Source organism: Rhinatrema bivittatum, chromosome 12 (assembly GCF_901001135.1).
Source record: "Rhinatrema bivittatum chromosome 12, aRhiBiv1.1, whole genome shotgun sequence".
Lineage (NCBI taxonomy): Eukaryota > Metazoa > Chordata > Amphibia > Gymnophiona > Rhinatrematidae > Rhinatrema > Rhinatrema bivittatum.
The window spans coordinates 18,375,473-18,663,830 of NC_042626.1; the positions used below are offsets into that span (position 1 = coordinate 18,375,473).

Consider the following 288,358-nt stretch of genomic DNA (forward strand, 5'->3'; position numbering starts at 1 on the left):
ACTATGTTAAGTTGATTTGACCACATCCTCTGGCAACAGATTCCAAAGCTTGATTGTGCATTGAGTGAAAAAAATACTTCTTACGATTTGATTTAAATTTGCCAATTGCTAGTTTCATGGAGTGTCCCTTAGTCCTAGTGTTTGAAAGGGTAAAAAACCATCCCCTATTTACCTGTTTCACCCCAGTAATGATTTTTTATAAATTTCAATCATATTTCCTTTCAGCCATCTCTAAGTGCCCTAATTTGATAAAGGGGATGAAATAGCTCCCTTTGTCGCCCTTCTCTGTACCTTTTCCATGCCCACTATGTCTCCTATGAGCTGGGGTGACCAGAACTGCACACAGCACTCAGGTTCGGTCACACCATGGCTCTATACAAGGGCATTATGATATTCTCAGCTTTACTCTCTGTTCCTTTCCAAAAAATTCCTAACAATCTATTTGCTGCACACTGAGCCAAAGATTTCAAAGTATTATCCACAAGGTCTCTAAGGTCCTTTTCCTGGGTGGTGACTCCTAACAGGGAACCCAGCATTCTGTACCTGTAGCTGGGATTATTTTTCCCTTTGTGCATTACTTTGCACTTGTCCACACTAATTTGCATCTGCCATTTAGAAGTCCAATCTCCTAGTCTCACAAGGTCTTCTGCAGTTCTTCACAATCTGCTACCATTGTAATGATGTGTGACATGCAAATCTGGCCACCTCACTCATTGTTCATTTCACCAACCCATTTATGAATATGCTAAATAACACAGGTCCCAGTACAACCTTTTTCCATTCAGAAAACTGACCATTTAATCCTACTCTCTGTCTTTTATCCAGTTACAAATCCACAGTAGGACACTACAAAAACAAATAAGTACATAAGATTTGCCATTAAGCCCAGAATCCTGTTTCCAACAGGTCACAAGTAACTGGCAGGATCCCAAGGGGTAGATTCCATGCTGTTTATCCCAGGGATAAGAAGTGGATTTCTGTAATTCCACCTTAGTAATGGTTTATGGACTTCTTCTTCTGGAACTTGTCCAAACCTTTTTTAAATGCAGCTACACTAACAGCTTTCACTACATCCTCTGGCAACAAATTCCAGAGCTTAATTATGCATTGAGTAAAAAATATTTTCTCTTATTAGTTTTAAATGTATCACCTAGTAACTTCATTGTGTATCCCCTGCCTTTTGTACTCTTTGAAAGAGTAAACAACTAACATTTACTCGTTCCATTCCACTCATTATTTTATAGACCTCTATCATATCTCCCCTCAGCCGTCTCTTCTCCAAGCTGTAGAGTCCTAACCTCTTTAGCCTTTCTTCTTAGGGGAATTATTCCATCCCCTTTATCATCTTGGTTACCTTTCTCTGTACCTTTTCCAATTCTGCTATATCTTTCTTGAGATGTGGTGACCAGGACTGAACACAATACTCAAGATGAGGTCACCCCCACGGAGCGATACAGAACATTATGATATTCTCTGTTTTATTCTCCATTCCTTTCCTAATAATCCCTAGCATCCTATTTGCTTTCTTGGCTGCTGCTGCTGCACAGTGAGCAGAAGATTTCAATGTATTATCAATGATGACGCCTAAATCCTTTTCCTGAATAGTGACTCCTAATGTGGAACTTTGCATTGTGTAGCTATAATTTGAATTACTCCTCCCTAAGTGCATCACTTTGCACTTGTCCACATTAAATTTCATTTGCCATTTGCAGCCCAGTCTCCCAGTTTTGCACGGTCCTCTTGCAATTCCTCACAATCTTCTTGTCATTTAACAATACTGAATAATTTTGTGTCATCAGCAAATCTGATCACCTCACTCATTGTTCCCAGTTCCAGGTCATTTATAAATATGTTAAAAAGTGGTCCCAGAACGGATCTTTGGGGCACTCCATTATTCACCTTTCTCTATGGGAAAATTTACCATTTAGCCCTAATCTCTGTTTTCTAACTTTTAACCAGTTCCCAGGCCACAATAGGACACTGCCCATGGCCTTTCAATTTCCTCTCATAAGGGACTTTGTCAAATGTCTTCTGAAAATACAAATATACTATATCAACTAGCTCACCTTTGTCTGCATGCTTATTTATACCCTCAAAAAATCTAGTAAATTGGTAAGGCAAGACTTCCCCTTTGCAAAAATCATATTGACTCTCCCCAGTTATGTTGATTCTGTGGCAGGTTGTCAATTATGCGGCAACTGCGGTTTCTCCTGCAGTTAAGTAATCATGGGAGGCTAGGGACACTGACTATAGAATTGAACTGCTGCTAACCTGCCATCACCCTGCTAAATTAGAGACCTCAGCCTCTTCCCACCACTTGTGTCATGGAACTCACAGGCCTGTTAAAATTTCATTCTAATTGGGAGAGAAGGGAAAGGGGAGTAAAGAGAAAGAGGGAGAGAGCACATGGAAGATGTGAAGGAAGGACAAAGAAAGAATGAAAGAAGCAGAGCAGAGAGATGTGGGATAAGGAGGGAAGATGACCGCTTCACTGACTTTTTGAATCAAGAAAATGGAAACACCCCTCCTGAACAACTTAAAAAGTCCTCATAAGGCAAGTTAAAGAGTTCACTCATTTTGTAGGCGTGGATTCAGATAAAAAGTTTGGGAGCTCCATCTAATGTACGAGAAGAACCAGAACCCCAAGCCAGACGCTCACACTGGGCATGAGGCAAACATTTCAGGCTGAACCAAGCAGGGAACTTCAAAGGGATGTCGATCTTCCATTCAGTCTAGCCATCTCCTGGTGAGGCCAACATGCCTTGTTTGTAGACAAAGAGCTGAAGATTGTGTGAGAGTGCCAATGTATGGGAGCCCTGCAGCTCCTGGGGATGTCAGCGAGAACTCAATGTGAGCTCATATCAGAGTATCACGACACTTTCCTTCTTCTGAGACCCCTATTCAAATCAATCACTTGTTGCTGCCCCTGACTGCCATCACCTGCTTTCTGAGACATGCATGTGGATTTGGGATTAGGTTTCATTGCTCATCTTTCCAAATTCAAGTCTAGTTAGGGCCACTCAGAGGGTTTATGAACTAAGTTTGTACTTGGGCAATGGAGAGTGAAGTGACTTGCCCTAAATCACAAGGAGGGTCAGTGGGTTTTGAACCCTGGCTCCCAATCTGCTGCTCTGACCATTAGGTTATTCCTCTAGACTGCGTGAATGTCTGCAGCATGCAAGGTACGTGTGGATCTGAAAGAAAACCCAACCCATGCCTGTATAGCAGTCTGGGGTACAGCTCTATGTAAATGTTGAAATTAATACATAAGCAAATGAATGATTAACTTACAGAAGTGACAATAGGTGTAGTAAAAAGTAAGTATGTGATGGGTTGCCTCAGCATAACTGTCTACAGCTATTGCCCCTGAGGGGGTAATGTGGGACTTGGATCATCACGAATGGGGAAATCATGTCGGAGGTGGTAGTGGGAGACCACCCAGGGCCCAGTGATCATAGGACAGTGTACTTTATAGAAGGTCTCTGGCAGAGAAGGGTCACAGGGAAGAAGTGGCAAGGAAGGAGGGGATTCTGGGGGAAGTAGAGGAACTGTGAGCAAAACTAACAAGGAGCCAGGTGGAGGCTGGAAAAGTACATGAGAGTTTTCCGGATATCACTGGTGGGAAAATTAATGGAGTCAGTTAGCACCAACAGGAAAGACCGGGGAATATTACAAATCCAGCCGATTATAGGAGTCGGAGGCAGGCATGGATTCACTGCGGAGGAATTCTGTAAACTGGAGCTGACTGACATCTTCAATTAGATGATCAAACAATTACATCAGGGGACAAGGAGAAAGTGCTGGATGTGGTGTATTTAGATTTCTGTGAGGCTTCTGACACCGTCATTCACATGAGGCTCATTAACAAGCCGAGCACACACAAGGCTGGTTAACAAGCTGAGCTCATTAACAAGCTGAGCATCCCTCTGCCCAAGGGTGGGTCCCAAGGTGGGAAACGGGATTAAAAAACTAGTTGAATGATAAATAAGAGAGGGTGAGAGTGGCAAATGGTGTTTACTTCAAAGAAAGGGGGAGGGGTGCTTATCAGTGGACGGCTCTAATGCTGAGCCCCAGGGCCAACCCCTAATTCATATTCTCCTAAGAGTTATGAGAAGATTAGAAGGGAGGAATTGTCATTTTGTGGGTGATGCTAATATCTGTAACATGATGGACAGTTTGGAGGAGCACGAGAAAAATGAGGCATACTTTAAAAGAAAACCTGGGGAGCAGAGATTTTGACAACTAAGGTTTAATGTGGAACGATAATATAGGCAAGCCTTTGAGGCACAGGAACCCAGAGGAGCAGAACATAGTGGGGTCAAGAGACTGAATCCAATCAAAAAAGGAGAGAGAGATCTCAGAGCGATCATATATGATGACCTCAAGGCTTTGTGACAATACAGGGAAGAGAGCCAGAGAGATGCTTGAGTGCATAGGGAGAGGTATATAACCAGTGGAGAAAAGGAGGCAATGATACCTTTCAACTGGCCATTGGCAAAACCTCATCTGGAGCATTGTGTCCAGTTCTGGAGGCAATACCTCTAAAAGAACATAGACAGAATAGTTGTAGTTCAGAGGAAGGCTACCAAAATGGTTCTAGGTCTGCACTATAAGCCCTTTGAGATGAAAATTAAGAAGCTAAATACATATTTCCTAGAGGAGAGCAGAGACAGAGGGTTGTCGGAGCTCAAACCAGCAAGACCAGGATTTAGGAGGCTGGAAACCATTTCATAGAGCCAAACACTGCTAGGAAGTGCGTGGACCAATTCAGCCTCCTACCTTACCTTGTATCTAGAAGAAGACTTGCTCAGGAGGGAATCCATTGGTTGAGCAAGGCACAAGTGCCAGCTCTGTGGGTGAGCACCCTAATTTTGAGCAAACTCCTTCACTGTGTCCAGGGAGGGGTAATCTGTGTTGAGTTCAGCACCCCCCAATCATTTTGAAAAGTTGCCTCTGGTGTATCTCACTGGTAAAACTACATGCACACACTCCTTTTCCCACGTGTACTAGAAGGTTGGCGAGGTATGCGCGAACCTGCCAAAATGGATGCGACGAATCCACATCCCTAGTGGGCACTGCAATGCGATAGAAGGGATGAAAATGCCTAAGAGATACTCTTTGTTCCTTGCAGCAGTTCTGGGGCAGGAGATTGGTTAGTGAAGGTGTGGTGTGTGTGTGATAGGAAAAGGGTCAAGTGTCCTGTTTTAGACAGACTAGTGAAGCTGCCATATTAGTCTACAAGAATTAAACAAAAGTTAACAAAGAGTAATAGAAAAATAAAATATAAGGTGATATCTTTTTATTGGACTAACACTTCTTGATTAGCTTTCGGGAGCTAATACTTTCTTCTTTAGATCAGAATAGAATGAGCAAAAGTTGACATTGCCAGAAAATATAAGCGAATCATAAAGGTCATTCTAATGATAGTGTGAAAGGGGAGGACGGATTGAGGGGGGCAGTTTAATAGGTGATCAGGAGACAGGCAGTAGAATTTTATAGCTCATAGTGACTTAAGAAATCTCGGTCTTTGTTGGCTTCTTTCTTGTTAGTTCCAAAATGTTTGATCGTTTAATAGTCCTGAATGAATCCGTCAAACAAAAAGGCTTCAGCCCCAAAATTATCTCTAGGAAGATTGCTTTTTCACTTAAAACACCCAGAAGAAAGCTACTGCCATACAAAGAAAGGAAAACTATAGAGCAAGTGCCCTTTGTAGTTACATACAACTCAAAGCTGGAAAAATTAAGAAAAATCATAAAAGAATTGGATGATGAGTCACTGAAAGAAATATTACTTGTGCCACCAGTTTTGGCCTTCCGGGAACCAGCAAATCTGAAGCAAAAATTAGTAAAAAGCAAGCTTCTAAGAGAAACCCAGAAATAAGAAAATATTAGATATTCCTGCAATATTTTGTACTGCAAGCTATCTCAGCACATATCCCGGGACCCCACAATCACACACTTGAGAAAGCTGTTCACCATATGGGGATCCTACTCATGCTCCGCCTCCAATGTAGTATATATTATACAATGCAGAAAATGTGAAGAAGTAGGCTACACTGGTAAGGCAGGCCAGATAGTAAAGCCAAGAGTCAATTCACACAGACACAAGACCAAACACCACAGGGAAAATGAAGGTGACACCTCCATGGGGCAGCATATTTCAGAACCAGACCCCTGCATCAATGACACCATGATCAGGGTAATTAAAGGAACATTTGAAACAATCCAGAAGCATGACTTTTGAAATGAAAATGATTAGATACTTTGGAACGGACAAGAAAGGACTCAGCAAAAACCTGGGATTCTTAACTCATTATGAGCCACAAACGTCTGCCTATTATATTCTAATCAGCCTGGCAATATTGTTTTCTTATTCTATTTTGACCAGAAAAAAGGAGTATCAGCTCCCAAAAGCTAGGCAAGAAATGCATTAATTTAGTCCAATAAATAGGTATCTCCTAGAGATAAGATGGCATCTGATGAGGAAAGACGTGTACCTTGATCTCCTGCTGTCTGTTTTAACTTGGGATGGTTACACTCACAATGGTTAGGAAAAGGAAGGACAGTGTTAGGACTCTTCCATCGGAATCCTTTCTGTGTCCTGCTCCCAGCTGGACCGACAGATTTGCAACTCGAGGGAGAGAGGCTTTGGGCATTCCTTTGGAGATAATGCCATTCCTTTCACCAGAATTAGACACATCACTGGGCCCCAAAGCCAGAAGTGCTCCATCAGCTTCCGACATGGAAAGTTTTGGCAGGTCCTTCCACCCTCCACACATAGAAAATTTCATCAGGGCGTAACATGCTGCAGTTAACGGAGAAGGCAAGCTGAGTTAACATCACCTCTACTGATGTACCCTCGAGGGTGATTTTCTCCGAGTTGGTCAGCCTCACCCCATATTGGAGTGTCTTCATGAAGACATATGACACACTTGCACTGGGTGTGTGAGAGGCTAAGCTGGAATCTGGGGCTTGGAGCAGCAGCTGAGCAACCAACATGAGGAGAATGCACGGCCTTGCAAAAACCCAAGGTAGTGACGCTTGATTCTAAATGGTTTGCTAGAGAAGCTTTGGAAAATTATGTTTCTAAACATTTTGATGAGGTGACTGTAGTTACTAAGGAGACTTAGATTAAATGCCAGATGAATGATAACACACTATTGGACCATGCTGAAAAAAGGGAAACCTTGAACACTGGGTTTCAGAGATTTCCAAAGCTGATGCCTTAAGATAAAAAATTAATAACAGTCAAAGGAAATTCAATTTGAGAATCTTGAATTTTCCTAGAACTCCTATGATCTCTGCAAGATAAATGTTTCAGAAGTATTTGACAGAGATTTTGGAATACTCTGTCGAAGCTATGCCTCAGACTCCAAAAATGTATTATTTGCCACAGAAGATGATTTGGGGAAAGATGAATGAAGACATACCATCAGGAGGTCAGCTACATTCGGATAGCTTATATGTTTCCCAGTTGTTACAAACGTCTACAGAGGCTGAGAATACTTTTGCTAAACTTTTGGTGTCCTTTGTTTTACAAATGGATGGAGACTTTTCTTTCTTCATGGAGAGAGATTATTTTGGGGTTCCAAAGTGCCTTTATTTCCAGATGTTTCTAAGCATGCACAAGGGAAACATAAATTGTTTCCATTACTAAGGTCTCTTTTGCTCTCCTTTGGAAATGCTTGATTAAGTATCAGGGATTGAGACGTATTCTTAAGCAATTTCTTCTGGGTAAATCCATGGTGCCTGCATTTAGCTCTACTCTTTGATTGCTGTCCCAGGTGATAGCTTTGTATGAAGATGATTTGTCTCTCTATTGTCAGATAATCTTTGCTTGCTGAGTAACCTTTGCGTTATTAAGTTTTTTCTTCAATTTTCTATCCATTCTTGTCTCCTCTAAATTGTGGGCTATTAGGCTTGTTCTCAATTACTTTTCAAAAATTGTTTCTTTTCTTTGCTCTTTTTGTGTATGAATCAAGTGTTTCTTCATACAAGTCTTTGATATTGCAATAATGTATATATTTTGAAAAAAAATAATAAATATAATCACCTTATTTTTTTTCTATTTGTTAACCTTTATTTTCCTGCTTTAGGAAGAACAGTCCTGTTCTTTATGGGAAGTTGTCCCATGCTCTGTTTACGAAAGAACAGGATGCATATTTGTCCTTTTTTTTTTTTTTTTTAATTTGGCCATGCACAGAAAAAAAAACATTCAACTGAATTTCATACATTTCCTAACATGAGCAGATCTAGGATTTAAAAAGAGCTGGGGAGATGGAATGGTGCATTATCATCCCTATACTCCTTCCCCCACTCTCATGCTCCTCTTCCCTTCTGCTCTTTTCCTCTCCATGCTGCTCCTTCCAGGTTCCTCCCCATTTCCCTGAAAATTATCTCCATTTCATCGTAAGATGCTTTCCATGTTCTTCTCCCCTTCCCGCCAAACCTCTTCAGTATTTTCTCCTCATGCATCATTCAGGTTTCTCTTCATCTCCTTCTCCCCTGCCAGGGTCCTTTTCACCTCCCACTCCCCTTAATTTGCTCCTCTCCCCCTCCGTTCCCTTAGCTTCTTCTCCAGGTCCTTTTCACTTTCTCTAGGCACATTGTGGACCAGCAGGGAGGGGACAGGGTGAGCATGCAGCTCCTGTCCCCTCTGTTGCTCTTCCCCCAGGGTTCATGACCCCCCCTTTGTAACCAGGAAGCATAGGAGGGGAGAAGGAGCAGACTCAGAAAGCAGGAGTGCAGCTGAAGGTGTCCCATGCTGGCTGCTGGCCTCACTTCACTGCTGCTGACCAGACTGCCAGGGAGGAAGGGAGGCAGAGGAAGAAAGGTAATGCTTTTATCAAGGAGATAGCCTGTATTTTGGGGATGTGTCTTTGGCCAGCCTAATGTGGAAGTGCATATTTATTAATTGTTTTACCCCTGGGGAGAACCTGTGCAGGTACTGAGAGTGTAGGTGAGTATGTGCAAATGTGTGCTTAGGGAAGGTAACTTTAAAATGAGCGTGCAGGCAAGTGCACACACATAGGGGTAGATTTTCAAAAAGCGCGCCTTAGCGTACTTTTGTTGGCGCATCAGGCGCAAACAAAAGTACGCTGGATTTTAGTAGATACGCGCGTAGCCGTGCGTATCCGCTAAAATCCTGGATCGGCGCGCGCAAGGCTGCCGATTTCATGTAGCCAGCGTGCGCCGAGCCGCACAGCCTGCCACCGTTCCCTCCGAGGCCACTCCGAAATCGGAGCGGCCTCGGAGGGAACTTGCTTTCGCCCTCCCCTCACCTTCCCCTCCCTTCCTCTATCTAACCCACCCCCCCGGCCCTATCTAGACCCCCCCTTACCTTTGTCGGGGGATTTATGCCTCCCGGAGGGAGAAGTAAATCCCCGCGCGCCAGCGGGCCGCTAGCGCGCCGGGACGCGACCTGGGGGCGGGTCCGGAGGGCGCGGCCACGCCCCCGGACCGCCCCGGCCCGAAACCACGCCCCGGGCCCGCCCCCGAAACACTGCGTCCCGCCCCAAAAACGCCGCGCCGATCGGCCCCGCCCCCGACATGCCCCCTCGAAAAACCCCGGGACTTACGCGAGTCCCGGGGCTCTGCGCGCGCCGGTAGGCCTATGTAAAATCGGCGCACAAGGCTCTGCTCGCGTAAATCCGGGCGGATTTACGCGAGCAGGGCTCTTAAAATCTGCCCCATAGGAATTGTACATCGTGCACGCAACTAGCGTGTGTACGCGTGCTCCTAATTTTAAGCGATTATTCAAGTAAATGAAATTTCCGAGTCTTCCTTAGGACTTTGTTGGCTTTCATGTGCGCAGGTAAGCAGATTTTAAAACATGTTCCCGTGAAGGACATTCTCATTTTACCCATTAGTTCACCAGTTTGCCCAGTCCTTAGCGAGGTCATCCAGACCCCTCTGCTTCTTCAGCCTGCACACCCCTCAGTTTACCCAGACCCCTAACCCAGTCATTTTAGGCCTAAAAAGTGATTTCTGCAGATGACACCTCATCAGGAGCAGAAGTAAATTTGTAAGTGGCTAACAAGCTGCCCTATGCTGCAGCAGTAGGATTTAAAATACGGATTTACATGCATAAACGTTGGACTGAACCCAAAACATGGATATTATGTGTGTAAGCTGCAGCTTTGAAAATACGCGTTCCTCGCGTATATGGGCCTTTTAACTCGCGCAGCACTTTTTAAATTCACCCCATAGTGGGTTGTAGCCCTGGAGTGTTCTGCTGGTGCTGAGAAGATTTGGTAAGTGTGTGTGTGTTTCAAGTGTATTGTAGCTTTGGAGAAAGTGTTGGGCAGGTGGTGAGAGTAATGCTGGTATGTGTGTGAAAGTGTGTGTTTATAAGCCCTGGAGAGATTGTGTGGGTAGTGAGAGTGTCGGTTTGTGTGTACTCTGGATGGATACAAAGGTTTCCTCTGATAGTTTCTTTGACTGACAACTTTCTCCTCTCTCTTCCCATCCCTTCTCTCCCACTGGCACATTCTTGTTTCCTCTGGGTCAGTGATTATAAAGGTGTGTGGGAGGGAAACCTGACACTGAGTTCTGTTTCTCTGTTAGAAAGCTTTGCATTTCAGCGTGTACATTCAGAACAATCATAACATGACAGTGGGGGTGAAAGAAAGGGAGGGAGCGTGACTCAAGAAAGGGCAAGAGAGAGGGTGAGAGGGAGAAAGGGCATGAGACTAGCGAGAGACAGACAGAAGGACAAACCGTGGGAGGAAAAAAAAGGAGTGTGATAGAGAGAGAGACGTTGTGGGAAGGAGAAAGGGAGAGTGACTCAAAAGAGGACAAGAGAGACAAACAGGGTGACACGAGAGAAAGAGAGATGGTGGGAGGGAAAACAGGAGTGTGACTCAAGAGAGAGATTGAAAGTGGAAGGGAAGAAAGGAGAGAGAGAAAGAGAGACAAATAGAGGGAGAGAGAAAAGAAGTGTGACTCGTGGAGAGAGACAGATGGTGGAAGGAGGTAGGGAGAGTGACTCAAGAGGGCAAGAGAGACAAACAGGGTTCGGGGAGAAAGGGAATGTGAAGAGAGAGAGAAAAAGATGGTGAGATGGGGAAGAGAGTGTAACTGAAGACAGAGACAGTTGGTAGGAGAAAGAAAAAGAGAATAATGCAAGGGATGGAGAGAGACATGGTGAAAGGGAGAGAGAGAGAGAGACAGACAAGGAGAGAGGATAGAAAGGAGCAAAATTAAAAATAAAAATACTCAAGTGAGCCAATACAATATCATGATCCCCTTATTGCATTGGGGATTAGTCTAGTGCACCCAAAACGTACATCCAACTGCTCCTTAACCCTACGCTAGGCTGGGCGCACTTTATTGAATCGACCCCCAAGAAGTGGAGAGATAGTGTGAAAGGGTGGAAAGGAGTATGACGAGAGGGAGACAGCATGAAAGGGAGTGTGACGATAGAGAGACAGCGAGTAGGAGGTAGGAAAAGAGTGTGGCTGAGGAAGTGAAGAAAAGGGAGCAAAATGCAAGACATGGAGAGAGAGAGAGAGAGAGACACTCACACACACACAAGGTGAGAGGGAGGAAGACAGTGTGAGCAAGCAGGTAGAGAAAGGGAGAGACAGGGTGAGAGGAGAAGGGAAGGGCAGAGATAGAAAGGAAAGAAGAGAGGGAGAAGGAAGACTGGAAGACAATAAAGGAAAGAGAGGCAGAGGAAGAAAAATGTGAGAGAAGGAGGAGGAGGAGAGAGTGCCAAGAGGATGGCAGGAAGACAGAAAGAAGAGAGGAGATAAAAGGGAGGGAAGGAGAGGAATTGGTGAGTGTGAAAGGCTGAAGGGAAGGGGGCACTGGCAGGCTGAGATTAGACTCCACCTGCTGACAGTAATTAATACTTTCAAGTTCTGCTCTGTCAAGCGTAACCCCCCCTCACCGGATGCGTTTCCTTTCTCACACTGCTGCTCCCACCCGTGCAGGCCCTGCCCTTCCACTCACGCAGACTTCTCTAGAGCAGGACGGTCCCCTGCCCCCCCCCCCCCCCCCCCCCCCCGAGCCACGTGTTGGGTTGCTGTGATCACGGGCAGCCCCGATTTCCAGGGCAGGCATGGAGAAGGCTTCCCTGTGCCTCGCCTGCTGCAGAATGGTCTGCGTTTCACTGAACTGCATTCGGAGGGGGGGAGCCCACAAGTCACAAGATGTTAAGCAGAAATCCAATTTCAAACGGGGGTTAGGGAAGGGAGGGGGCGAAGCAGGGAACTGGTACGACTTTCATTCCAGTTATTCCTGAGTGAGGAAGTCTGCTGTGATGCACATACAGGACGTTTATTTACTTTTTAAAAAATTTTTATCCTGCCTTTTCAGGCACTTCAAAACGGATTACGTTCAGGTGCTGTAGGGTGTAGGTTATTTCCCTGTCCTCGGAGGGCTCACAATCTAAGAGGCCGATGCAATATCGGTGCTCGGTAAATGGTCGCTTATGATTGAGCGTCCACTCTCCTAACGCGCGCCGATCGACCTCTCCGGGGCGCCCAAGGCAATATGTAAATGAGCTGCTGCGGTAAAAAAGCAGGCGCTAGGGAAAATTGCCAGCTTCTAGCGCCTCCTTTACAGCGGGAGAGGTGGCTGTCAGCCACTTAGGAAAACAGATGCCCAATTTTACGCGCGTCCGTTTTCCTAACCTGTACACAGCCATGAGTTAGGAAAATGGATGCTCGTTAATTGGGCGTCCCTATTTCTAACCTGACTGCCGGCACACCTTTTTTTTTTTTTTTTTTTAAATATTTCCTCCTTTTTCTGTTCCTCTGACTTAATATCGCCATGATATTAAGTCAAAGGAAGTACAGAAAAGCAGTATTTTCTCCTTTTCTGTCAACTTTTTGGGCTCTTCAAAACTTAATGCCTGCTTGGGACAGGAGTTAACTTATGAGAGTTGGACACACTTTTTTTTTTTTGCATGGGGGAAATAGCTAAAAGCCTCATCGACATGAATTTACATTTGATGAGCGATATTACCTATGCACTCTATTGGACCCGCTAACCCCCGTTTTGCATCGGGGCTAAGGATGCGCGTCCAAAAATGCATTAAATCGCGTGTTCGGCCGTGCGCTGTGGCCAGCGCAAGGTATCGTATCAGCCTGTAAGTTTGTGCCCAAGGCAATGGAGTGTGAAGTGACCTGCCCAAGGTCGCATGGAGCTGCAGCTGGATTAGAATCCTGTTGCTCTGACCACTAGGGCCACGGCTCCTTGCTAAAGGGTCACGCAGCGTGCTGCTGACAGTGGTGGAACTGGAACCCGGGTCTCACAGCTCAGACTATGCTACATGGGTGCCCGTCTCCTGAAACAGAAGCCGCATCCGGAACGAATGCCCGATTTCCACCCCTGTACAGGACTGCAGGGGATAGGCTTGCCCTTTGACCTTTCCTCATTATTTATTTATATACACATGATAGTCCACCTTTTTCCAAAGTTGGTCTCAAGGTGGATTACAACACACTGAAATGAACAGAGGCATTTGAATAGCTTACAATTAGAATCAGAAATCACAATTCAAGTGGTACTGGGAATCAGGATAGGGAACCCATTTTTGCATAATTTGCAGTCCCCATGCATATGACAAAGTTCCTAGATGGGCTGAGAGGATGCGGGTCTCTGAGGGAGGGCTTGGCTGAAAAGCCAAGCCCTTTGCTTTTATCCTGAATTTAAGGTTGCATGACTCCAGCTGCAGGGTTGGTGGCACTTTCTTCCAGATTTTTGGTGCATTGTCAGCTGAAAGCATTCAGAATCTCCTTCTGCACAGTCTTCAGCGGGGAATAATAGCAGGCCCGGATACTACCCCAGCGGCTGCTGCTGAGTGCAGAGCTGGAGCTTTTCAATTCAGTTTGAGGAAAGTAAAGCACTGCCTTTTTGTGGCCATCCTAAGGGACGAACATCAGCCCCCCCCCCCCCCCCCCCACCCGCATCAGCGGCCTGGTTCCCCATCATGCTACACTGTGCAAGTGTTTCTCTGGTGCCAAAAGCCTCTGCTTCAGACCACAAGCTTGGGGTGACCTAACTCCTATACAGCATGCCTGGCCTACTTCTTGAAAACACCTCATGTGTGACATGCCTTTAATGCTTCTGAGAAGTCAGTGCGGCTGTGGATGTTCACACATACACGGCACACACTTGTTTTAGGCAGTAGAAACAGACAGCATGCACTGGCTCTTTGGTGATTCTGCGGGGGTCACAGTCTCTGAAAGTGAGTTCTTGAATTGGAAAACTGGGACCGAATGGCACGCAGCAGGAGGACCTAAACAAACTGGGACACTCATGCCCAGCCAGACTCACAAACATGCAGCGCCACCCATACAAAGCCATTGAGGATGAACTGAGGTCTTACTATGCTGTGATCAGAACCTGGTTTGGACAGGCTGAGGTCTTGCCATTGATAGAGCTTGGGCCATGTTATCATAGACTGAGCTGAGCTCTTGCTATGGTGGAGCTGGGGTCTTGTTTTGACAGGTTGAGGTCTTGTTATGGAGGGACAGGATCATATTATGTTGCTGAAGGTGGCTGAAGTCTTGTTATTGCATAACTGGAATCTTGTATTGACATGCTGGGGTTTTGTTATGACAGGTTGAGGTCTGGTGATGGTCTGAGGTATTTCTATAATGGGCTGAGTTATTTTTGTACTAGATAGAGGCCTTGTTACGATGAGCTGAGGAATTGCGTTGCTGGGTTGAGGTCTTGTTATAGCTGGCTCTATTGGTATAATGCTCTCAGTTATTGTTGTGATGGGTTGAGATTCTGGCATAATAGGCCGAGATCTTGTTATGATAAGGAGATATTGCTCTGATGGTTTGAGGTCTTCTTATGATGGACTGAAGTAGTTCTATGGCAGGCTGAGGCCTTGCTTTCTGAGATCTTGTTACGATGGGTGATCCTGAAGCTGCTTGTAGGACTCCCTTCTGCCGAGGCTACTAAGGGAAGCGACAGTTCCTCTCTGGTGAGGGATAGGCACCAGATGCCTTTTATTGCCTCCCCTGGCCACAGTTCACTATGCCTCATGGAAATTCACTTTTATCACTGTGGTGCTTCTGGTTTTTTTTTGGCCCTCCATCTGGCGGCACTCTCACTGTCCAGCTGCTGCTGACCTTGCTGATAGTGTAATGTAATGTGGTAATATGAATGGAGAGGCAGTTACTACCCTAAAAGAAACAAACAAATTGCTGGGCAGACTGGATGGTCCACTTGGATCTTTTTCTGCCAACATTTACTGTGTTATTTTGTATCAGTGATGGGACGATACGGTATATGCCCTCCTCAGAGTGAATCATCAGACAGGTAGGTTGGGGTGGAACTGGTTAACTCTACCCTGAAGAGATGCAATTAGAAAGCAGGCAGGTAAATTATTAATACAGTGACAGTATGTTTACTCCCTTATTCCTTCTCTCTTATTTCTGACTCTCTCCCCCTTCCTTCTTCCTATTTCCCTTCTCTTCCTCCGTTCTCTCTGCCACCCTCCTCTCTCCCTCTCTATCTTCTGCTAAATCTTTTCTTTCTCCTCTAATTTTCATATGACTCATCCCTTTCAGCAGGAGTATTCCCAGATAAATGCATTAAAAACTGTTTTCAATCTGCTCCAGCTTTTTACACCATATCTGGCACGAAACAAGGTGTGTCTTTAAAATAGATTTAATCTTCTTACCGCTATCAGCTCTGTTTTATTCTCTGCTTCTTAACCGTCTGCCTGAAAGAATAAGGCAGTAACGACTGGATGACTGACAGCAGTGAAGTCAGAACAAAGCACCCACACAAAGATACAGAGCCTGTCACCTCTACTACTGGGTGGCACAGGGAATGGGCACAAGGATTACAGAGCCTGTCACCTCTAGGACTGGAGGGCTCAGGGGATGGGCACAGAGATACAGAGCCTGTCACCTCTAGGACTGGAGGGCTCAGGGGACGGGCACAGGGATACAGAGCCTGTCACCTCTAGGACTGGGTGGCACAGGGAATGGGCACAAGGATTACAGAGCCTGTCACCTCTAGGACTGGATGGGTCAGGGGACGGGCACAGGGATACAGAGCCTGTCACCTCTAGGACTGGAGAGCTCAGGGGATGGACACAGGGATACAGAACCTGTCACCTCTAGGACTGGAGGGCTCAGGGGATGGACACAGGGATACAGAACCTGTCACCTCTAGGACTGGGTGGCACAGGGAATGGGCACAAGGATTACAGAGCCTGTCACCTCTAGGACTGGATGGGTCAGGGGACGGGCACAGGGATACAGAGCCTGTCACCTCTAGGACTGGAGGGCTCAGGGGATGGACACAGGGATACAGAGCCTGTCACCTCTAGGACTGGAGGGCTCAGGGGACGGGCACAGGGATACAGATCCTGTCACCTCTAGGACTGGAGGGCTCAGGGGATGGGCACAGGGATACAGAGCCTGTCACCTCTAGGACTGGAGGGCTCAGGGGATGGACACAGGGATACAGAGCCTGTCACCTCTAGGACTGGAGAGCTCAGGGGATGGACACAGGGATACAGAGCCTGTCACCTCTAGGACTGGAGGGCTCAGGGGACGGGCACAGGGATACAGAGCCTGTCACCTCTAGGACTGGAGGGCTCACCGGACGGGCACAGGGATACAGAGCCTGTCACCTCTAGGACTGGAGGGCTCAGGGGATGGGCACAGGGATACAGAGCCTGTCACCTCTAGGACTGGAGGGCTCAGGGGATGGACACAGGGATACAGAGCCTGTCACCTCTAGGACTGGAGGGCTCAGGAAATGGACACAGGGATACAGAGCCTGTCACCTCTAGGACTGGAGGGCTCAGGAGATGGGCACAGGGATACAGCACCTGTCACCTCTAGGATTGGAGGGATCAGGGGATGGGCACAGGGATACACAGAGCCTGTCACCTCTAGGATTGGAGGGCTCAGGGGATGGGCACAGGGATACAGCGCCTGTCACCTCTAGGACTGGAGGGCTCACCGGACGGGCACAGGGATACAGAGCCTGTCACCTCTAGGACTGGAGGACTCAGAGGAGGGGCACAGGGATACAGCGCCTGTCACCTCTAGGACTGGAGGGCTCAGGGGATGGACACAGGAATGCAGAGCCTGTCCCCTCTAGGACTGGAGGATTCAGGGGATGGGCACAGGGATACAGAGCCTGTCACCTCTAGGACTGGAGGACTCAGAGGAGGGGCACAGGGATACAGCGCCTGTCACCTCTAGGACTGGAAGGCTCAGGGGATGGGCACAGGGATACACAGAGCCTGTCACCTCTAGGACTGGAGGGCTCAGGGTTTGGGCACAGGGATACAGAGCCTGTCACCTCTAGGACTGGAGGGATCAGGGAATGGGCACAGGGATACAGAGCCTGTCACTAGGTGTGGCTGGTACAGGGATACAGAGCCTGTCACCTCTAGGACTGGAAGGCTCAAAGGACAGGCAGATGGATACAGAGCCTGTCACTAGGTGTGGCTGGTACAGGGATACAGAGCATGTTACTAGGAGTGAATGGCACAGGGATAAAGGGCCTATCACTTCTAGAAGGACACAAAACAGGCACCTCTAGGTAACCATCTGAATCATGGCATTAGTAACTAAAGGCCATTACCACATGAATTGAGCTGGTGGGCTCAGTCCAGCTGTCCACATTACTAAAATCCCACCATGACATTTTCTTAAGTAACTCTTGCCCTAGGCATGGGTTTGTCCTGTGCTGGAGCCAGAGATTCCCGGCAGCACAAACAGGCTGATACAGAAAAACACGCGGGAGAGCCGGCGAGTGCCCACTCTCCCAGCGCGCACACAGACCACTCTCCTGGGCGCACGATTCAGGAGGGTGGCCTATGCAAATTAGCGCGTCTCTAGCGCCTCCTTTTTGACAGGAGCGGCGGCTGTCAGCGGGTTTGACAGCCGACGCTCAATTTTTCCAGCGTCGGTTCTCAAATCCGCTGACAGCCACGGGTTCGGAAAACGGACGCCGGCATAATTGAGCATCCATCTTCTGACCCGCAGGCTGATTTTTAATTTTTTTTTTAATTTTTACTTTTTTTTTTGTTTGGGGCCTCGGACTTAATATCGCCATGATATTAAATCGGAGGGTGTACAGAAAAGCAGTTTTTTCTGCTTTTCTGTGCAGAAATTAACGCCAGCCTGTGGGTCGGCGCTAATTTTTGAAAGTAAAATGTGCGGCTTGGCTGCACATTTTACTTTCTGTATCGTGCGGGAATACCTAATAGGGCCATCAACACGCATTTGCATGTTGCGGGCGCTATTAGTTTCGGGAGGGTTGGCCGTGCGTTTTCGACGCGCTATTACCCCTTACTGTATAAGGGGTAAAAATAGCGCATCAAAAACGCGCGGCCAAACGCGGGCTAACAGTGCGCTCCGGTGTACTGTATTGGCCTGAAAGAGGGCAGAGACCGACAGTGACAGAGTTTCCTGTGACATGGGATGTCTGCCATCTAAAAAGCCTCATTTTGTATTTGGACAGAAGCTGAAACTCAATGTCAAGATGCTTTTCTGCTCCTGTGGAATGACAGACAGGGAGCATCAGGGCATTTTCTTCATTATAATTTGGGGGTTTCATTCCTGAATAATGCTGGCCTGGCAGGACCTGTTTAGTGATAAATCTAAGAGGGCAGAGGGTTCCTGTGTGCAGGGGTGGACAGAGGAGCTCATAAACTGTCAGAAATTACTAGAATTTACGAGTTCACTGACACCAGTACAGTTTGTGTATACTCGATTCAGGGAAAATAAAAATATCTTAGCTCAGTTTTCTAATAAATGCCTAGTGTTCATCCAGGAAGCCAATTTTGGCATTATGCATTCGCGACACATATGGTCATGCTTATGCTTGTGTTTCTGTTTCAGCAAACGCCTACGAGGTGTGTGCATGGCACAGCGCTGTCTGCAAACTATCTCCTGACAGTCAGATGTCGCCGTGCAGCCCGCGAGGTGTCAGTGCCGCCCACTTCCCCATCACATCATAACGCAGCCTGTGAGGTGTGCGCGCGAGCCAGCCTCGTCACATCATATGAGGCTGTTGGCAGTGAGGTGGTGATCTGGAGAGGACCTGCCCCATGAGCTGAGGTCTTTCGTGGCCTTTTGTCTACGTAGGAATGAATACTTGACCTCACTGGGGGACACCATTGGTAAAGGAGAATTAAACCTTCAGATAAAAGCCAAACCCATCCTCCTGAATCCCTCCATACTTGCCAGAGCCTCCAGCGCCTGAAAGCGTAGAGCACCTTGCAGAATCTCCAGCTTCCTCCCAGAAATGATTTAGCCTCTCAAGGCTTTTTAAAGTTCAGAGTTCTAGTTAAGTCCAGGAGAAAACTTTTTATCTGATTCCTTACATGAACTGTTTTTACTGAGTTTCAGGTTCATACATTCTGTTAACGTGAGCGCATACAAATCAGTTATCGCGTACGGAGGGCGAGAAAAAAGAAAGGATGTACAAAGAAGTAGCGAGTAGAGAAAGAAGAGAGAGAGGGAGCATTAATGTACTTGGACCTGCTCCGGCTTTTGTCTCGGCACTTTGACCCATTGCCCGTCCGCTGTTTGTTACTTCAAAGGAAGGATGCACGTCCTTCCCCAATACTATCAAGGCGATTGGTCAGCAGTGCAGCCATCAGTTTGTCTCTCTTACCCAAAGATTTCCCAGGCTTCCCATGGGCAGTCCTTTGCTTTCCATTGTGTCACCGCGATTATTCTGGCTGCTGGTGGCAGCATTGTGGATCAAGCCGGGTTTTTGTTGGGAGCCCAAGGTTCAGCAGTGCCAGGAGTAGACAAGTTATCCTTGTCCGGGATATTCAGTGGAGCACTGGAGATCAGGCACGCTGCGGAATATAGTTGGATAAAGACCTAGTTGGCCAGATAAACTAATCTGGCTACCTTTAGGCCTGCTCTCTATCATAACCAGCCTTAGCTGGATAAGTTCTCTGGAATACTACCTATCGGATACCTTATCCAGCTCCCTGAACTCTGGCCAGGAAGGCCTCCAAGTTATCCGGGTAAGTTTTATCTGGTTTACAACTTAGCTGGATAACATGGAGGCCTTCAGATTAGGGGGGAATTTAAAACCTATGGTTTGTCCAGTTAAGTCCCAGATTAACTGTTTGAATACTGGCCCCTGGATTCTTAGCAGTGTCTGGTACCTTTTATTGGGTGAAGATACTAATTACACATGAGCTTTTGAGACCACTCAGGGTCCTTCTAAGATACATTTAAATAACGGACCATCACTTATGCAGTCTCAAAAGCTCAGGGACAACACAGTCCTTGGATAACTTTTATGCTGAGCCGATAAAAATGTATCATAGCTTGAAGAGAATCCAATTTCTTAATCTAGAATTCAAACTTGTGTTCACCTTTGACAGCTAAGAGCGCTCCAGCCCCAGATGTTCACACATCTGGACCCACAGAGCAGGAGGAAGACATTCTGCCAGAGACTACAGTGTGCTGGGCTGAAGAGGGGCCTGGATGTGACTTTATGCTGACACATGGCAGCGTATATGGAAAAAGTGTGTGCCTGGTGTGTGTTGGGTGCGCTCCTGTGTATTTGTAAGCAGAAGATTCATGTTTGCGGCATGTGGCTGAATGTTTCTCTGTATCAGACTTTTTCTAGGTGTGTTTAAATCTTTTTAGTGTATTTTGAATGGATTATGGGTGCAAATGAATGGTTTTCTGGTGCTTGGCATCTGAGTGTAACTGGTTTCTAGTAGGGATGTACATTTGTTTGAAATGACATAGATAAGGTCATTTCTTTTCGTGTACAAAACAAAATGAGAAAAAAAGCACAACATTTTGTGTTTTTTTCCCATTGTTTTTACTGTATGCACACAATTCAGAAATAGTGCATATTCTCTCCGAAATGTAAAAAAATGAAAAAAAAAAAAAGAGAAAACATTAACAACAACAAAAATCAACCTGCAAACAACCTAACATGACATTTTTTGGCCTGCATACCCCTAATGGATTCTTTGTGTCCGGATTGGTTATTGGGAGCATTTGAGGATCTGTACACAAATGGAGTATTGTATGGTATCTTTAGCTAGCTTAGCTTAGGATACTATGACCTGTGCCTGGTGTGTGTGTTATTTTGTGGATGTGTGTCTGTGTCCGTGTGCATATTTTGGTGTACATACTGTACAGGTATGCCTTGTTGTATATTTCTGTCTGGAAAGACATATGGGGTAAAAGTGCTTTGACCGTGCACCAGATGAAGGTTAATCCATAAAAAGAAATGGGTCAGCCGTACCCTAGAAAAGAATTGTTTATAAAGCAGCTTGCAATAGGCTGACATGACAGTAATAAAACAGTGCATTTCCCTAGTGTTGTTTCCTACCCTTAGCAATCTGCCACCCAGCGCGCCCAGTGACTTCCCAGTTTGTCAGGTCTACGGGGGAAGGGGTGGCTTTGCCACAGGGACATAATATTTTCTAAGCATAACGGCTGTCAACCGTTCTCACTCCCCTCCATTAGCACCGAGAATGGTTTATCATCTGGTTTTTTGCTCACTGCACACTTACTCACCTGCCAGCACAGGCAGAAAATAAAATAACATACATAGTCATTTGTCAAATGCATTTGAGTTTCTGCTGGTTTGCAGTCATTTTATATTCCTGTATTTTATTTATCTAATTATCTAAGATCTTGTATTCCACAGCTTCCAAAAAAACTCCATCCAGAGCGGATTACAATTAAACAACCATGAAATATGCTTAAAAACTGTTTAAAACAATAAGACACTAACATGCAAACATCTACAGACAATAAAATAAATCAGCCTTCACCCAAATGTCTCTATAATAAATAAAGTCTTAATCTTCAAAGGCTGTTTTTTTTCTCTGTAGCTAGCTGCTGGCAGAAATGGTAATACCAAAGATAATAAATAGGCCAATGCCATCAGTTTCTTTTTAGACAAAGTGCCCTTTTTCAGATCCTCTGGATCATGAAACAAGCTGAACCCCAATGTCACCCAAGCATGGTCAGGAGGACATTCCCTGCATGCCAGTAGAATTTTGGCCTCCAAGAACTTCCGTTATTTGTAACGTGAAATGGCGGGAGCACAAAACCGCAGTGCTACATGTGTGGTATCTCATAGCTGTGTCACGAACGTGGGAAAATGTACTTCAGCAGCTTTTGTACATTGCCAGGGACCCTCACATTTATTCCCATTCTGGTTGATTTTAAAAGCTTCGGGCATGGCTCTGAATTTGGAGTGCAATGATATAAGTTATTGTCCTGTGATATTGTAGGAGGGCTGGTAGAGAAGGTTGGACTTTTTAAGGTGTTCTTTACAGGGTGTGCTGGATGTTGCCCTATGTCAATGCCGATTTCCGTCCATGTCCTTTTTCAACTAACGTAGGTCACTTTCCGTCACCAGGAAAGATATGTGAGTGTATCTCGACTGGATGCAGGAAGATGGCATCCATCCCTGCACGCAGGTCCTCATAAGCATCTTATTTTTCCTACACTGTGAAAGATCTGCATGTAAACTGACCAGCAATGGAATGTTACACTCAGCCATTGAAAAAAAGGACATGGGCAGAAACACGCGCTCACACACCCACGTTCTAACTCTGTCCCTTTCTGATATATACACTGATGCATACACACACGCAAACAAATTCAAGCTCTCTCTCAAATGCACACATAAAAAGCCTCCATTTCACACAAATGCACACACACACACAACCCTCCCTCACTTCCACCCAAAGTCTCCCACTCACTCACATACAGAAAGATACACAAGAACAAAAATACATTTTGGAAATTTGTGCTCAATGTAAAGAACACCTCCTGAAATTCTATGTTCTTCATAAAGCAAGGTAGGCAATACCGGCCCTTGAGCCCTGCAGACAGGTCTGGTTTTCAAAATATCCACAATGAATATGTATTAAATATATATCTGCATGCCCTGCCTTCAGTGTATGCAAATCTTTCTCACTTTGGACATCCTGAAACCCAGAACTCTTTGTGGCACTCCAGGACTGGAATTACCTATCCCTGTGGTATGGAGTATATCGTTCCAACCTTGTTGCAAATAACCCTGAGATATGCATGGGCAGTGAAGAAAATGAGGAGCTGTCTATGAAATCTTAAGACATGATCAAGAGCTGAGCAACTAGGATGTAAGGCATATATTTGGGAGTACAGAAACACAAGGGGACAATCCACGATGAGGGATGGAGAATGAGATATTAAACATCAATCAGGGGGAAGATCAGAGGAGTGATTATATCCAATGTGTTTAAGGTAGCAAAACCATAGGACAAGACAGTGACATGGCCAGAGGCAGAGGGATGACAAGGTGTATAGGCAGAATTAAGGAGTCGATAATATAAGTCCTTGGTGAAAAATCACCTGGAGTACACCCGGAGGCCACATCTCCAACAGAATATAGACAGAGATCAAGCAAACTAGAGGAGGTATTGAATTTGTACCATCAGTCTTACAAATTTAATTTCTAAAGGCCTAAATATGTACACCCGAGAGGAAGAAGAGGGGTAAAAATGGAGACATGCAATACCTCAAATTTAGAAATAATGTAGAACATGCAAGCATTCTTCAGAACAATGGGTCATGGGTGGATGATAGATAAAGGAATAACGCAAGAAAACATTTCTCCATAGAAAGGACTATGGATTTATAGTGGAGGTGCTGGAACCATAAAATTGAGAAAGCCTGGGACAAGCAGAGAAGAACCTTAGTGATTCAGAAGTGAGGGGAAGTTCAAGAGGTCAAAGGCTTTCGTGCAGGAAAGGAAAGTCTGCCATTTTAGCTTTTCTATGACCATTGCGGTCATTCACAGGAGATCGATGTCACAGGATCAACTGCTTTCATAGTGGTTAATGACATTAAAAGCTCTCTAACAGTTACAGTCAAACCAAAACAGCCTGGAGTATGAGGAGTTAATTAATCTACTTTGCGAGGAAAATGCAAGTCACATCAGTGGCATAAACAGAAAGCATAATGGTTATCCATTAGAGGTAGTTAACTCATGCGGGGAGAACTTTCAGTAATTAATTTGTGACTCCAGTTATGGAAACACTCTCTCTCCGTCACGATTGCTGAAAATGAATTCTCTGTCTAATAAGCAGGCATTATGTTTTCTCTCTAGATATGTAGGTGAGATGTGTGTGCATAAAAATGGGTTTCTTTTTCCTGTGTGTGGAGAGAATTTGGCAGGGCCACAAAAATAACGCATCATAATGCTGCTGGGCCTCCTGTTTTATGACGTCTTCAACATGACACTCTCAGAAGCTGCATAATGCGGGGTGACCGTAAGTGGTCTAGGAGCAGTGCCCCGCGGGTGTCGTGTGCGGAAGAGAGGCTGACAGTATTGGCCAAGGGCAGCCGGTAGATTGCTTAATTTTCTTACCGGAAAGGCTCACGAAGGTCAATATTCAAAAGATTTTTGCAACTAAAATTAGCTTCTAACCACACACAAATCTAACTAGGATTAGAAATTCTACCCCTCGCGTCCTCCTAAAATCTCTCCACATAAAATTGTTGTCTGAACAGATTTTGCCAGACAAAACGGGCGCTGGATCAGGGGGCGGGATTTTCAAAATTAGGATAGGATTTTCTAAGGTTTTCTCCCACTCTGTTTATGGGGAAAATGCTTGGTTATTACGATATTCAGTGCCAGCCGGTTACATTGCTACGGAAAACTCCATCCACACAAATAGCTGGCTGGATTGTAACCACGCAGGGTCTGTGCCATTAGAAATAACCGGACGCTCAGCTGCAGATTTAACCAGTTGAGATAGCTAACAGGTTAAAATTAACCATTGCCACCCAGTAGCGCTTTGAACATCTGCCTCGTGTTGGTTACTGCGTGCCTCCAATAACTATTTATTTACTAGGAGGCCCATGTATTAAAAATGAGCAATAAAAATGATAAAGGGGATGGACCGGCTCCCTTCTCAGGAAAGCTTGAAAGTTAGGTTCTTCAGCTTGAAAAGAGGCCACTGAGAGGTCATCTGATACAGGTTAATAAAATCATGAGTTATGTGGAGCGAGTAGACAGGGAATGCTCACTCACCCTTTCAAACAGTACTGGAATTAGAGGATACTCCATGAAACTAACTGGTAGCAGATTTAAAAGAAATTTGAGAAAGTATTTTTTTTTTCCAGATGTGGAATTTGTTGTCAGAGGATGCGAACAAAGCTAGTAGGATAGCTAGGTTTACAAAACGTTTGGACAAGTTTGTGGAGGATAGGCTCATTAAAAATTATTGGCCAGGTGGATTTTGGGGATTTCCACCTTCTACTACCAGGTGCTGGGAGGGAACAGCAGGGAGCAGAGCTCTCCATTAGGATCTTCTTCCAAGCGACCCTGGAATGGCCACTGTAGGAAATAAGATGCCGGGCATGACATTTCTCATATTTTTACTTTCCTTTTCTCCTCCTAAAAACCTCCCTGTCTTCATCTTAGTGTCAGTATCTGCCCAACACTGCTTGGGGATAATTCTTCCTGGCCTCCCTCCCACTCCTCTTAAAAACAAGTTTTGAAAGCTGGCAGCCTCGCCCAGCAGGTAAATTAAAGGATGGGCTAGCCATCAACACACCTGTGAATGCTCTCCGAATAGGGAACAGCTGGATCCTGTTTCAGTCTCAGCTCTCACACACTGCCATTTATTTAGTGACTCGGCCACGGGAAAGTTATCGGGGGGAACATGGCAGCTGCAGGGATTCTGTCAGCCAGAGACTTCGGGATAAGAGATCTATACATAAGCATTAATCTAAAACTACCAGCTTGACAGCATACTCAGAGCAGCACTGGAACAGGGAGGCCACTGCAGGCTGCCTGTCAGCTTATTTCAGTCTTCTATCTATACCTAAAGTGATCGCCAAACCCCTATCAAACATTCTTAACTGCTCCCTCGAGCATGGCACTGTTCCCAACTTTCTCAAGCGAGCGGTAGTGAAACCGCTACTTAAAAAACCCAATCTGGACCCCTCCACCTTATCAAATTACAGACCCGTTTCCAACTTACCTCTCCTAGCTAAGGTCCTTGAAAAATTAGTGAATGCTCGCCTTTCCGATCATCTTGAACAAAACAATATTCTCCCGTCCACCCAACATGGTTTCAGGAAGCATTTAAGTACTGAAACATTATTACTCTCCCTCCACGACACACTCATCAGAGGAACAGACGCAGGTTGCTCATATCTGATTGCCATGCTTGACATATCTGCTGCGTTCGACACAGTTAATCATGATACCCTCCTCAACTTCCTCAGGAGTATTGGAATCACTGGCAATGCACTGGCCTGGATACAATCGTATCTCCAGAACCGATTTTATACCGTCTTAGTGGATAACAATGAATCTGACCCGATCAGTCTCCCTCAAGGTGTACCCCAAGGTTCTTCCCTCTCCTCCACCCTTTTTAATATCTACATGTTACCCCTTACCACCCTCCTCACCAAACTCCACATCAAGCACTTCATTTATGCTGACGATGTGCAAATCATATTCCCCTTCTCTGACTCCCTCCAGACTGCGCTACGAAATTGGGAATCCTGTCTCTCCTCAATCAACCAACTACTCACCGATATGCACCTCGCACTAAATCCCAACAAAACTGAACTACTTATCATCTCCAATAGGCAACCATTCCCTGCCATCCCTCCCACATACTCATCCACGATTTTCCCCACGCACATTCGCAATTTAGGTGTCCTTATTGATAGTCATCTTACTTTTAAACCATTCATCAAATCTGTCTTGAAGGAATGCTACTTTAAACTGCAAACGATAAAAAAACTTAGACCCCTTCTACACTTCTCGGATTTTCGTACTGTGCTCCAGTCTATTATACTGTCAAAAATAGACTACTGTAATGCACTCCTCCTTGGCATCCCCACATCACACATCAAGCCGTTACAGCTGCTACAAAACGCCGCCGCCCGGATACTGTCAAAGTCCAAAAAAAGAGACCATATTACTCCCACCCTCATCCAATTACACTGGCTCCCAATTCGCTCAAGAATACTTTATAAAGTACTATCCCTCATACACAAAAGTCTGCTACACTCCAATCTCAGTTGGATCAACCCCCCCCTCCTCCCACGTACCTCCAACAGACCCACCCGCCCTGCCCTGCAAGGAACCTTACGCACACAACCCATCAAATCTCTCAAACTATCCTCCACCATAAGCAGAGCCTTCTCCCTTGCTGGACCCTCAATATGGAACTCATTGCCCTATGACATACGCATGGAGTCCTACACCCCCAAGTTCAAAAAAAAATTGAAAACCTGGCTTTTCCAGCAAGCCTATCCCCTGACACCATCCAATTCATAATTATTCAGCAACCTACGATTAAGTATGCTCCACGACCTTGACCAAGAATGCCCACGACCACCGATTTATGCCTTGACGTTTTTGACGACGACTGATGCTTTGTATATAGTTTTATGCATGTTATATTTATAGTTTCTCCCTATTTATTGACCTATTAAGTTGCATTGCCTCCTTCCCCGGTTATTTGTATTGTTATCTGTTATTTGTAAGGGTGCTGCCCATAAGTTTTTTGTTCTTTGTGAACCGATACGATGTGCGAACGGCTATCGGTATATAAGAGACGTTAAATAAATAAATAAATATGAGATTCTGATGGGATTTAAGCAGCATTTTGGGGTGCTGCCTTTCGGGGTTTAGGGCAGATCTTGGCATGTATCCCAAGACCCATGTATAGCGTTGGCCCCATGTAGTCTGTTCCAGGTTAGAAGGATGCTGCACTGGGATCTGTCTGTTTCGTCAGAAATCCTTGATTGTGACATAAGTAGTGCGCTCTTTCCATCCATGTGCCATTCCTGCATTGCTTGCTGGGCCCAAATATGTTCCAGTTACAAACTAGATAATGCAGTGCTGTGAAAGTGCTACAGCAGATATTTGTAGAGTGTTCCCATTTCCTCTGGGCTTTTGAATTTATTTGGGAATTGATAAATTAGAAGTAGCCCGGTTCTGATTCTCACCTGGACGCCTTGGTGAGCTGATGTGACTAGAAGACTGGTCTGCTGCTCTCTGATGTCACCAGTGCCATGCAAGGAGTTCTGTCTTATTGCAGAAATGAATGTGGGTCCCATAGTAGATGCACAGAAATGAAAGTCCTTTGTATCTCTGCTTCTAGCAAGGCTCTTCTCTCACAGCCCTGAGGGATTCTGGTTTTGAATTTACCTTCTGCTTAGCTCTGCCAGATGGCCTGTGGCTACTGTAGATGACTTCTCCATCTGCACTAATCAAGCTGTCAAGCCTCAACCCAAGAGCTACCTCTTAGCACATTCTTCCTGACTCCTTCCTGCAGGCTATCTGCCCCAATCACATTACTCTTGTATCAGTACGCAGGCCCTATGGTGGCCTGGAGTGCCCTATCTTTTGCCTCTTCAGTTCTGTCTGTGGTGAAGAATGGAAGGGGGGGGGGGCAAAGGTGGTGGTGGAGGAGAGTACTATGAGTTGGGAGCCTGAGTACTCTCAGTCAGGAGGGTGATGTCTGCTAGGAACATTCAATCAATGTACTGATATCTTACATTTAACATTCTAAGAAAAAGCAAGCAACATACAGCCAACATACAACCCTAACACTGACTTTAGCATTCCCACCAACACAGACTCCAGACTGGCAATGGCAGCCATGTTTGAGGGTGTGGTGTTGTGAATGTATATAATTGTGTCTCAAGAGCAGAGTGTGTGCAGACATTTTGTGGTATAGGAATGTAAAGCTTGTTGATCTCTTGTTTCTGCTTCTTTTTGATTTCTCTTCTTTCCTTCACTTTTCAGTGACAATGGCAAAGGAAGTCAGGAAAGTATTTTCTGCTTAATGCAAAGCTATGCAAAGCCTGGAGCCTTCCTGCAGCCTCTTGACAGGAGATATCCTCCAGAAAGCCAGAAGGAGGTGCATTATAGAACATCTGGGGGCCTCTTCCTTCTTCTCTTCCCTCCATGCCTGGAGATGGATTGTAGGAGAGCAGCTGGGAGTTTCTAACAAGAGGCTGATGGAAAAGCCATATGTATACAAGACCAAACAGTAAAGCCATGCTTCTGCTCCAAAGGCTGACTGTTCAAGAGTGCCAAAGCAGTAGGAAAACCAGTATTCGTGCTGCTGCAGCCTCCCATATTTGAGCTTCCGTTTTGTTCTCTCTCTTGACATCACCACCACCACAAAACACATTTGCAAATTGCTGCCAATGTAGAGGAAGGTTATGGACTAGGGGAAAAGAATTATTTTGTCTGGATGAGTTTCCCTTAAAATTCAGAGGTGACTTGCTTTCCTGGAAATGGCTGGAAAGTGTGCAGGCTGTCTATGCCTGGAACATCTCACTGTGTTCCTGCTCCTGGCTGGTTGTTGTTCCTGGCACGATCTGGTATCTGCTGCGAAACCAAAGGGTCAGGGGCACCCTCATATGAACTCTATCCGGATAGATGGCGATATCACCCTGGGGGGTCTCTTCCCTGTCCATGGGAGGGGGGCCGAGGGCAAGGCGTGTGGGGAACTGAAGAAGGAGAAAGGTATCCACCGACTGGAAGCGATGCTTTATGCTCTGGATCGCATCAACAATGACCCGGACCTGCTGCCCAACATCACCCTGGGTGCCCGCATTCTGGACACCTGCTCCCGTGATACCCATGCCCTGGAGCAATCGCTAACCTTTGTCCAGGCTCTGATTGAAAAGGACAGCACAGAGGTGCGCTGTGTTAATGGTGGGCCCCCCATCATTACAAAGCCAGAACGTGTGGTGGGGGTCATCGGAGCTTCAGGGAGCTCGGTCTCTATTATGGTGGCCAACATCCTACGGCTTTTCAAGGTAAGTCGCATTGGATTCTTTAATTCAGATACACATGACAATGTCTATTCAGTTAATCTAAATGGTGCATGGACTCAGTCTTGTCCAAGGTACGCTCAACAGGATAATCAAAGAGTGTCAACTGAGACTCATGAAGGATACATTAATTAAAATTAAGGGACATTTTCTTGAGATAAGCAAAAATGTTACTGATGGACACCTTTGGAAAGAAAAAGAATAATTTTGTTACTAAAACCAGAGATATGATGTAACCCAATCTTAGAGGAAGAGAGGTTTTTGGCTAGTCCTAGTTTTGATTTTGCATCCCATTGCACTGAGGGATTTGCAATCAGCACTACAGGTGCCAAAATGAATGGGGGGTTGGGGGTTGGAAAACTAGGGCTGAACTAATGCCTCCCCCTAGAATCCGGCTCACATCACATCCCTATTAAATAGTCCATGGGTGTGGCAATGTTTGCACAGCAGAATCCACAGTGACTGGCACTCTCAGAAACAGGCTGAGCATGATGCACAAAGACCTTAAGCATGCTGGCGATTATGTCGCTGGACTGGCTGATGTGATTCCACAGTTTCAGATGTTGTATATCTTTGTATTCTCCACTGAAAACAGCAGTTGGGTTGTTCCATACTCTTCCTTGGGAGGCAACAGTTGGGGATGTTCTATGTTATCCTATTGGGGGTCGGAGTGGGGGTGGCAGTTGGGTTGTTTTTGGAACCTTTGAAATGTTTTACATTTGCATGATATGTTATATTTTATGGGTAGTCAGGCTGGTCTTTACTCTTGTACAGAGCTAGAGGGAGGGCAGTTCAGTTATCTTATATGGGGTGGGGAAGTTGGACTGTTCCATGTTCTAGCATGGGTGGCATCATTTGGAATGTTCCTTGCTGTCACTTGATGGTCAGTAGATGGGCCAGTCCATGTTTGTCTGAAGTTGGATTACCTTATGCCCTTGTATGACATAGAGGCACTCCACTGTGTAAAATGAGTTATTTTAGGATATAATATGTCTTACCAGCAGCAGTTTGGCTTACTTGTAGACTGGTGGTGTGTTGGGCCTCTGGTCACAGCTCAGGTGTCCTGAGATTCAGAGCGTTTTGCAATTTTTTTTTTCACTTTGTTCTCCATTTTGGTTTCTAGTGACCCAGGTATTGCAACAAAGGACATGGATCATGGTGCCCTGGGGAGTCTGAAACAGGTGCGCCATTAGGTCAACTGGGAGGTGTTTATCATAGATGCTAAAACTTGTTTGCTTGAGACTGCTTTTAAATAATATATTTGTGCTGCTTATTATTTTATTTTGGATATGTGATGATTGTTTGTTTAACCTATCGTGATCCGCTTCGAACAATCTATTTGGCAATGAATGTGGAATACAAATATTTTGCAAATAAATAAATAAAATGCTTCCTGGGCCTCTGGAGTGCTGTCCTCATCCCTGAGCATTGCTCGAGTCACTGGACAATGCCCCTGTCTCTGAACCCTGCATGGGTCACAACATACTCTCTGGGTGGCTGAGAACTGCCCATGTTTCTGGCTAATGCCAACAGATCTGAGTTGGAAACAGAAACACAGAAGATGTTAGTAAATAAGGATCAATTGGTCCACCCAGTCTGCCACTGTGTGCCTGCCAGAGATCATGTGATTTTTTTTCCTGCACTTTATCCAGTAAGGTCCATGCATGCTTGAATTCTGCCATGCTTTTGACTCCTACCACCTTCTCTGGAAGTCTGTTCCAGGTGTCCACCACTCTCTTGGTGAAAAAGTCTTTTCTCACATTCCTTTTGAGCTTCCCACCTTTCAGGTTCATGGGATCAGCCCTTGACCCTGAGCTTTTCATTCACTGGAAAATGCTTCCTTCTACTGCTTTGTTCACATCATCAAGAAAATCAATCAAGTTTATTTGGCAAGATCTTGCGAAACCATTTTGCCTGGGTCCTGCATTTCACTGACTTCAAGGAATTTCAATATTGTATTCTTCAGTAGGGATATAATTTCGTCACATCCATTTCGACGGGTATGCACATAATTTGACGACTTTCTAGTACACGCAAAAAAATGGGTATTATGTGAATTACACCCGTTTTTTTGCATGTATTAGAAAGTCGACGAAACAGATGCGACTAAGGCACCTCCCTGTTCTTCGGTAGCGTTTCCATTACTTTGTCCACCACTGATGTTAAATGAGGCGGCCTGCAGTCTTCCGCTTCCTCCTCCTAGAACACTGCTGCATCGGCTCTTCTCCAATCTCTTGGAGTTGAGCAGAACTATGAGGTGAACAGTTAGCGTCTCTTTTAGCTTCCTAAGAATTTTGGGATGTACCTTACCAGGTCCCATGGCCTTGTGCACTTTCACTTGTGCTAATACCTTGAATACTGCTTCCTCAGCAAATGGGAATGTGTTCATGCCTCATTCCCTTGTCTTTTATCTTTGGCCTTTCGCCCTCTCCTTCTAATATGAATACCAGGCACATGTTTAAAATACGGTGATACATGCTTTCTTATGATCCTCCTGTTCATTAAACCCATGCTTCCCTCTAATTCTTTTACGTGAAGACTGAAAAGGGGCATAGTAAGAATTAAAGGGGCGCTCAGCAAAGGAGACAACGCAGTCACTTGGAAGGTCCCCAGCAATATTCTGCTTTTTACCAAGTCTTCAGTCTTTCAGGACTCAAAGTTAAAATAAGTTCAGTGGTCATTTTAGTTTCTGAAGGGAAGTGTGGGCTTTCACATACCACACTGGCACTGTCAAGAAATGGATGAGATATTAAAGTTCAAAGAGATGCAGTCTGAGCCCAGAATTCTTGAAATTGCACCATGGAGAAAGGTCTCTGGTAAGCAGAGAGGGAGAGATCTTCCTGACTTATCCACCAGAGGAAGACACCAGGGTAGGGAAGAGACACACAGGGAAGGCACGATAAAGGGAGACAGAGGAAGGGAGAAATAGGGAAGATGAGAAGGAGGGGGAGATTGTGTGTGAGAAGGAAACAGAGAAGGTAAGAGCCAATCAGCACTAACTCTAAGGATCTAAACAGAAAAAATATTGCATCTAATGCAGTGGGCCCTAGACACATCACTAGGCTTCCCATTGGAACATAAAGCAAACTGGACTTCTGTGGATAATTAGTTTTTACATGAGGAATACCAAGTCCAATAAATAATAATAATACAGATCCCTATACAGAAAGCACACTCTAACACAATTACTCATCACAGTTACCCATGCAGAATACAGGCAAACCCTCATCAAATATAGAAACACAAATATGCAGACAAAAACTGAACTGGAAACCTCAAGAAGCCAGATTCTGCCTGCAGTAAAACACACTGAAGAAACACAAACAGAAACGCATTGTGCAAACTACAAAGACGTAGGCATTTCCCCAAAACTGAGAAAATAGAAAGCAAGACTTCCCTCAAAAGAAGGAGGAGGAGGAACTCTCAGAAACCTGGGGGAAAGAGGAGAAACAGCAGCCAGATATGCGGGATTCTGTCATCTGACCAGCACCAGAGCCCGGCAATTCTCCTTTTGGCTTGGTGATTTAGCTTTACTGTTATTATTAATATTGTACATGTTTTCCACATTTCTATTATTTTTGAAGAAATCTGTGATACCTCACGGAGGGGTGATCTGTGACTGCAACATAGCTGACTACATTGCCCCTGCTATCCTGGTGCTAGCTGGCTACGTCTCTTCCCCCACCTAACCCAACACCTGGGAACACCTGGAATCTGAATGACTAGAATACAGGACACGTTCATACCACTGGCTCTTGCCACTTTACTCCTTGGTTAGACAGTTACATCCCTTTTGACAATACATGAACCAATTGTCATGTCAATAACATCTTTTCAATTCTGAATCTGCAAGCAGAAGAAACAGGGAGGATGAGAGGGACAGAGGGCAGTGTAGAGAGAGAGGGACCAATGCAATAAGGCGCACATTAAAACGGGTGCTCACATTGAGCGCCCGCTTTCCTAATGCGCACACGGCCGCCATCCCCTGGGCGCCCGATGCAGTATTTAAACGAGGGGTTGCATTAAGAAGGACGCGCCAAGGAAAAATTGTGCATCGGGCGTCCAGACTTGCAAGGGGAGAGCGTCCGTTTCATCCCGCTTCAGGCCGATTTCGCCACTGGTTATTGTGCATGTATGCTGTGGGTGTACAGTGTGTGTCTAAAGTGTGTATCCAGAAATTATTTTTTTTTTTAACATTTTTTTTTTCAAATTTATACTTTATTAAATTTTTTAAACAATTATTACATTGTAAAAAAACAGGAAAATACATCTGTATTAACAAAAAATATTACAACCATAATTGTCCATCTTTAAACTATTCATACAGAAATATATAGTCCACATCACGGGAGGTCTAACACTAAAATAGTTTCCACTTAGTAATCTGTAATCATTCTTACAAAATGGGAGAATATATTAATTTGTTGCAGACTCACTTCTCAACACATGTTCTTTATCTAACAAAAAAGACTCCAAGTGGGGAGGATCCTGAAAAATAAATGTATTTCTTTGATACGTCACTGAGCACTTACACGGAAATTTTAAATAAAATGATGCCCCTAGAGCCAATACTCTAGGCTTGAGTGTCAGAAATTGCTTACGCCTTATTTGAGTTGCTCTTGCAACATCAGGAAAAATCTGGATACGTTGTCCACAAAAGCTAAAATCTTTATTTTCAAAATACGTTTTGCAAAACCAAGTTTTTGTCTCTCTCTCTACAAAAAGTCACTAATAAAGTAGATCTTAATGCAATATCATCTTGAGAGGCTTCCAGAAATGAAGTCAAATTTGGAGAGTTTTGGACATGATCCATATCCTCCTGACCCTCTTGTGTCTTTAACCTCGTTTTTGGGACATAGTATATTTTAGATATACTAGTCTCATCATTGTTATGATAGATAAAACTTCAGAAAAATACTTCTTAAGTAATTCAATGGCGGATATTAATCTGGTTTCTGGAAAATTCAGAAACCTTAGATTCCTATTCCGACTTTGATTTTTTTTAACATTTATTTTTTATTTATTTAAAAACTCTTCTATACTGTCGTCAAGTTAGTTCACCATCACAACGGTTTACATAAAGGCACAAAATACTAATATGATTGGTATAGATTACAAATTAAACATGTGCCAACATGGAACGGTAACATATTTGTAATAAGAGAAACCAGGTGTAAATTAGAGTTTATACGTCGGTTAGGTAACTGTTACGTGGTTCAAGTCTACATTTAATGTGTATTTGGAGACATAAGTGAAAAAAACTGATTGCTTAGTGCTACCTCATCTATCAGTTGTTTTCATCCTTCTCTTTGTCTTTATAAAAAGCTTTACATCTCGCCATTACATTATACCTTTATTTTTAAACACCAACGAGAGTGTCGCAATAATACAAAGGAGGAGGAATCACAGAGGGCAGTCATTTTTAATTCCTCAGGAGCCCTTGACTCGCAAATGGACCTAACGCCAGCTCCGGGGCTGGAGTTAAATTTGTCGCATTAAAAAGCATGCGTTGGGCGCCCGGCGATTTTCTGCATCATGGGGCAATAGTAATAGGCTCGTCTACATGGAGCTTACCTGTGATGAGTGCTCTCGGCTATGCATTTGTGTGGGCGCGTGCTTTGGACGCGCTAATCTCCTTATTGCATCGGGTGCTAGTCTAGCGCTTCCAAATCGCGCGTCCACCTGTGTGCGTGCCTTTGCGCTAGACCGGACACACTTTATCGCACCGGCCCCAGGGAAAGGGGGAGGGAGGCAAATCTAGGAACTGCGAGAGAGGGAGAGACAGACAGGAAAGGAGTGAGGATGGTGAGAGGAGAAAAGGGAGGGCGAGAAAAAGGAAGAAAGACACAAAGAACGGAGAAAATAAGTGGAAAGAAAGAGAATTAATAGGCGTGAATGAGGAGCGACACACAGCGTGAGACACAGACAGAAGCATATGCACAAAGTGAAAAATGAAGGGGGGGAGGGGACATCAGCGATAGATTTTTCTCAGGATTTGGGTCAACACTTGCTCTGGGGTCTCCATCAGCTTGAAGAAAAGTAGCGTTCCAGGATGTTTCTTTCTCCTTGCATGAGCTGAAAGCCCATTCACTTATCCCCGAGGGAGCTGAGAGCTGTTAGTGCAGGGAAAAACCCACACTGCTGATGGAACCAAATTTTCCTGAAATGCTTTCACAGTGCGTTAAATGCTCAGCTTTGAATCAGGCAGATATGAAATCATGGAAATAATACAGTCAGAAAGAGGGAGAGAAGAGGGTCTTAGGGGGTGAGACAGGGGAGAAAGAGGGAGCGGGAGAAAGAAGGAAGAGGGAGAAAGATGGCGTGAAAGAGGAGGAGGAAAAGAGGGAGTGAGAGAGGGCTGAGGAGGGGGAGAGAGTGGCTCAAGCTTAAAGTTCTGACACTTCATTTTAAAGCCCTCGATGGACTGGCCCCGCGCCATTTTGAGATTATACTGCCTGCGCCGATTTCTTTGGTCTTCATCCTCCAGTCTCTTACGTGCTCCCTCTCCTGAAATGGTAAAGATTAGCAGAACCCAGGGAGCATCAGCATCACTGGGCCCGTGCTGTGGCCTAGAATCGGAAAGGTTGGTGCCCCGATTTAGGGACGAGGTGAAGGCACACTTCTTCTCCCAAGCTAGCAGCGACTGAGTGGGATTATCACCCGTGCGCTGGAGGTGTCAGGGTCTCTTTTTCGACCCCCATGAACAGATTGTGCTGGTCTCTCTCATCCAGGCATTGGGCAAATTATCCACCTCGAGAAGGCACGATGCTGGTTGGTCTTTATGTCAACTTGTAACTAGCTGTTATGCTCTGGTTATTGCACAGGGTGTTACATGGGGAAGGTGGGACACTTAGCATTCTCCACCCCCAAAAAAAAACATACACACTGACACCAATTGGTATAGAAACAGGCCGCAGTTCATTTCATAAACAATAACCCAAGCCTAGCCGTTACACACATACCCCCCCTTAACACATGACCCTTCTCAACAAAACGGCTATTATGTCACCACGTCCCAGTGACATACTCTGCTGCATCCCCCTGCCTCCTCCTTAGATCACAGCCACCGCCGTTTACCGGTCCTCTCTGCCACGTCCCGACAGGGAAAACTTACAGCTCGCACAGCAACCCCCACGGTGCGCACCTTTCACATGTAGCAGCCCCCCCCCTAGCTACACCTGCCTTACAATAACCCTCCACCTGAGAAAGTCTTGAAATTAACAATGACCAAACATTAGGCTTGGGTTACCCCACACTGCGGCATAAACGATACATCAACAAAACACCAACAACCTGCTACACATCAACCTCTAAATACAAGGGAGGGATGTGGGAGAAACCTCCCCCCCCTCCCCCGTGTGCCAACCACCAAGAGAACTCAAGCAGGAGCTGCCTCGACGATCCCACGTAAGTAAAAAAGGCGCCAAGCCTACAGTCACCTCCCTAACCCCACTCATCATCCTTTACGGATTCCAACCTATCCCAGCTCCCTGCAACTTTCAAAAAACCTTCCCCAGCCACCAAACATCCCATAATAATCATAAGGTACCAAAAGGAGGAGAGGGGGGAGATGTCCGCCCACCCCCATCTTAATGGCGACAAGGTGGACCCTGTCCCCCTACCTTATACTTGTTTTTGAGGGATTCTGTTTTATGTGCGTGTTTGTGGAGGAAGGAGGGATAGGAAGTTAAAAAGGAGGGAGAGAGAGTGGTGAGGCATAGTTTGAGAAGAAGGGGAGATGGACTTAAATGGGGGGAGAGACATGGGGAATGATAGAGTGGTTGAGAGACAGAGGAGGAGGAGGAGAGGGAGGAAGGGGGTCTCTGACTTGTAATGATAAGCAGGACTGACCTAACGGCGGAGGATCTGGGAGAAGCCTCAACAAGGGGCAGCTGCTCAGCAGGACAGTGGCATCCAGGATTCACGCTCGGGCAATGAACAGGGAATAAAAGAGCCATTTGAGCCCAGAATGCGCCCGCTGTGCTGCCGAGCCCCTAGACCTTTTCCAAGTGCCAGCAAAATCAGCTTCTTGCCATATGCAAATTACAGAAACAGCACAGACTTGGAGGGAAGGCTTTTACTTTCGCTCTGTATTTAAATGTGTAGACCAGAAATGGAAGCAGGCAGTAAAATCAGTAATAGAAAAGTAGCAACAGAAGCACAGGATGGAGGCATTTCCAAAGGTGGTGGAGTACGTTTGTAAGTGTTAAAAAAAAAAATATGAACAGTAATTGTAAGGAGAACCCTTACATGCAGGGCCGGTGCTTCTGTTAGGCAAACTAGGTGGCCTCTCTGGACCCTGCTCCCACTTCCTGGGGGAGGGGTCTCCTCCAAACCCCTCTACCCCCAGGGCTGGGGTCTATTCAGCTGTGCTAAGACAAGCTCAGCCGGCGTCGCACCAGGTCCCTCTGACTTCCCTCTGTCACCCTCTACAAATGAGCTAGAGCCGAAGACCCTCCTAAACTCCCACTTACTCCTTCCATGGGTAGGATTGATCCCCAGGCCACACAAGGAAATGGTTCAGCTGCCTTAAGACTAATGCCATTTTGATATCACTTTTGTGTCGGTCTCAGAACTGGCTGGTGCCATTTTTTGAAAGATGCCAGTGGGGGGTAGGAGAAAGTGGAGACTGCATCTGTCTCTTTCTTCATGCCAGACACCCAAGGAATGGGTAAGTGGAGACTGGGGAAATCCCTGGTCCCAGCTTATTTGTGGGGAGGGGTCAGGAATTGAGGGGATTGCAAGGGGGTGGCAAAGAGTGGTGGAGGCTGTATTTTTTTTTTTTAATTTCTCAGCAAATAGTGCACATCTTTTTCTAATAGCATGTTCTGTTTACTGAAATGAAAACACCTGAACATTTTTGGGAGTTTCGGACCCAGAAGGAATTTGTTTTTGTTTGAAACGAACCAAAAAAATGGTTATTTTCGGTTCACATTCCTTATTCATTACAAATAAATTCACATTCTTGATTCAGATAGTAACATAGTAATGACAACAGAAAAAGACCAAAATGGTCCATCTAGTTTGCCCAGCAAGCTTCCCAAGGTAGTATCTGCTGCTCCGTGCAGGTTATCCCACATTTCTGTTAAGGGTAGTAACTGCCGCTCCGTGCCGGTTACCCCCAAGCTTTTTTATTTATTCCCATCCTCAAGCCTTTAGGGATCCACAGTGTTTATCCCATGCCCCTTTGAAATCCTTCACAATTTTAGTCTTCACTACTTCTTCCGGAAGGGCATTCCAGGCATCCACCACCCTCTCAGTGAAGAAATATTTCCTGACATTGGTTCTAAGTCTTCCTCCCTGGAGTTTCAAATCGTGACCCCTAGTTCTACTAAACTGTTTCCAATGGAAAAGGTTTGTTGATGACCATGGATCATTAAAACCTTTCAAGTATCTGAAGGTCTATATCATATCACCTCTGCTCCTCCTCTCCTCCAGGGTGTACATATTCAAGTTCTTCAACCTCTCCTCATAAGTCATTCGATGGAGACCACCCATCATTTTGGTCGCCCTTCTCTGGACCACCTCCATCCTGTCTCTGTCTCCTTTGAGATACGGTCTCCAGAACTTCCCTTTTCTTACTCGATATTCCTCTCTCTATGCAGCCCAGAATTCTTCTGGCTTTGGCTATCTCATATCCTGAGAGTTATCAGGTTTTGGGCTACCTTTATATTTCCCATGTCCAGAGGATCTCCTTGTGAAATGCCTTCCAAGACACAGAGTTACTTCCCTAAAGGTGTCACAATCCTCCCTTGGGAGCTGTGACAGCCCTGCCATGGTGTTAGTTATCAGCGACCTATTGCAAACTGATTCTCTCTCCCTCTCGTTCTGCAGACTCCATCTTGTGCTACTTTCCTCTAACTCTATCCCAGAGAAGACCAGTCCTTCTCTCACTTACTCAGTACTAGCCCTTGAATCTGGGAATCTCACTTCAGGGGTATTCTAGGGACATACCACTATCTAACCATAGCCTTACAGCTGAAATGATGGATTCTGCAGTTCAAATGTATGGTTTTTGCTAATTTGTGCTCTTTATTTATTTTATTTAGATTTTTATATTCTTTGGGAAGACAATTTTCAAAAGCCTTGCTTTTAGTAGATTACAAAAGTAAATATAAAACACCATAAAGTACCTAGAAGTCAAATCATCAACACAAAAATTACAAATACTGAATAGAATATCAAAGCCCTTTTACCCGGTAAATAAAGTTGTGTCTGAAAATCTGCCCCGCTCTTAACCCAGCTAAAAGGTCCTGCACGATTGCAGTGTGTGTACTTTTATCATGTCGGGGGGCACTCCGGGGCGTGTTTTGGGCACGTTAGGACACATCACGCTGTCATTGTACTTTCAAATGTGCACCCAGTACTTCCCAGCCACATTTAACCTGAGCAAAAAGCATGTGCGAAGCCTGTCCAGGGCTAGTTCTACCCGTGGGCAGTTTCCAAAAGATTATGTATGCATGGGCTTTGTTTTAAAAAATCTGCACAAACTCCGTAGGTATAAAATATCTGCAGACTTTGCACGCGGGTGCACTGTTTTGAAAATTGCTCCCGTGTCACACCCTGGGGACTTCTCTTTCTGGGTCATGCGGACTCAACGCCACATTTCCCTTTCCTGATATAAAAGTTTCTTTTTAGAACATGAGAGTCACTTTGTGGCTGTCTGAGAAGCTGAATCACGTACCCCAGGCTGTGTGTCTGCATCCTCTCGCCTGCCCCGCGAGGTGTGCTATTCTAATGCTAGCTGTGTGTACTGGGAGATCTGAGGCACCCTCCTTACTGAGCCAGTACAGCAGGACATAAAGCAGATAATCCAATTAAAGAGGCCCAGAGGTGAGTGGAAGATAAGTGAGGACAGGTTTGCCATCCCTGCTCCCAGCTGCATCCATCTAATGTAGGACGCAGTGTATAAAAAGAAGCAGATCATTCAGTTGGCAGTTAAAAGAAAATCATGTTCTTTCTTGTTCCAATTTAAGATTTCAGTCCTGAGGAAATATTAAAGAATGTGAACTCTCCCCCATTACAATTCTAAGTAAATCGGGCGGTGCTGCTGTGTTGATTGTCATCAGAACCCCCATGCAGGTGTCACACGGATAGACGTGTAAAGCATGAAGAAAGCACGGATAGCTGAAGGGCAGCTCTCCATCGGAGCATCACATTCATGCATACAGCACAGATAGCTGAAGGGCAGCTCTCCATCGGAGCATCACATTCATGCATACAGCACAGATAGCTGAAGGGCAGCTCTCCATCGGAGCATCACATTCATGCATACAGCACAGATAGCTGAAGCACTGATCTTCATCAGAACCCCATGCAGGCATCACACTGATACCTGCCTAAAAAGGTAACTTTCCAAAAAAAAAAAAAAGAAAGCAAAAAAAAAGCTTAAAATCTCTAAAAATCAAGCAGGAAGGCACAAGATCCACAAGAGGAGGGAAGAAGTGCAGGAAAGGGTATGGGGAGGACAGACTGTCAGCAACAATGGCTGGGAAAGAAACTGTCAGCAGAAGGGGAGAGAGAAGAGAGTCATAGATTGGGCTGTGTCTGGGGACTGCTGTTTCAAAGGCGTGTACACAAAAGATTTTCTCATGAACACACAGCAGTTGGTATGGAAGTGTGGGCAGCACAAAGTGTGAAGTTTGGGGCAATAAGAAGTCGTGTTTGATCATTTGAATAGCTCCCTTTTTGGGGTCTTTGGTTGATTTTGTTCCCAAGACAAATTTCTTTGAAACTACCAAGGCTAAAATTGTGGGAGATGCCATCAAAATGCAGAACACAAGGGCTAGTTCCTGCATATGGCGCTGAGGGAAGGCTTTAGGGTTCAGTGGCCCCTATGTGCAGGAATGGAATATCCCAAGCTTCTGTGCCCCATAGGTGTCAAGAAGAAAGAGTTTCAGGTTCGATGGCCCCTATGTGGCAGGGAAGGAATGTCAGGGTTCAGTGGCCCATATATACAGGGAAGGAATGTCAGGGTTCAGTGGCCCATATATACAGGGAAGGAATGTCAGGGTTCAGTGGCCCATATATACAGGGAAGGAATGTCAGGGTTCAGTGGCCCATATATACAGGGAAGGAATGTCAGGGTTCAGTGGCCCATATATACAGGGAAGGAATGTCAGGGTTCAGTGGCCCATATATACAGGGAAGGAATGTCTTGGGAAGGAAGGCCCTGGGGTACAAATACATTCACTCTGTAGCTCCTCATTACCTATGTTCCTTTCTCTCTCCCTACATCCTTCCTTGTGAGCTCCATTCAAGATTCAGAAAACTTTATTGGCATGACATGTGTTGCCAAAGAAATTATATAGAATAATTAAAATAAAAGGGTAAGAATAGAAGAGAAATTACAAAATGGTAATAAGTCAAGTAAAGGCATCTGTATGGAAAGCAGAGCTTCAGGGACAGGTCTCAGGTTTGGTTTTGGTCTGTATTGTCCCTGGCCAGGCTTTATTTCTGGCCTAATGACAGGCTATCATGTATTTTGCTGCTATAGCCACTGTTTCTCTTCTTTCCCCCAGGATTATAAGAGATGTTCTTGTTCATTCTTTTGTAGGAAGTCTTGGATTTTCTCTGTTAGCTTTGGGAAATGTGCATCTCAGATATCTCTTGTATTTTGCACAATGCAAGAGAAAATGCATTTCTGTTTTTATTTCTTCAGTGTTGCATTGCATACAGAGTCTGTCTTCTTGGGTTTCCAGTTTAATTTTTGTCTGCATCTTTCTGTTTCTAATTTGCGATCACTTATCCTGCACGTGTGAGAGTCTGTTTTTTTTCATTTGTAACAGAGGTGAGGTAGTCTCCTAGTGTGTATTTTCTGTGTGCATTGATCTAAATCACACTTATCTGTGCCCTTCTCCCCAACTCCTAATTCCAACTTTGCACTGCCCACCTTGCTGTGCCGTATGCCTGGAATAAACTTCCTAAGTTGGTGCATCATGCTTTCTCTCTGGCCGTATTCAAATCCAGTCTAAATACTCACTGTTTTGAGGATGCTTTCAAATCCTAACCACTTCTCTCCAATAAATACACTTCTTGCTTGTTGAGTATGTTTGCCTTGATTAGACTGTAAGCTCCATTGAGCAGGGACTGTCTCTTATGCGTATCTGTACAGTTCTGCATATGTCTAGTAGTTCTTTAGAAATGATAAAATAGTAATAGTAGTGGTCCTTGCATGGTAGGCACAGAATGTTTCAGGGTTCAGTGGTCCTTGTGTGATACAGAAGGGTCAGTGGCCCTTACCATCTGCTGCTGTGTTGCTGGATATGTTTGACTCCACCCTCTGCTGATATTAATAAAGGCTCAGAGTAGTGGGGTCACTGTCAGTGAATTGCCGCCTGCCTCGGCTCACCACTTACTGAGCCCTGTGAGAGCTTTATTGAGAAGGCTCTATCCCACCCTTTGTGTGAAGTGGGATTGTATTTTTGTGTCTATTGAAGAAATATTATTGTATTATCTTATTTTCAAATGGATTTGATGTAATTTTATTGTTTTTGAAATGTTGTAATTGTACTGCATGCTAATATTGTTATACGGTTGCTGTGTGCTATTTGTTATGCTATTATTGTTAAGCTTGTAAGTCACTCTGACCCTCTGTGGGAATCTACAGTACCTGAATATAACACTCTTTGAAATGGCTGAAAGGCAAAATGTAAATTAAAGAAAGAAAGAATTAAAATAAAAAAAGAGCAGGGTATAGATTTGAAACAGAAATAAATAGAAAAACAGGGCAGGTCTTGGGGTTCAGTGGCACACACTGAATTAAGATTTCAGGGTATGTGCTGGCTTCCAAACTTTGCCTTCCCCTCTGCCACCTGCAGTGTGAGATTCACCTTTGCGAAACTCCATCAGCTCTTGACTCCATCCTGCCAGCTCCATTTTACTTCATTTTTTTTTTACCTTACGTCAGCTTTGGCTGGGGTTTCCGTAGATTTCGAGCATTTAAATAGAATTAGGAATATTGGCATTCACCTTTCATTAGGTTTTTCTTTAGCTGAAAGGAGGTATAGAGAGACATCCTGTACCTGCTCCTGCTCTCCAGGTGATCTAGAATGTTCTTTTTACGATGCACATCTGGCCAGATGGTGACCCTTACCTTGCTGAGTAGGGTAGATTAGCTTATGGTGGCTTATGGGAGGATGACGACGGGAATCAGTGTGGGTCCATCGGGCTGATGCTGGCCGTGTCACTCCCTCTGCCAGCGCCTGTCCTGATGTGGCCATTGGGCTGATCCTGGCACTGTCTCTGTCCACCAGGCTGATGCTGGCACTGACACTCCCTCTGCTTAGATTGTTCTCTCTCTTTCAGTCCATGCCGCACCCTTCTGCACAGTAACTGGTCCAGAAACATACAGTACACACACAAAACTCAAACAGTTAGAAATTTGGGTTTCTGCATCCTTGAAAGAAGAGAATTGCACCTGATCAAGCAGGATCTCAGAGGAGGAGACAGCAACACACTGAGTCACCCATTGGGTGAGTACAGCACAAATGGCAGAAGAGAGACCTCAGGGAGTTGACAGCAGTACATGAGACACCCAAACTGTGAATAATAGGTCAAGAGAGAACCCAGGAGAAGAGACAGCAGCACCCTGGCTGGCACACTAAACTTTACTCTCTCTGCTCCCTCTTCTAAAACATATCATCTTATCTTCTGCATTGTATTGGTCAGAGCTGCCTCTCCTTCTGGTCTGCAAGATGGAGGGCTCCATACCCACCATCTCTCCTCAAGAGTGAAGTGACACGCTTCCCTCCTCTCCTTCTCCAACACTGAGGTTCCAGCTTCCCTCCTCTCTTTCTGTAGGACTTGGTGTGATCTGGCAGGTTCCCATTGTCCACCCTGTCCTCTCTGGGAGGGATGTCTTCTGACGTCTTGTCTCCTCTGGGTATCCCCATTCCCACTCTGCAGCCTGAGTACTTGCAGCCCGCGGACCTTAAGTGGCTGCATAAGTACTCCCAGGCTTGTAAATTGCTTAAGTGGTTGGTAAGAAGCTTGTAGCATTTCCCAGGAAATGACACTGACACTAAATCAATTAGAAAGTACAACAGACTAATTCCAGCGAAACACCAGGGTGTGTCGTTTTTCCAGGCTGCTGGTGGTGAGATATCTGTCAGCTCCACTGAAGGGTTTTATTTATTTGTTTTTAGTGGTCTGTGGGTGAAAACAGTTGAGTGGTCAGTTTTAAGTTGTGGTGTCTTAAGTAAATGTATGGAGACAGCTTTAATGCCATACATTCCTGGGTAAAATTATGGAGACGTTAAATTATGCAGAGAGAGAGAGAGATGGTGTAGGGGTAGTTGCACTTTCCAAGAGGGCTCCGGCTGGTTCAAGCAGCACAGCGATGGCTGCACGGAGATGCAACAGCAGCTAATGCTGGTGAGAAGCAAGAAGCAATATCCATGCTGAATACTCAGGGGAAGGAGATTGTTAAAGAAATCAAAAGACAAAGAAAGCCCTCCTACTAGGAGGCTGTGCAAACGTGAGGCCTCCGACGAAGCTCAGTGGCACTGCTGCAACAAGACGCACGTTGAAAATGGGCGCTCATATCGCGCACCCGTTTTCCTAACATCTATGCAGCCACGCTCCCCGGGTGCCCGATGCCGTATTTAAATGAGGGAGCTGCATGAAAAAGGAGGCACTAGGGGAGAATTGTGTGTCCCTAGCGCTCAAATGCATCAGGTACCTACAATTGCTCAATTCGAGCGTCCGTCTTATCCCGCTTCTTCCGGACGATTTTGCTGAGGTTGTTGAAGACGCCCATAGCTAAGCGCCTCTTGCTTATGGGCACCTAAATTGTGCATCCAGAAGAATTTTAAAACAAAATCAAGCCAATATACATTTATTTTTCACCACCGCAAGCAGTAAATGTAAGTGTCACAATGATACCAATTAGGAGGAACCACAGAGGACCAACCGTATTTTTTTTCTCATGAGCCCTTGACTCACAGATTGACTTTACACTACCTCTGGGGCTGGAGTTACATTTGCTGCATTAAAACAGGTGCATTGGGCGTCCAGTGATTCTCTGCATTAGGCGGTAATAGCTAATCGCCTCATCTACATGCAATTTGCCGGGGATGGGGGCTATTGGCTACGCATTTGGGCGCACGCTTTGAATGCGCTTATCTCCTTATTGCATCGAGTGCTGGTCCAGCGCATCCAAAATGTGCGTCCAACTGCGCGTAAACCTGCGCAGCAGGCTGGGTGCACTTTACCGCATCGGCAAGTGGGGGCAATGTTAGAAAGTACGCTAACCTTAGCGCGCATTTTTCAGTGCAGAATTAACCCTAATGTTTAACAGGGAGGCGGTTTTTTTTTTTTTTGCACAGAAAAAGCACACGCTGAAAAAGCGGATTAACATCAGCGCTAGGATCAGGGGGTGTAAATGCGACTGCTATGAAAATGAGCAAATTGGCTATTACCCCGCAATGCTTTGCTCGCAGTTCTTCTTAGTGCGGAATATGTAAAACTTTACGTGCGCTTCTGCTGGCCAGGCTTGCGCATGAAAGAGAGTGAGAGGAATATGCAGCGATGCTGCAGTTCGCAGAAGGAAACCAGATATTTCCCCTGGAAGTCTACAGAGAAGTTTCTTATAATGACCCTCCTATACACTGCCACCTCAAGCATCTTGTCCTGCTCTGCTGCACACAGGCAGAAACTTCCCAGAAGATGTATGAGTGAGAGAGACAGAAGCCAAGGGGGCTGGATGCATGCTGAGGGCCAGTAACAGAAGAGGCACACAAGCAGCGGGCAGGCCCGGATTGAAACATAGGTAGCCGTCTAGGGCACCAAATGTATTTTATATTTTTATTGGTATGTTCTTATATTCCACAGATTCCATGCAACGTGGATAACAGCGGCACATCTGTAAAAACAAATGAAGGCAATTCACAGTACAGATAAATTGCAAATCAATAAATCCTTAAATATTTTGAAGGCGCCAAATACCCAGGATAAAGAGGAACCGAGCCTGCTCCTGCTTGCTTTAGGACTATGAGCCGGTGCCATTTCAAGAAGGTGCCCTTGTGCCACCCTGGCCCCCATCTCGGCACGCTCCATTCCTGCCTATCGGAGATAAAATCTTAAAGCTGCCCCTGGCAGTTGGTGAAGAGCTGGGTGATTATGCAGCATGAGGAGGCTATGGGTGGCAAGGGCAAGGCTAAAGATGAGGAGATGGATCACCTTGCCAGGGAGAGGATCGTGGGTATTGCTAACGCCATTGCCTCTGGCCAGCCTGCAGCACTCTAAGGTTGCACCCTTGCCAGCTCTGCAGAGCTCCTCAGAGATGGGTCTGAGCAGGGCCGATGCTTGGAGATGGAAAGCAGCACGGAAATAATGGCATGGCCATCGTCACCACTTCCCCCGGTGTTGGGAGCCACAAGGCTCCGTGTGCAGCTGCAACAGACTCCGGACAGGTCCTGTTTCTATATTGCTTTTTTAAACCAAAGTTCCATCATCCTGGCTTTGATGGTGGCTAATCCAATTCAGTATTTAATGGCATGCAAATGGCTTGTGAGTAGAAAAAAAGCACATTACTTCCATTTAGCATCCTTTTTTTTTTTTACTCCTAGTCTATTTGCAACTTATTAGCTTACGGTATCCTGCAGTACCACAGGTTTCTTGCACCTAGAAAAACTGAAACTCATGCTAAAATTTAGCACTGGTTTTATTGTATCAGCCCCCTTGTGCCTGATGCATTAGAGGTTGTTCTTTTTTCCTTCTTTGGCTCTGAATGCTGTCCTCATTCATCACATTCCCATCTTTGTACCCTGGATTTGATGCTTCTCCCAGTGATTGCAGGCTGGAATAAGATATGCGTGTGAGCTGCAACCTCTGCTCACAAGAGGCTGGAGCAAGATGCTGCAGTGAGAGGTGCTCCCTCTAGTGAGCAGGGGCAGGAACAGCAGTTTGGCACGTGTGGAGCTCCCTCAAGCAACCAGAGGCTGGAATAGGATATTAGCGTGTGAGGCATCCCTCGGTGGTGACTGAATGTGTGAGGGCTCCCTCTAGTGACCAGAGGCTGGAATAGGATATTAGCGTGTGAGGCATCCCTCGGTGGTGACTGAATGTGTGAGGGCTCCCTCTAGTGACCAGAGGCATGTAAGGCGCTCACTGTAGTGATCGAAACCTAGGATATCAGTATGTGAGGCACTGTCTTTGATTTTTACTGGAAGCTGGAACAAGAGATTAGGCTAAGAATAAGAGCTTTCATGTTACACACTGATATTTTTAGCCATTTGTACTGGTAAGCGATACAGAAAAAAATGCCTCAGCATTCTTTGACAGTTGTATTATTTAACCAGTGCCATGTAATAAAATCTGTTTCTGGAATTAGATGGTCTGTCAGTAACGGGCACCTTGTTACCTATGGGATGCATTAAATTATTCATTGAATGCTTATCCATTGTACTTGTAACTTCTGTTTAATAAGACCAGCTGTGCAGAATGCAGTAGACTTGGTGTCACAAGTGACAAGTTCCACTGTGTTAGTAACAGCTGGCGGAGGGCTCTCCTTGTATTTCTCTCTCTCTGTCTCTCCCCCATCCTCTCCTTCTCTTAGGCCAATCTGTCACTCTTCTTCCATTTCTGTCTGCCTTTCTCTCTCTCTCTCTCCTTCTTACTCTGTCATTTTAATGACTACAGCACACCTACAAATCCCAGAATACTTTGAAATAAAATTATGCATAACACAGTTGGCCTAGGTTTAGTCCCAGACTGAGAACAGTTGAGGAATTCCAATTTTACAAATTTATTTATGAGGAGGAAGTTCGCAGATGTTGGGTGAGTTGAGAAACTCTGTTAGGTGTAAAAGATACTGAATCTTTGTTTTATTCTTATTTATTTATTTATTTATTTATTTAAAGTTTTTTATATACCGACAATCGTTAAGAAAACATCACATCGGTTTCCATAGAACAACAAACTGGCCAACAGGGCTTCACAGTGTAACTGATAAAAGAACTAGATCTAGGGGGGAGGGGGGCAAACAAGGGGGGGACGGGGTGGAGGGAGGAGGTTTTCTTGTCTTCTCTTTTTTTTTTCTTGTCTTCTCTTTTTTTTTCTTGTCTTTTCTTTTTTTCTTTCTTTTTTTTTTTTTTTCTTTTTTTTTTTTCCTTGTCTTTTTTTTTTTTCTTGTCTTTTCTTTTTTTTTTCTTGTCTTCTCTTTTTTTCCCAGTGTTGGATTAGATCCATAAGCTTCATGGGAAAATGTTAATTTTCTAATTTTTATTTTATTTATTTAAATGTATATTCCACCTTTCAGCCATTACAAAGCACATTACATTTAGGTACTGCAAGGTAGAATGGTTTGGGAAATTACAAGTACACAAGAGACAAAGAAAATACATAAGCTTTTTAAAAAAAAAATAATAAAAATTTAAAAGTAGGGGGATATAGCGAAGGAAGGAAGAAATTTCGGAATATTGAGACCAAGAAGTTCTTATTCACAAAAGCTCTTACATAATCTATGTCACGTTAATTCCGGAGTGGGGCTGTGTCCTCTGGGCAGGGATGACTGGGGGGGGGGGAGCGGCTTGTAGTCCCAGCAGGCCCCTCCCCCCACAAGATATTGATAAGAGGGAAAGGGGAGGTTCTTGAGATTGAGGATACTGTAGCTGCTGCCTCATCGGCACTCTGGAGAAATGGGATGTGATCTTCAATGTCAGGGGGCCAAGCTAACATAGCGGTGGTGCAGGCCCCCCCCCCTTTCAAAGCTCTGCTCGCCTCCCCTCCAGATCCTCTTCAATTCTTTTCATACTGGCGTATGACAAAGTCCCGCATGAGAGGCTTCCAAGGAAATTAAAAAGTCATGGGATAGGAGGCGATGTCCTTTCCTGGATTACAAACTGGCTAAAAGATAGGAAACAGAGAGTAGGATTAAATGGTCAATGTTCTCAGTGGAAAAGGGTAAACAGTGGAGTGCCTCAGGGATCTGTACTTGGACCGGTGCTTTTCAATATATTTATAAATGATCTGGAAAGGAATACGACGAGTGAGGTGATCAAATTTGCAGATGACACAAAATTATGCAGAGTACTTAAATCTCAAGCAGATTGTGATACATTACAGGAGGACCTTGCAAGACTGGAAGATTGGGCATCCAAATGGCAGATGAAATTTAATGTGGACAAGTGCAAGGTGTTGCATATAGGGAAAAATAATTCTTGCTGTAGTTACACAATCAGGCCGATACAGTAAAGTGCGCTCCGGCGGAGCTCACTGTTAGCCCACCAACCCCCCTGAAACTAACAGCGCCCAACACATGCAAATAAGTTGGAGGCCCCCAAAATAAAAAAAAAATTAAAAAAAAAAAAATTAAAAATCTGCCCATGGCCCGCGGGTTGGAAGACAGACGCTCAATTATGCCGGTGTCCATTTTCCGAACCCGTGGCTGTCAGCGGGTTCGAGAACCAACGCTGGTAAAATTGAGCATTGGCTGTCAAACCCGCTGACAGCCGCCGCTTCTGTCAAAAAGGAGGCGCTAGGGACGCGCTAGGTACTTCACTTAGATGCAGCTCCAGCACTGCTGTCTACATCAATGGCGGGGGTGGAAGGTAACTAGAACCAAAAAGTTACTAATAAGGGCCAAGAGTAACAGATAAGTATGAATAAAAAAAAAGTGTGAAAGCTTGCCGGGCAGACTGGATGGGCCGTTTGGTCTTCTTCTGCTGTCATTTCTATGTTTCTATGAATCCATCATGATGCACTAGCTGTTGCAGAAGAAGGGAGATGTTGGTGCGGTGTGGACAAGAAATCAGAAGGACAGATGTACAAAATTGATCCTTCATAGTGGCAGCACCTGCCCTATGGAACTCCCTCCCAGGAGAGCTCCGACAACTCACACTTCAGGAAACTGTCTGGCTTTCACCCCGAATGCCATAAAGGTGCTGCTGCAATCCAGAGTTTTCTTATTAAGCTATTTATTTTTGGAGTTAGAGCTTTTAGAGCGTTATCATGATGGTTGAGGCATTGTGATTTGCTGCTATTCAAATTTGTTTACACCTTTGTAACATAAAGCTACAAATGACCTGTTTGTAAGTTAATAGTGTAAAATGCTGTAACCCGCTTTGAGTGAATCCCGTATTAAAAAAGGCAATAAATAAATAAATAAAATAAATAATACGTCGTCAGTCTGCGTGAGCCTCATTATCCCGATCTTGATGAGCAGATTGGCTCTCTGGATGCCTCCAACATCTGGAATTGGGGGAAAGATGCCCACTGAGCATGCTCCACTCAAGTCTGCTCAAACCGAGGCCAAGAAGCTAGCAACACTTGCTCATAGTTTAGGGGGTGGCCAACTCTCGTCCTTGAGAGCCACAAACAGGCCTGGTTTTCAGGATATCCTTAATGAATATGCATGAGAGAGATTTGCATACAGTGGATGCAGTGCATGCAAATCAGTCTTATGCGTATTCATTGTGGATATCCTAAAAAAAAAGAAAACCCAGGCCAGTTTGTGGCTCACAAGGACCGGAGTCACCACCCCTACCATAAATCAATCATCCTACTCTCTCATTGAGTTCTTACACCACCCTACTCCACCGGATTCAGTGGGGAAAGGGAAAGAAATGAGGGAAATGCTGTCATTTGAAACAAAACAGGAAATTTCAATTATGTTTTGTTTTGAAAATGAATGGGAATCAAGCTAAATTTTGTTTGTTTGGTTTTCACTGAAGCAGCCATCAGCTCCAGCCCTGGCCTTGGGCCAACCCCCCTGCCAAAAAAAAAAGTGCCACCCCCAGCATCCCAAAATGTAAAAACTGAAGCCACCCCCCGGGGCCTTCCTCCACCTCCAGACTCGTCTTACCCAAGCCAGTCCTGCCCCGTAGGGCTGGTATTTCAAAATGGCACTGGCAGGTCTTAAAGCAGGAACCATTTACCTCTGTACAGGGCTCACTTCTGCCATCCTGAAATAAGGACCCTGCAGGGCAGGGGTGACTGGGGATCACTTCTGCCTCATTTGGACTTATGGATGGGGTAAGATGGATCCTCAGGGGTAGGGAAAGGCCCAAAAGGTCCTTAAATTTTACATATTGGGCCACTAGAGCTGGGGGGGGGGGGGGTTATGCAGGAGGGGGAACTTTGGACCTGCATTTCATGTTTGCTTTTCTTTACTTTGTTTATCATGTGTTTTGTTTATTTCAATAAACTAAAAATAAAATGAAAAACACAGGAAAAAAGAAAAACACAGAAAAAGTGCACACATTTAAGTGCACACCACTAAAGCACACATTTAAGTGCACACCACTAAAAAAGAACAATTTTTATTTGATGGTGTAAACATATTTTCATATTTATCCTGAATTTACAGAAAATAAGGTTGCATTTATGAAGGCTTGCACGTATGTAGAGTAAATAACCCCCCAGAAGTCGTCTCACCTGCATTGCCCTTCTTGTCTTTACTTACTTAGGACCTGCCCTGAATATCAAGAAGAACCATTTCCTTCACAAACAATAAATTAGTACAACCAGGGGGTGTTATTCCTCACCCTAGCCCTCCTGGGATAACTGAAACTATCCAAAGAGTGTGGAAGGGTTAGAGAAAGCGCGCCCACCTGAAGTTCACATCCCATGGAAGAAGTGAGCTATCTTACAGAAGCCCATTAATATTTCTTGTCTCTTATGTGCAGTACAAGAACATAAGAACATAAGAAAATGCCATACTGGGTCAGACCAAGGGTCCATCAAGCCCAGCATCCCGTTTCCAACAGTGGCCAATCCAGGCCACAAGAACCTGGCAAGCACCCAAAAACCAAGTCCATTCCATGCAACCACTGCCAATGGCAGTGGCCACTCTCCAAGTGAACTCAATAGCAGGCAATGGACCTCTCCTCCAAGAACCCATCCAATCCCCTTTTAAACACAGCTATACCAACTGCACGAACCACATTCTCTGGCAACAAATTCCAGAGTTTAATTGTGCGTTGAGTAAAAAAGAACTTTCTCCGATTAGTTTTAAATGTGCCCCATGCTAACTTCATGGAGTGCCCCCTAGTCTTTCTACTATCCGAAAGAGTAAATAACCGATTCACATCTACCCGTTCTAGACCTCTCATGATTTTAAACACCTCTATCATATCCCCCCTCAGTCGTCTCTTCTCCAAGCTGAAAAGTCCTAACCTCTTTAGTCTTTCCTCATAGGGGAGTTGTTCCATTCCCCTTATCATTTTGGTAGCCCTTCTCTGTACCTTCTCCATCGCAATTATATCTTTTTTGAGATGCGGCGACCAGAATTGTACACAGTATTCAAGGTGCGGTCTCACCATGGAGCGATACAGAGGCATTATGACATTTTCCGTTTTATTCATCATTCCTTTTCTAATAATTCCCAACATTCTGTTTGCTTTTTTGACTGCCGCAGCACACTGCACCGACGATTTCAATGTGTTATCCACTATGACACCTAGATCTCTTTCTTGGGTTGTAGCACCTAATATGGAACCCAACATTGTGTAATTATAGCATGGGTTATTTTTCCCTATATACATCACCTTGCACTTTTCCACATTAAATTTCATCTGCCATTTGGATGCCCAATTTTTCAGTCTCACAAGGTCTTCCTGCAATTTATCACAATCTGCTTGTGATTTAACTACTCTGAACAATTTTGTGTCATCTGCAAATTTGATTATCTCACTCGTCATATTTCTTTCCAGATCATTTATAAATATATTGAACAGTAAGGGTCCCAATACAGATCCCTGAGGCACTCCACTGTCCACTCCCTTCCACTGAGAAAATTGCCCATTTAATCCTACTCTCTGTTTCCTGTCTTTTAGCCAGTTTGCAATCCACGAAAGGACATCGCCACCTATCCCATGACTTTTTACTTTTCCTAGAAGCCTCTCATGAGGAACTTTGTCAAACGCCTTCTGAAAATCCAAGTATACTATATCTACCGGTTCACCTTTATCCACATGTTTATTAACTCCTTCAAAAAAGTGAAGCAGATTTGTGAGGCAAGACTTTCCCTGGGTAAAGCCATGCTGACTTTGTTCCATTAAACCATGTCTTTCTATATGTTCTGTGATTTTGATGTTTAGAACACTTTCCACTATTTTTCCTGGCACTGAAGTCAGGCTAACCGGTCTGTAGTTTCCTGGATCGCCCCTGGAGCCCTTTTTAAATATTGGGGTTACATTTGCTATCCTCCAGTCTTCAGGTACAATGGATGATTTTAATGATAAGTTACAAATTTTTACTAATAGGTCTGAAATTTCATTTTTTAGTTCCTTCAGTACTCTGGGGTGTATACCATCCGGTCCAGGTGATTTACTACTCTTCAGGATGGCGGGTGACTGTGGCACCCAAGTCATGCAATAAGAAATAAAAATAACAGTCAGGTTGGTCATCTAATTTGCATGCCTATAGGCAAATTACGTTGACCCAAATTTTTGAATTATAAAGTGTGGAATTTTCAGACAGTTATCTCTAAGGCTGTGAAGTACATTTTCCAGCTTCCTGACTCTTAAAAGTCAAAACCCTCTGCTTTATAAATGTCTTGCCTTGCACCTGCATTCAGGTAGATGCAGCTAATCCTCTCTGTCTAGGCTTACCTGACCTACTGCTTCCCTGGCAGCTGGTTTCAGCACAATCAATCCAGGGGGCGCGGTTTAACCTTTCTCTGCCCATAAAGTGAGTGGCATCCATCTATTCTATCACAATATTCTAGAAAATGGAGTGGTCAAACTGACATAAAAGATTCATTGTTTTGCATGCAGCCCAGCTAATAATATTCTTCAGATTATGAAGAAGCTTTGTACAACTGGATGTAGGTCATGTTCGAACAAGGGACCTCTACGGTTCTGATAGCTCATGCACAACATTCTCTCTAGATAATTCTTCTGTTGGTATCACAGCCTGCAAAATATCCCGTTTTCTGCAGGGCTAACATGGCTGCTAGAGCTCTGTCATGTAATTGGTCATCTTGGGATTTGAAATGTCTACAATAGATGCGACTGGGAATTTTTAGTGCTGCGTTTAATCCATTGCAGTCTCCTATTAAAATTTTAGAAATAAATATGTAATTTTATGCTTATTGGCTCTTTCTGTGCATTTACTGCCTCAGAAACTTTTCCTGGTTGATATTAGAATTCAGGCTGGAACCAGCTGGGACGTCAGCTTTGATGCATTCTGCCTCTCTACATCTGGGCTTCGATCCCAGCCCCACCTCCTGCTGAACAGCCATCCCGGTGCTCTCACTCCTAGTAACCTCTTCCAGTGATGACAGAGGACTGACAGTCTTGGACTTTTTATGGGAGCTTGGAGAATCTGCGATTTGCCAGTGTCACTATTTAACTTCCTCATTTTCTTCACCTAGTTCTTATTCGTGTTAGGCGTATTTCCAGCGTCGATAGTTGCCACCTTCAGCCAGTGGGTATCCTTGTGTGCATTCACTGAATTTACAGGTGCTCCGAGGTGCGATCTGGCTAGGGAATAAAAGGGAGTTCAGGGCTAGGCTATTTTTAGCTTTTGTTAAGCGAATTAGTCAGAAATTACATTGTTCATGTGAAACAGGACTATTAACTGTCACTTTCGGACAAGTACATGGACAAACCCCCTCTAATAACATCTATCCTGTCTAGTTTTGTTCCAAAAGACGTTAGAAGAGAAGACATCTTTCTACCCAGCTATATCTAATTCTTATTAAATATTTTAGGGGCTTTTATTTTTAAAACTGTGTTTGTATTACCTTGTTATTAAATGTTCGTTTTTATTATCTATTTATGTTCAACTGTACTCTGCACTGTTCCAATCTTTTCTTGGAAGTTGTGGATAGTAAGTGCATTAAATAAACATGAAGAAGTTCTGCCTATCTGTGATTTTGTCCAGCATTCTCTTTTTCTCTCTCTCCGCCTCTCTTGCTTTCTGTCCACAGATTCCTGAGCAGTGCTGAATGAAGGCAATGACTCCCAGACTCCTTTAAGTCTTTCAGAACCGGGGCAGGGTTTTTCCTTTTTATCCTGTAGGGGGTTTATGTATTTATTTATTTTGACCTAGATTGCTCGAAGCAATAGATTCCCATCAAGCCAAATCGCTTGATGCCATGAAAACAAAAATTGCAGAATAAAACTTTTAATTAGGCAAAACCATCCGCCTGAACTCCCCGGACTCTATTAAGCATATTCTCTAGCATAGTTTCTTCCCTTTCTAGGCGTATTCGCCAATTTCTTTTGTCTGTTTTCCTTTTTCTAAACCCCCCCGAAGAAGGCGAAAGGCTGGTCCGCAGTAATTAAGCGCGTGTGTGGCTACTGGAGGCGCTTCAGAAGCCGCTAAGGACTGCAGAAGTCAGCAGCTGTCCGTGGTGCTGAACCCATGAATTCCGGGGCAGGCACATTTCGCGAGAAGGGGGGTAGGTAGAGGTTGATCGAAGGGCCCGGGGGGTGTCGGGGGGCACTGCAAGAATCAAGGCAAGTGCATGTTCAGCAAAGTGACGTGCCTGATGGTTTAATTGAAGCCCTGAAGGTGCAGAGTCTATCTTTAGCTTCGAAACAATGTATGGAATAAATTATTCAGCTAATGGGGGATTTTGAGCTTGTTTTCTCTCGTGGGGGTGGATATAAACACACACACATACAAAAGTTGTTACTGGAGGCGATTATTATAGGCTAGCAGTTTTAAGTTACAGCTGATCTCTTGGAGAGAAAAATAACCCCAGAAAGCCAGCTGAAGTCAAACGTTCTCACATTCTGCCAAACAGGAAATATGTCAGAGGCACCCGCGCACATGCTGCAATAGTCTCCATATTAGTCCCTATAGCGCCTCCTGATCGGACAAAACTGAGAGTGCAGGAACGATAGGCCGGTCCAGAAGAAGGACTTTTGCCTCTTTGCCTACAGCTCCTCCTGCTGAGAGAGACTAGAAGTACAGGTGCTGTGAGCTCCCTATAGCCAGCGCTCCCACACTATTCCCTACAGAGCTGGTCTCCAAACCTTTCAAGAGAAAATGCCACATGGCACACTTTAAATCATTCAAATGGGTGGGAGTTTGCCAGCAGGGGTGGAGGGGAATATGTCAGGCCATTTGGAGATTTGAACTGGGGCGGGAGGCAGGGTTCCCGGGGCAATTGGCACAGTCAATAATAATATTTCTACATTTGTCAGAAGTTGGCAACTCTGCCCCCTGCCTTCCCCTTCCTCTGCCCCCCCTGAGGTGTAAGAACATGTGGCACTTTTTCATCCCCTCCCCCTCTCAGCCCTTTCCCTCCCTCTTACATTCCTTCTCTCACTTCCCTTCCTTCTCACATCCTCTTTTCTCCTTTCACTCACCCCTTTCATTCACTTCAGTCCCCTCACAAATCTACCCTCTCATTTAGTCCTCACCTCTCTTCCCTTTACTCACCCCACTCCCTTTCTCATTCATTCCCCTCCTTTTCTCTCCCTTACCTCACCCCTTCACTCTTATTTGCTCCTTCCCCGCCCTCTCATACTCTCCCTTCCGTCCATTTTCATTCAATCCCCTCAGTCTCTCTCACCCCTCCTTTCCATTCATTTCCTTTTTTTCCCCTTCTTTCAACTCCTCCTGTCTTCACTCATACCCCTCTCATTGTCTCCCCTTCTCTCCATTGCCTTTCCCCTTTCCTTTCTCCACTTTAACCCCCTTCCTCCCCTGTAACTCACACCTCCCTTCACTTTATTACACCTCCCTTCACTTTATTAGCCCTGCTCTCTCTGTCTCCCCACTTTGGCATCTTCTTGATCTTCCTCTGGCTTTTTCTTCTCCCGCTGGTAGGGCTTGGCCTCCCTGCCAGCAGCTCTGTCATTGGCTGTGGGTCCCTCCTTCTCCCGCTGGTAGGGCTTGGCCTCCCTGCCAGCAGCTCTGTCATTGGCTGTGGGTCCTGCCTTCTCCCGCTGGTAGGGCTTGGCCTCCCTGCCAGCAGCTCTGTCATTGGCTGTGGGTCCCTCCTTCTCCCGCTGGTAGGGCTTGGCCTCCCTGCCAGCAGCTCTGTCATTGGCTGTGGGTCCTGCCTTCTCCCGCTGGTAGGGCTTGGCCTCCCTGCCAGCAGCTCTGTCATTGGCTGTGGGTCCCTCCTTCTCCCGCTGGTAGGGCTTGGCCTCCCTGCCAGCAGCTCTGTCATTGGCTGTGGGTCCTGCCTTCTCCCGCTGGTAGGGCTTGGCCTCCCTGCTGGCAGTTCCCTCATCTACACTGGGTCCTGCCTCTTGCCAGCGGAGCTGTCAGCTGAAACATGTCAATTGCTTTTTATCAACTGATAAAATGTAAATTGCTAATTATCAATTGATAATTACAAATTGATACCAGTGGGAGAAGACAACAGGAACTATTGGTATGAAGGGTCGATCCTGCAGGAGAGACAAGACCTGCTACAAATTATGGATTTTCCAACAGGGAGGGACCCACAAATAGGAGAAGAGGATGCACAGCCGATGACAAAGCTGCTGGAAGAGACCCCACCAATTGCTAAATATCAATTACTATTTTTTCAATTGGTAATTGTGGAGCCTGTGAAAAGTGGAATTTCATTAAGCTTGGGCTGTCACTCTTTCCATCCCTTGTTGGGTAAAACCATCATCTAAGAAGATATTAGGTGTATGCACAGCCATTGTTTTATTTTATTTTGGTTTTCATTTTCTTCTTTTTTCATTGTGTTTGTTGTTTGTTTTAAAAATACCAAACAAGGAAATTAATAAATGAAGGAAACCCCCCCTACCCCCCCCCCCCATAAATTAGTTGATTCCCCTCCCCCACTAACCTCCCGGATCTTCCTCTCCCCTTCTCCCATCCCGGAACCTTCTTATCATGCTGATGGTTTTTTTTTATGGAGCAGGATGGATCCCCATTTGTTCTTATCTCATTGGATTAAAAATAGTGCTAATGGACTGAGGCTGGCACCATTTGAGATTTCTTCCACATAAAATAGTTCCAGCCTTGGCCTGGCCAATGCCATTTTGTATGGCAAAATTAACAATGTTGTTGGTGCCATTTTTAATCATAGGGGCGCAGAAGTGACTGGGAATTTTTCCTGCCCTGTGAAGAGTATTAAGATGGAAAGAGGTTTCACAGGATTTGGGGGGGGGGGGGGGGGAATGGGGAGGAGACAGAGAATTAGAGAAGGGCCTAGGAGTAGGGCTTTTTTTTTTTTTTTTTTAGTGGCTTACTTTTTCAAAGTGAGGTGACTGAAAACAAAATGTGTTCATTTTTCTTTCATTCATTTACAAAATTAATTGAAATGAAATAGGAAATTTCTTTAAAATTTCTCATTTTGTTTCAAATGAATGCACATCCCTAGAGAATATTTAGCCTGAGCAGGAGGAGAAAAAGTAACATATAATTTAATTCTATACGTTATCCCTAGATAAATAACCCTCATTAAAATGGCGAGCAGGGAAATGTACAAGGAATGTCTTGATTAATCTCCACCTCGTCTCTCATCCCTCCTCTCCTCCACCCTCATTAAAACAAATTGCTGGTGCAGCTTCCTATGCTGCTAGTCCACAGGGCCTGCTTCTACCTCCTTGCTGCTTGGCCACGCCATATGGAGAAAGGCTACCTTTATCGGAACCTGCCACAGAAGGCCATGTGTTTTCGCTATTTTGGAATTGTCTTCAGTTAGAGATAAATTATGTTTCAAACTCTCTGTTGCTGCTGCTGTGTGAGGCACTGTAGCGAGGTGCATGAATGACCATGCTAGGAGTGGCTGCTCTATAACACAATGGGTAGTGGAGAGAAGTCAGAGGAGAGCTCAGACTGATGGAGGGCTCCCCCATCATTATCTTTTCCTGAGAGTCCTTATCCCACGTACTATTTTTCTTTCATCACAGGGCCCTGACGCAGGCACAGACATTGCTCTCCTTCCTAAGGAATGTGAGAATCTATATCTAACCCCCAACCTTGGTGATTCTATGCAGCATGGACTGTAGTTACCATTCAGAAATAATGGGATCACTGCAAAGTGAAACAAAGTTTGATCTTTTTTTTTTTTTGCTCCTTTTGGACTTCCAGTTTAGTTGGGGGCCATCCCTTGCTCATCTCTGGCACCAAGAGCCTTCATTTGCAGCTAACTGGGGTTGCTCTCCTGTTTTATATCCCCCTCCCACCTCTGCCCAGCCATCGCTGCAACTGTTCTCGGCCAGGGGCCATGAACCACATCTCCCTTGGAATATGGGTAACGTGCACCCCCATCTGGCCAGTTGGTGTCACTGTTGAGCAATGACTGAGACTCCTTCTCCCAGCAGCTGTGCCCAGCTGGCCCGAGGAGTAGAAACCTGCTCCGAGAATCAAATCCAGTCCTCCACATGTGTGACAGCGTAATCAGCCAGAGGTGTGACCCCAACGACAGGAGCGGCATGTGCGCAAACAAGGCATGACTGGTGGCTTCTAATTGGAGCAGGGACAGGGTATCTTCTGCCTGCTTCAGCCACCTTCCCCTTGGGTTGAGTCTTCAAATATTGGAAGCTGGCAGGACTTGGTCAGGAAAACAAGAAACATCACACTAAGGCAATGTACAATCCAAACCTGGAGACATGAAGATGCCCGCAAAAGCAAGGTAGGACTACTGCAGGAGGACTGGATACATGAAGCAAACTAGGATCTAAGCAATCTAGAACCAAACAGAAACTCTGAATTCATGAAGTAATCTAGGAATAAACAGGAACACAAAACATAGGACCAAACATAAGGTCTGGCAAAATGCAAACTATGAGTCTGGAATATAACTGTGTTCAGACAGGAAGAAGATGGCTGCCAGCAGGGTCATAGAGCTAGGAGGACTAAACAGAGGTCCTCTTACTCCTGGGGGGATTCTGCGCAAAAAAAATTGAAAATTCTGTGCACACATTTTCTGAATACTGCCAAATTCTGCACATTTATTTTTTAAAATAACACAATATTTTTTGCAGATTCTTCCTCATTTCAGTGCAATCCAGTATTATCATTTAAATAAAAGTACAGAAAACAAAGAGCCTTCACATTTTTCTCACTTAGTGATTTCCTTCCGGCAGAAAGTACCAAACTGTAACAAAGAGAATGTTTCTCTTCTTCATATGAGAATCTGTCTTCTTTCAGTTTCAATAGAAACGGGAACCCCCTTCCCTCTCCTCTCCTTCCTTTTCCCCCTCTTCTCCTTTCCCCCTCCCTCCTTCTTTCTCTTTCCCCTTCCACCTCCCTTCTCTCTCTCCCTCTTCTCATCACAGACCAGGGCCAGGGTCTCTTCTTTAGCCCCTCTCTTTCCCCTCCCTCCTTCCTTTGTCTCTCTTTCCCCCTCCCTCTTCTCCTCTTCTCCTCCTCTTTTTCCCCTTCTCCTTTCCTTCTCTTTCCCCCTTCTTTTTCTCCCTCCCCCTCCCTTCTCTCTCTCTCTTATTCTCCTTTTCCCCCTTCTCCTTTCCCTTTTCTCCCTCCCCGCTCCCCCTCCCCTTCTCTCTCCCTCTTCTATCTCTTCTCCTCTTTTTTCCCCTTCTCTTTCCCCTTCTTTTTTCTCCATCCCCCTCTCACCCAGGCCTCTCTTCCCTTCGTTCTCTCCGTTTTCCCCTTCGTCCTTTCCCATTCTTTTTTCTCCCTCCCTCCTCTCCCTCTTCTCCTTCTCCTCCTTTTTTTTCCCTTCTCCATTTCCCCTTTCTCCCTCCCCCTCCATTCTCTCGTTCTTCCCCTCCTATTTTCCGCCTCTGCTTCTGTTCTCCCTCCCCCTTCGGTACCTTCTCTCTTCTCCTCCTTTTTTCCCCTCTTTCCCCCTTCTTTCTCCCTCCCTTCTCTCTCTCCCTCTTCTCCTTTTTCCCCTTCTCCTTTCTCTTCTTTTTCTCCCTCTCCCTCCCCGTTCCCCCTTCTCTCTCTCTCCCTTTTCTCCTCCTTTCTTTTTCCCCTTCCCCCTCCTTCTCTATTTGCGATTGTGTTTTTAGTTTTAAACACGGTATACAGCTTGCTAACCTCGAGGGGGTGCCATGCTGCGATGCGATGCCCCCACTCTCCGTGCGCCACCTGACTTCGCTGTCCCGGATTGGCCGCTGTCTGTGTGCGGCATGCTTCCGATTTTTTTTTCCTTTTCCGGGGCGGGAGGAAATCGCGAGGCAACGGTGAGAAATCTGTGCGGCGGCAAGGAAATCTGCGCGAACTGCGACGATAGAAGAAATCTGCGAGGTGAGGGAGGAAATGTGCGCGAAGGAGGAATTCTGTGCAAACTCTGCATTCCGCAGTAGCGCAGAATTCCCCCCAGGAGTAGTCCTCTGCTGACAGGAGGCAAGAAGTGCCCAACAGGGCCTCCCAAATGGCAGTGTGCAGAATTAGCCACTGAGCTGTCTTTCCCAGTTTTTAGGGAGGTGCATTCATTTCCTTTATTTTTTTTATTTCAGATTTTTATATACCGGCTTTCGAGACAGAAGTCACATCATGCTGCTTCACATAAAACAGGGGTGCATAGTAAACATAACTATAACAATGGTGCTGAAAAAGGCAGTTACATATAACAGGGTGATAAGAACTTGGCTGAGAAGGAAGAGAAAGGACAGGTTATTAATTCACACAGGTAAACGATAGAAGATATGGTAAACCATGGTGTAGTTGGAGATTAGTTAACCATGTTGGAGATTAGTTAACCATGGTGTAGTTGGAGATTAGGGGTGGCTTGGAGGTGTTCGATCAATTGGCGTCCGGGAAAGCTTGTGTGAATATCCAGGTCTTTATGCAGCAATTACGCACGTACCTTGCCAACTTTCTAGTACACATGGGAAAATGGATCTCATTATTAAAAATACACGCAGACTATGCTTCTTCCGCGTGCACTAGAAAGTCGGCGAGGTACACGCGTAACTGCTGAATCAAGGAAACAAATGCACATCCCTACCAGTTTTTTTGCTGCATATATTAATCATACAGTACCTGAATGTAATCTACTTGGAAGGGCCTGAAAAGCGGAATATAAAGCAAATACATAAAGATAAATAAAAACAGCACCATGGTAATACAGACAGCACTGTGTTTCTCCTTCCTCAAGATATATCATGCACAAAATGTCACATTTCCCACTTCTGTTTGTTGTTTTGAATTTCATGCTATGTCACAGTTTCCCAGTTTTGACTGCATAGCTCAGTTAAATGTCAGTGGTGAGACAGAACATCTCAGAGCTGGTACTGGTGCAGAGCTGGTACTGGTGCAGAATAACAAACTGTCAGAGCTGATACTTTTATTGTACACCTCTTTGGGGAATTTTGGTTGAGCGCAGGGAAGCGGTTAATAAGAATAGTAAATAAATAAATATGAATGCATGCCAATCTCCCAGAACTGACAAAGATGATGAAGAGCAAAGTGAGCATGCAGTGCAGCGGATGTGCTGGAAACTGCACCCTGTTCAGGCTGTATGAGATTATACCAGGAATTCTGAGGCCTCAGCATGGATGAATCACTCCTGGTTTTCATGAATAATGCTGTGCTTAGCATGGGGAAAAAAATTTAAACTTCCTCTCAGCCTCTTATTCTTTGTTCTTTATACAAAGACGTTAGTGTGTGTGTGGGGGGGGGGGGGGAATTAACCTCGCATGGAGGTGAATTTTAAAGGAGATGGCACGCGCCAAATTCGGGAGATGCACATGCCCTTGTCCACCCGATTATATAAGGTGAGGGGGATGGGAGTGCATGGGGCAATGCGTGCACATCAGAGAAAAAAGGGGCACGGTGTGGGCGGGGCATGGGCAAGAGATGTACGCGCAAACACCTACGCGCCCCCAGATCCAAGGCTGCGTGACGTTACCTCCGCTATGGAGGAGGCGTAAGTAAAGAAATTAATAAAAACGCAGGCAACTCCGAGGAGTCCAAGGGGTCCGGGGTAGGTGGGGGGAGTGCAGGCTAAAGAACCGGGGGGGGGGGGGGGGTTTGGAGGACCTAGCTCTAGGCTGGGCGAAACTGGTCATGGCGTGGACGCGGGTCTGTTATAAAAGTCCCCCACTTGCTAGGCTTTGTTTGCCCACTTGCAAAGCTTGGCGCACACATTATGTGCGGCCAGACTACTTTATAACATCCATGCATGCGTGTTATAAAATTGCCGCACCTCTGGGCACGCACCGACGCACACATGTACGTGCGCCCGCAAGCCCGTTTGAAAGTTACCGTCATGGTGTAGGCCAGCCCTACACTCTGGGTTAAGGAAGAGGTCAGACAGGTGAGCAGAGGATGATTAAATATTATTTTATTTATTATTTCATATACCGACATTCGATCCGAGATATCACATCGGTTTACATTCAGGTACTGTAGGTATTTCTGCAGGAAATAGGGACCTCCATGTCTCCAAAAAGGTTTTATGTGCTCTATGCTGTGCAGGGTTTAATTTGTAGACAAAAAAGAAGTGGAACTGTGGAATCAGGGAGGGAGAGGGGCTCGGGTCAGGACTGGGTGTGGCCTGTGTGAGGGGGGTGTGACCAGGGTTGGTTGCGAAGTCTCTCTCTCTCACACACACACACCCACACACGGAGACACTCTTCACAGTCTTCCTTCTCCTCGTCCCAGTGATCCAGAGATTCTCCATCCTCAGCTCTCACAGCTGTTCTTTACTCACTAGTACTTGGGAAGCCAGCACAGTAAGTGGTAGCGGGGCCAAGAAACTGACACATCCATTAGCGGCAGAAGCAGTGGGGCTGACAGGCATTCACCCCATGTCTCTTCGCACTTGGCTGTTCTCCCTCACAGCCTCAACTGTGCTGGGAAATCATGCAAAAAGTCAAGGCCGTGTGGCTGCGCCTGTCACATGACCTGTGATCTGTGTCTTGCATGCAGTATCCCATGTCATGCCATGGGTCTGTTTCATACCCTGTGCCATGTTTCTACTTTTCTCTACCCTGTACCCTATGCCTTGCCTCCCTTGTCCCATGCCCTGGAATCACTGCATCTGCCCCAAGTGAAAGCAGAGCACAATTGCACTAATGCTGGTAGCAGGGAATGAGAGAAGGGTATCCGTACTCAAAATGACTCCTCTTCCATCAAGGAACAGTAAGAGGATCCCACCCCCCCTCAGCCTGGCCCAGTACAGCAGATCTCAGCAGTTCCCCCTGCAAGACCCCTTCATCAATAGCACGTGGTCGGGAAGCTGCGGCATCAGCAAACATTTAAAGAGGCACATGGGAGACAGGCCACGGTGTCTCAGTGCATCTTCTGTTTGCGTCAGCCACATCTTCTCACATTCAAGGCTTCTTGCAGTTGCTTTCTTACAAAAACCAGGCCAAGAAAGGCCTGGCGCTTCTACTCAATAATAGATGCTGCTGTACAGTCAGCACTATGCCACAGCAGCACTTAAAACAGTCCTCTGATTACTTCGAGCGTCCAGCATGTGCTAGCGAGGATGTCCCAGACTCCCAAGAACATCCTGGAGCATGACTGCCTTTAGAGCAAGGAGCATTTCTTAATCAGATAATTCTCCAGTGGCGCAGCCGAGAGCACGAGGAAGCAAAATTCCACAAATATCCACAGAGCAGATAACAGCACAGGCAACGGCAGTGCAAGCTACACTGCAGCAAATTTGCTTTTCATGAATTTGCCACAGTTCAAGGCTCTGGAGAACGAAGAAAAGTACCGCATAGTTAAGGCACCACGAGCATTTTCAAAGCTCACGGACCAGAAGCCGGCATGTCCTGGTTGATGACCTTTGAAAACTCTCGAGGCGTAAGGATGAGGAGGCTGGAGGAATTCATCTTGCCAGCTGCGGAAGACATCAAACCCCCCCAGTGCCCACCCCGCAGTAGCTGGCGGAGCTCACCCCACCAGCCCCCAAAGATTGGAGGCAGTCGCCGCTGCCCATCTGACCCAAATACGTGGTGACTGGCAATGCTCACTTTGCCAACCGCTGAAGACCTCAGGCAGCCACCTGCTCACGGGCTGCTGAGGTGGCTGGCTTTCTGGGAAGGGGGGGGGGGGGGAAGGAGAAACAAGGTCAGGGCTGAGGGGAGGGAGAGAGTGGCAGAGAGGAGGCTAGCACAGGCACTCTCGCTCCCTAACCTGGTACCTTTTTGGTTATAAAATAAACCCTGCACATACACACCAGCTGATGGGGAAGCAAGATGGCCGCTGACTCTGGCCGTGAGAAAGAGGTGCGGGAAGAAGGAGATTCTGCTAAAGAAATGGAAGTGAAGCAAAGGACATGCATGCCAGAGATGACCAAATCAAAGAAGTCATTGGTAGAAAAGGAAGAGCCTGGCGAAAGGGCTAATCGAGAAGCAAGAAAGGAAAAATCTGAAAAAGGAGGTGCAACAGCTGCAAGGAAAATGCAGACTGTGGAAGGTGAGAGAGCACTGATCCAGTTCCAGGGAGGAGCAGGGAAAATTCGCAGATGAGCATCAAATCTGGGCCCATGCAGGCAAGTGAAAGACCAAGACCAGCTGCCGAAACTAACGTCCGGCCAAAGGTTCGCCTTCTCTGCAGCGGGCACCTGAGGCAGAGGCAGCTCAGGCCAAATTTCCACCTACCATGGGGGGGAGGGGTGAGAAGAAGAAGAAGAAGGAAAGAAAAAAAAAAAAGCCCGAGAAGAAACCACTCCCGCCCACAGAGAGTGGTTGTGCAGTACATGGAAGAAAAGAAAGGCAGATCTGCCGAGCCCTCTGCGCGCAGGTTCATTTATCTATTCAAATTATGCTGAAGTGGGAAATCAAAGGAATCTTCCAAGGCTGCACATTTGCCATGATCTGGAGGATTTGCCAGGCAGGAGCTTTGTTAGGAGCTGTTTGTGAAAAGGGGGAAGCAGTCCTCCTAGTTTACAGAAAGGGGGGGGGAAAGGGGGAATAAAAAAGGTTCTTCTTAAGGAGGGTGAGGACAGCGCCTCTGCTCCGGCAACACCGATTAAAGCGGGCTTAGCTCCAGGGCAGGGAAGACTCTGCTTGGGAGTGAGCTGCCCCCACAGTAATACCCGCACACCCCCTGCATCCCCAAAGCCCGAATGCCAGCCCTGTCTTGGGGCCTCCTTAAAAAAAAAGCTGACTGCACAGCAGAAAAGGAAGGGGGATGGAAAGCCTGAGAGAGAGAGAGAGAGAGAGAGAGAGAGAGGAAGGAAAGGTGGCGAGAGAAAGGGGGAGCAGAGACACAGTGAGAACGGTGAGGATGCTCACATCAGCAGCGACCACAAGGTCTTTGGATGCCGAAGGGGGGGCACCTGCTGACCAGCAAAGCCGCTGCTGGGAGGCTTTCCTGGTCAAGACAGGGCAGTGAAGAGCAGGCTAATCGAGTCTTACTCTGGAACACTTCCCGGGGTACTTTGCGTCCACACACAAGTTCCCATGGGCCGCTCAACTGCATTATTAATTATTATTGATCCAGGATCTTTAATTCCCCAGTTCTATCATTTGTTCCCTCAAAATTTATGATCATTGACAGGAGAGCCGCTCACTGAGATTTTATGAATTTAAATATCATCCTGACGCAGGCATTTTGGGGCGGATTTTCAAAGGGTTACGCGCGTAACCCCGAAAACCCGCTCCTGCGCGTGCCGAGCCTATTTTGCATAGGCTCAGCGACGCGCACAAGCCCCGGGACACGCGTATGTCCCGGGGCTTTGAAAAGGGGGTGGGAAGGGGGCGGGGTCAGAGCCTCCAGGCACAGCGGCCATTTGCCGCTGTGCCCGGGATCGCGAGCTGGCCGTCGGCCGGCGCGCGCAATCTACGTCTGCCCGGAGGCAGGCGCAACTTATAGGACAAAGGGGGGGGGGTTTAGGTAGGGCTGGGGGGTGGGTTAGGTAGGGGAAGGGAGGGGAGGGGAAGGTGGGGCGGAGGGAATGGAGAAAGGCTGCGCAACTCGGCGCGCACAAGTTGCACAATTGTGCATCCCCTGGTGCGCGCCGACCCTGGATTTTATAACATGCGGCAGCTGCGCGCGCATGTTATAAAATAGGGGCCTTTAATCGGAAACGTGACCACATCGTGAGTTCAATTTTAACTTCATTTTGAAACTTTTCTAATTTAGTTTACTATTTATTTATTTATTTGGATATTTTTATATACCTTTGCTTGGTACTGGCCTTCACAACGGTTTGCAAGTATAACAACAATACATATAACATTTTTATGAATAACGAAAGAACATATGGAGGGATACAATCTGTGGTCAATTTATGGAATTAAATTTACATATTTTAAATAATTATCAAGTATAGTCATATATGGTTTACAGTTCACTTTGACAAAGTATAATTTCTGTCTTTGCTCATTTGTTCCACCACTTTTACTTTGCTTCTTATTCTGCCGGAGCCCATGGAAATCCCTCTAGTTCTACTCATATAGATCCTCTGCAAGAATGGGGGCAAATTTGCTGGAGACTGGATTTAGGGAAGTCTCCTTGAGTTCTGGCTGGAACTGAACCAACTCCATCCTCGGTCCAGAGAGCTGGACATGGATAGGGCAACATTGAAGCCTTCTGAAGGTCTCTCTAAAGATGAAAGCCCCACAGTTATTACACTGCACAACTCCCATAATATTTACCGTTATTTTTGCTTAGGTTTTTTTTTTTATTAATTATAAGGCTTTTCAAAACTAGGGATGTGCTGTCATTTTAAAACAACAGGCAACATTTGTGTTTTTGTTTTGTGTCATTTCCCATCTGAAATTTTCTTTTTTTATGGACACAACTATTTAAAACTTTCCCTTGCTAACTGGCCCTTGATACCTCTTTGGAAAAATAGAATTCCATATTCAGCAAGCCAGTTAATTGACAAGTTATCCAGTTACAGTTAGCCAGATAACTTGTTTCATATAGTCACCTGAATAAATATCAATACATTTGCTTAAAGGTATCCGGCTACATGTAGCCGGATAACTTAAAAACCTAACCAGCTATGTTTGAATATAGCCAATCTAGAGTTATCCATCTAAATGGCTTTTGAATATGGATCTCATCATTATTTCAGTGCTAGAAAACAGACCACTCTAACTACTTGAGAAAAAAGTTGCAGAAAGGCGGAACTCTGTTGCTTTGAAGATTCTCTTGGGGCAATTTTAACCTTGCCCATGGAGTTTGCAGGCCTGCAGGAATATTTTAAGTCCGGGTCTGCAGTCTCATTTGCTAATGGAAACTGCCTGTGGAGTTTCCTCTTGAAAATGCCTTTTCCAGTGGGGATCACAGGTACATAAGTACATTCAGGGTTTGCAGGTGCAAGCTCTCTAAAAGGAAGTTTGCAGAGGCAGTTAAAAAGATTGCCCATGTGTAATTTGCCCGGATGGTCACAGAACTGCCCTGCCCCTATATGAGGGGGGAATGGGGGCCAGGCAGTAGTGGAGAGGAACACAGTTTTCAGAAGGTGTGTCTCCATTTACCTGCAGATAATCCTTCAGAAAATTGCCCCATATAAACAACTTTGCAAATGGGGTGGGTGAAATTATAAGTTAAGAAGGCGAAGCACCGGAAACAGGTTTTCTGATATCGGTTCTTTTTATCCGTCAGTCTTTTCTGGAGGCTAGGATTTCCCTGGACAACTGTCACAGAAGAACAAAGGCTAAACCACACCCATTCCAGAAGAGATTTTTAAAACATAATAAACAAAAATAGCTTAAGCAAACCACTCCTAAACGGCCTGGTCTTAATTAAAACTGCAGCACATTTCAGCAGATTGGCCACTATGGGAGACAGGATGCCGGGCTTGTCGGACCACTGGTCTGACCCAGTCTAGCACTCTTTATGTTCTTAGCTACTTACAGCTTCAAACCTGGCCAATACAAAGCGTTCAGTTCTGTTCCCCTCCATAGAAACAGAGCGTCTGCAGTAAGTGCACTCAGCTCTCTGCTGCCTCACACCTGACAGGGGCACGCAGTAAGCATATCAGCTCTTATCTCAGACATGACAGGGGCACGCAGTAAGCACATTCAGCTTTCTGCTATCTCAGAGATGGTGGGGCTTTACTGTAAGTGCACTCGGCTTTCTGTGGTCCTGGATGCGATAGGGTGTACAGTAAGCAAGCTCGCTTCTCACCTGTAACAGTTACAAAATGACAAGCTAAGCACAGTCCTGGGTCCAGTTTTCTCTTTCATTTTTGTCCTCTTTTTGTCTGCCTTTTCCTCTCACCCTTTTTCCTTCTTGGGTCTCCCCTGCTTCTCTCTTTATGCTCTTTATCCAGTTCTGTCTCTCACCACTCCCTACTTTCTCACGCCTCCCTTCCTCTCCTCTTTTCTTGATTTCAGTCTTTCCCGGGCTATTGATCCAACTCACTGTTAGTCCTTTCCTAAACCCATCCCTTCAACCCTTTATCCCTCCATTTCTCCTCCTGCTCTTGTTCTGTAGTGATGCACTGGATATTGCACTCTATATAGTGCTACATTACTATTCCTATGGCACAGTTTTGGTTTTGGCACATTATAGTGTGGTGGATTTGGCACACTACAGCAAGCCTGGGATTTTGCATACTCTGTTTTGGTATTTCTGTGGTATCACTCCGGTTTTCCGTCACACTGTAGTGCGGTATACCTTAGGCACCCCTCCAGTTTGTGCTGGGGTAGTGCCTGCACCATGCCACGACTGCACTCTGGGGATTAGAAGGGCTGACTAGCCGCTTGTTCAGACTCCTGCCCTAGCAACCCCTGTTGGTTTATTACATTATTCTAATTAAAAGCTCTGATCCAAATGACTTGATAGTGGAAATTCTAATTAAGTGTATCTCATCTCATCCAGCCTGCAAGCCTGAGTTTCGAAGCCAGTCATTAGCTTTACAAGTAAGACTCCAGCTGCCTAAAACCAAAGCTCACCACATTCAGCCTCTCCGTGGGATGCAGATAATCCAAGCCCCAATCTGCCTTTTTTTTTTTTCTTTCAAATACTGTAGCACAGTATGCCTGTGGATATCTGTATTTGTGGATGTGTCTCTCTCAGTGTGGGTGATATGTTTTAAGAGTGTGAGTTGAGGGCTGGAGGGGGGGATGTGTGCGCACATTTGTTCCCTTAGGGCAATCAGGAACAGCCAATAAGTCCACTTTTTGGTTATACTTTCCTCTCTTAATATAAACATTCTGGGCTTCAGACTAACATTACACCACCACGTAGATTACTTCCAGCTTTGGCTTTATTCCAACAATTTACAAAACAACACAAGACATCTTTGCTGGACTGTTACGAAGCTTCCCTTTAGCGGTCCTGTTTCTCGTCCCGAGAAAGTATCTTCTCAGTATCATCAGAAGCTATCACAGCATTTTCCAACTTTCACAATCTCTCTTCATTCCCGTAAGCAGGTCATTTAGGGGCAGCTAGGAAAGTGTATTCACCAAACTCTATTGAGTGAATTCTCTTCAATTTAGAATTGTTGGCCCATACAGTTTACAGCTTCTTCCTGGGCAATAATCCATCAGTTCTTCCCCATATTATCCATCTCTAGGGAAGGTTTCCTTCTGTACAAACGAAGACATGGATTATGGCTGCTACCATGATCACCGTAATTCTCCACAGAGACTTCTTCGCATTTCAGGCAAACGGCAGCAACAATGTCTCTGGAGCCCCTCGCAGCCTTCTGCTTCCTCCCTGTCTTTACTTCAGCATCCTCTAGAACGGCGTTTCTCCTGCTGGTCCAGGAGTGCCCTCTAGCCGGGCTGCGTTTTAGGATAGCCGCAGAGAATCTATCCGAGATGGACTTGCAAGCACTGCCACAACATTCGACTTGGCAGAACGGAGCGGTAAAGAGGGGATAAGCAACGTTTCCTTCACTGCAGAAATCCATGAGAGAGAGAAACGTCCCACTTTTAATTTTTTTACCATTTCTCCTGCTTTTTGTGTGAGCCATAGTGGTCTCGTCGTTCTCTTCCCCTTGCTTATATGCCTGACACAATTTGTTGCCGTTTCAATGCTCCTTTTTATTGCTGGTCATAGTTCCTCTACATTCCCTATTCCTGGCAAGACTTCTTCCACATAGTTATTCATTTTCTTAAAGTCAATCCTTCCAAAATCTAGGATCGTTGTCCCATTAAAGTCTGGTGCTTATCCAGGATTTACACTGAACCCATGCAGGTCTGGTGCTAACTAAACCCCAGGATTTCCTCTGATATAACTTCAGTGATAACTGTCTCCATTTGTCAGTCCCAGGTCCAGTATTATTTTGCCATGAATAGGCTCGTCAACTTGATAGATTTCTTATAAGGATTCTAGATTTCCCCAATTTCTAATTGATCCAGCAGCTGGCAACTCTGCAGTCTATATCTGGTAGATTTAGGTCCCTTATTAACAGCACCTCACCTTGGCATGCACCTTTGGATGACTTCCCGCTGTTGTTTTAGGTTGTAATGGCCAAGGTGTATAGGTTATCCCAACGTTTTTCATCTCATCATCATCATTATCATTGTTTATTTATATCTTGCCTTTCCAGCCCGTGAGTTCAGTTGCATCCTCTTGCCATTATGGATTTCTTCTATTTTGACACCGATTTTAGCAACTGGTTTTGTGGTGGTCTGCTGTTCTTCTGAAATGTCTTTATTTCTTCTCCCAGTGCTGAGAGACTAAATTGAAGCTTTTTCTGTTTAGTAAGCATCTGGGATTTGATGCCTAGGAAGAAGCTGTCACTATATGCATCCGGTCTGGATTATGTCCACTGTGCAAATGCTTTCTTAGTGTTCTCAGTATAGGGCTGTGCATTCGTCACATCTATTTCGGCAGGTACGACTAGCATACCTTGCCAACTTTCTAGTACACATGGGAAATAAAGCGTATGTGTGTATTTTTAATAATGAGATACACTCATACCTTCCCACATGTACTAGAAAGCTGGCGAGGTACAAGCGTACCTGTCAAAACAGATGTAACAAATGCACATCCCTAGTTTGTAGTGGCCTTTGTGTGAAGCACTGGAGAACAGGTTTTTTTTTTTTAAGGCAAAGTAATCTGAAGTAATTTTATGTCTCCATAGAATCTGCTGCTGTTAAGTTCTTGGGTGGGACAGAAGGTTAGTCCCCTGGAGAGCACATAAGTCTCTGCTGGAAGCAGGTTGAGTGGAGAGAGCTTGATTACCCATCACTGTTTTGCAGTACTGAGCTTTTCTGGATTGTTTTTTCCCTTTCCTTAGCAAAAGGTTTTAGCAATGGTTGTAACATCGTGCCTCCATATCGTCTATGTTTGTCGGCATATCATCCATGTTTCAGTTGCTTTAATATATATTTTTTTCATACGCCTCCCCTTTTTCTGCTTTCCCTGTCTTTCCTGAACAGATTATCGCCTGGTATGGCCATTTCCCAGGCATAAAACTCACCAAGTCATGTCTCTGATAACAACAAGATCTAGATCTGTCTAGACGATCAGGGCTAGCTAGTCTGGAATTTTAGCGCCCAAACTATGAACATTGGTGCTCACAGACTTCCAGGTATCTTTTCTTGCCTTGTTGTCCCACTGTACAGCCTCTTACCTGCTCCCTTTTCTTCCCCATTACTTATAGGTAGCTTTGTAAGATCCTAATATTTGTGTTTTTCTCCACAAACTTAATTTGATTGCCAGAAGTGACAGCCAGATGCTATCAGTTTCCATCCACAATCCCATGGTTTAGTTTCTACTCAGAGACAACTGTGGGCCATCAGGGAGAGTCCCAGAGAGCTGTGTTTCCTCTGCTGCTAGGGCAGGGAGTTCTACCTGGGGTCCATCAACCAGGCACAAAAAACAAAAATTGTAAATTTTGTGAGTATATATTTATGTGCTTTTTTCAGGGAGGGCATCCATAACTTTTATCAAATTCTCAAAAGGGTCCTCTGACCCAAAAATGAGTGATGGGTTGTAGGAGTGTGAGGTCTAATCCAGGTGGTAGGTAATTGTGGTCAGGTCCAAGTAAGAAGCTGATATCCAAAGAGTCAGGCCAAGGTTGGACAAAGACATACAGGTCAAGATGGACAGGACAAGGCTGGACAAGAAAGAATAAAGGAGACAAGGCTGGATGAGGCAAGGCTTGGAGAGACAAGGTTGGAGAGCAAGGAATCAGGTGGATAACACATTGAAATCGTCGGTTCAGTGTGCTGCGGCAGTCAAAAAAGCAAACAGAATGTTGGGAATTATTAGAAAGGGAATGGTGAATAAAACGGAAAATGTCATAATGTCTCTGTATCGCTCCATGGTGAGACCGCACCTTGAATACTGTGTACAATCTGATCACCGCATCTCAAAAAAGATATAATTGCGATGGAGAAGGTACAGAGAAGGGCTACCAAAATGATAAGGGGAATGGAACAATTCCCCTATGAGGAAAGACTAAAGAGGTTAGGACTTTTCAGCTTGGAGAAGAGACGGCTGAGGGGGGATATGATAGAGGTGTTTAAAATCATGAGAGGTCTAGAATGGATAGATGTGAATCGGTTATTTATTCTTTCAGATAATAAAAAGTCTAGGGGGCACTCCATGAAGTTAGCATGTAGCACATTTAAAACTAATCGGAGAAAGTTCTTTCACTCAACGCACAATTAAACTCTGGAATTTGTTGCCAGAGGATGTGGTTAGTGCAGTTAGTATAGCTGTGTTTAAAAAAGGATTGGATAAGTTCTTGGAGGAGAAGTCCATTACCTGCTATTAATTAAGTTGACTTAGATAATAGCCACTGCTATTACTAGTAACAGTAACATGGGATAGACTTAGTTTTTGGGTACTTGCCAGGTTCTTATGGCCTGGATTGGCCACTGTTGGAAACAGGATGCTGGGCTTGATTGACCCTTGGTCTGACCCAGTATGGCATGTTCTTATGTTCTTTGTGCTGTGGTGTAATTGACGCAGCCTTGTAGGCAAACCTACGAGGCCTACACCAGCAGCTGGCGAATGCACCCTGTAGCAGAACTGACTGGAGCTTCACCTATACTAGCTGCCTTCCTGCAGGTTGAGCCCTTGGGTTCTGGCAGCCGGGCAGGACTCAGTCCAAAGACTCACCGGGGTCAGGGCAGGCCAAGGTTGTGGCAGGTGGCTCTCATTGATAGTCAGGTCCAGGCAAGATGTCAGATTCAGGAGGCAGACAATCGTGGTCAAGTCCAGGAAGGAGGTCCAATCCAGGTGGCAGGTAATTGTGGTCAGGTCCAAGTAAGAAGCTGAAATCCAAAGAGTCAGGCCAAGGTTGGACAAAGACATACAGGTCAAGATGGACAGGACAAGGCTGGACAAGAAAGAATAAAGGAGACAAGGCTGGATGAGGCAAGGCTTGGAGAGATAAGGCTGGAGAGCAAGGAATCAGGAACACTGGAATGCCGTGGCAACACGCACTTCTGCTAGGCAGGAGACTCACTGCTGAGACAATGACAGGGAGTGCGGGCCACGCTTAAGTAGGGAAGTCCTGCTGACATCATCACTGGGCACCGTGGTGCCTTTCCCGCCAAAGGCCCTTTAAATATAGGCGCCCAGGAGAAAGGTCCAGAGGAGCTGGAAGATGGTGGCATCCAGCCGCAGCTTCGACAAGCAAGCCATGCGAAGCGGCTGCAGTCATAGGAGGCAGCAGTCCCAGCCACGGAGAAGCTGTTCCTGTGTTGGGGAAGAGTGAGATGGCTCATGGGGCCATCCCGCGAGCTGCTGACTGTGACCAAAAAGTTAAGAGCCACTTCTCTCGGGAAGATAAAAGCAGTTCAAAGAATGTCCTTGAACATTTCCTCAGCATGTGGGAGAGGTAAGGGAGGTGCAGCAAAAGTCCCTGTGAGAGCTGCGTACCCTCAGCATGAAGGGAAAGGTAAGAAAGACACAGGGAGAATCCCTGAGAGCTGCCCATCCTTGGCATGTGGGTGAGGGAGGCACAGGGAGAATCCATGAGCTTTGCATGCTCTCATGCAGGGGAGGGACGTTGGAGATGAAGGAGAGTTCCCTCCCTTAGAGCTGCATGTCCTCAGCTTGTTGGTGGAGGGAAGAGGTAAGAGAGATGCAGGGAGAGTTCAGTAGCAGTAGTAGTAATCGCAACTGGGATCCTGGCTTGCATACAAGCCTTTAGGTATGTTGTGTGAATGTTTGATGAATAGCACAAAGAAAACTTTGCTACAGCATAATCTTTAGAAAAAAAAAACCCAACAACATTTTACCACTCCTTGAAGCACAAGAATGCTTCGGATGATCTGCTGAATTCGTGCAGCATGCATAATGCCCAGTATCCCCGCTGGTAAAGAAAACATGCATTGATTCCTCTTTCAAACACAGTCCTTCAAACAGAAGAACTTCAAAATACAAGCTTCCTAGCTTTAGTGCCTTCTTTGGGGATTCTTCCCAGGTCTCATTTGTAATTTGTATTTACTTTTTTGTCATAAGAGCTGGGCAATCTTTAATATAGCCTAGGCACAGACGTTTTGTATATCTCAAGATCCATATTCAGCGCCACTTAGCCGGATAAGTTCCAACTTATCCGGCTATGTGGCGTGCTTTAAATATTCGACCGCGGACAGCAGCCACTGCTTAGCTAGATAAATACGTATCCAGCTAAGTTTTTATCTGGCTAAGTGGAGGGAGAGGAATGGGAGTAATGGGGAGGAGTTGAGTTAAGCCAGAGAAGTTATTTGGCTAACTCTGGTCACCCTGTAGACCTGTCCTAAAGTTAGCCAGATAAACTTATCTGGCTAACTTTAAGATAGCTGAATATATAGGCTACCCAGCAGCTGAATATGGACCTCATTGCCTCCTTTTGTCAGTTGTCTGTGCTGAATTCATAGTATTCTTGTATCAGCAAGATGCCTGAATGGGATTTCTGCTGCAGATCCACTCCATTTGTCTGTGCTGTATTCATGCTATATCTTTATTAGCACAATGCATGTTTCCTTTTATTTATTTTTTTTCCACCCATCAGTTTCTTCCTGCTCAGTTGGAACCAGGGGCGGGATCCTGGTTCTATCAGCCTTCATTCGCAACTACCCATGGGTTTTTCTAAGTATTTTGTTTCCACTCCTGGTTTATGCTTTGTCCAGTCATTGCCATGACAGTCCTGGGTTGGGTGCCCTGAATGCGGCCACTACATGTCACCCTCAGGCAATGAGCCTGAATCCATCCTCCCCTGGGGCTTGTGAACGCTGCCTTCACAATATCCCCAGTCCAGGCCGATCCAAGGAGCAGAAGACCCAACCTGTGATTCGAACCGGGGACTTTCCACCTGGCAGTGAGCCACCACGCCAGCCCTGCTTGGGATTTTTAAGGAAGATCCACTTTTCAGTCATCTGTGCTGTATTCATGCTTTACACATATTACAATGCCTGCTTGAGATTTCTGATGAAGATTTGCTCTTCAGCTGTCCATGCGTTATTTATGCATTAACTGTATCGGTCTGATGGTTGCTTGGAGTGGCTGATGAAGATCTGCTCTTCAGCTGTGGGTATGGTATTCCAGCTTCTCTCTACCCTTCTGTAGACGAGGTCTCTAGGACCAGATACAGAACAGAAGGCGGGAGTCTTCAGCTGTGAATGCAAGAAGCACTGTTTGTGTGGAACCTGCTCAGGGATCCTTTGTTAACCTGTTTTGTTAGTTTCCTCCTCTTTCCCGATGCACGTGTGCTTGCTTGCTCCTAGGCACCCCCGTTCCCTGAGGTTATGTGCCCCCATCCCAGAATCCAGATATCAGTGATGTTATAAAGGGCACTCATGCTCCATATAAAAACAGTGTGTGGGAGAGGAGCATCTGCGTCCTTTATGTGCCACTGCCGGCATGTGCATCACATTCTGATGTAGTGCTGTGACCTATGTCCTTTACATTCCACCCCCCAGTAATAGCTATCAATCCGACCCCTCCTGCCATTCCTCAAGCCGTCCTGCAAACCCACACCAATAAACCATCAACCTGCCCCCTCTTATTATTCCTCACCCTGTGTTCTCTGCATCCATGGTAACAACCACCAAGTCCAACCTGCCCAAGTACCCGAGGAAGGGAAGCACACACACTTGTGTCACCGAGAGCTCTGTACATCCCAGTATACTCAGTCCAGTTAGTGTCAAGTGACGCCTGTGGCTGAGCGCCCTTGGATTCCTCAACCACTGCACGAGTTGGCCACTGACGGTGGGGGGTGGAGGAGGTCAGTTGTACCGCTTAGTGATGGATGGGCAATTATTTTTCCCATCAGGCCAGTTGAATCTAAGACTGGAGTAGGGAATTAATATTGACAGATTATGCTGCATTATTAATATATTCAATCCCATGAACAAAACTGGGAGGCACTGCCCATGTGCCGTGTTTGCCAGAACGAAAGGGCTGACGGTTTTAATTAAGATTCTTTAGGTGCTGTCTCTATTAGGTTGCAGACACCCTGCGGTTTCCATAGCAATGTTACGAGGAATTGTGTGGGGAGAGGTAAAACAGTTTTGACATCCATGGTTGCATGCTCCTTGATGCCGATGCATGAAAGCCAGAATCTGATTGGTTCATGGGGCAACTGTTTGTGACATCCTCTTCCTTAAGATCTCCTAGCCAAAGGAAAAAAAACCATGACCGTCCACAATGGTCATAAAATTGGGAGACACAGAGCAGCTTGGTGAAAGCAGGCTTGCTGGACTAAGTTTGGGACATGGCCGGGGTTTTTGAATTTCCCTCCTCTCGTAGCAGCCAGCTGAAACTTACCCAGAAGAAAAAGAGGGGTCTGCGGACGTCTTCTTAGATCACACCTCACCACCACTGATGCTCAAATGTAGGGGGATCGCTCTTCACTCTGCCTGCTTTACTGCAAAGTCCTCAGGTACTTTTTACCCACTAACTTTGCTCCAAAATTTCAAAGGCAAAGTGATGCAAAACAGATTTTTGCATCTGTTATTTCTGTCCTGCAGGTAGCCTGGGTATCTGGGGGGTGGGGTTGGACAAGGGGGATCATTCCCTCCCCTCTCCTACCTTGGATTTTAATGACTAATTGTTTTGGTACCTATTTCTATGATTGTGTTTGTCTACATCCCCCACTGTCCCAAACCACAACCCCCTTGGACGTTAGATTTCAAAAAAAGAAAAGTAGTGCACATTGTATTTTTAAATCTTTCTACACACATTTTTGGATTCTGAACAAACTCACTCTCTACCCCCGGGGCCTATCTTTCCTAAACCCAGCCTACACTGGGGAACCCCACTCTCACGTTCAGGCAGACAGAGGGAGGGCAATTTTCAGACAGACCCGGGCAAATCATTTTGTACCCACATCAATGGCTTTGAAATTTGCCCTTGTATTGCATGAATGCAGCACAGACCGCTGACCAGCGGATCTTCATCAGAGCCCCATACAAATGCTCCAGACAGTTGATGAGGGGGATCTTGATCAGAAGCCCTTTCTGGGGTCACCACTGACACATGTAAAGCTTGAATACAGCACAAAAGGCTGAAGAGTGGATCAAGGGAAGGAACATTTTGAAGAATGTCTGTGTGGCTGAAATGAAACATATGTCTTTTCTGTTTAAAAAAAGAGAGGTTAACTGTAAGAAATAAACCATGGCGGTAGAAAAGAAGACGACCAAAAGAGAGAGCAAGAAAGCTGAGGGAGAGGGAATTTGCTCACTCCGAGGCTCTGGCAGGGGCCCAGCAATTCCAGGAGATTTGATGGGCTCTGGTGACAGGCTCTGAAAGGCTTGCAGTGCTTTCTTGACTTGAGTTTGCCTCTGGCTCTCTCTCTTTTTTCAAAGCACAGCCAGCTTTCATGCTGCAAAAGAGCTGAGGCAGGGAAATCCATTCTCAGGGAGCCAGCCAAAAGAGAGAACAAGGAAGGGAAAAATGACTTGGGCAAAGTTGCATTCGGTCCGTTTTCCTCACTCACCGAGCGTCCTCAACTCCGTCTCCCATGGGAACCTGGTCCACTTTTATAAGTCCAGAGACAAACGAATTCGCCAAAAGTAAAATAATCTATGTGTCTTAAATACACAATGTCTTATGCCATCATACTAGACCCTACCGATCAAATGACCTTCATTGTTTTATCTTTAATCAGTTGGCAAGAACTTTTTTTTAAATATAGTTTTGAGTTGCATGTTAAACTTATCTTTGTAAATCTTGATGTTCCAAACACTAGTCCCGTCCCGACACGGTCCGCGTTTTGAAACCTCCAGTTTCTGCATCAGGGGGTGCACAGCATTTAACCAAATTGCATCATATCAGTGTTAATAAATGGCATCGCAGCATAATAGTGCTTTAAATGGCATCAAAGCCCCAACCGGAAAAACTTTTATAAGTATCAGAAAATACTTCTGTGGGAGGTGCCCATAGAGACTCTGAGCGAAATGCTCACAGACAACTGTAAAACGCTCTCGGGGAGGGGGGGCTAATGAAATGTTTTCAGAGAGGCTCTCCCCCAATGAGCCTGGAGATTCTCTTACATACAGAGCCTGGGAGACTGTCACACAGGGAGGAGGATAACTTTCAAGTGACTGTGTGCCTGTGGCCGCACGGAGGTCTACTACAGGGTTTTATAACCTGCAAGAATCAAGTACATGCAGATAATACATGTACTTGATGAGTAAAACCCTTACTCATCTTCATAAACTTGTTTACAATAACTGGATCTAATCAAGAATCCACCTACCATAAACTTATACTCATCTTTACCTGCTGAGGACTATCGTCTTTACCTGCTGAGTATTATCATATCATTACATTGCACTACTGTGTCTTATTTATTTATTCTCTTGGTTACTCACTACCATTTCATTTTATTATCATATCTTTCCAGGCACTACTGTGTCTTATTTATTCCCTTGATCACTTATTTTACCGTCTCTTATTTATGTACCATCACATGTATCCACATAGGCTTATTTATTTACTCTTCTATACTATTTCATTAATTGGAAGAAATGTATATATTGCATTGTTCAATTTTCCCCCTATTCCAGCTCCAAGTTAATTTTCCCTGTTTTATTGTAACTTTCTCACACACGGTATTGATACACTGTATTTAAAGTTTCACAGTTTATTGGGAATATACGTTACGCTATGCTTTACACACATTGTTAATTGTAAACCGGGTTGATGTGATATCTGTCATGAAACTCGGTATAACAAAAATAATAAATAAATAAATAAATAAAATAATAAAACATGCATGTGCGAATATCTGCATACGTCTGTATATTGTATGCGCGAAAAAAAAGAATAACTTGCTCGCATAAAAATCCTGATCAATACGCGGCAGTCGGTATAGTTGAAAACATGCCCACGTAATTGAAATCTCCAGTTTGCCGATACCTCCACCAGTTAACCCAGTCCTTCTTCTAGACCTTCACCCAGACCTCCCACCCAACCAATAGCAGGCAACAGACGAGTCTGATATCAATTGTGCAAGATAATTTGCAGGTGTAAACTTTTGCTAATAGGCTGCTCAATGTATTCACGTAAGTCTCTTATAAAATAGCCACTCCCGCACATTCCTCTTGGTCCCACTTTGGAAAGCCTCTAAACCACATCTTTTCTGCGCAGGTAACGTGCACGCGAAACCAAAAATACGTGCATACTTTTGATGTGTATAGAATAGCAAGCTACGTACGAGCTACGCACGCATGTTTGTATCTGCTGCTTTTACGTGCCTAATGCCTTTGAAAATTCCCTCCGGAGAGCCCATAAGTGCTCTTTTACAGGTCTTTGATGCTCCCACCAGCGGTCTCTTTGAAGGCATGTAATTGCTGCACATGGTACTGGCAGCATGTTCCTGGGTACTTCACAGGCATGAAAGAGTATGGGGAGCACTCAGCACTGTTCTGAGGCGACCTTACATCACCTACATTATACAGACTTGAGCTTTGAACATTTAAATCCCTCCCTGTTCCCCCACTCTGCCAAAGCACAAAAACCTCTTTGTGTAATTACAGAACTTCAATATCTTTGTCTTCATGAAAGGAAGGGAGACACATTTTCTGGCACAGACGGCCGTGTTTCCAAGGCCCACTGCTGAGCTGAATGCAAATGGGGAGCTGGAAGCCCAGGCCTCCTGACTACTCAAGAGGCAGGTCCCACTCACAGCACAAGATCAACCCTGCACTTTATTGCACCAGCCCCTAAGGTCCTTAGGGACCGATGCAGTAAAGTGCGCGTAAAAAAACCGTGCATCCAACCGGATGTCTGTTTTTTTTTTTAACGCGCGCACATTCACCTCTCTTGGGCGCTCGGGTAAATGAGCTGCCGTGCTAAAAAGGATGCGCTAGGAAAACTGTGCGTCCCCAGCGCATCCTTGGCATCAGGTGCCCAGGAAACGTGGCTGTGTGTGGGTTAGGAAAACGGACGCTCAGCACGGGCGTCCATTTTATCCCGCTGCTGGCACAATATACACGGCCTGATCTGTGTATATCGTGTGCCCAGAATTTTTTTTTTTTCCCCATTTTCATTTTGTCATGCTACAGCTTTCTGTGGTTCCTCCGACTTAGCGTCATCACGATACTAAGTAGGAGGCACCACAGAAGGCAGGAAGTTTTGCTTTTTTTGTGAGCCCTTGACGCGCGCCAAGGCTTAATACCAGCTCCGGGGCTGCCATTAAATTTGCCTCGTTAACAAGGGGCGCATTGGACAAGAAGTAATTTATTGCATCACAGGGTAACAGCCAATAGGCTCATCCTCGTGGAATTTACATGTGATGAGCGCTATTAGCAACGCGTCAGCTTGGATGCGCAGATCCCCTTATTGCATCGGAGGTTATGGACGTGCGTGCAAAACGCGTGTCTGACCGTTCGTGAAGCTGCGCGCTAGGCCGGGCACACATTATTACATTGGTCTCGTAGCTTGCTGGTGCAAAGAATGCAGGTCAAGCAACATGTGGGGATTTCAAAATGACGTCCCTGTATACACCTCAGCCGGGCTGCCCTGAGCCCGCCTCCTGCTCTGCTCCAAGGGGGCGAGGGAAAATTCAAAGGTTTCTTTTTCCTGCAGGCAAACAATTACCCATGGAAACTGTTTTAAAAATGTCCCCACTCAAGGACAATAGGGGACATGAAGTTGGAGGGAGGGTCAGAGGAAATATTTCTTTTACTGAGAGGATGGCAGATTCCTGGAAGAGCCGCCAGCAGAGGTTTCAGTAACCACAGCGGTGACAGACTCTAACCATGCTTGGCACGGACACAGAGATCAGTGGTGAGCGCAGGAGAAGGGGAAAAGAAATGAGGGAGCTGGTGTTGATTTAGGTTTAAAAAAAAAAATGTATATCCCTAATGACCGAGGCCAAAATGGGAGGATTGATTAAGCTTATTCGTGCAGAGCAGTGGTATGGCTGCATCATTCTCCCAAGAGCAGGAATAAGAAGTTAACCAGAACTCAGCAGTCAGAGGGTTTTGATCCATTTTCCGAGACAGTTGAGGGGAGATGGCGAGCCATCTAGCAAGTAGGGGACGGCTTGGCTACAATCCTCAGGAAAGGGCAAAAAAGAATAAGGCGTGACCTCCTGCATGTGCTGAAGCTCGCATGGCCATCAGCTGGGAGTTCACCCGCAGCCCAGAGGGGTCACGAGAAAGGGAAGGAAGGTTGACCGGTGGTGACCGGAGCGAGAGCAGTGCAGGCAGGAGCAGCTGGGGACGCCGGGTGGCCAAACCTCTATTCTTTTAATTTTCCCATGCTGCTATATTCTATTTGTTAGGCAGGTCACACCCACAGTGCACGGAAAACCCCGGCGAAGTTCGTATCTTGGAGGAAGGTCCCATTCAGAGCGCGCCAATAATGGGTTTAAGAAATAGAAAATTCTCTCTCTCCCTTCATAATTCCCTTTCTGCTACTCACTCCTGAGCTCTTTTTTCCCCTTTCGTCCTCTCCTCCTCCCAGAATCTGTTACCCTCCTCTACGCTCTCAGTTGTGCACATTCTATTGGTTTCCCCGCCTTCCGTCCCAGTTATCTCCCTTTTTCCTCTTCATATCGCTACCCACCTGCTCCTGTTCTCAATTCCTCGCATTCCTGCCCCTTTTAGCATTCCAGGCCCATCACCCAATGCTTAGATAGAATAAAGAGAAACAAGGAGTAGAAGACAGGCAGGAACACACACATGAGAGGCACAAAGACAGAGTGCGCATTCAACAGGGATCTATAAACAGAGCCCCAAAACAATGCATATACAAGTGAGATCTATAGAGAGGAAATACATAGGGCTCCCTGTCCAAGCAGAAGGCCAGGGAGAAGGGGCTCGGCATTAGAGCTGGGTAAACTGGCCGCCTCCCTCAAGCTGGCTAAAAGTAAGCAGACTCCTCCACAGCCCGTGTACTTTCAGCTGGATGACGTTCTCAGAGGCATGCTTAGCTCATTGGGGGGGGGATAACATGTAGATTGGCTTTTCAAATCTACTTGCATTTATTTGGCATTGAAATTTCACCCACGTAAAACACAGATGCATTACGGGTAGATTCTGGGTGCTCTGTAATTGCTGAGGGTTGGCGTATTCGGCAAGGGGGATGTTCATAGGCTATTTTATTCATTTACTGCTGTATTGATGTTTCATTGCTGGATTGCTTGATTTGTATTTATATATGATAGTCAGCTGACTCTCTGTGTTTATTTTCCTTATGGTAATGGTTGCATTGAATTTACTTGCCTTAAGGCCTTAGGTTAATAAGGTGAGCAATTAAATATGAGGAAGAAATAAAGGCTGCGTGCCCTTTGTACCCACGGACAATTTTCAAAGGGAAAGAACCTGCCTGCTTTCCCTTTCATCATTAGGTAGGAAGTCCACAGGTGCTGCACATCTAGGTGGGAAATTTGAAAATGACCCCCTAAATGATCTCAAGGCTCCCCTCAGGATGCCTATCATACACCAAGAGGTCAATATTCAGCAGTACGGTGAGAGCCAATATAACCAAATATTCAGTGGAGCAGCACCGACTAGGAGCTCCACTGAACGGAAAAAGACCAAAAGGCCCACCCAGTCTGCCCAGGATCCAGGAGCCAGGATAAAGGCCCATCCAGTCTGCCCAGGATCCACAGACCTTTAGTCTGGGCCCAATTTTTTTTTTTTAGCCAGATAAAGTCCTAGTTAGCTGGATAAGCTTATCTGGCTAACTTTTAGAGCTCCTCCATAGCTTGACCAGACTTAACCAGATAACTTGTCCAGCTTAGGCTGAATATTGGAAGTAGCCGGATAAATTATTATCCGGCTAACTTAAGTCTGCCTCCAGAATAGCTCCAACTTATTTGAGTAAATTATATCCTGGTAAAAAGTAAATCCAAATAAATCGGAGCTGTTCAGAATCACCATTCTGAACAGCTCCGATGTAAATGTAAAACCTGTGGTCCGATGTAAATGTAAAACCTGTGGTCTGTTCAAGCAGAGCCCCAGACTTAGCGGGACAAACCAGCTGACCTGTAAATAATTCTAGCCAGGCTATGGGTAGAGGAGGTAGGGCCGGGTTAAAGGCTTCCCAGATACGCCTCTGACTTTAAAGCTTCTCTTTCTGAAGCCCATCTTACCCGGCCCTGCAGCTGTGGCTTTCCACCCTCTCCATTCCCCCACTACCTCCTTGCCCCCTTTCCTCAATGTGGCTGCACTGAAGGTCCGAGCAGGCTCTCCCATGCAGCCCACCTCAGCATCACTGATATGCACCTGCAATCCCCATATAGAAACAGGTGCTCCAATTCGAATGTGGGTGCTATAGACCAGTAATAGCTCTCTTTGGTGCATTTGGGCAGTTTTTTCCTCCTTCCTCGAATCCCTCAGACAGTGGATCATAATGAAACCCACCACTCTGAAAGGGAATGGAATGGGTTCAGCACGATTACAGCGCTGTCCTCTCAGCCAGTGCCGGCTTCCACACTTATGCTTTCTCTTTCTCTCTCGCTTTCTCCGCAGATCCCTCAGATCAGCTATGCCTCCACCGCAGCAGATCTGAGTGACAACAGCCGCTACGATTTCTTTTCCCGTGTGGTCCCTTCAGACACCTACCAGGCTCAGGCCATGGTGGACATCGTCCGAGCCCTGAAGTGGAACTACGTGTCCACGTTGGCATCCGAGGGCAGCTACGGCGAGAGCGGCGTGGAGGCGTTCATCCAGAAGTCCCGGGAAGATGGTGAGTCCCTGCTTGGCACGGTCATCTAACCAAGACCATGAGTATGCATGCCTGCAAGCATCATCTAGGTTCTGCTGTCTCTCCTGTCTCACCGTATCATGCTGCAGGGAATAAGGACCATCCAGAGGCAACTTTCTCCTTTGTATCTCACTGCAGGGGATAAAGACCATACCTAGGCATCTCTATGGTTTCCATCTTACTGTATCATGTGGTAAAGATGTTGACGTCAAAGATTTGCTGAAGGTTTCTGAGTGACAAAATGGGTCAGGAGGATGTGGGTCTTAGGGTGGTATGGGTAAGCTGGGGCAATGCAAGTGAGTGGACAGTGAGGCTTCCACTCACTGTCCACTCACTTGCATTCCAGTCTCTCTCTCTCTTTTTCTCCTTCTCCCGCTCTCTGTCTTCCCCCCCCCTTTTCATTTTCTTCCCATCTATTTATCTTCTTCCTTCTTTTGATTTCTTTTCAATCTCTTTCTTCCCCATTCTGTCTTTTTTCCCTTTCCCCTTCCTTCTCTTGATCACTGTGTTGGTACAAATGTTTATGCTGTTCGTAGTTTGTTCTTGCCCATTTTTGGGGCTGACTTCTTACCCTCCCTGGTTCAGATTTCTAAGCCTCAGCTGGAGCCTGAGTTCCATTACAAAAGGACATTGAAAAATCAGAGGCGATTCAAAGGAGAGCCACCAAAATGGCGAATGGCCTGCCCCATAAGCCATACACAATTACAAAGAGGGCGTGAAGGAGCTAAAGATGTCCTCTCTAGAATAAAGAAGGGACGATAGGATAGAAACATTCACGTATCATGCAGGCTTCAGCAAAGTACCAGAAGGAATCATTTTCTGAACAATGAAAAGCTCAAGGACAAGTGGTCATCATATGAAGCTGAAGGGAGGGAAGCTGAAAAGGAATTTGAGAAACTTATTTTTTTCTGTGGAGAGGGTGATGTATGTGTGTGTGTGTGTGTGTGTGCACGAGAGAAACAGAATAGTATCGAAATATAAAAAGGAGAATTATGAAGAGGAAGAGGATCATTTGTTCTCCACCTCCACTGGGGATAGGACATAGGGTTTGGAACTTTAATGACATTAATGGAGATGTAGGTTAGATATTAGGAGGAATTTCCTAACTGTGATTGGGTGGGTTTAAGCACTGATGCAAGTCACCCCTGGCGGTGGTGGAACCTCCGTCACTGGATGTTAAGAGCAGGTCAGACCCACGTCTGTCCGTGGCGATTCAGGCACAGCAGATTCTGCCTGGAGGCGGGAGGATGAAGTAAGAGGGCCTCTTCTCCTCCATCCCGATCTCTCTCTTTTGGCTGCCTCCCCCCTCCCCCTCCCCATTTTAACATGATCTATAACATTACAGTACGCTATAGGATAAGACAAAGAAAGCGGAAGGTCTGAAAATGTCTGAATTCATTATATAATGAGTTACAACAGACTGTTGAAAGCTCGGCATAATATTATGGTAATTGTCCTTCCTTTCCTGCAATCTGGTTATCTACGACCGTATGAGAGAGAGAGAGAGCGCCGCGAGTCCCCGAGCCGCAGCCCTGCAAAAGGAGAAACAGCTGGAAATTTCCAGGGCACCCTACGGCCGGGCTCCTGCAGGGTAACAGACAGAGCGAGGGAAAGTTTCAAAGCCATTTCCTTGGGTGACCTGGCCTATCTGAAAAATCTCTCTCCTTTGATCCGGCTTAAACATTTGTGGTGGGAGAAGGGGGTGTTCCCCAGTAGGTGCATTATTTTAGCCAGATTAGGGGGGGGGGGGGGGTTTGGTGAGGTTTTGAATATAACATGTGTAGACTGAAGATTCCAATCTACGCCCGTTATTTTTCCGGCATATTTTGCCTGCACTAAAAAATCAGGTGCAAAAGTTCCTGGGCAATTGACACCAAGGCAGGCACTTTGAAATTTGCACCAGCAGAAGAGCTGCGTTATCACCACCAGATACCGCTGCCTTGTCATCGCCAGATGCTATTAAACCATGCCAGTCAGGTGCTCTCGGTGGGAGGCTGTGGAAGGCAGTGTAGGCATCTGGGAAAGCTTCTCTGATGGTCAGAGAATGTGAAGGGAGCTGGGATAGCTTTTTATGTATTCATTTTGGTTTATATTCCACCTTTCAGACATTTCTAAGCAGATTGCATTCAGGTACTGTATGATTTCTCTATTGGTTCAAGGCTTGGAGGGGAGGTCTGATAGCTGGGAGAGTTTTTCTATTGGTTACAGGCTGTAAAAGAGAGCACGGATGGCTGGAGTAGTTCTTCTGTTAATTAGAAGCTGTGGAAGGGAACATGGGCAGCTCCTCTATTGGTTTGTAGGGATGTGCATTCGTTTCCTCCGATTCGGTGGTATGCACGTACCTCACCGACACTCTAGTACACACAGGAAACGGAGGGCTTGCATGTATTTGTAATAATGTGATACACAAATACTATCCGTTTTCCCACATCTACTAGAAAGTCGGCGAGACATGCATGTACCTACCAAAATGGATGTGACAAATGCACATCCCTGAGGTTTGGAAGGCAGGTCTGATGACTGGGGGAGTTTTTCAATTGGTAACAGGCTATGTAAGAAAGCAGGGGTAGCTGGGAGAGCTGCTATGAATTAATTTAAGCCAATAGAACATAATAGAATTCAGACACCAGACCTTTTCATCTATTCTTCCAAAAGTTAAACTCATGAAGTCCTAATGCATCTGAATTCAATAAATTGAGTTCTCTCTTCTGCAAATCATACAACATGCCTGAAGGCCAGTCAGCCTGCACAGGGCAGGGAGTCTGAGCACTGACCAGCATTCCAGCTCCAAATCTGAAGTTTGAAGCACATTCTAAATATGTTCTGTTTCCCGGGATTTGGTTTTAATTATCCAGTGTTTTTGATCCATCTTTAAGCTTTGCCATGCCACTTCCCCCTTGCTGACTCCATTTTGCAGATGGTTTCTTCTCATATTGTGTAGCCTTCGTCCCAGCAAAGACCATGTGGGACAGTTTTATTCCACTAAAAGCCTTTGAGGGAGCGAATCAGAAGACTGTGAAAAATCCCATATGTCATATCAACTGGATCCCATTTAGCATGCCTCGTAGATCTCTCAGATTAATGAGACATGACATAGAAGACATGTTGATCTTTGGCCAACATATCCCATTTAACCTAGGTAATTCTTGATTTATGTTCTTCTGTTATGAACTCTACCAGTTTTCCTGGAAGAGAAGTTAGACTGACTAGGTTGAAGTTCCCTAGGCCACCTCTGGAGCCCTGTTTAAAGTTGGATGTTACATTGCCAAAACCTGCCAGGCCCCTGGCTTAGAGGCTATTTCATTGATGGGTCACCCAGCATTGCTAGTAGCTCTGCAGTTTCGTAGTAACACAACATAAGAGAAAAGCAAGCCATGCTTCTCTGAATAAGAGGCTCTGGTTGAGCTGTTACCACGCAGGAAAGCAATCTTGGAATCACTATTGTTTGTCCTAAAAGAAAAAAAATCTCTCAGCCCAATATGTTATTATGTTAATGCAAAGCTCCATGGTGTGCCCGTGTCTGGAATACCATGTGCAGTTCTAGCCACCCCTTCTCTATAAGGGCGGAATTTGGATTCAAGCAGTACAAAGAGGGACATAAAAGATGATGGGTGGCATGGAAGAAGGAGACTCAAACATTGGACTCCAGTTTGGATAAGACTTGGCTGGTATATGAAATCACGAGAGGTAAGGAGAAGGCCACTAGAGAACCATTATTCACTGCATCTCATAATACAGGAATGAGGGGGCAGCCTGTGCGACTATTAGGCAGGTTTAAAACAAGCAAAAGGCAGAGCTTTTTCACCTAGTGCCATTTCCCTTGTGCAAATTATTGATATAAGATGTTGTGGAGGGTTAATAAAAGAAATAGACAAATTTATGCAGTATACATCAGTCACAGGCTATTTAACATAACAGTCAGAGACATCCCTAAATCATGACTACAAGACACTGGGAGGGTCTGAGAACAGACGGACAACCCTGCTCATCTATTTCCTGTTAGGAAACTAGCCCAGATGGTCCTTGGACAGTTCTTGTGTGTCTCTGTTCTTAACTGAAGCACAAGGAGATGAGATGACTTGCCCAGAGAATCAAGTGGCAGAGCCAGGATTTGAACTGAGGAACAGGGAGATAGTGATTGATCACAAATCAAACACAGTCAGTGGCTGTGGGATTAGAAGTAAAGCACAGGGAGATAAAATAACCTGCCCAGAGTCACACAGAGGGAGTCCAAAGATCTGTGAAATTCTCTTCAAGGTTATGGATTCAATGCGTGTCAGCAGTGACCTGCAGGGTAGAAGCCAGCAAAGCGACCAGTGGCAGACTCTTAATACTGATTACCCCAATAAAAGTGGGGCCACAAGTCCATGCATGCAGTGTGATAAACCAGGCACAAAACAGAGCCAGCCGGTCATCCTATATAGCAGCATCCTCACAGACCTCCTGCCCTGTTTTCCACAGACTGGAATCGCACCCTGTCCTGGGGGCTGAAGACTTCCTCTATGCAGGAAGCAAAGCTGGCACCATTCCAAGCTTCACCTGCTTTAGTGGAAGTGTCCCAAGGGCTAGGCACTTTATCTCATCTGCAGATTTCAGAAACCCTGCATTCAGTATACATCTAAAGCCAGATCTGTTGAGAATCGAACAAGGTTCTCTGCAGGAATATACACAAAACACATTATTAGTCAAAATAAAGGTACCATGGCAGTGACTCCTGCAGTCCCAATGTCTCCCAGTAGGAGGCACTATAGGAAATGATGCAGGAGTACTGGTTGTAGGTTAGCTTGCTTGCCATCTCAGCTTCTCCCAGTTGGATGCACAATAGGGAATCGTGTAGGAGTGCTGGCTGTGGAGAACTCCCAGCCTCTTGGACTAGGAAGTGTTGCAGGGAATGATGCAGTACGAGCCTTAGCTGTCAGCAGAGGGGCAGGAGCACTGGCTGATGGAGGAAAGGGAAGGAGACCTAGTTGAGTGACTGTAGGAGCTGTCAGGCGTAGGGATCGGGGAGAGGTGCAACTGTAGGAGTGGGGTAGTAGCACTGATTATAGATGTCTGGTTGGCACGCAGCTGTAGGTGTGGGGTAGGAGCATACAGTAGCTGTAGATGTATGGTAAGATTACAGCTGTAGGTGGGTGGTAGGGGCACAGCTCCTAGACGTAGGGATGGAAGGCAAGTGTAGGCATGGGGCAGGAACGTGGCTGTAGAGGTGTGGGAAAGGACCATGACTGTTCTTGTGGGGTAGCAGCAGTAGCTGTAGTTGTAGGGTGGGAATGCTGGCTGTTAGTATGAGGATATAGTACCAGCTGCAGATGTGGGGTTGAAGCACCTGCTATAGGAGTGCAGCTATGTGAGGCAGAAGTACAGCTGTAGGTTTGGTGTGCTAGAGCACGCTTACACGTGTGGGATCGCAGTGCAACTGTAGGTTGGGATTGGGGCACCGCTATAGGTGTGGGGCAGGAAAGTGGCTGTAGGCATGAGGTAGCAGCAGTTACCGCAGAGCTCACAGTTACCTTCTGCTTTTGCCTTGGTCCTCAGTCTGCTTTGGCCCATCCATCCTGGAGTGCGTGAAGCTGGTGGCTGTCCTGCTGCACATAGATCTCTCTCTGCTGCTGATCGCTGTGTTCTGAACGGGACATTAATTTCTGGCAGACTGGTGAGGCATTGGCTCAGTCTGCCCTTGTCAGGCAGTATTTACAACGTTATAAATGGAGAACAGGAGAGAAAGCATCTCCTGTGGGCAGAGTAGTTCTAATCAAAGACCTATAAATAGGAGGCACTTTTTAATTCACTGTCTTACACTACTCACAAGGACAATGCCTCCGTGTTCAGTGTACCGGTGCAGGGTTTGCTGGGACGTCTGTGGGGCCGTACCTTTTCTTGTGTGTAGACAAAACTGTGTAGACGTAGGACAGATGGTCTTGATGCAAGTCGGCCACGTACAGACCTCTGAATTTGCTCCATCTTCCAGCAAAGCCTACTTCAACAAGATGTGCCCAGCACTGTACAGAGACAGTCCCTGCTCCACAGAGCTTACAGGCAGAGGGGAAGACAACAGTGAAACTCCCTGCGGAGCTTGCGGTCCTGTGTTCATGAAGACACGTTGATTTTCAAAGCTCTCATTTCTATGAAGAGTTTCCCTGCAGCCTGTTTCAGAATTGCCCTTTCCATTCCATCAATGTGCTGATCCTCTCGGCTGGCACGCTCTGGTGATACTCTGTCATACTCTATGATGCACTTTTGTGCTCTAATGCTGCCCTCTAGTGATGAAGGGATGCTCCGAGGCAGTGGTTCTCAACCTTTTCTCAGCTGGGACACACCTGACAGATGGTTCTCACATACATGAGACACTGAACATGTGACCGTCACGGGGCTAAATGTAAACATGCACTCTGCATCCTCAGGAACCTCCTCAATCCCCAACAATGGGTGCAGAGCAGAACTAGGGCATTACCCATACAACTCACCATACAAAAAAGATATTCTGGGTCTGATGACATCTCAGTAAAAGCAAAACAAACTCCCTTTACTGGCAAGCACAATAGACCTCCTTATGAAAAGACAGTAATTTACCACTAATGCATGTCCTATTGAGAAAATACAACAAATAAGATTGATACAAATGCCTACATGCTAGTAAAATACCTCACCTCAGACAGACAAACAAACAAAGCTGACCTTCACCAAGTACAGAAAGACCACAAGTTATAAATATGGAGACAGAAACTGGAATGGAAAACAAAAAATGCCAATGTGCATGCAGTGCAAACCTGGAGAAATGGAAAGAGAAATATAGCACCTAACACAGTCCCAGGATCTGCAATAATGCACACAAACTAATCCGTACAAAGTTACACCTGCATTATGGAACACACTCAAACAGTAACAACACTACAAATATTAAACCAGGCCCTAAACACTAAACCACTTCCTATTAGGAAAACAGAACAAGCCAAGCTGCTATAGATCCCCACACAGAAATAATTGTAAAGCCAAACTAATACATGTTACAAAACAGCTGATGAACAGAATAACATCCAACAATTAAAAACTCATAAAAATTATTAATTGTCCAAATATCAATAAAATATTTCAAAACAGCAGATACATATCACATAATACCCAATAATTAAAATGGCAGTCAATCAAGAAAAATAAACTTAAAAAGCCACCTTTACTTACCCTCTCCAGCAACTCTCCTACTCCTTTCCCTTGCAGGCCTTTAGCACTCACCAGAAGCAGCAGTGACTGCTGAAGCTCTGTCCTCACAGTCCTCATCCTTAGGGCCCACAACCAGTCACTCACACACAGTCTCTGTTCCTCACACACACATACCTGTCACCTCGCTGAGCAGTCTCTGTCTCTCACACAGAAACACCACCTCCCTGACCAGTCTCTGTCTCTCTCACACACACACACACACATCACCTCCCTGAGCAGCCTCTGTCTCTCAATTACACGTGCTCTCTCACTTATATACAAGCTCTCAATCACACACAAATGCTCTTGCTCCCATTCTACCACACTCACAAAGCTGCCACTCACGCACCCAGGCACTCATTCTACCATACACACACACACAAGGGTTCAGGGGCGGGGCCAACATTTACGTGTGTAAATCCGGATTTTAAACCTAGAGGCCGCAGCTCATGGCAGGCTGTCAGCCGCTCATATTTACTTCTGCTGTTGATGAAGTATAGGGCTGCAGAAAACTCATTTTAGGCCCAAAAGCACTGGGTGAGGCGTCTGGGTAAACAGGGAGGAGTGAAGGCTGAAGAAGCAGAGGGGTCTGGATGACCTTGAGAGAGACCGGGCAAACTGATGGACTAATTGGTAAAACTGGCTATTTCCTTCACGCGTGGACGTTTTAAAATCCGCCTTCCAGCGCGCGTTAAAGCTGAGACTTCCCTAAGGAAGAAACGCGATTTACGGTTGCTCATGCTGCTGCTTTAAATTAGGAGCCCATATACGTGCGCAACTGCGCGGACAATTTAAAATTCCTGTGAAAACGCACGCACGCGCGTGCATAAGCACCTGAGCGCTCATTTAATAGTTACCGTCCATGGGTATCACATTGGGGCAAAAACCTGTGCCGCTCATTTGCTTACTAAATTTAAATTTAGAGAGCAAAATGTTGAACCAGCTGCTGAGATGCATCAAAGGAGCTACCGTAGTGTCCTCATGCAGAACGTTAGTTAGCCCGTTTGAAATCATCATTTACTCCAGGTTATCTCTCTTCTTATGTATATTGTAGAAATGCTGGAAATATTTTGCTGCATTTCAATAAACTCGAAATACATAAGAAGTGTCAGGCTGGGCCAGACCAAGGCCCATCGAGCTCAGCGTTCTGTCTCCGACAGTGGCCAACCCCGTCATTAGGAGGGTCTCAGCAGACCCCAAAGAGTAGATCCATTCCATGCCACTCACTCCCAGGAACAGCAATGGCTTTCTCCAGTTTGCAAACCAAAAAGGCTCCCTTTCTCTTACTACCTGATCAGCCTTGCACCCCTATATCATAAGCTTTTGACCTAATCTGGAATATTTTATCCAGTTGAATTGCCCATACCTCCAAAAGGATATAGACAGAACAGAGAAAGGCCCTCCCCCCATTGCACTTGCTCAAATCTTCCCCCCTCAGGGCAGGTCCCCTCCCCTCCTCACCTCTTAGATCATGAGCAGCAAGCAGCGTATTTCAGCGTGGGCCTCCAGCAGCAGTTGCCTGCCCCGCCCCGCGGGCTTCCTGTTACCATGGAAACCTGTTTGAGGGCTGGAGGGCTGCAGGTCCTATCAGCGCACAATGGCTGCAGGAGAGGCCTTCACTGAAACTTTTCAGTTGGGGCTGTGGGGACAGTTGCAGAGCAGCACCAGAGGCCGCTGCCTATGTTATTTATTCCTAAATCCAGGCCTGGGCTCAAGCGGGGCCTAAGAAAATGGTGCGGAGTCTTTAAGAGGAAAATATGAGCATCACGGAGAAGCAGGATATGATAGACGTTCAACCATTCAAAGGTATAATAATGCACAAGAAGCAAACCTTTTTCAGTGGAAATTTCTAGATCAGTAGGTCAAGGTATGAGGCTGAATGGAGCAAAATAAAGAAACACATCATTCTTCTCAGAAAAGTTGGTGGATGCACGATCAGCTTCCCGATGGATGCAAAAACAGTAAGAGAATTCAAGAAAGCTTGAGAGAGGGATACAGAATGTTTTATTGCCGGCAAGTGAGCAAAGCCAGAGATCAAGGAGGGTCTGTGGCATTACAGCAGAAAGACAAAATGGGCAGAGACTTGTTAACCAGTTGCCAGGTGATCTCTGAAGTGCTGAACAGATATTTTAGCATGCAGAGGTCTGCGCCTCAGTTCTGTGAACAGATGCCTGTGTGTTAAAATGATCAAAGCAAATTTCCCCGGGTACAGCCAGTAAATTTCAATCTTGGGTGTCTGGGAAAGTCAATCAGGTTGGGATCCTGCCAGGTACTTGTTACCTGGTTTGGCCCCTGTTGGAAACAGGATATTAGGCTTCATGGACCCTTGGTCTGACCCAGTGTGGGAGCTTTAAGTTGTGAACTTGGGTTTAGGATGCTCTCCACACAGTTGAAGTTGCCGCCAGACACCAGCTATCTTCTTAGTGATATCTCTTTCAGGCTGGATGGTGCATTTCCTTGCAAAAAGCACATGTTCCATCTTTGGTTTTCCTTAGGCCGTTATACCCTGTATAACCCACGTTTTAACTTTCCTAAGACCATTCACATTCCATGTGGTAATGCTAAAGGGGGCAGCAGCTTCCCTGGCTGCAGCGTTTATCTGCCATCATAGTCTGCGTTTCAGTGTTTGATCATTTTCATTTCACACATTTAATGTTTCTGGATTCGTTCTGAAGTGCCCTTTCATTATCTGGATTGTAAGGTCATTGACACAGTGGTTGGCTCAGAAAAAAGGTTTCTCCACAGGGAGTGTCACCTTGCTCTTCTCCGTAAGTGTTATCTTGTGTCTACCAAGGTTTATTCTTATCTTTAATATCTATCTCATTTCACTGACAGAACATCCTTTTTACGTTTTCTGTATTGGATAATATATCCTGTGTTAATAGAAGTGTATGAATATGATCCCTTTTATGTTGATTGCCTTTCCCGTATGGGTAACTGTGGGGTCCTGCAATATGTGCTGGCACAGCTTGCAGCCTGGCATCTTTCATGGTTCTGTGCCATTTTCTTCTTTTTTTTGAGTTTTTTCAAAGCTTGCTTGCCGCCAGATTGGATGCTTTAGGTTAGGTGGTTGCCAGCAGGCTAGAACTGGAAGAGCAGGGCATATTTCTTTCGGTGGTGAATGCTCCAGCAGTAGTGGCTGTGGGTCTTCTGATTTTCCTTGGCTTTAGTTTCCAGCTCTGGGTTGTATGTTACTACGAAGGGTATGCGCTCCATGACTTTCCTCTCTTTCATTTGTTCCTTTTATATTGAGTTTCATCGCTATCTTTACTGTAGATGCCAACATACACTCTGATGTCATCAGGCATTATTAAACCAGCTCCGACACTGGTCGCTGCCTCATGACAGACGATTTCAATAAATGGTCACGTGATGCTGCCTTACTGGAAGTTTAATTAACAAATGCCAAGGTAAGAAGTGTGCATAATATACAGCATACTGGGTATTATCTAAGCCTTTGGGACATGGGCATTGTCTGTGGTGAGCTACAGTTCCCCATGCTTCAGACTAGGCCTTTGTTTTGTTTTGTTTTTTTAAAGCTAGGCTGATCCATTTCTGGGTTTGCCCCATTGAAAGCATGGACTATTAGAGCTGCTTCGATTAGGGAAATCAGATCCACAAGTCCATACAGGAAATGGGGTAAACCCAAGACCGAGTAAGCCTGTCCTGCTAAAACAGCCAGCAGCTGATCACCCTACATCAGACTGGAATCCAAGGGTGTATGGATTTTGCAGGTACTTTGAGAGATAAACCCTCCATTAAAGCAGCAGAGCTGAAATCGGAGCCATTAACCTTTCCAGGAGCTCCTCTAGCACAGATCCTTCCCTGATCATTCTGTGAGCTTAATGGAGTTAATATCCAGACTTTGATTGCGGTGCTATTGACTTCCAGTCTCTTTGCTGTCCTCCTTGGGGTTATTTGCTGTTGCCAGGTACTTTAGCAGACAGATATATATCCGAGCAGGACAAGTTGAGGGCATAGCTGGTCAACAGTCTTATATTGGTAGGGGCAGTCCTATGCGCTGGTTTAAAAAACATCACCAAATATATTTTTCTGCCCCGCCATTGTACATGTCCAGTTCAATAAAGGTGACTCTCTAGTTTGTTCCTGATTCCCACCATGTGTCCCACACCCTGCAAGACCATAAAGAGAGGTCCATGGATCAGGGTTTATGTTATGTTATATTATTTTACATTTCCAGACTGCCTTCCTTGATCACAAGAACAACCCAAAGCACTTTTCAACAAATAACACAAAACAAATCATAATAAATTGCATCATAATAATAATATGAAAACAATAGGAATCGGATGATCACACGAAGCCCTTTATTATGTGCCCGACTCTGGCCGAGTTTCGCTCGTAGAGCTGCCTCAGGGGCAATTCAATCGGCAGGATTTGAAAAAATGCCTGCTGGGCTGTTGTCACATGTCACACTGTAGCAAATACTAGTTCCTGCGGAACGTATCCAACATCATTCTGCTACTAGGTTTACTAGGTTTAGTAGCAGAATGATGTTGGATACGTTCCGCAGGAACTAGTATTTGCTACAGTGTGACATGTGACAACAGCCCAGCAGGCATTTTTTCAAATCCTGCCGATTGAATTGCCCCTGAGGCAGCTCTACGAGCGAAACTCGGCCAGAGTCGGGCACATAATAAAGGGCTTCGTGTGATCATCCGATTCCTATTGTTTTCACTCTAATACAGCCAACTGGATCGGTTTCCGATTTGTTTTTTGGGTTCATAATAATAATAAACACAGCATAATCATAAATTATTTAAAGACAAATACATCAATAAAATACAATAATCCATGCGGTGATCCCCAATAAAATTCAATAATCCATGTGGTGAGCCCCAGGATCTTTGCTCTGCAAAGACCTTTCTACATAAGAACATGCCATACTGGGTCAGGCCAAGGGTCCATCAAGCCCAGCATCCTGTTTCCAACAGTGGCCAATCCAGGCTACAAGTACCTGGCAAGTACCCAAAAACTATCCCATGCTACTGATGCGGGTAATAGCAGTGGCTATTCCCAAAGTAAACTTTGATTAATAGCAGGTAATGGACTTCTCCTCCAAGAACTTATCCAAACCTCTTTTAAACCCAGCTACACTAACTGCACTAACCACATCCCCTGGCAACAAATTCCAGGGTTTAATTGTGCGTTGAGTAAAAAAGAACTTTCTCCAATTAGTTTAAAATGTGCTACATGCTAACTTCATGGAGTGCCCCCTGGTCCTTCTATTATCCAAAAGAGTAAATAACTGATTCACATTTACCCGTTCTAGACCTCTCATGATTTTAAACATCTCTTTCATATCCCCCCTCAGCCGTCTCTTCTCCAAGCTGAAAAGTCCTAACCTCTTTAGTCTTTCCTCATAGGGGAGCTGTTCCATCCCCTATATCATTTTGGTTGCCCTTCTCTGTACCTTCTCCATCGCAACTATATCCCTTCTGAGATGCGGCGACCAGAACGGTACACAGTCCTCAAGGTGCGGTCTCACCATGGAGCGATATAGAGGCATTATGACAGTTTCCATTTTATTCACCATTCCCTTCCTAATAATTCCTAACATTCTTTTTGCTTTTTTGACTGCTGCAGCACACTTAGCCGACGATTTCAATGTGTTATCCACTATGATGTCTAGATCTCTTTCCTGGGTGGTAGCTCTTAGCTGCATCCCCAGAGCTCTTTGCTTGCTCCCTAAATCACACTTACTGTTGGAAAGCTGGGATTCTACACAAAACATTTCAACTGTGTGTTAAAAGCATTTCTGCAATTGGTAAAATGAGTTTTGTAGAAGAAGCACTGCAGAATCCTCCTTTCCATACGCAAACTGGGCTGCAGCTCTGTGCACCAAGGATCAGAAATGCTGAGCAGTTGGCACAGGACTTAGATAACAACCAGTTAGCAAAAGCAAGCAGCTGTTGATCTGCTCATTCATAATGGACACTCACTGTTTGAATATCTGACTCAACGCAGAGCTCTGACTGTGAAGGTTTCAGTCCTGGCATAGCAGGAGTGATTCACAGCAGGATTACAGTACATTGGCAGAACTATAGAAAGGGTGGTCAATGTACTAGAATAGCAGGGGGTGCTGCAGGGCAGGAATGAGGTGCACTAACAGACCTGAAACAGCAGGAGTGCTGCTGGGCAAGATTGAGGTGCATTGGTAATGGGGGTAACAGGTATGTAAAGGATGCTTGTTTACCCTTTCAAATAATACTAAAACAAGGGGACACTCCATGGAACGAACAACTAGCAGATTAAAAAAAATACAAAAAAACTGTAGAAAGAACTTAGCACACAAGAGAGTTGGACAAGTTCCTGGAGGAAAAGTCCATAAAATATGACTAGCCAGGTAGACTAGAGAAAGCCATTGCTATTCCTGGGAGTGAGTAGCATGGAATGGATCTACTCTTTGGGTTCTGCTGAGACCCTCCTAATGACGGGGTTGGCCACTGTCGGAGACAGAATGCTGAGCTCGATGGGCCTTGGTCTGGCGCCGCATGACACTTCTTATGTTCTTATGTATTTCCAGTTTTTTGAAATGCAGCAAAATATTTCCAGCATTTCTACAATATACATAAGAAGAGAGAAACCTGGAGTAATCTTTTCCAAATAATACCCAAAAAAGGGGAGCTAGCTTCAACTTTCTAAACATACATATTTTAACATATTTTACTGAAACATTAAAAATATTTTTTAATACTATAAAAACGGATGTATTCATGAATTCATTTTATAACATTCCACATCAATATTAAATACCCAAACCAAATTATTCAAAGCCACAAAACAATGCTATTCTTCGTCTCTCAAACCCCACAACAGTGCTGTGCAACCGTCCTCAGTCTCTTAGACCTCCGACAAGGAGCCCTTGTTTTACCACAAAATGGCTTCATCGGGGGAGCGTTCTGTCGAAGACTGAAATCAATCCCTGAAGTCTCAACCAGCACTTGTCTCGGCGAAGAACAAACGCTACGTTGCAAAATTCAGTCTTCACACTGAATACAAATTCATCCAAATGGTAGCTAGCAACGCCGATGTTCAGACGTTCAAGGATGTATAACTGCAATCTCACAGGTGTTTTTCAATGATGCTCACAAGTAGACATCAACACCATTGTTGTTTTTTTTACAGAGCCACAAATGTCATCATCTTGAACGGTGTTTCTCCTCAGAAACTGCCATGATTTCTCTTTTAAAAAACACAAAACGTGGTATGGTTGATGTGGAATGTTATAAAGCGCATTCATGAATACATCTATTTTTATAGTATTAAAATAACCCTTTTTGTTTTACTAAAATACGTATGCCTAGAAAGTTGAAGCTAGCTCCCTTTTTTTGGAAATTATATGAATTATACAGTTGGAGAATTGCGTATTTACCTTTGGTAATCTTTACCCCACACATCACATGATTTCCAAACAGTGAAAGCAATAATCAAAGACATTTCTGCCAGTAAGACAGTGCTTTGTGCACAGGCTTGCATCCTTGGACAGAATACAGTCTGTATATCATGGAGTAAAAGGTGGCTTAGGCCTGATAAATCTGCTCCTCTTCTGTACTATTACACACTTGTAGCTCTCCTCTAACCTACGCTAATGCTTCAGCTTTGGGATAATTCAGGGGCAATGCCTTCTTTCCTAATGGGTTACACCCCTAATTCCAGCCTGGACAGAGGGGTACAAGATAGCACATATGAGATTACAGAACCCCAGGCGGAGAGAAAGCGGGCACAAACCCCTACAGGCGATATTTCAGGAGGGCAATACAGCAAAGTGAAACTGGTAGCCGCTGATTGTTTCCCCTCCCTCCCCATGCCTGAAGGGAACGGCCTTCAAACAGCCCGCCTGGCTTGTGCTTTTAGCGCGCAAGCTTTTCGCTCATTTCCAAAGATTGGAAGGTCAGTTGGTGTAAAGGCGGCATGCGCTTTGCACCTGCCATCTGGGCGGGCGGGCGGCCTCGCGGGAATAAAACAGCGGGAGCACAGTTTGAAAATGAGAAATGCGCCCGGTGTTTTCCTCTTCCTGCCCCCGTCATGGCTAAAAGTGTGCCCCTTCCAGAAGCCCGTGTGTATACTTTCAGCCGGACAGAGGCGTACACTTTTGGGTGAGGCCGTTTTACGCAGATAAATCGCTTCGAAAATCATCCTCCAATAAAGGAAAGCTTGGAGACCTCGCCACCAGCACGTGGTTCTCTTTTGCTGTCAAGGGCGCAGCTCTGAGCTTAACCCAGAACGCAAACCAGGTTTACGCGGCAGAATGTTCCTGCAGGGTCTCACAGCTTCCAGCTGTATTTATGGTTGGACTAATTGGAGCACAGCCGGCTAGACATAATTTCTGTTTTACAATAGCCGCAGTGACCGCACGTGAACCACAGTCCAATCCAATACACTATACCTGGGTAGTTGGCGCATGTGCCCCATCCTGCACTACTAAAGGGGCAGTCGACAAAGAAATGCTTCATCATTTCCTCCTAGGACATACATGTGCAGTGGGGCCAATTATTGTCGGCATTAACTCTCAGTCTGCCTAGTGCCAACTTCCAGAGGAAATCCCGCACAGACGGTGGGAACCTGTGGCCTCTCCACGTGTGAAGAATTTTGGCAGGCTTCTCTCACGGACACCGAGGCAAGGCACGGTCATCATAAAATTACCTTCAAAGGAGAGTGAGGTCATGTCATCTAGCAGCAAAAAGTGCCAGGATGTTAGATCTCTTATTAAAGCCCGGACAACCTATTAATCTCGTATATGCTGTCTTAATAGAAACATAGAAACATAGAAATGAAGGCAGAAGAAGACCGAATGGCCCATCCAGTCTGCCCAGCAAGCCCCACACACCTCTTCTCTCATTCTTATCTGTTACTCTTAGCTCCTTGTTCTATTCCCCTTCCACCCCCACCATCAATGCAGAGAGCAGCGACGGAGCTGCATGCAAGTGAAACATCTAGCTTGATTAGTTAGGGGTAGTAGGGGCAGTAACCGCCGCGATAAGCAAGCTACATCCACGCCCATTTGCCTCACCCAGACTATGTTGTACAGCTCCCGTTGGTTTTTTTTTTTTTTTTCTTCTCCCCTGCTGTAGAAGCAGAGAGCCATGCTGGATATGCATTGAAAGTGAAGTATCAGGCACATTTGGTTGGGGTAGTAACCGCCGTAACAAGCCAGCTACTCCTCGCTTTGTGATTGCGAATCCTTTTTTTTCTTCACCCCTGTCGTTGAAGCTATGCAGGATATGCGTGAAGCATCAGGTTTTTTGTTTTTTGTTTTTTTTTTTCCCCCTGCCCTTGAAGCAGAGAGCTATGCTGGAAATGCGTGATGTATCAGTCTTTCTCCCATGCCGATGCAGGAGAGAACCATGCTGGATATGCATGGAAAGTGAAGTATCAGGCACATTTGGTTTGGGGTAGTAACCGCCGTAACAAGCCAGCTACTCCCCGCGTTTTGAGTGCGAACCCTTTTTCTTCTCCTTTGCCGTTGTAGCAGAGAGCTCTGCTGGATGTGTGAAGTATCAGTTATTCTTCTCCCCCGTCATTGAAGCAGAGAGCTATGCTGTATATGCATTGAAAGTGAAGTATCAGGCATATTTGGTTTGGGGTAGTAACCGCCGTAACAAGCCAGCTACTCCCCTCTTTATGAGTGCAAATCCTTTTTTCCATTACCTCTTGCTGTTGAAGCTTAGAGCGATGTAGGAGTCACAGTAAGCATGTGTATGTTTATTTAGTAAGGGTATTGTGTCAATAGCCATCATTCTGGCGAGTCACCCACTCTTCATTGGTGGCCTCTTGACTTTATGGATCCGCAGTGTTTATCCCACGCCCCTTTGAAGTCTTTCACAGTTCTGGTCTTCACCACTTCCTCCGGAAGGGCATTCCAGGCATCCACCACCCTCTCCGTTATCTCCGTTATCTCATCGGTCCCAGAGAGTTACCGCATTGCACGTCAGAGATGGAATCATTGACGTCTTCTCTGTGACTGGGGAGCACTGGGGCATGGATTCCAGCACTCACAGTAGGGGTAATGGAATTTTCGTCAGGAAGGATCAGTGGTGACAGATATTTCAGAGACCCGAGCCTGGACCTATTGCGCCATTCCGTGCTGCCCTGAGAAGGCCGTGCGGACATTGGGTTTGAGCGGGGAGTGAGCGTCCTCCACCTCTGGAACCTGGGAGTGGAGTGTCCTTGCTTTCTCTCTCCTGTTTTAAAGATGCCTGGGGGGCTTTTTTATTTTTTCTTTTACAGTTCTGATAGCCTGTTTCCTTTCTTTGTGTTTATAACTGGATGGGATTCAAGTCCTGTTAGGCTGTTATAAGGGATTGAAGTGCCATCCCTGGAGGTGCCTGGCACTGAGGGACTCTTTCCTCAGTGCCTCAGACTCTGTCGATTCCTGGCAGTTCCTTCTTTATCAGGAAAGACGAGATGCCCAGGACGTGGGGTAGGGGGAGGTGATGGGAGTCAGTAATAACAAAAGTAGTGTAGGTAGGGTTTGCCAACTGACCCAGGTCAACCTAAAAAAGTTGATCTGTTCCTGGTTTTTCCCCATTGCATGCAGGGAGTTATAGTTCTGATGTCCCTAAAAAAAAACCTTAGACTACATTTTCATGCATGCAGTGCGGCAAAGCTAGCAGAGGATCATCCTGTTAGGAGGTTGACTGTGTGAGATGATCACCAAGGAATAGATATTCCAATATTAGCCCTTTTTCTAAATTAGCCAGATAGGCATATGTGGCTAACTTAGGACCGAATTTTAAAAGCGTTTCTCACGCTAAAAAGCTCATCTACGCGATAATCTGGGCCACAAACGAGCGCTGCATATTTTAAAAGCCGGAGATTACATGGTGGAAAAGGGGGAGAACTGGGGGCGGGGCATCAGATTCCGGGCAGGGCCAAGAGTAACGTGTGTAACTCCGTATTTTAAAACTGGTGGCCGCAGCACGCACCAGCTTATTATTCGCATAACTTTACTGTTGCTCCTGATGAGGATGAGAATGTCCCTCGCGTGAGCGTGTTCTAAAATCCGCTTACATACACAAATTAAAGATACACGAAGTAGGCATGCTTGAGTAACTTCTTAAAATTAGGAGCATGCTTATGCGCACTAGGCATATTTTAAATCTTACAGATGAACAATTTAAAATTCCAGCGTGTGTTCGCTCGCACGCCCATACGCATGCGTATGGGTGCCTGTGAGCTCGTTTTTAAATTAGCTTGTTAGACGTGATATTCAGCAGCACGGCCAAGCCGCTGACTATACACATATATATCTGCACTTAGACCTGTGAGCAGGTCTAACTTAACCACATAACTTATGCAGCTAACACTGAATATTGCAAGCCAGCCGCTTAACTTATACAGCTAACTTACTCTGCCCACTACAGGCCCACAACTTATGTGGCTAAGGAGTGGCCACTGAACATAGGCACCTATTCAGCAGCCGCTAAACCACAAAAGCTATATTTATGAGGCTAAATAGCACTGAATGCTGCACCAAAGATATGAGTAGGATATGATTTATAACAGCAGGGAAGAGGTCAGGGAGATTGGTGAATAAGGGTGCGAGACGTGTGAGAGGGGAACTGTGTGTCTCTGAAAGGCAGAGGTATGACATAAAGCTAGAACAGATGCTGACAGGCTTCATTAAAAGTCTTTGGCAGACGTAGATTTCCTGCAGAAAGCCTTGGGGAGTTATGTGTGAGTGCGTGAAGCTTTCAAGGATATTTGTTTAAGTACAAGGTGCTGAATGTTTCTGTGTGTGTAAGAAGCTGGGTGTAAAAACCATGCATTTGCTCGGCTCGTTGGCTAGGATTTACACAACTGAGACAGGAAATAAGAAAAAAGAAACGACCCTGCTCCTTGATGTGCATAGGCAGGTGTTTTGGACGCAATGCCCTTCCTCTGCAGGCAGCAGCAGTTGGGGCACACTCGCTGGTGTCCTTCCCCCTCTATTCCAGATGTGCACGCAGTGAAAATGAAATGATGTGCATTAAGGCTGATAACATATCCTGTGGCAGAGGGCGAGGGCTGGCCTTATATGTCATGAAAACCCCAGTTTCATGCCCTCTGGCCCTAATTTTAAACTCAGAAATGCAAATGTTATTGCATTTGCTGAGGGGAGCAGTCAAGCTGGCTAAAGTCAGGCAGGCAACTTCCAGCTGAATAAACAGATGTCCTAAATCTAACCGGTCAAGTTTTGACCCGCTACATCTACGTGAAAATCTGGTCAGTCAGGGTCGGAAGGGCTTTGCTTGAAAATAACCAGCTGGCTGGCGTATCCTCTCAGGGAGGGTAATGAGGACCCTCCCTATGAGCACTTTGTACCCGCTCCTCTCGGAATTTCCCCCCTGAAAATTTGGCCACAGCACGAATGCATGGGAGCAGGCGCAAAGTTTACAGGTGAAAACACATGCTGGGACTTCAAAATGAAATCTCCGCCCCTTTTTTGTGAGCAAGCAAAAGTAGGTGCACTGTAAAACAGCACGCATCCTTTTTCCGTATCGGGGGAGGGGCTGGGCATCAGTCAATCTGCATATTTATGTGGGCAAACATGTTTAAACATTTGATTATTGCTCCTCGGGGCCCGTGCAAGAGTATTTGGTGCCCTAGGCAAACCTTTTTAGTCTTGCGCCTCCCTCCCTCCCCCAACTTACCCAATGGTGGCAGTGGCTCCAGCACATCGCTCCTCCCTGTGGTGGCAGCGGCTCCAGCACAGCGCTCCTCCCTGTGGTGGCAGCGGCTCCAGCACAGCGCTCCTCCCTGTGGTGGGCAGCGGCTCCAGCACATCGCTCCTCCCTGTGGTGGCAGCGGCTCCAGCACAGCGCTCCTCCCTGTGGTGGCAGCGGCTCCAGCACAGCGCTCCTCCCTGTGGTGGCAGCGGCTCCAGCACAGCGCTCCTCCCTGTGGTGGCAGCGGCTCCAGCACAGCGCTCCCTTCTTTGGCAGTATTGGCTCTCCCCCCTCTGGCCTTTCCGCTGGCAGGATTTTGCCGCCCCCCAAATTCTGGTGCTCTAGGCGATGCCTAGTTTGCCTGTTGGAAGCCTCGACCCTATTGCTCCTTATGGGTTTATATGTGTGTGCATAAGTATCTCTGTCTATATTTCCATGTGTGCTTGTATATTTATCATGATCCATGTGTTGTTAGGTTGTGACTGTACTGCTTTGTGTTGTCTGTGAATATGTTTGTTCCTGCCTCTGTGTATGTGTGTGTGGGGGGATGGATGCCTTGGCATGGGAGAGAGTGTGTGTAGCACGTGTGGCTTTTCTGGCTGCAAGGATTAAGAGAATGTCAAGGTTTTTTGTGTCTATATCTCATTAATGGATATTACATCAATCCCAGGGCCGTTAGTACTCTTACTTTCTGCCTGATATTCACTCGTTTCTTTTATAAATGACCTTGCTGTATTTTCAGAAGCTGTCTGCTGCCTCTTTCTTTAATCAGAGTGAGAGAAAGGGGGAGCGTGGCGGAGGGTATGTGAGAACACAGCAGGGACACAGCGTAGTGCAGGCAGAGAAGAGAATGGTGCAGTTATAGTATGGCAGAGAGACAGCATAGCAATGTCACAGTGCAAATACAGCAGCACAGACAGGCAGGAGTAAAAGGAAGGGATTAAAGCAGAGTGAACTTTGTCTGGACTTTGTACTAAAATCTGATATATCTTTGTTTTGGGTCATACAACTGTCCTTCCTCCGAAATCCTATTTTGCATGCTAAATATGTTGTGAGATTTGGCCGTGTAACCTTCTGCCTGCCTTCCGCCTTGTGCTTTGAAGGCCGAGGCATGCAGGACGGGGTAGGGCGGCAGATGACGCTGAGCCATGGCGGTGCTGGGGGCCTCTGCTGTGCTGTTCTGAAGCTTGATTCAAATTAATCCGAACCCTCAGCAGGAGGAGGCTGAGGGCTCAGCAGCTTCCTGTGCTAGCTGTTGATCGCAGGCTCGTGCTGTGGTAAGACAGCGTGGGGTTATAGCAACACTTAATGAAGCCCAGCCCAGTTCACTGATTCATTTAAAATCTTACAACACCCAAACATCCCTGGGACAGAGCTTCCACGCCGGGAAGAGAAGGTGTCCGCATGCCTCACACCTCCCAGGGTAGGCTGTCTCCTGCCTCAGCCTTGTACTGTCTGTTTTATGCCCTCTACAAGCACATGGACAAGGGGGCACTCACCCATTGCTCCACCTCCCCCTGCAGCACATTTATATGAAGCAGAGGGATCTACTCAGAAAAATCTTTCATTTTACTTACATTTTTCTTCCCCCTTCTAGTCTTCATGTTTGAAATCCATTCCAGTAACCCAAAGGCAGTGAGGGAGAAGCAGATGGAAGTCTGTATCTCAAACCCTCCCCCTTCCCAGTCACTCATTAGAGCTCACAAACAGTGATGCAGCTATGTGGGTATTTGAGCCCCTCCAATATTGAACAATCTCCTTCACTATTTCCATTGAGGCTAGCACCCCCAATTGTTTTTGAAAATGTGACTTCTCTACAGGTCACTCAAGCACCATCCTGATCAGAGAGTGATGAGGCCTCTCTAATGATGCACAAATGTTTCCTGCAGTCTCAGGTGGTGCCTGAGCACAGGCCCACAGCCACATGGAGATCAGTGTCAAAACTACTGGGGCCCTTTGCAGCTCACCTCCCAGATGCTTCTTAGAATAAATAAGCCAGAGTATCGCTCTCAGCTTTTGGCTAAGATTCAAATGTAGGGTTTGAGCTATGAACTGAGGACAGTCCCATTTTGGCTGAGACTGAAAACAGGGGCAATACAAGCGGGAGTTAACATCCTGCCACCCGACTCCATTGCCAAAGCAAAGGGATTAAATGGCCTGGAGAAAGCCTTGTTCTCTGAAATAAGAGGTCATTATATAAGGCTGGAGGGGGTCAAGCCCAGGAGTAACATCAGAAAATATTTCTTCACTGAGAAGAGGATGGTTGCATAGAACGGCCTCCCAAGATGGTGATGGGAGCAGAAAAGAGAAACGATTGGGATAAGCACCGAACATCCCTAGTGGTGAGGAAACAAGGGGGAAGCAGGAGGCCACGTTGTGTCTGTGATAGAGAAGCAGGAAGGGAAGAATGCACAGAATACATGGCCTGTCATCAAATTCTATCATTGCATGTTGCTATTATTCCTGCCATGTTATCGGTGGGAATGTCCTATGGGACTCTCTTCCTTTTCCTCTCCCCCAATGATTCCCCACCCCCCCAATGAGTCTTCTGGGAACCCTCCCTCCTCCGCAGTAATTCCTTCCGCTGTTAGCTCTGAAAGTACTGTTCAGAGCCCTCCATAACCCCAGTGATTCCAGCCGCTCTAAATGTTATGAGTATCCTGGGGTCCCTCTCCTCCTGGTGATTCTTGTTACCTGTGAGCTGAGATTGTCCTAGGGGGCTCTTTCTCCTGTCCCTGGATGATTCCAGCCACTCTAAATGTTGTGAGTATCCTGGGGTCCCTCTCCTGCTGGTAATTCTTGTTACTTGCAGGGCTGTGAGTATCCTAGGGGGGCTCTTTCTCCTGTCCCTGGATGATTCCAGCCACTCTAAATGTTGTGAGTATCTTGGGGTCCCTCTCCTCCTGGTGATTCTTGTTACTTGCAGGGCTGTGAGTATCCTAGGGGGGCTCTTTCTCCTGTCCCTGGATGATTCCAGCCACTCTAAATGTTGTAAGTATCCTGGGGTCCCTCTCCTCCTGGTGATTCTTGTTACTTGCAGGGCTGTGAGTATCCTAGGGGGGCTCTTTCTCCTGTCCCTGGATGATTCCAGCCACTCTAAATGTTGTAAGTATCCTGGGGTCCCTCTCCTGCTGGTAATTCTTGTTACTTGCAGGCTGTGAGTATCCTAGGGGGGCTCTTTCTCCTGTCCCTGGATGATTCCAGCCACTCTAAATGTTGTGAGTATCTTAGGGTCCCTCTCCTGCTGGTGATTCTTGTTACTTGCAGGGCTGTGAGTATCCTAGGGGGGCTCTTTCTCCTGTCCCTGGATGATTCCAGCCACTCTAAACATTGTGAGTATCTTAGGGTCCCTCTCCTCCTGGTGATTCTTGATACTTGCAGGGCTGTGAGTATCCTAGGGGGGCTCTTTCTCCTGTCCCTGGGTGATTCCAGCCACTCTAAATGTTGTGAGTATCCTGGGGTCCCTCTCCTGCTGGTGATTCTTGTTACTTGCAGGGCTGTGAGTATCCTAGGGGGGCTCTTTCTCCTGTCCCTGGGTGATTCCAGCCACTCTAAATGTTGTGAGTATCCTGGGGTCCCTCTCCTGCTGGTGATTCTTGTTACTTGCAGGGCTGTGAGTATCCTAGGGGGGCTCTTTCTCCTGTCCCTGGGTGATTCCAGCCACTCTAAATGTTGTGAGTATCCTGGGTCCCTCTCCTGCTGGTGATTCTTGTTACTTGCAGGGCTGTGAGTATCCTAGGGGGGCTCTTTCTCCTGTCCCTGGATGATTCCAGCCACTCTAAACTTGTGAGTATCTTAGGGTCCCTCTCCTCCTGGTGATTCTTGATACTTGCAGGGCTGTGAGTATCCTAGGGGGGCTCTTTCTCCTGTCCCTGGGTGATTCCAGCCACTCTAAATGTTGTGAGTATCCTGGGGTCCCTCTCCTGCTGGTGATTCTTGTTACTTTGCAGGGCTGTGAGTATCCTAGGGGGGCTCTTTCTCCTGTCCCTGGGTGATTCCAGCCACTCTAAATGTTGTGAGTATCCTGGGGTCCCTCTCCTGCTGGTGATTCTTGTTACTTGCAGGGCTGTGAGTATCCTAGGGGGGCTCTTTCTCCTGTCCCTGGGTGATTCCAGCCACTCTAAATGTTGTGAGTATCCTGGGGTCCCTCTCCTGCTGGTGATTCTTGTTACTTGCAGGGCTGTGAGTATCCTAGGGGGGCTCTTTCTCCTGTCCCTGGATGATTCCAGCCACTCTAAATGTTGTGAGTATCCTGGGGTCCCTCTCCTGCTGGTAATTCTTGTTACTTGCAGGGCTGTGAGTATCCTAGGGGGGCTCTGTCTCCTGTCCCTGGATGATTCCAGCCACTCTAAATGTTGTGAGTATCCTGGGGTCCCTCTCCTGCTGGTGATTCTTGTTACTTGCAGGGCTGTGAGTATCCTAGGGGGGCTCTTTCTCCTGTCCCTGGGTGATTCCAGCCACTCTAAATGTTGTGAGTATCCTGGGGTCCCTCTCCTGCTGGTGATTCTTGTTACTTGCAGGGCTGTGAGTATCCTAGGGGGGCTCTTTCTCCTGTCCCTGGATGATTCCAGCCACTCTAAACATTGTGAGTATCTTAGGGTCCCTCTCCTCCTGGTGATTCTTGATACTTGCACGGCTGTGAGTATCCTAGGGGGGCTCTTTCTCCTGTCCCTGGGTGATTCCAGCCACTCTAAATGTTGTGAGTATCCTGGGGTCCCTCTCCTGCTGGTGATTCTTGTTACTTGCAGGGCTGTGAGTATCCTAGGGGGGCTCTTTCTCCTGTCCCTGGGTGATTCCAGCCACTCTAAATGTTGTGAGTATCCTGGGGTCCCTCTCCTGCTGGTGATTCTTGTTACTTGCAGGGCTGTGAGTATCCTAGGGGGGCTCTTTCTCCTGTCCCTGGGTGATTCCAGCCACTCTAAGCATCTTGTGCATCTTGGGAGTCCCTTTCTCCCCTGCCTCAATATTTCCTGCCTGACTTAGCATGGTGAGTACCCTTGGGCGTTCCTTTCTCCCTCCCCCAGTGATTCCTGGCGCTCTTAGGTCTCTCCCCACAGATTCTTGGCACTTATGTTGTGTGTTGGAGAGAGACTGCAGACATTGGCCACAGGCCATCTTATGTTCCTTTGCCAGGGCAAGCTTCCATAGTTGCTGCTGGATCCTGCAGAGCCTACAATGCTACACATTCCCTGGTGGTGCACATTAAGCCCACTTTCATGAGGTAGTCCTGGGGTCCTGCAGAGCCCTATGCTGCCACCTCCAAGCCCAGGTTACCGACTATGGGCTGCATGTGTGTGTAGGTGTACATGTGTTTATGTACATGTATGATCATAACGGTGACACTGTAGAGGAAGTGACCTCTGCGACTATAGAGACCGGCACGCCAGCTCTCTTTATGACTAGACCACACATCTTTCCCAAAGGTGCTGAAAGGAAGGAGAACCATGAATAAGACCAGCAGGAAAAAAAAAAAAAAAAGGAATAGAGGCCAAATTATAAGAAACATGGGCTCCTACAGCTATAAATCCTCCTGATGAGTGTAGGCCTTCCTAGTGAGGAAAGGGGGGGGGGGGGGTGGTGGTGGTGGCTGTGTGTGTTGTGCTACTTTCTGTCAGGAAAATAAAATGTCCCAGCTCGCTTCTCTCTCCGTTTAACACGTGTTTTTGCCTAATGGATTTGCTGTTAGGTATTAGGGATGCGTCTCAGCCGTTTCCTGCTGCCTGTTCCTGGGCAGATCACAGCATGAATAATGCAGGCGGGGAGAGCTAGCAGGCTGCCAGCGAGACAGGTGCACGGATGAGGAGCTTTGTGTTCTCCCCGGCCTGTTGCAGGGCAAAACAATCTGTTTCCCCCATCTGCAATGGGCTGGGGGTCATCGGGGAGGGCGGTGGAATTCCTCGTGGGCGCTGCTGTCTGCCATTATCCATGGATGTGTGTCTTTGCGAGTAAATGAGTTTTGCTAGCGGAGAAGCAATGACCAGTCGGGGGCCCAGGTGCAAGTTTTCATGCTGGGGCCTTCCCCAGTCCGCAGCCCCCTCGTCTCTCGCAGAGTTAATAACTGGATTGATTGCAGCAGGACAGAATTCCCAGTGCCTGCATAAGGTTATTTGTAACAAAGCAGGAATTTAGCGTTAATAGAATGCAGGGCCCCTGATAATTACCGCACCGGGTAATGTCTCTCACCACCACGTACCCCACCCCAGCCCCATGCTATCATCTCTGTCCATAGCAGCAGAATGATTTTGGGGAGCTAAACCCCTCTGCGTCCCACATATCACAATATGATAAAAGGAGAATTTCTTCTACCAGATATACTGAGCCGATACACCAGGGGTCTGCAGCAATAACATTTGTTTCAGTTCGTTTTTTTTTTTTGTTTTTGGGGGGAAGGGATTCATTTTTTAGGTTCATGTAATATGGTTTTTCTGTTTAATTTGTTTTATGAACCAAATTCCCCCCCCCCCCCCCAATTAAAAAACATTCCTCCTCAAACCAAAATGGACACTGATTCCCCTCCTGCGCCCATGAAAGCCCCGTGGTTTGGGCTTACCTGCCTGTGCTATGCTGGGCCTAACCAGGGCCTTCCCAGGCCTCTCTAACCCCTGGTGCCCCTGTCACAAGATTGCAATGGAGCCCAAGGCCTAGGCCTACCCATCTGGGCCTCCCCGGGCCCCTTCCACCCACCATAGAAGCATGGGTCGGAGCTAGGGATCTCCTCCCTGGCTCCCTCTTTCCACCTTCCATGAGGTCCTTACGATGAAAAGGGCAAGAGCGATGCCGTTTGCTCCTGCTCTCTGCACAGCGGATGTGAAAATGGCCTTGGCCTTTTGGGAAGGGCGCTGAAGTGGCATCGTTTAGGCGCCCCTCCCAGTATGACCGGGGCTGTTTTTCAGATCCCATCTATCTGCAGGGCTTTTCTGGGGAGGCGGGAGAGGGGTCCATAATGAATGGTTCTGCCAGATCTCAGGCTGGTTGGTCAAGGCTTGCCCTTCCGGCTCTCACAGCACCCGAGAACGACTCAGATCAATAACGAGTGAACCGAACATGTGCACGTGAAGCTCTGGGAGTAAACAAGATGGTGCTAGATTATGAAAGGTTCAGGATGGTGATTATCCGTTAGTAGTGGGTGAAAAGACAGGCGAAAGTCCTTTAAATGGCATCCACTAAGGACAGTGTTAATTCTTATGACAGCCCCCCCAGTTCAGGGACCGGGTGGGAAAAACACTGGATATAAATCTTTGAATGGGGCTGAAAAAGGATGGTAATCAGCATCAAATCAGAAGGGAAAGGATGGCGTCGCTTCTGAGGCCAAAGCAAACGGACAGGGATAACCTATGAGCGAGAGGTTTAAAGGATGATAATCTTGTTTCAATTTGCTGGGAAAGGACAGAACTGAACAGAAGTGCGACAGCGCCATGGCAGGAACTGAGCAGGGTGCTAATAACCTTTTCGACTGGTGTGAAGAAGATGGCGCTAACACGTTAGTCAGAGCTGTACAGAAGGGTGGTAAGCTGTTAATTTATTTGACAGCAGTGATCTCCACACGGCAACGGTCGTCGTTCTCACACGCCCTCTCTCTCACTACCTGTTATAACCAAATCCTGAAACTCCCTCCCACCCTTTTTTTTTTTTTTTAATCAGCCACTATATTTAGCAAAGACTTGGGAGATGCGAAGGTCGCCAGTGTTTTCAGTCTCAGGGGCAGAAGCAACTGGTTGCAGGCTCTCCAAGGGAGGGTCTGGACAGAAAGGTCATAAGAAAGGAGAGGTATGAACCGCTGAGGAGTGGAGGAGCCGTCACCAGCCATCCCCAGAACAGCTGGGAACTCGGGTTGCTGGAAGGTTATCTGAACGAAGACAGAGGAAGGAGAGAGAGAGAGAGAGAGAGAGGACAGAGCAGGGAGATGGGAACGAAGTCTTAGAGACAAACAGAAATGGACTGGATTTAGACAGCACTGGTTGGTACTGGAAACCTAGAGGGCACCAGTATGGAATACAGGGAGCCTGTGACAGTGGTGGTGCTAGTAAGAGATGTCGGGAGCTTGTGACAGCAATGGTGGATACTGGAAACCTTGATGGTGCTAGTGAGGGTTACTGGGAGCCTATGATAGGACTGCAGGATACTGGGAGCCTGTAACAGTGCTGGTGAGCAATACTGGGAGTCCCTGACAGCATTGCAGGTGCTTTCCCTGGGTATTTGGGTTTCAGACCCCCTTCGGTTCCTTCACATAGCGGTATCACGCCAGGCTCTTACGCATTTATAATCAAATAAAAGTAAAAATGAGAAGCTGCCTGGTGTAAAGGCCTCTCTCTACTCATAAGAAATCTGTTTTAGAATAAAAGGCCTTTGTCCCTGCTCCAGCAGATTCTCCATATCAAGGCTTCAGAAGGCTCAGCCACATATTAAATGGTAAATACCCCCGCAGGCCCAGTTCTTCATTCCAGCCTTTTGTGAATTCATCCAACAGCAATTCTGTTCCTGATAATGTTACAAAAGGAGCAAAATACATCCTGTGAGGCCTTTGAGTTCTGTCACAGACTCCAAGGAAACTGCTGATGCAGAGGAATTTCTCCTTGGTGGAATGTGCAATCTACAGGCACCACAATACAGACACGGGGATGCGCTGAGCAGGAGCGGGCTCTGTAGATGCCCCAGTACAGTGACAGGGAAGTGCTATTGGTGAGTGGGTGCAGGAGATACTGTGATCCAATGACAGAGCATTGCTACATGTGAGCGGGTGCTGGAGATGCTGTGGTACAGTGATAGAGCAGTGCTAAGTGTGAGCGGATACTGAAGACGCTGTAGCACAGTGACAGGGCAGTGCTAAGAGTGATCAGGCACAGGAGATGCTGTGGCACAGTGACAGGGCAGTGCTACATGTGAATGGGTGCTGGAGACACTGTGGTAAATACAGTGGGAGGGCAATGCTATGGGTTAGTGGGTGTTGGAGATGCTGTGGTATAGTGACAGAGCATTGCTACATGTGAGCGGGTGCTGGAGATGCTGTGGTACAGTGATAGAGCAGTGCTAAGTGTGAGCGGATACTGAAGACACTGTAGCACAGTGACAGGGCAGTGCTAAGAGTGATCAGGCACAGGAGATGCTGTGGCACAGTGACAGGGCACTGCTACATGTGAGCGGGTGCTGGAGACGCTGTGGTATAGTGACAGGGCAGTGCTAAATGTGAGCGGGTGCTGGAGACGCTGTGGTATAGTGACAGAGCATTGCTACATGTGAGCGGGTGCTGGAGATGCTGTGGTACAGTGATAGAGCAGTGCTAAGTGTGAGTGGATACTGAAGACGCTGTGGCACAGTGACAAGGCAGTGCTAAGAGTGATCAGGCACAGGAGATGCTGTGGCACAGTGACAGGGCACTGCTACATGTGAGCGGGTGCTGGAGACGCTGTGGTACAGTGATAGAGCAGTGCTAAGTGTGAGTGGATACTGAAGACGCTGTGGCACAGTGACAAGGCAGTGCTAAGAGTGATCAGGCACAGGAGATGCTGTGGCACAGTGACAGGGCACTGCTACATGTGAGCGGGTGCTGGAGACGCTGTGGTATAGTGACAGGGCAGTGCTAAATGTGAGCGGGTGCTGGAGACGCTGTGGTATAGTGACAGGGCAGTGCTAAATGTGAGTGGGTGCTGGAGATGTTGTGGTACAGTGATAGGGAAGAGTAAGTGTGATCAGGTACTGGAGATGCTGTGACACTGATAGGGCAGTGCTAATTGTGATCAGGCACTGGAGATGCTGTGACACTGATAAGGCAGTGCTAAGTGTGAGCGGGTGCAGGAGATGCTGTGGTACAGTGGCAGGGTAGTGCTAAGTGTGAGTGAGTGCAGGAGTCACTGTAGTACAGTGATGGATAAAGTAGTTTGGCTGCTGTGTTAGTCTATTTGAATGCACAGAAATAAAGGTTAACAAAAACAAAAAATATTAGGAATGCGCATTCGTTACATCTGTTTCAGTAGGTACATGCATTCCTGGCTGACTTTCTAGTACACATGGGAAAACGGAGAGTATGTGTGCATCTCATTATTAAAAACACACGCATACTCTTCTTTCCTGCGTGTACTAGAAAGTCAGCGAGGGACATGCGTACCCGCTGAAGCAGCAGTGACGAATTCAGGTCCCTAACAAATATATATGTCAGGTGGTACCGTCTTATTGAACTAACTTAATACATTACTTGCTTTCAAGAGTTAATACGTTTTTCTCCAGGAATGCAAGAATTTTGAAGTCAGAATGATTGGAACTGACAACAAAGGACTCAGTAAAGACCCAGGATTCCTAACACATTATGAACCATAAAATTATATTGCTTTTCACCTTCTGATCACCCACCAAACCTCTCTCCCTCTTCCCCCCATCTCTGGCATGACTTTTATGATTCACTTACTGCATTCGCACTGTTTTATATTCCTGGTAATGTCATCTTTTTGCTCATTTGAATTCTGACCTGAAGAGGAGAATATTAGCTTTCAAAAGCCAGTCAAGAAATGGATTAAGTTAGTTCAATATAAAGTGTATCAACTTATAGAATATTTTTTGTTTGTATTTCTTAACCTTTATTTCTGTTCAGTGATGGAGCAGTGATAACTCCTGGCAGGCGATGGAGACACCGTGGTACAAAAATGGGGAAAGTACTAACTGTAAGTGGGGGCAGGAGACACTGTGGTACAGGGAAGGGGCAGTGATAAGTGTGATCAAGTACTGGAGATGCTGTGGTACAGGGAAGGGGCAGTGATAAGTGTGATCAGGTACTGGAGATGCTGTGGTACAGGGAAGGGGCAGTGATAAGTGTGATCAGGTACTGGAGATGCTGTGGTACAGGGAAGGGGCAGTGATAAGTGTGATCAGGTACTGGAGATGCTGTGGTACAGGGAAGGGGCAGTGATAAGTGTGATCAGGTACTGGAGATGCTGTGGTACAGGGAAGGGGCAGTGATAAGTGTGATCAGGTACTGGAGATGCTGTGGTACAGTGACATTGCAGTGCTAAATGTGATCAGGTACTGGAGATGTTGCAGTGCAGGGATGGGGCAGTGCTAAATGTGATCAGGTACTGGAGATGTTGCAGTGCAGGGATGGGGCAGTGCTAAATGTGATCAGGTACTGGAGATGTTGCAGTGCAGGGATGGGGCAGTGCTAAATGTGATCAGGTACTGGAGATGTTGCAGTGCAGGGATGGGGCAGTGCTAAATGTGATCAGGTACTGGAGATGTTGCAGTGCAGGGATGGGGCAATTGCTAAATGTGATCAGGTACTGGAGATGTTGCAGTGCAGGGATGGGGCAGTGCTAAATGTGATCAGGTACTGGAGATGTTGCAGTGCAGGGATGGGGCAGTGCTAAGTGTCAGCAGATACTGGAGATGTTGCAGTGCAGGGACGGGGCAGTGCTAAATGTGATCAGGTACTGGAGATGCTGCAGTACAGGGATGGGGCAGTGCTAAATGTGCTAAATGGAGAAGGTACAGAGAAGGGCTACCAAAATGATAAGGGGAATGGAACAGCTCCCCTATGAGGAAAGACTAAAGAGGTTAGGACTTTTCAGCTTGGAGAAGAGACGGCTGAGGGGGGATATGATAGAGGTGTTTAAAATCATGAGAGGTCTAGAACGGGTAGATGTGAATCGGTTATTTACTCTTTCGGATAATAGAAAGACTAGGGGGCACTCCATGAAGTTAGCATGTGGCACATTTAAAACTAATCGGAGAAAGTTCTTTTTTACTCAACGCACAATTAAACTCTGGCATTTGTTGCCAGAGGACGTGGTTAGTGCAGTTAGTATAGCTGTGTTTAAAAAAGGATTGGATAAGTTCTTGGAGGAGAAGTCCATTACCTGCTATTAAGTTCACTTAGAGAATAGCGAATAGCCACTGCCATTAGCAATGGTAACATGGAATAGACTTAGTTTTTGGGTACTTGCCAGGTTCTTATGGCCTGGATTGGCCACTGTTGGAAACAGGATGCTGGGCTTGATGGACCCTTGGTCTGACCCAGTATGGCATTTTCTTATGTTCTTATGTTCTTAAATGTGATCAGGTCCTGGAGATGCTGCAGTACAGGGATGGGGCAGTGATAAATGTGATCAGGTACTGGAGATGTTGCAGTACAGGGATGGGGCAGTGAAAAATGTGATCAGGTACTGAAGATGTTGCAGTACAGGGATGGGGCAGTGCTAAGTGTGATCAGGTACTGGAGATGCTGTGATACAGTGACAGGGCAGTGATAACAGTGATCAGGTAATGGAGATGCTGCGGTACAGGGACAGGGCAGTGCTAAGTGTGATCAGGTACTGGAGATGCTGCGGTACAGGGATGGGGCAGTGCTAAGTGTCAGCAGATACTGGAGATGCTGCGGTACAGGGATGGGGCAGTGCTAAGTGTCAGCAGATACTGGAGATGCTGTGGTACAGTGACATTGCAGTGCTAAATGTGATCAGGTACTGGAGATGTTGCAGTACAGGGATGGGGCAATGCTAAGTGTGATCAGGTACTGGAGATGTTGCAGTACAGGGATGGGGCAGTGCTAAGTGTGATCAGGTACTGGAGATGCTGCGGTACAGTGACAGTGCAGTGCTAAGTGTGATCAGGCACTGGAGATGCTGCAATACAGTGACGGCAGTGATAACAGTGATCAGGTACTGGAGATGCTGCGATACAGTGACAGGGCAGTGATAACAGTGATCAGGTACTGGAGATGCTGCAGTACAGGGATGGGGCAATGCTAAGTGTCAGCGGGCGCTGGAGACACTGTGGTACAGAGGCGGACCAGTGCTGAGTGGGATTTGGTGCCAGAGAGCATGTGGTACAGAAATTGGGGCAGCTCTGGTCATGAGCCTGTTATAGAGGAGCAAGTACTGAAGATGCTGTAATACAGAGATCGGACAGTGCTGCATGCGAGCTGGCACTGGAGAGAGTACAGAGATGTGGCAGCACTAAATTTCAGCCAGTGCTGGAGACCACGCGGCAGAGAAACGACAAGCATGGGGAGAGGTTAAAGTGTCTTGCTCATGGTCACAGTGTGAGAGTGCTGGGTGATGAGCTTAGATGTCTCAGGGCTTTGAGCGCTTTGCTGGACACTCTCACAGGAGACTGTTTTTTCCCATTCTGGCTGAGAGCCTCCAGAGGCAGCAGGGGGAGCGCCTGCCTGTGTCTGCTAATTACTGACCTTTGCTGAGAGCAGCCTTCTCTGCTCCACTGCCATCTCGTTTAATATGTAAATTAGGACCATCAGTTACACTGTAAAGGTCCTCGCCTTCTCTCCCTCTCCGAAATTTTCCTTTTCTCTCCCTCCCCTGTTCTCTTCTTCCCTCCATCCTTTCTTTTAAATGCCTACTCTTCTTGCTTCCCTTCCTTTTCATTCTCTTCCACACTCTTTTCCCTGCCGCTCTCATAACTTGTTCCCTGCCCATTCGCGCTTTTTTAAATTTTCCCTGCCTCTCTCTCCCTTCTCATTTCCTACCCCTCACCTCTTCCATCTCATTCCCTGCTCCTTCTCTCCATGTTCCTTGTCCCATCCCTGACTGACCCTTTCCTTCTCCCATCTCCCATCACATTCCCTGCCCCTCTTTTCCTGCTCTTTCTCTGTCTCTCTCGCTCTCTGTGACAGTGTTAGACACTGCAATACCCCACAGGGATGCTGAGCTCCGTGCCTGTCACCTTTCCTCTGTGAGAGTTGTGGCTGAGTTGAGCACGCTGGTGGGTGAAGATCTGGTGTATTTTGGACATGCTGATGTGTGGGTACAGTGTTCTACTTATTTTGGGGTGTTGGTTTGTGGGGTTCAGGTATACTTCATATTTTGGATGTGTTGGTGTGTAGGATACAGAGTGTTGGCATTTGGACCTCATATATACACTGTGCTGGCATGGGGGGATCTGGTGTGAACTGTACTTTGAATGGGGTGGAGTGGAGTGTTCAGATGTGCTCCATATTTTGGGTGTGATAATGCTACGTACTTTGGGCATATAGGGTTCAGGCATGCTTCATACTTTGGTCATGTTGGTCTATGGGGTTCAGATGTGCCTCTGGGACAGGGTGTACATTGGAGACAGTAAAATGAACAGATGGTTTGTCCTCTGTAAAAAGATATTTAGTTCTAAAGTTAATGATCCAGTTACATAGAAAATACCTCTTTGTTCCCTGCAAGCATAAAATGATCTAATGCCTTCATTTGTCATGCAAACCAAACAAAGGAAAAGTCACTTGTAAATTGACTGATGCAGGAATATCCTTGATGCAAATTTCATCTGTCACCTGTGCAGCCTTGTGCTGTCCTGTTGTCCTCCATGCAAAGCTCACTCTGTACTGGATGCATAAGCCTCTGTTTGCTCTGATCACACCTCAGGCACCTTTCTGCAATAAGGCTTGAGATCACCCTGCCTCTCATCTGATAGTCCATTCCTCAGTTTGAGAAACGTTATCATTTGGACAAAACCTCACTCCTCACCCATTTCTCACTTTGCTGACCTCCTACACCATGATAAAGTCTTGCTCATTCCTTCCACACCAGAGTCTCACTCATTACTTGCTTCACAGACCACGATGGAGTCTTGCTCATTACTCCTATCACTGTGATAGAGTCTCACTCACTCGAGTGTGTTTAGCACAGAATAGTTGTGCAGTTTGGCTGAGAGATGTATTGGGCTTGTATGATATGATCAACAGCTGATAGGTGGACATCTTGACCGAGATGTGCTCCCTATACCTGGGTTCGATGTCATAGTGAGGACATGAACCCACTGGTGCTCAGGTCATGGATTTTGACTATGTGTTTGGGTTAAGCATCTCTTTCATGCCAGCTTTTTTTTTTTTCCTTCTGTAGGTAGCGTTTGTGTGGCCCAAACTGTTAAGATTCCCAGAGAGCCAAAAGCTGGAGAGTTTGATAAAATCATTCGACGCCTCTTGGAAACTTCCACTGCTCGAGCAGTCATCATATTTGCCAGTGAGGATGACATAAGGTAAGTCTCCTGCATTTGTCTCTGGACATTTTTTCCCCATACTCCTGTTAGCACAGAGCAAACTTCTCCCAACCCTGGGTGGAGACTGGGGAGTTGATAGATCCATGCTGCATGTGATAGGGGGGGGGGGGGGGGCAGGCAGGAATAGATTATGTCTGCTCTGCTACTGCACCTGCAGCTTATTGGACCATGCTTTGAAATAGAGCAGCTTATTGGCTAGCAGAGGAAAGTCTGACCAATAGCCTGTAGGGGGAGGAGAAAGCAGTAGAACTGGAGTGACTTTCTTATGGTCTGTCCCATTTACATTTATTACATTTCTTAATCGCTCAACACAATGAAGGCCTGAGCGATGAACAGTAATGCATGCATAATAAAATTAACATAATAAAAGACAGAGACAATAAAAATATAAAATCAAATAAAATTGACTTCAAATAAAATTAAATCAAATATTGTAAAAACTGCTTGGGCTTCTCACTTGATCTGGTTTTCTTCCAGTGGAGAGGGGAGAACTATGAAAGAGGATATTGGCTGCAAAAGGGAATTGAAGAGGGGATGCTGGCTGTGATAGGGAGAGAGTTGGGAGAAGAGCCCTGTATTTAGACTCTGCAGTAGTGCTGTCCCTTGTGCTCGTTAAACCCTGTATTTAGACCCTGCAGTAGTGCTGTCCTTGGTGCTGATTGGGGCCTTGTAGTCAGATCCTGATGGTGCGCTGTCCCTTGTGCTCCTTAAAGCCCCGTATTTAGACTCTGCAGTAGTGCTGTCCCTTGTGCTCGTTAAACCCTGTATTTAGACCCTGCAGTAGTGCTGTCCTTGGTGCTGACTGGGGCCTTGTAGTTAGATCCCGATGGTGCGCTGTCCCTTGTGCTCCTTAAAGCCCCGTATTTAGACCCTGCAGTAGTGCTGTCCTTGGTGCTGACTGGGGCCTTGTAGTCAGATCCCGATGGTGCGCTGTCCCTTGTGCTCCTTAAAGCCCCGTATTTAGACCCTGCAGTAGTGCTGTCCTTGGTGCTGACTGGGGCCTTGTAGTCAGATCCCGATGGTGCGCTGTCCCTTGTGCTCCTTAAAGCCCCGTATTTAGACCCTGCAGTGGTGCTGTCCTTGGTGCTGACTGGGGCCTTGTAGTCAGATCCCGATGGTGCGCTGTCCCTTGTGCTCCTTAAAGCCCCGTATTTAGACCCTGCAGTAGTGCTGTCCTTGGTGCTGATTGGGGGCCTTGTAGTCAGATCCTGATGGTGCGCTGTCCCTTGTGCTCCTTAAAGCCCCGTATTTAGACCCTGCAGTGGTGCTGTCCTTGGTGCTGACTGGGGCCTTGTAGTCAGATCCCGATGGTGCGCTGTCCCTTGTGCTCCTTAAAGCCCCGTATTTAGACCCTGCAGTGGTGCTGTCCTTGGTGCTGACTGGGGCCTTGTAGTCAGATCCTGATGGTGCGCTGTCCCTTGTGCTCCTTAAAGTCCCGTATTTAGACCCTGCAGTGGTGCTGTCCTTGGTGCTGACTGGGGCCTTGTAGTCAGATCCTGATGGTGCGCTGTCCCTTGTGCTCCTTAAAGCCCCGTATTTAGACCCTGCAGTGGTGCTGTCCTTGGTGCTGACTGGGGCCTTGTAGTCAGATCCTGATGGTGCGCTGTCCCTTGTGCTCCTTAAAGCCCCGTATTTAGACCCTGCAGTGGTGCTGTCCTTGGTGCTGACTGGGGCCTTGTAGTCAGATCCTGATGGTGCGCTGTCCCTTGTGCTCCTTAAAGCCCCGTATTTAGACCCTGCAGTGGTGCTGTCCTTGGTGCTGACTGGGGCCTTGTAGTCAGATCCTGATGGTGCGCTGTCCCTTGTGCTCCTTAAAGCCCCGTATTTAGACCCTGCAGTAGTGCTGTCCTTGGTGCTGATTGGAGCCTTGTGGCTGGACTGTGAGAATGCTGTCCCTAGTGCTGACTGGAACTTTGCAGTTAGACTCTTGTGAGGTCTATAGTCAAAGGGTTTATTGGGGTAACATTTCAAGTTACTTGGAGAAAGCCTGAGATTTCAATATTTTTCTCTGCTGACTGGGTATTTGTTGTCCAGGTAACTCATTTCGCACACAGAATTTACCCAAATAAAAAGAGATGGTGATGAAGGCATTCCGGGGCATGGCTAAGTTATAGCTGGTGAGTGCTGATAGTCAGCATGCTCAGCTAAAATTAAATTAGTAAATCTAGTCAGAAAAACAGTGGCCCTAAAGTTACCTTGATAACTTTAATTGGGCATATTCAGTGCCACACTTTACCCAGTTAAGTTCTCCTGAATATCCAGATAAAGTTACTCAAGTAACTTTCCTGTTCATTGCCCTGCTGAATATTGACCTTCATGGGAATGCTGTTTCTTGTGCCGACTGGAGTCCCGTAATTAGTGTAAAAGGGGGAGAGGGAGGAAGGGAAAGAGAGACTACTAGTGTAGGAGAAAAGGTGAAGTGACTTAGCCAGTGAGTTGGTTCTGAGCAGAAAGTCCCCCGCTGGGGAGCCAAATAAACGTCATACAAGAGGTCAGATGATTATGGACTAGAGGAGGCCTCAATAGGTGATCCCCAAACATAAATGGGGGTGGAGACTACTTCCCTTCACACTTCACCTTTAGGATTGGGTTTAACAAGTGTGTGTGTGGGAGGGGGGGGGGGTATAAGCACAACATGGTCAATGTTTCTCCCACAGGGAGCAATTAAGAACTGGGGTGGAATAATTTAATTCCAAGTCACAGTATAAAAGGTGTAGCGTGAGCTGTTCTTTTAAATGCTCTAGAGCAGGTCTAGAGTTATCTGGCTAACTTAGCCAGTTACAACCGAAAATCAGCTACACTAGTCAGATAAATTAATCATGCCCCAGAACACCTCTTTTTTTATCCGGCTAAATTATGACTTATCTGGCTATAACTTAGCAGGATAAGTGGCCCAATATTTAAAAAGCTGCCATTCAGCCAAATAACTTGTGAGTTATGTGGCTAAATGGTTTTGGATATTGACCCTTGTATTTATTTATTTAAACAGGTTTATATACCACTTTTACATGAGTGTCGGTCAAAACGGTTTACAACTGTCAACATACATAGATAAAAATTAACATAAAAACATAAACCATAAACTTAGCTTATGCTAGGAATAAAATAAATGAAATTCATTTATTCGTTGATACACTAACATGAATTTTAACAGTAGTGATATTCTTAACTTAATATCACCTCAGATTTCACCCCTCTACTTGAATTAATTAAGGGCTAGTTTTAAAGTACTCTGACCTATCTTTGGTCCATTTCCTACAGGACTGCTCTGCTCACTGTCAAATGTTTCTTAATCACTTCCACCCTGAGACTTCTAGTCCTATGTGAATGACCTCAGTCTTTCTGGTGGATTATGATCACTAACTTACCCCGAAGTAGCTCTTTCCAGTTAATAATTGGCCTTGTTGGGCTTATTGTTTAACAAACTCCTGAGACTGTTGTTATAATTGGTTTTATATGCTTTAAAAAAAAATAATTCCTAAAAAAAAGGATTGGTCTGGTGGAAGGTGGATGATTGAACGGTCTGAGTGGTCCTGGTTTATGATAACAGGGCGCGCTGTGAGGCTTCCTGACACCTTTCTACTACTTTCTAAAAATTGTTTTTGAAATTGTTTGAACTGCTCTGCTGATCAAGTTGTTTAATGATTGTTGATTGGGTCCCCCCATGTCTGCTCTTTGATATTTATTTTTTTTTTTGGGGGGGGGGGGGTCTCCTTTGTCTCATTTTTTTTTCCCTCTGTCTTAATCACCTCTCACATAACAACATAGGACATGCCATGCTGGGTCACACCAAAGGTCCATCAAACCCAGCTGAGAGTGGTCCATCTTAAAAAGTAGATCCAGTTTCTTGCTGCTCATTCCCAGTGATAAGTAGTGGGTTTCTCAAAGTTGCCTGCTTAATAATTGTTTATGGACTTTTCCTCCAGGGACTTGTCCAAATGCTTTTTTGAATCCATCTAGGCTAGTCTCTGTGACTATATCCTCCGGCAACAAATTTCACTTGATTGTGTATTAAGTGAAAAAATACTTTCTCCAATTTTGTTTTCAATCTACTACTTGTTAGTTTCAAGGAGCGTCCTCTGGACCTACTATTATTTGAAGGGGTAAATAACTTCTTATTTACCTTTTTCACCCCACTCATGATTTTATAAACCTCTATTATATTCTCTCTTACTCTTCCATGCTGCAGAGCCCTAACCTGATTAGCCCTGTTTTTTCATAATGAGCAGTTTCATCCCCTTTTCCATATTTATTGCCCTTCTCCGTACCTTTTCTAGTTCTTCTGTATCTTTTTTTGAGATGGGGCAACCAGAACTGTACACAATACTCAAGGTGTGGTTGCACCCTAGACGCATGCAATAGCATTAACATGCTCTCCATTTTATTCTCCATTCCTTTCTAAATTCCTAGCATTCTGTTTGCGTTTTTGACTGCTGCCACACACCGAGCTGAGGATTTCAAGATACCGGCCGCAATGTGGAACCCAACATTGTGAATCTAAAATTGGGGTTCTTTTTCCATATGTGCATTACTTTGCACTTGTTTACATTGGACTTTACCTGCCATATAAATGTGCAGTTCTCCACCCTCACAAGGTCTTTCTGCAGTTCCTGTGATTTAACTGCTTTGAAAGTTTGTGTGTCATCTGCAAATCTGATCACTTCATTTGTTGCTCCCTTTTCCAGGTCATTAATGCATAAGTTGAACAACACAGCTCCCTGGGGCATTCTACCATTCACCTTTCTCCACTCACAACCAGCAAAGCTTCTGCTGTCTTATAAATCAATTAACAACACTAAAAATAAGTGGGCTTGAGCTGTCTTTTATACTTTTACTGACAAGAAATAATAAATTCAATTGGCAGTCTTAGCCTCCATTCATTTGCATGTTTTGAACTTAAAATTGATTTGACAAACTGATAAGCTAGGATGCCACTTGTTTTTTTTAGATAGGGTGACATAATATGATTGACACCTGAGACTGACCAATCAAATCATTCCAAACTAAGTTCTTGTAGACAGCATGTCTCCCAGTGCTGTTAATTTAAAGATGATTTTAACTGCTAGTTTAATTCCCCAAATGCCAGACACTCAGCAATAACATATTTAAAATCAGTAAATTATCCTGTCGTTTGTGATATTTTTAAAATGGATAGTATGTAAAACTTTTATCGTGAGCAATTTTCCCCCAATTTTAAAAGAATCCCTTCGGTGAAACTTAATTTCTATTTCAGAATATAAAAAGATCCCTTTTCAGTGCATTTTTTTACTTGAAAAAGGGCCACAGAAATTTTGCTTTTGAAATCCTGTCAGCAAACTGTCATTCTAGAAATTCCCCTAGGCCACAATGGACACCTGCCAAAACATGCAATTTATTTAAACCTCACCAAAAAAAAAATTAGAGAAACCACCTTCCTTGGTAGCTTATGGTCTTCCGACATCAGAACTATAAAGAAGAACTTTGTAAACACACTATTTTAGCTTGAAACAAGGTTTAAAGTGATAATGCTCCTGCCAGAAGCATTTTGTTCTGAAATCAATGGCTGCATTTAAAATGACTATTGCTTTATGTCCAATAAGGGAAGAAATTCAATAACACCAAAAAAATACAAACTCCCCACATGATTTAAATTTAACCCCACTATACCTCTCTTGTTGTTTTTACTCCTTGCTGCTCACTCATCCATATTTTTAATTATAGGACCTTCATATTATGGGCTACTAGCCTTGCAACATTTGCTGTGCCCAGTCATGTATAATCATCGGTCCTTATCCTTAGATGTTACTCTATTTTTTTGTTTGTTGTTCCTTTTTGCAAATAAAATCTATACCATTGTGTGCCAAGAAGTTGGGTTCTCTATCTTTCTATATAATGAGGTGACAACACCAACATTATGTGTTGTTTCCATGATGCAAAATGAAGTAGAAATGCTGAATCTGACATGGTCTGTGTTTCAAAAGTCCATGCTTACTACTTCAGAGGAGCTGGACCATGTTGCTTGCTTCTCCTACCACAACTTTGGTTCAACCTGACTTATTCCAGTCATTCAACATGAAATCACTTATGCAAAAAGAGGAAGGGTACACATGGGTATGTAGGCCTAAGAGGAGAAAAGGAGACGTGCATGGGGGCAAGTAAAAAGTAGAATGGTTAAGAAAATATTTCTGTTTACTATTCACTGAAGAAGGGGATTGGCCATTGGCACATATGGTAGTGGAGAAGATACCACACCATTTACAGAAGAAAGAGTTTGTGAGGAACTAGAAAAACTGAATGTGGAATCATCCTAGTATATTAAGAAAGGGCAGAGAGATTTTGGTGGATTAACTGAAAGACTTGCTCAATAGGTCCTTGAGATGGCACTGGTTCTGTCCCTCCTACTGACTGGAGCCCTATAGTTCAGGGGTTGGCTATTCCAGTCCTCAAGGGCCACCAATCGGCTGGGTTTTCGGGATACCCCTAATGAATATGCATACAATTGAGGCAGTGTGTTTGCAGATCCATCCCATGCATATTCATTAGGGCTATTCCGAAAATCTAAATGTTGATGGTCCATGAGAACTCAAATTGCCCACTTCTGCTGTAGGTAGACCCTAAGGGGTAGATTTTAAGAGAAGCGCGTGCGGGGTACATTTGTGTGAGCTACCCGGCGCACAGAAATGTACACCCAATTTTATAACATGCACGTGCTGCCGTGCGCATGTTATAAAATCCGGGGTTGGCGCACGCTTGTGCGTCAACACTTGTGCACCTTGCGCACGCCGAGCCCTAGGGGAGGCCCGATGGCTTTCCCGGTTCCCTCCAAGGCCGCTTCAAAATCGGAGTGGCCTCGGAGGGAACTTTTCTTCAACTCCCCCCACCTTCCCCTATCTAACCCACCCCCAGCCCTACCTAAATCCCCCCCCCCACCTTGTTAAACATTTTACGCCTGTCTCTGTCAGGCGTATCTTGCGCACGCCGGCCAGCTGCTGCCGCGCCATCCCCCGGCACAGCTACTCTGCCAGAGGCTTTAGTCCCGCCCCCGGACCACACCCAGATCGGTGCCACGCCCCCTTCCTGCCCCTTTTTCAAAGCCCCGGGACATGCGCGCGCCGCCGAGCCTATGCAAAATAGGCTCGGCGTGCACAGGGGCAGGTTTTCGGGGTTTCACACGTAACCCTTGGAAAATCTACCCCTAAGTATATGCTGTCCCTCGTGCTAGCATGAGCCTTGAAGTTAGATCCTGAGTGATTGCTGTCCCTCCTGCAGATTGGAGTGCTGTAGTTAAAGCCTGAGGAAGTGCTATCTTTGGTTCTGGCTAGAGTCCTGTAGCAAGCTAGACTCTATGAGTGTGCTGTCTTGCTTTCTGTCTCTGGCATTTGTTTATCTTTTTCATAAGGAAGCACCAGGGTGCCTACAGACTGCAGTGTACTTTGATGTGTTTTAGTATACTGTTAAATCTCAACGTCTGATGTTTATTAATTAAAGAAATTAAATTAGCAGTCAGAAGATATGTAAATAGAGCCTGGCAGAGCTCCATAGATCCCCTGAGAGAGGTGATGTAGTCTTCTGCTTGAGTTACCTTGCACGCTCAGTGAGAACTCAAGGGATCGCTCTGCTGGCTTCATAGCACACATTCAGCCTTTGCATGGCCAATGGGGACATCGTGTACTGCTGATCAGTGAAGGGAGACAAAGCTACCATTCAAAACAATGTAATCGCATGCTCTCTCTCTTCTCATTTCCCTCTTCTTTTTTTTCCTGTTCCATTTTTAGTTGCTGGAGACTGTCGCTCTTCAGTTTCTCCATTTTGCCTCTCCTTTTCTCAAGTCCTGGCCTCTCATAGAAACATGACGGCAGAAAAAGGCCATAGGGCCTATCTAGTCTGCCCATCCGCCCAACTAATTTAGCTTTACAGTTCCTATCACTCTCGAAGAGATCCCCCGCTTTCTTGAATTCAGATTCCATTTTTGTCTCCATAATCTCCACTGGGAGGCTGTTCCACACATCCACCACCCTCTCTGTAAAGAAATATTTCCTAGGATTACTCCTGAGACTACCCCTTTTCAGCCTCATCACATGACCCTTCGTCCTAGAGCCTCCTTTCCATGGACACTATGAGATATTTGAATGTCTCTATCGTATCTCCCCTATCTCCCCTTTCCTCTAGGGTGGACATGTTTAGGTCTTTAAGTCTATCCCCATGTGCTTTAGAATAAAGATCAACTCTAGTCTTCTGTTTGTGAATGTGTGCATTTCTCGCTTTCTCAATTCTTGGCTCAATAACTTGAATCCTTTCTCCACTGACCATAGTAAGCAGAAATTGTTTGTCTTCCCCTCTATCCTTGCTGCCCTCTCTTTTTTTTCTCCCTCACATGCTCTCTTGCTGTGCTTCTCTCCCTCGGTTGGTCCTGATGGTGTCTGCAGTATTTTCTCTCTGTCTGGCTGTGTTTCTCATTCTGCTTTTGTCCCTCTCTCTTTCGGCAGAGCTCTCCTTTGTTCACAGTACATATAAACCTGTCTGTCCATTCAGTATCTGTCTGTCCCTCTCTCCATCTGTTCCTACTTTCTGTACCCCTTTGCCTGTCCTTCTTGTGGTGTTACATAGACTGAATAAAGATCCTTGAGCACCACACGACACAACCCAACACAGCGCTTCTTTCCACGTAAATTAACCATTCAATCTTATGCAGATTTGTTCCACCTCAGCAATATGTCCCAGCTCCCATCCGAGAAATGCTGGCATTTAAACTCTCTGTAGGCAGGAATCCAAAGTGGGAGGGGAGAGAGAGAGGATATTGTAAGTATTCTAAGGGTTATGAGATTGGAAATGTCTTATGAATCTGTCTGAAATTTAATAAGTCAACACTGCACTGGAATTTTTGCATCTATAAATTTATATGACTTAGATCGAACAACATGAATTACAGAGAAAGGAGGATGAGTAACAAGAGCGACGGGAGAGAAAAAGGCAGAGAGGGATTCTAGGTCAGTAGGAAGGAAGGGATGGGGAAAGGCAGAGAGAGTAGGGCCCCTTAGAGGGAAGGCTAGATAGAGGGGAGAAAAGAGAAGCAGATGGAGGAGAGAAGAAGCATGAGGGAAGAAGGAAAAAATAGAGATGGGGGGGGGGGGGGGGGGGGGAAGGACAGAGAAAGAGGGAAAGAATGAAATATGCCCCGGGTAGGGTTCTGTTTTCTCTACGCACAATTGCAGTAATATGACATCACAGCGCAGCAGTGCACCAGCTGCTCTCTGGCCAAGGGAGAGAAAGAGGGTGGACATGGAAGACTTGCAACAAACTAATGGGTTAACAAATTTCTCTTGCATAATAGTAAATCAGTAATGTAGTAAAGATGGCAGAAAAAGATCAGTTGGCCCATTTTGTCCACTCTGTTAATCCTGTCCTCACTGCTAAGGCTATACAGCCAGGGCAGGTGCTTCCACAGGTCAATTAGGCGGTAACCTAGAGTGTCATACTTTGTGGGTGGGTGGGGGTGGCAGAATTGTGGGACGAGGCCCATGGCTGACAGCAGAGCCCATCCTACCAATCACAGAAGTCGGCAGGAGCTGCCGTCAGTAGGTAAGTCTTGGAGGTGGGGAGTGGGAAAGGGGAGATGCAAGGCTGAAGGCTGCCTAGGGCATCTAATATCTTTGCACTAGCCCCATATACCGTATAGCATTGCAGGAATGTATGCAGTAAGGGTCTTAAGAGTGTCTTGGCTACACTGTAATACATGACAGCTTTAAATGTCATATCTCTAGCGATACCACATCACTGCACACTGCAGAGTGCCTTACTGCAATTATAAATGATATTAAGTATATTTTAAAGTTATTATTCATTTTCCTGCACCGTGGGCTCCCTGCTGCTCATTAATAAGCTGGTGACTCCCGCGGACCTTCAGCCTGTGCCATTTTTAATTGCCAGCAGGCAGGTCGAGTACCTAGGAATTTTGGACTCGTGGACGAGGAAAGATGGGTTCAGGGGGTAGGGGTTGGGGAAGGCCGGGGAAGTAAGGGCATCAACTTTTAACAATGGGATCGCTGGTTTGGATCGGGTCAGTCTGGATTGCCGGAGGGATCTGGGCGGTTTTTCAATGAGAATGGGGGCCTGGGACAGAGTGAGAGACTCAGACTGACAGAGTGTGAGACTGAAAGAAAGTGAGACTTAAGAGAGCATGAGACAGAAAGCCTGAGACAGCCTGGTTGTAGTCCTGTCTGCTTAGCCTGGGGAGGGCCGACTCAGTCCCCTCCTACTTCTCTCACACTCCACCTCTGTGAGAGAGAGCGCGTGTATGAGAGAGAGAGAGAGAGAGAGAGGCTACCTCCATTGCGTGTTGGTTGTTGGAAAAATAATAAAAATGAAGTGCTAAAAACCCCCCAAAAAAAACAGAACAAGGAAGGGCAGTAATTGTTTTCCCAAGGCAGCAAAAAGCTAGCAGTAGGGCTTTTTGATTTTTTATACTTATTTTCGCTGCTATTTTGTTTTAGTTTGTTCGGTTTTACCTTGCATTTTATCATGTGCTGATTTGTACAGCCTGAGCTTGTATAAGTGTGATGCACTGCTGTTTGAATATGCCTTTCCTATTAAGATTTGTCTTTTTTCTTGGAGATCTTGAATTTAAGCAAATAAATATATAAATGAGGCTGGCCCGGACGATCAGGCTGCCTGGATCTTATGAGCTGCTCTCTGACCCTTGTGGGCCCCCCTTATCAGGCTCAGCCTCAGCTGAGGCCATTGTGTAACCCTGCAGCAGCGCCCCAGATACCAAAAGTATGTCTGCAGCTGAAGAGAGGCCTTAGAGAGGAGACAGCAGCACCCTGAGCCTCCCAGACTCCCACAGCGGTGGGAGTTAACGAGCCAGGGGAGACCCGTGCCTCCCGTACAGTAATTTATCCCTGTCAATATAAACAGTCCCCAGGTTACAGGGAAGAGTCTTTAAGCCTAAACTGCTTTTGTCTTGTCTCTGCAGGAGAGTGCTGGAGGCAGCAAAGAAAGCCAATCAAACCGGACATTTCATATGGGTGGGATCAGACAGCTGGGGCTCCAAAATTGCTCCTGTGCTTCATCAGGAGGAAGTGGCTGAGGGCTCTGTCACTATCCTACCCAAGCGAGTGTCCGTGAGAGGTAGGTAGGCATCCTGTGCCTGAGGGAATCTTATCTGGGATGCAGAGAGTACTGCTCCATTCCACTCCCCTGCCATGTCCATCCAACTGGGGAGGGAAAGCTTGTACTGCTGCTGCCCATGCTGTGCCTGTTCTGTGACTGAGGTAATGTGTGTGTATATGGAAGCTTGTACTGCTGCTGCCTGTGCTGTACCTGTTCTGTGACTGAGGTAATGTGTGTGTATATGGAAGCTTGTACTGCTGCTGCCCATGCTGTGCCTGTTCTGTGGTTGGGATAATGTGTGTTTGTATATGGAAGCTTGTACTGCTGCTGCCTGTGCTGTACCTGTTCTGTGACTGAGGTAATGTGTGTGTATATGGAAGCTTGTACTGCTGCTGCCCATGCTGTGCCTGTTCTGTGGTTGGGATAATGTGTGTTTGTATATGGAAGCTTGTACTGCTGCTGCCTGTGCTGTACCTGCTCTGTGACTGGGGTAATGTGTGTGTATATGGAAGCTTGTACTGCTGCTGTCCATGCTGTGCCTGTTCTGTGATTGGGGTAATGTGTGTGTATGTGGAAGCTTGTACTGCTGCTGCCTGTGCTGTACCTGTTCTGTGGTTGGGACAATGTGTGTGTGTGTGTGGGGGGGGGGGGGTATCTATGGAAGTGTGTACTGCTGCTGCCTATGCTGTACCTGTTCTGTGATTGGGGTAATATGTGTGTATATGGAAGCGTGCACTGCTGTTGCCCATGCTGTGCCTGTTCTATGATTGGGGTAATATGTTTATTTATTTTATTTATCGAGTTTTATATACCGTCGTTCGGTTTCGCCTTCACAACGTTTTACAAAGTATCGATTCTCTGTAATTAAATGTGTGTGTGTGTGTGGGTGTATATGGGAGCTTGTACTGCTGCTGCCTGTGCTGTACCGCTCTGATTGGGACAGGGTTATGTGTTTATGGAAGCTTGTACTGCTGCTGCCTGTGTTATACCTGTCCTATGGCAGGATACCAAGTATGTTAAAAAATAAATAAATAAATAAACAAACTGATGTCTGGTCCCCTCACAACTCTATACAACTTGTCCTTCAAGATAGGGGAGACGCTAAGAGAGAGTGAATGTGGTCCTAGCCAGCCTGAGCTCATGGGAAGTTGTAGCGGCCCACTATGGACAGGGAGGAAGCAGGAAGTTAGAAGAGGATGGGACATGAAATGAGATGGATTCACAAGATCCTATCAGTCAAAGCACATTGAGTTTTTTAACAGGTTGACAATTGTGGTGGCTAAGAGGTGCGGTAGATAGATGTTGTCTATCTGGACATTAGTAAGGCTTTGGACACTCTCCCACATAGACTGTTGGGCCAACTCAGAGTATCCCAAAAAGGAAGACACTCACGTCCAAAAAGGAGGACAAAATGCAGGACAAAAATTAGCATTGAATTCGCATATATAATTAGCAGAAATGAATTTGAATATGCAAATACATTTGCCTAGATGAAACATTACAAATTATTACTATAATTTAAATAGAAATACAACTCACTATATTGTGGAAGACTCTAAACAAGGAATCCAGATTACAGCAGAACTAGAATTCAGGTACAATAATTCCCTTCCTCAAAGAGCTTAGCATCTATGCGGGTTCCTTGCCCCATTTCTTGCTTTGGCTCCCTACGCCACAACCTTCTTACCGTCTGTGGAGGTTCCCTGTTGCTCTCCCTCTCCCCCATTTCCCCTCCCTCTATCTCTCCCTTGCCCAGTCCCTCAATCTCTCCTCTGTCCCTACATTCAGTAGATTCCTGTGCCCCTCCCCCTAGCACTGGGTCCCACCCGTCTCTCTTTTTTCTCACCCCCACCCACCCAGCACCTGGTCTGTCTCTGACATACACACGCACATTCCTTCTGCTGCTGTGCTGTTGCTCATTTACTCAACCAGCAAGGGCTTCCACGTACAACCTTCCCCCTAGGAAGCCTGCAGCAGCAGCACACAGAGTTCTTACATGGCTACCAGCCTATCCCCAACCACTCTCGCATAATCTCACTGGCTATGTCCACAGCGGGCTCGGGGCTGTCTGCATGCACACCTGGAGCGTTCAGAATTTCCCCAGACTCGCCTCTCCCTTCCTGAGATTAAGCTTGCTTTCAGCTTCAGCTCCACAGCACTTCCCCATGGGCTGCTGGTGTCCAACCCAGCTCTGCTGACTCCTGGCCCTTCCCCATACAGTCTCTGCCTGCCCTGAGATGAGATTTTCTTTTTTTGGCTGGGCAGAGTGGCTAGCCTCCCAGACAGGGGCAGAAAAAGGATTGTCCAGGAGAAAGGAAGACACACGATCACGCTATATGGGGATAGGCCAGAAAGTTGTAAATGGGAGAGGAGCTGACTGAGTGGCAGGATGGGCTGCATGGACACAGGCGCTCCCGGTGAAGGCAAAGTTATCAGTGGGGGTCCCCATGAGCTCTGGGGCTGGTTCAGTTCAGTGTCTTCGTTAGTGACTAGGGAGGTGCATTGGTCACATCCGTTTCGGCGGGCACCCGCTGATCTCGCCGACTTTCTAGAACACACGGAAAACGGAGAGCACGCCTGTATTTGTAATAATGAGATGCACGCATGCTCCCCGTTTCCCCGGGTGTACTGGAAAGTCCTCGAGGCACGCGTAACGAACGCACATCTCTATTAGTGACACTGATGAGAAACCTGAGGAAAAAATGTGCTTGTTTGCAGACGATACTAATGAAAGAGGACTTGAGACAACTGGAAGAAAGCTCAAGGATGTGGAAAATCAGGGGAGTGAATTCGGCGGGGGGAGGGGGGGTTATGGCAGCAGAACTGGGGAGGAGAGTTTGGCAGGGGAAGGGAAACCTGGTCCTTTACTTTCCTTTTTTTTTTTCCTTTGGTGTTTTTCATTTCAATTAAACAAAACGAACCGAAATAAACATCAAACGAAAAAAAAAAAGAAACGAATTTGATAAACAAAACTTTTATTGTGTGTGTACACATCCCTATGAAAAATGGGCTTCGATGCGAAAAAGTCGTGCATGTGGGATGCATAAAGCCATTAGCCACATATCAATTAGAAGGACAAGAACTGGAAAATGTCAAACAAGAAAGAGATCAATAGAGTAATCATCTCAGATGACCTCAAGGTAGCCAGTCAATGTAATAAAGCAATCGGGAAGGCTAACAGTGTGCTTGGCTGCATAAGCAGAAAAGCGAGGTAAGACGGTGAGGCCCCCACCGGTTCTGGGGGCTGTACCTTCGTGAGGACACTGAGAGGATGGAGGCGGTTCAGAGAGAGGCTATTTAAAGGATGCAAAGCCTGCAACGCAAACCCCCTACAAAGAAGGTTCCCAAAATGCACTCGCTGGAGGAAGGAAGGGTTGGGGGACATGATAGATACGTTCAAATATATCACAGGCTTCGATGAAGTCTGGGGAGGTGCAATTTACATAGACAGGGGAGGTCACGGTCACAATCTGTAACTGCTGGAAAGAAGATTAAAATACAAACCTTGAGTAAATACTTTATTGAGGGATGGTGATTGCCTGGAATCGGCTACTGCCAGAGGTAGCGACAGACAAAATCCTGACAGAATTTTAACGTGCTTAGGACAGACACAGAGCGCAGGGGTAAGGGCAGGGGATATCAGGTAGAACCAGTGAAGGAGGAGGCTTGAGTATTTGCGCAGGCAGAGGAAACGTTAGAGGAGGGGAGAAATAGCTAATGGGCAGAGAGTGGCGGGACAGCAGCAACGGGCTTCCAATAAGGCCAGGGTAACCTGCGTGGGGCATCCATGGCTGCAACCCATTATGTGGCTGTTTAATATCTGTGTTTTTGACTGTAACCTGCCTAGAGCAACTCTTGTTGTGTAGGGAGCTTAGAAGAACTCTAATAAAGAGGATTGTTCCAGTTGTCACAGGTCATTTGCGTGGCTCTTAGCTCCCCCATGTGGGAGCCTGAGAGGGTGAGCCTCAGTAACCATCCTAGGGTGTGGACTTTTAGCTATCCCTTGTAAGGGTTGCAGGTCACTGTGCTGCCTCTTGTTTGGTTTACTCAGGGAAGGACCCTTGGGCCTCTAAGGGATGAGGCTTGGGACAAAGTGTTCCTTTACCTAATCTTTGGAAACCTTTTGGTGTTGGAGGAGGAAAGGCTGGCCACCCTTTCTTTCTCTGTTTTTGGTCTTCCTTCTCCAAGGCTTTTAGTTTTTAATCATGTCTGAGCGCCTTAGGACCCAGGGGCTCAGCGCTATCTCTCACCTGGTTAGCACGGGTGGGCTATCATTAGTCCTGAATGGAGGAACGAATCTGGTTCATTCCTGGGGGAGGAGGAGGCAGTGAAGAAGATCTCTGGCGCCCATCCGGTGTTATCCACATCTACATCAAGATGTTGAAGAGAGGAGCCTGGAAGTATCCTTACCAACGACAGGGGCATAAGGGGAATGACTGAACAACTAGACTCTCGGGATGAAATATGGGACTTTATGATACAATCTAAACTAGGAGATGATGTGTTATCCACCGAATTCCAGGAGGAAGCTTTAAACTATCCCATTCATTTCAATTGATCAAGAATAAGAACTAGCAATTGATATCGGTAACAGAATAAATCAATAGGAAGCTTAAAGCCATAAGTTTATTAGAAGTTCTAATGCAGTAAAATGGATTTGTAACTATGAAGAACTGTAAAAAAAAAGCTTTTCATCAATTTCCATCATTAATCAGTACGTTAAGTTGGAAATCACATCAGTTTCCAGCATGATTATTAATTTGTTGGGTTAAGATCTGAACAACACTCAGGACCTAGGAAGTAGCCTTCCTCCCTCCCCCCATCACACACCCCCTGACAGGGAATCTTGGGTATCAGATTGTATTAACATCAAGAGAGGACTCTACCAGCTTGACCTTTATTTGAGGTGTAATCTTTGGATACTGGGAAGGAATGCGAGCCCAGGGGTTACATTTGCAATAGGTGGGCTATAGAATTGTAAATAATTAAATAAACCCCAACACCAGTTGAATGACTACATTTGGCTTTAGAAGATTAGTATAACCGGCCTAATGCAGTCATAGTTATAACCCTCATATCAGTGAGCTCGGGACAATGCAGAAGGTCCTGGTGGGAAAAGGATTGAGAGGTTGAGGAAATGGCATTGGTTTGAGTATTCTGTTATAGGTGTGTGTGTGTGTATGAGGGGAGCTTGCACTTCCACTCCCTGGGCTGTACCTGTTCTTTTATAGAGCTGTGTGTGTCTAAAGGGAGCTTGCACTGCCGCTACCTGTGCTGGGACAGACTGTGTGTTTGTGTGTGTTACCTGCTGCTGCACTTCTGTACCTGATCTGTGTGTGTGTGTGTGAGGGGAGCTTGCACTGCCGCTACCTGTGGTGGGACAGACTGTGTGTTTGCGTGTGTTACCTGCTGCTGCACTCCTGTACCTGATCTGTGTGTGTGTGTGTGTGTGTGTGAGGGGAGTGTGCACTGCTGCTACACTTGCTGTCCCTGCTCTGTGAAGAAATGGAGGACTTTGGTTTCTAACACTGTCAGTCTGACAGCAGCAGGAGGTCCAATTTCAAAACCATTTATGCAGGTTAAAAGTGATTTGCCACATAAATTCTCCATCTGAACGTGTACCTTCCTCAGTAAGGCTTCAAGTCCATGAAACGGAGATGGGGTGTTCCCAGGGGCAGGGTCTTTTGATTGGGATCAGGAAATAATGTGCATTTTCAAACCGCTCCATGCTGGGGGGGGGGGGGGGGTAATAACCAAATTTCCTGCACTGGTGCAAACTCAGTGGGTACATTTTACCTGTGGATACTTTGGCTTTGAGAACTGCCTCAGGGAAACACTATCACTGAGATTGGCATTTTTTTCTGTAGATAGCTTTTCTGGCCAAAACAATGTGCGTAGTTTTTAAAAACCAAATCTCTGTGACCTAACCTCACCTCTGTGCAAATGCCTCCACAGTAGGCAGGTACAAGCCAGCACCTCATTTTATCCACATATTGGGTAGTTTACCTGTGGAAATGGCTTTAATATGGGCCTGGTTATCTTCCATTCAAAGAGGACCTGCACCAAAAGCAGCAGCAAATGCATTTTATATTGGTTGCAGTTTTCACTGTGGAAGTGCTCCAAAGCAAAAGCTTGCACATAGAGCCTGCAGGTACACAAGTACCTGTGAACTTCGGCATTATCATCCCCCAAATTCATCCCCCAAATTCACTAAAAAAAAAATAAAAAAAATTGATAAAAAAAAAAACCTGAGGAAAATAAATCAGCCATTCTCCCTGGTCCTTTGGGCTACCTCAGACTATCAGCCATTCTCTGGTCCTTTGGGCTGCCTCAGACTATCATGCACACCAGCAGTAGCAGCAGCTGGAGAGGTTAATACTGGGGATTTCCCCTTTTTACCACGAGGAGACCTGTTAAATCTGTCACCTTGGAAAGCAGCCGATGTGGGGAAAATATTCCACTGACTCAGTCTGGGAGCAGTGGGGCTTCTATGGAGGCTGACCTGGAGTCCAACCTGGGTCTCTGCTCCAGTCTGGGGTTTCCGACTGCCCACCAAATGCATTCTGAGTCCGGTAACCCAGAAATCCATGCCAGGATATTTTCCTTCAACCCTTTCCATTCTTAGGTATCCAGTCCCAGTATTTCCTCCCTCCAGTCTCTGATATGGGGATCAGATAGATCTGGAGAGGAATATGGGATGGCAGGGAATCCGAGCACTGTAAAATTTGATTTTATTTTAGTGTATGTGTATTTGTCATTTTAATGATGATATGTTTGGATTTGTGGATTCCATGTGCTGTGTTTGTAATTGTCATGTACATCGCTTTAAATGATTTTATTGTAAAATCAGGAAAGCGATTCCTAAATTTTAATAAAATAAATGTGAGTGAAAAAATGAACTTCAGTGCACCAGTTCCTTACTCATGCACTAAAAAAAGACTTAACTCTCAATGTAGTAAACTAAGGGCATGCTAACCCAAAAACATACGCCCCAAAACAGTATTAACGCACATACAGCAGGCCTTCTGCACACAAATCCTGTTTTCTGATACTGGCCACAGGAAGTTTTACTCCATCTCTGACCAGGAGTTACATTTAAAGCATGATCAAAATAAAAGTTAAGCCTACACACCTTTCTGCACTGGGAGGAGGGAGGGGGAATAGCTAATGCTCTCATTGACAGGAGATTTGCATAGAGCAGCGCTAATGCACCTGCTAGCGCACTTGATTGTGGGCACATTTCTGGTGTGCAAAACTTTGTTAAATCATGAGTAAAGTTCTGCACACAGACGTGCGCACCCAGCCGCACACTAACCTGTGCGTACAGCGCAGCCCGCCCGCGCTATGTTGGTCCCTCTGAGGGCGCCAGGCCTCTGCCAGTCCCTGGAGCCTTCAGAGCTGTTATGCTCTTGGTGCACTGAGGCATCCGTCTCCTATCGCATCTCTCTTCCTCACAGCTCACTCTCTTCTGTGCAGGCTTTGACCGCTACTTCACCAGTCGAACTCTGGACAATAACAGGAGGAACATCTGGTTTGCTGAGTTCTGGGAGGATAACTTCCATTGTAAACTGAGCCGGCATGCACTGCGCAAGGGTAGCAACATCAAGAAGTGCACAAGTAAGTGGTCAGGGTGGGAGTGACTGCTTATGGGCAGGAGGCGGAGCTCAGCTTGGGAACGCCCCCCCTCCTCCCTTCCCCGTCTCCGCAGGCAGGAGCTCAGTGCAGAAGCAGCTTCCGCAGCCCCATGAGCAGGAGTCCTGTACAGGAGCGTTCCCATCTCCCTCTTCCACAGGCAAGAGCAGTCTCACCAAATCAAGCCCCCCCCCCCCCCCCCCCCCCCCATGAGCAGGAGCTGTCCATGGGACTATGATGTAATTTCGCAGAACGGCTTCCTTGGTAAATCGTGCACACTTACAGTATAGCCATTGTTTGGTAAGTTCTCGGATTGCTTATTGCACCCATACTGAATGATATTTTACATTGATAAAGTGGTGTCTGTCCTTGATGCATCACAAAGACCCTGCCCAGAGTCCCACAGGTGCGGTGGGAGTGGAACTGGTGACCCTTCTGTCCTGTGTACTTGATCCTCCACAACAGACTCTCACCTGGTTTATTATATAGGATAGCGCTTGGAAGCAGAGTCTCCTTAATAAAAGCAGAGCCGGTTTGCTGGGTCACTCTGACTCCTCTTACTGTTCTGGCTGCTTCTTCTCCCTCACACCTCACCTGGCTTTGTCACCTCTGTTCTTGACTCCTCTCACCTTCCCTCTATTGTCTGTATTGCCGCCCTCTCAGTGGTAATTCCCTCCCCCGCCTCCCTCAAAAAATGTACCAGGTCGGGACCATCAGCAGCCTTCACCTTCCACTCCGGCTGCAATGGGGAAAAAGGAAGCTAGTTGGGAAAGATTTATGGCGGAAAGTCCTGACTGCTTCCTGCCCTGAACTTCCCCCTCTCCTTCCCCTCCACTTCTTTCTTCTTGCACTCTCCTCTCCTCCTTCCCCTCCTGTATATGCCCCTGCTCCAGTGCTCCCTAAGAACTCTGTGTTGAGGCTTTGCGTAGGTTGCAGGTCACGGGGTCTCTGCCAAGGCCTTAGGCCAGCAGGATTCTGCTGAGGCGAGGAGCTGCAAAGCGGGCAGCTTCTCTAAAGGGGCAGCATGGGGGGACGGGGGTTGCTACAGAGCCGCATTATTTATTCCCTGTGCCTTCTCCTGCCTCTGCACCTGACCCCGACCCCGACCCTGTGGATTCTGGGGGAAGTAACTTGTTCTCCCTGCGCCTGGGCTGTAGCCCCTGCTCTCTCCCTGACTGTGTGACTTTGGGCAAGTCCCTCTGGTTCCGATTTTAAGGCTTGGGTGAGATGTTGATGCCTCTTCCAGTGGGCACAATTTTTTTTAGGGGACACGTTTTCGCTGTGCACCAAATTCATGCCTAGGATAAATCTTGCACCGTTTCAGAATTGCATGATAAAAGGATCTGTGTCATTTTTGTGCAGTTCATGGGATGGTAGAAACTGCAAGGTGTATTTTATAGTGCAATCATTCATTAAATATACAAAGTACTCGTAATTTTGTGTATCTTTCTGGATTTTGGGGTTATTCCTTACATATGATCCATGCTCTGCCCGAATCTCCCTTCTTTGGAAACTCTCCTGTGAGCTAGGTGTCAGAATATGCTCACAGGTCTCCTGTCCCAAAGGTGATGGTTCCTTGTCACTGTGCTGCTCAGCCTTTCATACTCAAAGATGCAGAAATGGTGTCCTTCCAAACTGCCGTCTCCTGCCTCTCTCCTGGCAAATTCAAGCTGCACATCGCAGCGTGCTATTTCGCCTGCCTCTCTCTGAAGAGCAGGGAGATCCCCAGGGTGCTGGAGAAAGTAAGGGGTATATCTATGCCGAGGGGGCCGAGTGAGTGGTTCCGACAGCCCTTCAATACAGCAGCTGCTCTCGGTTTTGAGACTCGCAATCACTTACATGGCCCTCGTTCTGCAGGTACTCACTCCAGGGACCTGCAACAGTACAAGGATACCAGAGCACTTTACTTTCAACAGCTTGCATTTTCCTATGGGAACCAGATATTTTCTGGAGGGAAACATTTTAATTGATGCTAAAGGCGTATAGCAGCAAGTGGCATGCCAGCAAATGAATTTGATAAGACAATGTTTACATCAAATATCTTGTGTCATGTGCGCAGTGTGTCAGAGTATCTCCAGCAACGCTGTTACACATGCTTTAGTAGGGAGTCAAATTTCAAGCACTCGGACACTGCCTTCATCCAAAGGAAGGCCATAATCCCCAACCCTTGGACTAGTGTCACAAGCACATGGGGCAAAGAACATGAATGGTTGGCTTCAGCCATGGAAGCACTGATCCTGACTCTGGTCTGGATGCAAGAACAGGATGGCTCTCTCAACCAAATCAAACCGAAGACAGTGGATGAAGTCTTAATGTTGCCCCATTGCATGCATGGAAATGTAGTCTCCTAAATTTAAGGGACTCAGAGCTGTCATTCCAGGAATGCTATGGAGGTAAACAAGGCCTTGATCGATCAGCCTCTTTGGAATTGCTTGCAAACCTATGGAAGGATGCCTGGCCAATTGCCCGAGAGTCTTGCTTTATATCACCAGTATGAAAACGGTCCCACCAAAGTCGCCTGCCATGCATTCCTCTCATGCACACAGTTGCAGAAGAGTGACGTGTGGTGATGCCCTGTTGCTGAGTCACCTCTGCATTCACTGTTTCTTGCTCTGCTTAGTCACGGTGGCTCTGGTTTGTCTACCACCAGCAGAGTTACAAATAATTGCTGAATTGCAGCCAGAGCTGAGCATGACACACAAAATACTTTTTAACAGTCAGTACTTTCGTTCCCGTGTTTTTTCAGTTTAGTAAATGCAAATATTGCAAGGAATTGTTTTGAGGATCCCCTTTCAATACGGCTGCCAATGGTCTTCTCAGACTTTGTCACCTTTCCAGTTTGCAGCTGTACCTCGCCCCATCCCCCACCCCCTGTGCATTATGGGACTTGAATAAACAACAGGTTAAAGAGAAGGGTTTGGGGGTAGCCTCGACTAGGAAAAGAAAAGTTTATAAATGAGGGGGTAGATGGAGAGGGAAGAAATTCACATGATGGAAATCTGGAAAGACAATTTTGGAAACACTGAGGTCTTTACCTAAACACAAAAGCATGCCATGGGGGCTTCACGACTTCCCAAAACAGAGACCCTGGGATCCTTCCCCTGTCTCATGCAACTCCTAGACTCTATCCAGAATGAGTTTGGGGTGATGGCAATTATTTTACAAGCCAGTCAAAAGCTTTTTATACCAATAGAAAAAAGTAATACAAAAGGTACAGTTCTCATCCTTTGAATTTAAATAAAAAAAACCCAACCCAACCTTTTAACCTTTATTTGTCACCCCAAACTTTTAGAAGATTTTTCAAAATGACTCAATGATGCCGTGCCTAATGACAGCTGGATGGAGAGGAATAATGCGAAAGACCCATGCATGATGACTTGCTGATGAGAGCTGGTGGGAAAGAGATAGGGACTAGGACTGTGTGCGATGGCTTCCTGATGAGGACTAAGGGGAGAGGTTGTCATGATGTGTCTCTTTGAGCCAAATGGAAAGACACAAGCAGAGCAGCAGAGCCAGGTGAAGATGTTTAGAAAAGATCAAGTTAAGATACTGTGCCAGAATTATGAGATGCCTGCCCTGGACCTCTGTTCAGTCCTTGTGGTTTAGGGATGTGGCCTTTCACCCTCCCCTCTGCTCTTTTTAAGTCTAATTCCGCTCAGCCTGGGTAATTTACTCAATTACAGGTTTTAGACCTGAACAAGTAGACGTATAGGCTGGAGTAAGGCGTGGTGGGAAGGGTTACACACAACAGTTATGGTCTGATGGCACCGCAGACCGCGATATCCAATTAGGATATCTCAGAGCTGCCACTGCTGTCATGCACGTCACAGAGTCTTGCATTTGTCTCCTCCAGCATCCACAGGAGTTCCGTGCCTCTGTCACCCTTAATAACATTGATTTCTCAATCTTGGCCACTGTCCTCCCTGCACCCTCCCACTCAGCAGCGGAAGACATGATCCTCAACTGTATTCAACTACTCAATTAGCGGTAACCAACTTGGTTCTCTTCCTTGAGTTGACAGCTGCTGTCTGAAATCTCACACGGGTGCATGGGGCTTTCTGCTTTCCTAACCAGTGTGGAAAGACACCTCTCATGCCACAAGAAACTTCAATGATAGCAGAAGCATTCAAATTGTAGGGTTTAGTGGTCTGTAGAAGACTTGCATGTGGGTCTTTTAGAAAATACATTCAAGGAATATTTTTATCATTAGAAATCAACCCAACATTTTTCTGCAGTACAAGTACGGTATGGCAACGGCAGTCCACGCTTCAATAGTTTATTTATTTATTTATTTTTGGTTTTTATATACCGGAAGTTCCTGTATACAATACATATCACTCCGGTTCACATTTAACAAAGATAACTATCGCCGAGGAGGCGGTTTACATGGAACATATCGAATATAATGAACGGATAATAATCAAAGTACAATCTATTATGAAACCACTAAGATCAACTTGGAAAACAACTTGAAACATATAACTGACGCAATATGAACATTACAATATTGCTGTAAGACAGGCTGGATGTTTGTTCTTCTTGCTTTTAGCTCTCTGGGAAAGCTTGATGGAAAAGCCAAGTCTTTAGTTTCACTTTGAAAGTAGTATGGCACGGTTCAAGGCGGAGGTCCGGTGGTAGTGAGTTCCAGAGAGACGGGCCCGCTGTGGATAGAGCGCGTTTCCTCAGGGTAGATTTTGCTGGTTGGGTGATCATTCTGTTCTGGTATGCCCTTCTGGTTGGTTTGTTAGAAGAGTGTAGTTGAAGCTGGAAAGTTAAGTTGAGTGGGGAGATGTTATGTAGTGCCTTGTGAATCAACATGCAAGTCTTGAACTGAATCCTATATTTGATGGGAAGCCAGTGGAGATGCTGGAGGATTGGGGTGATATGGTCCCTTTTTTTGGCATTGGTAAGGATCCTTGCAGTAGCATTCAGAACCATCTGGAGTGGTTTGGTAGTGTATGCTGGAAGGCCCTGCAGGAGTGAATTACAGTAGTCTAATTTAGTAAGAATGATGGCTTGGAGTACTGTGTGGAAATCCCTGTAGAGTAGAAGGGGCTTTAGTTTCTTTAGCACTTGTAATTTAAAAAAGCATTCTTTTGTAGTGTTATTTATGAATTTATTGAGGCTGAGTCTGTTGTCTAGTAGTACTCCCAGATCCCTGACTTGAGGTGCGGTGGCATATCCTGAGGTGTCTGGAGAGTTGAATAAAGCGAATTCCATATTGGCTATGGTATTGGATGTCTGCAATGTCAGACCTAGTGGTTTTTTGGTTGCTAAGAGGAGGCCTCCTCCTCTTTCTTTGCGTCTGGGTATGGACAGTATGTCGTAGGTCTGGATAGGAAGCTGGTTGATTAGAGTTGTGTCAGTTGGTTTTAACCAGGTTTCTGTGATGGCACAGATATCTGGTTTAGAGTCGGATAGGAAGTCATTGAGTATGTGCGTTTTCTTGGATATGGATTGCGCATTAAACAGTGTGATTGAGAAAAGAGCCAGGCCAAGGCATTGGGTGATAGGTGTCAGCATGATGGGCCTGAGTCTCTGTTGGCGGTTCTGCTTAGTGGTGTACCACCTCTGAAGGTGAGAGGGTGAGAAGGTAATTTAGTCTCACCATGGAGCGATACAGAGGCATTATGCCTTCCTAATAATTCCCAACATTCTGTTTGCTTTTTTGACTGTCGCAGCACACTGAGCCAACAATTTCAATGTGTTATCCACTGTGATGCCTAGATCTCTTTCTTGGGTTGTAGCACCTAATATGGAACCCAACATTGTGTAATTATAGCATGGGTTATTTTTCCCTATATGCATCACCTTGCACTTGTCCACATTAAATTTCATCTGCTATTTGGATGCCCAATTTTCCAGTCTTACAAGGTCTTCCTGCAATTTATCACAATCTGCTTGTAATTTAACTACTCTGAACAATTTTGTATCATCTGCAAATTTGATTACCTCACTCGTATTTCTTTCTAGTAAGGGTCCCAATTCAGATCCCTGAGGCATTCCACTGCCCACTCCCTTCCACTGCGAAAATTGTCCATTTAATCCTACTCTCTGTTTCCTGTCTTTTAGCCAGTTTGTAATCCACGAAAGGACATCGCCACCTATACCATGACTTTTTACTTTTCCTAGAAGCCTCTCATAAGGAACTTTATCAAACGCCTTCTGAAAATCCAAGTACACCTCATCTACCGGTTCACCTTTAGCCACATTTATTAACTCCTTCAAAAAAGTGAAGCAGATTTGTGAGGCAAGACTTGCCTTGGGTAAAGCCATGCTGACTTTGTTCCATTAAACCATGTCTTTCTATATGTTCTGTGATTTTGATGCTTAGAACACTTTACACTATTTTTCCTGGCACTGAAGTCAGGCTAACTGGTCTGTAGTTTCCCGGATCGCCCCTGGAGCCCTTTTTAAATATTGGGGTTACATCAACTATCCTCCAGTCTTCAGGTACAATGGATGATTTTAATGATAGGTTACAAATTTTTACTAATAGGTCTGAAATTTCATTTTTGAGTTCCTTCAGAACTCTGGGGTGTATACCATCCGGTTTAGGTGATTTGCTACTCTTCAGTTTATCAATCAGGCCTACCATCACAGGTGTTATATTTATTTCAAAATGATGAATCTAGGTCTTAGCTAGCTGGCTACGTAGCACTGACTACCCAGCTAACTACTTAGCCGGATAAGTCACTTATTTTCATTATGAAGACAATCCTGCAGAGGTAGAAACAGGAAGCTGTGCACACATATGAAATGTGAGTGAAAAAAGTTGATTTAGGCTCGCAGACAACAGGTTGTGAACGGAGAAAGCAAAGTATGAGATCAAACTCAAGATGTGACTTAGACAAAATGGTATCGCTTTGAAAGAAGCCCTTTCTACACAAGGATTCCTAAGGCTATGACGAGGGAAGATAAATAAGGTCAAAGTCAAAAGCCTGGATGCAAGAGATGCTTTTGCTTTTACAGAAACATAGAAACATAGAAATGACGGCAGAAGAAGACCAAACGGCCCATCCAGTCTGCCCAGCAAGGTTCGCACTTTTTTTTTCTCATACTTATCTGTTACTCTTGGCTCTTAGTAACCTTTTGGTTCTATTTCCCTTCCACCCCCACCATTAATACAGAGGGCAGTGTTGGAGCTGCATCTAAAACTTAACCAATGGGAGCATTTCTGTGTTGGAGACATTTAGCTACCAGAAATTGAGATGGAAACAGAAGAGGAAGGGGAAGGTCCCTGAATGAAGTTTAAGGAATTCGATTTAGACAACTGAGCAGGAGCCATGGGACAGGGAGAAAACCTACTCATGGAGAAAAGGTAATAAGTTAACAGAAAAGCTACCATCGCAACCAGGGAGACAATCTAGCAAGATGTTTATTCATTTATTTATTTCAATTTATCTACTTTTTTGAATACTACATTCACCCAAAGCGGTTTACAGTACCTTAGAATAGCAGCATATAAGTAAGGACAGTAAATTAAAATAGCCAAGAGAGAGATGATAGAGAATCCCTCTTCTAGTGAGAGCGAGAAAGGATGTCATCTACAGTGAACAAGTAGTATTGACCACATAAGACGACCTACTTCACTGCTAAACCAGAGGATATAATTGAGGCCAAAGCATCCAGAGCACGTGTGTAAGTTTTTCCTCCACAAGTGATGATGTTTATGTGGTCTGCAATAGTGAGGGGAGATGTAAGGAGGAGTCACAAGCCAGGGAAGAGATTGAAAGAAGAGAATGTATTTTGTCAGCTACTGAAAAATATCAAAGAAGGAAGGAAACACTGTGTGATAACAGAGATGGAGAAGCAAGGTAGAGACGGATGACATTTCAATCACCAGGAACAGCTGATTCTGTCTTGTGTCTTTCAGTGCCACCTCATAGTAGTCTGAGTCTGCCCTCTTTCCTCCCTTCTAACATACACCAAGTCTTAATTTCTCAGAGTAGAACAGGGCTGTCAGAACTGAGAAAAACATGTGATTTGAATCATCTAACCCTGATAGTAACTCTTTGAGAAGTCATGAGTGTTATTATCCTGCTGATAGAGATGCAGGGCAGGGTGCATCTGATCTTCACTAAGGCATGCTGGAAGAGCAAAGCTTACATCTTGGCTATTCTTCTTTATGATTCATTGGGCCTGCCAGAGTATTCTGGTTCTTTAATAATGCATACAGCTGCCGAGAGAGAAAGAAAAGGATCATTGGATAGAGGCCTGAAGAGCTGATAAGAAGGATTGTGTGAATCTTGGGGAATTTACTTGGAATTGAGGGACGGAAGGGGCAGGAGATTGGCACACAAACCTGGCAGTGTCGCATGAACATTACATGGCATTCATTAGAAGACCTGTAGGAGGTGAAGCGATGGCTCTGAAGGGTAGGATGCAATACCTGTATCCTGCACCCAGATAAATCTGAGGACCAGAAATTCAAATCCCTTTAGTCATTCATCTTTCCAAAGAAGATAAAATAAGGCTAAATTCACTACAGCATTTCCTGCTTGGAGACATTGGGCCTGCAAGAACTTTGAGGTCCTCCAAGGCCAATGTTCCTGCAACATTCCCTACAGTGCCTTCTGCTGAGAGAGTTTGGGACTGCAGTAGCTATGAGCTCCCCTTACAGTCAATGCCCATGTACTGTTCTCTACAGCAACTCCTGCTCAGAAAGGCTGGGACTGCAAGACCCAGAGGCACCCCTAAGTATCCCCTAAGTACTTCCACATGCCTTTTGCTGGGAGCTTTCTCAGTCTCACCTGTAGCTGAGGTGCTATGGAGGAACAGTAGTTGACTTGTATGCCTCGGAACAAAGGACCGCCAGCAAATATTTGAAAATTAATTAGCAGACTCCTCTGAAAGAGCCAGGAACTGTGATTCTAATCAGCAGGGTCGCTGGCCCACTGGGATCTTAATCTGTACAGAATTTCCCCAAGATTTTATGCTTTTGTCTGCTGAAAGCATCAGACAAATCAGGCTGTGACCAACCACTAATTATCCCCGTACCGCTGCACAGATTTCTGCTAGCTGAACTGGACCTTTGTCTTCAGAAGAGTTTTATGTTTTTGTACTGTAAATCTAATTTTAGAAAATCAGTAGGCATGGCACCTGGCCATTTGTATCTGGATTCTGTGTGTGAGTGTGAGTTTTCAGTATGCTCTCTGTGATGTCCCCTCCACGCAACACACATACACACACACAGCATGACCCTGTCATAGAGCCTTAAAGCTCCTACCACAGATAGCACAGTCTTGCCTTAGTACCTGATTTACTCCCCCTCCCTCAGACAGCTAAGCCCTGCCTTAGTGCCTGCGTTCCTTCCCCCGCCAGACAGCAGGACCCAGCTTTACTGCCTGCTTCCCCTCCAATGGGCTGATTCAGTAAAGTCCGCGGGAGAGCGGGCGAACGCACAGGCCACTCACCTTTGCGCGCGATTCAGTATTTAAATTAGGTCCGGCGGTAGAAGCGGGCAAAAGGAGGCACTAGGGACACTAGCGCGCCCCTAGTGCCTCCTTTTGGCCCAGAGCGGCGGTTGTCAGCGGGTTTGACAGCCGACGCTCAATTTTGCCGGCGTCGGTTCTCGAGCCCGCTGACAGCCACAGGCTCGGAAACCGGACACCGGCAAAATTGAGCGTCCGGTTTTTGACCCAACAGCTGCCAGCCGACTTCAAAATTTTTTTTTTCTTTTACTTTTTTTACCCTTCGGGACCTCCGACTTAATATCGCCATGATATTAAGACAGAGGGTGCACAGAAAAGCAGTTTTTACTGCTTTTCTGTGCACTTCCCCGGTGCCCGAAGAAATTAGTGCCTACCTTTGGGTAGGCACTAATTTCTGAAAGTAAAATGTGTGGCTTGGCTGCACATTTTACTTACTGAATCGCTCGGGAATACCTAATAGGGCCATCAACATGCATTTGCCGAACCTAATAGGGCCATCAGCATGTTGAGGGCGCTATTAGGTTCGGCAGGTTGGACGCGCGTTTTCCGCCCCTTACTGAATAAGGGGTAAGGGAAAACGCGCGTCCAATGGCAGGTTAACAGTGCGCTCTGTCGGAGCGCACTGTACTGTATCGGCCTGCAAGAAAGCACAGCTATGCCTTAGACCCCGAATCCCCCCCCACCCTATAGATTGTATGGACCTCCTTAATCCATGTGTACCCCGCCCTGAACGTAGGAAGGGCGAGTAACAAACATTTTAAATAAAATAAATAAATGTGTCCCCCACTCCCCCCAGACATCACAGCCTTGCCTTAGTGCCTGCATCTGCTCTCTCCCATGAAGAACAGCCATGCCTTAATTCTCCTCACTCTCAAACAGCTTGGCTCAGCACCTATAGAGCTACCCCCCCCCCCCCCAACAGCATGGCCCTGCCTTAGCACTGTGTTCAACCCAACAACCTTAGGCTTACATCATGATGTCACCCTTCTCCACACATATATACAGTATATGGGGTCAATATTTAAAGCTGGCCATTTAAGTAACTTAGGCAGATATAACTTATTTGGCTCAGTTACATGGTATATTCAGTGGCTCAACATGGGCCGGATTTACGCGCGCAGGGCCCTCGCACGCCGGCGCGCCTATTTTGCATAGGCCGCTGGCGCACGCACAGCCCCGGGACGCGCGTAAGTCCTGGGGCTTCGTAAAAGGGGAGGGGGCGTGTCCGGGGTCAGGGGGCGGGACCGGGGTCATAGCGCCGGCCCGGGGGCGTGGTCAAGGCCTCCGGACCAGTCCCCGGGTCGGGTGATGGCGCGCCAGCAGCCCGCTGGCGCGCGCAGATTTACATCTGCATAAATCTGCCAACAAAAAGTAGGGGGGGGGGTTAGATAGGGCCGGGGGGGGGGGGGGGTTAGGTAGGGGAAGGTGCGGGGGGTGGAAAGAAAGTTCCCTCCGAGGCCGCTCCGATTTCGGAGCGGCCTCGGAGGGAACAGGCAGCGCAAATGTGCACCACCTTGCGCGCGCTGACCCCGGATTTTATAAGATACGCGCGTATCTTATAAAATCCAGCTTACTTTTGTTCGCGCCTGGTGAGCGAACAAAAGTACGTGCTCACGCAAATTTATAAAATCTGCCACCCAATGCGTATATAGCCGTGCTTAGCTGTATAAGTTATAAACGGCTAAATTTAGACCTGCTCTATGGCTCGTCTAAACTCCCGAATATCAATAGTTAGCCACATAACTTGTACAGCTAACTCGCTCTGCCCACTACTTGTGCAAAACCTTGGAGTTTACATTTTCTGCTTTATCGGCAAGGCTTAACGTGGAATTGGATTCAACAACAGTCAAAGAGAGCCCTGACTTTTACTGTGTGGGAAACTCTGGAAGCAGGGGGGTAACGGGGAATTAGATTCAAACAGCAACCAACAAGGGCCATTTGGTCCTTTTCTGCCATCATTTCTATGTTTCAGTTCAGGGTGCAGCGGCAGCCAAAAAAGCAAATGCGGTATTAGGAATTATTCAGAAAGGAACAGAAAACCAAATTGGGAATGTATTAGTGCCTCTGTAGCAATCCATGGTGCAGCCACATCCTGAGTACCGGGTAATTCTGATCGCTGCACCTCAATGAAGATACAGCAGAATTAGAAAAAGTATAGAGAAGGCCAATAAAATATGACTGCGGGCATGGATTGGTTCCTCTATGAAGAAAATGTGAACAGTTAAGGGCTCTTCAGCTTTGAGAAGAGATCACTGATAGAGGTTTATAAAATGAAGTGTGATACGGAACACATTAATAGGGAACAGTCACTTACACTATCAAATACTACTAGGACTAGGGGACACTCTCTGAAGCTAACAGGTAGCAGATTCAAAACAAATTTAAGAATCAATGAACTCAACACACAGTTACATCATGGAACTTGCTGCCAGAAATTAAAAAAAAGTTTGGATAAGTTCCTGGAAGACAGATCCATAAATAATTATTAGCCAGATGGGCTTTCGTTTCTCAACCTCTTGGGGAAAGCAACAGGAAACAGACTTTCATATTGGGATTTGCCAGGTACTGCCAGGCAAACCGGACTGGGCACTGTCAGAGATAGGATGTTGGGCTCAGTGATCGCTTGGTCTGACCCACCCTGCCGCTGCTTATGTTCCTATAGTACATATACAGGTATGTAACATTTACATCGGCCACACACCCTTTCTCTCACATACTCTCTCTAATAACATAAGACTTACCATACTGGGTCAGATCAAGAGTCCATCAAGCCCAGTATCCTGTTTCCAACAGCGGCCAAGTTAGGTCAGAAGTACCTGGCAGGATCCCAAGGGGTAGATAGATTCCAAGCTGCTTATCCCAGGGATAAGCAGGGGATTTCTGCAACTCTACCTTAATAATGGTTAATGGACTTTTCCTCCAAGAACTTGTCCAAACCTTTTTTAAACACAGCTACACTAATAGCTTTTACCACATCCTCTGACAAAGAATTCCAGAGCTTAATTATGTGTTGAGTAAAAAAAAATTTTCTCTTATTAGTTTTAAATATATTACCTAATAACTTCATTGTATGTTCCCTGGTCTTTGTACTTTTCAAAAGAGTAAATAACTGATTAATGTTTACTCTTTCCATTCCACTCATCATTTTATAGACCTCTATCATATCTCCCGCAACCATCTCTTCTCCAAGCTGAAGAGTCCTAACCTCTTCATCCTTTCTTCATAAGGGAATTATTCCATCCTTTATCATCTTGGTTACCTTTCTCTGTATCTCTTCTAATTCTGCAATATCTTTCTTGAGATGTCTTGACCACAACTGCACACAGTACTCAAGATGAGGTCACACCATGGAGCGATACAGGGGCTTCTAGAATTTGTATATAGACATTTCAAAGTATGTTTATGTTTGTATTAACAACCTGCTCATTGGTTGACAGGGGTAATTTGGAATCTTTCTTTACTTAAAGGCACCTGGTCCACTTTGGCATTTATATGAGAGATTTAAAACTCTTCAAAAAAAAGTTTAAAAACATGCTCGTCAAAAAAGCTTTTCACAGTGAGAGTGGGGAATAAGGAATACTAACTGAAAAGTAAAAGAACTCCTACACGCAGTAAAAAGTCACCAAATAGCAGATATCCTTCCTTTATTATTTTTCTCTCATACCTAAATATTAATTTGAGAGTACAGTATATCTCATATATGGATATTCTATTAGTCATATAAATGGAATTTCCAATCCACGATCCAGATAGCGTATATTATTTGAATCATGTAACCGAAAATTTATTGGCACCTACTAGCTAATTTATAAACCAAACCAAACTTATTTATGTCCCTAGCTGCAAACCGTTGTAATGGTATACCTCTAAACGACAGTATAGAAAAAGTTTTTAAATAAAATAAATACAAATATTGCAACCTCTCTACTGGGATGCCCTATTTTCCCTGTTCTCTTAACATCCTTCAAAGATACACCAGTCCGAACCATGCGTTTCTAAGTGACTGTTGGCATTCCCCCATCATCTAGTTTAAAAGCTGTGCTATCTCCTTTTTAAAGGTTAGTTCCAGCAGCCTGGTTCCACTCTGGTTAAGGTGGAGCCCATCCTTTCGGAAAAGGCCCCCCCACTCCCCAAAATGAAGCCTAGCTCCTAACAAATCTAAAACCCTCTTCCCTGTACCATCGTCTCAACTACGCACTGAGACTCTGGAGCTCTGCCTGCCTCTGATAGGATAGCAGAGAATGCTATCCTGGAGGTTCTGGATTTCAGCTTTCTACCTAAAACCCTAAATTTGGCTTCCAGAACCTCCCTCCTGCACTTTCCTATTTCATTGGTACCCACATGTACCAAGGCAGCCGGCTCCCCCCAGCACTATCTAAAATCCTATCTATGTGATGCATGTGGTCTGCCACCTTCTCACCAGGCAAGCAAGTTACCAAGCACCCAGCTATCAACCTTCCTAATAATTGAATCACCAAGTATAACCGCCATCCTAACCCTTCCCTCCTGGGGAAATGTGTTTATTTGCCATTTGTTGAATGCTGAACAAGCTGTAAATCCCATTAGGGGGTTTATGGCAGGGGAAGGCAGGCAGCTGTCACCTGTAATCACCCTGCACTGGAGGAATTCCACACTTCGTCAAGCAGCAAGCCATATCCAGAAGGGACGACGTATTAAAGGGCGCCCAGCCTAGCACATGGGTTTACACACAGTTGGGAGCATGTTGTAGACGCGCTAGACTAGTGCCTGATGTAGTAAGGAGATTAACGTTTCCAAAACACGTGCCCTAACAAATGCGTACCTGTCACCTGTAAATTCCAGGTAGATGAGGGCATAATTATTACTCCACTGTGCAGGAAAGCGCTGGGCATCCAACGCACTTTTTAATGCACTAAATGTAATGCCAGCCTCAGAGCTGTAGTAAGGGCTCATGACAAAAATTAAAAAACAGGTTTCTCTGTGTTGGGATAAGTGTGTCCTCCTCCTTCGTGTTATTGTGACACTTTAATTTACTGCTTGCGGTGGAGAAACATTAAAATATACTTTGACTTGATTTAAAGAAACCCACTTTTCTTATGGCCACACAATTTAGACGTCCATAGCAAGGGGCACCTAATATTTTGCTGAGGTTGCTGAAGTGAAATGTAACAAAAAAAGAAGCGGGATGAAAATGCACACTTGTACTGAGCGCCCGTTGCAATTGGGCACCCAATAAACTATTGAATTTATGTATTTATTGCATCTGGCGCCCAGGGGTTAGGGCTGGGCACACGTTAAGATAACTAGGGCCCGTTTTCAGCACTCGTTTTGCTGCATCGGCCCAAGAGAGAGAATGCGTGGGTCTGTTCGCGCATGCAGTTATCTGTGTGCATGATCTCGGGGTGGCCGGTCAGTGTGACAAAGCAGCTCGGAAGGCTATCAATATTCTGAGATGCATAAAGACAGGTAGCACTAGTAGAAAGAGGGAAGTAATTTTTTCTTTACTAAAGGTCTCCAGTAAAACCCTTCCTTGAGTATTGTGTTCAGTTCTGGAGATCACATCTGCAGAAGGACAGAGAAACGGTAGAGGCAGTTCAAAGGAAAGCCTCCAAAATAGTGCACGGACTGCACTGTAAACAGTACACAGCAAGACTGAGGGAGCCAAAGATGTACTCTGGAAGAAAGCAGGGGAGCGGGAGATACGAGACCAACATTTAAATACCTAGCAGGCTTCAGTAAAATGCCAGAAGGCAGACTTTTCCTTAAGATGAAAAGTTCAAAAACAGGGGTCATCAGAGGAAGCTGAAGGGAGGGAGACTCAAAAGGGAATCTGAGAAGACTTTTTAACCGAGAGGGTGGTGGACATCTGGAACAGACTTTCAGTGGCAGAGAAGAGACGCAAAGGGACCTTAGTGGCAGGAGCAGGGAGGAAGCTGGAGATCGAGTAAGCCCCATGACTGTACAGTTGCTTAGGTACCAGTGGGCGCACTGCGTGGACAACCTGCCAGTGACTGCACCTGTGTGCTCACTGATGGTAGCCTGCACTGGGGCATGTGTATGTGTGTATGCACTGGCTGTATTCTCTTTGGGTACGTACAGAAATACATGGCAATGCCAGGAGTGCCTACCTCCTGCAGGGCCCCATACTGAGAAACCTATCCGCAAATACCCCCAGCCCGTGAGAGGGCATCTAAGATGGTGGTTCTTGGATTATTTCCTCCACCCCTTACCCATACCCTGCTTTGCACACAGGTTATTCCAAATACCCCCAGCCCGTGAGAGGGCATCTAAGATGGTGGTTCTTGGATTATTTCCTCCACCCCTTGCCCATACCCTGCTTTGCACACAGGTTATTCCAAATACCCCCACGCTCTGCCTCACACAGTAATTGGCCCTAGCTTCACTCTATGCTAACAGATCAAACACAATAAGACTTTTTTACAAGCTTGCTGATGAGGGAAGATGAATTTCCTTGGTCTATCTCAGTCTAACTCCACCTGTTCCTCTGTGGCTGCCAAAAAAAACAGCCCCCCTCCACCTCTGCAAAGCAACCTCGTTTTATTCAGAAGGGAAAGGGACACTGGACTTCATCTGTTGTTCTCAGTTTGGGGCTACAGATAAAGTAAATGACACTTATGGTAATAAAAGTAGGAGCATAAGTCTGGACATCACCTTGACACTGCCGCTGGCACCTTTAGCCTCTCTTCTCTCTAACTCTTGGCACTACGGTTACTAATTGGCTCGATTTTCTTTTTCAGGACAGGCTGATCCATCCTGGCTTTGCTCAGCCGCCTGCACTGACTTGTAGTTCTGAATTTCCTAAGAAAAGCAGGAACTTCAAATCCTGTTGCAGTGAGGTAAAACCTGGACTGGATCAACCCATCCTGCAAAACTGGAGCCAGCTGGCAGCACTACATAGCAGTTGCTGTCCTGGACTTCCAAGACATCCAGTTTCACTGTGTTTGCAAAGAATAAATAGTAAAGCATAGAACAAAACTCACACAGAGAGGTCTATAAGGGGTGCGTGGGGGTGGGAAGCTCACAGCTCCTGCAGTCCCAGTCTCTCCCAGCAGGAGGCACTACGGGAGGCAGTGTTATGCGGTGTGGTTAAGCTGAATGGGAGTGATCCCTGAAATGTGCTGTCTTTGTTCCTCAGATCGGGAGCGGATCGGCCAGGACTCTTCTTATGAGCAGGAGGGGAAGGTGCAGTTTGTTATCGACGCTGTGTATGCCATGGCCCGTGCCCTGCACAACATGCACAAGAACCTATGCAGAGGGAAGGTCGGCCTCTGCCCCCAGATGGATCCGGTGGATGGTGTGGAACTGCTGAAGTACATCCGAACCGTCAACTTCACAGGTCTGACACTGGCTGGCTGTCCGTCCGCCTCTGCAGGGCCCACAGGCGTTTCTATCCATGTGCCTGTCCCCATTCTCTCTCTTTTCATTGCCTGTCCAAGCGCCCCTCTGGGGGGGTTTCTCCTGAACCTCCCTAGTAACAGATGTCAGAGTTAATCAGCTGGCATGTACGTCAAGAGTAATGAACTGTGAGGGGGCACTGAGTACCTCAGTCAGACTGCTCTGATTCACTGAGGGCAGGGAGAGCGGCGACCCTCACGGAGAAAGAGCCAGCGAGCGCTGTCACTTTGGGGGGTGGGGGGGGGGGGGGGTGTCTAGCGAGCAGGGAGAGCAGTGTCACTCAGAGGCAGCAACAGAAAACGGAGGGACCGGAATCAATCTTAGAGCAGGAACCAGGGAGCAGGGATGGTTGAGCCACTCACACTGCCAGGACTTGCTGCTCCTTTTTAATCTAGAGTTACGTCCCTCTGCCCCAGGGTCCAGGGATCCTTTTTCTTGCGGGAGCAGGGTGGCTCCCTGGTTAGTTTAGGGACATCTCCAGGGACTTCAGCTCATATCTGTCTTAGTAGAGGTCACAGCTGTTTGATTCTTTATCTGTTCTAAACTGCTTTGGGTTGAACATTTGTTCTAGTAAGAAGGTCTATAAATCTAACCTAACATAAGGTACTGTCCGTAATCACGGACCAGTTAATCCAATCAGTCTGCCCAGTTTGGATTCCTTCTCTCTGGCTTTCTACCAGTTTGGGTAGTCGAGCACATACATTCTCATATTTCAGCCAGAGCCAGCTTCTCCCACCTCAGGTCTTTTACCCAACCCCTCCATCCTGTTCCTACAGCTCTCCTCTCTATTGGTCCCAGGCAGTTCTGGCCTCCATCTTCTCATGCTCAGCCATTCTAGGCCTTGTCATCTTCCTCAGTGGCACTTCCAAGTCCCAAACTTAATCCAACACCCAGTCCTCCCTTCCACGTCCTGCTCCGGGCAGGCATAAAATTTGATGTGTTGAAAAGTGTGTTTCAGGCGCAAAGGAATTTTTTGCATCGTGGGCTAATAGCCTCATCTACATGAAATTTATATATGATGAGCGCTATTAGCGATGCATGTTTTGGACGCACCTATCCTCTTATTGCGTCGGGGGTAAGGGACGCACGTTCAAAACATGCGTCCAAGCGCTCATTAGCCTGTGTGCTAGGATATTGCATTGGCCTGATAGTAACACAGGAATGACGGCAGATGAAGACCAAATGGTCCATCCAGCCTGCCCGTGCGCGTTGCTGCTTGGATTTTAACTATGATCGCTCTATACAGGTTACCTAAGCCTTCTTTGATGCGTGTTGCAGCTGTACCACTTCAGTTAGGGTTACAACCACCAGTGCATGCAGGTTACCTCAGCCCCCTTGGAAGCCTGATGCAATCGTAGCGCTGCTGTCAGTTTCGTAACCACTGCCCTGTGCAGGTTACCCCAGTGCAGTTAGGATGCACCCACAGCTGGCTAATAAGAACATAAGAAAATGCCATACTGGGTCAGACCAAGGGTCCATCAAGCCCAGCATCCTGTTTCCAACAGTGGTCAATCCAGGCCATAAGAACCTGGCAAGTACCCAAAAACTAAGTCTATTCCATGTAACCATTGCTAATGGCAGTGGATATTCTCTAAGTGAACTTAATAGCAGGTAATGGACTTCTCCTCCAAGAACTTATCCAATCCTTTTTTAAACACAGCTACACTAACTGCACTAACCACATCCTCTGGCAACAAATTTCAGAGTTTAATTGTGCGTTGAGTAAAAAAGAACTTTCTCCGATTAGTTTTAAATGTGCCCCATGCTAACTTCATGGAGTGCCCCCTAGTCTTTCTACTATCCGAAAGAGTAAATAACCGATTCACATCTACCCGTTCTAGACCTCTCATGATTTTAAACATCTACCCGTTCTAGACCTCTCATGATTTTAAAAACCTCTATCATATCCCCCCTCAGTCGTCTCTTCTCCAAGCTGAAAAGTCCTAACCTCTTTAGTCTTTCCTCATAGGGGAGCTGTTCCATTCCCCTTATCATTTTGGTAGCCCTTCTCTGTACCTTCTCCATCGCAATTATATCTTTTTTGAGATGCGGCGACCAGAATTGTACACAGTATTCAAGGTGCGGTCTCACCATGGAGCGATACAGAGGCATTAAGACATTTTCCGTTTTATTCACCATTCCCTTTCTAATAATTCCCAACATTCTGTTTGCTTTTTTGACTGTACCACTGCTGTAAAGCAGTAACCAAGCCTGATGCAGTTGTTTCGCCACTCTCTGCCTACTGAAGTGCTTTCCCCCCTCTTTGGCCCCCTAAAGCAGTGGTACTCATTTACTCAAGGGGCACAAATGGGTCAGGTTTTGAGGACATCTCTAATTAATATGCATCAAATAATATGCCTACAAATGAGGAGGCAGGGATGTGTTCAAGACCCAGCCTTCAAGGATTGGAAGTGAATACCACTGAAAACAGCACAAAGGATTGAGGTGCATTTGCAGAGCATGGTGTGTGTGTGTGTGTGTGGGGGGGGGGGGGGGGGGTCTCGGTGCAGGAAGAGCAGGGGGTACTTCAGGTCAGGATTGACTTGCATTGGCAGAGTGTGTGTGGTAATGGCTAATAAATTGTATCACTCTCTAATTTCATGCATGCTTAATTTTTACTCCCTCTTTCAGAAGGAAGCACTTAGATCAGTTTCTTTGCATGGATGTTAAGCCTGCTGGTGGCTGCCAAAGGGAGTTCATTGGGAAACCTCCAGGGCTGCATTTTGGTACATGCACGAGTGACTTGTGCTTCTCTGCAGGGATTGCTGGAACGCCGGTGACATTTAACGAGAATGGGGACTCTTCAGGACGATATGACATATACCAGTACCAGATCAAAAACTCTACACCGGAGTACAAGGTCATCGGACACTGGACTGACAACCTGCACTTAAAAGTAAGAGGCTCAGGAGGCGAGAGTGGAGGCAGATCAGACAGGGCTGAGAGCAGTGCCTGCCTCCAACCCCCTGTGTTATCAAGGCTCATTATTCTACCCCTGAATTGTAGACCTGGGATTGAGATAGGACTATGTGTAGGAGCTGCCTTCTGTACTATAAAGGATCATTATTCTATCTCAGTGTTACAAAGCTGTGGGTAAGATGGGGCTGCGAGTAAGAACTGCTGCCTATACTATATATAAGGAGGTGTTATTCTACAGACTGAGGAGGGGGGGTGAGAAAGGGCTATGATTTGTGCTGTAAGAGAGTGTTATTCCACCTTGGGTTATAGATTGGAGGTAATTCTGTTTCTGTGGTACAGAACTGAGGGGTGAAATGGGCTGTGAGCAGGGACTGCCCCCATGCTATAACAGGGTGTTAATTCCACCCTGATTTGCAGACTGGAGGAAGGGCTGAGAGAGAGCTATGAGCGGGTCATTATTCTAACGTTGTGCTGCAGAGGTGAGGGGTGATTGGGCTGTGAGCAGGGAATGTCTCCCATGCTATAATGGGCTGTTATTCTATCCCTGGATTACAGACTGGAGAAGGGGGTGAGATAGGACTGCCCCTGTGCTATAATGGGGTATTATTCCACCCTGGGTTACGGAGAAGGGAGTGAGATGGGGCTGTGAGCAAGGACTGCCCCGTGTTATTCTACCTGGATTACAGACTGGAGGAGGGGGATGAGATGGGGTTGTGAGCAGAGACTGTGATCTGTGCTATAAGGGGGGGGGGGGTGTTATTCCACCCTGGGATACAGATTGGAGAAGGGAGTGAGATGGGGCTGTGAGCAGGGACTGCACCTTGTGCTAAAGTCATTTCTCCTTTGAGAGAATATTGTTGTGAATGTGAGATTTCTGCATTTAGGGGACAATTGACAACCTGCCTGCCTGGGTGCAAAGTGTAAATAAGTTTTGTTTTGTAGGGTTATAACATAAAATTGTGTATTGGTAAAACAATGTGAAAGAAGTATGTGTATTTTGTTCATTGTTGTTCTTTTCATGTTTAATGCTTGTGTACTGTTTGTCAATTTAACATTTAAATTGACAAATGTTGTTTGTCAATTTAACATTTAAATTAAAAACAAAAATTTCCAGAAGAATATAAGACCAAAGGTCCGACCCCCATCAAGCCCATAATCCTAAGAGAGTGGCCAGTCCAGATTATTGGATCCCAACGAGTAGATCCAATTCCTTGTTGCTCGCTCCTAGAGATCAACAGTGGTTTTCCCCAGGTCCACCTGGCTAATAATTGTGTATGGGCTTTTCCTCCGGGAACTTGTCCACATTTCTTTTAAACCCCTGTGCTAGCTGTCTGGACCACATCCTCTGGCAACAAATTCCACAGCTTGATCGTGCGTTGTGTGAACAATAATACTTTCTCTGATTTGTAGCACGTGCGCCCCCTTTCTCTTTGATAACTGCTGTGGGCACAAAATACCCCACGGACTTTTCCACCAGTGTTTTGTGCGGGTGAAATTTCTACGGAAAATAACGCATGTAGATTTGAAAGTACAATCTGCGTGTGTCATGTACCTGATCCTGCCCAAAACATGCAACTGGGAACATCTCCCTTTGGCCTAAACCCAATGCACTGTGGCCCTCCTCCCTCAGTACTTTTAGCCAGCTTAATTAAGGGCAATCTTAAGCTGGCACCGATGCCCTCCAACCAGGCATAGGTGCCAGCTCTGTGGGAGGCATTCTTCCCACCTCCCCACCCCCTTATATTGTGCAACCTCTTGCTGAAAAGTTGGCTCCCATGCAGCATGGCTCACTTTAAGCCCCCTTTGTCGTTCTCCGTCTCGCTTCCTGAAACCGCCCTCCCCCCTCCTGTCTCAAGCGCATCCCTCCACTCTCTTTTCTCAGCACTAGAGTGACTTTTCCCTTTGGTTAAGTGAGGAGCCGATAAATCCTGCTACGTTACGGAAACAACTTCTCCAGAGGTTGTACCGCTGCATCATAGGTGGAAGAAAAGTGTTGATTCTGAAATTGTCCATGCAGAGGGAAAGCTTTGAAACACAAGTTGCTGTCATTGGAGCATCCATACACTCTTTTTTTTTTCCCCTATTTTTTGGTGTACAACCAAGGTCCAAGTGACAGAGGACTTCAGACCGCAGGAAAGTACTTTTTGTGCCCTTTGGGTTAGATTTGCACATCTGGAGGCACTTTAATGTGAGGGAGGACCTGCATTTTGCTCGGTGTATTCGCTGCAGTAAGGATATCAGTCTAGGGAAGCAAGGGGCATCTGACAAACGCTGGTGTGCAGCATCATTGACATCAGGAAAGGGCGACAGAAGTAGCCTGGGTTCCCCTTTTGCCAGTCAAAATAAACTCCAGAGGAAAGGGATTGAAAAGGGGACGAGATTTCACCGAGCAGATCCCATAGCCCCTTCTAGCAGTTTCCCATCATGCGTCCAAAGTAGCAACACGCAATCTCGGATGGTATAGCGCTAAGAGTTCACGGATCCTTATACTGGATTAGTCAAGAAAATGAAGCGGAGAAGGACGTTAAATTAAGCGTTTCCACCTTTTATTTCTGAGTAGTTGGAAGGAGGTTTCGGGCCCCCGACACAGACCGTGTCTCGCCACATGGGCTGCCTCGGGAGGGAAAAAGCCCAGAAAATCAACAAAACCAAAATATCGGTCATGGAGATTTAATCAAGAATTCACAAAGAACAAAACACAGAGAGACACCAAACAATGCTGCTAATATCCACAAAGAATACCAAAATAAGTGAAAAATGTTGGACGAGATAGTTATAGAGCACATATTAAAGAAACAAGCAAAAAACAGATGAAAATCATATATAAGACATATATAAACATCGTACATAGAAATCATAAACAAACACAAAAGGTGCATAAAAATTGTCATAAAGTAGTAACACAGCATAGAGGAAATGAGGTGGTGTTCCATAGCACTGAAGCAAGAGGCAAGCAGCATTTACAGTAGTACTAAGGAGCATTAGGAAGACGTTGGGTAGTGAAGAATGTGGGCTTTAAGTATCTATTGCGTGTCCCCTGCAGGATTACATTTAATAGGAAGGTCATCTCTTAGGAGTGGAGGTGCAGCCTAGTGGTTAGAGCAGAGGGCTACAACCCAGGGAAGCCAGCATTCAAATCCCACTGGTGCTCCTGGTGACCTTGTCCAGTCATGAATGTCGGCATAGAAAAAAAGAGCTAAATAAATAAGTCACTTCACTCAGGTCAAAATCTTAGATTGGAAGCCCTCTGGGGATAGGGAAATACCTACACTACCTGAATCTAATCTGTTCTGAAGTGCCAAGAAGCAGAATATAAATAAATAAATGTATATTTTGGTTAAGTATTAAGGAGTCAATTAAGAGTTCAAAAGATTTATCCAGTCAAAATCAGGTTTTAGCAAGGTAAATCTGTTTACAGACTCAGCTCCTTTAACCAGCTAAATTTGTGTGGTTCAAATCACAAGTTCAGCAGGGCACTAAGACCGGGCCTTGCTGGAGGCATCCCTGGGACAGGCTTTTGAATTCAGCCTAAACCCCTCCCCCCTCCCAGTAAAGAAGTATTTTTCTCTGAATCTTCCCTCCTCCTACTTCTCGTCTCGGCTCCATATCCTTAAAATCCGTTTCCTATGGAAACTTCTACCTTCCAGTAACTTACTGAAGCCTGTGCACTGTTCCTCTGTCCCTTGCTTCCACCAGCGAGTGCCTCTTGAATGTGTCAAGCCTTTCTTTGTAGTATCTGTGTGACAGGCCCTGCATCATTAGCAACCTTTGTTCTGACCCATTTCCATCCTTTCAATGTCCTTACAAAGGTACAGACTCTGGAAGTGAACACCGTACTCATTAGTGACCCATTCCAGGGCGACAGCACCTCCTTTTTCCTGCTAACTGTGCCGCTCCTCGTGCAACCAAGCATTCTCTTAGCTTCCCCTGATGCTCCATTACATTGAGTCACTTTCTTCAGGTCATCCAAGATGATTGCTCCTAGGCTTCTTTCTTCTTTAACAGTTCCTAGTCCTTCTCCTTCTAACTGGTATTTGGCTAACGATTTGCGGGTCCCCAAATGCAGGTTTTACACATTTTAGCACTGAAGTTAATTTCCCAAACCCTTGACCATTCTTTCATTTTTTTCAAGAGCCCTTTTCAGTTTGTTTCTCCCCTTCTGGCGTGTCTTCTCCGTTACAGGGTTTTGTATCTGCAAAGAGGCATATTTTTTTCCCCCTCAAGTACCGCTGCAATGTGCTGATGCATATATTAAAAAGAACCGGTTTTCGGACTGAGCCCCAGGGTGACCCACTGATCAATTTACCTTCACTAGAACGGGTTTCTCCTGACCACCCCGCTCTGTGTTCTGACACTCAACCAGCTCCTCCCCCAGTTTACAGCTTTCCGGCTTGCTCGCGGGGGAGGTAATTTTCAAAGGCGTTACGTCTGTAAATGGAACATACTATCGTAGCAATTTGCAAAAGACATTTACACTCATAAAGTGCACTTAAAGATGAATTTTAAAAGCCCGGCGAGCACCAAAACCGGGAGATAACGCACACAAGTCGGCCTCTGAGCAGATTTTAAAAGCTGCTGGAATGCATGCGTGCTTGCCGCTACGCACACAAACGAAAAGTTAAAAACACAGGCCGGGTTTGGTCTGAGCAGGGCAAGAGCGCTCTTGGACTTTAACTTGAAATTAGCAAATACTTTCGCACACAGGCTCGTGCCAGGGTCCCTGCCACATAACTTTACTTCTGCTGTGGATGATACGCAAGTTATAAAATAAAGATAAATAGACAGATCAGTGAGGTTTTAAGGGTCGGGGCTAACAGGGGAGAAGGGAGGCTATTAAACTGGGGGTTTTTGGAGGTCCTATTCCTTACCTGGGTGAACTGGGAACAAACTGGGAAAACTGGTAATGGTGTCGCGCATGTGTCTTTTAAAACACCCCCACTTACGCGGTAGGAGTGGCATGTGCGTGCATAGGCGTGCGTCCACTTAAAATTACGCATGCACGTACGCTCAGTCAGGCAATTTTATAACGCGCGCTCATATACGCGAGTATGTTATGAAATGGCCGCGTCCCTGGGTGCGGGCCGATGAACGTGCATACATGTGCCCCCATGTGCCTGGTTAAAAGTTACCATTTTAGCACGGGTAAAATCTATTGATAATTCAATGGCATACATTGTAGCAATTTTCAAAAGCCCACTTACACGAGTAACGTGCACTTACAAGTGTAAAACCCAGTTTTAAACATATATATCCTTTTGAAAATTACCCCCATATACTGTTCAGCTTGTTTACCAGTCTTCAGTATGGAATGGTATGAAAAGCCTTATCAAAGCCCAGATAGTAAACTTCCACTCTACCTCCTTGATCCACCATGTTTATTTCAGTAAAGAACTCAATCAAGTTTCTATGAAAGAATCTTTCCTTTGTGAATCTGTGTTGCTGAAGTCCTGTAATCTTCTGAGGCTGATGTCCAGCAACTTGGCAAGCAGGCAGTGTATCTAGCTAAAGGCAGCCGGATAAATTGTCACAGATATTTAGCTGAGTGAGGCCAATTGGGAGCCCTGATGAATATAGCCAGATAAAGTCCTAGTTAGCTAGATAAACGTAACTGGCCTCCTCTGCCTGTGTTATTTTGGGGGCAATTCTGAATGCAAGGACTGCAGGTACTTTTCTACCCCTGTACCTTGTAGCTAAATTACAAAAACAGACTTTGCAATCAGTTTCCCTTTTAAAATTAGCCACATGGTTCGCGTGCATGCTTTTAGCCGGAAGAGATGTGTTTCAGGCAGGTTTCGAAAATAACATTAGTGGACTGAAGTTTCAAATCTGTGCCCTTTATTTTCCAGCAGAAATTTTGCCCGTGCTAAAAGCAGGTGAAGAAGTCCAGTTTTCAAAGGGAGAGAAGGCATGCATGTTCTCTATGAAATTTAGTGCATAGGTCTGCGCTTAAAAAAAAAACCCACGGCCTTTGTGCCAAGCGGGCACTTTGAAAAATGCCTCCTTACTATGTGGCTCTTTCTGTTAACACTTTTGATAATTAAGATTATTTCCAGTCAATATTTATGATTCCGTTTTTCTGGGTGCAAACACTGATGCCCACTGGCTTGTTTCCTTCTGAGTGTAGAAATGAATCCCACTCATGTCCCATGTTATATCACCATTGGCCAGATCTAAGTTTTGGGCAAAAAAATGTGAAGACAGCACATGACTACTTTTCTTTGCATATATGCTGCCCAAGAATTGTGTTTTCTGAAACTTCAGGAAAGGGTCAAATTCCAGGGAGAAATTCATGGAAGTGAAAAACGCTGTGGGGCTCTTGCTAAAGCTTTAGATAGCCTGGGGTACTCAAGACTGGGGATAAGACATGGGGGTTTGAGAAAAAAAAGCTGATTTTTTAAAACCCAGAGCCAGCATTTCACCGCCTTTTTTTTAACAACACAAGCATGGCTTAAGTAAATGAAAGATTTACTTTTATTTTGTATATTTTTCTTTGTATTTTTCTAAAAGCAATTGAATTCTGAATGTTTATGAAAAACGTGCGGATGACTGAAGACTTGACGAGCGGTGCTACTGCTCCCAAGTTTCAAAGCTCTTTTTGTGTGCAAAACTGGGCAAGCAAACTGACTTACTGCCTGTTTGTGCTTCTTCATTTCCCAGTCCTTAAATTTGGGTTCAGGCTCCCTTTCTGCTGGTCTCTTGTAGCTGAAGTCCTGCTGTCTAATGACAGAGATGCAGAAAGTTCCACAAACTTAGCCCCACGAAGCATCAAGTTGCAGATTCCTGGATAAACGGAAGAGAACACCATCCCAGGGCCTTAGCAATAGACCAGAAATAAACTGCAAAGAAAACTGTGAGAAACTACAAACAAAATTGCTATGTACGCTACAAAGCATTCCCTACACATACTGTTGGCTGGGATGTCCTGAAATGGGGGCTCAGCACCCTCCAATACTGTCATGGTGGCAAAGAGTTGAGAAATAATTGTAGCCCTTCCTGACTCAGAACATACTACCCACCATTTGAGGGCCCCAGCTGGCCATGGCTATGAGTCAGTTGAGGGGACCCAGTAGAGACATCTGGGGCCTTCCTGCAGAGACAGATGAGCACACTTTCAGCAGGATCCCTGGAGCTCTGTGCTGGGTTTCCCCATTTCACACACATCTTCTTCTTTATGTGTTCTAGCCTTTTCTCTGAAGGTTTTGTTGCCTCTGTCTTTCTGCAGATTGACCGCATGCACTGGCCAGGAGGAGGGCCCCATCAGCCTCCCATCTCCATCTGCAGCCAGCCCTGCAGACCCGGGGAGCGTATGAAGATTGTGAAGGGCATGCCATGCTGCTGGCTCTGTGAGCGTTGCGAGGGCTACACCTTCCAGCTGGACAAGTACAACTGCAAGAGGTGCTCTGCCAGCATGCGGCCCAATGCCAACCACACAGCCTGCAGCCCCATCCCCATTGTCAAGCTGGAGTGGAGCTCACCCTGGGCCGTGATGCCTGTTTTCATTGCCATTATTGGCATCATTGCCACGCTCTTCGTGGTGGTGACCTTTGTGCGCTACAATGACACGCCCATTGTGAAGGCGTCGGGCCGCGAGCTCAGCTATGTGCTCCTTACTGGTATCTTCCTCTGCTATGCCACGACCTTTCTGATGATTGCTGAGCCAGACATGGGCATTTGTTCCCTGCGGCGCATCTTCCTCGGTCTGGGAATGAGCATCAGCTATGCTGCCTTGTTGACCAAAACCAACCGGATCTACCGGATCTTTGAGCAGGGTAAGAAGTCTGTGAGTGCACCGCGCTTCATCAGCCCTGCCTCCCAGTTGGTAATCACCTTCAGCCTCATCTCTCTGCAGCTCATGGGGGTTTGCATATGGTTCATCGTTGACCCTTCCCACTCCACCATCGATTATGAGGATCAGAGGACTACGGACCCCCAGTTTGCCCGGGGCATGCTGAAGTGTGACATTTCTGATCTTTCCCTGATCTGCCTGCTTGGATACAGCATGCTTTTAATGGTGACCTGTACTGTCTATGCTATAAAGACCCGGGGGGTCCCAGAGACCTTTAATGAAGCCAAGCCTATCGGCTTCACCATGTATACCACTTGCATTGTCTGGCTCGCCTTTATTCCTATATTCTTTGGAACATCACAGTCAGCGGAAAAGGTAAGGCGGCCTGGCGCGTCGCTGCTGCGCGTTGTTGTATGGGATTTAGAATCGGGATAAACTTGGTTACTGGCGAGGGACAGCGCTACAATAAGGCCCACAGTTTGCCATCATCTGACTGTGGAGATCAGGAGTTGCTCTCAGCTTATAGCTGTGAAATAATTGGCTCCCCTTTACCAACCTATTGAGCAGCATAAAAACTGAATTGTCTCCCCATCTCTTCTCACTTCCTTTCTCGTTTTGTTCCACATCTCTCTTCTCTATCTTTTTTGCTCCTTTTTTCTCCCCATCGCTGCTTTCTCTTCCCCTCCCCTCTCTTCTTTCTATCCTCCTGTTTTCTCTCTGCTTTCTTTTTTCCCCCTCTTATTTTCTCTTTCAGTTTCTCTTCCTCTCCTTGTCTCTCTCCAGGAGTTGCTTGGCAGGCAGAGAATACCGAGGAGCCCCCTTTCAGGTGGGAGTGCAGGAAGCTCAGGCACAGGGAGGAAGCAGATAAGGGGGAGTTGGGATTATAAAGCACCAGTTCAGGAAAGGCTTAGCATTCATGCAACTGAGTAAGAAAATAAACTGAAAATAATTTTTAAAAAAATTTAAAAATAACCCAATACTTAGATTAGGAGTTGGTACAGGGGGTTCAGATTTAAAGGCTTAAGAAAATTTGGTCAGAAAGTTATTTGTTGACTTTAGCAAACGAGAATATGATATTCTATGTCAAAAATATGCAGCTCTGTGTATCTCTGAAAATCATATAGACACTCGTTAGATGCATTTCTGGTCCAGCCTCTCCATTCAGAACAATGTAACAAATGATCAACTGCACTGCAAAATACATTATGCTCATTCTCCCTCTCCTGATGTTACCAACATCTGTAAGTAAATAGAGGAAGCTGCGTGAGCATGCTCCAGCCATGATTGCAGCTTGAATGAAAGGTAAGACGTCAGAAACAATTGCCCATACTTCATCAATTGCCCATACTCATCAAATCCCACCGCCACTCCTCGTGAATTTGGGCCAAGACACTTCACCCTCCATTGCCTCATGTACAAACTTAGGGGGGGGTCATTTACTAAGCTGCAGTAGATGACTTAGCTTACAGATAATAAATAGCACGTCATCTACTCCTTAACAAAACCATCATAATGCAGGTATTTAAAATGAGCCGATCTGCATGCAAACCCATGCAAATCAGCTCATTACTAGGCAATCTTATGCTAATCAAATTACGCAGCTTGCTTCAAAATTCACAAGCCACATTATTTGATTGAACGTTAGCTATGCCTGAAGAGTCATAGCTAAATTTCCCCGGGAGCATTGGGACATCCCGGCGTAGTATAGAAATCAGGAGAGATCTGTTGGAGGCCAATGCTCCAAGGCATTTGTATATATTTATTATTTACTTTCTACTTTTTGTGACACTTTAAAGCAGCTTCTATTCAGGTACTGTAGTTATATATCCCTGTCTCCAAGGGGCTTACAATTTAAGGAGTGAATTTTCAAAGGGATTACATGCTGAAAATGAGCATTAACATGCATACATGGCCTGTATTTGTGTGCATGCTATTTTATAAACTTCAATAGTACACGCATATTTTTTATTTTGCGCACGCATTTATCTGAGCAAAAACAGAGCAGTTTAGGGGCCTTCCAAAGTGGGACCAAGAGGTACATGCTATTGTATAAGTAATTTATGTGAATACATTAGGACATTTATTTGCGCAATTTTACACCTACTAATTATCTAGCACAACTAATATCAAATTCACCTGCTGTCTGCTGTTTTTGTATGTAAAGTACTAGAAGAGCCTCAGTGAACTGCATACAGACTGGATGAACTGGCAGAGGCATCGGCAAATTGATGCGTACAAATCAGGGTTTTACATGAACACGTTTTGTTTTTTTCTGTGCATAAAATATACTTGCGAATGTTTTTAAAATAGGTAAAGCATTTGCTTGCATTGCATTTGCGCGAACTGAAACATACTTGCATACTTTCAGAGCTGAACTATGCAGTATTTTGTAAAACTGTGCAGCAATATGCACAGTTTATATAATACTAAGATAAATCTCTGTGTGTCTACTTGTATGCACAAATTTGTACTTGAGGCAATGGAAGGTAAACTGACTTGGCCAAGTTCACAAGGAAATATCCTGTGAAGGGGCAAAGGGCTCAGAGCCAATCAACATCATTTGAATAAGCCCTGCACACTTAGGGGGCACTGCTGCCTTCACTTCTAGACCAACAGGATTAATAGTAAGTGGATTGGGCTACTGGGTGGGGTGGGATCTGAAAGTGGCCAGGAGTACCAGATATTTTTTAAAAACAAGGATAGAGGCTACTATCAGCTCATTTACTATCTATTTTTAACCCTTTAGCAGCATAATTCCTGCGGTGAGAGGGTGGGGTCTCAATAGACACCCCTCTCTGATTTGTGATGGGGAAAGCTCCAGGACCTAATGGCTTCTTTAAAAAGATGGCGGACCCAGGATGTGGGACCGCCATCAGGTGGTGTCTTATTGGGTCAGCTAAGCTGTGGTATGTTTCCCCATGGTGTTTGACTGCTGTGGAAAATACCACAACCCTCTGGGAACTCGGCAATACCTAAGGTACCTGAATACAGTCCACTTTGAAGTAAATAACCAATCACAAAAGAATGATAAAAAAACAAAAAAGTATTATTTAAATATGATCTAAACTACTATTCCATTAAATTCAATGGGAGAAAAGGAGAAAGAACTGAAAAATAAGAATTTTTCTTTCTTGGTAGAAAAAAACCATAATACGTAGAAATAAATTAAAGAGAATGTTATAGATTCAGGAATAAAGGAAAGTTTATATTTTTATGAAATACAATCTTATCTCACACTGCCTTACTATCACTCTCCTCTAAGAGCAGCAGTGCAATACAAGGAGAAGAATGTTTCTTTCAAAAACAAATGCATCTCTGCCTTCTGTAACTTTGAAGCATCTTTCTCCTCTCAAAACATCCTAGGGCAGTGGGCACTGATAGTTCTACCCAGCACAATCCAGAACAGTGTGGCACAGAAAGTCTAGGGAGACAGGGAAATACATAGCCAGTCAGGATCACATGGCTTAAGTCAGTCAGGATGGATATGATATTTCACCGTTGGATACTGACCAGCCTTTCCTTCCAGTCAGTATGATCTACTAACAGGTCAACTCTGTGAACTTGTGTGCATTTTACAAGGCCACAATAATTCACATTTGTATTCAACTGCAGGGCTACACAAACACAGCTGTCACATCTTTATCTTTCTTCGCCATTTTTATACCACCCTGTGTCATAGCTCGGAGCGGTTTATGTCATAAAGCATTCACAATGTTAAAAGCGAACAAATCAGACTAATACTAAAATTGTTAAAATATGCAGGGAGATATCTGATTTCTATAGCTATGGGATCTCTGCAGGTACGATCTCCGCAGTTTGTAATAACATATAAGATTTCTAGTGTTTTTCCCTCAGCTAGACTGGCCATAGTGGAGGTATCAGCACCTGCACCATAAGCCTTTGCAATTCATCCATCTGGGGCAGTATCATGGCATGGAATCGGCCACCTGTGGCTACCATTCTTGCCCACACCTGTAAGTAGTGTATTTCTGTCACTTTTATGATGGTGCTAGTTTGCAGACAATTGATCTGCCCTGCTTTTCAAAGGGGAGATGAATGTGTAGCTATTGTCCTGTTTCTAGCTGTATGGCATTATGCTGAATTTCTTACTTTTTTTTCCTCTTTTCTCTGCCATAAAGGTAAAGCTGTATGCTGGTGTGAGACTAACGGCAGGATGGGACGGGGCCTCTGTGACTGCAGGAGTGTGGCCTGGATACACGAGACACTGTCAGTTTCTGCCTCCTTAGCCATTTTTCCACCCGCCCCTTTTTTTCAGAAGCTTGCATGGCTACATGTATAGGTGACTGCTTTCTTTTTAATGGTGCAGGTCTGATTTTTGGAGCTTATCGTTGGAAACGTGAGTGCCGTGATCAGTTTCAATGTCTGAGTTTGCGCTACCTTTATAGCAAGAAGCAGGGCTGTGCCTGCAGTGTCCATGATGCAATCATAAGGTTGGGGTTATCATTTTTTCAGAACAGGCTGGTCCAGTCTGGGTTTTTACCTCTCAATATACATGGATTTGTAGTCTTGCTCTTCTTAAAGAATTCAATAGCCAAACCAGAACTATAAGTTCATGCACAAAGCTGGGATAAAAAAGCAGAACTGGATTAACCTGTCCTGGAAAACAATGGAGCCAGCTGACAAGCCTACATCAGATTTTTACTTAACGGAGCATTTTGTCTTGATTATCCTCCAGAACTCTCCCTAATAACCATGCACTAGCACATTCCCAGCCCTCTCCTGGAGGCACATCTAATCAGTTGAGTTTTCAGGTATCCATATTGAATATTCATGAGATCGATTTGCATACGCTGGAGACCCAGGGTATGCAAATCTATCTCGTGCATATACATTGTGGCAATCCTGAAAACCTGACTAGCTAGGCTGGGCCTGCAGGAGAGGGTTGAGAAACACCGCACTAGCATTTTGTTGGAAGGGTAGCTTTATGTTTTATGTCACATTCCCTGCTGTTTGCTCTACCCTCGTCCAATTGTATCACTGATGTCGCCAGTGCCCGGACTGTAAACCCTTGTAAGGATGTTTCCTGAAGTTGCCCAGTAACTGATTCCTTTCCTCACTCGCAGAACGGCATCCTGGTGCTTAGAGGGGAGCAGAAGTCCCTCACCCTGCCGAGACGCAGGTGGACAGGTGATGGGCCAGAGCCCTCCTACCTTGCCCCCGGCTGAAGCACTGGAATAATAAAAGACTTTGTTATGCACTCCTGGATTAGACGTTTTCTGTTCAGGTCGATAGAGCTTCAGATTCAGCAGCGTGGGGAGCAGGAACTTAGCTGGTCGAGTTTATGTTGAGAAATTCAGTGGGGGTTACCCGGGTAACTTTAGCGCATTTTCCAATACCAACACTACCCATCTAAGCCCTGCCCCTGTTGCGATGGCAGGCCCTATGCCTCCGGTACCCACTTAAGACTGAGCTTTTTGGAACATGGACTCAAATGCAGCTCAGTGTAATTTATTTTATGGCTCTCCAGAGAATTGCATATAAATGCCAAAATAACAATAATGAAAGCAGGGCAGGGATTCTATACCAGGGAGAAGGCTGCCCTACTAGTGGGCACAGCAGCCGTCATTCAACCACGCTTAGCTGTGACAAGCTGTTCTGTAATGTTTTCACACCTTTCCTGCCAGCAGCTCTTTAATTCACCCTGCTAAGCTGTTGGGAGGGCTGTGGGGACTATTTCCATCGCTCTCTTGCTGCTGGCCACGGACGTGTTTGAGAGAATATCGAAATGAAGCTTCGGCGATGATTAAAGTGTGGGCAAACCATTCTGGGTCCTTGCCCCATGATCCCTCCAGCATGCTCCATGAACTTCCTTCGCCCAGTTCTAGATGCTGCCGGCATCACCGGGACGACTCTGGATGTCCAAAAAGGAATAATGCGCCTCCTCCATACATTAATGAGGCAGATAATATATTCTGACCCATGGAAAGGGACCTACATAAAATCTCTCATTAAAAGCTCATTACTGGCCTAGGCACCTGAGGAGCCCTTATCAAACTCAGAATAGCGTATAAGATGTACACCCGAGCAGCTGCTTCTTCACTCTCTCTAGCGCTGTGTATGTCTAGTACTGGCTCAGAAATGATAAGTGCTAGCACCGGTAAAAGCTGCTTCTTTGCAGCCTTTGAATAAGTAAATCAACCCCACTAGCAAAGAGCTCCTTTTACAACGGTTGCTATTTGGCAAAAACCTGAACATCTCCTGCTATTCTTCCAACAGAGGCCGACATTAATTTGGGTGACTCATAGCCTCTTTCCACCTCTTTCAATCAGCGTGATCATTTTTTATGCAAGTTTGTGCTTCAGTACCACATTTAATTATGCCTTGTGCAAGCCTTGCACTGTTTCAAAATTGCTCAAGAAGTTGTTTGCATTATTTGTTCTAATTATTACTAGGTTGGTTTTTTTTCCAAAAATTCCTTTGTTGCTGCAGTGGTGGCTGGTCAGGGCAGTCACAGCCTGCTGCTATCCAGTCTGCAAATCCAAAGAACCTTCTGTATCATTATATTTTTTCATCCCACACTTCTGCTGCTCTCTCGCTGCTGTGCCATGTCCAGGCAGACACTTTCGGTGTCAGGAGCAAATTTTGTCATTTTGCTTACCAGTCTGAGTCCTGCTCTCTCGTTCCTGTACAGCATGGCGTGGCAACAGAAGCAGCCCAGCAGGCAAACCTGCACCACCAGAGCTCGTGTGCAGGCTGCGGAGCTGCAGCCGTGCAACAGGTGCTGCTGGGCCGGCGGTCTGATCACAGCACTGCCGCTGAAAGAACTTGCACCTCTGGCTAGGAAAAGAGGCTCAGACCATCAGTGGGAAGAATACAGGGCAATCTGTTCGCTGTCCAAGATGGAGGAGATGTGTTTGTGGCCCAGCGTGGCAGAAGTAATTAACCGAAGTGATAATTAATCCTGTTAATTGAACCTCGGTATATAAAAGCTATAAATAAATAAAGTAGCTGCCTTGGTTGTAGTGAGGCACGGAGGGTTGCCTGCTGTTGCCTTTGCTACTCCACTGAACTACCCCCTATGACTCGCCCCCTCTCCGGTAACACCCACAGGAGGGATTTAATTCCAAGGAGAGAGAGCTCTCGGTCTCTGCCACACACAGGCTAGGGGAGCAGCGCCTCACCACCGTGTTATTCTCCCCCCATCAGCCCACCCCATCTTCTCTGGGCACTGGAAACAGGCACACACTACAGAGAGGTAGCAGCCAACCCCTGCCACCACTATCTGCCATGACTGCCGGGGAGTCAGGCTCTGCAGTCCTGTTTTAATCTGATGGGGCCCGCTAGCTTTGGAAATGACTGTGGAGCCTGACGCAGGGGCAGGAAAGGGGGACGACCTGGCCGACAGCAGAGAAGTGCCCCTTGGTCATGAACTGCTCCAGCCTCTGCTGCAGAATCCTGAGCCAGGCAAGGGAGGGACAATGAAAGGACCCCCATGCTCACCTCACCCTCCAGCAAGTACAGCTCGGCCATAAAGGGGTGAGTGCCTGGGCTTGCTGGGGTGGCCCCTGCTCAGTGACTTGAGACTGAGTTTTCAGCCCTATGGGGAGTTGATGGGACCAGGAGAAAGGGAGGGACATGCATGCATGGGAGGGAAGGAAGGGGTGAGTTTGTGATAGGAGGAAGAGCAGAAACGTTTTATCCCCTAACCCTGTATAAGTAATCAGCCACCACTGCATTGCAGCCTGGTTGAGAACAATATGCGGTTTCAGGAAAGACCCTTAAATTTCTCTGAAGCACAAGATAAACCATCATTAGTTTAAGGGGTTTAATTTCTTTCCTTGCCCGCTCCATAAATCTGTCCCTGAAGGGGCCTGCTATTCCTTGCTTCCCTGTTTTTCTACCATCCTGCTGCTTGAGGAGGATCCGTGGAGCTTCACAAATCCCCTGGCAAGATTTTTTCCCCATCAGCCACACGGCCTTGCACATGGTACGGTTTTCTCTGAAGGGTAGGGAGGGGGCACAGGTGATGAACAGAGAGTTTGTAGACGCTTACTGTGAACAGGGCCCCGTCACCCTCTCTCTTGCAGACACGCTCTCTGGTGGCTACGCATGCAGCATGTAAAACAGGGTGCCCTTACAATGCTGGATTCTGCTTCATTAGTTTTCTAGGCTTTGCTGCTGTCATTTTCTGGAAAGCCTGTTTGTGTGTATAGTGCGGACTGTGCGTTGTGTGTGCATGGGTATCAGCTGCTTTATATATCATGAATTTATCTGGGCAACAGTACAAATTTGCCCTCCCTTCTTTGAAAATCCTCCCCCCCCAACCAGACGGCTTATGCAGGCAGCACCGGGAGCTCTCAGTAGCACCAAGAGTTGGAGGGATGGCTCCTCTTGGATAATTCCTCTGTGCCTTTCTTTATGGCCAACACGAGCCACCAGAATGGCAGCAGTTACCTTCCCTTCATCTGCACAGCAAGCAAACCAACAACAGATCCTTGGCTATTATATGGTTTGCATATTTCTCTTTTACCTGCTTGCTGTGACATTGCCTTCTCATGCAAGAGTCCACCTTTTTAGTCTGCTTTCCAAAGGGAAAAAAGATGTAAGATTTTGTGTGTGGGGGGGAGGTGGGGTGTGTGTGTGTGTGTACCTAATACATTTTGTGTTTGGTGTCCTCTCCCCACCACATTTTCAGGACACCTGGGGTTTTCTGGATGTATATATATATATATATATATATATATATATATATATATATATATATATATACACACACAGATCGTGCATACAAGCATGTCCTGGAAAGTAGGCTCCTTTAGTTCTGGATGGAACTTCTAGTTTCCTGTATTGTGAAGGAGGCCTGGCAGATACCAAATTTATTGTAAACTTTGCTGTGGGCAACTCCAAGAGGTGAGCGCAAGATAAAGAAGGGGTAGAATCGAGAGTAAGATAAGAACATATTTCTTCACAAAGAGGGGTGCATGTAACAGCCTCTCAGGGGAGGTGATGGCGGTAAGAAATGCATTATCAGAATTCAAGAATGCCTAGGATAAGCTCATTTCTTGACTACCTATAAGGAGCTATTACTCCCTTCCTCAGGCCACAACAGAATGAGCAAAAGATGGCATTACTAGAAAATATGTGAATTATAAAAACCATTCCAATGATATGGAATGGGGAAAGGGGGATGGGAAGATTGATGGCTGATCAGACGGCAACAGGCAGTAAAGCTTTATGGCACATAATGAGTTAATGAACCTAGATCTTTGAGTCCCTTCTTGTCAGTTTCACAAGTTTCACATTCCTGGATTGTTTCAAATTTTCCTTTAAGAATTCTGATCGTAAGGTCGATGGTACCGGAAAGTGCTCCCCAATGGAGGTATCCCCTTGATCTTAGCTTTGCGTGTGATGGATATATATAATACCCCACTGCATCGTCTTATGCAGTGAGGGAGTAAGAAGGGACATGTGTGTTCTTGAAAGTTACAGCACGGATTATTATTGGTGGTCCAATCAAAGACTTGACAAGAGGAGAGGTAATTACCACCACAGGTATGTGACGACAAAAGCCAAGGGGGTGGTGAACAATAACAAGAAAATAATAGTAATCATAAAAGAAGTACAGCTAATAAACAGGAAAACACTTAATTACTGCTAAATCAAGATATAATTGAAAGCAACAATAAAAATCAATGGCTAAACCAAATCAAATTATGTAATCATTAAAAGAAAAGTCATGTATTTTTATTGTTCCCCAATCAAAAGCATCACAAGAGTTCCAGGTACTGTCAGAGAGGCAGAGCTCTGAATGGGCAGGTACATGGTGGTCTCACCCGGTCCCTTCAGCAGCATGGAGCTGATTGGTCACCTTAGTCTAACTGGCCCATTTACACCTCTGCATTCTCTTTGATGTCCGCCATCCAGCTGTTCTGGAAGTTTTTAACCTTTCAGGTCATTGAACTTGTCCCAAGGCACTTTCCCCATTCCCTTTCCTCTCTCCCCAGAAAGGAAGAGCTGGAAGGTTCTTTCCCTTTGAGGCGGTGGAGAGGAGGAAGCTAAGGGACGGATGCTCTAAAGATCCGCCCGGCTAAGACCAGCAGTTCAAAATCCCACCCCCTTTACTCAGCTAAATTTGAGATGCGAAAAAATCTCTACCTGCATACATTTAGTCAGGCAAGAAATGGGCTGTGTCAGGACATTTCCAGGATTTGCTTTTCTTTTTAAAATGTGGCCGGTCAGCATAATACTGAACCCCAGCTGCCGGCCAGCTCTGGTCATCCAAATAAGAACATAAGAAACTCCACGTTGGGTCAGACCAAGGGTCCATGAAACCCAGCATCCTGTTTCCAACAGCAGCCAATTCAAGTCATAAGTATCTGGAAAGTACCCAAACATTAAATAGATCCCGCGCTACTAATGCTGGTAACAAGCAGTGGCTGTTCCTTATTGATTACGAGCAGGCCAGATTCTGACAATCTGTCCCACGATGGCTTTTGCCTTCTTCATTCCAGGGAGACAGTGCTTACTGAAGTTTTCAGTGAACTCTTCGGAGGCAATTCTCAAATTGCCCACATTTCTCCAGACTCCGCACATAAAGCTAAATTTTAAAAGGGACGCGCGCATGTTATAAAATCTGATACATATACACGCACGCAAGGGAGGGGTATTTTGTAATGAACGTGTGGTGACGTGATCGGGCCAACCCCAGTTCCCTAACTCCCTACCTATCCTGCCTCCCTTTTCTCCTCGACCCCTAACCCCCACCTAACTACCCAAATTTCTTTAGTTTCTGAACTTACCTGCTCTCCTGAGCAGAAGTAAGTTCCGCACGCCTGCCCACTGCCTGCGTGCGCTGTCCCGGCCGTCCCCTGCCCCTGGCACGCCCCTTTTCAAGAACCCGGCACTTCCGCGTGTACCGGCAGATACGCACGTGACTGGCCCACTTGGAAAATGCGCTTGGTGCACGCGCGGCCCGGCCATGAGCGCCAGGCTTTTAAAATTGGCTCCATAGATTTTATCCACAGGGTTCACCAGAATAATAGAAGCACAACTACGCAGGTAATTCTGGTTCAATTATTGCCCTACAACAACAGTACCTGCACACACATGCTCCTGATTGTTGTGCGTAAACTTTTCCAAGGTTGAACTACGCACATAGTTTTGATAATTTAAAACTACATATGTCAGACTCTCCTAGCCCTTCCCTTGGAATACCTCCAAAACCTTGCAGATAAAAGAACACACATTGTCAACATATATACATTACATACGTACTCGCATATAGGGTAGGCAGTAATCAAAAAATACCAATGTTTTACCTGCGGAAAGGGTTATATTAATGCCTCCCCCACAATGGCCAAGGCCAAAGGTCTCCCCTCACTCCTTATCCTTCTTGACCCATCTGCTGCCTATGATACTGTAGATCACCTTCTACTCCAAAATCCATCCTTTTGTCTCCCAAGGAAGCCACAAGAACCCTCATGCACTACTCCATCACGTCCCGCTTTGACTATTGCAACTTGCTCCTCACAGGACTCCCGCTGCACTATCTCTCATCACTGCAGAAGTCAGCTGAATCACTTACATCCTGCTTTATCAGTGTAACCATGTAAGCCCTCGTCCCAAGTCACTATACCGGCTCACCATCTCATTCCACATTCAGGTCAAACTTCTCTACAAATAAGAACATAAGATTTGCCATACTGGGTCCGACCAAAGGTCCATTAAGCCCAGTATCCTGTTTCCAACAGTGGCCAATCCAGCTCACAAGTACCTGGCAGGATCCAAAAAGGAAAGATTGATGAATTCCATGCTGTTTATCCCAGGGATAAGCAATGGATTTCCCCAAGTCCACTTTAATAATGGTTAATGGTCTTTTCTTCCAGGAATCTGTCCAAATCTTTTCTAAACTCAGCTACATTAACAATTTTACCACATCCTCCAGCAACGAATTCCAGAGTTTAATTATATGTTGAGCAAAAAAATATTTTCTCCTATTTCTCTTAAATGTATTACCTAGTAACTTCATTGTGTGTCTCCTAGTCTTTGTACTTTTTGAAAGAGTAAACAACTGATTTGCATTCACCCGTTCCATTCTGCTCATTTTGTAGACCTCTACCATATCTCCCCTCAGCCGTCTCTTCTCCAAGCTGAAGAGCCCTAACCTCTTTAGCCTGCAGTTTCTTACTGTCCTCTCTCTCTCATCTTGCCCTCCGCTACTCCTCCTAAACTCTATTCCTCAAGCAAGCTGCTATTATCTGTGCCCTTTTCCACACTTGCCAATTCCCAGCTCATTATTTCCATCTTCCTTCACCAAAGGCTCAGAACAACCTCCCTGAATAGGTGCTTCATGCTTCCTCTCTATTTTCAAATCCTACCTAAAAACCCATCTTTTTGACACTGTTTTCAAATTCTAACCTGGCTCTCCCCTAATCATAGCCTGTATTGGCTGGATGGTGAGCTCAATGAAGCAGGCAATGTCTCCTGTGTGAGTCTCTGTAGTGCTGCGTGCATTTGGAGGCACGGAGGAGATATTTGCATACAGTAATGGTTGGTAACACTGGCAGTAGTCATTGCCTTCCCTAACTGGGGTTGTTTCTGTTTTGAGATTTTCTGTTTAATAAGTTTCTTCTACAGATTCTACAGTGACCTAGTCATCTGTCAAATAAAGGAGGGAAGGGGAATACAGGAGATATGTTTGCATGCAGCTCAATTAAGAAAAGTGTGAAACTGTTTTCAGATACAAAGGATCCTATCTGCATTTCCACTCTGCCCACCCCCACTGACTGCTTTCTCATTTAGATTTTGGAGAGTGCAGACCCCTTGCTCCACTAGTCGTCCCTGACCTCAACGTCCCATCTGTCTTGACTAGACTGTAAGCTTCACAGAGCACATGTCTTGTAGTCCTATAGAAATGTTTAATAGTAAGAATAAAGGAAAAGAGAAAAAAGATAAGAGAATCACAACAGGAGAGCCAAGCGTTTGCAAAATTATTTTCTTTTTGGTATGACAACATTGAGTCCCTCTTTGAGAAGACCCTGTGAGATTATGTGGTACTTGAGCATTAAAATGTTTCTCTCCTCTGTCCAGAATATCATGTATCTTGTAATGATCTTTAGTAAATAGACTATTCCTTTATTTAATATTTTATTAATCACCTACAGATACCTAGGCAATTTATAAATTACATTCACAGTTTAAAACAAACAAGATCAGGCATAAATCATAATATTAGGACAATATAATAGATCTCTATAAATATTTAATCAAAAGCTTGCTTAAATAAATGAGTTTTTAGTAGTGATTTGAAAGCCTTTAAGTCTTCAGTCAACATAACGCCTCTGGAAGAGAATTCCAAATGTTGGGTGCTGCCACAGAAAAGCAGTCTCCATGGTTTCCACCAGTTATGCATGTCTATCTGAGGGGCAGTCCAAGAGTCCTCTCTGGGATGATCTAAGAGACGAGCTGAGTTATAAATTCTCAGTTGGGCGTTTGCCCAAGGAAGTGAATCCATCTTCAATAGTTTATTGACCATCATTGAAATCGTAAAGATGATCCAATAGGATCATCTTGTGACTTGGACTGGCCACTGTTTGAAACAGGATGCTGGGCTTGATGGACACTTGGTCTCACCCTGAATGGCATTTGCTTATGTTCTTAGGATACAGTCAGCCGATGTAGATTGATTAGGACTAGAGTAATATGTTCCCTTTTGCTTTTGCCAGAGATCAGCCTCGCTACTTGAGTTCTGCAAATTCTGCATTGCCTCAGCTTGTTTCCAGGCACTCCAACATAAAGTGTACTGAAGTATTCCAGTATTGGAAGAATGGAGGTTTGAACAATTTTCCTACAATCACAAGGTTCCAACAGGGGTTTTAAACCACATAGGACATGTACTTTAAAAAAAAAATCTCACTTTTGTCACAGATTTTATCTGATGGGAAAATGAAAGATGAGAGTCTATCCATATCCCAAGATTCTTAACATATGATAGGATCAAAACCATCACACCCTCAATGGTCAAAGATGTTGGAAAAGGATTATTGATGTAAAGATGAATGATGGTAAACTCAGACTTTGAAACATTCAAAGTCAGTTTATTGTGTTGAAGACCCTGTTTTATGATCGACATAAATTTGAATTATGTTTTCTGTTCCTGACCAATTTGGATGTACGGGGTTGAAAAATTGAAGATCATTGGCATAGATTTGATAATCATCACAAAGACTTGTCAGTATCTTACTGATTGATGCTAAATAAATATTGAATAACAACATGGAGAGCGCTGAACCTTGATAAAAACCGGTAAATCTTGATGACCAAATAGAGTGCCGTTGCTCAATCCTTACCTGATACATGCATTCAGATAGATAAGAACGAAACCAGGATAAGACAACACCAGATATAATCACATTCCCTTAGGCGGAATAGGAGAATGTCACGACTGAGCATGTCAAATGCTGATGAGATGTCAAATAGTACAAGAATATTACACACACACACACACACACACACACACCCCGTTCTTTGGTTCCACGTTCATTCCCTTGTTTCCCCCACTCTTGTTCTCTGTAATACGTTGTTACCTGTAAACCGATATGATGTACCCACGAATACCGGTATAGAAAAGTTCTTAAATAAATAAAAATTTAGCTATTTACATTGGTATTTTCCTCCCAAAAGACCTTGAATGGTTAAATGGGGGAAGGGATATGGAGTAGTACTTTTCATTAAAATGATTTTTATTGATACCTGCAGATAGATGTGATGCGGTCTGGAAGGCTCATGTACACATCTTTGGACAGTTCTTATGTTGATCCACTACAAGGGATCACAGCCTGCCTGAAAACTCAGTTTCCTCTGAGAAACTTATTGGCCAATGGACCTCTGCAATATTTTAGTGTAAAAAAAAAAAAGTGTTAATTGTTTAAAGTTGCACATTTCCCAGAGAGGATGACGTGTGGGGGAGAGGTGTTTGGTGCAGTATGAGTGACTTCCACCCCTTCCTCCCCTCACACTATTTTTAGATCTCAGAAGCAGTGTGATTTTATAAGTGAGGCACCCCCTTTTTAGGAGTAATGGCGGGGAGGGCTGAGATGGATTGGGTTTAACAGTGGTTAAGTCAGAGCTTCCCCACAGCCAGTCGCATTTTTAGGCTACCTACAATGAAAATGCATGAGGTAAATTTGCATGTACTGAGTCTCCAATGTATGCAAATTTATCTCATGCATTTTCAATGTGGAGAGTCTGAAAACTTGATTGGCTGTGGGGTCACCAGCACAGGTTTGGGAAGCCCAGGGTAAAGCTTTGCAGGGCTATAAAAAACATTTGCCCTGGGTTTATTGTGGACGAGGGAGATGGGAGAATTTTCCGTGATAACTGGAGGAAGAGGGATTCTAATATCTGTCTGCAGGAGATTTCATCTGGGAGATTAAGAAGGGTCTTTCAAACTGCAAGGGCACCCCCCACACACACACACTTCTCTTCCACCTCCAACTGGAAGATGTTAAGGAGATAGCTCTCTGGCTTCATGATGTGTAATATCTGGAACATGCCGCTTTGGAAAGATTACCCGTGTCGCCCTCATGCGTGGCGATACTGGACAGACATTGATTTATGTTCGAAACAGAAAGCAGAGATGTAGCAAGTAAGTACATGGCGAGCAGGGGACATCATTTATCCGCATCGCACTCGTGACTCAGAACAGAGTGAGGACAGACTGCAGAGACAACACGATAAATCTTTTTTTTAAGTAATTCTAAGTTTCCAAAACTGCAAGAAAAAGTAGCATTTAAACTGTATCTGGAAACCAATGATAAGAAACCAAAATCATTTTTATTTTGAGACAGGCTGGAAGGCTGTCTTTGGTATAGTGACAAGCATCGTGGATTTTTAATATTAAATCCAGAAATATATATATAGGAAAGAGACGAGCGACATCATTCACACTTTTAGCAATGGGATCTGCCTTCTTCTGGCATGTGGCAAGCGTGTGCAGATCAGATGGTGAGGATGAAACCTGAAGCCGCTGGACAGCTTCACTAGCAGCACGATTTATCGACTTAGGTCATGTAATTTTGTTTCAGTTCTATGATGTTTATGTCATTTCATTTTCTCATATTTCTCATTGGCTTCATTTATTTCATTTTAGGGCAAACACACACTATATTTTTACAATATGCGGACCTTTCTGAAATTTTATGAACAGTGTGCACTATATTTTTTGCAACATGTGCATTTTACTAAAATTTGCAAATCGTGCACTCTAAAATGACAAATATCAAACGATATTTTATTCATTTCTTGTGTCATGGCAGATGGTAATGATTTAATAGTGCATCAAGCTATGACAATTGGAACCTGAGAATGTTACATGGAGCACTCTGCTTTGTAAGTTGGTAATTAGCCCTATGTTGTATGGAATACCAGCCCCCATTCGGACCAAGACGTACTCATAAGAACATGCCATACTGGGTCAGACCAAGGGTCCATCAGGCCCAGCATCCTGATTCCAACAGAGGCCAAACCAAGTCACAAGTACCTGACAAGTACCGAAAACATTAAGTAGATCCCATGCTACTGATGCCAGTAATAGCAGTGGCTATTCCCTAAGTAAAATTGATTAATAGCCATTAATGTACTTTTCCTCCAAGAACTTATCCAAACCTTTTTTAAACCCAGCTACACTAACTGCACTAACCACATCCCCTGGCAACAAATGTTATGCGATTACAATAAGTCATTGTATATGTCATGCTATAATATGTATGTTATGCAGTAAATCACTGGGATTTTTATTTGGAACGACAGTACATAAAATAACTAACTCAATAAATAAATTCCAGAGCTTAATTGTGCGTTGAGTGAAAAAGAAATTTCCCTGATTAGTTTTAAATGAGCCCCATGCTAACTTCATGGAGTGTCCCCTGGTCCTTCTATTATTCAATACAAACCCCACACGCTGCGATGCCAAAATAAACCAAGTTCAGTGCCCATCAGACCTTCAGAACCTTCTGATGAACACGTAATTATTAATTCAGACCTATGGAGTCCACATGCAAATATTAGAATTAACCCCCATCTCCCATACTCTGAAAATAAGCCCTTTAGCCTGCGTGCATCAGATAGAACCCCTCCCTCACCATCAAGCTTGCTGCTGTCTGTCTCCCTCCTCTTTCCTAAAATTCCTTTTATTAAAGGTTTAATCAAACAGAATGATGGCAGGCATAATTGTCACATTATGGTTTTCCATATTATGACAGACGTAGTCAGGCGGACACACATAATTAGCACGATCTCCTGTGTTCTACTCATTCCTTGTCCTTCTCTCCTTGCCTTGCTCCCTTTTCCTTTGTCTCGCTCCTCCGTCTACTTTCCTTCTCTCACGCCACACTGCACAGTTACTCCCCCACACTCTCTCTCTCCCACTTCACTTTTGTAGTTGCAGCCACCAACCTAGGGCCTCTTACCTCATGGATCAGGGTCATGTCTGCTCACAACACATCCTCATCCTCTTGCTCAGGAGTCTGACCGCAGCCCTGGCCCTGCGACCTCGGGGACAGCACACTAGGGACGTGCGTTTGTTACATCTGTTTCGGCGCGTATGCGCATATCTTCCTGATTTTCTAATACACGCGGGAAAATGGAGAGTATGCATGTATCTCGTTATTAAAAATACATGTGTACCCTCTGTTTCTCGCATGTCCCGGAAAATCGGCAAGGTACGCGCATACACACCAAAACAGAGATAACGAATGAATATTCCTACTGCACGCTCACTCGCTCGAGCAGTAGAATAAATGGGATTTAGGACTGTGACGAGGGGGGCCGAGGTGTAGATCCTAACCATCTGGTCATCATTACATCACTGAGGCTCCCGCAGGTCCCAGTAAAGTCTATTCATGTCTCATAAACGCCTGCACTATAACCAGATGTGCAGGAGGAAATGCATTTCAGTTGCACTGCAAGCAGAATCTAGCTGCTTGGGGTTTCTATTTTTCTTTTTGTCTACATGTTTCTATTTCTTATTCTGCATTTTGGCAAGGGTATATCTGTAGTCTTCTAGCATATAGTTTCTGTGTGAGAATCTTTAGTAGTCCTATTTGTTCTCTTTTCCAGTCTGCACCTGTCTTGGTGTTTAACAACTACTGCAATATCTGCAGTGCCGCCTTTCCATTGGCAGGGCTGTTGCTGTTTGAGTCCGAGGAGTTTGTGCTGTTGTGGTATCGTGGGTTTATCACATAGGTGCTGTGTGTTTTATGTAAAGTTTTGTGTTAATTCACAAACAGGCCGATGCAATACCGTGCACTGCAGCCAGCTCACGGATTAACATGCGCATCCATAACCTCCCAATGCAATACGGGGATCAGCACATCCAAAACACATGTACAGTCAAGTGCGTCACTAATAGCGCTCATCACATGTAAAGTACATGCAGATGAGGCTATCAGCTAATCCCCACGATTCAAAAAATCTCCTGTGTGGCTAATGCGCCCCTTAGCAAAGCGGCAAATTTTATGTCAGCCCAGGGCTGGCGTAAAGGTCTGCCACGCTCAAGGGCTCATTGGAAAAAACAAAAATTCCTGCTTTCTGTGATTCCTCCGACCAGTATCATCGCGATACTAAGTAGGAGGAACCACAAAAAGCAGAATCATGTTAAAAAAAAGTTGTGAAAAAAAAAAAATTCTGAGCACCCAATATACACCTAAAAGATACACAGTCCAGGCCATGAATATTGTGGGTAGATATTGTGGTGGTAGCAGGAAAAAACAATGCTGGTATTCAGCATCCATTTCTTATCCCACACTGACAGCCCCTTTCCTGGGTGTCCGATGCTGAGGAGGCACACAATTTCCCCTAGCATCTCCTTTTTACCGCGGAAGCTCATTTTAATATTAAATCGTGCACCCGGGAGAGGTGGATTGGTGCCCGTTAGGAAAGCGGTCACTCAATCTCGAGCACCTGTTTTACTCGCGCCACTATTGCATCAGCCTGAAAGTGCCTGATACTGGAGGGAGTTTGCATTGCTGTTACTGAGGTGACACCGGAATTTAATGGAGAAATTACTTACCCGATAATTTTGTTTTCCTTAGTTTAGACAGATGGACTCAGGACCAATGGGTTGTGCTCCCTTGCCAGCAGATGGAGACAGAGCAAGCTGACGTCACAGTACATATACTCCTGCAGTGACCCCAGCCTGCCAGTACTCTCTTCAAAAGCAACTGGGGACAGACTAGCAAAAAAACGGGATTAAAAACGGGTAACTAGAACTGTACTCAACCAACCATAAATACCAAACTCATAAAGGATTCTAGGTACCCCAAACTAGGGACTGGATGAACCAGTAATCCCTTCGGACCCAGAACCCCACAGAAGGACTACTGACACATTCATGTGGCACCGAGGACGGGAAGCTGAGTCCATCTGACCACACTAAGGAAAACAAAATCATCAGGTAAGTAATTTCTCCATTCCCTAGTGTGTAGACAGATGGACTCAGGACCAGTGGGATGTACCAAAGCTACACTGCACGTGCAAAGTCTGCATCCTCCTGGGCCTGCCTGGAAAACGTGTGAGAGGAGGACCACGTCGCAGCTCAGCAGATAACCTCTCAGGAGACGGGAGACTAACCTCTGCCCATGACACTGCCTGAACCCTCGTGGAATGAGCCCTAACCTGAGTAGGCAACTGCTTTCCAGCATCCACATATGTGGCCATGACCACCTCCTTAATCCAACAAGCTATGGTAGCCTGCAATGCTGGAGTGCCCTGTTTACTCCTGCCATGGAGAACAAACAGGCGATCCGTCTTTTGAAAAGACTCAGAGACCTCCAGATGCCGCATGACAAGATGCTGAACATCCAAGGAGCTCAAAAATCAAAACACCTCCTCTTCCCTGACTGATTCAAATGAAAGTCTGAGACTACCATGGGCAAGAAGGATGGAACGGTACGCACCTGTAACACCCCCCGGAGTCACCCGAAGGAACGGTCCCGGCAAGACAAGGCCTGCAGCTCAGAAATCAGACGTGCAGAACATATAGCCACCAGGAACACAGTTTTCAAAGTCAACAACCGTAAGAAAAGGCTACGCAGTGGTCAGAACATAGGGCCCACCAAAAAGCCCAGCACCAAATTAAGACACACAAGCTTACACCTAACACTGCCAGTCTAGCCACACTACACCTTAGGAACCCAATTCCCTCTCTATTCCTTCCTCCTTCTGATGTCTAATTTTTTGAGGCTTTCTCTATTTCCTTGTTACATATCCTTGATACTATATCCTTGATACTTGTTCAATATTCCCATACATTTCCTTGATACTATTTCCTTGATACATGTTCAATTTTCCCAAATTCCTCAGTATAATGTAAGCAACCTTGCAAGTATTTGATAACCTTCCCCTTAATATACTTGAAGCAATCTTGTTAGTAATTTTAGTGCTGTGTATATAATTCTCTTACATTTACTCTCCTCTTCTGTATCACCTCATATATTCATATTTCCATCTATAATTAATCTTTCTGACTGAAGGTTTCCTTGTACCCTTATATTTCTATGTATAGTTAACTTGAACCCTCATATATCCATATATAGTTAATCTTTCTGACATATATATTGTTCATGGCATTGCATATATTTGTTCTCCTGTTTCTTGTCAAATGCAACTTAAGCGTAGTTTATTGTTTACTGTTAACCGATGTGATATCATTGATGAATGTCGGTATATAAAACCATTAAATAAATAAATAAATAAATAAGACTCCACAATGGAACCGGTAACCTCAAAGGAGGCCTAAGGTGCTTCACTGCCTTCAAAAAAACAGGCCACATCAGGATGAGATGACAAGGAAACACCATTCACCCGGCCTCTGAAACAGGCAAGAGTCGCAACCTGCCCCTTCAAGGAATTAAGGGCCAAGTCTTTATTCAATCCATCCTGAAAAAAATCCAGAATGAGAGGGATCTTTAACTGAACGAGGAAGAACACCCCACTCCTCACACCAGGTCTCAAACTCTCCAAACCCACACATAAGCCAAGGAAGTGGAGAGCTTGCGAGAGTGGAGTATGGTGGCAATCACCGCAGAGGAATAACCATGCTTTAATAGGCGAGCCCTCTCAAGGGCCAAACCTTAAGAAAAAATGAAATCGGATCCTCGTGAAGAGCCGGTCCCTGCTGAAGCAGATCCATGTACGGTGGAAGATGAAGGGAGTCCTCCACAAGGAGTCATTGCAAATCTGCATACCAGAGATGCCTGGGCAGTCCGGTGCCACTAGGAGTACTAGCCTCCTGTGACCTTCGATCTTGCGAATTATCCTGCCCAGCAAGGGCCACGGAGGAAAGGTATAAAGCAATCTGTCTTCCAGCCAGACCTGTACAAGAGCGTCTATTCCAAGGGACCATGGATCTCTCCTGCGACTGTAGAAGCAAGGAACTTCGCATTTCAAGAAGTCGCCAGCAGGTCTAGGAATGGAAGACCCCAGCGATCCACAATCAGCTGAAATGCCTCGGCTGACAACACCCACTCTCCTAGGTCTAGGCGCTCCCTGCTGAGAAAGTCCACTGCTGTGTTGTCTTTTCCTGCAATGTGAGAGGCCGAGATCATCTGCAGATGACCTTCTGCCCATTCCATCAGTTGGTCTATTTCCTGCGACACTTGCTGGCTCTTGGTTCTTCCCTAGCGATTGATATAGGCCACCATTGTGCAAACTGCTTGATTTCGCAGCTTGTAGCTGAACTGCAAGCATGCCAGCTGTACTACCTGGGCCTCCAGGTGATTGATGTTCCAGCGGGACTCTTTGGCATTCCAGTGCCCCATGGCCGTTAATTCCAGACAGTGAGCCTCCCAATTGTGTGAGACTTGCATCTGTCATGAGTACCAACCAGGCTGGAGAGGTCAAGAGAGCTCCCTTTATCAGATGATCTTCCTGCAACCATCACTGGAGGTGGGAGCAGATTTCCATTGGCAATAGGAGAAGAACCACATAATCCTGAGACTGCGGGTTCCAATGAGGTAGCAGAGTTCTGAAGAAGATGCATATGTGCCCTTACCCACAGCACCACTTCCAGGCTACCTGCCATCAAGCTGAGTACCTATAGGTAGGACCACACCGTGTGCATATGGTGTACATCAACTGACGCACTTGATACATCAATCTCTGGATCTGAACTTCGGGTAGGAAAACTGTCCTGTCCCGTGTCAAACCAGACCCCCAGATACTCCAATGACTGGGATGGTTGAAGATTTTTCTTGGTCAGGTTCACCACCCAACCAAGCTCCTGCAATAAGGAGATCACCTTGTGTGTCACCAGGAGGCTCTCTTCCTGAGACTTGGCTCGAATCAGCCAGTCGTCCAAATACAGGTGCACCAGGATTCCTTCTTTTCGCAAGGCCACCGCTACCACCACCAGAATCTTGGAAAATGTTTTGGAAGCGGTGGCTAGACCAAAAAGCAGCACTCGAAACTGATAATGACGCCCCAACACTGCAAAGAGTAGAAAGCATTGGTGTTCCAATCGGATGCGAATATGAAGGTAAGCCTCTGAAAGATCCAAGGAGGTCAGAAATTTGACTGCACCGCCATTATTACAGAGCTTAAGGTTTCCATTCAAAAATGAGTCACCTTCAAGTGATGGTTGACCCTATTGATAACCAAAATGAAACAAAAGGAGTCCTCCTTCTTGGGCACAACAAAATAAATGGAATATCGCCCCATGCTTTCTTGAGACGTGGGCACCGGAACCAAAGTCTGAGGAGCCTTTGAAGCAAACCTTCATTGGGAAGCTCGATAAGGTTCACCACCCGAGCCCACTCCTCTTTTGGACTGCCGGGGACAATTGGACCGAGATCTACCAAAAGGCCAAGTCAAGGAATGCCTCCTGATACCGAAATCCAGAAAAGCACATGGCCCCAATAATGTATTAAATGACAAGCTCAAACACAGGAAGATACGAGCCTAGGAAGCGCTAATCAAATTCTGGAACTTGATTTTACTTTCTGGCCATTTCTCTAAAACATGAGAGGGTTAATTACAGCAAGCCACAAACATTGGGATGCCACTAACTCAAGGAATTATAGTGGGATCTGTCCAGAGCAGCATTAGGAAACTGCTCTGTATTCCCCTGAAGGAACAGCAACAGCCTACACAGGAGACAGATTGGGTTCCTCCCCAATTACTTGAATCACTGTATAGACACTGATTAACAAGCAGGTAAAAAAACAGCCCCTCAGGGAGAATAACTTGAGAAAACATTTGACTCGATTTGGCAACCTTCAATTACTGTAAACTGGAATCAGATAGTTGTGTTGGAGGGTTGGGGGTGGGCCAAGGGGAGAACCTATGAAATAATTAAATCTCTGTATTCATCTATCAGCAGTCTGGTAAAGATAAACAATATGCCGAGGAGCAAGGCAGAGGTGCAGCCTCAGTTTTACTCTCTTTAAAACCTACATCAAGGGATCTCCCCCCACTACTGGAATGACAAAAACGAAACTGAATTTTCATTTTTGTTTTAGTGCCACTAAACAGAACTAAATGAGTTATGGCTTCCCCCTCCCAAGCCTTTTGGATGCCCCCCCCCCCCACCTGTCCTCTCACCCAATTAAAAGGGGGCTGTTGCATTTTAAAAACTAAACTAAACTTAAATGAGATGAACATTTTTGTCTGCATATCCCTGCTGGAGAGATCCTCAGTCTCGGGACTAAAACTAAGTAAGAACATAAGAACATGCCATACTGGGTCAGACCAAGGGTCCATCAAGCCCAGCATCCTGTTTCCAACAGTGGCCAATCCAGGTCACAAGTACCGGGCAGGATCCCAAATAGCAGATAGATCCCATGCTGCTAATGCCAGGGATAAGTATTCGCTATTTCTTAGTCTACTTGGTTTATTCCAATTTATAGACTTCTCCAGGAATTTGTCCAAGCCTTTTTTAAACCCAGCTATGCTAACTGCCTTAACCACATCCTCTGGTAGTGAATTCCAGAGTTTAATTGTGCACTGAGTGAAAAAATGTTTTTCCTCCAATTTGTTTTAAATGTGCTACATACTAACTTCATAGATTGCCTCCTAGTCTTTGTATTTTTTGAGAGTAAACATCTGCTTGAAGGATCCTCTCTATCTGCGACACCTAGAGATGACAAAGCCATAGCAGAGAGACTAAATGAATTCTTTGCTTCGGTCTTCACTGAGAAAGATGTAAGAGAGAGACCCATGCCAGAAATGGTATTCAAAGGTAGTGATTCAGAAGACCTGAATCAAATCTCAGTGAACCTGGACAAACTAAAGAGTAGCAAATCACCTGGGCCAGATGGTATACATCCCAGAGTGCTGAAAGAACTGAGAAATGAAACTGCAGACTTCTATTGGAAATTTGTAAACAATCAGTAACATCATCCATGTTACCTAAAGACTGGAGGACTGCCATGTAACACCAATTTTTAAAAAGGGATCAAGGAGTGATCCAGGAAACTACAGACCATTTGATGTCTGTGCCAGGCATAATGGTAGAAACTATCATAAAGAACAAAATTGCTGAACTTATAGATAAGTATAGTTTAATGGGACAAAGCCAACATGGATTTAACCAAGGGAAGTCTTGCCTTGCAAATTTGCTACATTTTTTTGAGGGTATAAATTAACATGTGGATAAAGGTGAGCCAGCTGATATAGTGTATCTGGATTCCCAAAAAGCATTTGACAAAGTCCCCCTTGAGAGACTTCTTAGGAAATGTAAAAGTCATGGGTTAGGGGGCAGTATCCTATTGTGGACTGCCCGCTGGTTAAAAGATAGAAAACAGAGAGTAGGGCTAAATAGTAAATGTTCCCAATGGGAAACAGTGAATAGTGGAGTGCCCCAGGGGTCTGTTCTGGGACCACTGCTTTTTAATATATTTATAAATGACCTGGAAATGGGAACAACAAGTGAGGTGATCAAATTTGCCAATGACACAAAATTATTCAAAGTTGTTAAATCACAAGAGCATTGTGAGAAATTGCAAGAGGACATTGCAAAACTGAGAGAATGGGCATGCAAATGGCAAATGAAATTTATTGTGGACAAGTGAAAAGTGATGCACTTAGAGAAAAGTAACTCAAATTATAGCTACATAATGCAAAGTTCCACATTAGGAGACACCACTTAAGAAAAGGATCTAGGTAACATCATTGAAAATACATTGAAATCTTCAGCTTAGTGTGCAGCAGCAGCAGCCAAGAAGGCAAATAGAATGCTTGGGATTATTAGGCAAGGAATGGAGAATAAAACAGAGAATATCATAATGCCTCTGTACCGCTCCGTGGTGTGACCTCATCTTGAGTATTGTGTACAGTTCTGGTTACCTCATCTCAAAAAAGATATAGCAGAATTAGAAAAGGTACAGAGAAGGGTGTCCAAAATGATAAAGGGGGTGGAACAATTCCCTTATAAAGAAAGGCTAAAGAGGTTAGGACTCTTCAGCTTGGAGAAGAGAATGCTAAGGGGAATATAGGATAGAGATCTATAAAATAATGGGTGGAATAGAACAAGTAAATGTTAATCAGTTGTTTACTCTTTCAAAAGATACGGGGGATACACAATGATGTTGTTACGATTCTGCCGTGGCTAGGGCCTCGGGCAGCCTCTCAGCTTTTTCTTCCCCTCCTCTGCAGCCCGGAGGCCGCTAATGCTCACTTCACGTGGCTGGAGCCGCTCTAGTGCAGCCCTTGTGGCCAGGAGGCCGCCGGTGTCCCCACGCAGCCCGGAGGCCACCGATGTTCCTGCTGCTGTCCGACAGCAGGGAGCCGCCCACAGTCTTCCCGTGGCCTGGAGGCCGTCCTTTTCTGCGCCTTTGCGGCTGGAGCCACCATTTGGTCCCTCCTCTGCGGCAGGAAGCCGCCTCCAACATCGGGGCCTGTTCTGCGGCCTGGTCCTGCTCTGAGCCGTGGCAGGACCCGCTCTCCAGGGTCCTGCCTAAGGTGCGAGGCTGCGTCTCTCTTCAATTCTTAAAGGGCCCGTGGTGGGAGTGTCCCGCGGCCCCTCCTGATGATGTCATTATGGGTGTTCCTCTTCAGCCCTATAAGAAGGGCCTTTCTTCACTTCCTTGATGCCTTCGCAAAGAGTCAGTCCGCTCCTGGACTCTTCGTCATCTCGGCTTCTCCGAGGCACTCTGTTCTTCTTGGGAACTCCTTGTCGTCGTCTTGATCTCTCGTCGGATTCTGTGTCTTCATCTTGTCAAGTTCCAGATGCCCTGATGTTCCAGTTGTTCTTTTCTACAGATCTCCTGACGTTCCAGATGTCCTGTTTTCCTGATGTCCTTGTGTCCAGATAATCTCATATCCAGATGTCCTTCTCGTCGGCAGTGCAAGTCTCCGGAACATCCTTGTTTTTATGTAAAAACTTTTTTATTGTTTTCAAATAAATACAACATCCACAGTGGGGAAAGGGACTCTGCAATCCCCACTGGGAAAAATAACAGAGCATAATCTAATGTTATTCCCTTGTATCCTCTCCCCCCGGGTAACCCCTCCGAGAATTACAAGAACTACAGAAACAAAGCTCAAGGATCCAAGATCTGCAGGGCAGTTAGCTCATCCAACCTGACGTGAGGATTGTGGACTAGGTCAAACATTGTTGAGAATCAAACTTTGGGCTCTGTGTGGCAGAGATTGCAGGTAAGGCTCCCAGATCTTTAGAAATTTCCGCTTGCGTGTTGGGGAGAGTCGTAAAGAGAGAGATTCCATGTGCATCAAATGATGGAAATGGTTTCGCCATTGCCAGAAGAATGGGGGAGTCGACTCTTTCCACTGCAGTAAGATCTGTTTCTTTCCCACATAGCATGCTTTTTGAAACAGTATGCGGGTGGAAACAGCCCATATTATTGTTAAAGGAAGATAATCAAATAAGAAAGCACCTGGTGAGAGTGGAACTGAGATATCCAACAAACCATTTAAATACTGTAACACCCGTGTCCAAAATTTCCTAATGCATTTACAGTCCCAAAACAAGTGTATCAGCGATCCCACTTGTAGATTACATTTCCCACACATTGACGAGGATATTAACTGAGAGCGGCAGGCTGTCAGGGTGGAGACATAAGCTCTCCATAGAAATTTATATTGCATTTCTCGGTAATATTGATTGGATGTCACAGCCGTTATAGAGTGAAATCCTGTTTTAATCATATTACCAGTCAATTGGAAGGGACGATCTTTCTCCCAGCGATCTTGTAACAACAGCCACAGATCTTGTCCGCGATTCACACTCAGGTGTTTATAATGTCTGGAGAGGGAGGGGGGTTGATTTTGACCCAGGGACAAGAACTTTTCCAACTTATAAAAGATAGCAGCCTGCACACTCTCAGCAGGCAAAGAGGTAACATAATGTTGCAGTTGTAAATAGGAGAATATTTGACCTGCGGATAGACCGTAAATATCTTGCAGTTCTGGCCATGGTAGTAATTTGCCCTGAGTGTCCAAAACATGGCCCAATTGTGTCACCCCCTTCAAAGCCCATTGTTTAAACCCTAGGGACTGGGAACCGGGTGAGAACTCTGGATTCCCCCTGATGGGGATCAAGTAGGCACAGAGAGGTGGAATATCCAGATAGCGAGTAAGGAATAACCAGGCTTGTCATATGGGGGCCACCAACAAACCAATGATCCCAGAAACCGGTAACCTCCGGGGGTCCACTTGCAATATGAAGTGTAAATCAAGAAGGGCTACAAGAGTTCGTTCCGCCTCCAGATTTACCCAGGAAGAACTCCCCAGTACCCAATCATGTACTATTCGGAGATTACTGGCAACGTTGTATACTCCAAGATCAGGAACCCCCATATCCCCCTTTCCCCAGGTAGATTTTAGATAATGAAGTGGAATGCGTGCCCTTTTCCCTCTCCACAGGAACCGTCTCATGGATCTTTCCAAGGTAGAAAGATCTTTATGCTTCAAAACGATGGGTATATTTTGGAAAAGATAAAGCCACTTTGGTAGAATAGTCATTTTAAACAAATTTATCCTCCTACCCAGCGACAAGGGCAATGGCATCCAGAGCTTCAATTTTTCTTGCGTATGTGAAAGAAGACCTTGGACATTTAACTGATATAACTGGGAAATGTGAGATGGGAGAATGACACCCAAATATTTGATTCTATCAACAGCCCATAGTAGAGGGAATGGTCCTCCCCATCCCTCCCAAAGCATGGTGGGGAATGCTAAAGCTTCTGATTTATCCTTGTTGAGCCTAAGCCCCGAAAAGGTGCTAAATTCCTCAAAAAGCCTAAGGAGCAGGGGAAGAAATGCGGCGGGGGTCTGTGAGGAAGACCAAAATGTCATCCGCGAACACGGCATATTTGAAAGTTTCGGTTTGAAACCTCACTCCCTTCACAGCCCGGTGACTTTGAATAGCTAGCAGAAGAGGTTCCAATTGTAACAGAAATAATAAAGGGGAAAGGGGACAGCCCTGTCTAGTGCTCCTCCCCACCTTAAATTCTTCCGATGTCATCCCATTGACCACGATCCTAGCTACGGGATTCGTGTAAAATAGTTTGATGGCATTGTGAAAGTAACCGTCGAATCCCATATATTCAAGTATACAAGACAGATAAGCTCAATCCACCCTATCAAATGCCTTTTCTGCATCAAAGCTGATGGCCAGATAGGGCGTATCTGTCTACTGGCACAGAGCCATCGCCACCAATATTTTCTGGATGTTAGTGAGCGCATATCGGTGGCAGACGAATCCCACCTGTCTGGGTTGTATCAAAGTGGGAAGTAGGGGGGGTCAAACGATCTGCTAGTATTTTAGCTAATAGCTTTTGGTCCTGGTTTAGAAGAGAGATAGGTCTGTAAGACGCGGCATCCAGGGGGTCTTTCCCTGGTTTATGGATAAGAGTAATATGAGCTAGACTGGTATGTGGCGGGTAAGAGCCTTTCAGAATAAGGGTGTTAAAGGCCTTGGTCAATGAGGTGGTGACAGAGTCCAGGAGGGCTTGGTAAAATTCGGCCGGGTACCCGTCCGGGCCTGGGGCTTTATAGGACTTGGCAGTTTGTATGGTGTGCTGCACCTCTTCTTCGGTAATGGGCCTGTTTAGCCCCAAGACTTGTCAACCAGGGCAAATTAAGTGTAGAAAGGAATCTTGTACAACATTCCATATTCCATTGCCTGGCTGTGTAAAGGTCAGTATAAAAACTTTGAAAAGTTTTCAGAATGTCAGCAGTGTCCGAGGTGACTTGGCCCATTCGTCTCCTTACGGCCAGAATGAACCTTGAGCCCTGATGAGACTTAATGAGATTAGCCATAAGTTTACCAGGCTTACTGCCGTATTGGAACAACTTGCACTGATAATATATTAAACTTTTGGTAGCTCGCTGATGGAGCAGAATATTAAGAGCACCTTGTATGGTTCAAAAATTATCCCTGTTAGTTTGAGAATTACAACTAGACAGGGCAGCTCTCGCCTGTCGAAGCTGAGAGCTCAAAGTTAAAATTTGTTTGTCTCTCATTTTTCGCCATCTGGCCATGTAAGAAATAACATCTCCCCTGAGTACTGCCTTGGCTGTGTACCAGAACAATTCCGGATCTTCCGAATGTTCTTTGTTAAGGCTAACATAGTCCACCCAACGATCTCGCAAGTAATCGGTAAACTGACAATCTTTGGACGTATAATGCGGGAACCGCCAGGAAGCCCCATTGATGCGGGTGTTTTTAATGCCCCAAGCTTCTGGTTCCAAGCTCCGAGTTCTTTGCTCAGAGTCTTTACTCCGAGTCCTTTGCTCTGAATCTTGGATCCTGAGTTCCTATCCTGAATCCTGTCCTGGTCTTTGGAGTTCCTTGTGCTGCCTCTATCCATGCCTAAGATTCTGCCTGAACGTGTTCTGTTCTAGCGTAGCTCGTGCCTTGCCTTGACTGGCTGTGGAGGGCGCGTCTTGGTGCAGGCCGCACCTGAATCTTTGTCATGCCCTGATGTGAAGTCCATTGCTTCACCTGGAGTCTGCTTCGCCATCAGCGTGGTCTGTGACCTGCCTTGACTGGCTGTGTAGAGCGCGCAGTGTGACAGTACCTATTTCAGTACTCTCCTTGATCCTGAACCTCGTTTGAATCTCCAAGCAACCGGAGACTACGTCTGAGTCCTTCAAGTATCCCGAGTCTTCGTCTGAATCCGTTTGTTCCTGCCCTCAGCCTCTGTCCTTCCTGTTGCATCTGCTGTTCCCATACGGCAGGTCCGAAAGGGCTATCGAGTGGCCGGAGGGCTACCCAAGAGACCAACATTGCGTTGTTGGGTCTCTTTGATGCGGTCAGGTTCGGCAGAGGCCAGGGCTCTTTATCTCCAGCCTGTCCGCCTGTGCTTGGACACGTCTCGCCTGCCTCGGCGCTTCCCTGGAGCTCTTCTGCGGTTGCGTGGTGGTCCAAGGGTACACTATCTCTCCAGAAATGGGACTGCTTCCAGCGCTCCCGTAACAGATTTATTTATACATTTTAATATACCGACATTCGTATTCACATCACATCGGTTTACATTGAAACAATGGAACGGTGAAAATGAAGTTACATAATAACATTTATTTAAAGCGAACAGTTTTTAAAACGAACGATGAAAACTATGCATAAGAGATACAGATCAATTATAGAGATAGGTTGGAGATAGGAAACTGAAACAGTGGATTTTAACCAAGGGATGGGGTAGTTGACAGGCAGAAGTAGGGGTGAGGGTTAACAAGGAAAAACTTTTATATCATGGCTGTTGGAGGGGGTGAATAGGTTTCTGGGGAAGATCAGGCATGAGTGGGTGCTATGGGAAGGCTTGTTTAAACAGCCATGTTTTCAGGCTTTTTTAAAATTTATGCGTGTTTGACTCTAGCCTGAGATCAAGGGGTATTGCTTTCCAAACCGAGGGACCTGCTAGTGATAGTGCTCATTCTTGTTACTAGGTAATACATTTAAATCTAATAAAAGAAAATATTTTTTTGCTCAATGCATAATTAAGCTCTGGAATTCATTGCCAGAGGATGTAGTGAAAGTTATTATTGTAGCTGCGTTTAAAAAAGGTTTGGACATGTTTCTGGAGGAAAAGTTCATTAACCATTATTAAGGTGGAGTTGCAGAAATCCACTGCTTATTCTTAGGATAAGCAGCTGGGAATCAGTCTACCCCTTGGGATCCTGCCAGGTACTTGTGACCTGGCTTGGCCACTGTTGGAAACAGGATACTGGGCTTGATGGACCTTTGGTCTGACCCAATATTTTGTGTATTAATATCTTTTGAATTGTGAATTGCTGTTTAGCCTGCTGTTTCACGGATTTTATGAATGCTAAAGCTGTAATCCGCCCTGTACATTAACTATGGAAGAGGCGGAATATAAAATGCTTTAAATAAATAAATAGACGACAGTTTTTGGTTCACATATGCTGCCTTTTTCTGTTCAAAGGTTGCTTTGTAATCCCCTAGGGTCTGCTGGTAGCTGCTGTGTAAATCTTCCCTGCCAGCCTCTCTGTGCTTCGAGTTACAGTATTTTCTCACCTTTTGTCTCAGGTTTATAGATTCCCTATCAAACCAGGCTAGTGTAGATGTGTTTTGAATGGTCAGGATTCTTAATCCTGATTTAGTGGTTAGTGAGTCCCTTGCTGCTCTGTGGAAAATTTCATTTAAATCTCTTACTGCCTGGTTATTTTCTTGGGGGATGTGACTGTAGTTTTTCATCAGGAAAGTGCTGATTTGGTTTTGTACTGCTGGGCTTTTAGGGGATCTTTGATATTTTTTCTTTACTTTGTTGTGTCCCTATGTAAGGACTGGCAGTGGGGACTGGTATTTGCTTAAACCTGTCAAAGCTCCCTCTCTCTCTCACACTTTCTTTCTTTTACTCTGCATTTTTCACACAAAGGGCTGCAGCCCGGTAATCTGAGGTGTGTTGAATGAATGAATTAATTGCTGTTTATAGCCCCAGTACCTTTCTGCTGCTCAGTGAAAGCAGAGCACTGCCCCCTGCACCCTGCATAGTCTTTCCAATGTAAGATATGGTTATAGCAATTTGTCCTGACAGGGTGGGGGAAGAGGCAAGCGGACATGAAATAGTGTTGCTCCCTGTTTTCTGTCTGGTGCCATACCAAATTATTTTATTCATCTCAGAATAATTACTGCCGTTCACTCATTGCCTCTCTCCCCCCACCCCCATCCCCTGATTTATGAGCATGTAGGGGGTATCAGCAGGGTCTGGGTGTGAGGAAAGAGGGGCTGCCTCTGAGTTGTGCCCAGGTTGAGCAAAGACATGGCAGAGGGGTGAGGAGGGGTTGGGGGAGTACTGAGGGGTATATGCACATGCACACACACACACACACACACACACACACACGTGACTTTGTGGACAGGGGGGGGGGTTGGGGGAGAATGCAGATGTTTATTTAGCTGTGTCCTTTACAGACTCTAGGTGGCAGGGCAGAGGGACTACAGGAGAGCACATGAAGGATACTGGCTTCCCTGGAAAGACTTGGTTTACAGAATCATGTGCTCCTGAAAAGGCATTTCCAAATCCAAATTACTGGTTATTCACAGAACTCCCAAAAGGGCTGCTAGTCCAGTCCCGATGAAGCACAGAAATTGATGTGCTAATTCCTTGAGCCACCCAGTCCTACAGGAGAAAGCCTCTGCATGCCTATGCCAAACCTCTGAATCATCCAGTCCTAGAGATGACAGGCTCTGTATCCAGGGTCCATTTCATGAGCCCTCAAATCCTAGAAATGATGGGCACAGTGTATCCTTGTGCCCATCTTTTGATCCATCCAGTCCTAGAGGTGACGGTCTGCATCCCTGGGCCCATCCTCTGATCCATCCAGTCCTAGAGGTGACAGTCTGCATCCCTGGGCCCATCCTCTGAGTCCTCCAGTGCTAGAAGTGACAGTCTGTATCCCTGTGCCCATCCTCTGATCCATCCAGTCCTAGAGGTGACAGGCTCTGTATCCCTGTGCCCATCCTCTGATCCAATCCAGCCCTAGAGGTGACGTTCTGCATCCCTGGGCCCATCCTCTGATCTATCTAGTCCTAGAGGTGACGTTCTGCATCCCTGGGCCCATCCTCTGATCCATCCAGCCCTAGAGGTGACGTTCTGCATCCCTGGGCCCATCCTCTGATCTATCTAGTCCTAGAGGTGACGTTCTGCATCCCTGGGCCCATCCTCTGATCTATCTAGTCCTAGAGGTGACGGTCTGCATCCCTGGGCCCATCCTCTGATCCATCTAGTCCTAGAGGTGACTGTCTGCATCCCTGGACCCATCCTCTGATCCCATTCAGTCCTAGAGGTGACGGTCTGCATCCCTGGGCCCATCCTCTGATCTATCTAGTCCTAGAGGTGACGGTCTGCATCCCTGGACCCATCCTCTGATCCCATTCAGTCCTAGAGGTGACGTTCTGCATCCCTGGGCCCATCCTCTGATCTATCTAGTCCTAGAGGTGACGGTCTGCATCCCTGGGCCCATCCTCTGATCCCATCCAGTCCTAGAGATGACGGTCTGCATCCCTGGGCCCATCCTCTGATCCATCCAGTCCTAGAGGTGACGGTCTGCATCCCTGGGCCCATTTTCTGATCCCATTCAGTCCTAGAGGTGACTGTCTGCATCCCTGGGCCCATCCTCTGATCCATCCAGTCCTAGAGGTGACGGTCTGCATCCCTGGGCCCATCCTCTGATCCCATCCAGTCCTAGAGATGACGGTCTGCATCCCTGGGCCCATTTTCTGATCCCATTCAGTCCTAGAGGTGACTGTCTGCATCCCTGGGCCCATCCTCTGATCCATCCAGTCCTAGAGGTGACAGGCTCTGCATTCCTGTGCCCATTCCCTGAGTCCACCAGTCCTAGACGTTTCTGGCTCTGTATTCTGTACCTGGCCTCTGAGCTCTCCAATCCTAATGTAGTAATATTATAAATGACAGCAGACAGACTATTTATTTAAAAATTTATATTCTACTCACATTCACTGTTTGTGGTGGATCACATCATAAGCATCCATAGTATAAAAACAAACAAAGCACAATCTACCATACCACAATAGAGCTCCCTTAAGATCATTTAGATGCTGCTGTCTGGAGAACACAAGATCTTATTATCGATGTACCAACCGAAATTCACCTTAATAATATCTGCAGTACCATAATATATGCACCAAAAAGACATTGAATGTATCACAGAGTGTAAAGCTGCTAGCAAACGCCATCATGACCCAATGAAGGAGAGCTCATCACTCAATTACACCTCAAAGACTTGTTTAACATAGAAATGCCTTTAGAGATTGTTTCAATGTTTGAGTGCAGATCATATAGCAACGGTGCTCGGGAAGCATTTCAAATAGAAAAGCCCGGCCTGAAGAAAAAAAAAAAAGTACTATCCTGAGATACTGATGTGGATGGCTCATGGAGATGGTACTTCCAAAAGGCCACGATGGGCATATTTCAGAGCCATTCTGACCCATGCAGTATTTTCTATCATTTTAGGCAGCTAAGCACAGAAATTTCTAAAACCAATACAAGTGCCACCTCTCTGTGTCTTCTACTTGACCTCAAGCCATTTCCTACCACTGCCTTCCTTATTGGTCCCAAGCATGCTCAAATTATATTACCATTCTGGTCTCCATCCCTTCTGCTAGTGGCCCACTTCAGGCCTTAATGGGTCTTTCTCTCTCATTCTTGCTAGACAGTACTTAATCCAACATCAAAGATCCCTTTCCTACTGCAATCCACTATACGGCCTCTCCAGCTTTTACGAAACTCAGAGGCAGACTCCTCACCAATAGTAAACGCCACGATCATATATCACCAATACTTCATCAACTACACTGGTTATCACTTAAGTGACATATTCATAGCTTGATTTATGATAACAACTCCACTTGGCTATCTGCTGCCTTACACATATACAGTCCTTGCAAAAACCTCAGGTCCAAAAACAAATTGTTTTGCACATTCCATTCCCTAAAGCTACCAGGCTAGTCATAACCAGAGAACGGGCTCTCTCAATTGCAGGTCCCATCCTCTGCAACATACTTCCTCCCGATTTAAGATTAACTGACAACAAAAAAAAGATTTCAAAAAAATTCTTAAGCACCATCTCTTCCTCCAAGCCTTCCCAGATTTATGTGTTTCATGATTATCCTCCTCCCTCCCACATTTTATTGTCCTATTTTATTTTCATTTTTGTTTTCTTTTACCATTTTTTTTATCATCAATATATTTTATGTCTTATTATTATTATTTACTGTGTTGAATATTTTAGTTTTAGATCATATGTCTTGAATTAATTATGTGTGTTTTCAATATGTAACCCGCCCCGAACTTTGGAGGGCGTGGGATAGAAATACTTTAAAATAAATAAATAAGTAAATAAATGAATAAACAAACTACCAAGTTGTGTAATAATCCATATTGGCCAGCAAAATTAGGTTGTTGTCCAAAACATCCGGCCTCCCCATGCTCATTGATGTTTGAGTTTTAACTATGGTTGCTTTGTGCAGGTCATCCCAGCCTTCTTAAAAGCTCAGTGCTGCTCTATCACTGCTATTGGGGTGCCACCAATGCTCCATGAAGGTTGCTGCAGTCTTCTTGACGGCCTGATACGGCTGAACCACTGTTGTTTAAGGGTTGCTCCTAGAGGTGCAAGCCCCTATATCTCTATACTAAATCTCTGCTGTTGCTAGAGGTGAAAGACGCTATATCCCTCAACCAAACCTCTGAGCTATCAATCCCTTGAGGTGACAGGCTATGTATCCCTGTGCTCATCCCCTGAGCCATCCAGTCGTAGAGGTCATCAGCTTTCTGTCCCCGTGCCAATTCCCTATAGTATTATCCCTTTACTGTGACATCGTGGCAGTAAAGGAGTTTACTAAACAAAAGGGAAGGGCGGTAACAGTCCTGGTCACCGGTGGATGTTGAAATTTAATTTAATTTACAGATAGCCATTGATGGATGTGAATTTTGCCTGGTTGGATATGCTTTTTAGCAAGTGCCTGATAATTACAGGCATGTAAAAGTAAGGGATTTTGAGGCCCGAGGATGCTCTCTCTGAATCCTCAAGGTACATTTACCAGGCAGGCATGCTGGGCCGGGTCTGTAGGGGTCATAATTAGTTCTCACTTAAAATCTCATTTGTCTCCCCATGGCCAGTTTGTTACAGCTGCTGTATGAGTACATGCAGGAGGACAGATCGGAGGGGTCTGCCAGTGTCAACAGCTTCCTTACGTCTGGGCAGGCTGCTTCTGAGTTACCACATGTCCAGTTTTCGCCTAGCACACCAGAGATAAAAGGTTGCCTCAGGCATGACTGCACCTCATCCAGGGAATCAGCAGCACCAGCAGTCTCTTCCGATAATCCACTTAACACCTGTAATCAAAGAACATACTGACTTTCTTTTCTACTTTTCCATTCAGTCGGGAGGAAAAATTAGTTTTTAAAATTCGTTAAGGATCCCCTTGCTGAGTCGGTCTCACTGTTAGAATCCAATACCCACCCAGCCCTCCCCCCAACACACAGAGGCTGATATCACAATGATACATGTAAAGCATGAACGCAGCACGGACAGCTGAAGAGGGGATTCAGCGAAGGAGATCTGTAATAGGCCGAGCTGCTAGAATGCAATCATGGAAGGGGCAAAAAATGTAAAAATCTCTGCTAAAATTTGCTTGAGTCTCAGAGCTAGGGTGGGGATTATAATGGCTAGGTTTTGGTCCCTTTATAATAAAAGTAAAAACAGAGGCAAAGGTATGAAAAAAAAAAAAAAAAAAAGTGAGAAAATGTACCCCCCCCCCCCCCCCGCCATGTAGCACAAATGAAGCCTGTATCTTCCTCCCTGGCTTTTTTTTACGCACCCCCAGGTACCTGGTTTCTTTCCCGGCTTGTGTGGTGTGAGGTAGGTTTGGGTGGCAGCTCTCTCTTTCAACACACTGCAGCAGTCTGCACCCTCCCTGGCAGGCCCCCCTTACTGTGGGACTCGGGCTTCTCGGCCAAGCGACTGCCAGCCCCTGCCCGCGCTTCTCCAGCAAGCATCTGCCATCGCCACTGGCTCAGGGATGCCTCTCCCTTCCATCTCTTCACAGTGCCCCCCCCCCCCCAGCATCCAAGAGAAGCTGAGCCCTCCGGGCCTGCAGGGAGCTGCTATTGCTTCTGCCCAGGAAACCTCTGCAAGGGAATGGCGGGAGAGGCTGTGAAGAGCCCCCCTGCCCTGGCCACGCAGCTTCCATGCCCTGCTTCTGCTGTATCCAGTGTTAGGAGTCACTTTTTCCTCTGAACCAGTCCTGACCCAGTGCCCCTGCATGGTCTTAAGAGGCACGTTCAATTTCAGTATCAGATTAGGCGACTTTCCTTCACAGTTAAAGTTATTGTACATTGTATATATTTGTTAACATCTTTTATAAAATACTTAGTGTAATATCTGGTTAGTGCCACTGCCCTGTGCTTGGTTAGTTCTCTGTTGGCTGGTAATTGGGCGAGGATGGGGAGGAGGGGATAGGAAATGGAGGGGTAAAAGCAGATGAGCAGCCCAGTTGGAGAAAAGAGGTAGCAGGTGGACCAGCTCAACCTTCGTGCTTGGGGGGAAACTAGTACCCTGGGGGGTCCTGCGAGCAGGGGGAAACACAGGAGAGGGATGCAAAAATCTGTTAGGAGCAGGGAGGAACGAAGAAGAAGATCGTCAAACTGGCAGCCAAGCTTTGAAATCGTTTGCTGTGGCAGTGGTGTAGCACAGCAAGGGCCTGTGCTGCCTGCAGGAGAGGAAGCGGGCTCGGCTGCACCCTGAGGGTTGATTCAACCACACCTAATTCATCCCCTTTTACCTCCTAATGTTTTTCTTTCTTGCGGCATAACTGATGAACATGGATGCAGCATAAGCAGATCTTTTGTTCTAAGCCGGGGTTTGGTGATCCTTCTACTAAGAGATTGTCATAGCTAAAACAACTCTTAATAAACCGCCTGTCACTACAGAATCAGCGCGCGTGTTATTTAACAGGAAATATTTCATATACTTCATTGAACCCTAGCAATTAGTTTACAGGAAGAAACACAACACTGAGCAGCACCAGGATGCATTCTTTTCTGTATTTTGTGATTTTATCCTTTTACCACTTTTGGGGGCGGGAGGAGGAGAATAATCAGAGTCTGAGTCTGGGTAATTGTAACCCACAGGGTTTGTCCCAAAGCAGAAATACCTGGGCGCTTTTGTTTTCGTCATTGCCAAGGGCAGAATGACCCGCGGAGACGTGCGTCTCATCTCTCCGAGGGGACATTTCTCTGTCGGAAGCATCCTGCCTAGTTTTACGTAAATCAGCTCCTGATTTCCGCCGAGATCGCTTCTCCGGTCTGCGAATAAAGTCCGCGCGTCGTTGCACCACATGCCCCACTTTTATCCGCAAAACGAGTCGGGCAATAATCGGAGCCCCCGTTTTCTGCCGGTAAAGCAGCATTCGTCCGTGGAAAGGGCTTTGGCTCACGGCCCTCTGCGGGGGTCACTGGGTAACAGCGTGGGCATAAGTGAGCCGGCAAATGCACACAAAGCATGGCCAACTATGGCTTACGCACATAAGTCCGCTTTGAAAATGATCCCAGCAAACTTACGCGCACACACCTGCTGCTTGGGGCACGTAGCTTTACTGACAGAATACGCTTTTTAACATCAAACAGTAATGTGTGTTAAGTCGCAAGCCCCCCCCCCCCCCCCCCATGCATGTACACATATACTGCGTGTATGTGCGTAATTTAATACCGGCATCAGTCACGCAGCTTTCAGCATTTCCCTCCTGTTCCCTCCGTGCGTATCTCTGCAGCAGCCCATAGACACCTAGCCCTGCCAATAAAGCACTGGCTCTGGAATCCCAGAGAGGGAGCCCATGGTACCAGTAAATAGTCAGAGACAGATGTGATGGAAGTGAAAAAGAAGGCATGGGGGTGACCTGCCCAGAGCAGCAGTTGACACTGGCAGACACCTTGCTGAACACCTTGCTGCGCAGACTGGATGGACCATTTCTTATGTTCTTGTGGTCTTTACTGCTTTCTTTTCTATGTGAGTTTGCCAATAAAGTTTCTTGAATCTGAATCTTTGTAGACGGTGAGTCAGGGGACTGGCATATAGCTAGAAGGAGCCAGATAGGGGCCAGGAGAGGGTATCTGGGGCAGGAAGAGGATGAGAGAGACCTGGGGGTGTATGAGAACTCTAGGGACTAGAAGATGCTAAATGCAATCATGCACATGGACTGTGAGGTTCTGGGCAGCTGGGATCCGACTATTGCCTGGGCCCAGGTACACTTTATCGCCACTCCCCAGTTCCTCCAGGATCCTCTGTGTCCAGTGCTCAGTCGCCTGCTTGAGGATCTCAGTGTGCCTGGCTGTACCCTGATTGACACATCTCCGGCTGGAGTAACCGCAGCGAGGCATTCCATAGAAAAACGGATTATTCTACACTCAGATTAATGGGCTTTCATTTTGCAAAACATCTGTCACCGTTAGTCCTGGACAGTGAGCGTGAAATTAGTTTTGACTGTAGAAGGCTACGTCGGCGTGGGAGATGTGACTAACATTACAACGCTCTCCAGCGTGAGCAGAAGAATGTGCAATCACCCCGGGAAGCAAGGGAGGGTTTGTGTGAGAGAGAGAGATGGACAGAGGTGGAGTGGGAGAGCAAGCCTGGGTGCAGAGACAGAAAGAGATGGTAAAAGCGGAGGAAAGGGTACTGACCCCTATGTGTATATGTATATGTGAGGGAGACAAAATATGTGCATATCTGTGTGTGTGTGTGTGTTAGAGGGACAGTGCCTGCATTGTGCATGAAAGAGGGACACAGTGCACGTAAGAAAGACAGACAGACTATGTGTGCATGCACGTGTGAAAGGCAGGCCCCGTGTGTAGCTGTATGTATAAGAAGAGGACAGTATCTGTCTGGGCATGTGTGTGTGTGTGAAAGGCAAACAGTGGTTATGGGGTTGTGAGTTTGAGGGCGACGAGGTGGAGGTGATTCCAAAATGAGTGTCTACATCAGGGACTGAAAGGGTTTAAATAAATATGTTTATAGAATTTATTTTTCAGAATGTGTAAACCTGTTTTATTGGTCATACTGGTTTGTTCCTGTCACCCTGTGCAAAAGGGGTAATGGTCTAGCCAGGTTTCAGTATGTGACAGTCTAACCCTAAAAGAGCACTTGTGGCATGAAATACGCGGGTGTTGACAGCAGTTCTCTGCCATGATGCCTGCTCAGAGGATCCAGTTCCCAATAGGACAGGCTTAAGCCAGCTCGGTTGTGTCCTCCATCCTGGAAGTCTCAATACAATATCCTAAAAGAGTGAGTATTGGGGGCCTGTCAGCACAACAGTGTGGGGTGGTTATCTCAAGGCTGTGCAAAGGAGTTAAGTTTTTAGAGGTCAAGTGCTGGGAGCTTACACCATCTGCAGAGACAATTTCAAAAGTGAGATGTATTGAAAAGTCAACATTTTCTACTCTGTCTGCTATCTTACAGGGGCTCCTCTAGGTCCCCAACCTGGACCTAGAGGAGCCCCTAGCCCGTCTGGTTTCCAGGATATCCACATTGATTTTGCATGAGACAGATCTGCATACAGTGGAAGCAGTATATGCAAATCTGTCTCAGGTAAAATCATCGTGGATATCCTGCAAACCAGACTCACAAGGGGATCCGCTAGGGATGGGTAGGGGAACACTGGCATTTTGTATGTAAAATGTATGAATAAAGCAAGACAATCTGGACCTGATTGAGGGAGTACAGTTCTGGTTATTCAGCTGCAGTGTGCAAACAGAAGATAACAGGGAGAGAGAGAAGAGTTATCCTAGCAGGTAGAAGAACACCCCAGATCCAATTCAAAATGTAATCAATCAATAGAAAAAAAAGCATAGACTAGCAGGCAATTTACCCTGGTAATGGGGCTACAAAAATGGCTCCAATGAGGGGCAATAGGTGCCTTTGATGAACTTTTTAGCAGTTTTTTTTACACTTAGTATTACCACTGCAATATGGTGCATGAGATCCAAGATGGCCACAGTTCCCACCACCATGGCTCTATCATAAAACACGCAAATGGGGCAGTGACGAATGGCTTATAGAGTCTGTGCCTTTTACAGAACAAGGGATCAGACTGCGTCTCTTCAATCTAAATCACACAGATTGCCTAGTCACTGCGTGAGAGCTAAAACTGCAACATACTCTGTGCCATGAGTGTTGGTTGTGGTAGCAGAACAACAGAGTCAACAATTTGAAGGAGTCTGGTGCATGATGTGAGCAGTTCTTACAGAAGTATGATCGGAGACAACAAAAATTTGAGACAAGAGTAGCGACTGGTGCATGCAGCATAATGGAACATTCTACGGTCAAAGCGAGTTCCTGCTAAGCTTGAAGCGCGGTGGTGTGCAGGTTTGGCTCCAGTACAAATTTTGGAAAGCACTCAAGTCAGTCTGCGGCATTACGCATTTCCTGCCAGGTCCGCCATGCACCTCACTTTTGCCCCATAAGTAATTTTCCAGCCAGCTTGAGGGGTCGAAAGAAGCCAGAGACTTCTGAGGTAGCTGTGGTAGAAGGACCATCTCTCTTTGTGCTTTCAGTGGAGTTCAGCCCCTGGCAGCAAGAGCTGGTCCAGGAGAGTGTGCAGGATTGGTGCCTTCATAGAGGTCGCAACAGGGATGTGGGCAAGCATTAGAACAAGTGCTGAGCAGAGAAACAGAAGATGAGGAGCCCCTCGAAATACAGCAGCCACGAGCAACTAGTTCATCAATCTTGATGAGCCAGGTGGAAACTCCAGTAGTAGTGGAGATGCGAACTGAAAAAGAGAAGCTCGCGTTCAGAAGTCTCGGTCCTGAAGAGCAGAGCCGTGTGAACATTATTGCTACCTTAAATTCTCAGGGGGGTTACACTGAAAAGAATCAGCCCTCCCTTGCAGGAGCTGACATGTGTAGAGCCCATTCCTAAAGAGAAACCACCCTCTGTAGGTGCTGTTTGTTGCGTTTTAGGCCACAGAAGGCTACCTGATCACATGTGCAAGGATGTCCAGTACAAAGATGGCCCCAGCAATATTCCATGAAAGCAAGGGTGGACCATTCTCCTATATCCCAGACAGCACCATGGACAGTGGCTTGGAAGGCTGGTCTGAAGATGTTAGAAGGCCAAAACAGAGGTAGTGGCAAGGTATCATCTTTCATTCACAAATGCAGAAAATGACAGGAAGGCTGTAGAGGTATACACTCTGATCAGTAGGGAGATGCCTGGAATGTTAAAGAATAGCTGGAACCATGAAGGCCCTGTACTTCTATACCCCTGTTTGCCTCTGCAAAGCTGAAAGAAAGATGAGGAAGCAATAGGACTATAAATACACTTATGCACCCACCTGGTCTATGGAGCTTGTAGAAATGACTCAGGTGACTGAGATCATCAAAAGGTGGTGGGAGAGAGTCCAGCAAAATCCTAAGTTTGCCCATCTTGCTTCCAAAAACAATTTATTGCAGGAAATTGTATTTGATATTAAGAGAGCATGGTTATATTGGAACATTTCACTTGGATGCAGCTCCATCACCACTCTCTACATTAATGGCGGGGGTGGAAGGGAATTAGAACCAAGAGCTAAGAGAAACAGATAAGTATGAGAGAAGAAATGAGGGAAGCTTGCTGGGCAGACTGGATGGGCCATTTGGTCTTCTTCTGCCGTCATTTCTATGTTTCTATGTTTCTATAAGAAATTGCCATATTGGGTCAGACCAAGGATCCATCAAGCCCAGCATCCTGTTTCCAAAAGAGGCCAAACCAGGCCACAAGAACCTGGCAAGCACCCAAACACTAAGTAGATCCCATGTTACTGATGCAATTAATAGCAGTGGCTATTCCCTAAGTCATCTTGATTAATAGCAGTTAATTGACTTCTCCTCCAAGAACTTATGCAAACCTTTTTTAAAACCAGCTACACTAACCACATCCTCTAGCAACAAATTCCAGAGCTTAATTGTGCATTGAGTGAAAAAGAATTTTCCCTGATTAGTTTTAAATGTGCTACTTGCTAACTTCATGGAGTGCCCCCTAGTCCTTCTATTATCCGAAAGACAAATGTGAATGTATCGTGTGATCTATATATCTCCAGATGGCACTGAAAGATTTACCATTGTGACCCAGATGCTTGAAGGCTCAGTGGTTGAGAAACCAGATCCTAAGCATTATGAGTAAATAGATTCTACCTCTGTCCGGACTGCCATATAAGCAGCCATTGCTATTTCTTCACTTGTTCCTGTTTTGGGATGAATCCTGCCTCCCCAGTTGGGCATGAGCCTGTAAATTATATAAAAAGCCTGTTTTTGCTCTGCAGGCATGGCTCAGGCTATGCATAGAGGAGACACCACAGCCAGTCAGGTTTTCAGGGTATCTGCAGTGAATATGCATGAGAAATAAGCAGATATCGGAGACCCAGTATATGCAAATTTAGCTCATGAATTGCAGATATCTTGAAAACCTGACTGGCTGTGGGGTCCCCAGGACAGATTTGAGTAGCCCTGGTCTAGAGACTCCTCAGGGATGAACCTGGAATTGTTGCTTGCCCTCTGAGTGACAGAGATGCTGCCCAGCATTTCAAGGATTCACTGTGGACTGATCTTGGATATGCCTACTAACGTGTTAACTTCAGGTTTAATCCTGCTTAGTAAAATTCAGGATGAGTTATAAGAATTGCAAGAGAAATCTTTTTTTTTTTTTTAAATATCAATTTTTAAAGAGTCTGCCTACCTGCAGGTTTTAGCCCAGATGTTTGTTCAAAGTGGATTTATGTGCATAAATCTGCTTTGAAAATTCATGGGTTATCTGACTACGCACGTGGACACGTGAGCACAAAGCTGCACCTGCTTCCGAGCATACATGCATGGAAATCCTTTCCCTGGCCCAACTCTGCCCCCTCCTTCCCCCAGAATGTCTCTTGCTGCCGCGCATGGGTTTCATGCACGCTTTGGTGCACGTAGACTCTCCCTGGTTAATTTTCAAAATCCATTTACACACCTAAAAAACAATAAATAAATAAAATAAAAAATAAAAATTTTATGCATGTAAATCCCTTGGAAAATCAAGCCCTCAATATTTGTATGTCTTTCAGATTGGAATCTGCCAGCTACTTCCAGTGGACTCGGTCTGGCCAGTCTGAGACAGGATACCGGGCTCGACGGACCATTAGTCTGCGCAGCCTGGCACTTCTTACGTTCTTATGTACTTACATGTAATTAAAACCATGTTTCCTCTGCAGCACAAGGAAGGATCAAATTCTCACAGGAAAAAAACGAAACGCATGGTAAAAATGTCTCATTCCAAGTAGTGAGTATGTGTTAGGAGTCAGCCATGCATTACTTCATTTTGTTTGCTTGTCCTGGTTATGCAGGAGGAAAGATGTCAGTTCTAAGTAAAGCTGTCTGTTAGGATGGGTGTATTTTCATACCTACCTGGCAACTCACCAGGGTAAATGGGTATTCATCTCTCACCTAATTGGCATTCCTTCCCTAAAGGAAGCCGCAAGCCATTCTAATATCTACTTCATGGCTGTCAAGTGTATTATGTCTTATGTAATGTATATTAACAGTTAATTCCAGTCTGCAACAGCAGAGAAACAGGTGACATTTCCCACATTGTATGTGTTAAGGGGAATTAAGTTGAAAGCTCTTCCCGTTGTCTGTGTGAAGTGTGCTGTTAGAACTTAGCAGATTCCTCCAACCCTTCTGCATATTTAAGGAGCTGAAGCTATCTGTTCTAGTTTGCCTGCGCAGAGTGTGCCACGGCAAAGCTGAAGGGCAAAAAGAATTCAGTTAGACTGTCTTGTCCAGGGGGAGGAGGATGTAAGCCCCCTGTCACTGGTCATGCTGGTTTATTCCAGTCACCTTGTGCAGAAGGCAATGCACTGAGCATGTTTCAGGAGGTGACAGTCTAACCCTAGGAGAGCACTTGTGGGGTGGAAGACTTGGGGAGTCACAACAGCTCCCTGTTGTGCTCCAGGGAGGTTAATGACAAGCAACAAAGTTTGGGTCCTTCGTCTCAGAGGTCTCAATACTGTATCCTGAAAGTGTCAGCACTGTGGGACTTTCACTGCAACAACAGGCAACAGGTGAACAATTGAAGAGTGGACAGCAAAAGAGTTAAAATGCCCGGAGGTTAAGTGTTGGAAAGTTAAGCACAGTCTGCAAAGTGTTGCAAATGTGATAGGTATTGAAGAGTCAACATTTACTGCTCTTGTCTTCTGTCCTAGGGTCTGCATGTAAAATTTGTGAATAAAGCAAGATAAGCTGGTCCTCACCAAGCGGTGAATTTTAAAAGTCCAGTGTGCACCAAAATCAGGAGATACGTGCACAACTCAGGCTTGCTTGCGCCCGAGTTTTTAAAAGGACATCCAGATGCGCACATCCCTTCCGCTGCACGCACATCTCAAAAGTTTTCAAAAAGGTGCGGGGCATGGTCTGAGCGGGCCACGGTGTTTCTGGGCGCGGCCAAGAGATGTGCACGTAAAGACTTATACCCCTGCCGCGTATGTTACTTCTACTTTGGAGGAGGTGTAAGTTTAAAAAGAAAAAGAAAGAGCCATTTCTCAGGGGTTATTAAAAGTCTGGGTTACTGGGGGCAGTGCAGACTATCAAACCAAGGAGGTTTAGAGTACCTAGCTGTTAACTGGGCAAACTGGTGGACAAGCTGCTGAAACCGGCACTGGCGTGGACATGCACCCCTTTTAAAATTCCCTTATGTATGCGATAGAAGCGGGATTGTTGTGTATAGTGCTGCACCCACTTAAAACTGGGTGAACATGTGCCTGCGTTCAGGCTATTTTATAACATGCACACAAATTATAAAGTGGCCACGTATCTGGGCACACACTGATGCACACGCGCCAAAGTGCGCCGCTTTGAAAGTTACCATCTAAGAGGGTTTAATACTGGTTATTCCGCTGCACAGCACAAACAGAAGATACAGCGCTAGGGAGGAGAGTTATCCTAGCAGGTTGAAGAGCACCCCAGGTCCAATTCAAAAGGTAATCAACCAATTAGTAGAAGACGCCCATAGACCATCAGGCCCCATATAAGGGGCTACAAGTGCTTGGTGATTGTTCCTCATGCCTGTGAAGCCTCAGGGGCTATTTCACAGCACATGCAACCTTAACGCTAGTGTGTATCAATTGTATACCCGTGAAATTCCAGCAAAGGCCAGGGCAATCCCTTAGCTACAGTGTGAGGATTAAAACACTCTGGGGTGTGCCCTGAAGGATTGCACTTCAGTCCCCAGAAGCAGCAACACACTGGGACTAATAGGGGGGGAAGGGAGGCTATTAAACTGGGGGGGGGGTTGGAAGTCCTGTTCCTTACCTGGGTGAACTGGGAATGAACTGGTAAAACTGGTAATGGCATCAGTGCGCGTGTCTTTTAAAATCACACCACTACCACGTGGTAGAAGGAGCATGTGTGTGCAAAGGCTCGCATCCACTTAAAACTGCACACACATTCCTGTTTCATTGCTACAACTATAGTAGATAAGATACTTGCTGTGTATAGGGTAGGGGGGCGGGATGGGAGTATAAAAATGTTTGGATAACTTGACTGTCTCTGCGGGGATGTAGCTGTATGAAACTTACTGGCATATATGTTTTCGATTGTCCAAATAAAAAAGTTAAATTATAAAAAAAAAAAAAAATTAAAAAATTGCACACACATATGTGTGCGGTCAGGCTGTTTTATAACATGTGCACATATATGTGCATATGTTATACAACGGCCGCGTGTCTGGGCGCGGGCCGACGAACGCATGCACCTGCGCCTGTTTAAAAGTTGCCACCTTTATCGGCATGCCACACATAGGGCGTACGTTTTGAAAATGTGAGTTGCACTCAAGGATTTATAACCCGCCTGTAAAACAGCCCACACAGGGGCCAATGCAATACTAAAATGAGCCGCTGCGCTAAAAAGGAGGCGCATGGGGAAATGGTGCATCCCTAGCGCTCTCCAAAGCATCGGGCGCCCAGGAGACGCTGCTGAGCGCGGGTTAGGAAAAACGGGCGCGCAATACGGGCGTCCATTTTATCCTGCCGCTTCGGAACTTCATAAGCTGGCTGATCCAACCTCACTTGAGAGAGGACACCTTACATACTTACACGAGGGAATGGCCAGAGGAAAATTTAAGTAAACCGTTTCATGATTTAAGGAAAAATAGTAAAATGGACACATTCTTGACCGTTTATCACTGCAACACGCCGAATCCGCAAAACAAGAAAGGCTTCATTTAAACGGAACCCCAGAAAGCAGGCATGTTTTGGGTTTTAGTTCAGCCCTGTACTTGCGCATTGATTAAAATGCCAGCTCTGGGGCTGGCGTTAAATTTGCCACGTTACAAAGGGTGCGCTAGCTGAGCGGCGCTTTTTTGCATCAGGGGGAGGGGGTAATAGCTAATAGCCTCATCTATGTGGCATTTACATACGATGAGCACTATTAGCTCCGTGTGTTTTGGACATGCTAATCCCTTATTGCATTGGGTTTTAGCCTCGCGTGTCCAAAACGCACATCCAATTGCTCGGTAAGCTGTGCACTAGGTTGAGTGCACTTTATTTCATTGAACCAATAATGCCTTGTTTTTATTTGGATAGATTAATTGCATTCTGAACTTTTGCACACAGGGGTCAATTTCCAGAAAATGCTCAGCACTGCTAAACCCATGCTGGCAAAATCAGCTACCGGACCAAGGCAGACCTCTGAGGGACCACGGAAATCACCTCAGGAATTCTCAGCTAGGGGAGGGAACTTTAAGTATCATCGGAGGAGAGCAGGGCTTTCTATTCCTTAATTTAGATTTCAAATTTCTCCTTCTAAAACTCGAAGCAGTCCCCATAGGGATATGCACGTCCCCAACTGCTGGAGACAGAGAATACTGACAGGCTGGGGTCACTGCAGGACTATATATACTATGACGTCAGCTTGCTCTGTCTCCATCTGCTGGCAAGGGAGCATAAACCCACTGGTCCTGGGTCCATCTGTCTACGTGGTAGGAAATCGCGTTTTCCACCAGCAAGTGTTACTTTCTATTGCACATAAAATATAGATAGCAAAACTTCTCTGACTTTTTTGTTGCGATGATTCAGTCAACTAAAAGCAGTGACGAATGGAAGACCAGAATACCTCTATTCCCTCCACAAATATTCAAAGGACATTGATAATTTTTTTAATCTTAATAAATGACCTCATATAGGCAAATTTCGTTCAAAATTGCCTATATGAGGTCATTTATTAAGATTAAAAAAAATTATCAATGTTCTTTGAATATTTGTGGAGGGAATAGAGGTATTCTGGTCTTCCATTCATCACCTCACATAAAATATACGCATGTATATTTTAAAAATAAATAGGAAAAATATGTATTTTCAATGCATTGCATGAACTCACGAATAAGCATACATACTTGTGCGAGTAGGTTATAAATATTATTGTTTTTAAGTTATTCTCCTGGTGCTGAAAATCAGTGTTCAGTGCCTAAGCTTTTATCCCTCCCTAACTATGCCTCCGGAGGCATAATTTATTTAAATGATTTATATACCGGAGGTTCCTGTATAATATACATATCACCCCGGTTCACAAGGAACAATAACTGTCGCTACATTTAGCGGCATAATGATGCTGAACTCCCAAAATTAGGCACCTAAACCCTTTGAAAAATAACACTGTAGTTTTAAGAATCTGCAAATCTACTTATGCATATAGGGCCAGATTTCCAAAAGGCCCGGCAATGAGCATAAAGTCCCGGGACGCGTGTAAGTCCCAGGGCTTTACTAAAGGGGCGGTCCGGGGGCGGGGCCATTGCCGCTGTGTGGAAGGATCGCGTGCCGGCAGGTGCAAAAAGTAAGATGAACATTTTGGGGGGGGGGTTAGAGTAGGGCTGGGGGGAAAGGGTGGGAAGGTTAGGTTAAGGGAGAGGGAATGGGGGAAGGCAGTGCGGCTTGGCGCACGCAAGGTGCACAATTGTGCGCCCCCTTGCGCGCGACAACCCCTGATTTTATAACTTGTGCACGCAAGTTATAAAAATCGGGCATACATGTGTGCGCGCCGGGTAATGCACGCACATGTATGCCACGCACGCTCCTTTTAAAATCTACCCCATAACATCTAAGCTTTTGAAAACTGACTGCAATATATATACATGCACCAGAAAAAGTAGTCCCTAGGACATGATATTTACACAAGCCCAAATCTGCACCAAGATCTCATTTCACTTTAATGCAATGAATTTTAATGTTTTGGAAACTTAAAAGTAATTTTACCAATTCTAAACATTAGGGTAGGATTTGATCTTTTGGCCGATATGAAATTTTCAGACGGGGGTGCTTTCTGTGGCTTGTGTTCCTTGGGCTGTATTTTATGAATCAGGAAAATAAAGATTCCTACATTTTTTCAGCGGAAAGGAAGTTCTAGAACAAAAGGCCTTGGTATGAGGCTGAATGTGGCAGAATTAGGAGACAGATAAGGAAATATTTCTTCACAGAAAAGGGGGTGGACAAATGGAACAACTTCTCAGTGCAAGTAGAGGAGGTGAAAACGGTTGGACAAGAACAGAAGGATCCTTGATGGCGGAGAAGGGAGAGCAGAGTCTGTGATTCACATTCAGTCTGATTTATTGCAACAAGAGCAAAAACAGACAGACTGAATAGGTCTGGCAGCCTCTCTCTCTGCCATCATATTCCTTGTTTCTTTTCTTACTCCTGCTGAATAGCTTTTTCTGGCTCTGCCATTTGTGGGCTACAGATGTAAATACAAAGTTAAAGTACAATTATACCCTCTGAGTCTGCACTGTCTCTATGACTTTTAAGGACAAATGCCTCTGATTTTAGTAGTCTGGGATAGTGAATGAAGTTCCAGCCAGCTTCTGGAGTTCAGCAGGTCATGCTTTTCTTTGTTATTTCTTTCTTACAGCTTGAATTCACGTGCCAAATGGTTTCTTAGCATTGAGGCTACTTACTTTTCCTGACTTCCAAGCAGGGATAAAGTAAGACCTTCTTGATGCCTGTAGGTCACAGACTCAGAAGATAGGCTTTTACTGTCATTATGTATCCTGAAACAGATCTTCAGCACAAAAAGAAATTAAAAAATTGTAACTCTATAATATTTTCAAAGCTGGTAAAAAAAAACCCCCAAAAAACCTGTATTTGTTAAAAGTTTTGAAATACCTAAAGCAATGAGAGGTCTTGCTCTCTAAGCATGCACAACATCCAGAGATACCTGGAAGTTCAGTAGTAGGGTAGAAATCAAGGTGGTGGATTTTTGAATGTGCATTTTTTTTGTATATAATCTTTTTACTGATTTTACAAACAAATCAGGCAAGTCTAAGATGCAACCAGAATTTGAATGTGTTTTTTTTTTTTTTGTTTGTGATATAGTGATGAGGCCAGAAGCATTCATGGTCACATGATGCTATTAGAGTAGTAATACTGCTGAATATCTTCCTTTATGTAAGATAAATTATTGTAGGTGAGCGGGCGTGAGTGGGAGAGAAACAGAGAATATAGAAGCCAGTCGGGATTCATTTATGCAAATTCTTTTTGGCTTCTGGAGAACAACTGTAAAAAGCAAAAACAAAAGCAAAAAACAAACAAACCTGAAAAGCAATTGTCATAAAAGCAGATGGGAAATATGTTTTTTTAAAAAAGATTTTGCCATGACCTCAAAAGTTTGGAATGTGTAGGAGAAAGAGCTGCCATCAAGGCTCCATTAATGCCTTCCCCAGACTTCTCTGTTAACACTGATTCATGCTTTCCCACCCAAATATATTTACTCTTGCTTGAGACTGCCATCTGTCTGGGCTGGAGCAACCCCACGCAGCTCCCATTACTTCCCATGGGAACAAGTTTAATACTTTTTGCACTGTTTTTTTATATTTCAGGAAAAATAGGAAATCTGAAAACTACAAGTTCACCATGACCCAGTTAACCAAAACATGACCTGAACAAGACCCTTCCCTCTCAATCCCATATACCCAAGTTCTGATTCATTCTGTATGACCGCCAATGAATTCATCCTATAATTTGACTGTTGTCCGGTTTTCATTCTTGTACATCTACCTTTGTAACACAGTTTAATTATGAATGTTTAGCCTGTAAACCGTTGTGATCTAGTGATTCTCACATGGAAGGATGGTATATAAAACATCTGAATAAATACATTTACTGTAGAAGATAAAAATGTAACAGTTTTTAAGCACTGGTAAATTTTCCTATGAAAAGTCTCTTTTAAAGGCTCAGTGCTGTTTTACCTGCACGAAGTGATGACACCTGCCTCTTGGGCCAACCCTATGCTTTACATTTGCCTACATATCTACACTGTCTTTCGTAACCCTGTCTGAACCTCAGTTTCCTTTCATTCACAACTTTACACCCTCTCTCTATCATACATATTCTGTTTCGTCTCACACACTCCCACTTCCACCCACATATTTCTTCATGCAGCAGTATTTCTTATCTTCTGTACCACAGAGGACACTTCTATAGCACAATAGATCCTAAAGGTTGTAGAGTGATTAGAAAATGCAAACATTATTAGCACACATCACAACTACATTAGCAAGCAGAAGACTCTCACACGGACTCCTTATAGCACTACACAGGATCACCACATAAAATCTATCACCCAGACTAGTGATTATGGTTATGGATCACACCCCTCTACATCAACTTACAATTCACACACCTGTCTTCTCCCTTACACAGCACTTCTGAAGGCATGATATAGAAAAGTACAACACAAAAAAACCTCTACTACATTCAAATTAAAAGCCAAGCTTGCGATATGACATGGCAGGAAATTATCCCCTCACTAAAGGCAATAAATTCAAAATATGGCCTCACTGGGGTTTCGATGCCTGCTAATTGTGTGCATAGGGAGAGGAGGGTGTTTAAAAGAAGACTTTATAGCAAACTATACTGTTCAGTTTTGAGGTATAAATATATACAAATTATTTGGTTTATGTAGGTGATTACAGAAATTATTGGTACTCATTACATTTCTGATTACCTATTTCACTAATTTGTATGCAAATGAATTATTCTCAGAATTTAAATTTGAATTGGGCAAAAGTTCATCTATATTATATTTTTGAATAATGAGTATTTATTTTTTATTCTGTATACAAAATTTTACAACATAAAACATACAAAATAGATATTTTTTACAGAAAAATACAGTTAAACAAAAAATTGCTTGGATACAGGTTCTTCTTTAGGGCTGTGAGATAACATGTGTATTGCACTTATCTAGTTTCTAGTATGCCTCTCCTAAGTTGTTCAGATCATGAACTGGTGAAGGATTTGGAAGCCTGACTTGCATGAGGCAGCCAAGTGGCCCTTTCCTCTTTTCCACTCCACTCCCCTGCCTTTGCCTGTGCTAGTTTGCTCTATTTTGTCATTTCTCAAGAGCAGAGCATGCAATCTTAGGAGGAGTGCAGTGGAGACTAGCGCAATAGAAAATGAAGGGATTGTTCCTCCTTGACTAAGCAACGTGTGCAAATGGGATGAGACATTTTATTTTCATTGTTTGGACTTCTGCATATTGTGAACTTTCCTTAACACTCTTTTTAGCTTTGTCTCTGAGTTATTTCTAATTATGAGTCGGGGTGGGGGTCCATTAGGAATGAAAAATGCCTGTTTTTCCTTTCCCCTCTGTTTCGTATGAAGTGTGGGCAATGTAAGTCGTTTGACCATATATAAACATGGCGGTGTGGTGGTTGAAGTGTGGGCAATTTTGGCTTCTTGCCCTTAGCTGGAGCATGCTTCTGCCCAATTCCAGATGCTGATGATGTCAGGAGAGCACCTCTTTATATATGGAGAGGGATAATGAGCTTCCTACGTATTGTAATGAAGCTCACAATATATTTCATGATTCCGAGTGGGTTTTGCCTAAAAAGCAATGAAAAAAGGGTTCATTGCATTTTTCTGAGATACACAAAGCCTCCGAGTCACATCTTTAAATGGAGAATGCAATAATTTTTGTTTGTTGAAGGTGATGTATAACTTTCTGCCTAGACTCGTGGGTCTGCTGAAATCAGAAGAGAAATCAGAACTACGAGTTCCAGCATGCAGTGCGGTACAAATAGAACTGGATCAAAAATAGGAGCCAAACTGGAAGCTCTGCTTATTGTCTGCAAAAGATAAAACCAATCAAATGTTCTCTTCTAATGTACCACTCATTAGATTTGGGCCTTTGTCAATAAAGGGTTTTTTTTTCAGTAGGCATAGAATGGGAAAAAAATCCTTCTTAAATGAATTAATTTAAACCCACAACTACGAATGCCCCCTCTCAGAAAGGAAAGTGACAAATTTCTGTCTGACAGCTGCAAATATACAAGGGTTGAAAATATGATTGGCACTTACTTTAGCCGTTCATATAGCCACATACACATTTGTTCCATCTCTCATGGCACACACAACTTAAGATCTATGGAGATGATTTACAAAGCTGTCTAGCCATCCAACTAGAGAGTTAGATCATAGGCCTTGAAAATGCATCCCTGTTAAACTTAGCCACTCAAAAATTGTCAGCCTCAGGGGTGGGGTCTGGTCGGGGAAGAAAAGTTAGCCAGCGGATGCTGAATTTTGACGTTAACTGGTAAGTATAGTTTGTAATCTTGAGTTCATGAATAGCAGGCTTAAATGATACTGCTAGTTGTGTAGCCATAGCCCACCAATCAAAGAAGCCCCAAATTTCTACCCGAACCTCTGATCCGATAATTAAACTGTACCCCCACCTCGTGCTGCCAACATCACTCCCTTTCAGCCCCCAACCTGAAGCCCTTCCTCCCATACACACCTCTGCTGCCCCAAACCCTGATTCACTACAATTGTGGATGAAAGAGAGGGAAGTCATTGGACTGGGGGGGGGGGGGGGTGGCGGGAGGAGGACTGATTAAAGGAGCTGGCTTTGGGGGCTGAGAATTAAAATGTCAGGGCTTCATGTCAGAGGCTCACAGAGAAGGATGCTGGTGACTTGGCGGGGGGAGGCAGAAGAGGAGTGTTTGATTGGAGAACATGCTTGGGGTTGAGAGGACTCAACGTCTTGTTTCTAAAGGCAAGCTGGCCGGTTATATTATAGCCAGTTAAATTAACCTGAGGTTAATTGTCAGTCACAATCTAGCTTGGGGCTAAAAATTAACCTAAATTTAGTCAGCTACAAATAGTTGGATATCTTGGCCGCTTATTGGCACTTTCAAAGTTTAACTCATGTGCTTATGCATAACACAGTTTACTAACCATTTGTCCAAGCAGTTATACAGCATAATAACTGTGTTTTCCTAGCTGTCTTTCTATTATTTATCCATAACTCTTCCCTCTTTCTCTCCATGTATCTTTAAATCATCCACCTGTTAATATGCAGCTTTCTCTCTGTATTAACCCTGCTGCCCATCTATCCCTATACCATTCATTAGAAACCTGCTCATCCATTTATCATAACTTACCTGGCCCATCTATTTTCCCTAACCTCTGCATGATTTCTTCCAAATATAATACATCATTAATCTCTATATTCATATTCCATCACTCCATCCTTCTATTCATTCAAGTTCCTTCCATCTTGGGTCCTGGTATCCATCTGTCTGTATCTCATTTAGCCATTCCCAATATTTCTTTACACTAAAAGCCATGTTTATCTCTCTCCCCCCCCCCCCCCCCCCCCCCCCCCCCCCATTTGCTCTTAAACCCGTCAACCCTTCCATACATCCAGCAATGCCATCTACAATCCATCCAAGAATCCTTACCCTTCAGAGGTACACATATTGCCTGCCCCAAGCTAATTCCACCTGCAGAAAACCTACAAAATGATGCACCTTTTAGAACAGTGCTTGTAATTTTACCTGATTTAAGGGTGGGAAATGTTTAAAGAGCCCAGGGATAAAACAGAAACGGCTTGGAAAACTGCTTTCCCCATCTGGTGTTGCCTCAGGTACCTACTTAGATTGTAAGCTCTTTGGGGCATGGATGTATTGCACCTGGAAAAACGTTGTAAACTGCCTCAAGTTAAAATTGGAAAGGTGGTCTAGACTCAAAAGATAAAAACATAATAATAATAATAACAAATTGTGGTATCTACCACAATGGATGTAAAACCCATCCAACTATCCAGGCATCAATCTATAATCCATTCACCATATATGTTACGTATCTATCCATCATTGTAACCTAACCTATTTACAATATCCTAGAAAATACATCTGCCAAGTCATCTGTTCCTATATGTATCTATACATCAATTCATCAATCGCCTATCAGGAAAGGTCCCCCTAGCAGGTTACCTTAGGTGAAGTTTTTTTTTTCTTCTCTTGTGTTTTTTCTTTGTTAGATGTATATTCAGACCACAACATTGACAATTTCGGTGAGCCTGAGCGCCTCTGTCTCCCTAGGCATGCTCTACATGCCTAAGGTCTACATCATCATCTTCCATCCGGAGCAGAATGTGCCCAAACGGAAACGCAGCCTCAAGGCAGTGGTGACTGCCGCCACCATGTCTAACAAGTTCTCACAGAAGGGCAGCTTCCGACCCAACGGAGAAGCAAAATCTGAACTCTGTGAAAATCTAGAGACACAAGGTAAGGCTCTTCTCTCCCACATGGTAAAACTCTCCCCTCCTCTGAGGCTGTCTCTCCCTCTCTCACATGGTAAAGTTCTTCCTTCCTCTGAGGCAGTCTCCTCTCAGAAAGGTGAGGCTCTTCCCTGCTCTGAGGCAGTCTCTTTCTCTCAGAAAGGTGAGGCTCTCCCCTCTTCTCAGGAATTCTCTCCCTCTCTCACATGGTAAAGCTCTCCCCTCCTCTGAGGCAGTCTCCATTGCTCAGAAAGGTGAGGCACTTCCCTCTTTTCAGGCATTCTCTTCCTCTGAGGCTGTCTCCTTCTCTCAGAAAGATGAGGCTCTCCCCTCCTCTAAGGCTCTCCCACTCACATGGTAAAGCTCTCCCCTCCTCTGAGGCTGTCTCCTTCTCAAAAGGGAAGGCTCTCCCCTCCTCTGAGGCATTCTCTCCCTCTCACATGATAAAGCTTTTTCTTCTGAGGCTGTCTCCTTCTCTCAGATGGGGAAACTCTTCCCTCCTCGGAGGCATTTTCTCCTTTTCTTTTACATGGTAAAGCTCTTCCCTTCTCAGCAGTTGTCTCTCCCTCTCTCACATACTAAAAGCTTTTCCCTCATCTGAGCCTCTCTCCAACATGGTAAGGCCTTTCCCTCATCTGAGGAGGGCTCCTTCTCTGCAAGATGAGGCTCTTTCCTCGGAGGTCGTCTCTCCCTCTCCTCTGCTGGACCAATGTCACTGTCATTTAAATCTCTTGAATGCTGCCTTTCCTTGGCCAAAGCCAGCTGTCTTATAGGCTTTATAGAGTCTGCTGTTTGTCGGGAAGGCAGCTTGTGTAGAGCTTGGGCTGAAGTGCCTGAGAACAGGGTTATCAGGCATTAATTGCCCTGGAGGAGGCTCTACTGATAGGCATTTCCTGACTAAGGCTTAGGATTTGGGGTGGAGATTTTTATTTTGCAAGGCTCAGAGCCGACAGGAGGCTTCCTCATGCTGCTGGTAGCAATGGCAGCTCAGTGATCTCCAGGCTTTTGGTTTTGTTTTTTTTTCTGTAAACCCTAATCACGACCACCGAGACGCCCTGCCCATTGCCATTAAAGAGAAATACCTATGAAGACGCTAACGTGGGAGATTAGCTCGCCTCCCTTGGACTGGTCTGGCAGGGTCTGAGACTGGCAGGCAGTGACTTCATTTGATCTGCCGAGCACGTTAACCCCTTGCTGAACGATGCCCGCGCTGTGAGCCATTCCGAGCGCAGCAGGCGGAGCCGCTCTCCGCAGCCGTCTCTCTCTCCTCCCTCCCCCGTCCGCCTCGGGAAGAGTTCCTCTGGCTCTCTCGCACTTGCTCATGCGGTTTTCCCATTGTTTTCAGCCGTTTGCCTATGCAGTCTTTCTTTGCCACTTCTTAATCGCCTCATATTCTCGCCCTCTCTGTTTTTAAATTAATTTTGAATTCTAATTAAGAATTTATAGACCACTTAATTTTTTTTCCGGGTGTAGCTCCTTCAAAGCGATGTACAGCCAGCGAAATTACAATACAACCCGATATGCGGTTGCATCTCTCCCTTCGCTGTTCTCTGGCTGTTTCTTTCAGCCCCCCCCTTGGCCCCTGTTTGATGCCCAGCATCAGTGAAAAGAGCTGATAGCCCTGAGAGTAAGGAGTCCCTGGAAGGGAGCCAGCTGAAAGCCCAGCCCTGGCCATTAGTTCACTGCTATGGCAGAGCAGTGGCCATCAGGGAGGGCAGCGCCAACCATGTAGAGAGATGGGGGAAGGGGAAATGCCTGGAGGCAGTATTGTTCTTATTTATTTATATTCAGCCTTTTGTGAGTGGTCTGCCACTTCAAAGCGGATTGCGTTCAGGTGCTGTAGATATTTCCCTGTCCTCAGAGGGCTCACAGTCTTACAATTATTCTCTTTCTACTGAATCCTAGGTTCCATCCAGTGTGCTGAATACACTTACTGCTGCCCTGCAGTGTCTCTTGCTGTTCCAGTCCTGAGACCCCCACATCTTAGTTATGCTGGGCAGCATGCCCTACTATTATTCCAGGATTGAACTTTCCTTCCCCCAACACGCATCCACCCAGTGTAGCTTAATACTTCTCTGGGCCACATCCTGTATTGCAGTGCTGAGACCACGGCACTCAGACCTCCCCACAGCTCTACTAATGCACCTTAGTAATGCCCTGTGGCACCTCCTATTCCTGTACTGAGCCCACTGCACTCAGATCTGTCAATGCACCTCAATTCTGCATTGTCGCATCCCCTTTATTCCAGCACTTCAACCCCCAACACACAGCTCTGCTAATGTACCTCAATCCTTCACTACAGCACTCCCTGCTATTCCAGTACTGAATCTCCCCTCCAACACACATACACAGTGCTGGCGGTGTCTCTCAACCCTTCCCTGTGGCAGCCTGTGCAATTCCAGTACTAACATCACCTCAGTCATGCCCTACAGCACCTCCTTTTATTCCAGTTTGGAGACCCACATACAGCTGTGTCAATTTACCCAACTCCTGCCCTGGGGCACCCACTACTATTCCAGCTCTACCAATACAGCTTAGTGGTAACCTGGCACTCCTCCTACTGTTCCAATATGGAGCCCCAACACAGCTTTGCCAACTCACCTCAGTCCTGCTCTGCAGCACTCCCTGCAATTCCAGCGCTGAGACTCCATACACACAGATACAGCTCTGCTAACGCACCTCAGTCCTGCTCTGCAGCACCCCCTGCAATTCCAGTGCTGAGACTCCATACACACAGATACAGCTCTGCTAACGCACCTCAGTCCTGCTCTGCAGCACTCCCTGCAATTCCAGTGCTGAGACTCCATACACACAGATACAGCTCTGCTAACGCACCTCAGTCCTGCTCTGCAGCACCCCCTGCAATTCCAGCGCTGAGACTCCATACACACAGATACAGCTCTGCTAACGCACCTCAGTCCTGCTCTGCAGCACTCCCTGCAATTCCAGTGCTGAGACTCCATACACACAGATACAGCTCTGCTAACGCACCTCAGTCCTGCTCTGCAGCACTCCCTGCAATTCCAGTGCTGAGACTCCATACACACAGATACAGCTCTGCTAACGCACCTCAGTCCTGCTCTGCAGCACCCCCTGCAATTCCAGTGCTGAGACTCCATACACACAGATACAGCTCTGCTAACGCACCTCAGTCCTGCCCTGCAGCACCCCCTGCTATTCCAGCGCTGAGACTCCATACACACAGATACAGCTCTGCTAACGCACCTCAGTCCTGCCCTGCAGCACCCCCTGCTATTCCAGCGCTGAGACTCCATACACACAGATACAGCTCTGCCAACGCACCTCAGTCCTGCTCTGCAGCACCCCCTGCAATTCCAGTGCTGAGACTCCATACACACAGATACAGCTCTGCTAATGCACCTCAGTCCTGCTCTGCAGCACTCCCTGCAATTCCAGCGCTGAGACTCCATACACACAGATACAGCTCTGCCAACGCACCTCAGTCCTGCTCTGCAGCACCCCCTGCAATTCCAGTGCTGAGACTCCATACACACAGATACAGCTCTGCTAACGCACCTCAGTCCTGCCCTGCAGCACCCCCTGCTATTCCAGCGCTGAGACTCCATACACACAGATACAGCTCTGCTAACGCACCTCAGTCCTGCCCTGCAGCACCCCCTGCTATTCCAGTGCTAAGACTCCATACACACAGATACAGCTCTGCTAACGCACCTCAGTCCTGCCCTGCAGCACTCCCTGCTATTCCAGCGCTGAGACTCCATACACAGAGATACAGCTCTGCTAATGCACCTCAGTCCTGCCCTGCAGCACCCCCTGCAATTCCAGCGCTGAGACTCCATACACACAGATACAGCTCTGCCAACGCACCTCAGTCCTGCTCTGCAGCACCCCCTGCAATTCCAGTGCTGAGACTCCATACACACAGATACAGCTCTGCTAATGCACCTCAGTCCTGCTCTGCAGCACCCCCTGCAATTCCAGTGCTGAGACTCCATACACACAGATACAGCTCTGCTAACGCACCTCAGTCCTGCTCTGCAGCACCCCCCTGCTATTCCAGTGCTGAGACTCCATACACACAGATACAGCTCTGCTAACGCACCTCAGTCCTGCCCTGCAGCACCCCCTGCTATTCCAGTGCTGAGACTCCATACACATAGATACAGCTCTGCTAACGCACCTCAGTCCTGCCCTGCAGCACCCCCTGCTATTCCAGTGCTGAGACTCCATACACATAGATACAGCTCTGCTAATGCACCTCAGTCCTGCTCTGCAGCACCCCCTGCTGTTCTGCTAATGCACCTCAGTCCTGCCCTGCAGCACCCCCTGCTATTCCAGTGCTGAGACTCCATACACACAGATACAGCTCTGCTAACGCTCCTCAGTCCTGCTCTGCAAAGCTCTTTGCATCTGCATGCCTGGTTCAGACCTGGATTTAGGCACAGGCAGCATAGGCAATTGCCTAGGGTGCCAAATTTTGAAGGTGCCAAATGCCCAGGCCAAAGAGGAGTGCAACTGTGCCAAGGAGGAGCCAGCTCTAGCAATCCACTTCAAAGGGGAATGTTATAGCACTCTGGGACTTTGGGGGATGCTGGGGGGCACGACGACGACGGACATCCCCCACCTTCCTCTCTCCAACCCTGCCAAAGGGCGCCAAACTCTTAAATCCGTCCCTGGCCTGGTTCTGTAATACTAGCAAGAACCTTGAACCGGGGGGGGGGGGGGGGGGGGGGTTGTCATCAAATCCATTGCACCTGCAAGCCCTGCCAAATATGAAGCCAGATCCGCAAAGGTAAATGGCAACAGAAGCAGCTTAAGGCTGGGCCTGTGGCTCTGTGCTGGGAGTCCCTTTAGGCAGGCTCCGAGGGGAGACAATCAGAGAACTAAAGGTGGTTTTTGTACCGCGGGGGCAGGTGACTCTGCCGGCGAGAGCAGTCATGAGCAGCCTGGAAGGGCCAGTTCTCACTGTGGTGGCTTGCAGGTCACGTACCTTTAAATAAACAACAGAATAAATAATTGACAGGGCCTGATTGCCGAGCAGATCTGTGAGAGAAACATTGCGGCTAACAAATAGCCCTGTCAGGTCTCATTTACCGGGCGCCATCTAATTGTTATCCAAGTATAACTCTGCCTGAGAACTTCAATAAGCTTCATTAGTCAGCAGTGCAGTAAACCTGGCAGGCCCTAATCTCTCCCTCCATCCCTCCCCTTTCAAGTTATTCTAGCAAGTGGTATTCGGATTTTTCACTCATTCCCTATACCCTCCCTCATCGCCCAAACTGCCTGCACGCTGTTCTGCATTTTGCTGCAATCTCCTGCTGCATTTTCAGCCTCAATGTTCCCCATTTTTATTTTTTATTGGAATAGGGATGATTGTACAAGCCATGCAAAATTCATTAGGATGTTACTCTATAACATTTCATAGGTTACTGTCAGTAACGTGTCTTATGGAATAAGACATTTTTACGTATCGTGTGGAACAGATAAAATGCACCTTGCAATTACCTTTCTCAACCGGTGCAAAATGCCATCTCTTAAGCTATAAGAGACATCACGCATGGTGCCAAAGTTAGGCACATGAATCATAACCACAGCATAATCGTTATAAGAGCAGGAGATAGGAAGAAGGTAAATTAGCTGGGACGGAGATGGCAAACGCTGGTCCTTGAGTGCCACAAACAGATCTGGCTTTCAGGATTTCTACAATGAACAAGCTGCATGTACTTGCATGCATTTGATCCAGGGATAACCCACATAGATTTGCTATTCTGAAAACCAGACCTGCCTCCGGAATTCGAGGTCTGGGGTTTGCCAATGTTGAGCTAGGCAACAAAAGCTGAGGTGTGTCTGAATGGTACATTAGAAACATAGAAGCTGTCAACAGAAAAGGATCACCAGACCCACCCGGTCTGCTCATTTGTATCTGCCTTATTTATTTATTTGTTTATTTAAACAATTTGTAGCCTGCTGATCCACAAATCTCAGTGGGTAACAGAGGACAGCAGAAGATTACTACATACAATATATATTAAGAAAGTAAAGTAACAGACAACATGGGACAGAGTGGTGCCAGGTAAATATTAAACAGTGTTGCAGATAGAGAAGATCCTTGAAGTATGCCAATGGATAGGGGGTAAACGTCTGAAAAGCTGTCTCCACTTCTGATTCTAAATGAGCATTCCAATAGAAAGGATATGAACCATGAATAATCCGTAGATCAGATCCCCCAAGGGGGATCCTGAACGAGCAAGCAGCAGCTCATGGTGCACAGCGCCAAACGCTGAAGGCATATGAAGGAGCATGAGCCAAAAACAGGATCCTTTATCAGATCCATGACTAAGGGCATCAAGGCTATCCAACAGCAGAAATCCAGCGCTAGGATGAGGGCGGAAACCAAATTGGAAATGCTGTAGCACACAGTGATCCTCGGCGTAATCCTGGAGTTGAGCAAGCACTATTTTTTCTATTTCTTTGGATAAGAGAGGTAAAGAGGAGTTTGGTTGATAGCCGTGTGGGGCCAGAATATCTGAGTTAGGTATTTTTAAAACAGGGCTCACGACACAGCAGATTTTAGCGCAGGTGGATACAGTCCCTCAGATAAAGAGGCATTCACAGCGCCTGCGAGGAAAGCAGCAACATCAGAGTGCAAGACTTTTTTTTTTTTTAAGAGCTGCAAAACGTAAGTTAAATGTACAGTAATTGTCTTTCAGTCTGGCCAAAATCGAAAAACGCTCTGCTGAACAGGTTGGGGAGAAGTCAGTCCCTGATACGCTCTCACCAGTCTTACTTGATCTATGGACTTCTCCCTCCCTCCACAATTAACGTCCCTTTTGTGTTTGCCCCATGCAAGCTTGAATTCTTCCACTGTTTTGGCTCCTAAAACCGTTACTGTAATCCTGTTCCATGCATCTCAGTGAAAAAGTCTTTTCTTATATTCCCTTGGAGCATCTCTCCCTCCTGCTTCATGTGGTGAGCCCTTAAGCTTCAGCGTTTCATGCTCGGGAAAATTCCACCTTCTGCTGCTTAGCTGCAGCCTGCCTGATATTTGAATAGTTCTATCATATCTTCCCTTTCCCTTCTTTAGCTCCTTTATTCTCTCTTAAGGCTTGGCTTATTTATTTCTATTTTTTGATATTCTGTCCTCGCTTGGATTTTGGAGCTCTGTCCTGCCTTGGTTCTCTTCTTACCTCTTCCATCACACTTTTACGGGCCAATTCAGTAAAAGTCGCGGGAGAGTGGGCGCTCGCTCTCCCGGCATGCGATTCAGGGGGAGAAGATGCAAATTAGGGCCCGTGGTAAAAAGAGGCCTCCTTTTTGACAGGAGCGGCGGCTGTCAGCGGGTTTGACAGCCGACGCTCAATTTTTCCGGCGTCGGTTCTCGAGCCCTCTGACAGCCACAGGTTCGGAAAACGGATGCCGGCTAAATTGAGCATCCATCTTCCGACCCGCGGGCCGCCGGCTGATTAAAAAAATTTCTTTTTCTAATTTTTGATTTTTTTTAAATTTTGGGGCCTCCGACTTAATATCGCTATGATATTAAGTCGGAGGCACTTTCCCGGCACTTTCCCGGTGCCGGCAAGCGTTAATTTCTGAAAGTAAAATGTGCGGCTTGCATTTGCATGTTGCGGGCGCTATTAGTTTCGGGGGGGTTGGACGCGCGTTTTCGATGCGCTATTACCCCTTACTGTATAAAGGGTAAAGCTAGCACGTCGAAAACACACATCCAAACCTGGGCTAACAGTGTGCTCCACCGGAGCGCACTATACTGTATCGGTCCGATAGTGTTTCCTCTGCCGGATCCTCCTCTATTGCCATCTCACTATCAATTGTGTGCCTCAGGGCTCCAGCCTGGGCCCTCTTCTCTTCTTACTATATACTAATTCCCTGGGTGCTCTGATTTCCTCTCATGGCTTTCATTACCATCTTTTATGCTGTTAATTCCCAGATTTACCTTTGTACACCAAATATTTCATCAAGAATCCAGTCCTGGGTCTCACCATGCTTATCTGACACTCTGCACCGCCAAGAAAGAGCTCCTTATCTCCCCGCCTCCCCCAAGCCCACTCCCCCCATCATTCCTCCTTTCTGTAAATAACACTATAATCCTCCCAGTCCCATTAGCCCGTATCCTTGGTGTCAGCTTTGACGCCTCGCTCTCCTTCTCTTTACATATCTAAAACACTACTAAAATATGCCATTTCTTTCTCTGTATCACCACCAAAGTCCGTCCCTTCCTTTCTGAACACATCACCAGAAAGTTTATCCACTGTCTCATCACCTCCTGCTTAGACTGTTGCAACCTGCTCCTCACAGGTCTCCCAATGAGCCATCTCGCTCCACTACAATCCAAAATCCAGCTGTGCGACATATGCCTTGCTAAAGCTGCTACACCTATATAACCCCTCTTCTCAAGTCACAACATTAGCTCCCCATCTATTCCCGCATACACATCAAACTCCTCTTATTCACCTACAAGAGCCTTCACTCTGCAGCTCCTCACTATCTCTCCTCCCTTATCTCTCTCTACAACTCTCCTTGTCTACTCTGCTCATCAGGCAAGTCATTCCTATCTATGCCCTTCTTCTGTACCATCAATTCCTGACTCCGTTCTTTCTACGCGGCTGCACCATGTGCTTGGAATAAACTTCCTGAGCTGCTGTATCATGCCCCCTCTCATGCTTTATTTAAATTCCATCTAAAAACCCACCTTTTTGATGTTGCTTTTAAATCTTAAGCCTGATTGTCCAATTACAGCCTCAATCATTTTTTAACCATTGTTTTAATAAATTAAATTCCCAAAGTCTCTTTTGCCTTGTATGTTTGTCTTGAGTAGATTGTAAGCTCTACTGAGGCAGGGACCGTCTCTTATATGTTTCTGTACAGCACTGCGTATGTTGAGTAGCACTGTAAAAGTGTTAAGTGTTTGGGAAAACCAGGATTAAATTTCCTGCAATGATCATTAAATCACCTTCTCCCCAATGGAGAAGTCCCTAAAAGGCCAAGAAAGGACCAAGCACCCTTATCTACAATCAGTCACATTAATATCTTCTGTGTATAGCTTATAATGCAGGCCACACACCTGCATTATTTTGGCAGCCCTTCTATGAATTGCCTCTACCTCGGGGCTTCCCGAACCTGCTCTGGTGACACTATAGACAGTTGGGTTTTCAGGGTGTCCACAAGGAATACGCATGACAGAAATTTGCATATGCTAGGCCTCCAATGCACACAAATCTATCTCATGCATATGCATTAAGTTATCTGAAAACCCGAGTGTCTTTACCAGGACAGGTTTGAGAAGTCCTGCTGTAGCTTGTTAATATCCTTCTGTAGATGTGATCTCCAGCACACAACACATTTCTCAAGGTGGGGCCTCACTAGAGACCTGTAGAGAGGTAATATTACTTCCCTCTTTCTTCTAGTGACATCTCATTTTATGCACCGAGGTACAGTATTAGAAATCCCTAATGCTTTATCACACTGACTGGCTACTTTGAATCACAAAATGGGGTTTTTGAAACTTGTGAGCAGTAGTGCCAATCGTCAAATGCTTCAACCCTGGCTACTGACCATTTGCACATCCATCATATGCATTCATAATTGAGTCACCTCAAAAAATCTACAGTATCTCTCACATTTACTTATCTCATGCTTGGAGATGATGACCCCCAGATCTCTTTCCTGTTTAGTGATTGCTAGTTCTTCACCTCCAAAATGGTATTTGGCACTTGGATTGCTATATTCCCAAATGCATGATGTTTTGACTTTTGTGTTATTCCTGTACCTTTGTCCAGGTTTCCAGTTTTTTTTTACTTATTTACCCTCTCTGGTATCTCTACTGTGTTGCAAATTTTCATATCATCTGCAAACAGGAACTTTTCCTTCCAACCTTTCCCAAAGTTGCCTAATGGAAAGAAAGGTCAAACAAATATAAAATACAGTAGTCCCAATTCAGGGTCCTGACTGAAATGGGCAGGGACCACACAGACAGTCCCCGGGGCTAAGTCCCAATTATACAATCACTAGTCTTTTCACCCTGGGGTGTGGATCCTTTTGACTGGGGAGGAAAGATGATCTTCAAGACATAAGGCATACAGGTGGAATCCCTTCTCCGTGTGTTACTGATGACTTAAGTGTGGGTGCACTGAATGGATCAGGCAGAGGTCGCTTGCATCCATACCCAGACTGATCTAGTTCCATAAAAGGATTCTTCTCTCCCCCTCTCTCTCTCTGTGGAAATATTCCTTAGCACAAGGTCCTGAGATTTGCTTACCCTCCAAGGTTTGGAAAGAGAAGTGGCTCCAGGTGGGTGGGAGTATCCTAATGCAGTGGCAGATTCCCCTCCCTAAAACTATCTGAGGTCCCAGATGACTCTCCAGATTTTCAAAAAATTAGTCTTTGTCCCATGTTTCAGATGCCCAAACTTCTTACTCCTGCTCTCCTCTTCAAACTGCTTAGCTGGATCTCTCTGGCCAAAAGGTCCTGGGGCAAACCAGATCTTCTCTTTCCCCAACCCCTGGGGGCAAGGAAAGGTGGCCTCTAATTTCCTTCCCAAGTCAAGAGAAAAAGGACCCAACCAAAATCTTCTCAAAACTCCAGTGGCAAGTCACCCCGATCCCTCCACTGGTTGTGAGAAAAGACCGCAGGTCTTCTCTACCCCTGCCCCCCTGAGGCAGGGCCCCTTTCACTCCTCTAGCCAGGACCAGGGATTCACAAAAAGAGGAAGAAAAATTCCAGAAACGACAAAAAAAGAAAACAGTTCACGGTATCGAAAAACCGGAGGCAACCCCTTCCAGGCAGGGAACACCTTCCTCTTTCTCCAAGGCTGTAGGGCAGCGAGGCCTAAGCAAGAGACGAAAAGAAACAGCTCCTTCTACTTCAAAAGCGAACCCCAAAATGCCACACTACTCTCTGTAGCAGGGTCTCCTATGCTCTCAGCCAGTGCGATCTCATTTTAGCACTTGGAAATTCACATGACAGCACACAACCAAAACAAATTAGTAAGCAAATGGTGCCCCTCCAGCAATCCCTCCATTTTCACTCTTACTGCTCTCCAGTTGATCCTCTTTAGTCAGTCTTCTCTTTTACCCTCCACCCCTCCAAAGTACCTCCTCTCTTAATATCCCTTCCTCTCAACCTCTGCCCTCCAGCTGATCCCCTCTTACATCTCAGAGATGCTCTCTCCTATACAGCCCATCCCCGCTCTCTGACCCCTTCCAGTCCTTTTCACATCCCCCAGTTGATCCTCTCTCACCCAAAGCCCTTCTTATAACAACCAACTGATCCTCTGTCGTCCCCTCCTCTCTCACCCCCAGTCTCATTTCCACCCCTCCAACCTTCTTTCACATTCCCCCAGCTGATCACTTCTCACCTCCAGCTTCCTTTCTTATAACTCCCTCTCCCATCTCACCTTCTCCAGCTGATCCAACCCTCAAGCCCTCCTGCATCCCATCTCTTCCTTCAAACAATCCCTCCTCTAAGCATCCATCTGGCCAGGATTAGCATTTTTTGGGGGGGGCCAAAGGTGGATAATAACTGGTGGGAAGAGAGGGAAGCCTGATAAGGGCAACATTTTTCTCAGTTGTCAGGACTCTGGACTATAAAACTATTATCTTATTTCCACACAATGCCTTCGCTTTGTTCTATACCTCCCCCCCCCCCCCCCCCCATACATTTTATCTACTTCTGTACATCACTTTGTGTATCTGACTACATGGACTCTGTGCCTCAATAAATTTGTTAGTCTATAAGGTGCCACCCGCCTCATGTCATTTTTGCTATGAATATTTTTCTGTTGGGTAAGTTCAGTGGTGGGCGAGGATAGAGGAACAGTGGCAATCTCCATCGGCCTGTGCACACGCGGCCCTCCCCTCATGGCTGCTCTCAAGTATGACTGTGATCTGCAAGCAGCAGCAGTAGTAATGAAAATCAACTAGGGGCTGGTGAGCTAGTGCCAGCTCATGGGTCCTCCTTATAAACTCATGCAAGGGCAGGGCCTTTGAATGCCTTCTGGCTCACAGGTTCCACCTAATTTATACTACTTGTGACCTCAGCTGACGATTTTGTGACCCCCCCAGTTTGGGAAGCTCGGCTCTGTATTCACCATTTCAGCAAGCCTCAGAGGAGGTGCACCTCTCTCATAACCCCAGGGCTTAGACAAGGGGCACCTAGTAGAGACTTAGAGGGCCTCGCCAATAGATAAGGTGATACCTTTTAAAACATTTTTGACTGCTTATGTGAGCTAACAATTCCTTTCTCAGAGCATTTCAGAGGAAATGTGATGACAACACCAGAAAATGCAAGTGAATCACAGATTGGGGGAGGGGGGGGGTGGCAGTTGATGTGTTAGAGTGATAAGCATGGGACAGAGAGGCAGTAGATTTATTTGTGGAAATGAGTTAAAAAAAAAAAAAACCAAACCAAAAACCCAAGTCTTTGTTAAGTCCTTTTAATTCAGATCTGAAGTGTCTGATCATGTTAATGGCAAATGTCTTTTGTTCCTGGAATGACTGATTTTATCTTTTAGTATCCTGATCATAAGGTCACTGAAGTAGTGGTCTGGGGTCCAGTTTCCATCCCCGCCGCCCCCCTGGAAGGGCTGATTTGCTCTTCTTTGAGATCTATAATTTTGTGTCTGTATAGGTTTATTCTTGCCTTCAGCTTCTGACCTGTTTTGCCGTTGCTAATGTAGCATCCCTCTCCACGTTTTCCGCATTGAATACCAATATATTACGTTGAGGAGGAGCAGGAATAGGCTCTTCTAATGATGTTTTTCCCATGTGGGTAACGTGAGGTCCTGTGATATGGGCTGGCATCACAGAGAAGAACAAGTCAGCACTTCCAGGAAAAGGCGTTGGAATCTGGACATTTTTCAGGGCCAGATCTCTGCCTCAGAGACTTTATGATCAGGAGTCTTAAAAGGTAAATTCAGAATAATCCAGGAATGGAAAGCATTTGAAGTTAAAATGCATTTTAACTCAGTTCCAGAAATAATCTGACTGCCTTCTGTCCCCTTCTTATCACGCTAACATATCTAGCTTTTTCCCCTCTTCACACTGTTATGATGTGTTAGTAGCCCCCGTCCCCTGGTGGCTAGTGGGACGTGACGGTAAATTCAGGATCACTGGGCAAGCAAATACCTCTTGCTTCCTTAGGTTCTTTCCTGGCATAGGGGAAAGCAAAAGCCTTTCAAGGCCCTTAGGCTTAGAAGGTCCATTTGGCAAAGCCCCAGTATGGGGAAAAATATCAAACAACATAGCAGTTCTGGGGTTATTAAGAAAAAAAAAATCTTTTGCTGGTTAACACGTTGCAAATTAATTATTTTGTATTAAAGTACATTTAAGAACATAAGAACATAAGAAAATGCCATACTGGGTCAGACCAAGGGTCCATCAAGCCCAGTATCCTGTTTCCAACTGTGGCCAATCCAGGCCATAAGAACCTGGCAATTACGCAAAAACTAAGTCTATTCCATGTTACCATTGCTAATGGCAGTTGCTATTCTCTAAGTGAACTTAATAGCAGGTAATGGACTTCTCCTCCAAGAACTTATCCAATCCTTTTTTAAACACCGCTATACTAACTGCACTAACCACATCCTCTGGCAACAAATTCCAGGGTTTAATTGTGCGTTGAGTAAAAAAGAACTTTCTCCGATTAGTTTTAAATGTGCCCCATGCTAACTTCATGGAGTGCCCCCTAATCTTTCTACTATCCGAAAGAGTAAATAACCGATTCACATCTACCCATTCTAGACCTCTCATGATTTTAAACATCTCTATCATATCCCCCCTCAGTCGTCTCTTCTCCAAGCTGAAAAGTCCTAACCTCTTTAGTCTTTCCTCATAGGGGAGTTGTTCCATTCCCCTTATCATTTTGGTAGCCCTTCTCTGTACCTTCTCCATCGCAATTATATCTTTTTTGAGATGCGGTGACCAGAATTGTACACAGTATTCAAGGTGCGGTCTTCACCATGGAGCGATACAGAGGCAGTATGACATTTTCCATTTTATTCACCATTCCCTTTCTAATAATTCCCAACATTCTGTTTGCTTTTTTGACTGCCACAGCACATTGAACCAACGATTTCAATGTGTTATCCACTATGACACCGAGATCTCTTTCTTGGGTTGTAGCACCTAATATGGAACCCAACATTGTGTAATTATAGCATGGGTTATTTTTCCCTATATGCATCCCCTTGCACTTATCCACATTAAATTTCATCTGCCATTTGGATGCCCAATTTTCCAGTCTCACAAGGTCTTCCTACAATTTATCACAATCTGCTTGTGATTTAACTACTCTGAACAATTTTGTGTCATCTGCAAATTTGATTATCTCACTCGTCGTATTTCTTTCCAGATCATTTATAAATAAATTTAGTTATGGTACAATCCATGCAGAAACAAAAACTGTCCGAATATCAGCATCAATGAAAATCTTCACCCAAATCAAGGAGTTTTCTTCACCCACCACATCTTAGTAAGTAGGCACGCCTCAGAAATGGACTCTCTTGGGCATTCCCCTTAGTGGTTCCTGCTTTCTGGTGTCCAGATCCTCTGTAGACCAGTTAAGATGAGCCTGCTGACTCTTCCAGTAAGAAGTAACTCAGAAGTAGTTTTCCAAGCTCAGCTATTCTTTCTCTGACTCTGGCTTGAAACTGCACTCTGTTAGCTACATTAATCCATCTTCAGTGAAACAGGAGGAGCATGGAATTAACTCCCTTCTGGTCCACTCTTGCTTGCATGACTTCCTGGACCCAAGCTGCTTCCAAGTCATGAGGGCCCAAGCACCCATCTTTTGATCCTCAGCCACCCTCCTAGGACAGATGACTGAGAGAAAGAAAATGAATCAAAGTGGGCTGATGAGTTTTGTGAAAGTATTGCTCCTGAGAAGACACCTCCCACTGGGGCATATCCGGCAACAGTACTTTCTTCTCTTATTCTCTCTGTCTGACGTCATATATCCAGCATCTGCAAAGACTCTGATGCAAGGGATTCTTTGGTGACACCCTTTTTTGTTCTAAAATTCATGTGTATTTTCTGGCAATATCATATTTTACTCTGACCTATTCATTTTGTTTCATTCTGATGAAGTGTAGTCCCCGAAAATTTGTCAAGAAATGCATTGTTAGTCCGATAAAAAGCCATCACCTTATATATTTTTGTTTGATGACGTTTACTTATGTGCATTCAAGTGAACTAACATGCTAACCACACTACTTTATCCAGTGTTACTTATAAAGACAATGAAGATTCCAGAGCCTACACTGATCCCTGTGTATAACGTTGGTCAATGATCCTTAACCAGATTGAACCTCAAAAGTCCTGTTGCTCAACCAATTTCTTACCTAGTATATCATTTTTCTTCCAATCTCCAGAATAGCTTCCTCTTAGGGATGCATTTTTATTTTGAAAAGACACACAAACAACAACAAACATTTGTTGTTTCATTTTGTAACATTTTCATAATGAACAAAGGTCATTTCAATTCATTTCGAGATTTATGGCCCATTAAATGGGTTTTAATGCATGCCAAAACCATTTAATGCAAGTTAAAACCATTAATACAGTAAATCAGAAAAACAAAAGGAGAAAAATGAAATGAAAAAACGAAACAGAAAGAAGTCTACTGTTACATTCGATGGCTCATGGACTGCCCCCACAAGCCTCTGCTCTAATCTCTGTGGCTTGGCTGGCCGCCGCTCTCTCTGCTGACTCTTCCCCTGGTGAGAGGCTGCTGGGCACCATACAGAGGGATGCTGCCAGCTCCTGCCTTGCACTGCTCCCCTTAGGCATGTGCACACCCAACACCGGCATTCTTAAAGAGAAGGGAAAGTCCTCGTGGCCCCTGCTGATGACATCACAGTCTTCATCCTATGTAAGGGCAGCTTCCCTGATGCACCTGCCTCAGCAACAGATCCAGCTACGTCCTGTAGTGTGTGTTGCTTCCTGCCTTCGTCTGCCCAGCTTGTTCCAGCCTTCATCTGCCTAGCCTGCCCAGCTTGTCTCAGCCCTATCCAACCCTTGCTTGGACTCTCACTGTGTCTGAACGCTGCCTGCTTCGACCCTTGCCTGGACTCTCGCTACACCTGCTGCTGCCTGCCTGCCTCTGACCATAGCCTGCCTCTGGACCCCAACTCTAGCCATCTCCAGAGACCTTCGCCTAAGTTCTGCCAGCCCCAGTACCCAAAGGCTCAACCTGAGGGGAATGAGAGCTGGTAAAGGTGAAGCTCTAGATTGGTCTCTGCTTCATCTGGGTCTGCCTGCTGGCAGTGATAACCTGCACTGCTCCTCCCTGCAGATAGAGGCAAGCTCACCTCAGTCCAAGGGTCCACAGACACAGCAGTTTGCTGAGGCCATGGACTCGGCGGACCTGGCCTCACTCCAAGCCATCCCAGATATAGCACACAGGCTGCAGGATCAACAGGGCACCTTGGAGCTCCTTGCTGCAGTTATGGATCATCTTACTAACCGCCTGGATGCTCTGACTGCACCTTCCACACTGTCACCATCTGTACCAGTGCCATCACCTCCTCCAGCGCCCAGTCGGCCTGTTCCTCAGCTGCCAGCAATGCCCCGGTATGCTGGGGATCCCAAGCAGTGTCGGAGATTCCTCAACCTGTGCAGAATGCACTTCCAGCTGCAGGCTCCTCTGTTCCTCGACCACCAAACCAAGATGACCTAGAAGGGGCAGTGCTGGCCTGGGCCTCTCCCCTCTGGGAGTGAGAGGACTCCATCCTGCTCGATCTCCAGTGCTGCTTTGAACAATTCTGCTCCGTCTTCGAGAAGCCAAGTCGAGCAGCCTCGATAGCCTCGGATTTGTTTCATCTCGCGAGGGTTCCCGTACCTATGCCATGGAGTTTAGAACCCTGGTCTTTCGTCCCCTCTTCCCTTTAACCTTCTCGCTCCCTTCTTTCTTTAAATCCCTTCCATGCTTTCTCTCTTTTGTCTTATTTCCATCCTCTCTCACCCTCCATTTCTTCTCTTTTCCCAGAAATAGAAAATAATGCATTCATTTTCCTTTTCTCTTTGCTTCCTACATCTCACCTCCTCTTTTTTTTTTATCTTTGGGTTCCTCTTCCCATTTCTCTTTTTCCTCCCTCCTTTTTTTTCCTCTCTCTCTGGCTTTTTCCTATTCCCCACTCCTCTTTCTCTCTGTTCCTTCCCTTCCTCTTTTCCTCCTTGCCTCTATCCTTCCCCCTCTTTTATACTTTTCCTCTCCATCCCCTTGTCTTTCCTGCCCTTTTTCTCATTTTCTGTCTTACTGTTGCGCTCCCTCCCCATCCTGTCCCTTTTCTTTTTCTCCCCTTTCTCTGTGTTTCTCTTTCTCTGTTCCTATCCCTCTCCCTCACTCATTTTCTCTCTCTCTCCTGTTTCCATCCTTCCCTCTCTTGTACTTTTTTTTTCTCCCACTCCCTCCCTCTCTCTTCAGACCTTGATTCACTTTTTTTTTCGCCTACCTGTTCCAGGGCTGCCACTTTCCCCTTTGCTGCCTTTCAAACCCATTACAAAAGCTTCAAAGCTGCTGCGAGTTTCAAGTGCTGGTGCCAAGAGTGGAAACTATCACAGGAGGTGCGCGTTGAATCAGAGTCCTTGGTCTTGTATAGGGGAGCAGGCGAGGTTAGCATTCCTTTAGTCCCCGATACTTACCTCCCTCCTCCAAGCATAGTAATTATGGCCTGCGTACTCAGATTGTTCACACAGCAATGACTTTCTCTCTGCAGGACCATGAAGTGCAACATTTGCCCTCTGTGATAATTGCACCAACTACACAAATGTATATCAGCCTTCATTCACTGTCTTCTTTTCTTTCTCATTTTCCTTTTTAGCTTTCTTAATTACTCTGTACATATATTTTTGTCATTCTTCCTTCTAGTCTCTCTCTCTTTCTACCTTTCCTGGCAACTGGGAAGTTATTATTTGAGGGTTGGTCCAGTAGCCTAGTGGCCAATACTTTGGGTTTCCATATATTATAGTATTAGAATTCAGTTTGGAAATGATCCCCCCAACCTTTTCTCTTGTGTTAGCTACAAGCTATTGTTTACTAAAATTACTATGACCCATATTCTCTTCCTTTGTGACAGTCGCAGGTATAGAATGATCTACAATCTCTTCTCGTGCCCCAGCAGGGAGTGAGGAATAACCCCCGAATCTCTTTCTCTCATGCCAGTTATGTGTAATGATTTATCCAGTATCTCTTGCCATTTCTTGGTAGAGACCACGAGTAAGGATTGACCCATACTGTCATTTCTTTTGTTGACCATGAATAAGGAATGACTCATACTCTCTTGCCTTGTGTTGATCATGAATAAGAAGTGACTCATACTCTCTTGCCTGGTGCTGGTCATGCATAACAAATGGTGAAGAATTCCCTGTCCTAGTTGTGAATATAGAATAACCTAGGGACTCTTGACATGGCTAGGACTGAAGAATGGCATGGAGATGAAACTGTCCTTCTGTTATTTGGAATTTAGTCTGGATCCATTCATTTACTGAAATATCCACAGAAAACAAAAGTAGCTGGTTTGCCCCTGCAATCTCTGCTCACACGCATTAGTAACAAAATCAGTAATACACAGTAAAGTTGTGCTTGTGATTGAATTGCATAGTTCTTATCTTACACTGCACTCATGGTGCCAGTAGACCTCCATTAAATGAACATAGCTTGGAATCAGATTTCTGTCCCTGCCTCAGTCTGAAGTCCTTAGATAAAATCATTATAAGATACTTCCCTTGGGGAGATCTATCACTTCCAGACATGACAGATCAAGCTTTTGTCTGATCAGCCCACCCAAACACAGCTAGGTGAAAGTCAGTGCAAGGTCACAGAGAGAGAGAGTGCGTTTCCATGGCTTTTCGTTAATGATGTTTTTCTTCTTTTCTATCTCCAGCTCTGGCCACCAAACAAACTTATGTGAGTTACAGTAATCATGCAATCTAGCCAAAGCTGCCCTTGAGTCCCAGCACTGAGGGGCTCCCAGGAGTGACTCTAGGGAGCATGGGGAAGAGATGACTACGAATCTTCCGAGGTATGCCACCTGCCCAGTTTGACAGCCATGGGCTGTTGTAGAGGTCTTTGGAGCGTCGCAGCTACAGGCAACACGAAACCTAAAATCAGGACAAGATCATGCTCCCCTACCTCCTGCAGAGGCCAAGAAGTGAGTTATGGGGACCGACGCTCAGCGGGAAGAGGACGAAGAGAGACGTTAATAGAGAAATCTTCTACTGTTGACTTTTTTAATTCATTTTTTTAAACTTGTGGGATTCTTTGTGGCTTGTGAGGATTCTCCTCTGATCTGTTTATTCCTTCTTCTCTGTCTGTCTTATTTTCTTTTCTCCATTTTTTACCTTTTACTTTTCCCACTCCCTTTTCCCCCTATGACTTTAGATTTTATTTTTGAAGTTTAACACTTCTCCTTATCTTTTTTGCCTGACTTTCTGTGTTACAAAGATAAAATAAAATAAAATAAAAAGTAAATAACAAAATAAAAAACTTTTAAAGTGAACCTCCCCTAGACCATGTATCAGTGCTGATTCTATAGGTGGTAAATCAATGTATGTGATGATATATGGATTGAAAAACATGTCTGCTTTATGTACCAACCAATCGAAAACTGGAAAAAAAAATACAGTGCCTGAATGTTTATGACTTATTTAATGCCGATGTGAAAGCATGAAAAATTATTTCATTTTTATACAAGAAGATTTCTAATAAAAAATGGTTTTGCATACTGGGTTCTGCTGCTGTTTCTGATTTCCAGAGGTGGTGAAGCCTACACACTTGCAGTGGGATTCATTATTCAGTGATAATTCAGTGCTTGCTTGTTTCTGGCTGCTAATTTGCATACCTTGGATATGCTGATAGCACACATCTAAGCACTGGATGAGGATCCATTACCCATGCTGTAGGAGCTGAAGGATAATCACCTGTTTATTTTGCATATTACAGACAGTTCTCATTAAATTGCTTTAGGACATGACCAGCCTTGGCCAGACTGCAACTGGCAAATGGAAGGAGAAAGGCCCTATATCCTTAGGCCCGTCCTGCTGCATGTGCTGTGGTTGGTCTGAGTGTCTGTGGTTGGTCAGAGTGTCTCTCACTTGCAAAAGTTATGTACCAACATCACGGCACACCCACACGTTTCAGAAAAGAATTAGAGGAAATTCAGCAGGGATGTGGGACTTCAGACATCACAAAATGGAGCTAGCATGGCCTGCCCAGGCATATCAGAGTATACTGGAAAACCAGCCTGGAAACAGATTTGATGTGCAGGAAGCAGCAGGCTGGATGTTACCCAGGTCTCAGGTGAGATCTGATGGTGTTTAAGTGATGTCATCATGAGTATTAGCACTGCCACTTGCCCAGACTTCCACTCTGCAAGAGCACTGAGCCAGTTTCTAATCAGAGGTGATTTAGAGCCTGTGTCTTTCCTCTACCTGTGTGTGGCAATATGGGCTGGGAGCTGGGGATGGGCGGGGGGAAGGTGGTGGCTGATGGGTCTTCTGCAGAGTGTTGTGGTACTCAGTGCACTGGGGCATGGCCGCCTGAAGAAAGCAATCTATAGAAAGGGATGAAATCAAGAACCATCTCCCTGGTCTTCAAGCCAGCATCCGACAGGTGTAGCAGATGGTCAAGCAGTTTCGGTGTAGAGCAGGAGAACAGATCCAACCTGTGACGCTCACACCACATGGCAAACCTCCTCCACTTCAGGCCATAAGACTTCTTAGTGGAAGGCTTCCTGGAAGCTACCAGGACCTGAGACACATCATCCGACAGGTAAAGGGGTGTCAGAATTAGCCTCTCAACATCCAGGCCATTAGGGACAATGCCCTGAAGTTGGGATGGCACATCCTGCCCTGATCCTGCGTGACAAACTCCGGGGAGGTCCCCAGACCAATCAGGTCCCTGGATAGAGAGATCCTGTAGGAGCAGGAACCAGATCTGCCTCGGCCAATGAGGAGCTATGAGGATCATGGCTCCCTTGTCCTGCCAGAGCTTCAGGAGTCTTCATCAGTCTTCACAACAGGAAGCGGAGGACACGCGTACAGAAGGCCCTATGGCAAGCAAAGGCGTCTGTGGCCATCTTCCTTGTACAGGGAGCAGAAGTCTCTCACCTTGCTGTTGCCGGGGGGGGGGGCAAAGAGATCCACGTTTGAGTTCCCCAGAGGCGGATTTAGAGACCACTCATAAGGTCGGAAGGCCCAACTCAGGCAGTCCGCCACCACATTCTCTGTCCCCACAAGGTACATGGCTTGGAGCAGCATGCCCTGAGACCGAGCCCATGACCAAACCTGGACCACTTCCTGACCAGTGCTTCTGTATTTACTCAAGAGAGTTTTGGGGAGATACCCATACTGAAAACAGTATTCTCTATAAAACTTGGTTGATTTTGATCTATTTAGATCCTTCTAGGTTTCGCTATTAGTTTTTATTGTTTATACAAATTTCAATTTATACTGTCAAATGTTGAGTTATATTGTATGTTTTACACTATGCTGTTTTTATTTTTATTTAGCCTTGTTTGTTTACTCCAATTATTGTACATCTCCTTGGTTCCTTAGGGAAGGAAATGTGATTAATCAAATAAACTAATTAGCATAGCACTTCTTATGAAAATGGCTACAAACTGCTATACCACTGGTTATTACGTGCCTGACAGACTAAGCAAAATGCGTCTTTCCTCTCAGGATAGGTGTTAGCATAACTGAAAGTGAAGAGGCCAGATTAAACAGATATAATGGTCTGAAATTATCTTAAGCATCTACTGCATTTCAGCCCTTAGACCCTATAATAATTCTTCCTAGTTTACCGACAGGGAGGATAACTTTCAAACAACTCTGTGTAGCCCCATATACACGTGTATATGGGCACTATAGTATTTTACAACCTGTGCATATCTGGTCCATGCAGATTATAAAATATGCTTAAGAATCCACAGACATTTGCATCCACTGCTCATGTGGGTGTAGTTTCTTCTGAAAACTGCATGGAAACCTGAAAATTACCATCTATGAGTATTATTTTTCAATCCCACCCAAAACATGTCCCCATGAATGTTTTCCCCTAAAAGTGCATGCTTTTCTCCACAATGTGTGTGCTGTTATCTATGTTGAGGGAAGATGGTGCTCAGACAGGTTATTTACCTGCGTAAATGGTTTTGAAAATTGCCCTCAAACTTTTAACACTTGCACATTAAAAAAAATGACTGCATGGGCAGGCCATCGGTTAACACGCTAACTCCTGAAACTGTAGTTTGCATGAGCTCATAGCATCTATCGGTCACTGAGCATGCTCGGTTCTCTTTTCCTCATGGCTTGGTCTCTTTGCTGAGAATCCATATAAAAGCAAGCCTAGCACATGGGGCTCATTGTCAGCAGTGAGGGCAGAGTGATAGAGCATCACTGTTATCTCAACAGTCAATAGCTGCTTTTCATCTCATCATCAACTAGTTGGCAACTGGTTGTCTTATTGTTCTTAACACATCTGTTCGATAAAATCCATACTGTAGATAGAGAGATACTAAGAAAAGAGTGAGCCTGGTACAAATAATACAGAGAGGGACATATAGGTACATATATAGATACTGTAAAAAGGTATGCATAGGTAGGCAGATGTAGATAAAGTATATAGGAAAGAAATCTCCAAGATCTAGGTCCCCATCTGTGCAATATAATATACCGGTAGTTGTATACTGGACTATTATAGTATTGTGTTGCCTCGGATTGTATCTGGGTCCTTCTGTACTGTACTGTACTTCTGGCATTCCCATTCAGTTGGGACTCATTAAACAGGTAGCAAGAGATAAAGTTTGCTCAAATTAAAGACACATCTACTCCCTTTCCCTGAAAAAAAAAATATTTACTAGTTTGATTTTTTAAAATACAAGTAAACCAAAAAAAAAAACAAACCACTCAACCTTTTTTCCTCAGTCGCTGAAAAAAAGGGCATGTGGTTCTAATATATTTAAAAAGAACAATGAATTAAAGAATAAAATTTAAAGCTGGTGCCTAAACCCTTCCTGCAAATTCTGTACCATTGGGAACCTAAAAGCAAACAGCACTGCAGTGACCTATTATTTAACAGAAAACTTTTCAGGGAAACGCAGTGGCAACCTCATGGCTATAATTAACTCTGTCTCCATGAGACACAAATTACATGCCTGCCGACGGAACTAGGCCAATGCTGGGAACTCAAAAAGTAACACAAAAATCTGAGATCATTCTTTAAGTTTGCACAGTGCAGCCACTCTGCTAAATTACCTACTTCTTAATTATACAGAGTAGAGAGCCGCAGCTAGAGGCACATACATGACATGTGGAAAAGGGAACAGCTGTCGGCCATGACAGGAGGGGAAGCTGTTAGAAGATTAGTCAGCAAAAGTAGAGAAGCTCAGAAGAGGAAGATGAAAGATGAGGGCATGGAGAATGAGGGAGAAGGTTCTAGGCTTGCTGTCCTCTCTCTCTCATCTCTTCTGGTCTTGTCTCGGAGCTGGAGTACTAATGATAAGATGTTGAAACTGTGCGCACCACAGCTGTAACTGCGCCTATGAATGGTATTAACACAAACCACAAAACCAAAGCTTGGGTGGAAGGCAGGAGAACCTTGAAGAAGAAACAAGTTCTTCCTTTAATTTTATCACTTCGCTGCTTTGTTTCTTCCCATTATCTACTGAGTCTCCTCCTAATAATTGCTGTCCTTTCCTCCCTACTTCTCTAGCAGAGGTCATTCCCTAAGTCAACTTGATTAATAGCAGTTAATGGACTTCTCCTTCAAGAACTTATCCAAACCATTTTTAGATCCAGCTACATTAACTGCACTAACCACATCCTCTGGCAACAAATTCCAGAGCTTAATTGAGCTTAAATGTACTACTTGCTAACTTCATGGAGTGCCCCCTTAGTCCTTCTATTATCTGAAAGTGTAAACAACCAATTCACATCTACTCATTTAAGACCTCTCATTATTTTAAAGACCTCTATCATATCCCCCCTCAGCTGTCTCTTTTCCAAGCTGAACGGCCCTAACCTCTTCAGCCTTTCCTCATAGGGGAGCTGTCCCATCCCCTTTATCATTTTGGCCACCCTTCTCTGTACCTTCTCCATCTTTGTTGAGATGCGGCGACCAGAATTGTACACAGTATTCAAGGTTCGGTCTCACCATGAAGCAATACAGAGGCATTATGACATTTTCCGTTTTGTTAACTATTCCCTTCTTAATAATTCCCATTTGCTTTTTTTTGACTGCTGCAGCACACCGAGCCGACGATTTCAAAGATTTATCCACTATGATGCCTAGATCTTTTTCCTGGGTGGTAGCTCCTAATATGGAACCTAACATCATGTAACTACAGCAAGGGTTATTTTTCCCTATATGCAACACCTTGCACTTGTTCACATTAAATTTCATCTGCCATTTGGATACCCAATCTTCCAGTCTTGCAAGGTCCTCCTGCAATGTATCACAATCAGCTTGTGATTTAACTACTCTGAATAATTTTGTATCATCTACAAATTTGATAATCTCACTCATCATATTCCTTTCCAGATCGTTTATAAATATATTGAAAAGCACAGGTCTAACTACAGATCCCTGTGACACTCCACTGTTTACCCTTTTCCACTGAGAAAATTGACCATTTAATCCTACTCTCTGTTTCCTGTCTTTTAACCAGTTTGTAATCCACGAAAGGACATCGCCTCCTATCCCATGACTTTTTAGTTTTCTTAGAAGCTTCTCATGAGGGACTTTGTCAAACACCTTCTGAAAATCCAAATACACTACCATCTACCGGTTCACCTTTATCCACATGTTTATTAACCCCTTCAAAAAAATGAAGCAGATTTGTTAGGCAAGACTTCCCTTGGGTAAATCCATGTTGACTGTGTTCCATTAAGCCATGTCTTTCTATATGCTCCGTGATTTTGATCTTTAGAATAGTTTCCACTATTTTTCCCGGCACTGAAGTTAGGTTCACTGGTCTATAGTTACCCGGATCACCCCTGGAACCCTTTTTAAATATTTGTGTTACATTGGCCATCCTCCAGTCTTCAGATACAATGGATGATTTTAATGATAGGTTGCAAATTTTAACTAATGTATCTGAAATTTAATTTTTGAGCTCCTTCACAACCCTAGGATGCAAACCATCCTGTCTAGGTGATTTGCTACTCTTTAGTTTGTCAATCTGGCCTACTACATCTTCCAGGTTCACAATGATTTGGTTCAGTTCATCTGACTCAACACCCTTGAAAACCATCTCCGGAACTGGTATCTGCCCAACATCCTCACTAGTAAACACAGAAGCAAAGAATTAATTTATCTTTCTGCAATGACCTTATCTTCCCTAAGAGCCCCTTTAACCCCCCAGTCATCTAATGGTCCAACTGACTCCCCCTCATAGGTTTCTTGCTTCAGATATATTTTAATAAGTTTTTATTATAAGTTTTTGCCTCTACGGCCAACTTCATTTCAAATTCTCTCTTTGCCTGTCTTATCAATGTTTTACACTTAACTTGACAATGCTTATGCTTTTTCCTATTTTCTTCAGATGGATCTTCTTCCAATTTTTGAAGGATTTATTTTTTGGCTAAAATAGCCTCTTTCACCTCACCTTTTAACCATTCCGGTAATCGTTTTGCCTTCCTTCCATCTTTCTTAATGTATGAAATACACTTGGACTGCGCATCTAGGGAGAGATAGTGACAGACAGGGAGTGACCCTTTCTGAAGCAGAATGGCAAGGACTACAATTAACCAAGGACTGAGTTGAAGATTTAAGGAGACCTTCAGTTCCACTGGAAATACTAAGCATGGAGACTTGTTATTTGGGACTAAAATAAGCTTGGTCATGTGGTCTGACCTACTTGCAGGGTAGGGAGGAAGGAGGCAATGAAATCTTATTTAGACCTGCACAGGTGACCCCTTTCCCCAGGTTACAAAGAACCCCCAAGTCCTGCTTGCAGGCTGCAGAGCTTCCAGAAGATTTAAGAAGCCATTGAAGAAAACAGTCACCACAGAGGAACGAGTAGGAAGGCAATCAAAAAAATAAAGCTTTCGCTAAGTAAATGAATTATGCTTAGCAGCTTGTGGTATGGCGTGAAATAATTAAAAGCTCCGTGAAAGCAGGAATTTCTTTTTTTCTCTAACTTATAAATGCCATTTCAATTGTTCCTATAGAAATTCATAAAGTTCAGAATCCTACATGGAACGAGTTCAAGTGGAGAGCTTTAAGCAGGATATCAGGACATGCTGGGTTCCTAACAGGGACTGTAGGCTGAGAAAAGAGTAATCTGCAGGGTAACATGCTTGGGAGGGGCAGGCTGGATGAGGTGTGGGTTATTGAGTCTGTAGAGTAACATGGCTGGAAGAGGCAGGCTGGATGAGGTCTGGGTTATTGTATCTGTAAGGTAACATGTTTGCAAGGGGCAAGCTGGATGAGGACTGGGTTACTGGATTTGTAGGGTAACATGTTTGGGAGGGGCAAGCTGGATGAGGACTGGGTTATTTTATCTGCAAGGTAACATGTTTGGGAAGGGGCAGGCTTAGTGAGGTTTGGGTTATTTTATCTACAAGGTAACATGTTTGAGAGGACAGGCTGCTTGATGTCTTGCTAATTGTATCTATATGATACCATGTTAGTAGGGCAGGCTGGTTAACATCTGGGTTATTATATATGTAAGGTAACATGCTTGGGAAAGACGGCTGGTTACATAAGTACGTAAGAACATGTCATACTGGATCAGACCAAGGGTCCATCAAGCCCAGCAACCTGTTTCCAACAGTGACCAATCCAGGCTACAAGTACCTGGCAAGTACTCAAACACTAAGTAGATCCCATGCTACTGATGCCAGTAATAGCAGGGGCTATTCCCTAAAACTGTAACTTTCAAACCGGCACGTGGGCGCACACCCAGATACACAGCCATTTTATAACATACGTGTATATAGGCCCACGTGTTATAAAATAGCCTGACCGTGCACATATGTGTGCCCAATTTTAAGAAGGCGTGCACCTATGTGTGTAAATCCCGCCTCTACCATGTAAGTCAGGGAATTTTAAAAGGAGCACGCATCCATGCCATTGCCAATTTCACCAGTTCATCCACCAGTTTCCTCCGTTAACAGCTAGGTCCTACAACCCCACCCTAGATTTGAAAGTCTGAATTTCCCGCAGTCTAAACCCTGAGAAATGGCTCTGTTTATTTTTTAACTTACACCTCATCCCTAGCAGAAGGATGAGGTGTAAGTTAATTCTTACAAGTCTGGGCACATGCCCAGACTTGTAAGAATTTACGCGACCATCTGTCCATGCCCCAAAATGTCCATGCTCCACCCACAACCCTTTTTGAAAATGTTAGCGATGTGCGCACAGCGGGAGATACACACGAATCTGGGTGGCTTTTAACATTCGGTCAGCATTCGCCAGCCCGACTTGTGCACGCATCCTCCAATTGAGGACCCTCACATTTAAGTCAATGCATCCTCACATTTAAGTCCCACCTCAACTCCACAAGAGCGCGTGCCATATCCATTGAAGGCCCCTACGCCTGGAATTCCATGCCAGACAGGAGCATTGTACACAGAAATTTAAGAAAAAAAACTCAAAACATGGTTATTTAAACAAGCCTACCCCTGACCCCTGCGTATCCCAGTTTTCCTACGGCCTCTCCCCCGCTAATGCCTCTGTCACCCCCTTTGGGTCTCCCAGAGAGCTTGAAAACCTTCCCCACAGATCTTGTAGTTTATGTGTCAAATTAAACCATATTTAACATCTTCAGATCTCAAGACTCTGACATACGCTCTTATTTTAAGTTGCATTGCTTACTGCAATGCTCTGCTACATGGACTTTCCTCACATCAAATCAGACACCTTGAACTAGTACAAAACACTGCAGCAAAATTGATTTTTGGAAAAAAGTATGATCATGTCACTCCTCTGATGCAGGATTCCTATAACTTTTGGCTTCCTGTAACTTTACGCATTCAATTTATTTATTTATTTATAACTTTTATATACCGAGGTTCAATTAACAGGATTAATTATCACTTCGGTTTACATTACAACCAGCAAAAAGAACAGCGACAAAGTCTTGTTTTACAATGAACATTGTTTTACAATGAATTTAAAATAGGCTGCCTGACTTCTACAGTTTTATGCTCAGGCGTTCCCCCCAACGTCACCCGTTTTATTACATCTCACCGTTTTTCGCGTCCACTCAGATCCTCACAACAGGCAATGCTTGTCCTACCCTGGCCAAGGGATATAAGGTTAGAAATAGCCAGGGAAAAGAGGTTTTTTTTACCTTCCAAGGAGCCTATGGAATTCCCTACCAATGGCTATTTGACTGGAGAAGGATTACATCAAGTTTAGGAAAGCCTTGAAGACTTTCCTCTTTTCTTAAGGCCTATGACAAGTGTTAGTTTACCTTTTATAAATAGTTTGTCTCTGTTTCTCTGATTAGGACCTTTTACTGAAATTTTTATGATATTTTATAATTACTCAGGTTTTTATTATATTGATTACTTTTACTGTTAACATGTTTGTTATTGATTGTAATTTTAAGAACTATGTGATTTTATTTTAATTTGTAATTTTATGTTCATCGCTTTGATTTACTTTTGTAAAATATTGTGATTAAGCAAATAAATAATAATAATAACCACACTGTGCCAGCTTCTGCTCACTAATCTTCCTTCCTGGGAACCTTCTTTTCTCACTCTTTCATCATTATTTCAGTTGTGCATTATTTTAGAAGGACTAAAATTCAACAGAGGCTAACAGCTCAGAGCACTGACACTAAAGTAAAATAGGGCCTGGAGGTCTTTATCTGCCATCATATTCTCTGTCCTATATGTCACAGTGCAAAAGGAAAACTGCATGAATGAGCACACCAGCCTGAGCCAGCCCACTCTGCATTGGAATAAGAAAACAATATTCCCCCATAACCTTTCAGATCCATCTCTGGATGGAATACTAGCTCAGGTTTGGGTTGCTGGGGTTTTTTTGGGTTTCTTTACTTTTGCATAAACACACAAATGTCACCACATAGTCATCCCAGAAATGTCCATATTTCTTCCCCTTTCCTTATAAAACATAATAGATAAAAAGATTGCAAAGTCTTGGCTGAAACCCAAGTCGCCCTCCTAACGCAGTCAATTTCTAAGCGCTTGTAACTTTTCTTCTTGTTTCTTTTCCCCATGACTGACTCAGAGTATTGAGCCCAGCCCCCACAGATAGGAGGCTAACCTGAAATTCTGGCAGACTGATCAGGATCTTGTGGAAAAAGAAGGCAATCTTGCACAGATTCATCTCATCAGACTGGCAGAGTTTACTGTGAGTGGATAAACCAAAAAGAGCTTGCGTGGATCAGACCAAAATGTCCATCTAATCCAGCATCCTGACTCCGAGAGCAGCAAGCAGCAGGCGCTCAGAGGAAGTGCATAAGAAACATTGCTAGAGTTGCCCATTCCCTGTGAGACCCTCCCCAGCTTCTAACTGAGCACTAAGATCCCATCCCTATTATGTGTATAGCCTATGACTGATTTTATATTTCATGCATTTCTCAAATCCCTTCTTATGGCTAAGTTATCCTATTGCCTCCACTACATCCCGTGCCAGTGAGCTCCACAGGTTAACTCAGCACCCGCACTTCAAGAATTGGCAAATCCAATATCTTTTTGTGTCAGGGTGGCCAACAAAATACATTCAAGGTAGGCAATTTTTAAAGTAATTTCCATAGGTATTTACCTGGATGAATGACCTGACTGAAGAGCATCCTCCTCAAATGCAGCCAAAAGCACGGGTGGCTTCTATAGCCCGTGTACTTTTAGCCCCGACAAAATCAAAGGATGGTCCTTTGATGGGTGTGTTTCAGTCAAATGAGGAAGATGGCGCATGTCTATTTGATTTTCAAATAAAAGTGCACTCTTTTACCTCCCTTTCCCCTACACTCCGCAGCCCCACCTCCCATCCCTCAACAGCAGGTGCAAAGTATGCAGATGCTTTTAACGTACATACTTTGCCTTGGCTAATTCTCAACGAGAAACAACTTGGGTAGTTTCTTTGAAATTTTTCTTGATGTGTACGTGTCAATGGCACCTGTGTAGTTTGTAACCGCAAGGGCTATTTGAAATTTGCATGTGGAGAGAGCAAACGATGCCCACGTTGGCCCGAATGTGAATCAGAGTCTCTAGGATGATTTTGACCTACTCACTAGCTCCCTTTTGCCATCTGCCTGCACTGTGTTTTTACCGCATTTGCATGGCTCGTTCACTTGCCTCTTTTACACCTTTGCACTGTGGAGGAAACATCTAGTTGTTTTCTAACTCTCCGTGAGGGGTCATCCCTCTTAATGCTCTGTTGCAAGCGTCCGCAGAGTCTGTGGGTATTTAGTTGTTTGCTGTTTATTTTCTGTTTAGTAATTCCCGGTTTTATGCCCCATTCGGTTCGGTTTAGCTCCTCGTTCCATATGGTTCCAAGGGCATGTTGGCGCACTTTCTGATCATGACAAACTTCCTGCTTCCCTCATCCTGGGAATACAAAACTGTCTGTTCTCAGAGGGTGGATGTGTCTTGCTCTGAAGTTCACTTGTTAATTTTTTGTGCTTAAAGTTTTGTTTTTTTTAAAGATTTTTATTTTTACCTCCTGCTCCTTCTAGTTTCCAAACCAGCCTGGAACCAAACCTGAGATCTGGCATCCCGAACCTTCAATTCACAAATACCTGAGGATTTTCTCCTCCTGTTTAATATTCCCTTTTCAATTTGCTTAGCTCAGTTATTGCAACAACTGTCCTCAGCCGGGGTCCATGCACTAGGCCAACTCTGTAATTATGGGCCTTAAATTCAGCTGTTAGGCATCCCCTTCAGGGGCTGTGCTGAGAAAAGAGTCCAGGTCCCTCTGTATGGCACAGGGCTGCCATCGAGCCAGCTCCGTGATTAATGTTTCTTATTAGCTTTTAGGAAGTGCCCTTTTCAGATGTCCTGCTATCCCTTGCCTTATTAGCTTTCAGGAAGTGCCCTTTTCAGATGTCCTGCAATCCCTTGCCATGTTGCAATTTTTAGCCGCTCAGGATACCTAAATCTTTTCCACAAGACTGGATTCCAGGAGCATCCCCTCGCATGTTCTTCCAGTCTGCCATCCTTAATGGAACTGTTAGGCATCACCTCTCCAGCATGCAGGGACGTAGGCCAACCCATCAGGGGACAGGAAGGAGTGCCAGTGGGCCCAACAGAGATAGCTACCATTGCACGTTCTAAACATGTTACTAAGCTGCTGGGCCCAAAAAAACCTGGGAACTCTCCCTGAGACCCAGAGCTCAGGTTCAAAACCATTTGAATGTTGCATTGGGCTTCTCACTCATCAGAAACAGACGAGGAACCTAAACCAATTCAATAAGCTGCAGAAAACCTTAGCTAATCCACTCAATTATCCCCCTCCTGACCTATCCCCCTCTCTACATTCCATCTTTGGATTTCTGTTTTTCCGCTTGTGACAGGTTCTCTGCCCTCATGAAGGTATGTACAACTCCCGATTCTGTCTCCTGCCTTGGTCCCAGGCCCCTAGCACTTCCCCAAGCAGGTGGTAGCACTTTTATATACTAAAGAGCCACCATCAATAGCACAATTACACTTATAGGAGACATCTATTCCCTAGTTTAACTATAGCTATTCAGGGACTGTATAATATAAAGTAGACTTTAATGAAATTACTTTTCCTTTGTAGAATGCAGAGCAATGTTCAATCATGGGAGATGCAGTCAGAAAATGCAGCATTTCCAACAACTGAGAGAGTGGGGGCATCTGACTGCTGAACGACAGGGAGATGGCACGGACCCTTCCCCCAGTCCGGCATGAGTTTTTCTGCCCACTGAGTATACTGTGCCTTACTTCGCAGCGCTCAACACCACTTGGGCAAGATGACGGGGAAACCCACAGGCCACCACACGAGATCTGCCAGCACCAGCAGGGGGCGCTTGTGACCAGGTACAAGTGAGAACTCATTCATGGGAGGCTTAGGCACGCACTGCATTCTGTTTTAGGTTTATCTCAGCTTCTTAAAGGAAGGCAGCTCCTCCCCTTCCCATGATGGCAAATTTGCAAGTCAGTCTAGCAGCCTCCCTGCACGTCTGCCTCTGGAGCCTGACACCGGTTTAAACCAGCCAGCTCGTACGCCTCAGTCATAGGTGGCAGGCAGGCAGGCATCTGGGCGGCTGTGTGGGAATTTTGTTCTGGGCGCCAAGGCTGCAATTAGCATTTAATGAGATGGTTTCCCTTTGAGCAGTGAAGTGGCCCCTCCCATCCCTCTGACTGTGTAATTTAGCCCTCATTGCTCTGAGATAATTAAAATATGTCACCATAATTTGCATTTTCAGGAAAGCTGGTAATTATAATTTTTTTTGTTCAGAATTTTGAAATAAAAAGACAAGAGAGGGAGAAGATAAGAGGAGTAAACAAAGGGAAGGAGGGAGGGCAAGCGATCCCCACTGGAGTTTGTGCATGGCGAGGTAATAATGGGGAAGTTCATTCCAGGCCCAATGTAGCAGCATGTGTGAACTGTAGGTGGAAGATCTGCCTGCATGGAGAGTGCCTGCAGGATGCCAGGTGCTTTTCAGCCGACTACCTATGCAGCCCAAGCAAGCAGGAAGGAGAGATACAAGTAAGGGAGCAAGAGTTCCCTGGCTGTGGCCGTTGTGAAAGAGGAGGTAAAGCTTCTTCTGGGGGAATGCCTGCCCCTACGCGCGGCTGTGATACGGACAGAAAAAGGCAAGGACATTGGAAACGCCAGGAGCCCACCACCTCCACTGCACGTAGGCCGAAAGCCGAGTGTGTGCAGTGGTGCACTGTTATGCAGCGCTTTGTGTGCTGCCAGTCACAATGCAGATGAGAGGTTCCAAATGGAGCTAGGCGGCTAGGCCTGTGTTTGGTATTCGTGGCCTGGATAAAAAGCCAGAGAATGCAACTGCAAATACCTGATAAATAAATCACCATCCAGCTTTGCAACACAGTAACATATGTTTTTGGAGAACTCCTTGGCTGCTTCTTTTATTCACAGGAGACTAGAAGAAAGGGGGTTTACAGAGGGCAGGATGCACCCTCATCACAGGTCAAGACCGGCTTCTGCCACCACCAACCACCAAACAGTGGGATGTTAATTCTGGAAATGCCCAAATCAGTCAAAGGACATGAACTGGCAGAAGGACTCTGTCAATAATATTCCTCTCTTATAGACAGCGTGATCAGTAGACACAGAAAATCACCTGGCCTCTTCCCCAGGAAGTTTATAATCTAAGTTTAAGTGCAAGGAGATCAGAGAGTGAGCAGCAGAGAGAACAAGGCTAGTCAAACCTGTCTTCAGGATACCACAGCCAGTCAGGTTTTTACGACAACCACCATGAATATGCAAGAGTCAAATTTGTACAAACTAGGTTTCCAGTGTATACAAATGTATCTCATGCATATTCATGGTGGATTTCCTGCTTCGGGGTCACTGGGAAACGTTTGGGAAGCCTTGAGTTAGGCAGAGGACTGGGACTGGGGTCTCGGGACTGACTGGGTTCTTACCAGTATGCTGCACAGCAAACCACAGAGAGGTCAGAGAGAAGCCTGCGTTTGAAGAAGGCCGTCCAGTGACACACGTGCCGATACATATTCACAGAGCCTCCATTTATTGGGGTTTTGCTTGTGAGAAAGGCATACAATTTGCATTACTAAATAAAGTGAAAGTATTTCACATCCAGAAAGTTTTTAAAGTCACTGGAGGCCTTGGTACTGCATCGCTGTCTTGGTTTGTCTACCCAAGACCATATCTGTACAAATTCTGTATTTTATTTTGTTTTAGTTTCTTGAAGAGGGTAGAGGAATAGCCAGAGTTTGCAAGCTCCCTAGTGAGGAAGGGAGTGTGGATGTGTGTGTGAAAAGACGATGGGGCTCAGTATGAGAATAGGGTTTGTTAAATCTGAATAAAAGAACCTACAATATGTAGGGTACTGGGTTTCTCTGCCATGACCCTACTGCTCTACACTACCTCTGCTTTCCTGAAAAGGAACAGTTATCGTTTCTTAGGCCATAGCTCGGGATAGTTCCCCAGAAGTCCCTGCCAGGCTAGCTGCCTTGATTAAAGGGTCGGTCTTCTTCTTCTTTGCATCCTCTGATGCTTTTCCCATCCCATTTCCAGGGAATCGTTACAATAAGATACAACAATATCACCCCCAAGCTCTTCTAACGCAGGCAGGTAAAGCTGCTGGCGCCACGCACCTTGGTAAAACTAATCAGTAACTATTTCATTACTGTGTTTAGACCATGGTGCCAGTAGCATACTGACTGGTGCGTTGTTCAAATCCCCTATTCCTGACCTCGTTTTTTGTAAAAAGAGTAAGGAAATAAATTTAAAAAACTGTACAAATCAAAGAAGCGCAATATCAACCCACACATACAAATCTGCCATTTTAGACAACGCATCAGAATTTACTTATCCACTTTTAAAAAACAGCCCATAAAGGTATATTCTATTCAAAAACTATTTATGATCTTAAAAGTTGTTCTTAAAAAATGCACAAGAGTCACCTAAGAGAAGTAAACGAGACACGCTGACCCAGGTTCTCCGGCGTGTTTGCTCCTATCAGGGTTCTGAGGACGTCCAAATTAAAAGGGAAAAAGTTGAAATGTTTCTCAAGGAACCTCCTTCAAAAGGCCATTCAGAAATCCCGATTGTGGACGACCCTTCAGCAACTCCAAATTGTGCCTGCTCCGGGGGAGGGGGCTGTTCTTGTATTTAAAACTTTCACATAATTGTGGCTCAACTTCTGTGCAAACCGCCCAATTTCTCAGCATGTTGGTAAGTTCCCATTTCGGGACGTCGGGATTTCCTTTGGAATCGTGATGCCAGGATTTTCATGAAGGAGGTGCTTTAAGATTTCATCTTCTCGCATCAATCACTGGAATCCCCTTGGGAGCACCTGCACCAGGTAATGCGGGTGAGCGTCTTGCGTTCACTTATCTTATGTGACATTTGGGCATTTCTGAAGAAATAACATCATCTATTTGCACAATGTTTAGAAGCATAAAGAGCTTTTGAATTAAAAAAAAAATACCTTTATGGCCTGTTTTTAAAGGTGGATTATTAAATTCTAGTGTATTAAGACACTGGCTAAAATAGCGGCTTTATGGCGCTCCCTGTGATACCTGTTTAACTTTATATGGATAGCTCCCAATTTTTCCTTAAATAAAACGACAACAAAACAAAAACTAAAATATCTATTTAATCCAATAGAAGGTACTCACAAGGAAAACCGCTCACACAAGCTGGCCTCAATTTCCATTTAGTGTTACAATTTTTTTTTTTTTTTTTAATACAGAGGAACTTCTGTTGGTAAGATACTTAGGGGCTGCAAATCTAACTCCTCCTACATCAGCATTTCAATCACCAAGAACCCGAGGAAGAGAAGCAAGAGGCCGGTTCCTTCCCATCTTCAGTTGCTGGGGAAGGGCGCAGGTACATTTCTTCCCAAAATCTCATTCAACAAGTGCTTCTTCCAGGTGGGATGCGAGGCCATCTTCTTCCAACATTCACTCAACAAAAGCTTTTCTCAGGGGACAGAGGGGATGGGGAAATGCAAGTCCATCTCGCTCAGGAAATTGCTTCTGTGAGTCTGTCCCATCATTCACTCCACAAGCACTTCCTCCTGTCTGCTGCACATACTCTTGTTTCCCTGTCTCTTTCTTTTAATAGCAAAGATGTATAGGAAAATAAATGGGGCCGACATTCAAAAGATCTCTGTGCCTAACGTAGGATCCGATATAATAAACCGGGAGTAAATAATGTAAGCTAATGGAATGCTACTGCACGCTAACCCAAGCATGTACGCAGAAGACACGCTTAGCATGCATGAAATATGATTTTGGGGTGCACAAGTTCTGTCTTTTGTGCATAAAGCATGATTTATGTGCACAAAACAGATTGTGTGTGCATAAAATAAATTTGTACTCGAAGCATATTGTCTGAGTTAGGAACCTATATCTCCCCAAATAAAAACCACCTCCCCACTCAGCACCTGAATTTAAGCACCTAAAAAGAGGGGGGTGGGCAGGATGGAAAGACAGGTCGGGAAAAGTAACTTTGGTATTCAGCACTGACTTTTAACATAAGAAGTGCCAGGCTGGGTCAAGACCAAGCACCATTGAGCCCAGCATCCTGTCTCTGAGAGTAGCCAGTCTGGGTCATTTTCTGTATCTCACTCCCAGGGGTAAGCACCAGCAATCCCACATCTACCTGGCTAATGGACTTTTCCTTCAGGATCTTGTCCAGGAGAACTTTCAGCCAAAAACGTAGGCACCTATATTTGGCTGAAAATTCACCTAAAGGTACTCAAGTGAAATACTGAGATTTTTTTTTTTTTTTTTTTAAATGTACCACTATGAGTTCTATTGACACTGCCTCTTACCATGTAAGAGTGTTACCATGTGATCCACACTAGACTCACATCTCCTTGCTTCACTGTGGACAATGATGCAACACATTTTGTAAGGCTTTAGTATAGTACCTTTTCTTCCATTCTTTCTTCATGTTTACATGTTTACAATTACCAAAGTTGACTTTTTTAATCCTGTTTTCCTTATCTTTTGTTTTTCCAGTAATATTATTCACCATTCGGCCTCAATCTCTCCTCCAATGAATCCTGGGTCATTCCTCCCCAGGATCTCTGAAGTTTGTGTTTCTAAAATGATGCTCTTTTGCATTGATCCAAATGCATCTCTGAAGGAACGATCCTATGGATGCTCCTTGCTCAGTTCCATCTGACACTTTTAGATCCAGGATACTGCCTGAGCTATTGAACGGTATAAGCCCAGTGTTGCATCCCCCAGTGAACTGTCTAATTACTTGAATTAAGTAGCTCTTGCTGCTAAAATGTATAAACTCGCTTCCTCTATTATCCCTGCTGCCTCCCAGTTGGGGTTGGTTAGGGTAATTAAAATCTCTCATAACTAGCATGATTGTAATGCTCTTTGCTGTATTTTTTTCTATTTCCTACCAGAACAGATGTTTCCCTTCAGTGTCCAATTCTGCACATCTGGACCATATTCTAAACAGCTGCTTCCCTGTCATGGGCCTAAGCTTACAGGGACCTACATGAATTCCCAGCTCATTCTTTTCCCAAGTGATATTAACTTCCCTTATTACTAAATTTAGCTGATTAACTTGCAGGCCTGCCTCATCTTTCTCTCACTCAACTTTCTTAAGAGTGCTGAGTACAGGTTACTACCCAAGGATGCAGAGTGTTAGACCACACTCCCATGACCCCAATAATTACAGTAATTCACTTGCTTTGTTATTTACAGCCCTAGCATTTGGATTCTAGCATTTTAATATTTCTTTGCTCGCTATCCTTAATGGCCTGAAACCACTTCTGCAACAGGAAACATCTTTATCACCTGCACTTGGCCTATCATGGTAAATGCTGTCGGTTAAATTTTCAGTGGTGTGCCCAACCGAAAAGTTGTATGCGTACGAACCAGCCTGATTTTCAAGCCACTAGGCATGGGTGCCAGCTCGATGGGCACAATGGGAGCTTGAGCACCCACAATACGCTGTAACTGAGTCCAGGGAGCAGTAAAGTTTGTTGAGTTTAGCACGCCTCAATCATTTTGAAAAGTTGAGTCCTGTGACACTAGGTAGCCACATAAATTGTGTTTAAATGGGTTTGTTATGCGGCTGGATGTAGATTAGGATTGGATGGAATTTTAGTGAGGTGTTTTTTTTTTTCTTGTTACAGGTTATGCTGTATATGGTATGTTTTATTTATTACTTATTTATTTTAAAACTTTTATATACCGGTGTTAGTGGGGACATCACATCGGTTTACATATGAACAGCAGGTAAGAAAGTTACATTTTAACAGGAAGTTGGAACTGGGCGGGGGAAAAACAATAGCGAAGCATGGAAAGATAGGGAAAAGCTGATAACATTAAACGCACTAGTAACATTAAATACGTTTTATTATTGTAAACTGCTTCAAGCGGCGCATCAAATACAATAAATAATAATACTGTGCACAACTTTACACATTTTTCAAAATTATGGCATGAGTTGCACACATTACTGGCATGGCAGCTACACTTGTACATATCGCAAGTTTTAAATTATGAATTTATCAGCATAAAACACCATATAAATACCCCCGCTTTCCCCAAGAATGGCTCTTTTTTAATGTGACCAAATTTATGGACTGTGAGAATTTCATATGCATAGTTTTAGGAAGTTAAAGCACATTCAGTCGATCTATGTGCATAACTCATTTTACATGCATGGATGCTGACTAAGCTTTTGAAAATGTAACCCTATATTCTAGGGATGTGCTTTCATTGAAACAAAATTTCTCATTTCGTTTGCTTTTATTTTTATACTGAAACGAAAGAAAAAATAAACAAAATTTAATTTCTTTTCTTCCGCTTCATTTTTTAAAATTGTCCAGGCCCTGCTCCATTGAAACAACCCCCAACCTCCCATGCCCTTTCCCGATGCTAGCTTCTGAATCTTCTTATCCCATGAGGCCTTTAAAATCTGTTTACATTTTCATAGGGCAGGAGCGATCCACGGTCAAGGCAGCCTTGCCACTGCTGCTATTTCAAATGGCACTGGCAGAGTGAGACCAGCACCATTTTGTATGGAAGAAAACAATAACGGTGCTGGCTCAGTCTGCCTGCACCATTTGAAACTGCGCCAGGGCAAGGCAAGAATAACTCGAGATCATTCCTTCCCCATGAATATTTAAATAGATTTTTAATTTTGTGGGGTAAGAGGGTCCGGGAGAGACTAAGGGGACTGTAAGCAAGTTTAGGGGTGCAGGGACCTGTCTGCTACAGGACACTTCCAATTGCCCTCCCAACTTACTTCATGATCCTAAATCAGGAAAGACAACATGTATTCTCCTCAGAAACAACTTATTTGGCAGGGTTTAGCATTTAGAAAATAACAATTTCTGTCTCTAACATCCTAAGCACCAGTTTTCCCTAAAGAAAGTTCTGTATCATGGGTGGTTTCACACATGCCATAAACCTTAGCCTGCTTAATATATTAATAGTTACTTACCCCTGATTAATATATTAATACTTACTTACCTCTGATCCCAGATTTAGGAAATATCCCTCTGTTTTATCTCCGAAGAAGATGCTGGCTGAAGATCTGGAGAATATGGGCAGGAGAGAGGCTCGCTTCCTGGACTTGGTACTGGCAGAGTGGACAGGTGGTCCAGGAAGGAGACTTGCTTCTGGCTCTGGTACTTGCCGGGCTATCTGGGCTTCCTCTCACCCTTCACCGTCCCAGACTCCGTGTCACTCTCTGCAGCTCAGCAGGGTGTCTCCTCTCTCTGGTCTCCTGGCCACACCTAGTCTTCTCCCTCCTCAATAGAAGGGCTGCTGGTCTGCTTCAGGTTCCCTTTTCTTTTCTTTCAGGGGTCCCTTCTCTAGTTTCAGGGTTTTTCTCAGGATTCCCCTTAAGGGTTTGCTTCCCCAGGAGGTCCTTCGCATTCTCAGGTCCCACACCTTTCTTCTTTTTTGCCCCCCTTGTCTTATACTTTCCATCTGATAAATATGCATAAGCTCATGCATAATCATGTGGGTAGAGGGTCTTTGCCGCATTGCAGATCTTTCCCCCTCCCCATTTCCTTGGGGGGGGTCCTGCTATATTGCAGGTCTTCTTCCCCCTCTCCATTTCTTCAGGGGTAGACCTGCCACATCTGTATGCCAAGCTGGGCACCAGAGTGTTTTACTCCATCTCCAACTACCCTCCCTTTCTCTTCCAAGGGTGGGGGGTCTTTCTGACCTCAGGCCCATCCATGATTCCTGCTTATGAGCTTCTCGTATTCTCTATCTGCTTTTTTTATTATTTATACAGGCACTTACAAACAGGCACATCTTGATAAAGTGTCTTTCAGTGTATCAGGGTAAAGTCTCTTCTTTTTCCACTGAGACAGTGCAGTTTTGATAGGGGAATAGATTCTTTCGCTTGCTGTGACTGTGTTTGGGGTCTGTCAGCAACTGGGTCTGTACATTTCTTGGCTATTATGATTCATATTTGGTGATTCAGAGGTAAAACATGAGATATTTCCCTACAAGACTGCAAAAAGGCATGGGAGGCGGTGGGGGGGGGGGGGGGGGGTGGAACCAGATTTTGGTTTTTGCTTTGTCTTTTGTTTCTTTTTTTAAATGTTGTTTCTTGTTTTGTTTTTATTTTTCATTTAAACAAATCAAAAACACAAAAAACTATCTATGCACACCCCACTATATTCCCGTTATTGTTCCCCACGTTGACTGTCCTCCATGCCTCTCCCTCAGTTAAGCCCTCTTGAATACATTCTGCAGCCTTTCAACCTTGCACTCAGTCCTTACTGTGATGACAACTTGGTTTCTCCAAGTCTTCTCATCTGAACAATATCCTTCCCATCCGTGATCTGTCTTCATGCCTACCTCCTTCCTTCTACAGACATTGTTGCTTCGTATATAGACCAGCACAATCAGTTCCCACTACAACCCTCTGCCCCAGGAGTGTGGACCAGCAAACACAAAAATCTCCTCCTAATGGTATCTACAGACCCAGGTGATAGCTCTGTGGATGCAATGAGAGCTTGAGCACCCCTAATACTGAGGAAACTCCTTCACGGTGTCCAGGAAACGGTAATTTATGTTGAGTTTAGTGCCCCCATTCATTTTGAAAAGTTGGCTCCTATGTCTACAGACATCAGTATTTTCTTCTGCTTTTTCATGGGTTATGACTTTTTTGGATGAGTCTATATACTACTGGCAGCATGTTTCACATTGATTTTTTTCACTGACTTCTGATAGCAAAACTTCCATATCTCTTCAACCATCCAGGCTTAGAGGTGAAATGCTCTGTACCGCTGGGCCCATGCCCTGAGCCCTCCAGTGCTAGAGGTGACAGACTCTGTATCACTGTGCCCATCATCTGAGCCCTACAGTCCTAGGGATGACAGGCTCTGTATCCCTGTGCCCGTCCTCTGAGCCCTCCAGTCCTAGAGGTGACAGGCTCTGTATCCCTGTGCCCGTCCTCTGAGCCCTCCAGTCCTAGAGGTGACAGGCTCTGTATCCCTGTGCCCGTCCTCTGAGCCCTCCAGTCCTAGAGGTGACAGGCTCTGTATCCCTGTGCCCATCCCCCGAGCCCTCCAGTCCTAGAGGTGACAGGCTCTGTATCCCTGTGCCCATCCCGAGCCCTCCAGTCCTAGAGGTGACAGGCTCTATAGTCCTGTGCTCATCCCCTGAGACCTCCAGTCCTAGAGGTGACAGGCTCTGTATCCCTGTGCCCATCCCGAGTCCTCCAGTCCTAGAGGTGACAAGCTCTGTATCCCTGTGCCCATCATCTGAGTCCTCCAGTCCTAGAGGTGACAGGCTCTGTATCCCTGTGCCCGTCCTAAGCCCTACAGTCCTAGAGGTGACAGGCTCTGTATCCCTGTGCCCATCCCCTGAGCCCTCCAGTCCTAGAGGTGATAGGCTCTGTATCCCTGTGCCCATCCTAAGCCCTCCAGTCCTAGAGGTGACAGGCTCTGTATCCCTGTGCCCATCCCCTGAGCCCTCCAGTCCTAGAGGTGACAGGCTCTGTATCCCTGTGCCCCTCCCCTGAACCTACAGTCCTAGAGGTGATGCTCTGTACCCGTGTCCATTGCCTGAGTCTTTCAGTCCTAGACAGGCTCTGTACCAAAATTTCCATCCCCTGAAGCCTCCAGTCCTAGTGACAGGCTCTTTATCCTTATACCCAGCCCCTGAGGTTTTCAGTCCTAGAGGGGATAAGGCTCTCTACTCCTGTACCTGACCCTGCCAGTCTTAGAGGTGAATGTCTGTGTATTTCTGCATCAACTGAGGTAGCCAGTTATTTCACATTCCCTTTGCCAGTCCTGGTTTTGCACTTCCTTCCCACCTGAGCATATTTTGTCATGCCGCTTGACTAGGAGCTATAAAAACCAAGAATGGACTTCCATCTCCTGCTAACTAGGATTACTTTTAACTATGCAGCAGCAGCAGCAGCAGACACTTATCCCGATGCTTTGATGCAGAATGATTGATTACAAAATGTCTCATTATCATTATCGGAACAAAGAGCATTGAATGCCTCCTTCCCTCCACCCCCAATAAAACACAAAACGAACCAAATGAGCCTTTTGTGTTGGTATCTATGGAAACCACACACACAGAGAGTAGAAACCACTGTTATATGCAAATGAAGTACTTAATTAGTTTTCCTGGATCAGCCTTTTTATCAGGACTCCTAGCAAACCAATTATATCATTAGATAAATTCCATTTAATCACTGCAAAGGTAATAGAAATAGGAAGGGAGGGGGAGGGAGGACCACAGAGTTTCATGTAAAACAGATTTCTCTCTCAGGTAAATTGAACTTTAATCCAGTCCTAGTTTCACCTCACGGCCCACACGGACTTCTAGCTGGACTTTTCTTAAGAAAGTCCATGTATGCCATAGGGTAAAACCAGGACTGGATTCACCAGTTCTTTAGGACATGGAGCCAATCGTCAGCTCCTAGCTGGGACTGGAAATGCACTGCCAGCACATCTCCGTGTGAGCAGGGGCTTCTGATCCACTCCTGCTTTTGCAAATCTTGTCACAGTGCTTTTCAGCTTTTGATTCACAATGCATTGGAATGGGAACCCAAAACCGTAAAAGACTGGGTCAAAAAGTCATGATAAAATGGATTAAGCTTGATACAGTACCGAATCAGTGACAAGGAAAGATATAATTTCCACAGTAAAGCTTTATGATGATGATTTTCTGTCCCAGTGGTTATCAAACCTGTCCTCAAGGACCAAACAGCCAGCCGGGTTTTCAAGCCATCCACACTGAATATGCATGAAATGTATTTGCAGGCTCTTCCTCCACTGTATGAAACCATATCTTATGCATATTAATTGTGGATCCTGAAAACTCAACTGGCTGGTGGGCCCTGAGGACAGGTTGAGAACCATTGTTCTATCTTTCTATCTCACTGTATTCTTCTGCAGGGAATTTAAAGAAAGCCCCCTAAGACACCATTAACCAGCACTGGCGCTCCCTCTTCCATGGTCATCGTCCCCCCCCCTTCAAAATTCCAAAATGACTCTTCCCCGTCCTGGGAGCTTGTGTTTTCTGGTCACTCTGAGATTGCAGTTGATTAGTGGGGGTGAGGGAATGTGTATCAGCTTTTCTCTCCCCTCCCCCACCCCCCACTAATCCATTCTCTCTCCCACCCTTCTCCCCTCCAAGGATGACCCCAATACTGTCTTTTTCCCTCAACACTAAGTCACAGTTCCCCAGACTTGTGCAAACCCACTCTAATCCAGTGGCTCTCAACCCAATCCTTAAAATATCTATTTATGTAATCACCTTTCTGAAATCAGCCAGGGCGGTTTACATATTTAAAATATACACAGTATGAGTACACACCCAGCCAGTCAAGTTTTCATTGAAAGAGACAATGAATACTCGTTAAATTTGCATGCACTTCCTCTTTGGGATGCAGCTCTCTCTCATGCATCTTCATTATGGACATCCTGAAAACCAGGCTGGCCGGGTGTTAACTGAAGACTGGGTTGAGAACCCCTGCTCTAATCTACCCTCTGCTGAATCCCAAGACCTGGAAATAGAGTTATAAGCTCAGCTGCATCTGTCGCAGCACCTGCCCTCCAGTTTCTCCCCACACGCCGCCCCCTCACATCTTCTATCCGGAAGGCTTACTGGATTTCTTAACACATGTGCAAAAAACAAACAAACTCCCAATGCAGTAAGCAAATAGTATGCAAATACATCAGGAGTTAAAAAAAATCAGGGGCCAGGAGCTGCTGGTCTGGCACAAGTTCCTTAGCCTTGCAAATAGTCTCTGCCTACTCGACTGCAGTGCCCTTTGGCGAAGGCCTCCATGAGAAATATACTATTTGGGTTTAGCCTTGCCCCCTTAAGTGTGCTACCAGCAGCAACCAGGGTTTTGCTGATTGGGGCAGGGGAGGTGGGCACCCACAGAATTACCACACCTGCCATCGGAGAGGACCCCACAGATCCAGGAATAAGCAATCTTGCCAGGGAACATTCTGATGGCCCTCAGAGTGGGAGATGGTGCAAATCATGCAGTATGTTGGAGGAGGGGTAGGAGGCCATGCCGTGGAGTGTGAGGCTTTTGCATGCCCACTTCTTCCTTGTGCGGGCACCAGTGATCCAAGCGATAGCAGAATGCAGGGATTACTGGGGACAGTGGTACTACACCACAGTTACAATCACCTGTACCAGGAAGGAACTCTTACAATGGACAAATGGAGATTGAGGGTGCGTTTGTGGCCGGTGGTGGGGATCAGGGAGGTGTTCCTATAGGTACAATGTTATTCCAGGACGGCAGAAAAAGCAAGGGTAGGGTGAAATAAAATACCAAACTCTAGATCTAAGAGCAATGATGGCAGAGTAGGGACAAAGTCTCGAGAAAGAAGTCTGGATAATGTCTGGAGCTCAGAGCAGCAGTGATGCCGCGTCATCTGATTGTCTATTGCGCTATCAGAGGTAATTTTCAAAAAGTAAGGGATACGCCGATCCCTTTCCACTGTGTTTTTCCCTTTTGACCACCTCTAGGGACTTGCAGGGAATTAAGAACATAAGAAGTTGCCATACTGGGTCAGACCGAGGGTCCATCAAGCTCAGCATCCTGTTTCCAACAGTGGCCAATCCAGGTACCTAAACATTAAATAGATCCCATGCTACTAAAGCCGGTAATAAGCAGTGGCCATTCCCCAAGTCAGCTTGATTAATAGCAGTTTATGGACTTCTCCAGGAACTTATCCAAACCTTTTTTAAAACCAGTTATACTAACTGCCTTAACCACATTCTCTGGCAACAAATTTCAGAGCTTAATTGTGCATTGAGTGGAAAAGAATGTTTCAAATGTGCTATTTGCTGACTTCATGGAATGCTCCCTAGTTCCTCTCACAATTTTATAGCTCAAGCTGAAGAGTCCTCATAGGGGGAGCTGTTTTATTTATATGATTTTTATATTCTGCTTTTTGGTACTTCAAAGTGAATGACATCCAAGTACTGTAGGTATTTCCCTATCCCTAGAGAACTTACAATCTAATAGGCCGATACAGTAAAGTCTGTGGGAGAGCGCACAGGCCACTCTCCTGTGCGTGCGATTCACTATTCAAATTAGGCCCGGCGGCAAAAACAGGCGCCAGGGACACTAACGTGTCCCTAGCGCCTCATTTTGGACTGGAGCGACGGCTGTCAGCGGGTTTGACAGCCGACACTCAATTTTGCCGGCGTCGGTTCTCAAGCCCGCTGACAGCCATGGGCTCGGAAACCGGGCGCCGGCAAAATTGAGCATCCGGCTTTCGACCCGACAGCCATGGGCCAACTTCAAATTTTTATTTTTTTTTTACTTTTGGAAACTTTCAGGACCTCCGACTTAATATCGCCATGATATTAAGTCGGAGGGTGCACAGAAAAGCAGTTTTTACTGCTTTTCTGTGCACTTTCCTGGTGCCCGAAGAAATTAGCGCCTATCTTTGGGTAGGCGCTAATTTCTGAAAGCAAAATGTGCGGCTTGGCTGCACATTTTGTTTTCTGAATCACACGGGAATACCTAATAGGGCCATCAATATGCATTGCATGTTGCGGGCGCTATTAGGTTCGGGGAGTTGGACACACGTTTTCGGCCCCTTACTGAATAAGGGGTAACGCTAGCGTGTCGAAAACGCGCATCCAGTAGAGGGTTAACAGTGCACTCCATTGGAGCGCACTGAACCGTATCGGCCCGTAGGTTTGTACCTTGTGCCCAAGCTCACAAGGAGCAGCAGTGGGATTTGAACCCTGGTCCATAGCTCACTGCTGTAATCATCTAGACTATTCCTCCACTCCATCACGTTTTTCATTTTGGTCACCTTTTTCTGTTCCTTCTCCAGTGCAACTACAGTATATATTTTTTGAGATGTAGTGAACAGAGTTGCACACAGAATTGTGGTCTCCCCATGGAGCGATACAGAGGCATTATGACATTTTCCATTTTATTACCCATTCCCTTCCTAATAATTCCTAACATTCTGTTTGTATTTTTAAGCTGAAGATTTCAATGTATTATCCACTATGACGCCTAGATCTTTTTCCTGGGTGGTAACTCCTAAGATAGAGCCTAACATTGTGTAACTACAGCATGGGGTATTTTTCCCTATATGCATCACCTTGCACTTGTCCACATTAAATTTCATCTGCCATTTGGAAGCCCAATCTTCCAGCATCGCAAGGTCCTCCTGCAATTCATCACAATCCACTTGAGATAATTTTTTTAGACCATCCCTAGGTGTCCTCCTCTCAAGGCTGGGATTGGTCAGCTTGGCCCTATAAATTGGGGCTGAGCACGTGCAGAAAGCACAGGGTGTTGGAGTTGGGTAGAAGTGAGGAGAGATTTTTGGCAGTGACCCCTCAATAGGCCCTCCTTGGCCTGGATAAAAAAAGGGAAAGGAAGGTTTTGTTGATTTTTTGGAAGAAAGATTTCTCATGATGCTGTTTTTTTGAATGATTCATGCCTGAAGGAAAGCAAGTCTGGGTGCAATGCACGCCCTGTGCCCACATGAAGTGGGGTGGCTTCTGCATCTGCCTGGAGAAGAGAAAGTTTGAGAGAATCAGTTTTGGAAGTTTGGGGATCTTGCCATCCAAGGTTTGTGGAGTTTTGATTACCCTTAGAGAGACCTGGGCTTTCTGTCAGAAGTCCACTTTCAGGCACCCAAGAGTGTGCATGTTAAGTTTGTCCCTACCCCAGAGGGACAGTGACCTAGAGAACAGCAAATGTGGATCTTTTGTGTGTGGGGTTTTTTTTTACAAAGAGACAGGAACTTTACCTTTTGAATGGACTGTGCAGCTATTTTTTGTTACAGTAAATTCTATTTTGAACGCCATCTCCAATGCGCTGCCTGTTTTTACCATCCCTGTGAGCGGGCAAGCTGAGGGGATTAACTGTGAGAGAAAGTAGGCTTCCTGCCCCCTGCACGCCTTGGGTCCAGAAGGGTAAGCCTTCCCCCCCTCAAGAGCATCCACGCCCCAGGGCTGAGAGGACTGGAGCAAGAGAAACTGGGTCTCAATGCGGCCCTAACACCGATGTAGGGGCTACACAAAGAAAAAGGTACTGGGTCAGGTCCAGCGGCAGCCTCCACCTTCCACTCTTTACCAATGGGGAACAGGAGGCAGATTCAAAAAGATTTGGTGACCTAGCATGCACGACCACTGTATGCTTTGGGACCAGTCAAAGCTATGACTGATATCCCCAATTTCACAGACGCAGGTATCGCATGATTCAAGGGGGAAAAAAAAGTTCATTCCCAGCCTTTTCTAACCCTATCTCACTGTACTACATGATGCAGGGAATAACGACCATCCCCAGGCATTTCTATTCCTTCTATCTCACTGTATCACACAGTGCAGGGAATAAAGGACATCCCTAGGTATTTCTATCCCTTCTATCTCACTGTATCACACACTGCAGGAAATAAAGGACATCCCTAGGTATTTCTATCCCTTCTATCTCACTGTATCACACGGTGCAGGGAATAAAGGACATCCCCAGGCATTTCTATCCCTTCTATCTCACTGTATCACACAGTGCAGGGAATAAAGGACATCCCCAGGCATTTCTACCCTTCTGTCTCACTGTATCACACAGGGCAGGGAATAAAGGACATCCCTAGGTATTTCTATCCCTTCTATCTCACTGTATCACACAGTGCAGGGAATAAAGGACATCCCCAGGCATTTCTACCCTTCTGTCTCACTGTATCACATGGTACAGGGAATAAAGACCATCCCCAGGCATTTCTATTCCTTCTATCGCACTGTATCACACAGGACAGGGAATAAAGGACATCCCCAGGCATTTCTATCCCTTCTATCTCACTGTATCACACAGGGCAGGGAATAAAGACCATCCCAGGCATTTCTATCCCTTCTATCTCACTGTATCACACAGGGCAGGGAATAAAGGACATCCCCAGGCATTTCTATCCCTTCTATCTCACTGTATCACACAGGGCAGGGAATAAAGACCATCCCTAGGTATTTCTATCCCTTCTATCTCACTGTATCACACAAAGTGCAGGGAATAAAGGACATCCCTCGGTATTTCTATCCCTTCTATCTCACTGTATCACACAGGACAGGGAATAAAGGACATCCCCAGGCATTTCTATCCCTTCTATCTCACTGTATCACATGGTACAGGGAATAAAGACCATCCCCAGGCATTTCTATCCCTTCTGTCTTACTGTATCACACATCAAAGGGAATAAAGACCATCCTCAGGCATTTCTATTCCTTCTATCTCACTGTATCACATGGTGCAGGGAATAAAGGACATCCCTAGGTATTTCTATCCCTTCTATCTCACTGTATCACACGGTGCAGGGAATAAAGACTATCCCCAGGCATTTCTATCCCTTCTATCTCACTGTATCACACGGTGCAGGGAATAAAGGACATCCCCAGGCATTTCTATTCCTTCTATCTCACTGTATCACACGGTGCAGGGAATAAAGGACATCCCTAGGTATTTCTATCCCTTCTATCTCACTGTATCACACGGTGCAGGGAATAAAGGACATCCCTAGGTATTTCTATCCCTTCTATCTCACTGTATCACACGGTGCAGGGAATAGAGGACATCCCTCGGTATTTCTATTATGTCTTATTGTATCACACATCAAAGGGAATAAAGACCATCCCCAGGCATTTCTCTCTCTTCTGTCTCACTGCATCACACTCTACAGGTAATAAAGACCACACCTAGACATTTCTATCCCTGATAATTCTCCTTGGTATGATGTTATTGTGAATTATATTCTTTTCTGTATATTTAATCAGATTCTGGCACAGATAAAAGAGTTCAATAAAAGTGTTCTTTTCATTAACATAATTCGTACTGTGGTTGCACCAAGCCATTCTTCAATATAACAGCTGTTTCACTCACTTTAACAGGATTTTTCTCCATTGAAGTGCAAAGGAAGAAAACGAGAGCTCTTAAAACATTTAGTGTGCCAGAGTTCTCTGTAATACTGGAAAACAGGATCACCTTGAAGACACAACACTGAAAAGAGCCCTCCCAAAGCAAATCTCTCTAGATTTGTGGGGACCCATGAACCAGCAAGATGGACTAACGGAGAGGGGAATTGGTCTGTGAAGCTCAAGACACATTCCTACTGCTCACGATAGCATCAGAGTCAATATTTTGCACTCTCAGCTCAGAGAATCGATGACCGAGAGGGGATATGATAAGAGGTTTATGTAGTCATGAGCGGAGTGGAACAAGTTCATAGGGAACTGTTATTTACTCTCAAATAGCACTGAGACTAGGGGACGTGCAGAGTTAAAACAAACTTAATATTTTAGATAATGCACAACTAAGCTGCGGAATTTGTTGCTGGAGAATGTGGCCAGGGCTAGTAGTAGAACTGGGTTTAATAAAGGTTTGAACAAGTTTCTGGAGGACAAGTCCATTGGCAACTATTAGCCAGACAGACTTGAGGGTTGCCACCTCTGAAAATGAGCAACAAGAAAGGAATCTCCCCATTGGGATCTGCCAATTATTTCCAAATAGCCCAAACTGCCACTGTTGGAGACAGGATGCTGGGCTCGATAGACCATTGGTCTGATCCAGCATGACATGTTACCTTCTTAATTGTAGTAAAACAAAGAACACAAAATACAGAAAAGTAAGCACCCTGAAACCATTGCCTTGAGTGTTTCTGTCTCTGGTGTTGGGATTACCAGATACCCTGTCCTGGTTGATTCCACCTTTGTTATTGAGATCCATAGATCCCCTATCCTGGGTGCTTCTGTCTCTGATGTTTGGATCCACTGCCCTGGGTGATTCTGCCTCTGATCTCGAGATCCCAAAATCCCTTGCCCTGGGTGATTCTGCCACTGGTGTTGATATCCCTGGCTCGGACTCTGGTTGGTCCAAGAATGGCAGACCTAGAAATGAATGCCAGAGGTAAGTGATGCTTTGACCTATGGGCCCTTGATGCTTCATCCTCTGGGTCACTTGCGTTGGCCTGCAATCCTAAGCTGCTTTTCTGTTATCCCACAGATTCAGTAAAAACATAAATAAATGGCAGAGATTTCTCAGCAAACAAGCTCAATTAATTGTCTGATAAGCGGGCTAATTAAGGACAGAATAAGTAAACAGTGACAGAATAATTTGCCTCTCATTGCTGTGTAATTGTCAGAGCTGGGCTCATTTGCATGTACGAAATAGCTATTATAGTGCAGAAGAGCAATTTGTACAAGGCAAACGTATGCACAGTGGCATTCTGTATTCTGCCCTCCCACGTTTATCAGGCCGTTTCTCTATCCCCTCCTCATGGGCCTGCCCAAGGATCCAGATCTGCCCTGCTGGTTGGGTGATGATGGATGGACCCTTCTACCCATTTAGTCTTAGCTGCTGTGTACCTTGGCTCTTAATTACCTTGTTGTATAATGAACTTCAGTTATTCTTTAACACGTTTTTAATTACTCATTTGGGAGACTGAAATGGTGTGGCTTCTCCATGGGTTCTGGGAAGGGGTTATTAAAAAAAATCGGAGTACTTCTGCTCACATGGGTAATCTTTATCCATTCTCTTTCTGATATTCATGGAGAGGGCAGCACTTGCATCATCCCTGCATGGGGCAGGATGCAGGGTACTGCAACCTACAGAAGGATTCCCAGTCATCACACTGCTGTCAGCTCATCTCAGAACTCCATTCATACTGGTCTTGACATAAGTAACAGCTTGGACAGATAACAGATTCTAAAATGTGTATCCAGAAAGTATGGGCACACCCCTGGGACTTGCCCAGTCTCCCAAGGGATTCATGGTAGGACCTCTCATTGTTTTGTGGCCCAGCAGTTCTCTCTGGTTCTTTTCAGCCCAATCACAACAAGCCTCCATCGAGCTACGGTGCCATGAGACGTCGTTAGCAACCACCTGGTGCTTTCTCCCTATTGTAAAACTCCCTCCCAAATGTGCCCAGTCATGGCAGTGACAGCCCTCTGCCAAGGGCCACGATGTACGGCTCACTCTGGAACTCCCTCTGTTGTCACTGAGCAAGGACCAAGAATTCCTCCTCTTCCCCCCTCCCCCACCAGAGGGCTGGGAATGCTGTCTCTGCAGCATCTTCAGCCCCAGCTGACGTGAGATATATCCAGCATAGCTCTCTGCTTCAACGGCAGGGGAGAAGAAAAAAGGATTCGCACTCACAAAGCGGGGAGTAGCTGGCTTGTTACGGCGGTTACTACCCCAAACCAAATAAGCCTGATACTTCACTTTCAATGCATATCCTGCTTCAACGGCAGGGGAGAAGAAAAACTGATACTTCACGCATATCCAGCATAGCTCTCTGCTTCAACGGCAGGGGAGAAGAAAAACTGATACTACACGCATATCCAGCATAGCTCCCTGCTTCAACGGCAGGGGAGAAGAAAAACAACCAATAAGGGCTGAATAACACAGTCTGGGTAAAACAAATAAGCATGGGTGTAGCTTGCTTATTGCGGTGGTTACTTCCCCTACTACCCATAACTAATCAAGCTTGATATTTCACTTGGTTGCAGCTCCATCACTGCTCTCTACATTAATGGTGGGGGTGGAAGGGAAATAGAACCAAAGAGCTAAGAGAAACAGATAAGTATGAGAAAAAAATGTGAAGCTTGCTGGGCAGACTGGATGGGCCGTTTGGTCTTCTTCTGCCGTCATTTCTATGTTTCTATGTTTCTATGAGAATGAAATCCAGATCCTTCATAGGGCCGCGTACAGCACTCGGATGACGCAAGACTTCCCATTGTTATTAAATAGGGTCTTCCAGCAGCCCTAACCACCTTCAGTGAATCATATCATCTTCTCGATGCAAGGGCATCCCTCTCCCCACCCACACAAGGAAGACCTTGCCACTAATTCCCTGTGAAGAAACACCATGCAAATCTCCAATGCAGTTTGCATCAAAATAATACAATACACAAATATCAATAAAATCATCACGTGACAATAATACAGTAACACATAACATTACATAATATCCATAAAACCAACAAAAAAATCTAAAAAGTAAGCAAAATAAAAATAGTTCATAACTAGGGATCTTTGTTTTCAGTTTTTATTTTATTTTTCCCAGGAATTTATCAGCATTTATTACAACAAAAACAAAAGCAGGAGACATCATTGGAAAAAAGGGACTCATTTTTTCCAGGTAAATATAAATGTTGGTCTTATTGTAATAAAAGCTGATACATTCCTGGGAAAAGTAAAATAAAAACTGAAAATGAAGATTGCTATTCATAATAAACACATTCCAAAATATCTCACGGATGATGAATAAGTAAGTAAAACATACGATAGTTCTCAAATAAATCAAAGATCCAGATGGCAGAAACAGAGATCAAAAGCCATTATAAAACGTAAATAGATATCCAGATGGCATAAAATCAAGTGCTGAAAGCTAAAGAAAACAATCTGGTTTTTAACTATTGTAACTCTCGAGTTGATTTCCCATTACAGGACCCCAAAGGGAACCGTTAAATCTTATGGGCTTCTGATGGTTCAACTGTCTCTACTGTGCTTAAGCCCCTCTGAATCCAGAATTCACTGTCGGGGGAGATTATTTCCAAGGCCCTGAGTGCTGTTAACTCCATATTTACACATCATGGTCTTTTTGTATACAGCAGTGATAATCACGCTGGCAGCAAATTATGGTTTCCAACTGAATTTTATTGATAATTAGATTAAAATTTATAAAAGTGGGGTTTTTTTTCCAACTCCTTGTGCACTATAATCCATTTACACTGCTGGTTTCTTTCAATAAATCTGTGACTTTATCATTTAAGTTAATGTGTTCTAGTATTATAGATTATTTCCAAGAATACATATAGTTGTGGAGTTCCCTCCCAAACTTTAGTGGATAGGGTTTTTGAAGCCAATTAAGGGGCTATAACAAAGTCCCAAATCTCATACCTTTATCCTGATTACTGAAATCACTTCTTACTTCTCCACTCTCCTCACAGTCCTTGATGGCACCTGAAGAGTATCTCCCTGTTTCTCTCAATACCCAGATGATATAGTGGTTAACATCGGATAGGTGCCATTGATCCTCTCCAAAATCCACTGCTCCTCTTTCCCAGGAATAAATGGAAACTCATTCTCTGCAGGACGTCCACAGGTTCCCTGGATCTCTCTCAGTGAGAGATGCCAAACTCCATTAAGATGTTAAGCACTGAGTCCCTGGATCCTTGGGGGAGCTCAGGCAGATGGAAGAAATAGAACAGTTCCAAATCCAACCAAAACTGGATCACAGAACAGTGGAATAAAAATCCTTTATCCCAACACAAAAGGGACAAAAAAAAAAAGCATTAAGGTTGGTAGAAGACAACCTTTCTCTCTTGCCATTACCAGACCTCCTTCCATGAGGTCTAAGAGTCTTTTCCTGAAAGAAAACAAAACAGACCCAGGAGGAGGAACACAGACATCCTGCCCCCTATAAGGGTTAACTAAAAATCCACACTGCAAAATGCTGGCACTAGTTTTTATACTCTATGGGTTCCACCATTTCAGCCTCCCACATGGGGCAGTTAAAATCCGACTAACATCTACTTCTACCCCCCCCCTCTTAATATGGGGCAATCCTTTTAGTAGAGACCCAGGAGGGCTGTTCTGGAAAAGTCTAGATTTACTGGCTAAATGAGCAAATTCCACAATGAAGGTGCCAAAAATGAAAAGGCTCTAATCTTATTTCCTTTATAGAAACGAGCCGAAGCAAGGCCTCGTTTAAAGGCCTCGGTGTGCACATTGGACTGTACTCAACCAATCTACTCTTCAAATACAATGGACCCCAGCCATTCAAAGTTAAATAAGAGAGTCCAGAACTGAACTCAGAAACTGATCAGAAGCCAAAGGAGGGTTTGTTTTTTTTAAATCAGTTAAACACATGATGATGCATTGGCCAGCCATTCCTGCAGCTCTCAGGGCCCGATGGAATAATGTGTGGTTTAAAACCGTGCCTTGAAACTCAGCACGCAGTTTCTTAACACACAGGTTCAAAAAGATGTTTAACTGCCATTGTGGTAAGCTAATGCATCAGAAGTTTAGAAAGGGCGCTGAATGGAAAATGTGCAGACAACCTCAAGTTAAAATGTGCATGCAATACAGGCTGAATGCACATTTTAACTTGAGGAGGAGAAGGGGAGACTCTCAGACATGATTTACGCACACAAAACATGATCTGTGCACATAAAACTATGATCTATGCGCAGAAAATCTGCATCTCAGAGGTAGGCCAAGGTACAGGGAATAGCAATAATTCAGGCAAGATATTATCAAAGTTAAATTGTGCTCATCAAATCTTCTCAGTCAAGGAAAGGCCATGGGGTAAGGGGGGGGGGGGGGGGGAAGAGGGGTGCCGTTTCAGAGCCAGCCGAGGTAAGGAACTTCCCCGGAGTGTTTTTTTAATCCCCACCTGAAACTGGTTTGTCCTGTGGCGGGACTATGATCACTTCTCTAATGTATTACCAGTGAGAGCCATTAGGTGGTGACCAGCTTGTTAACCAAAATCCTTTAATAATGTCACAAGAGCCGGGTGCACTGCAGCCTTTTCAGCCCAGCCCTGACCATAAGATTCATTTTTTCTGATGATCCTTCCCTGGTCCACGTATCTGTGAAGGATGGCAGAACGGTTGGGGTTTTTGTTTCGTGATTTATTGTCATCCATCTGCTGCACATGGAAAAAAACACTTTCGGGGAAGCAGAATTCAACCACCCCATTATAAAATGCGACAGCTGAATAAGAGAGAGCTGTGCCAAAGAGAATTTACCACATCCTGGGGAAACAATTCCTCCACTGGTGTTCTCTTCTTTCAGTTGAATTTGTTTCTGATCTTTGGGTCAGTATTACTGATCTCATTCGGCGGGGTTAATACCATCTGAATGTTCCCCGGCAGGGGCGTAAATTAACCTTCCCCTGAACAAGGAGCGCATCATTTCCCAGCTCCTTTCCCCCTTTCTGAGTTTGCAGTGGAAAGGGCAGCGCTCGGACTGTGAGATGTCATGAGAAGATTTGTGAATGCCAATTGCTTTATTCTGTAAGAGCTGTGGATCTCTTTTACGCCATTCACTCTCACGCCTTTCGTCCTTCAAACTCACAGCCTCACAGTAAAGATTCTGGGAAAGGAAGAGATCACAAGTGTGGCATGGTGGTAAAAGCCCAGCTAGGGGGGGCCAATGCAATCGAGTGCGCCCAGCCTAGCACACAGGTTTACCCTCGGCTGGACACACTCGAGTAACAACTGATGCAATAAGGGAATTAGTGTGTCCAAAACGCACGCCCAAACACGTAGCTAAATTCCATGTAGATGAGGCTATTAGCTATTACCCCCTTATGCAGTAAATCCCTGGGCACCCAATGCACACTTTTTAACATGGCAAATTTAACGCCCGCCTTGGGGGCTGGCGTTGTGTCATTCGTGAGTCATGAAAAAAAATCAAAAATACTGTTCTCTGTGGTTCCTCCACAGAAAAGGAACCACAGAGAACAGCAGATCTACTAAAGAATGAATGAAATGGATTGATTATAAAAACATTTCTAGACACACAACATGCACACTCCAGGCCGATTTTGCCCCTTGCTATTGGGAGTGTATATTATGCGCCCAGAAATATATATTTTTTTTATAATGGATATATTTCATGAATTCTTAACTCATAGTGTTCTATATGGTTCGGAGCGAGCACCTGTAGCGATCGGCGCACATCCACGTCTCCCGGGCGCTAGGGACGCCCAATTTCTCCCGAGCCTGTCCCTTTAAATGCACCAGCTCATTTAAACATAGCCTTGGGAGCCCAGGAGAGGTGGCTGTGCGCGCATTAAAAAAAACAGGCACCCAGTTTGGGTGCACGTTTGTACAGGCGTCGCATTGCATCGGCCTGTAGGAGTGCCGTGAGGAAGAGCAGGGGTGCAGGACGGAGGTGTGTGGGAGGGAGGGGATCTCTCAGTACTTGAATAGCAGGGCAGGACTGAGGTGCATTGATGGAGCTGTGGGAGAGGGCAGGGTTCAGTACTCAAATAGCAGAAGTTACACTGGTGGAGTTGCATGCTGGAAGCCAAACTTAGTCAAATATGCTTTGGATTTTCGTAATACAAACTCATTACATTCTCTCCTGTAATTTACCCAGAAAATACACTTCTGATTATGTGCACTTAGCTTCCCCAGATTAGTTATCGTGCAAATATATTCCTTAGTGGTTTTAGAAGATTAGCAGAAGAGAGGTAATGGGAGAGAGGGCGAGCATGATACAGGGGAGGAACAATGAAAGGTACAGCTCAACCCCCAGGTTCCTCAACCCTCCCTACCTTTTTACTCCCCACCCACCTCCTCCCTGGAATGACAAAGGACCCTCTCTCCACCTCTAACATGCATGCGATCTGCCACCTCCTGTAAATTTCTGCTCTCCCTGCAGCCGCTTTTTAGTTATTTAAGCTCTTTATTTATTGAAGAGCGACACAGCAAAGTAATGCAAAGTCCACGCGACAAGCATAGCAATAGGAGACAACGTCACCACCGCTGCTAACCTGAGAAGCTGAACACAAAAGGAAAGCAATGAGAAAGAAGGTAGCCAAAGCGCCGACCTCGCCAACATGTGCTGCATGCCCGTGACACCAAAGCAATGCCCACAGTGAGGAAATCGAGAGACGGCCCATGGCATAATCTCCCATTTCCATTTCTTCTCTCCTGCTCATTTGGGGGTGAAGAACCTCCCACATGGCGGGGGAAGAGGGACGCGATTTTCAAAAGGGGTCTAACCTGAGGCTTATCTGGCGAAATCCTGCGCATTTCAATATTCTCCTCCTCCCCCCCACCACCACCACCGACAGGATAAATTTCCCCCCTCCCAAATTTACAAGACGGCCATATTTAGCAAAAGAGGGAGCAGCTCCAGAGGTGCTCCCAGGGTCGGCTTTTGGCACTAACTGGCTAAATTTAGGCAGGCATCCCCAGCCATGCAAACAGCAATCTTAAATCTAGCCGGTCAAATTTTTAGGAGAATTTTCAGACGAGATAAGACCATAGGGTTTTGCTGTTGTGTTTCTATGTTTCTAAGTTCAGCTGCATCCTCGGCTGGAGATAACCAGCTACAGCTGACACTGTGCCTTTGTAGTTTGTGCAGCTCACAAATCGTGTCCCATGTTAATGCACTTGTGTTTAGCTCGCACACTTTTGGGACGCTGAAAACAGCATAATAAATAATATGAGAGAGACATAAACAAACAGGGAGAGCAAAAAAAAATAAGGAGACCAGCAACGAGAGGAAATACAACTGCATGGGAAAAAAAAAAAAAAAAGAGTGTTAGGGAATGGTGCCAGATTTAATATTATGGAGCTCGTAGGCAGAGGAGCGGGGGGTGGAGGGGTTTCATCCCTGGAAATCAAAGAGCAGGAGGGGGAGTCCCAGTGTTTGGGCATCTTCAGAACGTGGCACCCTAGGCACGTGCATGCACTGCCTGTGCCTAAATCCAGCCCTGTTAGGGAAGATTTTCTTAAAGTCACTGGAGAAATGACTGTAGTCCCAGATGCTCAGTAGGATATTTATACCTATAATAAAGTGTGATTAGTGCTATTAATGCCAGCGCTGTAATAAATGCTAAATACCACACACTGTTCTGTAGAGCACCAGGAACGTTCGTTCACTCAGAAATATATTGCATTACCTACTTCTGCAAAATATTTCAACAAAAGAGGGGCATTTTGATTCCTTCTTTAATCAGGTCTTATCTCTTTTGCTTGAACAGCTATGAAAGTTAGTTTTAGGGTCATTTTTATTTTTCACTCTTTATAGATGTTGGTCTGAGAGGCTATTTCATGACTGAGTATAATCCTTGTCAGTCACAAAGGAAGGACACATGTTCCTTTCTCCTCCTCATCTGGTTCCCAAGCAGCCGCCATGCAGAGTCTCTCTGCTTTCCGTTTGGCTTTCGCCTGCAAGCCATTATGCTCAGCCTCTTTTTTGACTCCCTATCAACCAAGTCTCCTGGGCTGGGAAAATCCCGGGTGTCTAAAATTCAGCACTCGGCACCCAACGGAAGCGACAGCAGCAGGGCCCAGACTGGGGAGAGACAGGGTTGTTGCCACCGGAGGAGGCAGGCCAGAGACATATGCCCGGGCTTGGGCGAGACAGCGCAAGCTGGGGTTGCCCCCTAATCATAGAGAAGTATGAAAGGCGAGAAAGTAGAAGAAAGGAACTGTTTTGCTGACTTCCTGGTACTTCCAGCAAGGAGAATTGTAATCCACTTTCCAGCAGCCACTAGAAGGATCACGTGGAACACCCTTGGGAGATTTTACCAGAACTGGAGAGGATGAGGAGAAGAGCAGAGTGCGTATCCTCAGGGTCAGGGACTTGAGCCCATGAGTTGAGATAGTCCGCTGACCACGCTGAGAGTTGAACCCTCTGTGTGTGTATTCTCCATTAGTGAAGAATTTGGTGAAGGGCGGTTTGCTGTTATCTGTCAGTACTGTTATATCACAAAAGGGGACTTTGCACAGCTGAGGCTTTTGAGACAGAGCTCTCTACACCTGATGTTTGTCAGCATCACCCATGAGTGCATCACGTCCGGTCTGGATTACCAGAAAGGGGTTTTATTTGGGTTTAATGAAAGCGTCAACAAATAAGCCAAAGCTTCTTTAAAATATAGCAGCACATTTTCTGACTGGAACCCCCAGAAGAAATAGTATATCACCAGTTCTTCAAAGGCTACATGGGCTTCCAATTCATTTTAGAGTTCAATTTATTGCCTTTAAAGCCCTTCATGATCTGGGCTCAGCCTGCCTGAAAGATAAATTTCTGTGGTATTGCCGAGTATGTCTACTACGGTCTGCACAAGCAGCCCAGATCAAACTGCCCTCACCAAAGGAAGTAAAGCTAGAAATTACTAAAAAATGTACCATCTCTTGTGCTTCATCTGATCTCTGGAATAATATTTCAAAGAAAATTTGTCTTTTTTTCCGTTTAGAGGACAACATAAGTTTTGGTTTTTAATCTAGGCCTTCTACTGCCAACATTAGGTTGGTACGGGACTTATGTGCAATGATGCTTTTTAGATTAATCTATGTACTCTATGCCAATCTGTGACATTTTATATGTTGACTGGTGTCTCTGTGTGTGTTATATTGTTTGGGGTTTTTAGGTATGTTTTTTTGTATTATGTCTGGGTCTTTGTTGATATGTCTTATGTTACATGAAGCATTTATTAACCCCAGGAGTTATTATGTGATATATTTTAGATAGAGCCTTTTGAAATAAACAACCACATCCACTATTACACACATATCTAGATATTCATGGCAGATTGCATCATAACATTCATTAACAGTCAGTAAGAGACAAATATCCAAGATAAAAACATAAATAAACATAACTTAAAAACAAGTAAATACAATAAAAATTCATAACAACTTAGAAGCAAACAAATAAAAATAAAATCAGTAGACATAAAACATAGAAAACAGACTGCTACAGCATAATGGTTCACCTAATAAGAGCATGCATTCATGTTATGTAGATTTTACTTTACAGGAGATTTTTATTATTGTGTTTTTGTATATTCCTTAAAATTCCTGTTGCTTTTTATTATTTAATGTTCATGATTTATGTTATGTTTGATTTTACTGCTCGTGGTATTTTATTACTTTGTAATTTGCTATGGGAATTCTTTTCCTGGATTAGCGGAACATAAAAGAGAATGAATAAATAAATAAATGTACTAACTTCATTGTGACTTTCCTTGGATGTGAATTTTATAACTACTTTCAGCTCTGCAAATAAACACATCAGCACTGTTCTCAGTCTCAGTTGTTACTCAGAAACTGGACCTTCTGTGTCCATTAACATTTTAAGTAGTTCCTCTAACATGAAGACCACCAAGCAGTTATTCCAGTCTATCTCTGCCAGCGAAGATATCAACTCAGGCCTGGGCCACTACAACATTTGCTCAACTACATTTCAGTAAGAACCCAGTAACCAAGGAGGGGTTTAGAACCCAACCACCAAACAAAGGTTACAATTACAAAATCAAAATGAATCTCTTACAGCAAATTATTATCCTGTAGCTGCTGATGACAGTACAATGTTTGTTACAGTGGATCTGATATCAGGGAGGGGGACCCCAAGAGCGAGCCCTGTCCATTGACGCGCTTGACCGCACTAGAAAGACCACACTGGAGTTTATGCCCACCTTCCGCTGTCATTGGCAGCCATCTCACCCACCCTTTCTGACAGCTAGAGGTCTCTCCCCTCTCTCTATGTTAGAGCAAGGCCCCTAACTTGAGACAGCTAGAGGTCTCTCCCTTACTTCCCCATAGAGCAGGGTCCCCTAACCTGAGTCGCCTCACTGAAAGTAAATTGTTTTTTAATGGGCGCCTCAATATAATTGAACTCATTTTGCTTTTCAAAAGGAGCTAATAGTCGCATTAAAAAATCCATTCTTACTTGTGATTGAATTTGACTTGGGCTGAATCAATAAAAAGGGATAGAGTGATGCCGGCAGTGCAGAGCGCGGCGTTTCCTCGGTAACCATGGGAGTCAGCAGCAGGTAGCTTATGAGGTCAGGGCCCTACCACAATAAAACATCTCATCACCAACCCTGCCTCCCCAGGCTCTCTCCCATCCCTAACTCCATCTCCTCCCCTGTCACTCTCTCCCCCTCCTTCCCCATTTCTCTCGCCTCTCCTACTGAGCTCCTAAAATCTATAGTTTTCCCCACTTCTCCTCTCTTGCCTCATTTTTAACTCTTTCATCTTTTAAGTCAGTTTGAGCGCAAACTTTCAAACATGGGGGAATAACTTTCAAACAACTATGTGAGGCGGCACACACTCACGTTTGTGGCTGTGCACTTATTTGCTGCAGTATTTTATAATACACACAAATGATATGTGCACATTTTATAAAAATATGCATATTCTACCACGTGCCATACATACGGAGGTAGGCCTACACATGAATACATTCAATGTACCGAAACCACGTATATCAATGGATTGAACGTGCATACTTTTCCCATCTATTTTAAATATATACATGCCTAAGTCCCGATTTATACACTTTATTTTATATACCGACATTCGATCGAGATATCACATCGGTTTCCAGATAACTAAAGGAATAGGGTGGTAACAGCCCTATTTTACATTATAACATGGTAATAAATAGATATAAGAATATTTTACATTATAACATGGTAATAATATAACAAGTTATAACAGAACTAACAGGAATACATGGAACATTAGATTATAGTATATAACATATGTACATAAATGGCTTGTTGATGTGGATAATTTATGGGGAGGAAGGTAGTGATAGGGAGGGAAAAGATAGAGGGAAAACTTAAGTTGTTTAATTTGAAAACACGCACACAGCAAGGAAATTAACCATTTTACCAAGGAATCCACCAGTTCAAATCAATCAGTCCTTCTCCAGGACATCAGGACGCTCCTGGTTCTTCAGCCTGAACTCCCACCCAGTCAGTACCACACAATAAACATGTTTAACTTCACTTCTGCCAGATAATTAGCAGATATAAAAATACACAAGCTTGAAAATGAATGCACGTGAACGCCTTTTAAAAGAGCAACGTATGCGTATAACCCTAAGCACCGCCCAGACTGCCACTTTTGTACAGGAGTAGATGTATGTGCCCAAGGGAACATGTACTCCTATTTTCAACTTTTATAAAATAAGAATATGCATGTAGAGGCTATTTACGCGTGTATACACTCTATTTTATGCGTGGAAGAGGGGGAGCAGAGGGAGAGTGAAGGGGGAAGGGAGCTGGAGGAGGGGGAACGTGGAAGGGGCCTGGAAGAGGAAGAGCAGTGAGAGACCAAGAGGAAGGAGCCTGGAGAAGAAGCAGTGGGAGAGAGAAAGAAGAGGGAGAAATTGGAGAGTGAGGCAGAGGAGAGTAAAAAAGGAGAGGGACAGTGGGTGAGGGTGGGAAGAAAAGGGGGCAATAGGAGTCTAATGGGGAGTCAAGAGCAGAGCAAGAAAGGCTGGGGAGGAGAAGAGGGGCTGGAGGACGGAGTGTACATTGACCCCATCTCCACCCCCACTGTCCCCCATGCACATACCCCCCCCCCCACAGCCATGTGTACTGTACCCCACAAACTGCAGCCTCCACACTGCACACACCAATGCACCCCCCCAGTCACATGCACTCCCCACACCCACCTTTCCACACACACTCCCAAAAACACACTCACCCACAGTCACACACATCCAATTCCATGCGCTCTCCACACCATTCACCCCCCCCCAAATATCCAGTCATTCCCACGCACACCCCATTCCCAATCACCCCAGATACCCCCTGACACAAACACACACCAATTATTCCCCAACATACTGCAGTCACTCACAACTACCCCGTAAAACATACACACAAACCCCCCTCCCTCAGTGGAACAGGGTGGAGAGGCAAAGTAGAGACTGTGAGGGTGCTCACAAACCCATCAAGCTCACTTGCCCCAGACATGAACACATCCTGATTCATCCCTAATACCACTCACACCAGCTCCATAACAAACACACACACACACATACTCTCATCCCCACACACAGAGGGGGGAGAGTCCATCCCCACAACATACCCCCTCATTCTCACTTTCCCATATACATACATATAGGGAAGGAGAGGGGAAATGGGAAGTGCATGGCAGAGAGGGAGAAAGTGCATATGCACTGGGGGAGGGGTGGAGGGAGGAAAATGGGTCGTCCCCCTCAACACACACACTGCGCTCACCTCTCGATACCACTTACACATCCACCACACACACCATTCCCAGACAGGGGGGAGAACGTGGAGGATGCAAGGGGAAAAGTGCACGGGCCCCACAGCGACCCAACACCACGTACTCTCTACACCTCCTCCATCAGCATATACCAGCCACCTTCACACAAACCTTCCCCATTGCTTCTCCACTGCACAGACACCTAACCCCCCATTCCTCCACACCGCTAATGGACACATCCAACTGACAGAGTCAGAAAACATTTCCAGGCAATTATCACTTTCTCTTTTTTTTTTTTTTGGGGGGGGGGTCCCTTAACATCCACACACACTCAGTCAAGGGGGGGGGAAAGAAAAAGGAAGGGTGGAATGGAGAATTCTAGTGCTCTCCACACCCTGCTTTCATTATAGTCTCTTGCCCCACCCGGCAAGTTGCATTATCCACGTTGGCATGAACAAGGAATCTAGAGGGGAGAGCCCACTGGCAGGGTTGGCCACCTGTTGGCATTTGTAAAAAAAAAAAAAAAAAATATGTACAGCGATAGCTTTTCTTTTTTATTGGACTAATAATGTATTTCTTGAGAAAAGACGGCATTGTCTGAACACACAAGCGACTCCACCGACCACCTCGGATTTATCCCCATGTTGCAGCTATGAGGGAAAGGGTTTTTAAAAGGAGATCTGATTGCAATTTCTGCATTAACAAGCAGAGCTAGCACTCCCCAATCACTCATGTTCTTGCTGCTTTTCAGCAGGCAGGAATTCGGGTACTTGGTAACGATAAGGCTCAGGATGCACAGAGTTGCCTTTTAATGAAGGAGTACAACAAAACGCATCAGCCCCAACCCACGTCTCACCGCCTCCATTTCACCCTTCCCCTTCCTACCACCATTGTAATGTAATCCATGATTCAGCTAACATTTTGCTGTAACACACTCATTTTCTTTTAACCTGATGACGCCAGTGTAGCTCCTAAAAGCTACTCATGAACTGTATTTAGTCCAATAAAAAAAGGTGTTTATTGACCTTTATTTCTATGCACTTGGAAGTTAAAAAAACAAAACAAAAAAAAAGTAAAGCCGGAGTCATTTGGACTCTGCCACATAAGCCAGAGCTACGCACACAGATAACCTCTCTTTCCTCGCATGAAACTCCATTTACCTCTGCTCTGTTTTGCCCTTCACTCAAACCAGTTTTGAACTAGGTCGATCAACTTATTGACCCTTCTCCCACCCCCAGGCTGCTCAGCTGATTTACGAATCTCTTGTTGTGTGTGTGTGTGTGTATATAATCGTGTGCCATCCACCTGTTGGCATTGGTACAATGACAGCATGACTCCCTGCTGAGTGTCAAGGATGTCCTTTCATGCTCTCAGTGACGGCTCGTCATCATAGCATGTGGTTCTTGATGTGTGTCCGGGTAGTTTGGGGTGCAAGCCCAGTGCTCTCTGCATGCTCCTGTTGTGCATTCTGCTGGTCGTAGTTGTGCTATGGTAGGTGATAGCTGATGTGTTAAAAAGTGCAATTTCCCTTTAAGTTGCAAGCCAAGATTTTCGGGAGTGACAGGGCTTACCCTGTTTGCACTTTGACTCCAATTACAAATTACACATTTTCTTAGTAACTGTGTCCAGACTCTGTGGGCTTTCCTATCTTAAATGGTAAAAATAGCTTACAACTGGTTTAAAGAGGAGACTAAGAACATACGTTGTGTCATGCTGGGAGCCCAGCATCCTGTCTCCAACAGTGGCCAATCTGGATCACTGGCAGATCCCAGAGATAAGTGGTGGGTTTCCCCAAGTCTACCTGGCTAATAATAGTATATTGACTTTTCCTCCAGGATTTTATTCAAACCCCTTTTAAACTCTGCTATGCTAGATGCATTGACTGCATCCTCCAGAAACAAATTCCATAATCTAATTGTGTGTTGACTGAAAAAATACTCTCTCTAATGTTTTAAACCTATTACCAGTGAGTTTATAGCATGTCCTCTAGTTCTTGTACTATTTGAAAGGGTAAATAATCATTCCCTATTTACCAACTGCACCACACTCATGATTTTATAAACCTCTATCATATCACCTCTCGGTTGTCTCATCCAAGCTGAAGAGCCCTCACCCGTTTAACCTTTCTTCATAAAAGAATCATTCTAGTCACTATCATATTTGCTGCCCTTCTCTGAATATGTCTAGTTCCACTACATCTTCTTTGAGATGGGGTGAGAACTGCATGCAATACTCAAGGTGTGGTTGCCCCATAGATCTACACAGAGCTACTATGGAATTCTCAGTTTTGTTCTCTCCACTGCTTTCCAAATAATTCCTAACTTTCTAGGAATTATTTGGAAATGAACAGAGAACAAAACTAAGAATAACCTCGAGTATGAAGAAAGGTGGATCTATATACAGACAACAACCAACAAGGACTGAATTATTTAGTCTGGGTGGGCAGGTGGGTGTGGCTTGCTTATTGCGGCGGTTGCTACCCTAACTAATTGGGCTAGATATTTCACTTAGATGCAGTTCCAACACTGATCTCTCATTAATGGTGGGGGTGGAAGGGAAATAGAACCAAAAGGTTACTAAGAGCCAAGAGTAACATAAGTATGAGAAAAAAAAAAAGTGCAAAGCTTGCTGGGCAGACTGGATGGACCGTTTGGTCTTCTTCTGCCGTCATTTCTATGTTTCTATATGCTGTGTGGTTCTGCTTACCCCATCTAAAAAAAAAAAAAGATATAGCGGAACTAGAATTTAGAAGTATTTCTGAATCGCTTGACTCGACAAAATCATACTATTCGATTACCATAAAATGTAAACATTTCAATTCACAAACAGAACAAACTTTAAAGCACTGATATCTCCAGCATTAAAATTTAACACTAATAAAATGCCTCCTGAAAGAGGTATGCTTTTAATTGTTTGCAAAAAGACTTTATATCTGAAATGGAGCACAATTGACTAGGCAGCTCATTGCACAAAGATGGGCCAATAATAGAGAATACTCAGTTATGAGTAATGGCAAATCGCACATTTTTAAAAGACAGAACAACTAACTGAAAAGAAGTGGCCGAGGGAAGATGATGTAATGGATGGAACTGAGAAATCAAACTGGTTGGATATTAGTTGGACCATTACCCTTAAAAGCTTTGCATACTAAAAACAGTAACTTTAACTTAGTCTGCTGAAGTACCGGCAAGCAGTGAAGCTCATTGAGCATTGGTGTTACATAGCTGCGCAGTTTACTATTTCTTATCAACCGTGTATTTTGAAGAAGCTGGATTGCTCTCATCCTATACTTGGGTAGGCCAAACAGTAACGAGTTGCCATGGTCAATAGTTGTCAAGA

General features: G+C 45.3%; 1 protein-coding gene across 1 annotated transcript; it reads left to right on the forward strand.

Moving 5' to 3' along the window:
* The first annotated feature begins 29,257 nt into the window (after window positions 1-29,257).
* GRM4 (glutamate metabotropic receptor 4) lies at window positions 29,258-241,465 on the forward strand. Its single transcript, XM_029573595.1, has 10 exons — window positions 29,258-29,785; window positions 85,375-85,591; window positions 120,303-120,438; window positions 131,411-131,565; window positions 139,024-139,164; window positions 155,749-155,949; window positions 158,768-158,904; window positions 166,150-167,088; window positions 221,979-222,225; window positions 241,096-241,465. Exons 1-10 carry the CDS (start codon window positions 29,258-29,260, stop codon window positions 241,143-241,145), a joined length of 2,751 nt encoding a protein of 916 aa, XP_029429455.1. The 3' UTR covers window positions 241,146-241,465.
* Window positions 241,466-288,358: the final 46,893 nt, after the last annotated feature.

Bases quoted from the DNA above. Each gene is read 5' to 3' on its own strand.
- GRM4 (XM_029573595.1), top strand. From the start codon at position 29,258: ATGGCTGGAAAGTGTGCAGGCTGTCTATGCCTGGAACATCTCACTGTG. The intron at 120,439-131,410 runs GTAAGTCTCCTG...TTGTCTCTGCAG, and splicing joins GCCAGTGAGGATGACATAAG to GAGAGTGCTGGAGGCAGCAA. The intron at 139,165-155,748 runs GTAAGTGGTCAG...TTTGTTCCTCAG, and splicing joins CAACATCAAGAAGTGCACAA to ATCGGGAGCGGATCGGCCAG.